At 55.5% G+C, this 273936-nt stretch overlaps 16 protein-coding genes and 1 pseudogene across 27 annotated transcripts in view; 3 read left to right on the top strand and 14 right to left on the bottom strand.

The window, feature by feature from the left end:
• Positions 1-827, bottom strand: part of BLOC1S3 (biogenesis of lysosomal organelles complex 1 subunit 3) — a 2287-nt gene extending 1460 nt beyond the window's left edge. Inside the window, exons 1-2 of the mRNA XM_068992964.1 lie at positions 702-827; positions 1-253 (exon numbers count right to left, since the gene is read on the bottom strand). The exon at positions 1-253 is cut by the window's left edge and continues 1460 nt beyond it. Of these exons, the coding sequence (XP_068849065.1) occupies positions 1-245 (245 nt within the window). The 5' untranslated portion in view covers positions 246-253; positions 702-827. The remainder of the gene's footprint in view (positions 254-701) is intronic.
• A 471-nt stretch (positions 828-1298) lies between these two features.
• TRAPPC6A (trafficking protein particle complex subunit 6A) lies at positions 1299-10625 on the top strand. Of its 2 annotated transcripts, none has more exons than XM_068992812.1 (6): positions 1299-1382; positions 8469-8536; positions 8697-8814; positions 9329-9394; positions 9563-9656; positions 10496-10625. In XM_068992812.1, exons 1-6 carry the CDS (start codon positions 1299-1301, stop codon positions 10525-10527), a joined length of 462 nt encoding a protein of 153 aa, XP_068848913.1. In that variant the 3' UTR covers positions 10528-10625. The 2 variants fall into 2 exon arrangements, with proteins under 2 accessions (XP_068848913.1, XP_068848912.1); XM_068992811.1 differs by having other exon boundaries at positions 9311-9394.
• A 3214-nt stretch (positions 10626-13839) lies between these two features.
• NKPD1 (NTPase KAP family P-loop domain containing 1) lies at positions 13840-20382 on the top strand. Its single transcript, XM_068991652.1, has 4 exons — positions 13840-13939; positions 14798-15250; positions 17087-17218; positions 18572-20382. The coding sequence occupies exons 1-4, from the start codon at positions 13840-13842 to the stop codon at positions 20380-20382; spliced, it is 2496 nt and encodes an 831-aa protein (XP_068847753.1).
• Positions 20383-28005: 7623 nt separating this feature from the next.
• On the bottom strand, positions 28006-64905 carry PPP1R37 (protein phosphatase 1 regulatory subunit 37). Its single transcript, XM_068992621.1, has 13 exons — positions 64704-64905; positions 34720-34817; positions 33613-33658; positions 33261-33361; positions 32779-32898; positions 32441-32591; positions 32193-32348; positions 30800-30912; positions 30028-30169; positions 29760-29926; positions 28925-29663; positions 28502-28592; positions 28006-28412 (listed from the first exon to the last, which is right to left on the bottom strand). Exons 1-12 carry the CDS (start codon positions 64903-64905, stop codon positions 28510-28512), a joined length of 2118 nt encoding a protein of 705 aa, XP_068848722.1. The 3' UTR covers positions 28006-28412; positions 28502-28509.
• Positions 64906-66925: 2020 nt separating this feature from the next.
• Positions 66926-74099, bottom strand: GEMIN7 (gem nuclear organelle associated protein 7). Of its 2 annotated transcripts, XM_068992991.1 has the most exons (3): positions 73888-74099; positions 71227-71314; positions 66926-67696 (listed from the first exon to the last, which is right to left on the bottom strand). In XM_068992991.1, exon 3 carries the CDS (start codon positions 67689-67691, stop codon positions 67314-67316), a length of 378 nt encoding a protein of 125 aa, XP_068849092.1. In that variant the 5' UTR covers positions 67692-67696; positions 71227-71314; positions 73888-74099; the 3' UTR covers positions 66926-67313. The 2 variants fall into 2 exon arrangements, with proteins under 2 accessions (XP_068849092.1, XP_068849091.1); XM_068992990.1 differs by lacking the exons at positions 71227-71314; positions 73888-74099 and adding an exon at positions 68416-68494.
• A 2328-nt stretch (positions 74100-76427) lies between these two features.
• Positions 76428-80151, top strand: ZNF296 (zinc finger protein 296). Its single transcript, XM_068991626.1, has 3 exons — positions 76428-76725; positions 76963-77112; positions 79166-80151. Exons 1-3 carry the CDS (start codon positions 76428-76430, stop codon positions 80149-80151), a joined length of 1434 nt encoding a protein of 477 aa, XP_068847727.1.
• Positions 80152-80790: 639 nt separating this feature from the next.
• Positions 80791-105626, bottom strand: CLASRP (CLK4 associating serine/arginine rich protein). Of its 4 annotated transcripts, XM_068991711.1 has the most exons (21): positions 105376-105597; positions 104472-104599; positions 97414-97511; positions 96778-96879; positions 96533-96612; positions 94280-94364; positions 93120-93268; positions 92219-92315; positions 91144-91222; positions 90986-91059; positions 90129-90170; positions 86799-87014; positions 86395-86685; positions 84812-85069; positions 84476-84515; positions 84117-84177; positions 83868-83926; positions 83748-83794; positions 82106-82188; positions 81174-81198; positions 80791-80906 (listed from the first exon to the last, which is right to left on the bottom strand). In XM_068991711.1, the coding sequence occupies exons 2-21, from the start codon at positions 104568-104570 to the stop codon at positions 80864-80866; spliced, it is 2028 nt and encodes a 675-aa protein (XP_068847812.1). In that variant the 5' UTR covers positions 104571-104599; positions 105376-105597; the 3' UTR covers positions 80791-80863. The 4 variants fall into 4 exon arrangements, 1 of the variants encoding a protein (XP_068847812.1); XR_011146419.1 differs by lacking the exons at positions 80791-80906; positions 81174-81198; positions 82106-82188 and having other exon boundaries at positions 84472-84515; XR_011146418.1 differs by lacking the exons at positions 80791-80906; positions 81174-81198; positions 82106-82188 and having other exon boundaries at positions 84117-84515; positions 105592-105626.
• A 383-nt stretch (positions 105627-106009) lies between these two features.
• On the bottom strand, positions 106010-134382 carry RELB (RELB proto-oncogene, NF-kB subunit). The gene is made up of 12 exons (XM_068993091.1): positions 134076-134382; positions 133031-133078; positions 129104-129112; positions 127099-127445; positions 117592-117749; positions 116146-116237; positions 115836-115967; positions 114090-114194; positions 111830-112045; positions 110968-111036; positions 110751-110828; positions 106010-106637 (listed from the first exon to the last, which is right to left on the bottom strand). Exons 1-12 carry the CDS (start codon positions 134380-134382, stop codon positions 106252-106254), a joined length of 1947 nt encoding a protein of 648 aa, XP_068849192.1. The 3' UTR covers positions 106010-106251.
• Positions 134383-138763: 4381 nt separating this feature from the next.
• Positions 138764-169119, bottom strand: CLPTM1 (CLPTM1 regulator of GABA type A receptor forward trafficking). Of its 2 annotated transcripts, none has more exons than XM_068991807.1 (14): positions 169084-169119; positions 160205-160317; positions 154012-154135; positions 152867-153025; positions 150396-150513; positions 146035-146120; positions 145171-145291; positions 144321-144565; positions 143494-143587; positions 141319-141509; positions 140949-141044; positions 140492-140627; positions 139700-139867; positions 138764-139482 (listed from the first exon to the last, which is right to left on the bottom strand). In XM_068991807.1, the coding sequence occupies exons 1-14, from the start codon at positions 169117-169119 to the stop codon at positions 139193-139195; spliced, it is 1977 nt and encodes a 658-aa protein (XP_068847908.1). In that variant the 3' UTR covers positions 138764-139192. The 2 variants fall into 2 exon arrangements, with proteins under 2 accessions (XP_068847908.1, XP_068847907.1); XM_068991806.1 differs by lacking the exon at positions 169084-169119 and adding an exon at positions 166639-166710.
• A 4157-nt stretch (positions 169120-173276) lies between these two features.
• APOC2 (apolipoprotein C2) lies at positions 173277-174209 on the bottom strand. Its single transcript, XM_068992574.1, has 3 exons — positions 174134-174209; positions 173794-173953; positions 173277-173632 (listed from the first exon to the last, which is right to left on the bottom strand). Exons 1-3 carry the CDS (start codon positions 174186-174188, stop codon positions 173542-173544), a joined length of 306 nt encoding a protein of 101 aa, XP_068848675.1. The 5' UTR covers positions 174189-174209; the 3' UTR covers positions 173277-173541.
• A 1728-nt stretch (positions 174210-175937) lies between these two features.
• On the bottom strand, positions 175938-178788 carry APOC4 (apolipoprotein C4). 2 transcript variants are annotated; one of them, XM_068992576.1, is made up of 4 exons: positions 178547-178788; positions 177318-177371; positions 177146-177236; positions 175938-176206 (listed from the first exon to the last, which is right to left on the bottom strand). In XM_068992576.1, the coding sequence occupies exons 1-4, from the start codon at positions 178620-178622 to the stop codon at positions 176041-176043; spliced, it is 387 nt and encodes a 128-aa protein (XP_068848677.1). In that variant the 5' UTR covers positions 178623-178788; the 3' UTR covers positions 175938-176040. The 2 variants fall into 2 exon arrangements, with proteins under 2 accessions (XP_068848677.1, XP_068848676.1); XM_068992575.1 differs by having other exon boundaries at positions 177146-177371; positions 178547-178688.
• Positions 178789-189260: 10472 nt separating this feature from the next.
• APOE (apolipoprotein E) lies at positions 189261-194233 on the bottom strand. 3 transcript variants are annotated; one of them, XM_068991637.1, is made up of 4 exons: positions 194089-194233; positions 191075-191140; positions 190396-190585; positions 189261-190111 (listed from the first exon to the last, which is right to left on the bottom strand). In XM_068991637.1, exons 2-4 carry the CDS (start codon positions 191115-191117, stop codon positions 189394-189396), a joined length of 951 nt encoding a protein of 316 aa, XP_068847738.1. In that variant the 5' UTR covers positions 191118-191140; positions 194089-194233; the 3' UTR covers positions 189261-189393. The 3 variants fall into 3 exon arrangements, with proteins under 3 accessions (XP_068847738.1, XP_068847736.1, XP_068847737.1); XM_068991635.1 differs by lacking the exon at positions 194089-194233 and adding an exon at positions 191910-191989; XM_068991636.1 differs by lacking the exon at positions 194089-194233 and adding an exon at positions 191599-191894.
• A 5070-nt stretch (positions 194234-199303) lies between these two features.
• Positions 199304-210735, bottom strand: TOMM40 (translocase of outer mitochondrial membrane 40). Its single transcript, XM_068992166.1, has 10 exons — positions 210667-210735; positions 210279-210558; positions 209484-209551; positions 208823-208915; positions 207852-207953; positions 206669-206774; positions 201503-201625; positions 201289-201365; positions 201078-201180; positions 199304-199913 (listed from the first exon to the last, which is right to left on the bottom strand). Exons 2-10 carry the CDS (start codon positions 210550-210552, stop codon positions 199774-199776), a joined length of 1086 nt encoding a protein of 361 aa, XP_068848267.1. The 5' UTR covers positions 210553-210558; positions 210667-210735; the 3' UTR covers positions 199304-199773.
• Positions 210736-215378: 4643 nt separating this feature from the next.
• Positions 215379-247879, bottom strand: NECTIN2 (nectin cell adhesion molecule 2). Of its 3 annotated transcripts, XM_068991754.1 has the most exons (9): positions 247609-247879; positions 233487-233882; positions 229860-230156; positions 228567-228684; positions 227978-228126; positions 220696-220849; positions 217489-217552; positions 217297-217383; positions 215379-216425 (listed from the first exon to the last, which is right to left on the bottom strand). In XM_068991754.1, the coding sequence occupies exons 1-9, from the start codon at positions 247697-247699 to the stop codon at positions 216162-216164; spliced, it is 1620 nt and encodes a 539-aa protein (XP_068847855.1). In that variant the 5' UTR covers positions 247700-247879; the 3' UTR covers positions 215379-216161. The 3 variants fall into 3 exon arrangements, with proteins under 3 accessions (XP_068847855.1, XP_068847856.1, XP_068847857.1); XM_068991755.1 differs by lacking the exon at positions 217297-217383; XM_068991756.1 differs by lacking the exons at positions 215379-216425; positions 217297-217383; positions 217489-217552; positions 220696-220849 and adding an exon at positions 223518-224246.
• LOC138096106 (large ribosomal subunit protein eL15-like) lies at positions 237225-237861 on the bottom strand (annotated as a pseudogene).
• Positions 247880-255267: 7388 nt separating the features above from the next.
• Positions 255268-266426, bottom strand: BCAM (basal cell adhesion molecule (Lutheran blood group)). The gene is made up of 15 exons (XM_068991956.1): positions 266285-266426; positions 264178-264299; positions 263415-263643; positions 263223-263293; positions 262880-262976; positions 262602-262784; positions 261592-261728; positions 261190-261346; positions 258631-258746; positions 258383-258524; positions 258081-258217; positions 257774-257918; positions 257541-257685; positions 256456-256573; positions 255268-256363 (listed from the first exon to the last, which is right to left on the bottom strand). Exons 1-15 carry the CDS (start codon positions 266364-266366, stop codon positions 256358-256360), a joined length of 1887 nt encoding a protein of 628 aa, XP_068848057.1. The 5' UTR covers positions 266367-266426; the 3' UTR covers positions 255268-256357.
• A 6141-nt stretch (positions 266427-272567) lies between these two features.
• Positions 272568-273936, bottom strand: part of CBLC (Cbl proto-oncogene C) — a 15503-nt gene continuing 14134 nt past the window's right edge. The window contains exons 10-12 of the mRNA XM_068992688.1: positions 272871-272986; positions 272699-272765; positions 272568-272593 (exon numbers count right to left, since the gene is read on the bottom strand). Coding sequence (XP_068848789.1) covers positions 272756-272765; positions 272871-272986 — 126 coding nt within the window. The 3' untranslated portion in view covers positions 272568-272593; positions 272699-272755. The remainder of the gene's footprint in view (positions 272594-272698; positions 272766-272870; positions 272987-273936) is intronic.

The raw sequence follows: 273936 nt of genomic DNA, 5'->3' as shown, positions 1-273936 counted from the left end.
ACGAGCGGAGGCAGGTCCCGCGGCGCGGCCTTCGGTTCCGGCTCCGGGTCCGAGTCGGTCTCCGCAGCCTCCCCAGCCACTCGCAGTCCCGTGGGGCGGCCGCGCGTTGGGCCCGAGGGGCCCAGGTACAGCTCCTCCTCCTCCGACGAGGACGCAGAGAGATCTGAGTCCGACTCGGCCGCTTCCCCCTGCACCAATGTCTCAGGCCTCCGCAGCGGCCTCCGCCGACGACTCTGAGACTCCATGGCGCGAGCTAGGGAGAAGACGCGGGAAAGGATGATATGAGAGGCGGGCGCCGTGCCGTGGTTAAAAGCTGCAGTTTCTGGATTCTCACCTCCTCCACTATCTTAAAAATTTGGGGTCACTGCCTGCCTGGGGTTCAGTTTCTGCAAACTAATGATGGTAAGAACTACTGGACTCTGCCTCTTCAGTGTACTGATGGGAAAACTGAGGACCACCAGCTCGATCAAGACTCTGAGAAACGAGGTCCCGGAATCCTAAACTCTTCCCGATTTTGCTTCCTAGCAGAGGCCACACCCTCCACACTGTCCTCTTAGCCTGTGACGGATTCGGAAGCACACGGGTTTCTGAGCCGCACGGGAACCAGGGACTCCATCACAGAAAGGGTAACAGTCCAAATGGACTCGTGGGAGGATGCACAAGGGGCGGGGGGAAGCGAGCGTTATCACCGAAGACCGTACCAGGTCACCAGAGCTCCGAGCCTGCGGGATCCTCTACCTAGCCGAAGTGCGGCGTCTTTACCGAGGAGCGCGGCAGCCCCAACCAATAGCGGAGAAAGTTGGGCGGGTGTTGGCGGCCTATTACCTGGGCCGCCCGGCTACCAACCAGGAAGTAAGCCCTCCGGACCAGATGTTGGGGCTGCTGTAAAGAGCCACATGAATAAGGGCACGGCCAATAGGAAAGCGGTTGGGCTGGCGCTTCCGGATTGTGCTGAGAGAAGAGTGGACAAATAGAGAGTCTAAAAGACGAGCTGTCACGTGTAACCAGCGACTCGACCAATGGAAACGCTCGCAGACCCGGAAACGGTGAAGAAACAGCGAGAAGGGCAGAGGTGCTTGTCACGTGCGGCCATTACGGACAAAGCAGGCCCTCCCCCTAGACTCCCGGGTTCACGCGCGCACCACGAGAGCCCAGGAAAGGAAGGCGGGGCTAGCCTGAAACACCAATGGAAGCAGGAGTGGGTGGGCCGCACTTAAGAAGCAGGAGGCGGGGCTTGCCCAACGGGGCCAATGAGAACACGAGACGCTGAGCGGTTGTTAGGCGACTGAGACCCGCGCATGGCGGACCCGGTACTGTTCGAGTTTCTGCACACCGAGATGGTAGCGGAGCTGTGGGCTCAAGATCCAGATCCCGGCCCCGGGGTGAGCGCCCGGTCCTGGTAGGGAGGAGCCACGGGCCGCGGCTGGAAAGCCAGTCGAGGCCCCCGGGAGGCGCGGAGGGCGCGGCAGCGGCCCGGGCCGAATACCCGCCCAGCCCCTGATCGCGGGGAGACCTCCACTGCGGGCTTCCGTCTCTGCAAAGCCGAGTCCGGACAGGGCCGGCCTCGCGGGTTACTCCTAGAACTGTGCGAGACAGCTCGGGGACAAGCTCCTAGCTCAAAACCTGACACAGAGTAAGAGGGTAGTAATTACGATTGCTTGGTATATATTGAGGACTTACTGCCCGGGTTAAATCCCGCCTGCGCCACTCACCCTGGGTGTGAAAGCCAGTGATTCTATCTGCGTGCCTCAGTGTACTCCCTTGTAAAATGGGATCATAACAGCACCTAAGACTCGGTGAGACATTCATTCAACAAACTTACTGAGCACTTACTGTTCCCCAGGCACTTGTTTCCTTGTCCTCACAAAGCTTAACCTTTTAGTAGGGAATTTCCACCAACAATGGGCTTCCCAGGTGACTCAGTGGTAAAGAATCCGCCTGCCACTGTAGGAGATGTTGGTTAGATCCCTGGATCGGGAAGATCCCCTGGACGAGGAAATGGCAACCCACTCCAGTATTCTTGCAGGGAAAATATCACGGACAGAGGAGCTTATCGGACTGGGGTCACAGAGTTGAACACAACTGAGCGGGACACCCACGCAAACAATAAAAATAGCAATAAATGTGCCACCTGCTAGTGAGAAGTCCTATAAAGAAAACTTAAGTAGAATCAGGGAAAGAAAAGGGATGGAGTGGTGGATGGTGGAAGAAGGCCTTTTTGAGGAAAAGAAGGGAAGAAGCAAGCCCTGGGGATAAGTAGGGAGGAAGAACATTCCAGGCAAGAGGAGGCCTTAGATCGCTTGGAATTTTGAAAGTTGGTCCTTAGGAAAAATGCTTAAGACTTTAAAGCACTTAGTGCCACGTCTAACACATAAGTGAAAATGAAGTCACTCAGTCGTGTCCCACTCTTTGCGACCCCAGTGGACTGTAGCCTACCAGGCTTCTCCGTCCATGGGATTCTTCAGGCAAGAATACTGGAGTGGGTTACCATTTCCTTCTCCAGGGGATCTTCCCGACCCAGGGATCGAACACGGGTCTCCTGCATTGGAGGCAGACACTTTAACCTCTGAGCACCAGCCACCTCTGTGCCCGTCTAACACATAATCAGCCCTCAAAACATGGAGCTCTGTTTTAAAATCTGGTACTAAGAAGAAAGGGTGAGGGAGAAAGCAGATGCTTAATAAGTGGGTGCTATGGCCACTTCTTTCATTATTATTCTATCATCATCATCAATATGTAAGACATTTTTATTGATGTATGTTTCCTTCCCAATCCAGGAGCCCTAACAAGGCTGTTGCTTGTTATCATCCCAACATAGATTCAATAAACTCTTAACTATTAAAACATGCAAGGTGCCAGGCCTTGCTGTAGGGGCTGGAGATTACTCAGCAAACCGTGCAAAACCCTTGCCTTCTGGAGCGTATGTTGTAGTGGGGGAAACAGACAAATCAGATAAATGCATCTATATTGTACCTTTGGGAAATGCAATGAGAACGATAACACTTGGGGGAGGGAATGTGCACTGGCCTGTGTCAGGGAGAGGGCTGCAGTGTCCCAGCACCCCATCCATCCTGGCATTCAAACAAGGAGCCCAAGGGTCTACAGTAACCGCCTTTACTCTCTCACCTTCAGTCATCAGCCAGGCCCAGCCTGTTCCACTGTCTAAATACAGTTCCCATCTGTCCCCTCCCTGTTGCAGTGTGGCTTCCCTCCCCTCTACTCCATACCAGCCCCCTTCTTCATCTTCCAGCTTATTTTACCTGCCACGTCGATACTACATCGACATCTATTAATCCTTCAGTTCAAATGTCCCTTCCTCAGGGAAGCCCTCAGTGGAAGTGGGGGTATCTCTGTTCCGTTTGCACATTCCCCCTCCCCACACCACCATACGAACCTGAATTATGATCCTTTAGTTACTGCCATCTCCTCTGCCAGGCCCCATGCTTTGCGCTGTGGGCAGGGACCAGGTCCTCAGAATAGATGCATATATTTTTAAATTTATTGTTTGTTTGGTTTTGGCTGTGCTGTGTCTTTGTTGGTGCACTTGGGCTTTCTCCAGTTGTGGTGAGCAGGGGCTACTCTGGCTGCGGTGCCTCTCACTGGTGTGGCTTCTCTGGTGGAGCATGGGCGCTGGAGTGTGCAGGCCCCAGTGTTTGTGGCACATGGGCTCAGTAGATGTGGTGCACGGGCTTAGCTGCCCCACGGTGTGTGAAACCTCCCAGGACCAGGGATTGAACCCGTGTCCCCTACACTGACAGGCGGATTCTTTACTGCTGGACCACCAGGGAAATCCCAGTGTGGATCTGTTGAAGAACTGAGCGCAGCCCCTGTGCCGTGGAGGGTGAGGGTGGGGACTGGGTTCACTTACATTGTGGCCAATAATAACGCCCACCAGGTGCCCGCAGGGGCCTCACCTTCCTGGTTCCATTTGATCCACCTAACAACCCATGGAGGTCAGCATGATCCTCCCCGCTTTGTAGGCGAGGAACAGAGGCTTTGATGGATGGAGTCTTTGCTGTCAAGTGGCAGAGTCAGGAATGTAACTGGGCCTCCCACTCCCAAAACCTGTTTTATAAACTCTCACCTGTTTCAGCATCTTCCCTGACACTCTTGGGAGGATTTTGATGTGGCCAAGCAAGTGTGGGGGACACGCGGTTACTCAGCTTTGCTCAGCACAGGGTTTTCAGAGCGTGAGTGTGCCCACGACCTTTGGCAATGGCTCTCTGCCTGGCTGCCTCCGCAGCCCCAATGCTGGGGTCCCCGCACCAGGGATTCCGGCAGCGCTGGGCTGGGAGGTGGCCTGGACATTGGGCCTCAGAGCTCCTGGGTGGTTCCCGTGTGCAGCCAGAGTGAGGACTGCCATCTCCCCACATTCCTTCAAGCTGGCAAACCCTGTTCCTCAGCGGCACATCGTGGGCAGCTGCCTGGTTTTCCCGCAGTCTTTTCTCTTTTGCCCCGGTCCCTCCCCTCTCTGCTCGGTCTTTTTGGTCCAGCAAGTGTCCTGTCTGCCTCTTGGATACTTCTCGTGGCTCCAGCACAGTGCTCTATCTGATTTAGTTATCAGAACAGCCCTCCAGGGTTGACATTATTATCCCATCTTACAGGAGAGGGACTGAGGCACCAGACAGGAAGGGGTTTTCCGGGATCAGAGGCAAAATCAGGACTCGGGCATCCGGGTCAGAGCTTGTCTGTGGCAGCAGCCCCACCAGCCCCAGAGCCCCTTGAGGAAAGCAGTGGTGGCTGGTTCATCTCTGTCCCCGGCGCCAGGCGCCACAGGCATTGTTTAGGGCTTTTTGATCTCCACGTCCTGCCTGGTTATTTGTAGCTGTTGAGTGGATTCTCCTGGAGGGTTACGGCTTGAGTGGAAGGCTGGCTGGAGGAACAGGAAGGTCTAAGGGCCTTTGTTATCTGAGCAGGAAAAGTTCCGGGAGGAAGAGGCAGGGGAGGAGGAGGAAAAGGAGGCGGCTGTGGTTTGTCCATCTCAGGAGTTTTGACGATAAGGGGAACCTGTGGGCAAAGGAATGAAGCCTGCGTGGGAACGAGCTGTCCTCTGGAGGCCCAGGAACAGCCGTGAGGGCCAGGCCCTTGTCCATCGAAGCCCAGTGGGCGCTCAGCCAGCACCTTCTCTCAGGAGGACGGGGGGGTGGAGCAGCCATCAGATACAGTCCTTGTCCTCAGGCCGGAGCCTGGGAAACCACCTGCTTCCTAGAAAAGTGCATGGCATCGGGGCGTGGTGCCTCTGAGGCCGCAGAGCCGCAGTGGGGCCTCTGTGAGCCAACTGGGCCTCTGTCCTGAGGGTGGTGGGAGCCGTAGAAGGTTTAAACTGAGGTCGCTGGGCTCAGATTTACTTCTTCGGAGGTCCTCCCTGGACACGTGGGGACAGATGGGACGGAGACTGGGCGGGGAAGGAACGGGCAGACAGAAAGATTATTTCTTTGGCCACACCGAGTCTTAGTTGCAGGACCCGGGATCTTCGGTCTTTCAGTTGCTGCACACGAGATCCTTGTGGCATGTGGGATCTAGTCCCCTGATCAGGGATCGAACCCGGGTCCCCCTCACTGGGAGCTCGGAGTCTTAGCCACCGGACCACCAGGGAAGTCCCCTCACCATACTTCTTTTGCATCTTCTGGGGCCACTGACGCTGGGGAAGCCAGAAGGCATCCCTTCTCCCTGTGCTTAAGGCAGGACCTGGGCTGCCCTACCCTGGAACCTCACAAATGACTGAGGGGCCCGGCACGCAGCCCCCCACCCAGCAGTCCAGGACGGCACGGGGGAGGCAGTGTGGTTTCCCGGTTTCGCCTTCCTCCTGCTCGGAGCTCTGTGGCCCTTTTCAGCCTGGACGCCTGACTCCGCCTTAGCCGAGCACAGCTGAGCACGTTTTCCTCTTTCAGCCTGGACGCCTGACTCCGCCTTAGCCGAGCACAGCTGAGCACGTTTTCCTCTTTCAGCGTGTCTCCTCCTGTTGTTGTTCCATCTGTGGTGCTCAGAGGAATCGTAGACTTTCTGGGTCTCTCTCCACGTGTCAGCTTTTCTTCTCTTTTTTTTTTGCCCTTAACAATCTGTGAGGTTTTAGCGACTTTTCAGAGTTCTCTCTTTTTCGGCTCCCTTGCAGAGAGATTCGTTTTGGCCACCACGTTCATTTTCACGCATGCTTCCTTGTCGGCTCGTCCCTTCCTCTGAGCGCCCGTGGTGCTCGTGGGTGCCCTTGGTGCCCACCCTAAATAAGCCTTCCCTGAGGGGGTCCCCCTGCCCTGCTTCTCCCATCATCTCAGTTCCTCTCCGTGGGCTCTCATGTAAACCAGATGCGGGGAGCCCAGAAACGCACTGGCTCTGGGCCGGGCTCCAGAGGCTCAGGACAGGATGGGAGAGGCCCCTCGCCCATCACTAGCAGTGATGACCCCCTAGTGTTGAGGAGCTTTTGCAGGGCCTGGGGTGTGCCAGCCCTGCCGCCCTCCCCTCCCCCAAAACCCACCCCCGTCACACTTTCTCCCCCACCCCTCCCCACCGCCTCTCCGCCCTGCTGGCCTTATGCCCCCTCTCCCTCCCACCCCCAGTCTCTGCACTGCAGCAGGTATTTACCTGGCCTCTTTCGAGGGCTGGGACCGTGGGGCCAACAGCAACAGCTGCTGTGCTGAGAGCTGCCGGTCAGCCACCCCTGGGAGATTGGGCCCCCCCCTTAACCCTGTCACCAGCTTGCCATCCCCACTAGGCACGGTGTGCGAGCTCTGGACGGGAGCTAGGAAGTGACCGCGGGATGAATGGGGGCGTCCTGGGAACACAGGTGCGCTGGGTCAAAGTGGAGCCCCGTCCGGCCCCCTCCAGGAGTTCCCCTGAGCAGGGAGGTGACGTAAGAGCAGCAGAGGCCTGGCCAGGGCTGGGCAGGGAGCCAGGTGCTGAGACTCGCCCGCCCACAGAACAGAGCCCCTCCTTTGTGGGCTTTCCCGTTCCTTTCACCATCCCCAGCTCATCAGACAGGTGCAGAGGCTGCACATGGCGACAGTACCACTTCCCCAGCCCGACTCGGGGTGCTTGGCTCGCACTTATCCACTCCTTTAATCCTCACGAGGGCCCTGGGAAGGTCCTTGTTTTACATGGGAGGACACTGAGGCACAGGGCAGCTGGCCACTGCCCCAGGCCCACAGCTGGTAAGGATCCGGACCCTGGACCCAGCCACCAGGCACGTGTTCCCCTCGCTGCCCCTCACACCCAAGCTCAGACCTCGAACACCTTAGTCATCGAGTCAGCCTGCCCCCCCGAGGCCAGCCCTGCTGTGCCGGAGGACACCAGAGAGCACACGCCGGTGTCACGGGCAGGAAGCTGTGTCCTTCCCCAGGCCCGGTTCCCACAGGAGGAAGGCAGAATGGCGGGCCAGGGTCTGGGTGTCACGTGGCCCAGCAGAGGAGGGGGCCGTCACGTGGGGCACCTCTGCTCCGGCTCCCCACCCACTCCTGGCACCTCCCCTCAGCCGACGTCAGCCCTTGCCACTTCCCTGGGGCACGGACAGCTGCGAGTGTTGCCCTGGTCGCCTGCCCGTCAGCCACCTGCATGCAGGAGCCGGACCTGCTCAGGTCCGAAGGTGCCTCTGGGAGGTCTGACCTAACCCCTCTGTGCCCCGGTCTCCAGATGTGAAACACAACCGACCTTATGGGGCTGTTAAACAAGGGGGTCTGCACAAGGCACCTGGCACAGCGTAGGCCCAGGTCCCGATTCCTCACTTCGCTCATTCAGCATGTTCCTCACACGCCCCCGGTGTGTGCCCGGCCCCCCTGACGCCGTCTTGGCGTTTCTGCTGCTCAGCTCTCTCCGGGTCACACAGATGGGCAACATACACAGGTCGGCTCTCCTCCAGCCACGCTCCAGGACACCTGGACAGACACCAAGTGTGGCCTCCTGCCACTCAGTCCCCATGCCTCAGCACCCCCACCGCGGGACCCTGGCCTGGCCCCCTGGAAGGCCACTTGGCCACCCCTGCCTCCCCTGAGCCCCTGCGGGTCCCTCCCAGGAGTCTCGGCTCATATTTAAGGCCTCATAATCACAGTTGACGTTTCACCCGCCTGCTGGCCCATCCGGGGGCCCACCCCTGTGGCCCCTCCACTGCAGCCCCCTTGCTTGCCATATGAGCCCCAGGGCAAGTCACCTTGAGTTTCTGGGGTGACGGGAGTGCTACCCCACAGGGCGTTTAAGGACGGACGCTGAAAGTACACTCAGGAAGTGATGGGAGTTGCAAGGAAAGACAACAGGTAAGGCTGAGCCTAGGCAGGACCCCCATGTTTCCCGGAGTGAGGGCGAGCGGAGCCTGAGGGCCGGTGCAGTCTGTGGATCCAGCCTGCCACTCAGGAAGCCCTCTATCCTGGGTCTTGTCTCCCTGCACCAGCAGGGACACACAAGCCCCCCTCAGCTGCTATACCGGCTGGCTCCCGGCTGGAGGTGGCCAAGGGCCCCTGAGCCTCCCTTCCTTGGCCTTCTAGGGACAGAAGACCAGCTTGTTGGTCCTGGAGGGCATGGGCTTCCGTGTGGGCCAGGCCCTGGGTGAGAGGTGAGAGGCGGGCAGGACCTGCAGTGGGCTCCCTTCCTGGGCAAACGGGTGGGGAGGGTGCCTCGATCCAGACAGGATCCCAAGCCGGTCTCCTCCCTGTTCCTCGCCCCGGGGCTCCCCCAGCCTGGCCCCCACAGTGTCTGCTGCTGCTCCCCCCCAGGCTGCCCCGGGAAACGCTAGCCTTCAGGGAAGAGCTGGACATCCTCAAGTTCCTGTGCAAAGACCTGTGGGTGGCCGTGTTCCACAAGCAGATGGATAGCCTCCGCACCAACCACCAGGTGTGTGCCCCCCGGGCAGACAGCGGGCAGAGGCAGGAGCCCCGGGAACCCAGGGAGGGGACCCCGGCTCAGGGCAGTCACAGCAGGCTCAGCCCCCCTCGGGGCCTCCCCACAAGGCCCCCTAGGACAGGCCCCTCGCGGCTTGTGGCTGTGCCTCGGCCTGATGCGGCTTGTCTGCACCCGAGCCTCGTTCCCATTAGGCGCCCACGCTGGGCCTGGCTGGTGGCCCGATGGCCTGGGCTGTATCTTCTCCCCACCGGGCACCCTGAAAATCGTGCAGCAGGGGCGTGGAGGGGAGGACACCAGGCCCTGGTCGGAGGGTCCACGGGTCCTCGTATAGCCTCGAAAGATGGCCCAAGACCGACCACAGCCGTTTTGAGGGAAGGGTCCTTCCGGACCTCAGGGTGGCGGCGCTGGGCCCTTGCCTCCCCTCCCTGCCCCCACCAGGAAGGTACAGGTGCCACATCGGCTCCCTGGGACCCTCCTCTGTCCCCAGGGGACCTACGTCCTGCAGGACAACAGCTTTCCCCTCCTCGTCCGGATGGCCTCGGGTCTGCAGTACCTGGAGGAAGCACCCAAGGTACCGGGCGTGATTCCAGTCTGGGGCAGAGGCCTCTTCCCAAGCCCAGGACCCTGGGAGAGGGAGGCGGACCCACTCCACCCCGCTGTGAACGCTCAAGCCCACGTGGCCCCGGGGTGTTGGCCTCCCCCTGCTCTGCCCACGGTGACCCGTGTCCCCCGCCCCTAGTTCCTGGCCTTCACCTGCGGCCTCCTGCGTGGCACCCTCAGCACCCTGGGAGTCAAGAGCCTGGTCACCGCCTCCGTGGCAGCCCTGCCCGCCTGTGAGTTGGGGTGGGGGGGATCCCCCGTGCTCCCAGGGGCCGTGGAGGTGGGGCCGGGCCGCCCAGCCCCACTGCAGATGGGAATCTGTGGCCCAGAGAGCTGAAGTCCCAGGCCCAGGCTGCACAGGCCCAGGCCACACAGGCCCAGACCACACAGGAGGTGCAGCCCATCCACGGCCCTGCCCCCGATGTCCTCCTAGACTGCTTCCCTGGGCGTGCCAGCCTGGTGGGGACAGCCGACGACAAGGACCTGGGCTAGTGTTTTCCAACACTTCCCAGTGCAAGAACCCAGGTGGACACAATAGGAGTCACCTGGGGATGGTGGGGTGGGCGGTGCTGGGCTGAGGCGCTCCAAAGGCAGCCAGTGTGAGGGGGTGTCCTCCTGACCCCGGGGCCCCGCTGGCCCACAGTGCCCGCCATCGGACAAGCCGAGGCCCCACCCTTCCCTGGGGGCTGCCTGCGACCAGCCCTGCACGCACCCTTCCCTCGGGCGCCTTCCCCTCTGCCAGTCCCCAGGGCCACACATCATGGGGGACTGGGGCCCGAGCCGGCAGGATCTGAGCCACATGTGGCACTGAAACTGGGCCAGGTCCCTCCCCGACAACCCACGTGCCTGCCCTGCTGCCTGCCCTTCGTGCCCCCAGCCACCCACACAGCCCTGGGGCACAGGCCGGGGGTGGGGCTAGGGCACCACCATCTCAGGCCAGCGAGGAAATGAGGTCCAACCAGGGCCACCCAGGCTGAGGGCACTGGGCCCGGGTGAACGGCTCAGAGCAGCTGGGGTGCCACCTCTCCCCTCCGGCCCCAGCCTCGAGTTCAGGCCAGCCCTTCTCTTCCAGGTAAATTCCAGGTGGTGATCCAGAAACCTTGAGGAGCCCCAGGTCCCACTCCCAGACGAGCTTCACAGCACCCCGGCCCAGAGAACCCCGCTGCTGCCTGTGCTAGGGGCTGGTGCTGGGGAGACGGGGGTCCCCGCACTGCAGGGTGTCACAGATGCCCAACAGATGGGTGTCAGAGGGAGGTGGGGGTGTCCCGGGGGCCAGGTGGTCCCCGCGGCATTCGGGGCCAGTGTGGAGGGGGTCTGCACCACACATGTCCCTCCACAGGGCAGGTGCTCAATAAAGGTTCTGTAAGTGGAACCAGACTCAGAGTGGAAAGCGGGGTGGGGGGGGGCGCTCTAGAGTGCTGGGGGCAGGGGCAAAGCGACTGTGTGTCACGGGCCCAGTGTGGAGGTACCCCGTGGGGCTTCCTCCCTGCCGAGTCCCTTCCTCCCCGCCGAGTCCCTGTGGCTGGCCACCTCCCGCCCCGCATACCTGGCAGGGGAGGATGGCCCCCAGCACGGGCGGCCTTGCCAGCATGGACAAGTCTGGGGCTGCTCTCTGCTCAGCGGGGCCCAAAGAACGGACCTCTCCCAGGGAGCGGGGCCAGTGGCCCCTGGAGTTGCTGCCAGGTGTGGGCTGGCCTGGGGGGGCTGCCAGGAACAAGGATGGGTGAGTGGGTGGGCCGGACACCCTCCGCTCCCCTAACACACACACACACACTCTATCGAATACACGCTTAACGTGCCTGGCGGATACGAGTCATACCCAGAACAATGGCCCCGCTGACTAGTCTCTGGGCAGTTCAGCCTCCGTGCCCACACCCCACCCCCTGCCACCACCTCCCGTGTTTACATTCATAGCATCTGGGGGCATCACCCATTTGGACTCTGCCGGGCTCTGCCACTTGCTGCCTGAGGTGGGTAAGTACCCCGGCCTCAGAGCTGTAACCTGAGGCTGGGATCGACCTGAATGGGAGGAGGAGGGGTCCCCTTGCCTAAGACCCCCCCAGGGGCTGGGGCTCCTCCACCTCCATACCGTCTGGTGCAGACATCGTATGCAGCCCCTTCCCCAGCACACACAGCCGAGCCCCGCAGTCCCTGGGTTGCCTCTGAGCCTTAGCACAGGCCTTTCCTGCCTGGCTCCCTCCCCAGACTCCTACTCCGGCAGCCTGCAGCCTCCGCTCCCCACCAAATCCCCTGCAGCGGCTGCTCACTCGCGCTTCCCCGTGGGTCCCTGGCTGGGGGCTGGCACTGTCCAGGATGAGTCCTAGATGAATCTCGGTCACTCAGTTAAACTCTGCAGGCAGGCGGGTGGGGGTGGGGGAGCGGGGGAAAGGGCCAGGGCCAGCTCTGCCCTCAGGAAGCCCAGCGGCAGTCCAGAAGGAGCCCCCAGAGACCCTCCCACCCCTGACTCCGACACACCAGCCTGGCCTCCTTGCTCAGGATGGGGGTAGAGTCCTGAGCTGGTGGAGGATGGGGAGGAAGAAGCTGCTGGGAGCCCTGGCGAAAAGGGAAGGAGACATAGCTGGGCTGCAGGGGGTGGCGTCTGGTCACTGCGTGCCTCGAAGGGCCCATCGGTGTCCTCTCTCGTCCCGGGTGCTACTCGGGGGTTGCCTCCCCCACCTCCTGGGAGAAACCTCTGCTGGTGCCATCACCCCAGCAGCAGCCACAGGGAGACGGGACCCTGGAGAGCAGAGGGGCCCCCCTCCAAGGTATCTAAGATGCCTCCTCCCCACCCCCACCCCCCAGGAATATCTGCAAGGCGCCTTCACTACTGGGCACAAAACGCTGCCTGCAAAGCCCGGCTCGGCCTCCCTAAGACCTGGGCCAGGGGACTCTGTCGGTCCTGTTTGCTCATCTGTAGGGCAGGCCTCACCCCCGTCCCGCGGGGGCATGGTCCAGGGAAAGGGGGTTACTGTAGAGAAGCACGTGGGGAGTTCCCTGGTGGCCCAGCGGTTAGGACCCTGTGCTCTCACGGCCGGGGCTGGGTCCTGGCTGGGCACCTCGGATCTCACAAACCATGTGTTGGGCCCCAAAAGGGAAAAGCATGTCCACCAAGCGTGGCTCCTAACGAGCCAGGAACTCACATGTCCTCACTTTATGTGAAGTATCTGGAGCGGCCGGTAAGTGGGTTGGTTGGAGCCTGTTGCCGAGTGCCAGGCACTGGGCTCGGCGGACTCCTGACGGCTGCGAGAGGCCGCCCCAGATGCCAGTCCACTCAGCAGTGAGGAAGACAGGCTCAGAGGGGAAGTCACCTGGCCTGGGAGGAGCTGGCACCCGAAGCTGGGATCGCTCCTTCCCTGGGCCTGGACTCCCGGCTTCCTTCCTGCCCGCCCGCGGCCGAGGTGCCCAGACCTGCAGACCCTGTGGCGGGGCCCTCCCTGGGCGGCACCGAGGCCTGCCGTCTCCGTGCCTTACCTGGGGCACCCCCAGTCCTGGAAAGTGGAGCACACCAGACGGGGACTGGGAGGGCTTGCTGGGGACAGGGCGGGGACGGGGCGGGCAAACCGGTCAGGCGGCTGGGCTCCCAGATCCCAGGCTCCGTAGTCGGGCCGCGCTGACGCTATCGGACGGAGGGGCTGGCGCTGCAAGGCTGCCTTCAGGTACAGGAGACCCCAGGCCAGGGGCTGTGGGGTGGGGTGGGCGGGGCCACGCGCCTGGTCCCCAACCCTCGCCACCCCGTTTCCTCCGCCCCTTGGTGCCCCCCGCCCCCCGCCACCTCTAAACAGCATCCTTCCCGTCCTTAAAATGGGTGCCTCACATTTTAAACCCAGTGCCCCCCACCGCCCCGCATCATCCCTAGTTTGCTCTCTCAGCCTCTCCCAAATTGGACCACGCCAATTTCATTTTCTCCCCGAGAATGCCCCTCTCTCCAACCCCTCATTACGTCCCGAACGCCCCAGCCCTGAAACTCCAGTCGCTGGCTGGGTGGCTCACTGCTCCCACCTCTCATCACTGATTGCGCTGGTTTCAAAGGGCACCAGCCCCTACATCCCACAGCACAAACCCCCAATACCTAGTTCCCCCTGGTTTTACTCATCCACACACCAGCTCCCAGCCCACCTCAGCTTAGCACCCGCATTGTCCTGGCCTCTTGGAAACCTCCCAAACACCCCAGATCACCCCCCTTAACACCGCCCAACCTGGGGCCTCACCGTCCGCTCCCCACCCCATCCAGACCTCCCAGTGTTTCTTGGAGGAGCACCTCCACCCCACCTGGGGACCCCAGCATCAGGAAGGGGGCTCATCCAGGGCAGGTCTCAGGGAGCCGCCCCGGGGGTAGGCTCTGCTGCTGGCACCCAAGGCTGCTGGGCACTGAGCCAGGCCCCTCCCGCCCCCTCCCTGAGCAGGCCCCCGGCCACCATGCACCAGCACGGCACCGTCCACTTTGCCAAGGGTGCCCTGCCCCCCCGGATCGCCACAGAGCGCTACTTCTTGGACCCGGAGTTGGGGCACCGAAAAGGTAGGCGTTCAGTTTTGGGGGGTCCTGGCAGCAAGGAGGGGTGGCTGAGGGGGATGGCCAAGCAGAAGAAGACCGTCAGGCCCCAAGAGAGAAAAACCACCAGCACTCACCATAGAGGCGTCTGCACAGGGTGCCGTGGGGGACCCTGGGAGGCCCACCTGACCTGCCTCTCCTCCCCCAGCATGGGAAGAATTTCCTCCCCGAGTCACCAGGCCTGGGGGGACTGCCCCCCACCTGGGGGGAGCCATGTGGTGGGAGGGAGGGGTCAGAGGGCAAGCCCCCTCAGACAATGAGTGTATGAAGGAAGTGGGGGTCCAGCCTCTCATGGTGACCACAGGTGCTCCTGCTTGGGGTGGGGAGGGGGTGGTTATTGCCCACCAGGTGATTCAGACTCCTTGGGGCCTCGCAGGGCAGCCCCCTTCCCGAGGGCCAGGGCCTCATCTGAGCCAGGTGTGAGGCCCGGCCCCCCTTTCCTAGTCCCCACCCTGTCCCCTCTCCGCAGTCACCTCCCGTCACTCTGGCCTCTGGACCAACCGGGCCAGCTCCCAGTGGAGTATTCTCAGTGCCTGCACTGGGGGACACCCCGAGGACTGGGGAATTGGGGGAGCAGGAACTCCAGGACAGCATCCCCACTCTAGTCCCTGACCTGGCTGAAGCCCAGGCCTCTGCACCTCCTCCCCTCCTTCCCACCCCAGCCGCGGGAGAGTGCAGGGCGAGGCCGCCCCTCTGCCCTCACCCCCTGCTCATCTTTCCGATTTCTCCTGAGCCCCCCTCCACCTGAAGACCCGACCCGGTTCCTGCCAGTGCCCTCAGGGCTCGGGGACCCAGGCCCAGTCACCCCCACTTCCTTCCTTCCAGGACGCTGTCATCAGGGGTGCCACGACCCAGCAGCACCTGGCGCCCACAGGCCCTGTTGGCCGACCCCCAAGGCGTGCCGGCAGCCGGCCTACCACGGCCACCAGGGGGGGCGCGGCGGCTGTCGCCGGGGCCCCCAGCCCCCCCCACAGCAGCAGCAGCAGCAGCAGCAGCAGAGGCGGCAGCCCCAGCCTCCGCCTCCCCAGCCCCCACAGCAGCGTCTCTGCTCTGTTCACGGGGCCCAGAAGCGGCCACCTGCAACCACCGCTGCCCCCGCGAAGCCGGCCAGTGCCCCCCAGCCGCCCCCCACCTCACTCACTGCGGCCAGCATTCCTGCCACCGGCGGCCCAGCCCTGCCCTCCGCAGCTGGCACCCTCCTGGAGCCCAGCAGGCCCACGGACGCCCGGCCCCTGCCCGCCCCCGCAGCCTGTGGCTGCTTCGCCTCCTACAGCTCTGGTGCTCGCCCAGCCTCCCCCTCCCAGGCTGTCCCCGCCACCTTGCTTCCCGCCTGGGCCTGGGGCCTGCCCGCCTCACCCTCCGTCTGGGCTCTGTCTGGTGGGCGCTTGTCCCCGACCCTGGGCCTCGGGGCAGCCACCACTGCTGCACCTGTCAGGAGCCGGGGGTCCCGGGCCAGGCCCGGGCCCTGGCCCCAGCTCTCTCCCTCTGCTGACACCCTTGCTCTGCTTTGTCTCCACCAGCCCCCCTGACCTGGGGCAGTGGGTGATGAGCACCAGCTTGCTGGCCAGCTCGGGGGTGGGGGAGACGGGTCAAGTGTGCGGCTACAGCCAAAGGTGTGGCGCGGCCTGGGAGATTCGGAGAGCAATGCAACCACGGGAGGGGGCTGGCCCTCTGTCAGTGTCGTGACTGACATTGACAAGTGACACCCAGCCACTCACTCACTCATTCATTCATTCTGTGACTAGGTATGGACACCTACAGGAGTGCCAGGCTCTGTTCTGGGAGTGCCCCGGGGAGCAGGGCGGACAGATCGCTGCCCTTATGGAGCTCACATTCTGTAGGCAGTTGGGGGAGGCGGGTTTAGAGGAAACAACAGGAAAGTTCAAAACAGCGTCACCAGGTGATAACCATGTTGGGGGAAGGATAAGGCAGGGAAGGGAAATGGGGTCTGCAAATTAAGCAGGGTCATCAGGCGAGACCCCATTAAGTCGACCTTTGAGCCACATGGGGCAGTTCTCTTGAGTCAATGGCAAAGGCACTGAGCCTGGGGTGGCCGGTTCAAGGGCCAACAAGGAGGTGCTTGTGGCTGGATCGGGGGAGGTGAGGAGGAAGGCCAGATAGGGCCGAGAGGGCCAAGGGCGGCTGGACTGTGCGGACCTCGTGGCCGCAGTGAGGGCTTGGCCTTCTCATGGAGAGGCAGGGGCCGTGAGGGCCCAGAGCTGACGCTGGGGCATGACATGAGAGCTGACTCCTGGAGCCCAGGCGAGAGGGGCTGGCGGCCTGACCAGGGAGGTGGCAGCAGACGTGGGCACTCACACTGGTTTCGAGGGCTGTTTTGAAAATAGAGCGCGGCTGAGCTCATCTCCAGGTCGGGCACAACCTCATCAACAGAGAAAAACTAGAGCGCAGCCTCGTGGCCATGATGCCCATTTCACACACTGGCAAGTAGAGGCTCAGTGAGGTGAGGTCAGCCAGTGACCAGACAGAGCAGGCTCAGGTCCTCCCTGGCTGCCGCCTTAGCTGACTCTGGCCCTAGTCTGCCCCCTGCCCTCCCAGCTGTGCCCCCAGGCCCAGCGCTGGCCCTGGGCGAGGGATGAATAACGCAGCCCAGAGGCCTCTATAAAAGCGGGCGTGTCATCCCCACCGAGCACCGCAAGATTGGCCAGTGCCCCCCCACTGCAACCCAGCTGTACCCTTCTAGCGCTCCAACTCTGGGTCCAAGAACTGGCGTTCAGTGGGGGCCCAAAGGGGGAGAGCAGGCCCACTCTGGAGAGTGGGCTGTAGCAACATTGAGCCCCTGTGCCGGGACTCAGACAGGACAGCTGCGCCCTGAAGGGCCACCCCAGGCCACGACATTGACAGAGGGCCTGGCCTCCACCAGACCCTTTGGTGCCCTCTGACCTAGACGGGCACATCTGGTCCCGGAGGAGGGGGCTGCCTGCGGCCACAGAAACCTCTGCTGGGGGCTTTGGCCTGAGTCGCAGCTGCGAGATGGGGAGGGGTTGCCAGCGGTGCAGGGAGAGGGCAAGCACTGCAGAGGGCAGAGGGGAGGAGGGTGGTGTCTGGCCAGCCTCGCTGACTCGGGTTTCCCCTCCCCACCCCCGGCACCCCCAGACATCTTGACAGAGGATGACGTCTACTGCAGCTGCCTGGCCAAGACTCTCTGCCATGTGCCCGTCCCTGTGACCGTGGGTTTCTATGCCCCCTTTGGCTGCCGCCTGCACATGATGCTGGACAAGATCACAGGTGAGGACTTGCAGGTGTTCTGGGGAGAGGGATTAAGGGAAATGGAGCCTTGGGTCCCTGCCCCGCCCCAGGCTTCCCCAAGACCTGCTTGCCCCTGAGGTCAGTCGACCTCAGGCCAGAGGCCTGTAAGTCAGCATTAACCAGGTCCCTCCCCATGCCTTTGCCCCCCTCCCCCACCAAATCCACTGCAAGGAACCTTTCTAAAATACATATGGATGCGAGACATCCCTGGTGGTCCAGTGGTTAAGACTGCATGCTGCCACGACACGGGGTGCATGTTCGATCCCTGGTCAGGGAACTCTAAGACCTCACATGCCACGAGCGGCAGTCCAAAAGTTAAGCAAATAACAACAAAAAATAAAACACACAACTAGCCCTGTCCTTCCCCTGCTCAGAAGTCTCCCATGGCTTCCCAGCACCCTCGGGAGGAAGCCCAGGTTCCTCGCCAAGGCTGCAGGCTCTTGCCGAGTCCCTCCTGGGCTCTGTGCTCCTCAGGCCCATCTCTTCTCCCCAGCCCGGGCCCAGGGCCGGATACCCACAAGACCCCAGACAGAACTGTTAACTGAAAACACGAGCAGGTTCAAACCCTGCTGCAGCTCAGCCCCCAGCCCCAGTCACTGTCAGAGAAACCGGAGGTGACTCACCCCTGTGTGCCCGGCCCTGGGGAGCTAAACAAGCCCACATCTTATTGTCACAGAGCGAAAAACAGGGTCCTGGGAGGGGAAAAGATCTGGCCAAAAGGCAAAAGCAAACAAAGCTTCTGGTTCACTCACTCACCCTCCCAGCAGGAAGGTCCTGCCCCCAACCTCTCACGATCCAGTCCTCTAGACATTCTCCCAGCACCCAAGGGACGCGGGGTGGCTCAAACAACCGGGGCCCTGCCCTTCCTGGGCTCACAGACCAGCGCAAGAGACAGACCTGTCCCCAGACAGGAAGGACCCAGTATGGGCAGGGCTGCAGTAGAGGAGCTCAGGGTCACCTGACCCAGCTTGGGTCTCAGGGAAAGCTTCCTGGAAGAGGTGACAGCTGAGCTGAGAGCTGGAGGATGGGCAGTAAGCCAGGAAAATGGGAGCCAGGGGGTATCCTTGCGGCCCTGCATTTCCCTTCCTCAGCACCTGGCTGCCCCAACCCATCCTCTCTTCTCCGGGGGCTCTATTTCTGACCCCCCCATCCCACCTCCCCACCTCGGACCCTCCCCTGTTCAAGCCTGGCTCCAGGCCTCTCCTTCGGCCCTTGTGCACCTGCCCAGTGCTTGGGGATGGCCCCGGGCTCCGTAACATCCAGGCCCCCGTGCTGGTCTGAGCCGGTTCACATCGCCCCCCCTCCCCGCCCCGGCGCCCTCGGTCCCCGCAGCGCTGATGCAGCAAGAGGCAGCCCAACGCGAGACCGAGGAGCTGGAGCGCGTGCAGTGGCGGCCGCGGCCCGTGCGGGGCTGGGCCTTCCCGAAGCTGCTGTGGTACCTGGTGTTCCTGCAGCCCATCATCACCGAGGTGCACCTGCGGCGCAAGAACGTTAACTTCCTCTTCATCCGCTTCAGCGCCTGGCAGTACGCGGGCACCGACAAGCTATGGGCCGGCCTGGTGACCACGCTGTGCGAGGGCATCCGCCACCAATACGGCGCTCTGCCCTTTAGCGTGTACTCGGTGCTGGGCACGAAGGCGGCCACGACGCCGGGCTTCCACCAGCGCGAGTGGCAGTGCCGGCACCGCGTGTGCCTGGCGCTGCTGGCGCTGCTGGCTGTGCTCAGCCTGGGCGTGGGGCTGCTCTACCTGTCGGTGGGTGCCCGCTCGCTGAGCCATCGCGCCAGCAACAGCAGCCTGCTCCGGGTGTTCGGCGGCGCGGCCACCACGCTGTCGGGCTCCGGGCTGCTCATGGCCGTGTACTCGGTGGGCAAGCACCTGTTTGTGAGCCAGCGCAAGAAGATCGAGCGGCTGGTGTCGCGCGAGAAGTTCGGTAGCCAGCTGGGCTTCATGTGCGAAGTGAAGAAGGAGGTGGAGCTGCTCACCGACTTCCTGTGCTTCCTGGAGATCTACCAGCGGCGCCGGCTGCGCGTAGTGCTTGAGGTCACCGGGCTGGACACGTGCTACCCCGAGCGCGTGGTGGGCGTGCTCAACGCCATCAACACGCTGCTGTCTGACAGCCATGCGCCCTTCATCTTCATCCTGGTGGTGGACCCCAGCATCCTGGCCGCGTGCCTCGAGAGCGCCGGCTCCATGAAGGGCACGGCCGACAACGGCTACCTCTTCCTCAACCGCACCGTCACGCTGCCCTTCTCGGTGCCCATCATGGGCCGCCGCACCAAGCTGCAGTTCCTCCAGGACGCTGTGCAGAGCCGTGACGACCTGCTCTATCGCGAGATAACGCGCAAGCTGCGGCCGCCGGGCGGGGTCGGGGCCAGGGGCAGCGAGGGCGCGCAGCTCCTGGAGGTGCAGACGCAGGGGTGGGGCGAGCGTGAGCAGAGCCGCATCGACGCCGAGGCGGCGCGTCGCATCCGCGAAGCGCTCTTCTGCCTGCACGACGAGCGCGACTGCCTCTACGAGTATGTGCCTGACAACGTGGTGTCCATGAGGCGCATCGTCAACACCGTGCCCATCACCGTGCGCCTGCTGCAGCAGCAACAGGGGGACTTCGGGGGCCCCTCGCCGCGCCAGGCTGTGGCTTGGGTCGTGCTCGCCAACCAGTGGCCGTGCCGCCTCAGCTGGGCCCTGCAGTGCCTGGAGGACCGGCAGCAGGCCGGGGGCGCGCCCGAGGCCCGCGCGCGCCTCTGGGACGTGTTCAGCGACCACAGCCGAGAGCTGCACACCATGACCAAGCCGCTGCAGAACGTGCTTGACCTGGACGGCGACCCTGAGCTTTTCGAGCGCTTCCTGGGCGCCGACTTCCCTTTCACCGTGGCCGAGGCTCAGAGCCTCTTGCGGTGCACCGTCAACCTGGACCACTCCATCCGCCGCCGCATGGGCCTCATCCGGGCTGTCAGCGCGCTCAAGCCGCCCAGCCCGCCCAAGTCCCCTGCCCGCGACACCCCCCACGCCGTCAACGGAGCCAACCACGCCCCTAGGGCGGCCCAAGCAGGCCACCCTGCAGGGCACGCCCCTGTGCATGCCAGCGAAGCCCACCAACCCCGGGACTGGGCGCAGGGGGGCAAGCCCAGACTCATGGCTTGAGCGCCTTTGACTCAGGGGCAATCCAGCCCAGGTGGGCCTTGAATGTAAGACTTCTGGGCACAACACTTGCATCTGCCCAGATGAGAATGTAGGGGGCCTGGCAGGGCTCAAGACCCGGGGGCCGGTGTCCAGAGTGGGGCCTGTGGTGCCCATATTTCCCAGATGAATCTGTGAGCCAGGGAGAGCCCTAAGCCATGGCCACCAGGAATGGGACAGCGTGTGTGTCTGAGAGCTGGGCAGAAGGACCCATGAGGAAATCAGGGTTCAAGTGCAATAAATGAAAATGTGAAAGCCCCCGAATGGTCTTCCTTGATGAGAGCAGGGAAGCTGAGAAGCAGAGGTGGCCCTGGGCTCCCTAGCTCACTGAGGACTGGGCACCAGGCCTGCCTTGTCCTGCCAGGTCTACTGCATTCCCAGGGAGTCGGGCAGGCTCAGCTGACATCCCGGAGGCGGGAGGGGCTGCGGGGCGACAGGCACGGCTGCGGAGGCAGGGGCGATGAGGGCCAGACGGATGTGCTCCTTGACTCAGTGGAGCGCACCCAGGCCTCAGGGGATCCAGGTCCCTGTCCCCACACCTGAGCTTGCCCCTCCGTGGGCAGGGCAGGAGCTGGCATTTCCGAGGGTGGTGTCCCCAGTGAGCTCAGCAGGCTGCTCCACTCGGGGTGGCTCCTCCCCTGGCATAATGGGTTAATTAGGCTTTGCTGGCACTGCAGTCTGGAGGAGCTGGCGGCACTGCCTCTCCCGGATAACTAACTGTCCGTGGGGGCGGGGGTGCCTGCCTTACGGGTCACTCCAGGCCCACCGGATGAGCCTCTTGAGGAGGACAGGGAAGTTGAGGCACAGAGATGGGGCACGTGGAGCCAAAGTGGGGCCCTCCTAGGGCCAGCCCCTGCATCATGGCTCACCAGCTTCCTTTCCATCTTAGGGACAGAGACCCAGGCTGGGGGCACCACTCCTCTGGGCAGCTTCCCAGTTCTCACTGGTCAAAGAGCCACAAGCTGAGGCTATCGTGTGCCTGGCCCAGTTCAGTGGCTGGGGGTGGGGGTGGGGGCGAGGCGCTGGCAGGGCCCTAAGAGCCAAGAGGGTAGTCCCAGAGGAAGCCAGGAGCTCTGTGAAGACACTCAGCTCCAGGCCAGGCAGCCTAGTGCGGGCACTGCCCTCATGCCATAGCTCCAAGGTCGGGTGCAGCACCCCAACATCCCTGGCCAATAACTGCTTCAGAGTGGACATGGGGCAGAGAGAATCAGCCTGTGACTTAAAAGGAGCTGCCAGGACTGCAGCACTGGCAGTCCTGGCAAGGCTGAACTGGTAGCATAAACCCCAGGCGTGCTGAGCTGTTTTCCAACAGCAGGGGGGAGAGCCTGCTCAAGAGGAGCTGCCGAAGAGAGAGACAGGGTCCTCCTGACACTTTAGACAGGTGTTTCCGTAGATGTGCCGCTGCAGGCAGCATGCTTCCCTTCCCTTCTGCTTCATCAGCCCACTTGGCTTGGGCAGAGTCTAGGCTGTGAACAAACTGGCCCCAGGAGCGGGGTGCTGGGGAGGCAGAACCAACCTGTAGACAGAAGTCAGGGGTAGGACTAAGGACCGCCCCCCGCCCTCCCACCAGAGGAAGCTGTTCCCTGTAACAGGGTATGCAGCAGTGGTCAAACCGTTGCCCAGTTTTATCTTAGATTCTGGCCATGTGCCTGGCAAAACTAGAGCTTTCAGAGACTAAAAAAAACATTAAAAAAAAAACCAAAAGAGGATATCAGAGGGGCTGGGTGTGGCCAAGATGGCTCCCTGTCCCCCGGCATTCACAGATCTTCTTTAGTGTGGGGCTTTTGCTGGGAACTGGCGCCTACAAGGGAGTGGATGGAAGTGTGCGTTTTTTCCCATCATGGCAACGACTTAAGAGGCAGGCTTGCCTTTCCTCCGCTCTCCTCCTCGGCCAGCCTGCTGGACGCAGGGTCTCCTGAGGACCCAGGGATGGCAGAGCCACCAGAGGGCAGGGTCCTGGCTTCTGAGAGTCACTTCATGGAGAATAGCTGTCTGCCACCCGGAATGCCCACGTGCATGAAAATAAATATCTCCCACTTTAGGGCATTGAGGTCTTTTAAGATTTGGTACAACGTCAAGCTGTTGTGAAGGATTCGTGTGTTCACAACAAGCTTGGGTGATGCTTGGATGGCTGAAGGCAAAGGAAAGAAATATTTGGTCAGGGACTTCCCTGGTGGTCCAGTGGTTAGGGCTCTGAGGCTCACTGCTGAGGGCCAAGGTTTGATCTCTGATCAAGGAACTAAGACCCCTTAGCCTTTAAAAAACAAAACAAAACAAAAAACCTTGGCCAAAGGGATCTACCTCCAAGATCCAAGACTCCTAAAAGTCAGAAAATCAGGAGCAGTGCAGAACTGGTTTACTAGTCTGGGGCTGCTATAACTAAATACTCCCATGAACAGCATGAAAAGGCAAAATGATAGGATACCAAAAGAGGAACTCCCCAAGTCATTAGGTGCCCAATATGCTACTGGAGATCAGTGGAGAGATAACTCCAGAAAGAATGAAGGGATGGAGCCAAAGCAAAAACAATACCCAGCTGTGGATGTGACTGGTGATAGAAGCAAGATCTGATGCTGTAAAGAGCAATATTGCATAGGAACCTGGAACGTCAGGTCCATGAATCAAGGCAAATTGGAAGTGGTCAAACAGGAGATGGCAAGAGTGAACATCGACATTCTAGGAATCAGTGAACCAAAATGGACTGGAATGGGTGAATTTAACTCAGATGACCATTATATCTATTACTGCGGGCAGGAATCCCTTAGAAGAAATGGAGTAGCCATCATGGTCAACAAAAGAGTCCGAAATGCAGTACTTGGATGCAATTTCAAAAACGACAGAATGATCTCTGTTTGTCTCCAAGGCAAACCATTCAATATCAGTTATCCAAGTCTATGCCCCAACCAGTAACGCTGAAGAAGCTGAAGTTGAACGGTTTTATGAAGACCTACAAGACCTTTTAGAACTAACACCCAAAAAAGATGTCCTTTTCATTATATGGGACTGGAATGCAAAAGTAGGAAGTCAAGAAACACCTGGAGTAACAGGCAAATTTGGCCTTGGAATGCGGAATGAAGCAGGGCAAAGACTAATAGAGTTTTGCCAAGAAAATGCACTGGTCATAGCAAACACCCTCTTCCAACAACACAAGAGAAGACTCTACATATGGACATCACCAGATGGTCAACACCGAAATCAGATTGATTATATTCTTTGCAGCCAAAGATGGAGAAGCTCTATACAGTCAACAAAAACAAGACCAGGAGCTGACTGTGGCTCAGATCATGAACTCTTTATTACCAAATTCAGACTCAAATTGAAGAAAGTAGGGAAAACCGCTAGACCATTCAGGTATGACCTAAATCATATCCCTTATGATTATACAGTGGAAGTGAGAAATAGATTTAAGGGACTAGATCTGATAGAGAGTGCTTGATGAACTATGGAATGAGATTTGTGACATTGTACAGGAAACAGGGATCAAGACCATCCCCATGGAAAAGAAATGCAAAAAAGCAAAATGGCTGTGTGGGGAGGCCTTACAAATAGCTGTGAAAAGAAGAGAGGTGAAAAGCAAAGGAGAAAAGGAAAGATATAAGCATTTGAATGCAGAGTTCCAAAGAATAGCAAGAAGAGATAAGAAAGCCTTCTTCAGCCATCAATGCAAAGAAATAGAGGAAAACAACAGAATGGGAAAGACTAGAGATCTCTTCAAGAGAATTAGAGATACCAAGGGAACATTTCATGCAAAGATGGGCTCAATGAAGGACAGAAATGGTATGGACCTAACAGAAGCAGAAGATATTAAGAAGAGGTGGCAAGAATACATGGAAGAACTGTACAAAAAAGATCTTCACGACCCAGATAATGATGATGATGTGATCACTAATCTAGAGCCAGACATCTTGGAATGTGAAGTCAAGTGGGCCTTGGAGAGCATCACTACGAACAAAGCTAGTGGAGGTGATGGAATTCCAGTTGAGCTGTTTCAAATCCTGAAAGATGATGCTGTCAAAGTGCTGCACTCAATGTGCCAGCAAATTTGGAAAACTCAGCAGTGGCCACAGGACTGGAAAAGGTCAGTTTTCATTCCAATCCCAAAGAAAGGCAATGCCAAAGAATGCTCAAACTACCGCACAATTGCACTCATCTCACATGCTAGTAAAGTTATGCTCAAAATTCTCCAAGCCAGGCTTCAGCAATACGTGAACCGTGAACTCCCTGATGTTCAAGCTGGTTTCAGAAAAGGCAGAGGAACCAGAGATCAAATTGCCAACATCCGCTGGATCATGGAAAAAGCAAGAGAGTTCCAGAAAAACATCTATTTCTGCTTTATTGACTATGCCAAAGCCTTTGACTGTGTGGATCACAATAAACTGTGGAAAATTCTGAAAGAGATGGGAATACCAGACCACCTGACCTGCCTCTTGAGAAATCTGTATGCAGGTCAGGAAGCAACAGTTAGGACTAGACATGGAACAACAGACTGGTTCCAAATAGGAAAAGGAGTACGTCAAGGCTATATATGGTCACCCTGCTTATTTAACTTCTATGCAGAGTACATCATGAGAAACGCTGGACTTAAAGAAACACAAGCTGGAATCAAGATTGCCAGGAGAAATATCAATAACCTCAGATATGCAGACACCACCCTTATGGCAGAAAGTGAAGAGGAGCTAAAAAGCCTCTTGATGAAAGTAAAAGAGAGTGAAAAAGTTGGCTTAAAGCTCAACATTCAGAAAACGAAGATCATGGCATCTGGTCCCATCACTTCATGGCAAATAGACGGGCAAACAGTGGAAACAGTGTCAGACTTTATTTTGGGGGGCTCCAAAATCACTGCAGATAGTGACTGCAGCCATGAAATCAAAAGACGCTTACTCCTTGGAAGAAAAGTTATGACCAACCTAAATAGTATATTCAAAAGCAGAGACATTACTTTGCTGACTAAGGTCCGTCTAGTCAAGGCTATGGTTTTTCCTGTGGTCATGTATGGATGTGAGAGTTGGATTGTGAAGAAGGCTGAGTGCCGAAGAATTGATGCTTTTGAACTGTGGTGTTGGAGAAGACTCTTGAGAGTCCCTTGGACTGCAAGGAGATCCAACCAGTTCATTCTGAAGGAGATCAGCCCTAGGATTTCTTTGGAAGGAATGATGCTGAAGCTGAAGCTCCAATACTTTGGCCACCTCATGCGAAGAGTTGACTCATTGGAAAAGACCCTGATGCTGGGAGGGATTAGGGGCAGGAGGAGGAGACGACAGAAGATGGGATGGCTGGATGGCATCAGGGACTCGACGGATGTGAGTCTGAGTGAACTCCGGGAGATGGTGATGGACAGGGAGGCCTGGCGTGCTGCGATTCATGGGGTCGCAGAGTCGGGCACGACTGAGCGACTGAACTGAACTGAACTGAGTAGCTTAGAACAGCAGAGGTTTATTTCCTTGCAGTTCTGGAAGTCAGAAGTCCAAAATCAAGGAGCTGTCAGGGCCATGCCCCTCAGAAACCTGGAGAGGGAGCCCTTCCTCGCCTCTTCGAGCTTCTGGCATCCTTGGCTTGTGGTTGCGCCATAAGCCCTCCATCCTCACAAGGCCTCTGGTGTCCTTACATCTTCCCTGTGAGTATGTCTGCCCCTGTCTCCAAATTCTCCCTTTTCATATTGGATCAGGGCCCATCCTACAACCTCATTTTAACTTGAATACCTTGATAAAGACCCCATTTCTAAAGTCCCATCCGAGGTCTGCGGGTCACAATTCAACCCTGAATTCCTAACTACAAGCTGAAGTGAAGGGCAGGGACAAGGCTGGGAAGAGGACTCCAGACATTCCCAGGCACCCCACGAGGCATAGGCTCCTTCCCCACCTGCCCTGGAGGTGGAGGCAGACAGTAAAGGGGATGGATGAGCACCCAACACTGATGTAAGGACCAAAAGCCCCCACCGGGGTTGACTCCTGGGCAATGGCTAAATTTCACCAAAAACCTACTGGGATTTTTAGGGGGCTGTACTGACAATACCTCAACTTGGCAGAGGACTGTGGTTTCTCAGCACTTTGAAAGAAACTTCGCCTTCCTGGGTCTCCCCAGGAAGCGGGGGCTGGAGGTAGGGCAGCCTGGAGGGGCTCGTCCCCCACCTGGTCACAGCTGTATGTCAGAAGATGACGCTGCCCACAGCCCAGAACCTGGACACTGTGTGGGTGTCTCCCTGGCTGCCAGTTGGGCGGGTGCCACGGGCTGGTGACCAGTGTACATGGCTTCCCCCAGCCCTTTGCCCAAATGAGAGGGAGTCCCAGCTGCAGCTGCCCTAAGGACAGTTAGGACACCGCAGTTGTTGGTGACTCAAGGTGTTCATCCCAGTCGCTCAGGCAACTGGGGCAGAAGACCCCCCAGCTTGCATACGAATGGAAGGGGCTCCTGGTCATCAATGCTGTGTCTCTAGTTTTCTCACCGCACCTCTTCCTGACCTGAACCGGCCTCCCACACAGCAAAGGAGCAGGTGTGAAGGCCTTCCCCTGAAGTGGTTCTCACCTTTTCTGAAAGGTGAGACTCAGATTTCCCAGAAGTGCGTGCCCGACAGCCCTCCAGCCGCACCTCGGTGCCTGTGGGCAGTGACCAGGCGACCGCCGGGCTCCGAGGGCAGGCGTCCTCCTCCCAGGATGTCTGGGGCTGACGGGGCTGGGCTGTCCATTCTCCTTGGCCCACGTCCTTGGTGGTTCAGGCAGTAAAGAACCTGCCTGCAATGCCAGAGACCCAGATTCAATCCCTGGGTCGGAAAGAGTCCCTGGAGAAGGGAATGGCAACCCATTCGGGTATTCCTGCCTGGGAAGTCTCATGGACGGAGGAGCCTGGGTGGCTATAGTCTGTGGGGGTCACAGAGTCTGACTGGGCAGAGCAGTGACCTCTGAACCCGAGCTGGACCTGAAGCTGGGAGGTATTCGGAAGGTATTTCCTCGGAAGAGAGGGGAGTGGAAGCAGGGATGAACTGGCTGTGTCACAGAGGAGCCTGGGCTCCTGAGGAAGGGGCGCCGGCGCGGAGGCTGTGGTGGGAAGACCCAGCTCCTGCCTGTCCCACCTCGGGGCTCTCCTCCAGGATGGCCTCCACACATCCCCATGGATGCTCCGCAGCCGGGACCTGTCACAGCCCTGCCCTCCCCTCCCTCTGCCCGGAGCCCCCACTGTGGAGACCCAGGATCAGCGCAAGCAGAGAGCAGGCAAACGGGGAACCCAGCTCTGGTTTATTAGAAAAGGTGTGAACAGAGTTGCACCGTCAGGAGCAGCCCCTCCCCCGCCCTCTGCCCACCCCCCTCCACCCCCACGCACCCCCACCCCGGGTTGTAGTGCCTCTCAGGGCGCAGCCTCACGTGGCCGGGACAGCAGGGTCTCCAAGCCCTGGCTGCTCCCCACCCCAGCTCCCTGAAAGATTTATTGCACTTAAGATAAAGAAAGCTCTGATCCTCGGCTCCCGTCTCCCCCCACCCACCCCAGCCCAGGCCCTCACCCTGCCTGGGGCTGCTCCACCAAGTCCAACCACCACCACCACCACCACCACCACCACCACCACCACCACCGCTCACCGCCCCTCCCAAGCCATGCCTTCGGCCTGGTCCCGCACCCGGGGCCCCGGGGGGGGGCCATCCCGCCACCACCTAGGACTCCTGCCCTTGATGGGGCAAGCCTGGCCAAATGGGCCCCTGGGAAGAGGCGCTGGGGCCTCATGAGCCCCATGACTTTGGAGACCGCGTCCACTTCCTCCTCCCTTCCACCCCCAGCCCAGAGTCTTCGAGTGTCGACACATAAATAGAAGTGCTTCAGTCAGGGCGGGGAGGGCCACCCCTGAAGCTCCTGCACCCCGTGTAGTGTTGCTGTGTGGGCGGGTGGGCGAGGGTCCCAGGAAGGCCCCCACCCTCTGGTGTCCCGGGCCTCAGAAGGCTGGGGGTGAGGGTGAGCAGATTCTCATGGCTCTGGCCTCAGCTCTTCGAAGACCGACGGGTAACAGGGAGCTTCGGGAGGAGAGAAGGTGGAGAGCCTGTCAGAGCCGGGGCTCTGCCACCGGCCCCCCGGCCCCCCGGCCCCCCGGCCCCGCCCGCACCTAAAGCGTCACAGTGTCTCCTGCCCAGATTCCTGACTGGCTTCCAGGAGCAGCTCTTCGAGCTCCTTCTCGTTCTTGGAGCAGCTCAGTTCTGTGGGGGGTCGGGGGAGAAGGGTGGGCGGCCTCCAGTCAGGTGGGAGGGCTGGGGGCAGGAGCCCTGCCTGAGCCAGACTCCTAAGGGAGCACAGGTCCGGGGGCCACTGAGACCCTCAGGCTCCAGTCAGCAGACCTGACATGCCCCACCCCCAAGGGGCTCCCAGGGACCCCAGGGAGTATGGCGGGGACGGAGAACCCAGTCCCACTCGTCCCTGTCAAGGTCCACTTTCTTCAAGGGGTAACTGAGGCACCCCACGGGTGGATGCTTGCCCAGGGTCACACACAGCACCCAGGGGCCCCGCCACCCAGCCCCAGGGCGCCTCTCACCGTGTTCCAGGCCACAGCTTCCCACCTTGGCCTCAGGCCCTGGGGGCAGCTCTGGGGACAGTGCCAGGGCGAACTCAGGCTTCAGGCCGTTGGGCAATGGTGGCCCCACCTGGGGCGGCTCCAGCGGTGGCTGGGACTCAGGTGGCCCAGGGTCCGGAGTGCTGGCAGCCTCAGTGGGCGTCAGGAAAGGTGAGGGTGGCGGGGAGGCTGAGGCGGGTGGGGACGCAGGACCAGGAGGGGCGGAGGTGGCAGGAGGGGCGGGGGGCACAGGAGGCTCTGCCCTCTCGGGTGGACTCTCCACCCGGGTCACCACAAACACTTTGTGGCCCCAGCCCGGGCTGGACACGGAGATGCGCTGCTCGGCGGGGGAGGAGGGGCAGCCTGGGGGGCTCCTGTCCCCAGGGCCCAGGGAGTCCGTGGGGGGCACCAGGGCGGGGCAGGGGGCCTCGGCCCTCTCCCCATCCGCCTCGTCCCCGTCCTCCCCCTCAGAGTCTGAGTCTGAGTCTGAGTCCGGCCCGGGGTTGGGGCCCGGCGCCCCGTTCTCCTGCGCCTCGGCGGCAGGCTCCTCCCGGGGCTCGTCGTCGGGCTGGGGCCCGGTGACGGTGATCTCGGGCATGGAGGCCGACAGCTGCAGCCGCTGTTCCTTTTCCTCCCGCTCCCGCGCCAGCACGAAGTTGCGCTTGCAGCCGTTCTGGATCTCAGCGAGCAGCGCCTTCTGTGTCTCGATGAAGCTCTTCACCTGCAGGCAAAGGAGCGGGCCAGGCTCGGGCTCTGGGTGGCCTGCCCACAGCAGGTCCCCGGCCCACCCTCTGCCGGCAGGGAAGAGCCCGCTCACCGCCTCCTTCTTGGGCTCACGGTCGAGGTCCAGACGCAGCAGGGAGTGGTTCACCTTGAGGGCCAACGACAGTGCCATGAGCCCGCCTGTCTTGATCTCGTTCTCCCGAAGGTCCAGTCTCAGGAGGCGGGGGCTCTCGGCGATGAACTCCGCCACTGCCACCGCGCCTGGGAGGGGGACCGCAGGGGCTGGCCACGGGCCCACGCTCGGCTGGCCGCCCCCCGCCCCAGCCCCACCATCCCCTGCCCCACCATCCCCTGCGCCCTACCCTCGCACGTGAGCTTGGTGGAGGCCAGGCCGAGGCGCAGCACGCTGCGGTTGCCGATGAGGCCGTTCTTGAGGTTCCGCACGCCCTCATTCCCGATGGGGTTGTGGCCCAGGTTCAGTGTCTCCAGGCTGTGTGTGTGCGGCTGGAGGGATTGGCGCACAAGAGCCAGGAAAGGCCCAGCAAGCCAGTCAGGAAAGAGGCAGGCTCTCCTTGGCAGTGCCCCCAGTCCGAGCACCGGCACCTTCCTGCTTTGGGCCAAATCCCTCATGTACGCAGAAATCTCCCCAGTGCCAGCTGCCCCGTCCACTACTCAGCCCTCCGAGCGTCCAGCCACCCCACAGCCCCAGGCCCACCCTCTGACCTCACCAGCCTCCTGAGGGCTCTGGGCACAGGCCTGGCTGTGGGTAATTCTTAACTTGGGTCTGAGGCCTTGTACCCTGTGGGCTTGCTTTGAATACCATGTGATGAAGAGATTCAAGACTTACTGAAGACTTCCAGGAATGCTAACTTTCTAGACAAAACGGTTTCCCCTGGCACAAGGCACTGTCTTGTACTAGGCTGTGGTGCTGGGTGTGGAGAAGCAATGAAGGAAGGGCTGCCCTCCTCATAGAAAGAGGGAGCAGGAGCCGGAGCAGAGACCACACAGGGCTGGCGGGAGAGGCCAGGTTCCCCAACTGGCAGGATGAGCCGAGACCGCGGAAGAGGAGGAAGAAGGGGGACGGGGGAGGTGCTGGAGGGGCCACGCTGCCCCCTCCCTCTCCAGCCGACTCACCAGCGTCATGCCCAGGAAAGCCATGCCCGTGTGCGTGAGCTGGTTGTTCCACAGCACCAGGGTCGTCAGCCCCTTCCTCTGCTCCTTAAGGCCCTCGCAGATGTAGGCCAGACCTGGGGAGGCCCGTGGGCAAGTCTTGCCAGTGGTCGGGGAGTTTCCCCGGGGGATGCTGGCCAAAAGCCAGCTGAGAGTGCTCAGAAAGCCCCGCCCCGGCCTGTCTAGCCCCACAGGCTCTGGCCCCACTACCTGGGACCTGGCACACACAACTTCCCAACCCCAGGGATCATTCGTCCTCTGGCTAAGTAGATGAAGGACTCCTCCACCTGTCTCAGATCTTCACTCAAATCTCGCCTGCTCACAGGACAGTCCTGGCCAGCCTACCCTCAGCAGACAGCTCTGTCCACCATCGTGGCTTGCTTCTCTTCACGGCATGTCTCACCATCTAACAGACATTACTCATGTATCTTGGCTTTGTCTCTCCCGAGACAGAGACCTCTGCCTCACTCATCGGTGTGAACCAGGAGCCAACAGGCCCTGAATGTGGTAGGTGCTCAGTAATCATGGTGTCCAGGGCCAGATGCCCTGGAGGAAGGCGCTGGACTTGTTGCCCCATCCTGCACCTCCCTCCCCTGGGACTCTGCTCGACAGTGAGCCAGGATGAAATCAAATTCCTCCCACTGACAAGGCCCTGTGACTAGTCCCTCTTCACTGCTCACTCACCTTCGGGCTCACTGGGGCTCTTCCCCCAGATACCTAACATCTAAGCTCTTTCCCAGGTTTTCCCGATGGTTTAAGCAGTAAAACAATCTGCCGGCAATGCAGGAGATGGGGGTTTGATCCCTGGGTCAGGAAGATCCTCTGGAGAAGGGCACGGCAACCCATTCTAGTATTCTTGCCTGGAAAATTCCATGGACAGAGGAGCCTGGCTAGCTATAGTCCATGGGGTCATAAAGAGCAGGACATGACTGAAGTGACCGAGCATGCATGCATAAGCTCCTTCCCACCTCAGATCTCAGCACTTGGTATTCTCTGCCTGGATTCTTCCCTAGGCTGTTTAAATGGCTGGCTCCAGCCCAGCCTCCTCATCACTACCCACAGGTCCCTGCCTGCACACCGTGAACAGCTTCTGGTTGATCCTTTATCCCAATATCAACCATCTGGTCAATACTGCACCTCACCCTGAAGGAACAGTTGAGCTGTTCCCTCCTCCCTCATCCCAAGTCGGGGCCAAACCCTGGGGCTCCCACAGCCTGGCCCTATCTGCGCCATCACCACGAGGGGAGGGCTGGGACTGTCCTAGCCACCCGTGTCAACAGCACCACGAGTGACTGGCTGGCCACACAGTGGGTGCCGGGGAACTGAAGCAGGGGTCAGGTAGGGACCACATACCCACCTGAGTCCAGCACGTGGTTGTTGCGGAGGTCCAGGATCTGCAGGGAACAGTTGAACTTGAGCAGGTTGCCGAGCTGGGCCGAGTCCTGCAGGCCGTTGAGCTTGTTGTCGGCAAGGTACAGCTCCCGCAGAGTCATGTTCATCTTCAGGGCCGTGGCTGGGGGAGAGGGGGAGGGGGTTGTGACCGGCCAGGCCTGGGGGATCTGGCCAACAGCCCGAGCCCAGCAGCACACCGCCCTGGGGCCTCACCAAGCAGCATGAGGGGCCGCCCCGACAGGCTGGAGCTCTCCAGGTGCAGCACTGCTAGGCTGCTGCGGATGCGCAGGGCGCGCGCCACGAAGGGCGCCGAGTGGTCCAGGAGGGGTGTGTTGCGCGCGTCCAGGTACTGCAGGCAGCTTGTCTGCGAGGCAGGTGCGTGAGGGGCGGGGTCAGGCTGGCCCCGCCCTCCCCGCCCTGGGGGCGCCCCCCCCCCCAACAGCCTCATGGACAGCAGGGCCACCTGGCTGTACAGCGGGGACACTGGCTGGTGAAGGGAGGGCTGTGGAACCAGGCCCTATGAAGAGAGGCTGCGGGCCGGAGGTGCCCACCTTGCGCATCATGTGGGCGGCGGCCTGCCAGCCCCGGGTGCCGATGTGCTTGTTGAAGGAGATGTTGAGGTGTGTGGCCGACTCGTAGTACTCAATCATGTCGAAGAGGGCTGAGGCACCCTGGGCAGAGACAGCGGGGCTCGGCCTCAGGTCGCGGCCGCCCGGGGAAGCCAGGAGGCAGGGGCTGAGGCACTAGACTCCCGAAGGCCATACGCCTCCGCTCAGGCCTGGCCCCACGCATCCCCCTTGCTTAGGAAGCCCCATCCTGGGGTGAGTCTGTGAGACCGTTTCTCTGGGCCCCACCCAGAGTCCAACCCCACCCCACACTCTGGGCGCTCTGGCCGTCTCCCTGATCTTGCTCCTCAAGAGGCCCCGCCCAGCCTCTGTCCAAGGGGGTTCCTTTTTTCTGCTATGCCCTCCCCCGAGACCTCTAAGGGGAAGGGAGCTCAGGGCGTGGGGATGGGCGGTGGCGGGCTGCTCACATCTTCGTCCAGGTTCGTCTGTTCCAGATCCACGACCTTGAACTGCAGCCTCTTGAAGACCTCTTCCAGGGCCTCGCAGGTCTTATAGTCAAGCTTCTCACCTGAGACGAGACGGAGTGCCGTGTGCGCATGCGCACTCACGTGTGGGGCGGGCCGCTGGGTGGAAGCACAGGCTCCCGGCCAACCCAGGGAGAAAAGACCCTCCCGCCTCCCCACGGCTCGAGGCACCTGTCTCACCTCCGGGGACGCCCAAACCTCTCTCTGGCCCAGCTCTGCCTGCCCTCGGCCACCTCCAGGGAGGTCGCAGCTTTGCCCACCACCCAAGGGCCCCCGGCCCCTTCCAGACACACACCTTTCAGATCCAGGCAGTCGATGCGGTGCCCGAGGTCCGTGAACTCCTGGGAAAGCAGAGCGGACGGTGGTCAAGCCAGGAAGCCCTTGACCAGGCTGTCAGGTTGTCTGTCCCTAACAGTGGGGCAGCCAGGGCTCTGAAACAAGCAATCCTGGAACATTCTGGAATGACCCATCCAGAGGGAAGGCACTAAGGCAGTGCTTAGTGCTTTACCAACACGACCAGGGTGGACAGGCGGCCTGCGAGTGACGACTAGAGGAGAGCAGGCCAGAGGCAAAGCAAGGCTGTGTGTGTGTGCTGTGTGTGTGTGTGTGTGTGTGCGCTGTGTGTGTGTGTGTGTTAGTCGCTCAGTCGTGTCCAACTCTTTGTGACCCCACAGACTGCAGCCTGCCAGGCTCCTCTGTCCATGGGGATTCTCCAGGAAAGAACACTGGAGTGGGTTGCCATTCCCTTCTCCAAAGGATCTTCCCAACCCAGGGATCGAACCTGAGTCTCCCACAGTGCAGGCAGATTCCTTATGGGCTGAACCACCAGAGAAGCCCCACAGCAAGGCCTTAGTCATACAAAAAAACAGAACCTGCCCACATATCTACACACCTCTGGACAGTGACTCCTCTATTTATAAAAGCAGGAAGTCTAGAGGGTGAAAACCCCAAGCTGCCACCAGGGGGCACTCCTGGGAATGGGACTTGGGCAAGAATTGAGAAACAGCGTGCTTTCTGTATCTGCAGTATTTGAACTTTTTAAAAAAATATACATTATTTTTGTCATTCAGACTTTTAAATTTCATATACATGACTTTTCCCCTGAGGAAGAGAACTACTTTGGGGAGCGGATGATTCTTGACAAGTAATTTCCTACTTTATATAATTCTGTACTGTTTATTTAAATATTCATGAAGAGCCTGACTGGTTTTACCACTTAAAAGAGGATTTTCAAAGACATATTTACATTAGCCCTTGGCTGGCCAGCTAGGCTGGGGAGGGGGAGTGTTCTGTGTACCCTCTCTTGCTTGGGGCAGACATCACGGGCCCAGAGGGTGCTGGGGGGCACAGGGAGGGCAGCTTCACCCCAGGGACCACTCCCACCCCCAGTCACCTGGCATACCTGGAGCTGCCTGAGGAGCTTAGGGATCTGTCTGCAATTCAGCTTCTGGCAAGCCTGCTTGTAGGCGCCAATAATCTCGTCCACGGTCACATTCTGGGCTGTAGGCAAAGAAGACCCAGGCAGGTGACGCTCCACCCCCTGGGGCTCATTCACCCATTCCTACCCACTAGCCTCTGCCCCCCGCCCCTTCCCCTCTCAACCTCCTTCCAACAACCCACTGAGTGCAGTCCTGCTGTTGAGGCCCCTTGCTGTGACTGCTGCGCTGGGGAGTGTATCCTGGCGCCCCCAAACCAAGTCAGCCCACTCTCCCACACCTCCCCGCAGCTCCCTGAGCACCTTCCCATAAACATCATACGGTTAATGTCACGCCACTTTTCTGTCAGCTGCTTCCTCCATTAGATTGGGAGCCCCCGCAGGGCAGGACTGGGGCTCCCTTGGTCTCCCCACCACCACCCAGCACAGGGCCAGACCCAGAGCAGATGTCTGATTTGTGGTTTCCTTTGAATGAGAGAATGAGGCCACACTCCGACCTTATGAGGAAGTTGAGCTCAGAGAAGCGAAGCACTTTGCCCAAGGTCACACAGCTGGTGAGTGGTGGAGCTGGAACTCAGACCTCAACTGCGATGCCACATGGCCTCTCAGATTCCTCACTCCAGAAACTCCCTCAGCACCAAACGGGTCTTCCTGTGCCCCAGGGACACGGCAGCAGTCAGAGTCCCTGATTCGGCCCTGGCGCCCCAAGGAGGCGGACAGTGGCTCCCCAAATGAACAAGGGGTGCAGCCCAAACCCAACCTGCACAGGCTTGTCCTTGGGAATCTCAGGGCCTGTTACCACGTGGAAGGTAGGGCTAGCCTTTCTGTCTGCACAGAGTTGCCTTTTCTGGACATTTCATACAACGATGGTAAACAGTATGTGGCCTCTGGCGGCCCACTTCTTTCTGGAACGGAACAGTTTTGAGTTTCGGCCCCTTTGTAGTGCTGCGTAGTAACTGTCCAGGTATGCATTTAGTTTAGCCATTCGCCAGGTGAAAAGACCAGTTTTTGGCTGTCAGAGCCTGGATTTTCCCCAGGGGCAGCCAGGAGTGCCGGAGAAGGCAACGGCACCCCACTCCAGTACTCTTGCCTGGAAAATCCCATGGACAGAGGAGCCTGGTAGGCTGCAGTCCATGAGGTTGCTAAAGAGTCGGACACGACTGAGTGGCTTCACTTTCACGCACTGGAGGAGGAATGGCAACCCACTCCAGTGTTCTTGCCTGGAGAATCCCAGGGACAGAGGAGCCTGGTAGGAGGCCGTCTACGGGGTCGCACAGAGTCAGACACACGACTGAAGCGACTTAGTAGCAGCAGCAGCAGCCAGGAGTGCAGGAAGGGCTCTGAGCCGGGGAGGCACGGAGTCAGGCCTGGGTGCAGGGAGCCAGCAGCGTGGGGCGGACACGGGGGCTGCAGGGCGGGCAGGGGATGGACCTGCGGGAGCCCCTGCAGAGCTCCCGGGCAGGCATTTCCAAGGGACGCTCCCTCCGGCCACCATTCTGCCAGGAGCCCAACACCCGACCCTATCAAACAGCACCATGACTTCTTGTGGAGGAAACCAAGGTCCAGGGAAGGAAAGCTGCCTCCCTGGGGCCAGGCAGAGCAGAATACCTGCTCTGGAACTCTCTCTGTTGTGTTACGTAGGGATGCTGGAGGAAAGAAGCCCATAGAGGCCCTGGGCTTCCCAGGGCTCAGGCTCCATCCTAGACCCCTCGCTTCCTTCTTGGGGGAAGTGGGCAGCATGGAGCCTGAGAAAAGCTAGCTGTAGGTGACCAGCAGCTTCCCCCGTGTCAGCTGGCCCCGCTGCCATGCCATCACGTGCCCGGGGGCTCCCAGCTCTGGGGGAGGGGGGACTGGCACTGGCCTGTACTCAGGGAGTCCGCCAAGCAGGGGGCCACTGACCTCTCAGGGGGTCCATGAACTTGAGAAAAATTGCCTCTGTAGTTTCACTAGCTGAACTGTGACGTAATTTAGCATTTCCTTCTTAGAGGCAAAAAAGAGAAAAGAAACACTCTTTAGCAGACCCTAACACTCTGTCATCAATAGAAACGGCACATGTTTTCACGTCACGTAACAGTTACTGCAGATCCTGAATGCTCATCACTGCTTTGGGAGCTGGAAACACACACTCACACACTCACTCAATGAGGATGAGTATAAATACTATATAATGATTTTAAAGGTATTCAATACACTGTATTTTAACCGTACCCTTTATAAATCCCGTTTTTCGCCTTTAAGAATCGCTGCTCCATGGGGCTTCCCAAGAGGTACTAGTGGTAAAAACCTGCCTACAAATGCAGGAGATTTCTAGAGTCGGGAGTTCGATCCCTTGGTCAGGAAGATCCCCTGGAGGAGGGTATGGCAACCCACTCCAGGATTAAAAAAAAAAGTCACTCCAAGAAAGTGTACATAGGCTTTACCCGATGGCCAAAAGGCAAAAACTGCTCCCTGAGACCCACTCCCTTACAGCCCCCAGGCCAAGGTGGGGTTGGTTTGGTCACCTCAGATGGGGATGAAGTAGGGACGGGGTACACATGGGGTTGTTAACTAGCAGTTCTCAGTATCCTAGACAGTCTGGGCAGGAAACATGAGCCTTAGCAACCTCTCAAATTGCAGTTGGTCCTTTAGGTGTCCAGCTCCAACACCGCTTCCTCCAGAAAGCCCTCCCTGACTGCCTAGGACTTCTGGCTCCTGATGTCCCCTGAAAGCCTACCCACTGGGTTGGTCTTTGCCCTGAGAGGCCTCCTGGTGAGTCTGAGGTCCAGGGTCTCTGACCTTGCCACCTCCACACCAGCCACAAGTACCATCCAGCCACTCCTCCAGCAAGGCGCCCGTGGGGTTTTGATGCCGGTACAGCCTCACACAAGGTCACTGCCAGGGCTGGGGGAGGCAGCACCTGCCCACTCGGGTGCAATAGGGGAAGCTGAGAGCAGGGGCAAGAGAGACAGGCTCGGAGACCTGGGGCCCAAGGCCCAGAGCAGCTGCAGACACAAATGACGACTGCAGGCTCCCCTGGAGGCTCAGTGGTGAAGAGTCTACCTGCCAATGCAGGAGACGTGGGTTCGATCCCTGATCTGGGAAGATTCCACACGCCGTGGAGCAACTAAGTCTGTGCGCCACGATTACTGAAGCCCTTGCACCTACAGTCCCTGCTCCGCCACACGAGAAGACACGGGGGGCAACGGGAAGCCCACGCACCGCCACCAGAGCACACCCGCTCCCCGCGACTGGAGAAGAGCCCGCGCGCGGCAGCGAAGACCCAGCTCAGCCCCAAACTGGCAAACACAATAAAATTACTTTTCAAAAAGAATGATAGCTGCGTCTTGTCATTTTCCTCTGATGCTGAGACACACATTCCAGGTGGGGGCAGCAGTGGGGTGAAACAGAGGAACAGAAGTGGGGTTCAGCCTGAAGGCCCCCGGCCCCGCCTTGCTTTTCTCAACAGCACCGCCAGCCATGTCCCCAGGCCTGGTCGGTCACCAGTGGGCACGTGTGAGTGTCAGGTGGATTGGGAAGGACCTTGAGGTCATCAGTATGTATGGGCATTTCATTCATATATAAGGAAAAGGAACTGTTAAATCAAAACCAGCATTTTGCATAGATTATCAGTGGAACTAAATGAGAAGAAACATATTCAAATTCTTTTAATGAACCAATGTTAAAAAAAAAACACGGTAAGGAAACGGCAGTACAGGTGGTTCAGACAAATTACATAGAGTGTTTATGCAGCACTTCTGCCGTGCCAGGCGCCACCCAAGCACTTTACAGGCTGGGGGGTTGGCCCGGGCGGCCGGCTCAGGACCAGCCCCCACACACTTGCTCATCTGTGATGCTGTGACGAAATCATCAAGGCCCCACCTTGGGTCATCCGCCCTCGACTTGTCCAGCCTTAACAGAACCACAAGGCCGCTGCAAGTCAAAGGGCCCGGGCCTCAGGCTGCAGCCAGGCACCCACAAACGAGCAGAAGGACCTGGAGAGCTAGGGTGAGGAGAACCGCTAACACGGTGAGGTCACTGGCCGCCAGGCTGGGCCAGGCTGGCAGGCCTGAGTCAGAGCCCTGCCCCAGGGTCCAAGGGCAAGGCTGCAAAGTGGTGAGGGCCCAGCTCCAGCCTGCAATCGGGGGCCTGGGGCCTGGCTGCCCCCCGCCCCCGTGAGCTCAGGAAGGCCCTGCCTGGACGCGGCTTACCGGAGACACGGGGTCTTGCAGAGTGGTTGAGCACGGGCTCCAGAGCCGGAGCACCTGGGACCAAGTCCTGGCTCCCAACTGAAACCCTATGACTCTGAGCAAAACGACGGAACGTCTGCCCCTCAACCACCCGACCCGGAAAACGGGGCTGAGCGGGACTCCTCCCAGGGTGAGTGTGCACTGAGTCAGCACAGCACACCCCTCAGGCCAGGGCTGAGCTCACGCTCCGGAGTGCTCCTCGAGGCCGGCTGGCCGTCACTGCCCTATTTTGTCCCCACACTGGAAGGCGGGGACCCAGAAGAGAACAAAGCACCTGTTGAGTGACGGAATGGTTGGTGAGGCGTGTGTGAGGGGGACACGCCTGTGAGTGTGTGTTTCCAGCTCCCATAGCCACGGCTGCCAAGGTCTGATTTGGGCAGGGGCTGGTGTAAGTAGCCGTCAGAGAGGAGGGACGGTGCGGTGAGGGGCGCACCCCCGGGTGCCGGGAGTGGGATGCGAAGAGGTCACTGCTTCAGGTAAGAGGACCCATGTTCCGATCCTCATCCTGTGAGGCTGTGATGAACACAATGACTCTTTTCCTCTCTGAAAGGGAATCTGGAGGGTCTCAGGAGAGAGGGGCATGAGAGCACCCGCCACGGAGCTGCCCAGCGCAGGGGCTGGCTCGGCGGGAGACACAGCTGGTAAAGGTGGCGATGGTGGCTGCGGCCACCACTGCCAGGCATCGGGCACTTACTCCGTCTAAGCCACCATGCTGAGTACTTTCTATGCAGTTTCGTCTGGCCAGCTGCGTGACCTTATGAGTCTGGCAGGTACATTTTTACTTTGTAATCAGGGGAAGCAAGCTCAGAAAGGGCAAGTCATCTGTCCAAGGTCACGGAGTCAGGAGCGGCCGGGCTGGAATGCACACTCCAACCTGTCCTGCTCTGTAACTGGAACATGGCTCCATTCTCACATGACCTTGACGGGCCCGGGGGGAGGCAGGGGCCGGGGCGAAGGTGTGAGCTGTGGGGAGCGAGGCCCATGTGCAGCTGGTGCCAGTCTCCCAGGAAGAGGCTGTGGGGCAAACGAGACCGCTCCCCCACCCCTGCCGCACAAAGGGGCACAGAAACCCGATGCCAGGCGTCAGGTGACGGCTGAGAGGGCTCTCTCCTCTGCACACAGGTGCAAAGGCACCCACGAGAGGCAAGGACGGGATGTACCAGGGGGCGGCGGTGGCTCAGGCCATACCCGCGTCAGCCTGGGGCTGTGGTCACCCCAGTGGGCGTCAAAACCAGGAAGCAGCAGTGGGGGTGGGGGGGAGTGGGACAAGGGGATGGGGGCCAGTTCTCACTCCTGAGGCTTCAAAAGCAGGTTGCAGACACAGATGAGAGACAGAGAGCAGGGGGCAGTAGCCCAGGGGAGCAGAGAGGCAGGACAGCAGGGGGACAGGCTGGGCTGGATCCAGAGCACCAGGAGAGGCGGAGGGGCGGGGACCCAGCGGGCCTCAGCAAGCACTCCACTCTCTGTACCAGACAGGAGCCACCAGGCTGGTTCAGAGCAGTGTCAGGGGGTATCCGAGGTCTGGGGAGGACTGCGTCTGCAGAGACCAGGGCCAGGAAGCGGGAAGCCCCCTGAGTCCCCTAACAGGGAGGCTGTCAGGACTGGCGCCTAGAGCTGAAGAGGGAGGCTGAGGCTACTGGGTGGCCTGGAGCCAGGCCTGGGTTCTAACCGCACGTGGTCCTGACTCCCAGGGCCTGGTCAGTGCATCTGCGGAGCCCACCCTCAGAGGGTCCTGTCACACCCTTCCTACCCCAGACAGAAGGGCACCGTCACCATCACCCTGCCCAACAGAGAGGAAACCAAAGCCTCACAGCAGCAAGGTCACTGCAGTGACCAGCCCTGCAGGGCACCCAGGCTCTTGTGAACCATGCCTCACCATCTGGGGAACACCATCCTCGCCGACCCAGGCCGCTTGGGCTCACACCTTCAAGGGGCACCTGGCCAGCAGCCCCCGGGCAGGTGGTGTGCCAGGCTCACAGCCCACCCCCACAGTGAGGCTGCCTTGTCCGCGTCTCCCCGCGCTGCCCCGGGCAGTCAGCACCCGGGCCCCACCGCCCTCACGCCGCCATCCCCAGGCCCCAGGTGGGACGTCTGCGTTACCTCCATGTCCCGCCATCCTCCCCAGAGGTGCCCTGTCCGCAGCCTCCTTTCAGTGACTCGCCAGGGACAGGGGGATGACCCTGCAGGGCTGTCAGGAAACAAGAGCTCGCGTCTCCAGGGGTGGACGAGGTGGCCTCCCGCTTTTAGAGCAGCCACTCCGGAATCCACCAAGGGGAGAGTGCCTCCCAAGAATAAAGCCGACTTGGGAGAGGTGAGCCCAGAGGAGAAGAGAGACACAGGATCCAGCGAGGCCAGAAGTCAAGCTAGTCAAGGCTCCGCAGATCCAGAAGACAATAAAATCCCCCTTCAGTCTTCAGCCCCTTGGAGTGAGGCTTCTAACCCAGAATTCCCACTTAGATACCATCTTCCTATTCGTCAGCCCATACCTCCCAGGCCAGGCCTTGCCAAGCTGTGTGCTGGCACTGGGAGGACAGGGAGGCCTTGGACGCAGGGAGGAATCCCCACCCTCCAGGGGTTCTTATCTGGGGGGAGGAGCATGCAGTCCATCCAGGGAGGCCCTCTGGGGGCGCTGTGCATGTTCTGGACTGAGCTGGGACAAGGTCGAGGGGGAAGCTAGGTCTCAGAAGCCCCCTTGAAGACTTGCTCATGGAGCCCCTGCACCCCCGCCAGCAGTGTGCTCCAGCCACACTCAAAACTCCTTTCCCAGAAAGGCCCAGGGCTTCACCTCACCTCGTTCTCTCTCTCCTCTTAGGCAGGACAGTCTCATTTCAACCCTCAGCTCAGGGGCCCCCTTCTCTGGGGAGCCCTCCATGACCCCCCGCTGGTCAGGCTCCTTCCCCTGGGCTCCCCGCACATCCCCTGCACTGTCCCTAACAGGGCCAGGCGCAGAGAAGGCACCGTGACAGGGTGGGGAGGGAGAGGCAGACAGCGGAGCGCACGCCAGGCCACTGTCCCAGGCCTTGAAGGCAGACAGGGCCTTCTGACATCGTGGGGCAGGGGGTCAGCTCCACGTGCAAAAGAATACAGAAGAGCCTGGAGGGAGGCGGGCAGGATGCCAGGGCCCAGACTGCCAGAAATGCCCCGGGACCCACCTTGGGTAGGCATCGTCACCCTGCCTTCCAGGTGAGGCATGCGATGGGAAGTGACCTGCCCAGGGGCACTTCTCCAGCAGGAGGCAGAGGCCGCAGCTGGCCCCCTCTGCGCTGTCCACACCCTGCGTCTCCAGCCACCGTGCTGGCTCCTCGGCTGGGGAGGGGGTCTCGTTGAGTTCTCCCCGCCACCCCTTGACGACGGCCTCCTCCAGTCCAGTCCCCAAAGATGGAAACCGAGGTTCGGAATCCTTCCACGCTCATTCTCAGAATAAAGAGGAATTCGAATTAAATACAAGTACACTGATGTATTTTTCAGACAGGCCGACCCCATGAGCTGGACAGCACCTGCTGGTGACCGTGGGAGGCGGGCACACCCTCGAGGAGCTGGTGTCCGCAGCGACAGGCACAACCCCTTTCAGCAGCAATGTGGCTACACCAACCGATCAGCACACCGGAAGACAAATGCATGTGCCCTTTGCTCCAGCGCCTCTACTCTTGGAGACTCATTCAGAGATCCTTGAAAGGTTACTACCCATGGCGCGGAGCAGAAGAGTATGCCGGTGAACACCACCTTTCACGGAACAGTGCTCGTTGTTAGAAAGCAAGCTAACCCAGCGACAGAGCAGCAAGGGACGCCGCCCAGGAATCGGAGCATGACGGCCTTCCTGGCAGCCTCCGGAGCCTCGCCCTGGGGCGGGGAGCCTCCTTTGGCGGGGAGGTGGGAGGGGTGGAGGCCGCTCCTCTCCGAACGTCATGTACCGTGTACAGGGCCACAGGGAGCACGGTCTCATCCTGCACTGGGGGAGATCCGGGGGAGATGACCACCAACAACAGAAGGTGGCTGGCTTGAGGCTGAGCGCCCCCGCCAATTCAGAAGCAACTTAGAAGAACGTATAGGGGGGTGGTGGGTATCTAGGACTTGCTGCAAAATAATGGGGGCGAGGCAGCCTGAGGGTCAAGACTGGCCACATACGGGTCGTTACTGAAGCCAGAAAGCAGGTTCATCATACTCCTACAGTTGCTATGTTGGAAGACATCCATAATGAAAAGTTAAACGGGGGGCAGCTCAGAGCTGGTGGTCCACACAGGGCCCCAGGGCAGCATTTGGGACTGGAGGGAGGAAGCTTGAGGGAAGCCAAGGCCAGCCTTTCACAACAACCTTAATCACACAGTCAGGTCTGGCCCAGCAGGTGATCAGCCAATATGGGCTGCAGGAAGGACGGGAGGAATACAAAGCTGGGCCTCAGACCCACACCAGGGGGACAGGGCACCCAGATGGAGGGCTGTCACGGGGAATCCGAGGCACACGGTGGTGAAGCGGGGCAACGGAGGGCTCCAGCACTGGCCTGCTGATGGCAGCGTCCCTGAGTTCTGCACGGAGCCCACCGATGGTGACAACCTTCATGTGCCTGAGCTGATGCCTCACAGCACCCCTGGGAAGGGGAGGTGATCAGGCCCCCAACCTAGGACAAACAAACTCAGGTGCCGAGAGGAGGCGACACCTGAGTGGGCACACAGGACGCACACTCAGGGCCTCCTCTCTCACGGCTGGGCCACTATGGCCTCCAGAGTTGGCCGAAGTCAGCTCCATGGCTCCGTGTCCACCAGGAGGAAGCGCCCTCGGGTGCCCGTGCCCACGGCGGTTACGACTCCTCAGGGCTCCCCCCTGCCAGGCTGGGGGCTCCCCCAGGACCCAGCCACAGGGCGCTCTGGGAGCCAGGAGGTCCGGGGCCAGGCCGGGGGAGTGACAGGGCCCAGACAGAGCGGAGGGGAGCAGCGGCCTTTGCTAGGACGACTTCCACCAGCAGGGGTTTCTAGCAGCACAGCTGGCTCCAAAAAAAGCCTCTGCCTGCGACTCCTCGGGAAAAACGAAGGGACGTGGTCACGAGTTATTCTTCCCGAGGACGAAGCACTGGGCTTCCTCCACCCCTGCCAGCCTTTCCGTAGCTCAAAGGGACCGAGGCAGCGGAGGTCACGCCCAGGCTGGAAGCGCTAACTTTCCCAGCAGAGGGTGCCCATGTCGCCACTGGTGATGCCAAGCTCCATCTGTCCTGGAGCCGCACCAGCGCCAGGGGCTGCCGCCCCTCACTCCAGCCAGCCTGGTCTCCTGGGCCTTCGCTTGGGTGGGCCCCTGCCTGTCCCTGGCAGAGCCGAGGCAGGGCTGGGGAGACCCCCAGGGGTGTGTTTGGGTGTGCACCTTCAGAAACATGGAGAGCATGTGTGGGGACACTTCAGCAGGTCCCCCAGGAAAGGAAACCCCCCCACCTCGCAGCTTCTGCCCTTCGGAGACAGGCAGGCACGTAACGAGCCGCGGTGACCGTGGTGAGGAATGGGCCGGCCTCTGGCACTTTGAGTCTCCACGGCCTGTCCCTGCGCTGGGACTGAGGCTGCAACTCCTCACCCCAGGACAAGGCCCCTGATTCGATCCTGCAGCGCTCTTACCCCCATCCCCGCACACAGACCTCCCCGGCCCGACCTTGCTTGTTTTTGCCTCTAGGTCGGCAACTGCTGTTGCTGCGGCTCAGAGCGCTCCCCTCCCCACACCCCCTTCCTAAGCTGTCATCCAGGTCTCAGCTCCAATGTTGCCACTTCTGAGAAGGCTTCTCTGGCCCCTTTCTAAATCAGTGCCCCACACCCGTATTCTCCACCACATCCCTCTGGGGCCTCACGGGACGCACCCCAATTGGTATCTGTTTCCTTGTTCGGTCTCTGTCCTACACCAAGGGCTCCCTGAGTCTAGAGACATCATTGCGGCAAGTGAATGACTCGCTCTGTGAATAGCACGAAGTCTCTCTTCCTTTCTCCCCAGAGAGCCACGTGATGGGGGCAGGAAGCCACACCGTGCCCTGGACAGGAGGCCCCTCAGGAGAGGCTGGGTCAGTCCTATCTTCTCAGACTCCTGGCCCCTACCCAGGCCTGCGAAGGGGCCACGATGCCCATAGCTCCCTGGGTGATAAGCGTGGTCTTCCCTGTCCCTCCCGGGAGGGAGGCATCATGACTGGGGGAGGGGAGGCAGGATCAGGGACACCAGCTGCAGGGGGTGGGCTGCGCTTATGCAACCAGCCAGGAGTCCCAGGCCAGCCTGCGGACCTGCATAACCTTCCAAACCGCTTGGCTCATCTGAAGATTCTGCAGTCTGAAGGTGCCGGAAGCTTTCTAAGTCACAGACGACTCAGCTCGGCCCACCACGGAGCCTCCCCCTCAGCAGGAGCTTGCTGAAGCTTCAGGGCACTCTAGGGGGAGGGGGGAGGTCACGGGGCACGGCCACACAGGGCATACTAAGGACCCACGCGCCAGCCGTGAGACAGCCACTTCTAATTCCAAGGCACTGCTACTCATGGCAGCAAACACACGGGACAGCACCTTGCTGGCGTTTACGACACTTACTGCTTCCGGCAACCAGGTGAGGGCGGACTTACTCCCCAGGTGAAAAGTGAACCTCAAGCAGGGGAAGGTAAGGAGCCCACCAGAGGCCACAGAGCCAGTGGGAGGAGTGGGGCTCAGGCCTAAGCAGTCCGGCTCCGAGGTCCTGGCTCCTTTCCTTTGTTATCACTTACTTGGCTGCGGCGGGTCTTAGTTGCGGCACACAGGATCTTCCTTGTGTCACGCAGGCCCAGCTGCTCTGTGGCACGCGGGGTCTTAGTTCCCCTGACCAGGGATCGAACCCGCGTCCCCTGCCCTGCAAGGGGGATTCTGAACCCCCGGACCATCAGAAAGCCCCCACAACCCTTGCCCTTAACCACACCTGACGCTTTCTGTCCACAGTGCACGCTGCCTCGAGCTTTCCAGAAGAGGAAAGCGAGGCCCAGGCAGGTCAGGTGCTTTCCAAGGACACGGCCAGGAGAGAGGCGTGTGCGGCTGGCTCAGGGTGGGGGTGGACAGTCCGAGGTGTCTAAGGCTCACCTAAGCCTCGCACTGACCCACCAGCCGCGCCCCCTCTTCTCTGCGCCAGCCCTGGGCTCCATCGTCCTCCCACCCCCAAAGTGGGTCTGTGGTGGCGAGGCTGACTTGCCTCTCGCCTCCCTGGTGGTGCTGCATGCCCAGCACACGTGGGTGGGCACAGAGCTCAACGTCCACTGATGCCGAACCACCAAGACGACATGTCCAGCCCAGTACTGGGTGGAGCCGCAGCACGACCCAACACAAGTGCCCACGACGGGGCTTTGACTGCGAGCTGCCTCCTGGGGGGTGGGGCGTGCGTGTGCGTGTGACACTGAGAGCTGCCTCCTGGGGGTGTGTGTGTGTGCGTGTGACACTGAGAGCTGCCCTCTGGGGGGTGGGGGGTGTGTGTGACACTGAGACCTGCCTTCTGTGTGTGTGTGTTTGTGTGTGTGTGTGAGACACTGAGAGCTGTCTCCTGGTGTGTGTGTGTGTGTGCGCGCGCGTGCGACACTGAGAGCTGCCTTCTGGGGTGTGTGTGTGTGTGTGTGTGTGTGTGCGTGCGTGCGACACTGAGAGCTGCCTTCTGGGGGTGTGTGTGCGTGTGTGTGTGAGAGTCACTGAGAGCTGTCTCCTGGAGTGTGTGTGTGTGTGTGTGTGTGACACTGAGAGCTGCCTTCTGGTGTGTGTGTGTGTGTGTGTGTGTGTGTGTGTGTGTGAGACACTGAGAGCTGCCTCCTGGGGGATGGGGGGTGTGTGTGTGTGACACTAGGAGCTGCCTCCTGGGGGGTGGGGCGTGCGTGTGTGTCTGACACTGAGAGCTGCCTCCTGGGGGGGGGTGGTGTGTGTGTGTGTATGACACTGAGAGCTGCCTCCCGGGTGTGTGTGTGTGACACTGAGAGCTGCCCTCTGGGGGTAGGGGGTGTGTGTGTGTGACACTAGGAGCTGCCTCCTGGGGGTGTGTGTGTGTGAGACACTGAGAGCTGTCTCCTGGAGTGAGTGTGTGTGTGTGTGTGTGTGTGACACTGAGGGCTGCCTTCTGGGGGTGTGTGTGTGTGTGTGTGTGTGTGTGTGTGTGAGAGAGACACTGAGAGCTGTCTCCTGGAGTGAGTGTGTGTGTGTGTGACACTGAGAGCTGCCTTCTGGGGGTGTGTGTGTGTGTGTGTGAGACACACTGAGAGCTGTCTCCTGGAGTGTGTGTGTGTGCGTGTAACACTGAGAGCTGCCTTCTGGGGGTGTGTGTGTGAGAGACACTGAGAGCTGTCTCCTGGAGAGTGTGTGTGTGTGTGTGTGTTTGAGAGACACTGAGAGCTGTCTCCTGGAGTGTCTGTGTGCGTGTGTGTGACTGGTGGCTTTCTGCCTAGTGATGTGAATCCACCTTCTTGACCCAGAACAGTGCAGGCTGGTGCAGAGGGCATGGCCCCTGGAGGCAGATGGTGCGTCTGGCAGTGTCTGTTTGCGGTGTCTGAGGAGCCCAGGTCCCCTTCTCTGAGCTGTCCCCAAGCCCCACGAGGCTGAGCCTGGCCCTCTCAGGCCCCACTTGACAGGAAGGATGTGGAATTTCTGCTCAGCCTGCGTGACCACCAGGACGGCCAGTGACCGGAGAGGGGAGCGAGTCAGCCGCACTGTGGCCCAGAGAGCTGGGGCCCGCTCTTCCCATCAGCTCTGACCCCCGCCCTGCAGGAGCGCACAGAGGCCTCTGTGACCTTCCCGTGAGCACCTTCATGTACCTCACGCGGCCCCAACGGTTTCCCACCAGACCCCGGCCGCCACAGGACAAGGCCATGGTCTCTTTCTGGCCGACTTTCCTCTTCTGGAAAACGGAGCCAATCACACACACAGACACAGACACACACAGAGACACACACACACACACGGAGGCTTCTAGCAGCAGTCACCGAGATCACTTGTGTGACGCGTTTGGCGGGAGGCTGGTCACACACACACACGCACGCGCGCGCACACACGCACGGAGGCTTCTAGCAGCAGTCACCGAGATCACTTATGTGACGGATTTGGCGGGAGGCTGGGGCTGGTCGACCGGCCGGCCCGCTGTCAGCGCGGACGTGAGCTGACACCTGGAGAGCGAGCGGAGCCCCAGGCAAACAAAGGCTCGGCGCTGCCCGGAGGCTCCTCGAGCTCTGCCCCTGGGCCAGCTGCATCCACCTGTCCCCGGGCACCTGGCTCGGAAATACTGGTCGCACCACTCCTGCCTGCCCAGAGACAAATATTTACCCAGGGCTGGGCACCTGAGGGCACAGGAGTGAAGGCTTGGGGACAGAGGAGGACCCACAGGGCGGTGGGACGAGGAGCCCAGGCCAGCCGCGCAGCTCTAAGCCAGCGCCCCCCGCCTGCAGACGGGAGATACTGCTCCACTCCCAGTGGGCCGGGCGAGCCGGACTCCCTCCTCTGCGTCTCACCGTCCCCCCACGTCTGTGAAATGGGGCAACGATCCACCTACCCCGAGGGACAGGGTGTGGACAGGGCCGGCTGGTGCATGGATGGTGTCAGCGCTGTGCCCGGCACCGGGCAGGCGTTCTGCCAACACCAGCCACCGCCACCCTCGCGGTTACTGATCAACGGCCCTGAGCAGCACCCACCGCTCCTCCGGGACGCCTGGTGCCTGCCTCGTCCATGTCTGTGAGGCTCACCACAGCCTCCCAGTCCTGCCCTCTTCAAAGGAACGCGTGTGCCAACTCTTAACTCCCACTGCTCAGTGAGGCACCCCTGCCCAGCCCACCCACTGACTGAGGTGGCAAGAGTCGGGCGGCAGCTCCTCTCAGCTGCCCAGGGCAGAGGCCACGGTCCCTCTTTCTGCCAGGGTCCCAAGTTTAACTCCGAGTACTGGATACTGGACTCCGTTTCTCTCTTTAATCCCACCTGCCTCAAGGGTCAGTGTCTCAGCAGCAATTCAATGGATCCTTCACTCAACACCTGCTCTGTGTTCCACCCCTGGAGGGTGATGCTGGGGACACAGCATTCAAAACACCTCTGATCCCTGCCTCCACAGTGGAGACAGAGCAGTTCCCAGACAGTGATGACCCCGAGGGGGCAGGACTAAGGCGGAAGGGCCCAGGAGTGCACCTAACCTGACCCGGGGATCAGGGAGGGCTTCCTGGAGGAGGGGCTACCTAACAACACCGGTCACGTGAGCACAGGGGCTGAGTCTCACTCACCATCTCATCCCGGAATATAACATAACCATGCCTGGTCCACGGCAGGTGCTCCGTCTACTGAAGGAAAGAAAGTGGGAGTGGCGGTGAGGAGACCCAGGGGGGTCTGAGTAGGAGTTCCCCAGGTAAGGGGGGGGAAGAGGCCCCTGAGAGGGCTGGGTGTGATCATGCACCACTGCGCAGCCCCAACTGCAACCAGCAAGTCCACCCCGAGGTCTGTACCCTGGAGGACTTCTCGCTCACACCCCAGGCGACGCGTACACAAAGTTCACAGCTGTGCCAGTGTGTCAGACCGAAAGCCAGAAACAGCTCAAATGTCCATCGAGGACAAGCTAAGGCAGAGCCATGCAACGGAAGGCTCAGGAGCATCTCCATGGATAGAAGTGAGACACGCAACGCTGAGCAGAAAGGAGAGCACCAGGTCTCCACTCACGACACACCGTCATTTTTATAACACTCAGAAACAGGCAAAACCAAACTCCATAGTTTTTCATCATACATGCACAGGTGATAAAACTTAAAAAAAAAAAAAGGCATGACAATCACAACCTGCAGGGTAGCAGTCATGGGTCTCTGGGCTCCATCCACCCTCCCTCCCAGACAGAGCTGAGTTAATGGTAATGTTCTCAGCCCTAAATTGGGAGGTAGGCTCACGGGTCTTTATTATACTACACTTCAATTTATGTGTACGGTACATACATAGTTTAAATGCCATAAAAAGAACTTAATAACAATAATTTTAAAAGCAGAGGGAAGGAGGGAATTCCCTGGTGGTCCAGGGGTTAGAACTCCACGCTTCCACTGCAGGGGGCACAAGTTCAATGCCTGGGCTGGTCTGGTCGGGGAACTAAGATCCCATAAACTATTCTGTGCAGCCAAAAAAATACCTAGAGGGCGGGAGAAGTGTGTTGCAGCAAAGGGAAGAGCGAGCGCAAAGGCTCAGAGGACAGAGAGCTGAGGCGCCTCTGGGGGACTGAAGGTCACTGCCAGGGTCAAGTGAAGTAAACAGGCAAGGGACCCAACACAGGGCTGGGGGCACTGCGGTACCTGAAGAAGGCCTGCAAATCACTCGCTGGCTCCCTGCTTCCCATCGCTCCCACTTACCGAAATCCTGGGTAGGCAACGGGCCCAGCTCAGGGAAGGCGACCTCTGAGAAAGCTGAGGGCCATCAGGGGACAATTAGGCCGGCTATTTCAGGCTGCCTGCCTCAGGCTTCTGGATGGGGCACCAGATGGCCAGCTGGACTCAGAGGCACTGGGGACTTTAGTTTGGAATTGTAAAATCCAATAACTGAGCTGTTTACTGGTGTAGTGAAGGCTCCAGGGATGGGCACTGAGTGCCTCTTCTCGCTGCCCGACTTGACTTTCCTCCCCTATGAAAGGCGAGCACTGCCACGCAGCCTCACGAGGTGTGTCTGGGTGCTAAAGGACATGCTCATTCATTCTTTCTCAAACAACCTGGGCTGGGCGGACAAGAGAGCACAAAACAGACCCGGATCCCTGCCCTCGGGGAGAGATTGCTAGGAAGGCAGACAGATGATCACACAAATAAAAGTGACAAATTATAAGCAAGAAAGCACTCAGAGGAAAACACAGGTGATGATCACTTAGACTGGAGGCTGTAACCGGGAAAGGCCTGCAGAGGGAGGAACATTTAGGCTGAGACCTAAAAGACGAGTTACGAGGCAGAAATTCATTCAGCCCCTCAAATGTTCCTCTTCAGGGGCAGGTGCAGTTCCAAGGGAACACCGAGGCAGCGAACGCAGCAGCCTGGGACCATCCCCTCCCAAGTCCCTTTCGATGGAAAAGGCAGACACAAGGCAGGGAGTGGATGTCAGCAGACCAGTGGTAACCCCACGGAAGGTGGGGAGAGCCTCTCAGGCGGAAGGAGAGCCAGCACAGAGGCCCAGCATGTAGACGCTGGAGGAGCGGGGGGTCCAGATTCCCGGGGGTGAGGCAGACTGGACGTGCCCAGGGACGAGGCTTCGGCCATGTTCCGCACAGGGCTGTGACCTCCGCAAGTGATGGATGGCGCCAGGTCACCAACTAGGGGCTCCACCAGCTTCGCCGGGTGGCTCGGCCTGGTGCTCAGCGAACAGCGGCTGCAGGTGTGTTTCCAGGAGAACCTCTTGGGAACCTGCTATCCCCTCTGCACCGGGCCTGGCCGCCACTAACACAACCCCCCTCCCCCCCGCAGTGCCACCAGGGCCCGGGCCAAGCCCACCACCCCCACCCACCCAGCCCTCCCTGCTGCAGAAAGCCAGCAAAGAGCAAAGGCCACAGGGACTCTTTTTAAGGAGGCTCCCCCACCTCCAGCTTTCCAGCAAGGCCAATGATAAATGAGGAAAAATATATCTGCACACGATGTAATGCCCAAGAGTGGATATCTGAAATAGAGACACCGGGCTTACAAAACGTCCCCAAACAAAAATGGGCCCAGTGCATGAAGAAGCAACTAACGCGGTAAGAAGAAACAAGTTAACTACTAGTTCAAGAAGGCTCATTAAAACCAAACACCATCTGGGCACCAAGACACCCAAATGCAAGTATTATTCATTCATTCTTTAAAAAAAAAAAAAAATCAAGAGATACAACCAAGTGCTGTCCCTCGAGGCTTCCAGACCTTTGTGAGCACAGATTGTATATGAGACTTCAAAGGTTCCTACCCTCTGACCTGGTAAAACCACCTTCTAAGAATTTCTTCTGAGAAAGCTCCCAGTGACAACAGAAAAATTTATGGACAAGGCTGAACGTCCCTGCATTATTCATGCAGCTGAAAACTGGAAAGGGCCTAAATGCTCAGCAACGCGGAATGGCTGGAATAAATTACAACAGCCTGATGGTGGATTTTAATCATGCTTTGTTAAAAAAAAAAAAAGGAAAAATGAGGTGAAAATGCAGGACATTCAACTGTATACCCAGACTCTGCCCAGTTTTATTTTTACGTGTTTGTGGCACTGTAACTTAGCCATTGAAGAGATGGGAAGGAAGTGCTCTGGCATTTCACGCTGACGACATTCCAGGTGGTGCGCGTCGCTTCTGATAAAGAGTCTTGCATCCAGAATATATATAGAACTCTTACAGCCTAACCAGAAGACAAATGATCCCATTTTAAAACAGGCCAAGGATCTGAATAGACATGTCTCCCAAGAAGACATACAAGTGCTGAGTGGCATGTGAAAAGATGCTCAACACCATCAGCAGATCAGATCAAAACCACAGTGGGGTGGCTGGGATCTAAGGGCCGGACAAGGAAGGGAGGATGTGGCTCGAGGGAGCGGAAGCCTCACCCGGTGGAGGGGAGTGCTAAGTGGGGCAGCCGCCCCGGGGAAAATGGTCTGGCAGTTGCTCAGAGGGTTAGAGTCGCCAGATGAACGAGCAATCTCACAGAAATCTCAGAAAAATGAAAGCCTGGGTCCGCACAAAAACCTGAATGTGAACATCCACAGCAGCACTATTCATCACGGCCAAAATGTGGAAATAACTCAAATGCACATCAATGGACAAAGAGAGGAACCATCCACACGATGGAATGTTATTCAGTGATAACGAGGAATGAAGCATGGGCACGACGTGGGTCAACTCTATGAACACCGTGCTGTGCTCGGTGAGAGGAGGCAGACACAAGAGGCCATGGGCAGCACGACTCCACTTCCAGGAAACGCCCAGAAGCTAACAAGAGCAGACCAGCGGTGGCCCGAGGGGGCGGGGGCGGGGCACTGGGATTCCCTGCTCAGGGGCTCAGGGTTTCTTGGGGCAGGGAGAGGAGGTCGGGTAATGAAACGTTCTAAAAATGGACTGTGATGACAAACGCACCATTCTGGGAAAAACTGAACTGTGTGCTTTACATGGCTGAAATGTACTTGAATTACATCTCAGCGGAGCTTTTCAGTTTCATGCATTGGAGAAGGAAATGGCAACCCACTCCAGTGTTCTTGCCTGGAGAACCCCAGGGACGGGGGAGCCTGGTGGGCTGCTGTCTCTAGGGTCGCACAGTCGGACACGACTGAAGTGACTTAGCAGTAGAAGCAGGAGCTTTTAAAAAAAAATTCCAGATGGTAAGCCTAAGAAGTGATTTTCATTTTCTTCTTTCGACTTTCCAAGTCTTTTTTTTTTTTTTTTTTACAGTGAACATATCTTATTTGTAAAGTCAGAAAAGAATCAAAGTAAGGGGTCTCTCCCTTAGTAACAACCATCCTGAGCTTCTCAGGTGACCGCACACCCTTCACCCCCAGCTCCCCTCACCGACCCCCACTAAGGGGGTGAGGAGAAAGCTGAGCCTCGGGCAGGACTTGCTCAGCTGCCCCATGGGCTGCAGACGGCATCTCTACTGCCCCAGAGCCCAAACCCTCTCTTTTCATAGTAACGTCAGGCAGGGAACCCAGGGGCACAACAAGGCAGGTCTCTCAGCTGCCCTCCTCGAGGACGTGTCACTCTGCCCCTCAAAGCAACAGAGGTGGCCGAGCAGCAGCAGCAGCCATCCTGGGTGCCAGGCCACCCCATCCAGCCTGCTGCCTCACTTGTACAGCCAGGATGATAAACCTCCACCCCGGATAATCCCGACGTGGGAAACAGGGGCGGAGCCTGCGCCAGCGGGATCCTCACGGATGGGTGGTCAGTGAGCACAGGCATTTGGACCCAACAGCTGGCGGCCGCCCAGCAAGTCAGATGGCCCTGCCCTCCCCCGCCCCCCAAACTCACTGGCCTGGGGTGTCTGCTCAGGACCAGCCAGGGTCAGACTGCTGTCAGACATGCGGGCTCTGAGCAGGGCTCCACGGGGAGCTCTATCTCCAGGCTCTGCCCACACCAACCCCCCAACTCCATGCTAATGGAACGACACTCGCCAAGCACAGGCCCTGTGCTGCCGGACACGGCAGTGACCAGGACAGCCCAGCCCCACACTCCTGGGGCTCGCAGTGTAACGGGGAGACAGCAGTTTGGCAGGGGAGCCCAGAGAAGCTCCACGCCACAGACAGGGCTGAGCCCAGGCCCGGGGGACAGAGGACCCCTAACCCCCCTTTCTAGGCACTGTGATTAAAGGCGGGAGAGCTGCATCAGGAGAGAAGGGGATCACAGGGCAAGGAGTGAGGGTGGAGGCCTGAGCTGGGTTGGGGTGGGGTGGGGGCTGGACTCCCCTGTCGCTGGCAGGCAGGGAATCAGGCCACTTGCCACAAAAGCACAGAGGCGGGCCAGTTACCACCGCCTGAGCTCTCTTGCCCCGCCCTCCAGCCCACGGTGAGGAGGTCCTGGCACTCCGTTCCCTAAATGGTGGGGGTGGCCTATGGACAGAGACAGGGAAACACACGCGGTGGGAAGGGACCTCAACACCCCCTTGCTGCACAGAAAGGCAGTGCCTTGGCCGAGGACCCACAGCAAGCCCACAGCCAGGACGGGCCTGCCGGCCGACCTGCACTCCCGCGGGCTCTGCAGATCTGGCAGGGGGAAACCCGCGGCAGACTCGGGGCCCTCCTCCTGTCCTGTCCTGGGCTGCCAGAGTGTGGCCTGCCTAGTCCCTGAAGCCTGGCACCACCTGCCCTTCCTTCTCTCGGTGCCACATGCTGGGAGCACCAGGGAATATGGGAGCACTCAGCCAAAGCCACCCCCGCCCTCATGATGCTCACAGCCAAGGGCGCAAGAGTACCTTCCGGCCCACAGAGAACGAGATCGCTGACCTTCTGGGGGGAACCAAGTGAGAGGGCCAGGAAAGAAGGGTTTGCTGCTACCTGAGGACAAGCTAGAGCTGTGAGAGCAAGGCGGGCATTCCAGGACAGGATGTGGGGAGTGCCCGGCAGGCTGGAACTGAGAAGAAGCCACCGCATTTGAGCCCAGAGAGGACACGGGCAAGGGGGGGGCGCAGCCACGGTCAGTGAAGGCAGCGGGGGACAGCCTCGCGAGCTATTTTAGAGCTCCCGCATGGGGTGTAAAAGGCAGTGGGGGGAAGGGGCCATAAGCCTGATGTGAAGAAACAGGGCTCGCTTCCTCAGGAATGGAGAGAGGACGTGAGCAGGGAGGGCAGTCAGGACTCCATCACCTGGTGCACAGTGGGGAGAGGCGGTGGCAAGGGATGAATGGACGGACAGATGGATGGCTGGATGGATGGCAGTGTGGACAAACGGTCCAAGCGACCCTATGAACATCTTCCTTGGCCCCTGCTCCCTTTCAGGCCCCCAACTACTCTGAGGCCCAGGCCTGGGTTAGGGGCCTGAGGCTCCTGACCTGGGGCGCTCGTCAGCAGGCCTACTGGGCTCCGAGTCCCTGTGTGGCCTGGGGGTGTTCACGCGGAGCCAGAGGGAACAGATGCGGTCTCTCACGGTGTTCCTGGGTCCGGTGCGGGGAGACAGACCCAAGCAAACAACAGCATGAGGAGGCACCACGGGAACCCGGGAGAGCAGAGCAGCGCTGTCTGGAGACGACGTGTGCGCCAGTGCGGGGACGTAGGGCAGAGGGAACCGTGGTCTGTGGATTAGACTGGGGGGGCCGGGGGATGGGGGACGGACGGGGATGGACACCGGCTTGGGAAGGGCTCCCCACTGGCTCAGGGGCGCAGCCTCTGTCCTGTGGTGAGGAGGCTGGGAGGCTTCTGGGGAACAGAGCAGAGGGTGAGCCCTGTTCCCTCCGGTTCGAGCACGGCCCCTCCCTTTACTGTCCGTGTGGCTTCGGCAGCCCTGAGCCCCAGCTTTCCCCTTCTGGCTGCTGTGAAGATTAAACGAGTGAATGCACGCGAAGAGCTCTGATCACCCCACCACGGTCGTCACCATCACGGCCATCCTGAAGCCTGACCCTCCGCAGGGCTGCTTCCTTCCCTGGCGGGGACTGGGGGCTTCCATCTCCCGGCAGCCCCGCCCTGCCTCCCCCCAGCCACCCCAGGGCTCTGAGGAACCCAGGGGCTTCAGCCGTGAAGGTGCTGGCTTTGCACAAAGGGGAGGGCCGCACGGAACACCAGCAGCTCCCCCACCACACAGCTGATGGCGGCTGGCAGGAAGCTACGGCTATGGGGAGACGGAGGGGTGGGCGTGAAAGTGGCTCACGAGTCTGACCCCAGCGGGTTCCCACCCACCCGACCGGGGAGGACATCCAGCTGGGATCCGACAAGGCCTCCGCAGCATCAGACCACAGGGCTCCCACCCCAGGCTTCTGCTGGAAAGGGAGAGGGCGTCAGGCAAGTCACATGAGCCGAGCGGCTGTCAGCAGACACTTTCAAACCGCCACCCCCACCTTGAGGCAAAGGCTCCGGAGCTGCTGCAGAGAGTAAGGAAGAGGGTGAGAATAACTTTATATAGGGCGCCCGCTGGATACCTGCCCCCACCACGACTCACCAAGGGGAGGGCTGCCGAGCAGCTCTGGGGACACTGGGGAGGCAGACCAAGCCAGGCTCTGCCCTCGTGGAACTGCCTTCCCAGCGGGGAGAAAACAGAAGCGAAGCACGACGGACGTCGGTCCTTCCTGGGGGCACCTGGCCTTGGAACCCCCTTCCTGGAAAGAGGACCCCTTCTGCCTGTCCTGCCCTAACTGAAGCACCAGACCCCCACCTCCTGTTGCAGCTCCAGCCCAGAAAGCACCCCCAAGAGGGAGCTGCCCTAACTCGAGTGTGGCCCAGCTCAGGGCGAGAGTGATGGGGGCGGCCTGGGAGTGGTGAGGTCAAGGACCCGGCATTCTCACCAGGCCTGCAGGGGCTACGGGGTGCCCCTGGCTCGGAAGGCTGGGCCTGGCTCGCCACCAAGAGTCAGGAGGCTTCGAAACACACTCCTCTTGTGCCAAAATGGCTCCACAGACAAGCAAACTGTGACACAGACAGGTTTCAGGACGTGTCTGCGTTCACGCGGTGGAATTCACAATCAGCCCAGGGTCTCGGGCTGGTCAGTCTGCTCTTGGAAAGGAGGGAGCCAGGGCAGGCTCACCAGGACACGGCCCCGTTCAGCTCTAACGAGCCCTTACTGCATGCAACAGCTAGTTACCGGTCCAGTCACCTCCCAAGTTTCTCAATCCCCACACAAGAGGGGATACTGAGGCAGAGAAGCCAGGCGGGCACCTCTGGACAGAGGGCAGCGGTGGACTGGCACCAGAGTGCCCCGAAGCCCGAGGCCTGGGCTGCCTCGCATTACTACAGCTTCAGAGAAACGAGGAAGGGGCCCACTGGGGGCTCCAAGGTCTCCTACTGGGAATTGCTGGGCCAATATTCTAGAGCTCAGAATTTCCTGATCTTAGAAAATCACCACAGGATGCCTCCTCTATTATGTTAGACCCCAGTTTTTAGAGCTCTCTGCATCTGGGAAGTGTGGGACTGGGGGACTTTACAGGTGAAGCCAGTTGCTGAGGTGGTACAGGGGAGGCCGTGCAAGCACCCAAGTGCACGACGCCCCCACTCACCACCCCATCACCCCACCCCACGGCAGGGGGCACAAACTAGGGTTGGGGGGTTGGAGCTCAGAGACCCATGGGGAGAACACCACAGTGCAAAACCTTCTGGGGAGGGAGAGGTTCAGATAAATCCGGTGATTAAATCAATCAAACAAATGCAAGCTCCTAGCCACCGCAGGGCTTCACAGGCCGAGAATCTCAGGCTTGCTGCCCCAGCCTTGGTCTCAGCCTCTGCAGGCCGCACTCCCAGAAGGTTCTGCTGAAAACAGTGGGCAGGCCCCTTCTTAAAGCCTTCTGCTGGCTCCCTGCCACGCTCAGGCTAACAGGGCCCACAAGGCCCCACCTGGGTGGATGGTCCCTCCCCGCCTTCCCCGGTCTGGCCTCGGACCCTCCTGCCTCCACCTCCAGACTTCTGACTCCAGGAAGACTGGCCTTTTTCTCCTCCTCAGATGCGCCTCACTGGCTCCGCCTCCAACCCTCTGCACTTCTTCCAACGGCTCCTCACCTGGCTCACTCCAGTGATTTTTTCAGGCCTGAGACGGCCCCTTCCTCCCCAAGAAGCCACCTGTGCCTTGCCCATCAGCTCTTCCCAGTCAGGGTCCTGGGCACCCTGATGTGATTAGAACCGTTTACCGTGCGGCTCCCTTACTCAACCGTGACCTCCACGGAGGCAAGGCCTGCCTTCTTCCCCGACCCCTAACATCGGCATTCACTAAATGAGAGCCTGTGCTCGCCTTCCGCCGGAAGGGACTGAGCGCACACCACATCCCAACACTGGGGAGCACAGGAGGAATTCGGGCCAAGGCTGAGGACAGGGGAGCAGCGAGGACCTCCCAAGACGCTTGAGCTGCCCAAGAACCACAGAGATCCCCTCCTGAGTGCCACCCAGCCGATTCCTTCACTCAGGCTGCTTCTCGTCCCTGAGCTTCCTGGTGAGGCTAGAATGGTCATCTCCATCTCACAAAGGGTTATGGGTTCAAGACGAGGAAACCACGCAGCAGGCAGAAGCGGATGCAACCGTGAGCCAAAGCTCACGCAGCCAGGACTCGGGCGGGGAGCGCAGGCCCCCGCCACACTGCCTGGCCTTGTGGCCGCCTCCAGTGGCCTCGCCTCTCTGTGCTCCCAGCACCTCGCCTACAAACCGGGAAGACCGGCGCCTGCCTCCCGGGTGGCTGGGAGACATAACCGAGACACCCACTCAGCACAGCGGTGGGCGCGTGGGAGTAACGAGCGGTGACCAGGGTCGCCTGGAGAGCAGGGGCCTCGGCCTGGGCCCCTCCGCGCTCCACTGCGGAAGGCCGCCCACCCAAATCCCGTTTCTGCAGTTACCGCAAGTCAGACGCTTCAGTGTGCTCTAAAACAAGTCTGCGAGGCCAGCCCCAGCCACCCTTGAACTGAGGTCTGGAATTGAGCCTTGGGACTGAGCGCTGGGCAGCTGGGCTGAATCAGGGGCCCTGAGCAGGACAGCCAAACCTGGCCGCCTGGGGAGCTTTCTAGAAACACAGATTCCTGGCCTCCATTCCCAGAAGCCGCCCCCGTCTCGGCCAGTCCAGTCCAGGGCGTCTGGCTCCACAGCTCTTAACACTTCTGGAGCCAAACGCCTGAGAGAGACAGGAGACGCCTGGTTCCCAGAAGCGCGTGCACACACTTTCGACAGCCCCCTTGGAGGACCAAGCGCCAAGCGCCCGAGGTATGGGGCCTGGTGCAGGCCCATCAGCTCCTCCAAGAGGCTTTCTCCCCAGGCCCTCGGCGGCATGAGAGCTGACGGAAAGCCTCACTCCCCTGCCTCTCGCCCACCCTCCTGGGCGCCAGACGCAGGTCACAGGGGTGACCCACAGTCTTCACCCTTCAAGAGGGAAACGTGACGTGAACACAAATAAAGCCCTGGAGGTGGAGAGGAGGCCCGACCACAGAGTCAGCCTCCCATGGGGCTTAGGGCTGGGCACCAGGCCATTCGACAGAGGGGACGGGGCTGGGGGGGGGGGGGCAGCTGGAACTTGTCCAGTCATGGCCGGTGTCTGAGAGGCTGCGGCTAACACTTCAGCGCTTTGCACCTAGACCCTCGCTGCCCTTGCTGCCTCTCAGCCAGAGGCCGAGACGGCTGATTGAGTTTCAGCTCAGAGAGGCTGGGCAGCCTGCCCAGAGTCACCCAGCTCGTCACCAACAGGACTGTCCCTGTCAGGGATGTCGGGGAACTCTTCTGACAGATAGACCGCAGGGTTTTGATGCTGGGGGAGAGGCGAGTGTAAACGCCCAGCAGAGACAGTGCGGCACGGAGGCCAGGGGCTGTAGGCGGGGGGCAGAAGACTGGCGACGACAAGAACAGGCCCCCCCAGCACTCCCCGGGGACACTGTTATCTCACTTAATCCTCATCGCCCTGTGAGGAGGTATGACTGTCAGCTGTATTTCACAGACAGAAATATCATCATGGACAGAGAGAACGACTGCCCAAAGTCACATGGCAGAGTCTATGTGCCAATGCCGGCAGGAGGAGGTGAGGGTGGGCCCTCCCTGGGGGAAGCACCAGAGCCACCCCCCACAAGGGCACTGGCTCCTCACCAGCCAGACCGCCCACCACTCAGGTAAAATGAGCCATTAACTAGCAAGAGAGCCTCTGTCCACTACGGATAGGTTCCTTCCCACCTGTCAAAGCCGTTTCAAGGACTCAATCTGCAGCCCGGGTTTCAGTGAAAACAAACAGGACGCTGTTTCCACGCCCTCTGATCCTCACTGAGGAACACGAAGGCCACTGTCCCCACCAGCCCCTCGCCCCCATCCCACCCCTGAAGCTCGGGTGGCCGGAGCTGGGCATGTTTGGGCCCCCTCCACCCTGCAGACGCCTCCACTCCACATGACGAGTTTCCCGGGGGGGCAAAGCTCCCACGCCCCCACTCCAGGACAGACTGCACAGGGTGGAGGTCAGGGGAGCGGGGAATGAGTCACGGGCAGGACTGGGGGGAGGGGGGAGACAGCCGCCCAGACCGCGGCCGGTGTCACATGCTCTCCGACGCCTGCCTCACCAAACCCGTGTCTCCTCCCCACATGGCGGTCAGCTGGGACTAGGGAGACAGCTGGGCCTCAGGTCACTCCTGCAGTTTGGTCTAAAGAGTCCCTGGTACAAGACCCTCAGAGGAGCTGGGACCACAAGGCCTGCTGCTATGGATGGGGGTTGCGGCAGGCAAGCCCCTCCTCCATGGGGGCCCACTTCCACGCCCCAGGGAGTGTGGGGCGCACACTGGCCCCAGCCTGGCAGTACGGAGGCGGCCCCCTCTCCAGCTTCACAGCCCATCCACCGGCAACCGGCTTGCTGCAGAGACCCCCCTGCCCCACCAGGTCCATCCCGTCCGCTCGGACATCCTGGAGGTCAGGTCAGCAGGACAGGGCTCACAATTTCACAGATGAGGAAACAAACCACCAGCTCAGCGAGAATCGGGGCTGGGCCAGAGCCACAGCACTCTGCGGCCGGGGCCAGGCAGGGAGCACACCGCGGCGAGAGGGCCCCAGGTATGGCCTGGCCTCAGCCCTTCTGCATGGCTGCACGCGCCCCTGGTGCTCATTCGACCATGACCCCCATGTGTCTTTCGAGGGGCTGAGTGGGAATGAGCATGGACAGTGCCTGCGCTCCCATTCTAGAGGGGGAGAGAGACCACCAGCACGAAACAAATGTGTATCTTAAAGGCAGGCGGCCTTTAGTGCAATGAGGCAGACAAGCAGGCCCCCAAGTTGGGGGCAGGCAGGGACATCATGTGACATGGGAGCCAGGAAAGGCCCTTCTGAGCACTGGGCTGGGTTCAGCCTCAGGAGGCATGAGACCCTCCCACACCTCTTTCAAATGTCTGGTCTCCAGGAATTCCCCAAAACGTGACCTCTGACAGGGCCTGACAGGGCTCCTGTCTCAAGCAGACACCCCCAGAGGCTCCCACCCAGCTGGGCCCCCACCTAGCCCCAGACCCAGCCTCGCCCACTGCAGCCAGAGGCTGTCAGGCCTGGCCAAGCTTTCTTCCTAGGGCAAGGCTCTGCTGACTGGGCGCCTGGTGCTAGGGCCCAATTCCTCCAGTGGCTGCTTGCTCCCAGCCTGGGGATGCTCCTGCACCTTGGGCCGGCGCAACTTCTCCATCTCTGCGATGGAAGAGCAGCTTCTGCATGATCTCTTCCAATTCCGATGTGCCAATTCCTCCTTCACCCTTGGCCTTGGGGTCGTGTCACCAGGGCAACCCCCAGCGTGACCCCTCCCTCACCCTTCTCACAAGGGCCGGAGCTCAAATGACACCCTCTCTGCTTTCCCGCCGCTCACAGACCATCTCCAGCAAATCTCCTGCCCCTCCTCCAAGACCTGCCAACCCCTCCCTGAAACCCCCAGCTAAGACCCTCAATCTCTCAACTGGGCAAGCCCCTTGGCCCAACTTTCCACAGCCTGGCGAGCCTCTGTCTCTCTCAGTCCCAGACCAGCCAACAACTCCACTGTCCTCCCCAGACACAGGGCGACTCACCGGCCAGCACCACCAGGCCTGCCAAATCCCATCGCCCGAACTCACCAACTTCACCAATGAGCCTTCCCCTGCCTGGGAACTCCTTCCCCTGCCACCCAACTCCTTCCCTCGCAGGTCGACCTCAGCCCCTCTCCCTGGCCCAGGGAGACCAACTTTCCCCACCCTCCTATAAAATCAACCCATTTCTCCAGGTCATCACCTCTCCACCTCAGACCCACTGATGTTTCTGGAGAGTGAGTGCAGACCAGTCCCGCCGTCCCTCCCAGCCACCATCCTCTCAACCCCTCCCAGCCAGGCACCAACTGACCCTCCTGCTCAACATTCTGCCCCCCAACCCCCGCCTTCACCACCTCTTCATGACTGCCCGAGACATTAAAAAAAAAAAAAACCCAACCAACCAACCAAAAAAAAAAAAAAAACCAGACTGAATCTGCCTGGATAACAGCAGCTGCTATTTATGTGGCAGGAACTTACAAGGACTATCTTATTTAATCCTCACAACTTCCCCACAGTAGAAATTAGCACCTCCATTTGCAGAGAAAGAAACAGGAGGCTCAGAGAGGAAAAATGGCTTCCCCAAAGCCCAACAGCTGCTAACACACAGCTGTTGCTCTTCTGGGAACCCGCGGGCCAGAAACGTTCCCCTACTCGCACCCCACCCCCGGCCCGGACTCTCCAACTGCCGAGGCCACCACTGCGCTCCGGCCCACAGACGGAACATCTTCCCTTCCCCCAGGCCGAGCCCACCAACCGACTGGAAGGTCGTGAAGCATGCCCCCTGCCCCCAACTCCATGAACCAACTCATCCAGGCTAGCCCCTAAAACGACCAGTAGCACCTAACGTCACCCCTAAAATGACCAACCATAACTGCAGCCTCATGAAGGCCCACCCTGGCCGACCACTTTCCACACACAACCTTTTTCAGTCTTCTCTGAAACCCAGTGGCATGGCTACTCTCACCCACTTACAGGTGGGAAATCGAGGCTCTGAGGAGTTAGGAACCCAGTCTGAGGTCATGCTTTGGGTAAATGGGACTCAGGATTGAGCTGGAGCCCAGGCTAGCCACCATCCCGCTCTGCCTCTCCAGTTCTTTCCCTCCTGCTCTGAGCTCCCTGGACCGGATGCTATATCTGGGGCCTGTTCCCTCTTCCCTTCCTCAGCCCTAGTCCCCCAAGCCCTCCAACCTAACCTATCTTGAAGGCCGAGAGCCCAGGGACTTGGCTGGCTCCCAAGGCCAAGAATTTTAAATTAACCACTGTCTGTTTAACAATAACTGGCTGGGGAATTTCCTGGAGGTCCAGTGGTTAGGACTGTGCTTCCACAGCACCGGGCCCGGGGTTTGATCCATGGTCGGGAAACTAAGATCCCCTATTCCACACCATGCAGCCAAAAGACAGAACAAACAAAACACTAACAGGCCAAGATGGCATTCACGGCCGCTCCTCGTGTGTTCAGCTTTCAGCTCCCACGCGTCCCACCCTCACATCAAAGCCATCGCTTTCTCCACTGCCCACACAGCAGCAACATTTCTACCTCTCTCCCAGGGCCCACAGACCAACTTCCATAGACCAGGGTCCAGGCCAATCCCTCTCATCTTCGGCTCCATCCCTGCGCGAGTCCCAGACCTGTCCAGGACTCAACCCTGCCATCCATCTCTGGAGCCACTTTCCACCTTCCCAGCCCTACAGATAAAACACACTCCTCCAACTGCTCTTTCAGTTCCCACACAGAGCTGACCTTCTCTAGAGAACTTTTAACCCATGCAGTCGCTCTCTCCCCACCACACCTCGAGCCATCAAACTTCTCCAGCGCTCTCACCTTCCACCGCCAGCAACTCCAAGGCTTTCTCGGGGCAGGCGGGACAGGGCCAGAGGGAACAAAACAAGGATAGCCCTCCCAGAGCCAGGCTCCAAAGTTCCTCTGCTCCTGAATGACTGACAATGTTCTGCTTCCCTTTTTTTTGGCGGGGGGGAGTAGGGGAGGAGAGGAAGGGGAGGCGCGCGGTGACTTTTCTTCCTAATGCCAAGATCGAACACCTCCATGGACTATCTCAACCAGCCCCAAACTGACCACCAACTAGCTCCTTTTTCTGGCAAGTTTGTTTACCTTGCCTCCCTTTCCCAGTCCCAGGATTGACTGACTCCTCTACCGCCAGGCTCCAAGTTTACTCCCTGTCCTCCTTTCAGCCAAGGAAGTTGAGTCACGTGACCATCCCCAGCCCCGAGGCTTGCAGACCGACAACTGTAACCTCTTTCTGTCCCCATGGGCCCATCAAACTCCTCCAACTGCCCTTTCAGCGACAATGTTGACCCACTCTTCCTCCCCTAACTGTTCTATCCTTCTCTGAGGGAACTATGAACTCAAAGGCTACTTGCCCTCCTAATCAATCTCCCAAGCCACTAAACTTTATTTGATTGCTCACCGTCTGAATTCCTCAAACGATCACCATCAGCGTCCCTTGGGGAGGGGAGAGAGGGAGTAACATAAACCAGCTAATGTTCACCTTCCCAACCCAACAGCCACTCCCTCTCTAACACCCTCCAAGCTCTAAACGGACGACTGTCTCCTTAAATCATTATTAAGGCAACTTATTGAGCTCCACCTCTGTACTGGTCGCCGCACCGACTCCCAGGTCCCCAACCAGCCCGCCCCCGCGCTCCAGCCGTGGCTACCGTGTCTCCAGGGGTCTTTGGGTTCCACAGCTCCGGACACGATATCTTCGTCGGAAGGGAACGTAACGCGCTTGGCCGCAGCCTTGAGGCGCCCGTCGGCCGGGGGCGATGCGGGGCCGGGAGACGGGGCCTCGGCGGGGGCCTCCTCGGCTTCGCCGTCCGCGCCCGGCCCGGGCGGCGCCTCCTGCGGCGGGATCTCCATCGCCGCCGCCGCCGCCTCCTCACGGGGGCCCTGGGGACATGCCCCGGGCCCCGGACTTGTCTCTCCGGGCCCTCCCGCCGTCCCGGGGCATGGGCTCAGCCACTGCTTCAGGCGCCGACTCCGTCCCCTCTCCTGGTCGTCGTAGTCGTCGCCGCCGGGAGCTCGAGCGCGCCTCCCCCGAGCCCCGTGAGCGTCTGCTTGTTCGCAGCCGCACTTTCGTTAAGGGCCAGTGAGCCCGCCGCATACACAGAGAAGCAGAAAATCAATTTAAGTTATTTTCAGGTAGAGTTGTCTCGTGCGTTGTTAAAGCGGGTACCAAAAAGCAGAAAGAGCCACGGGAAAAAGAAACATGAGTAGTGAATCTGCAGAGCCGGAACTGCAGAATACGAGGGGCGGGGCGAGATAGACGCCGTCTCCCGGAGCAGCGCGCAAGCGCGAACCTAAGCCGCTCCCCCGCCCCACGCCTCCCCGCTTCAAAGTAGATAACATTCAGGCCCTCACACATTCGTCACGAGCTCAGGCAACGGAGAAAGGAGTGGAGGTGATAGGAATAAAAACATATGCTTGGTGAGGCTAGGCCAACTGATATGGAGAGAAATAAAGGGATGGAGAACTTGAAAGGCTATAGGAGTTGTGTTGATTATATGAGTACAGGTGATGGATGCTGACAGAGGGAACCTCTGCCTGGAGACAAAGCCTGTCTCCATTTGCTGGTTAGGCTCCAGCTTTCCATTTGCAGACTGCAATTTCATCAATGACCCTCTTTGGATGTTGTGGTTATACAGGCGGTAAGTCGTGTCGGGCTCTTTTGTATAAATTGTATTTTATATAAACTTAAAAACGGAAATGTGAGTCCACAAGGTGTGTTCTAGCCTTAATTTAGCTCCTTTTTTTTTTTTTTAAGAAAAGAAAAAGCTGGACCAAGGAAGAAATTCCGAAAGCAAGGGACGAATCTTCCAACCGAAATACCCGGCGATGGAGCAGGTAGATCTCGGAGCCAGTAGCGAACTAGCACGAACTCAAGCCACGCCCCCACAAGGGCTGACTCAGTCGTTTACTATTCGCCTCCGCACTTTCTCCACTCTATCCCAACCCAACCACAACCCTGGCTGGGAGGAGCTAAAACCAAAAAAGGTGAGTTGGGGAGGAGCAAGTGACGTCGTTGCTAAGGCAACTCAAAATCTGGGCCCAGGAGTCGCCAGAGGTAGCGTTGTGAATGAACAAATGGGAGCTGAGGCCCTGCACAAGCTTCATTCAACTTCAGTGGTTGCCGCACCTTGACCACTGAAGATGACCAAAGCAAATCACATCTATATTGAACGGAATCTTCACTTACATTCTTAAACTGATGCGACTACAGAGGGGGCAGAAATTACTTTTTAAAACAATCTACTGAGGGAATTCCCTGGAGGTCCAATGGTTAGGACTCTGTGCTTCCCCTACAGGGGGGATGGTTCAACCCCTGGTATGAGAAGTAAGATCCCAGTGTCATGGCCAAATAAATAAAGTAAATCTGCTGAAAGACTGCTAGTAATGGGGCTAAGTAAAGTGTGTGAAATGGACAGCTAGGCTACAAAGCTGGGGTTAAATGGAGAAGGGGCAAAGTTTCACTCTAACCTTTAATCCCCTTTTCCCCAATGGTGCTGCCATGCAGGGTTTGACCCACCTAAAGGCTACCCACCCAGAGGCCAGGCAATGGGAGGGACCTCTTGTATGTGACCATGTGACCCAATTCAAGTTATTCCCCTCACTGTATACAAGCCAGCCCACCAGAAAAGTCCAAGTCTCCCAAGTCTGGCATCCAGGTCACACCAGCTGTTCCAGACTAGCCATGGTCTAATCCCCATATCTTTATCCCAGCTCCCCCCACTCACGTCTTCCCCTTCCTGACCCAGCTCCACAGGATTCAGCCTTTCAATAGCCACCCTTCCACTCCCTAAATCTGGCTCAATCCCTATAGGCTACATTATAAAGAGAAATAAAACAAGAAGCAAAGTTTCCTGAGATAACTGATTCCTTGGCAGGAGGGAAGCATTGGGGAATATTTCCAGGGTGGCTGAACTTTGCACCCTCTTCAATAGACAATTTCCCATTAGGTAATCTGCTATCCTTTATTCCCTCCCTCTGTCCCAAATCTTCAAGAACTGGCATGGGGCCCATATATCTGTAGAGTTGTGAGTTCTGTGAGGTAGAGCATTCCTTTCAACAGGATGTAGAACCCATGGGTTTGCAGAAGTTTACTGACTACACCCTGGATGTCCAGAGATGTCAGAGTTGCTTGGAGCTTGGTGCGAATTTCCAAGGGGGTTCTGAACTCTCTGGGGCCCAGAGGTCCAAGCTCAGGAACATATGGAGGCCTGGGAGACTGTAGCTACGCCCAAGGCAGAAAGATGAACACGATGAAGTCTTTATGGCTTGAAGGTGTATGAGATAATGTCACTACACCGGAGCAGTGCTTCAGCCTGCACGCCTATTGGAGTCTGCAGCTGTGACACGTAGAAATTGGCCACGTCCAGGTCGGTGGCTCCGAAGTGGGCAATCACCTGTACACCCTCGTGCAAAGTGAAGCACACCTGGCGCCCCACCATGGCCAGCAGGCTGCGGAGGTAGCGCTCCCGAAGGGAGGCTCGAGCCTGCTGTTCCCGGAATTCCCGAGATTCTGGAGGCTCCAGGACTTCAGGGACTTCCGGTTTCAGGGGGGCTCTGCGTCCATCGGGAGCAAAGCCTCGGTTTGAGCCATCAGGACCCCGGGGGAGCCGGAGCACAGGCACAGGAGTCTGCATCATCCTGGCTGTGGGTGAAGAAGCAGACCAGGGAGTCATTATGGGGAGTGTGGAGCTACAGGAAGAGGGGGCTGGGGGCAGAGGTCTATATACCCCATCTCCACTTAACCTGTCCAAAACCCCACTCCTAAGTCCCCCTTCTAAAATCTGCACCATCCCTCAGCCAGTCAACCCCCTTCCCAGGACCTAGCACCCCCGTTTACAAGGTCCATGAAAGCAGGGCCTTTGCACTGCTTTTTAAATTTTATTTTTCAAGTTTTTGGCTGTGCCACCCAGAGGATCTTGGTTCTTGGACCAGGGATCGAACCCATGGCCCACTGTAGTAGAAATGGGGAGTCCTAAATCACTGGACCACCAAGAAATTCCCTGTACTGCTTTTATCCCCAGTCCCTGGCAATAAATATTTGCTAGAAGACCAAGCCGTGACCTCTCTCACAAACAGCCCATCCAATCCGTTATTTGTGGAGGAAGGCGTGACAACCCACTCCAGTATTCTTGCCTGAACAATCCCCATGGACAGAGGAGCCTGGGGGACTACAGTTCACGAGGTCACAAAGAGTCAGACACGACTGAGGGACTAAGCACAGCGTATCTCCCAAATAAGTTCCCATTCACACAGGAGTCAGCTCAAAAGGGGGATTTTTTTTTTTTAAGGGTGAAATTTTTTGAGTCATATTTATTTTAAATAAATAAATGAAATAAAGGGAGGAGAGGGGAAAGTCCTTACCATATGTTTGAGAAGGCCCAGGATATCTGCAAAGTGTTAAAAGTACCTCCTCAGAAGATATTCCTTGTAAAGACATCAGAGTAACTCTGCAGTGGAGAAACATGGTAGACACCACTCTAATGCTGGCATTAAAATCAACACGTACAGTAATGGGGCAAACAAACACCAAGGGCATCCTGATATGACACACTCAGGACAGGGCACCCCTTCTACGGTGGTCTTGCCAAAAATGGATGACCTCAATCTATTGAGGCAACTCAAATTGAGGGACAGTCTACCAAAAAAAAACCCCAAAAAATTAGCCTGGTTCTTCAAAAATATCCAGATCATACAAGACAAATGTTGGGGCGGGGCCGCAGGCAGTTCCCTAGTTAGGATTAACCAGTGGTTAGGATTTGGTGCTTTCCTAAGAGTGTGTGTGTTAGCTGCTCAGTTGTGTCCGACTCTTCACAACTCCATGAACTGTAGCCTGCCAGGCTCCTCTGTCCATGGGATTCTCCAGGCAAGAATGCTGGAGTGGGTTGCCATTTCCTTCTCCAGAGGGATCTTCCTGACCCAGGGACTGAACCCACATCTCTTAGGTCTCCTGTGTTGGCAGGCAGAGTCCGTACCATCTGAGCCACCAAGGAAGTGGCCTGGGTTATACCGGCTTAAGGAACTCTAACCGGGTTATTCCTGGTTAGAGGTGGCAAACAAGAAATGCTCAGGGAGAAAAACATATTTTAAATTTAAAATATATATATATTCTTGCGAGTCCTTTGGACAGCAAGGAGATCCAACCAGTCTATCCTAAAGGAAATAAGCCTTGAATATTCACTGGAAGGACTGATGCTGAAGCTGAAACTCCAGTACTTTGGCCACCTGATGTAAAGAACTGACTCATTTGAAAAAACCCTGATGCTGCGAAAGACTGAAGGCAGAAGGAGAAAGGGACGACAGAGGATGAGATGGTTGGATGGTATCACTGACTCAATGGACGTGAGTTTGAGTCAACTCCAGGAGTTGGTGATGGACAGGAAGGCCTGGCGTGCTGCAGTCCATGGGGTCGCAAGGAGTCGGACACGACTGAGCGACTGAACTGAACTGACTGATTCACAACCTAATAGTTTTCACTCTGTCCAACAGCTCAGTCTAGCCACTGTCATCTCCTGCCTGGACTATTGAAGTCAGCTTCTCACTGGACTCCGGATCCCACCTTCACCCGCTGCCAGTCTGTCCTCACACACAGCCAGACGGACCCCACTAACACCTAGGTCAGATCACATCCCTCTTCAGCTCAGAGTCCTCCCCTGGCTGCCGTCTTGCTCAGAGTCAAAGTCAAAGTCCTCACCACAGCCCTCAAGGCCCTGTGTGCTCCGGATCCCGCCCGTGCCCTGGCTTCTCGCCCCCGCTTACTCTCTCCACCTGGCCGCACTGGTCTCCCTGCTGGTCTCAAGCACGCCTGGCGTGGTCTCTTCGTGGGCCCTGGTACTGGGGTTCCCTCTGCCTGTACTGCCTTCTCCCCACTCCCAGGGAAGCCTGTCTTCAAGATCTCCCCTTCAGCCCCCTTCATCTGAGTCGGCTTCTTCACACTTCAGAGCATGCCCCTCTCTTACACGTGATGTCTATTTACTGGTCTGCTTATGGTCTTTTTCCCTGCGAGATGGCTGCCTCCCCACAGGTAGCGACCTTGCTTTTTCCCCTCTGCGAAGCCCCAGTCCTGGAACATGGGGTGGCATACAGACCAGACTCCTTAAATACTGTGTCTGCTGGAATGAATGGAATGGAAATCGAGCTCTCAGGCCTGCTTAGGTGGGTGACCTCAAGCAACAGACGTTTCCTTTTCCACTGTGTGGAGAAACGGCACCAACAGCCACCTCCACTTGGTATCAGGATTCAGCAGGCCCGTGCACCATCGGTTCATGACCCCACACACTAGGTTCTCCCTAGTGTCATTCAAGTTACACTTGAATAACAACTGTATGAGTACTGGTACTGCTGTGTGACCTGGGGGGAGTTGCTTAATCGGTCTGTGCCTCAGTTTCCCCATCTATAAAATAGACTGACAAGAGGACCAACCTGACAGGGTTGCCACGGGGACTAAATGACCTAACAAACGTGAAAGTTCAGCACTCGCCTGTAACATATTACATGCTACTACACTGAGGTCGGGTTTCTTTTTTTTTTTTTCAAGTATAGTTGTGCTAGCTTTAGGTATACAGCAAAGCAATTCAGTTATATGTATATATATATAAGAATATATACATAATTCAGTTATATACATATATTTTGCTCTTCAGTTGTTAAGTCATGTCCAACTCTTTGTAGCCGTATAGAGTGAAGCCCACCAGGTTTCTCTGTCCATGGGATTTCCCAGGCAAGAATACTGCAGTGGGTTGCCGTTTCCTCTACAGGGATCTTCCCTACCCAGGAATCAAACTCATGTCTCCTACATTGGCGGACAGATTCTTTACCACTCAGCCACCAGGGAAAACTATACATACACTTCTTTAGATTCTTTTCTCTTACATGTTATTACAGAAGATTGAGTATAGTTCCCTCCTGTGCGATGCAGTAGGTCCTTGTTGGTTCCCTATTTTATATATAGTACTGTGCGTACGTTAATCTCACACTCCTAATTCACCCTGCACCCTGACCGCTGCACTGATGCTGACTGCATGTAAGGAGATGCTGGCACTGTGGGCAGGAGAGAGGACCTGAGTTTCAGGCAGTGCACCCCTCCCCCTGCTTCAGTCCCCTCCTCTCTAAAGTGATTCACTGAAGTGACTGACATGAATCAGGTACCCAGTGTCCCATCCCAGGGACACTCACCATACAGAGATGACTGGGATTGTCTTTTTTCTTGTGAGGCTCTTCCTGTCTCGGCAGCTCAACTTTCAGCTCCTTGCAAGAAAGGATCCTGCAGAGAAATGAATCAACGTTTCTCAACTTCAGCTCTAGGTCTGATCTCACACCTCCTCTGCTCAGAGCCCTCCCATGGCTCCCACGCCATCTGGCCAAAAGCAAAAGTCCTCACTCCAAGGCCCTATCAGCTCTCTGATCTCATCTCCTTCCCTTCTACCCTGTTGTCACTGTTGTCAGTCCCTGAAAATGCCAAGCACATTCCTGCCCCGGGGCCTTTGCACATGCTATTCTTACTGCTTGGAACCTTCTTCCATACATGAGATATATATATTTCCAGATACATGGCTTGCCTTCCTCCCTTACTTCACTCAGGTCAAACATTCCTCCTTACAGGGAGGAAAATAATAGCCCTTTCACCGTGCAGTATCTTTTTTTTTTTCACAGCACTGTCACCTCCTGACAATATGCATTTACTTGTCTGCCTACGTGCCATCTGTTCTGCCACAGAACGTAAACCTTTGGGAGAAGGGACATGTCCAATTACATCACAAGGGCTGGCAACCAGGGGTCACTCAATAAATACTTGTGGAAGGATTCACTCCTTCTGTTATCCAAGTGCTTGCTCTGCGCCTGACCCACACTGGGTGGTGCTGGAGACCCAGGTGGGAACCAAAGAGCCCAGCCCTACTGTCCAGTGGATGACACACACTAGGGCTCCAGACAGTGACCCCAAGAGTAGGCAGGGCTGGAATGAAGGAGCCCGGGGGCCTCATGAGCCCAGAGGCGACACCTGGCCCTGCCTGGGTGGTAAGAGGTGGTTTCCAGGAAGGGGCTCGGGAAAGAAGGCTCTGATAAGCTCACACTGGAGCAAGGACCAGAATGGAATGAGGAATTGAGCCATGAGGAGATATGGAGGGAAAGCATTCCAGTTCGAGAGGACAGCAAACTCAAAGCCCATAGAAGGGAGACTGGGTGATAGTAAGGAGGCCAGTGTGCAGGAGGTGCGGGCAGGGGCCTTGAGGACTGGGGTATCTCTGAGTAGAGGAGGAGCAGGGTCTGACTTATAGGATCCCTCTGCCTGCTGCACAAAGAATGGACTGTGAGGGGCAAGGGGAGAAGCAGGGAGCCTAGTAAGGAAGTCAGCTCACTGGGGAAGGTGGAAGATGACATTATCTGGGGCAGTGAAGCGGGGCGGGGAGAAATGATTGGATTAGGATCATTAGAAATGATCTGTTGAGGATTGAGAGCCCTCACTATTTGCTAACGCACTGGGCAGAGCCAAGGAAGACTCCCAGGTTTCCACCTGATGGGCAAGACCACAGTGAACAATGAATGAATGGGACTGCTACATGTTCATTATCTCACCACAGATGGCTGTCAATGAGATTAAGGGATATGTATGTTTTCTACTGTATCTGACCACTGCATTCCCAGTTTAGTCCAGGGTCACCAGGCCCCAGGGCTTTCTCCCAGCACTTGTAGGTTAACACTTGAGTGTTTTAGGAGAACCACTCCCCTCTAGGGCCGATGGGAAATATGCAAGTTACCAAAGAGTTCTGTTAAATTCCTTAGTAAAACAAATTAAACATGGGCCAGCATAGGCCATGTTTTTGCTACTATGGAGAAGAAAAAAAAAAAGATTTGGTCATACCTGCAACAATCCCCATTTTCCCAAAGAGGAAACTGAAGTTGGGTGATGCCAAAGCATTTACTGGGTGCAAGCTGGTGACTGACAGGAAAAGGGAGCAAACCCAGGTTGGTCTACCAACAGTCAGGGCCATCACTCCTGCCCTATGCAAAAGAGCAGTTTTTTCAGTGAGCAAAGGAGAGCCATTGAGGTCTGGGAGTGACTTGATAAGAAACTGGTTTGAGAAAGGTCACACAGGGTGTGCCCAAGACAGCAAAAGCAGGTATTCTTCCTGGTGACCAAGCTGAGAGTCCTTAATCCTATCAGTCTCCAAGGCAAGGATTTCCTGCCCAGGTTTCAGGGGGGGAAAAAAAAATTGGATCCCATTCCCCACTAGAAAAAACTAAAGTGCCCATCACTTGGATCAATGGCAGGGGCAGGAGACTCACAAACTTCCATCCTTGGGGGCCTCAAAGTTCACTTTCTAGAAAATAAGAATGGTCGGCTCCGTGGACAAACGCTTAGCTAAACCTTCAATGGCCAAGGTTGGAGACCAACTGAGCTACCAGGCTAACAGCGAAGACTCTAGACCGAATTCACCGAGATAATGACCTGCCTACAACCCCCACCCCAAGGGCTGGCCCGGTCTGGATACAAATTAGTTAAACGGGGCGTCGGGTGAGCATCTGGACACCGAGCGCTGAATCCCCCGCCCCCCACCAGGGCCGGTCAGTTTCCTTTCATTGCCGCCCCGGCCACCCGTCGCTCTCCTTTTCTCATACTAAGTAGGTCCTCCCGGCCCGCAGGCGTCCACTCCCCACTCCGCCCTGGGCTGGACGTTCTTCCTACCTCCCGACACAGATTAAGCGAACGATTCTGCTCCAGGAAAGGCCGGAGTCTGAGGACTGCAGCCATTATTACTGTTATTATCGTCGTCGTTATTATTTTCCTGAGGGGTTGCATTCCGACCTCCGACACCTCCCCCCTCCCCCGCAACTCACCCCGGGCGCAGGGATGTCTCCGCTGCTGCGTTGGGAGTGCAGTCCCTCCCCGATGCAGGTGTTCGGGGACTAGAACTTCCCAGTAGTCGGTGCTGCCAGCGCGGACCCGCCGCTTCCCGCCGCTCGGGGTCTTACACGCGGGTGGGCGTCCCGTGCTGGGACCATGGAGCCGGATCTTGCTCGCGACCCACCACTCTGAGATTCACGGCGGCTGGCGCCCCTACTTCCGCCGGCGCTCCAGCTGCAGAGGCCCGGGCAGGCCGCTAGCCTCTGAGCCTGGGTTCCGCCCGCGCCGCCTCCGCCGCCGCCCCACGTGGTCGCGGGCGCGCGGGCGCGGTCTCGGAAACCAGCACAGACCCCGGGCGCCACCCAGCCAGCGGCTTGACCCTGCGCTTAGCTCTTGATCTACCAGTCTGCGAGGTGTGGAGGTCCAGGATGTCCATTTTACAGAAGAAACTGAGGCTCCTCTAGGCACATGGGACTTGGCACCCCCACCCCATACACGTGCACACTCCTACCCCTCACCTCCATTCTGAACCCCACCTTCCCTTTGAAACCTTGAGATCATGCTTTCAGCAGCCACGCACCAGGAAAAAGCCTTGCAGAGCAGCACCTGGGAGAGACCAAAGGCGGTCATTTTGCCCAGCAGGACTCCCCATAACCCTGTCTTACAATGGAAAACTGAGGCCTTGAAAGGCAAAATGTCTGTCCTGAGTTGGAAATGCACTGCTCTGGGCTCAGAATGCATTCTTCCCCACGGTTTCACTAAGGGAGGGGTCTTGTGGACCTCGGCTTACCACTGGATCCCCAAGACCCAGTGCCTGGTACATAGACCCTCTGCAGATATATTTTGGAAAAAAAATGCATATAGAAGGAGCTCAACACACAATCTGTTAACTGAACTATGAACCATTAGGAGCTCTGTTCCTGAACAAGATGGATTTGGCTCCGTCCATCTCAGAACCTACATTCTAGAGAGATTGAGAGAGATCCGATAGGTTATTACATGAACAAATGCACCAACAAGGTCCTTCAAGGCTTGACAAGGATGCAAAAGGAATAAAATGAGAATAAGATAGGGGGTAGCGGATTGGGGGAGCGTCTTTACTTGGGCCGTCATGGGAGATGGCATTGAAGAAGAAGCCACCTCGGGTCACAGATGGGAAACCTGAAGCCCAGGAGGGAACTGGGGACAGATGGAGGTCACCGAGTGTAAATTGTAAGGCCTTCGGCAGGGTGGGGCTCTCTTAGATCCTGTGGTCAGGGAGGTCCTCTGGTCTTTGGAGGATGATTGAGCTGAGACCTGAATAACAATATGAGGGGGCCCTCAGGCTTGCAGCGGGACTCCAGGAGATTAGCATGTGAAATTCCCTCAGTGTTGGGCTGAGGACGCAGCCGGCAGGCCAGAGCCAACTGACCCTGGCCCTGACCTCTGGGGGGTGGGGGGTGGGGGGGCTTGTGTTAGGGAGAGGGGAGATAGCAGAGTAAACAAACAGTTCTAGATGGTGATGTGGTCGGTGCCAGGAAGAAAAGAAAACTTACAAGGTTGGAGGGTGGGGCAGGGTGTTGATGCCACTTCAAATAGCGATCAGAGAGCAGCTTTGACAAGGGAAGTTGGAGGAGGCCCCAGCGGAAGGAGGCTATTGGTTGGCTATTTGGTTTTAATGGCGAGTCCAGGTCTAGGAGCAGAGTCAGTGTACATGATCATAACCCCCCAGGGCTCCAAATCCTCCCAAGGCTTCCGTCTCAAAAAACCCGAAGACTTTAAAGTGGCCAAAAGATGTCCCTGGAGCTGACCTTGTTTTCTCACAGAACTCCGTCAATACAGAACTTAATTTACAGAACTCCTCGAATACACAGGCCTGGCATGGGGAGAAAACTGAGGTCCCAACCCCACCCCAGTAATCCTGTCCCTTTATAACCGCGCCACTCCCCATGGCACTTGTGAGCAGCACTCCATATTTTAGTTTATCTTGCGGAAACTCTGTCTTTCAGAACGAATAACCTGCAAGAGGTCAGGGTTATTGTCTGTTTTTCTACCCTGCTGCATCTTAGTGCTTAGTCCAGAACCTGGCACATAGTAGGCGCTTAACCCTTGTTTACGTAAGGAATTTTTATTGTAATGCATTCAGTGGAATAGGTCAGATTACTATCAGGCGCCTAGCTAGAAACTTGGCCCCTACCATTTTCTCGCTTGGGGGTGTGAGTGGGCACCTTGTGCCTCAGTTTCCACCAGCCCGGAAACGGGGTCAGGAATAGCTGTTTCTGTGCGTGGTCGTGTGAAGTCGTTATCTTTAAGACATTCAATCGTTCAGCCAAACGCAGGGGTCACGGTCCTGATTGAGTTTGGCTGAGGGCGGGGCAGTCCTCTCCCGGCAGGCCCCGCCTCGGTGGGCGGAGCCACGGGCCGGGCCAGCACGTGTAAGAGTTCGCTGCGGGTCGCCGCAGTCACTCACCTGGGCGCCTCGGTCTGAGCGCGCACGCCTCGCGTGTCCTCCGCCCGCCATCCGCCAGTCCGTCAGTCCGCCTGCCCGCGACCCATGTCCCGCCGCAAGGCCGGCTGCATGCCTCGCCGAATAGAACCCTCGCCCGCCGCCAACTCAGACGACGAGATGGAGATGCGAGACCTCGTCATCGACGTGAAGCCCGAGCCGGACCCGCGGCCCCTGCAGGCCCCGGGGTTAAGGCCCTTCATCCCGAAGGAAGTGCCCGCGCCAGAGCGGTTCGAGAGCGAACCCCGCCACTGCGCCGGCCCCGTGCCCGCCGGCGGCCTCATCCACGCCCTCAGCCTGAGCAACCAGTGTTCGCCGTGGACGCCGCTGTCCCTGAGCCCTCACGGTGAGCGCCCCCTACACCAGCCCCGGGCCAAGCTCCCTCCCTTCCCTCTCGGGTGGGACCTCCTCGGGGCACCGACCCCCGTCCCCCTCCCCCCCAGCTCCCGGCCCCTGCCTTAATTTCCTGGCCAGGTCCTAGCCTCCAACCTGCCTTTTGACCTTCGGGTTTCCCCTCTCCCTCTGAACCCCCAGGCCCCATCCTGGCCCCACCCCACGCTCACCACCCGCTTCCTCCCTGCAGACCGCCAGCCGTGGACCGACAAACATCCAGATCTGTTGACCTGCGGCCGCTGCCTGCAGACCTTCCCGTTGGAGGCCATCACTGCTTTCATGGACCACAAGAAGCTGGGCTGTCAGCTCTTCAGAGGCCCCAGCCCCTGCCAGGGCTCAGGTGAGTAGAGCCGGGATGCAGTCACCGGTCTCAAGTTCAAGGGCCCGGCTTCCTGTGGGAGAGGGGCTGAGCTGGACAGGCGGGGCAGTGAGCACTACTTCCCCTTTCTGGCTCCCCACCGGGTGCAGCCTAGGCGTGGCCAGGGCCTGCCCTGTCCTAGGGCTGAGACTAGTAGTGGTGAGGGGGGTAGGTGGGGGCGGGGCTGGGCAGGGGAGGAGGGCCACCCACAGGGTGTGGCCAGCCCCAGAAGACTGGTCTGGGGATTTGCCATACACACACCCCCAATCTGGTTTCACTTCTCCTTCCCCTTGGCCAGAAATAACTGGCCAGGTGGCTGGACCAGTGTGGCAGTAGGGGGGACCTCTGGGGAGGGCAGCAGCCTGGGGGAGGGGAGCCGAGGCCAGCTGGACTGGGGGTGTTGTCACCCCCTTCCATTTAATGATCACTTCTCATCGAGGTGCTGGGCATTTGCTTGGAGTTGGGGAAGGGGCTTCTGGCCTCCCTCCCTGATGGAATCTCCCAGCCTTGCATGCCCCTGTTTTCAGCCAGGTCCTGGGTGTCTGGATACCTGGGCTCCCAGCCGTGGGTAGGAATTAAAACCCTTAACTTGGTACTAGATGTCTGGCAAGCTGAGCTTTTGGTCAGCATCGATTGTGAAGCTCATACACAGCTCTGGATTTCTAGCCCCTGTGCCATGTGCCCCTGGGATTTGTGAGAAATGGAATTATATTCAGGGCTGGGCCAGGGAGAGGGTCCTGCAGTGAGAGGGGGAGGGGGGATTTTGATTGCAGCAGGGAGGCTGGCCCGGTGGGCAAGGGGTGGGGCTGTGATGGGATCATGGGAACAAAACACTCCAAGGTGCTTGGGCTTGGGAGAACTGTGGACACCGATGGGCTTCCCAGGTGGCTCAGTGATAAAGAATCCGCCTGCCAAGGAGATGTGGTTAGATTGATCCCTAGGTCCAGAAGATCCCCTGGAGAGGGGAATGGCTACTCACTCCAGTATTCTTGTCTGGGAAATCCCAGGGACAGAGGAGCCTAGTGGGTTATAGTCCATGTGGTCGCGAAGACTTAGTGACTAAACAACAGTTAATGCTTATAGAGGGCTTGATGGACCAGAACTCTCAGCTGTTCTCCATCTGAGGTCACAGCAAGTCTAAAAGGGAGAGGACCCCTAGGATGCCCATATTCTAGCAAATGAGGAAACTGAGGCTCAGAGATGTGTATTTCTTGCCCAAGGTCACACAGCTAGGGGGCAGGGGAACCAACTGGAAGTCAGGACAGGCTGACCCTGTCCAACCCCTACCTGTGCTCCTGACCTGTGCATCGGGAAAGCCGCCCCCATCCAAAACATAAAGGCAAAAGGATCTGGAAGTAAAGTACCTGAGGGTCAAAAGAAAACGGTGACTGCTAAACCTTCTCCCCATTTAAACCTTGGCACCCTTGTCTCTAAGGCAGGAAAAGGGGATCATGGATGGAACCCAAGTATATGGGGCCTGGCAGAGACATCCAGTTATCAAGAGCTGTTTTTACGAGTAAACCAATCATTTTTCCTAAAAAAATTTTCCTCTCTCTCCCACTCCCTGGGATTTCTGGATTGAAACCCCTTCCTAACTGTGACCTTGGGGAAAGGTCTCTTTGCCTCAGTTTTCCCATCCGGAAAATGAAAGTCTTCTCTCCTAAGGAAAATTTTAAGAGGGAGCTGCGGGTGGCAGGTGCCCAGGAGGCCTAATTAGGTCAGCCCTTTGTGACCCCAATATAAGCTAGCACTCCTCTATCCATCCCTCTCCTCTTTTAACCTTTTCTTGAAGACTTTTCAAACACAGAGGGAGTCCCCAGGGACTCATGTACTGCATGGATTTTCCTTGCTCCCTATCTGTCCGCCCTGCTCTCTGCACACCTTCCCCCCGGGAGGGCAGGGGGCCTGGCCTCTTCTGCTGCCTCTCAGCTGCTGGACCAGAGCCTCTCCCACCTCATGTCCAGCTGGCAGCTGTGAACTGCAGCTGCTCCGACTTGCCAGTCACACTGCTTCCTGGCCCTTCTCCCCTCTGCAGAACGTGAGGACCTGAAGGCCTTGAACTGCCTCCGCTGTGGCCGACAGTTCACGGGAGCCTGGAAACTGCTACGCCATGCCCAGTGGGACCATGGACTGTCCATCTACCAGACGGAACCTGAGTCCCCGGAGGCCCCACTGCTGGGCCTGGCTGAGGTGGCCGTGGCCGTGTCGGCCGTGTCGTCGTTGGTGGGGCCGGAAGCCGAGGTCAAGGGCTCCCGGGTGGGGTCCACCCGGCGAAGCCCCACCTGCCCCGTGTGTAAGAAGACCCTCAGCTCCTTTAGCAACCTCAAAGTGCACATGCGCTCGCACACAGGCGAGCGGCCCTACGCCTGCGACCAGTGTCCCTACGCCTGCGCCCAGAGCAGCAAGCTCAACCGCCACAAGAAGACCCACCGGCAGCTGCAGCCCCATAGCCCCTGCCTGGCCGACACTGGCCAGGAGCAGGCCTCCACCGCCCCTCCCGAGCCCGCCGCCCATGCCGCAGCCCCTGCCAGCGTCCTCCCGTGCAGAGGAGGAGAGGGGGCTGGGGCAGCCGCTATGGCAGGGGTCCAGGAACCCGGGGCTCCTGGCGGCGGGGCTCAGGCAGGCCCTGGTGGGGACGGCTGGGGCCCTGAAAGTAAGGAGCAAAGAACGGACCCAGAGAAGAACCAGAAGACGTCACCCAAGAAGCCGCTGAAGCCAGCGGGCAAGAACCGGGGGCCAGGGCCTGGGGGCAGCTGCGAGTTCTGCGGGAAGCACTTCACGAACAGCAGCAACCTGACGGTGCACCGGCGCTCACACACGGGCGAGCGGCCCTACGCCTGCGAGCTCTGCTCCTACGCCTGCGCCCAGAGCAGCAAGCTCAACCGCCACCGCCGCATGCACGGCCTGGGGCCCAGTGGGCCCCGCTTCGCATGCCCCCACTGCTGCGTGCCCTTTGGCCTGCGGGCCACCCTGGACAAGCACCTGCGGCAGAAGCACCCCGAGATGGCTGGGGACGCCTGAGCAGAGGGATGCCCCCCTGCCGTCCAGGGCACTACGGTTACCGACCTTTGTGACCTCCTATCCTTCCCCCCAGCCCATGAGTAAAGCCTGCCCGCAGCTACACGTGTTTGGACTCTGGTTTTCTTGGGGTGTCTGAGCTGGGGCGGGAGGCTTCCCTCCTTGGGGTGGACAGCTGGACAGACCGGTTTGGAACGATGGGGTGAGGGAAGAGGCTGGCCCCCAGCGCCCGGGGCACCACAGGACTGGCACAGAAAGCTGTGCTCCCGGTTCCTGGTGTGGGCGAGGCCAGGGCAGGGGCCGAGGCGAGGGCGGGGAGAGGCCTGGACCTGTCACCGGAGGCCCCTGGGCAAAGTCCTGGCCCATCCTCCACAGGCGGGGTGCTCAGCCCTTTTCCCACCACATGGCACCCGAGCCCTGAGTGTGGCAAGAGCAGCAGTTCTGATTACCAAGGAGCCATGTTCCAGTGCCCAGATGTGGGCGGGACTCCCCACCAGGTCACACTGGCGCCTGTTCCCTGAAGCCACCAAGCACCTTCCCCCACTGGCCTCGGTTGGTGGGCACCGGGGTTTGGGGGCCCTGCACTGACCACACAGACAAAAACAGGAGACCAGGGGAAGGGAATTAAATAACGTGTGACTTTATTAGAGATAAAGCAGCATCACAGCTCGAGCCCTTGTCCCCCCACCTCATCTCTGCCTGCCCACGCTTCTGCCTAATGTCGGTAGTGGGGGCTTCGGGATCTGGACCTCGACCGTCTGGAGGGAGAAGCGGGGAGAGAGGCCCTGTGAGGGTTTGGGCAGGAAGCAGGGAGCCCAGCTGTGTGGGCAGGTGCACACACAGCCACCCACATGGGACCACTGGGGCTTCAGTGACGCAGAAATCAGGTGCATGCAGCATGCGGCCAGGCCTTGGGCAGCTCTGATGACTGCAGGGGGGCCAGGGCAAGGATGGGGGAACCAGGACTGGGACCTCCCACCAGAGGACAACAGTGACTGCCCGGGGAACAGGGCCTGCCTGCTTACCTTCGAGAAGAACTGTATTCTCGACCTGGAAAGAAAGGGCACAGGAGTGCAGGTGAGAAGAGCAGGACACTGCCTGCCCCTCGCCCACACCCACGCGCTACGAAGCTCTTCCAACTCCTGCAGTTCCCTGGGGACTGAAGCACTGTGTGTCGTGTGTACAGCTTAAACGTTCCAGTTTATTGAAGGCTGATGTGGAAGGTGTACCGCGGCTTTCTGTAACCCAGTTCTGACATCTCTTTTTAATGTCCCAGAGCCTCCAGCCCGGCTCTCCTGACCCAGCGACCAGAGAGGCACTGGCTGTAGCGGGGGGAGGGCCACCGGGGCACACTCACTGTAGAGGGCGAGGGCCACCGGGGCACACTCACTGTAGCGGGGGGAGGGCCACTGGGGCACACTCACTGTAGCGGGGAGAGGGCCACCGGGGCACACTCACTGTAGCGGGGAGAGGGCCACTGGGGCACACTCACTGTAGCGGGCGAGGGCCACCGGGGCACACTCACTGTAGCGGGCGAGGGCCACCGGGGCACACTCACTGTAGCGGGGGAGGGCAACCGGGGCACACTCACTGTAGCGGGGGAGGGCCACCGGGGCACACTCACTGTAGCGGGGGAGGGCCACCGGGGCACACTCACTGTAGCGGGGAGAGGGCCACTGGGGCACACTCACTATAGCGGGGGAGGGCGACCGGGGCACGCTCACTGTAGCGGGGGGAGGGCCACTGGGGCACACTCACTGTAGCGGGCGAGGGCCACTGGGGCACACTCACTGTAGCGGGGGAGGGCGACCGGGGCACACTCACTGTAGCGGGGGGAGGGCCACCGGGGCACACTCACTGTAGCGGGCGAGGGCCACCGGGGCACACTCACTATAGCGGGCGAGGGCCACCGGGGCACACTCACTGTAGCGGGGGAGGGCAACCGGGGCACACTCACTGTAGCGGGGGGAGGGCGAGCGGCTCTGCCGGCTGTACTGGCGTTCCCACTCCTCTCTCTCCTTCTCTCGGCGCTCCCGTTCCCTGCAGGGAGAGGCGAGCCAAGGTAAGAGGTGAGAATACTGAACTCGAGGGCCAGCTGGGTCGCCTGCCAGGTCAAGTGGAAAAGTTAGCCAAGGGGCAGGTCCTGCTCCTTTCCCCACCTGGAAACGAGAGCACTGAGCTCAGACAGGGGACACTGGCCGGCAGCTGAATCCCAGTCTACCACCCGATGAAAGGTTTGCTGAGGGCTGGATCGTTTCCTGTCATGCTTCAGGCGCAGCCTCTGAACAAAGGGACTTACACGCTAAGTGCTTATCTGGCCTTTGTCAGAATGACCGGGATTTGCTTTGCTATTCCAAGGGCTGCATTTATTGAGTGCCACCCCAACGGCTGCATTAATTGAGTGCTGTAGCGCCTGGCCCTGATCACACAAAATCCTGTCCACAAGCCTATGAGATGGGACATCTCATTTCATCCCCATTTAACAGATGAGCACACTGAGGCTCAGACAGGAGAAAGGCCCACAGCTAGTGGGTAGCAGAGGTGAGGTAGGATCAGAAGCTGGGCCTGACTGACTAGAATGCCGAGTCCCTACGCACTATGCTCCCCACCTCCTGATGCACCCGTGTGACGGGTGTGTAATAAACAACCAACCAGTATCAGTAGCTCCAGCCATCAAGCCTTCCCATGTGCCAGGCACCACACATCAGGAGCCTTACAGTGGGATTCCAGAGGTGGCTGCCTTATTACATCTACCTCACATAATGAATCCTGGCTCAGAGAGGTTAAGGTACTTGTCCAAGAACCCACAGCAAATACAGGGTAGAAAGAGAAACTAAGTAACAGGTGACACAGCTCTCAACTGACTGACTCCCCTCATTGCCAACACCAAGCACTACAGCCTCCAGTTCTGCTCATGGGCCCCACACAGGCTGAAGCTCTAAGGGCACTAATTCCTCAGTTACCCTGTACAGCTGGCACCAAGGACTGTTCACAGTATGGACGAGCACCCACCCCAGGGCCACAGAGTCAGAGAGAAGCGGAGCTTGGATTAAACCCCAGGTTTGTCTGAACCAGGCTCTGGGCCACTCAGCTCTGCAGAAGAGTCAGGCGAGGAGAGGAGCAGAAAGGAAGGGGAGCGAAGCCCGGGCTCCCAGCGCAGGGCTGGCCTGCATCCAGCCCTCAGCATTTATGAGCACCAGGGTTCTGGGGGCTGAGCACACAGCAGAAGCCTGGCAGCCAGACCCAACTTCTCAGTGGGGACGACAGCAAGAGTAAGGACACAGACAGGACACTAGGATGCCGGGGAGACGAGCGCTATGAAGGGGGGGGCTGGAGGACGGTGCTTTCGGGGGTGCTATTCCACACAGGACAGTAAGGAAGGACCCGAGAGCAGCCTTGGGGAACAGTGGGTGGGTATCTGGGAGAGAGAAGGAAAGGCAACCCCAGCTGGAGGCTGGCAGAGCTGCGAGGCGGGAAGGACACGAAGGTCCGGAGAAGGCTTTGACTGTTCTCCACCCGGAGGGCCTGGTCAGAGCTCTGGGTCGGGCTGGTGGTGGGGAACACAGGACCACCCGGAGGCAGGCTGGGGGCAGCCTTACTTCATGCGGATCTTGCGGGCCATGGCGCGCAGCTCGTCTTCCCGCTCCTGCAGCAGAGGTGGTGGTGAGGGTGGGCAGGGCTGCGCCCCGCGTGGGCCCCGCGCCCTCCCGGCCCCATACCTGGCGCTCGTGCTCCTGCTGGATCATCTTCTCCTGCGCCGCCTTCTTATCCGCCTTGACTGTGGGGAGGGCACAGGGGAGGAGCAGGGAGAGGCTGAGCTCAGAGAGGCCCTGGACCTGGCGGCCACAGGGCGGGGACACACCCGCTCCTCCCCAAGGGCCTCCTGTCGGGAGACAGCAGGGCCTTCCCCAGCCAGACTGGGAGGAGAAGGAGCAGGGGAGCCCTGGAGGGGCGGGGCCAGGACGTACACTGCCTGTTGAGTGCCTTCTGCATCCTCAGCTTAAGCTTCTCCTGCGGCTTCAGCTTGGGCTGGGGAAGGGGGAGAAGAGGCAGGAGAGCGGGTGGGTATCCCGGAGCTCCCACAACCCACCTCATCCAAAGTCTGGGACTGGCGGGGGCAGGAGCGGAGGACAGGCAGGCTCCGGAGACCAGCCACGAGGGTCTGGGAGCCCCAGTGGACAGAGGAAAGGGGGAGCGGGGCACGGATCTTAATCCCTGGGGCTGGATCTCCCGGCCCACCCGGGCCCCCCTGCAGGCCCACCGGGCCCAGCTCTCGGGCACTGCTGCTGGCGGGAATTAGACGGGCGAGTTCCAAATTCTTACTGACTTTGGCAGCTCCTGTCTCTTTACCAGCGGCAGGTTCGGTCCTGGGAGGAAGAAAAAGCAGCTGCCACCTCCAATCCCACGTGGCCTCAGCACTGCCCTCGGACCAGACAGCAAAGGCCGTGTGCCCCAAACACCCTCAGGCGGAAACCACGTGCCTCCTGGATCCTGCAGGGCAGGGTCGTGACCCCCTCTGACCCTTCACCCAAGGCAAGGCTGGGACGACTCAGTACCCCCACCCCCGCCAAGGGCAGACCCCCCAGGGCAGGACCAAGTTCCTTTTGAAACACAACACTGGGGCGCCCCCTCACCTCCGTCCCCCAGCCCTAGCCCCACTCACTTTTTCAGCTTCTCGCCCACAGCGGGGGACGCTGCCGGCCTGCTCAGCTTCTCCCTCGGCGGCGATGGAGAGTGACTCTGGCTGCGGCTGCGGCTACGGCTGCGGCTCAGGCTGCGGCTGCGGCTCAGGCTGGGGCTGCGGCTGCGAGTCAGGCTGCGACTTCGGGATGGGCTGAGGGACCAGCTGCTGCGGCTGCTGCTATGGTGCCGGGGGCCCCGGCCGCCCCGCCGGTACCGGTCCCCAGAGCGGGAGCGGCTCCTGGGGGCGCCGCAGAGCAGGAGGGAGGCCGTGAGACTCCAGGGAACCCCCGAGCGCTGCCCTGACCCTGGCACTGAATCTACACGCCTCCAAGAGGCCCTGTGGTCTGTCTGTCTCCAAGTTCCTCCCGCTGCTTTCCTCAGACATCCTCCCTGGCCTCCCTGGTCTCTAAACAGAGACTGTCCTCAACACACTGGCCTAGAACAGCTCTTCATGTCTCACTAGACACCTGTGTGCCCATTTCCCTGTGAGGTGATCTCTGGGAGGGCAGGACTTGCCTGGTGACCCCCCTTGGATGCTCACCTCCTCACCTTGCCAGGCCTAGGGTCTTGCCACCAGTGGGGACGACCCCTCAATCCTCCCCACACGCCTGCGACCCAGACCCACAGAATCCAGTCTGGGAATACGTAAGCCCCATCCTCTCTCTGCTCAAGACGTGGGGACTCCTCAGCAAGGGCCCCTCCTCAGGGTGACCAGGCCTCCCTCTGACCCCTAGCCTGTCTCCTGCCATTGCCCTGGGGCAGGCTCCAGGCAATGATCTGGATGCCAAACCAACATCACACACTGACTCTGGGGAACTGTCCCGGGTTTTGTCAGCAATATCGAGAAAACAAGAGCTGTCTTTTAAACATCCAACTCAGTTTCTCTGGAAAAATCAAAAAACTGGGCACGCCACACCCGCCACTGAGTGGCCTACAACCCCAGCAGAGGGGAAGTGCGCTCCCAGGTCACCAGGCCCACGGGGTGCCTCGATTTTACCTGCCAGACCTCGTGGGTAGCTGACACTGAGATCCCCACAACAATAACACAGGTAATAACGCTGTCGACAACGAGAGCACTCATCAAGTGCTAGGCTCTGGACCAAGCACTCAAGTAGAATTTGTCACAACTTTGCACTCAATGGAGGAGACGTAATGATTCTATTTCTTCTACAGATGAAGAGGCCCCAACAGCTCAGCAGTAGGGCCAGACTCCTCACCCGGCCGGCTGCTTTGAAGTCCCGCTCTCACCCAGCAGGTCGTGCTGTCCCTCCATGGGCAGCCCTGACCCCCGGGAAAGGGCAGGAGGGATGCTCCTGTCTCCCAGGACGGTATTCCTGCCCCACCAGAAGTGCTTACATCACACCCTGCCCTCCCCTCAGGGCACCCTGGTCCTACGAGGCAGCTGCTGTAAACACCCAGGGAGTCCCTGGAACAAGCATAGTCCAGTCTCCCACCCACTGGCTCCCCACTGGCACCACATCTGGGATGACCACCATCCCACCAACCCCACAGCTCCCTCACAGAGCCTGGGTCTCACCCAGATGGGGGCCCCGCCCCACGCACCTGCTTCTGCGCCGGGGTCCATAACCGCCGCGCCGGGCCGGCGAGCGGGAGTAGCGGTGTCCGTCTCGGGAGCCCCCACCTGAGTGCCGCCGGCCACGGCTGCGGGAGCGAGAATAGCGCCGGGAGCGGGACCGGGAGCGCGACCAGGACCGGGAGCGAGAGCGGGCATGGCGGCCGGAGCGGTAGTAGCCCCCGCCGCCGCGGCGGGAGCGGGAGCTGGAGCTGGAGCGGGAGCGGGAACTGGAGGTCCTCGAGGCGGAGGAGGAGGAGGAGGAGGTGGAGGAGCGGCGGCTGCAGGCGGGCATGAGGGGCGGTCAGCGCCAGCCCGGGCCATGGCCCCCCGCTGCCCCGAGTCCCCCCCACGGTGCCTGGGGTGTAGGGCGGGCAGCGTGAGCGTTACAGACCGGGCACTGGCATTACGTCCCGGTGCGGGGCCGCCGGGCTGGGGAGGCGCCGGGGGCTTCCCTGTGGCAGCCCCCGATGCAGCTGCTGCAGCTGCGGCTGCGGCCGCCTCCTCATCACTGCCCCCGAAACTGGTGATGAACGTAATCTTCTCCTCCCGGCCGGGGGTCGGGGAGCGGGAACGGGAGCGGGATTCGGAGCTGGACTCCGAGGGCGACCTGAAGAGCAGGGAGAAGGGGCTCAGTCACCGGGCCCCTCGAGCCTGTCCACCCACGAACAAACCCTCCACAGAGTGAGAGGTCACTGAAGAGCAGGGTCCCGAGCAACAACAGACAGCAGGTACAACAGAGCCGGCGGGCAGAAAGACAGCAGGCCTGCAAGCGATTCATGACCACAGAGGCCTTCTCAATACAACCAGGAAAAGCAGTGACAGAGAACTATTAAGAACAGATGCACAGATCTGTACTGTAACAGCAGCAGGCTTCCTCTACATGGATGTCAGTGCAGTTCAGTTCAGTTCATTCGCTCAGTCGTGTCTGACTCTTTGCGACACCATGGACTGCAGCACGCCAGGCCTCCCTGTCCATCACCAACTCACAGAGTTTACTCAAACTCATGTCCACTGAGTCAGTGATGCCATCCAACCATCTCATCCTCTGCCATCTCCTTCTCCTCCCGCCCTCATTCTTTCCCAGCATCAGGGTCTTTTCCAATGAGTCAGCCCTTTGCATCAGGTGGCCACAGTATTGGAGTTTCAGCTTCACCATCAGTTCTTTCAATGAATATTCAGGACTGATTTCCTTTAGGATGGACTGGTTGGATCTCCATGCGGTCCAAGGGACTCAAGAGTTTTCTACAACACCACAGTTCCAAAGCATCAATTCTTCAGTGCTCAGCTTTCTTTATAGTCCAACTCTCACATCCATACATGACTACTGGAAAAACCATAGCTTTGAGTAGACGGACCTTTGTTGGCAAAGTAATGTCTTTGCGTTTTAATATGCTGTCTAGGTTGGTCATAATTTTTCTTCCGAAGAGCAAGCGTCTTTTAATTTCATGGACGCACACACCTTCTGCAATGACTTTGGAGCCCCCAAAAATAAAGTCTCTCACTGTTTCCCCATCCTATTTGCCATGAAGTGATGGGACCAGATGCCATGATCTTAGTTTTCCGAATGTTGAGTTTTAAGCCAACTTTTTCACTCTCCTCTTTTACTTTCATCAAGAGGCTCTTTAGTTCTTCTTCTCTTTCTGCCCTAAGTGTGATGTCATCTGCATATCTGAAGTTATTGGTATTTCTCCCGGCAATCTTGATTCCAGTTTGTGCTTCATCCAGCCCAGCTTCTCTCATGATGTATTCTGTATATAAGTTAAATAAGCAGGGTGACAATATACTGCCTTGACGTACTCCTTTCCCTATTTGGAACCAGTCTGTCGTTCCATGTTGAGTTCTAACCGCTGCTTCCTAACCTGCATACAGATTTCTCAAGAGGCAGGTCAGGTGGTCTGGTATTTCCATCTCTTTAAGAATTTTTCACAGTTTGTTGTGCTTCACAGAGTCAAAGGCTTTGGCACAGTCAATAAACCAGAAATAGATATTTTTCTGGGACTCTCTTGCTTTTTCAATGATCCAATCGGTGTTGGCAATTTGATCTCTGGTTCCTCTGCCTTTTCTAAATCCTGAACATCTGGAAGTTCACAGTTCACGTACTGCTAAAGCCTGGCTTGGGGAATTTTGAGCATTACTTTATTAGCATGTGAGATGAATGCAACTATGGGGTAGTTTGAGCATTCTTTGGCATTGCCTTTCTTTGGGATTGGAATGAAAACTGACCTTTTCCAGTCCTGTGACCACTGCTGAGTTTTCCAAATTTGCAGGCACATTGAGTGCAGCACTTTCACAGCATCATCTTTTAGGATTTGAAATAGCTCAACTGGAATTCCATCACCTCCACTAGCTTTGTTCGTAGTCATGCTTCCTAAGGCCCACTTGATTTTGCACTCCAGGATGTCTGGCTCTAGGTGAGTGATCACACCATCGTGATTGTCTGGGTCGTGAAGATCTTTTGTGTACAGTTCTTCTGTGTATTCTTGCCACCTCTTCTTGGTATCTTCTGCTTCTGTTAGGTCCATACCATTTCTGTCCTTTATCGAGTCCATCTTTGCATGAAATGATCCCTTGGTATCTCTAATTTTCTTCAAGAGATCTCTAGTCTTTCCCATTCTATTGTTTTCCTCTATTTCTTTGCATTGATCACTGAGGAAGACTTTCTTATCTCTCCTTGCTATTCTTTGGAACTCTGCATTCAAATGCAGAGTTTTCTCCTTTGCCTTTAGCTTCTCTTCTTTTCACAGCTATTCATAAGGCCTCCTCAGACAACCATTTTGCCTTTTTGCATTTCTTTTTTTGGGGGATGATCTTGATCCCTGCCTCCTGTACAATGTCACAAACCTTCGTTCATAGTTCTTCAGGCACTCTATCTATCAGATCTAGGCCCTTGAATCTATTTTCACTTTCACTGTACAATCATTAGGTCATACCTGAATGGTCTAGTGGTTTTCCCTACTTTCTTCAATTTAAGTCTGAATTTGGCAATATGGAGTTCATGATCTGAGCCACAGTCAGCTTCCAGTCTTGTTTTTGCTGACTGTATAGAGCTTCTCCACCTTTGGCTGCAAAGAATATAATCAATCTGATTCTGGTATTGACCATCTGGTGATGTCCATGTGTAGAGTCTTCTCTTGCGTTGCTGGAAGAGGGTGTTTGCTATGAGCAATGCATTCTCTTGGCAAAAGATTTCAAGTCAGGTGTAAAGCAAGTTTGAAAGCATTAAGTGTGAAATAACCTCAATTTTGTTAAAGAAACTACGTAATCTCTTTCATGGCACCCACAGTTGAGCACCTACCTGAGCCAGACCTTTTCTCAAAAGGTGTACCTGCCTTATCTCATCTGTCCTCCCAGGAGCCCCAAGGGTCCGTCTCACCCCATCCAACAAAGGGAACAGGTCAACCTGAGACCTGTCCACCCCCAAGGCCTCTGACCAACCATTCCCACACCAGGAGACACATGTTGTGTGTGACCAGGCCATTCTGTACCCGTTCCTCACTCACTGGTTATTTCTGGCAGTTCAGATTAAAGACACCTGACATCTAAGTCCCGCCTTTCTGCCATGTTGGGTCACTTTTAACACAAAACTCCATTATGTTTAAATCAGAAAAAAGCAGAACACATTCCCCAGTCTGTGATCTCAGGAAGGCAGCCTACAGCACACAGGCCCTGCCCCACCCCACCCCACCCTCCATCAGGAGGGTGCTGGGCCCTGGGAACTCACCGCTTATAGGGGTCATAGGTAGGGCTGTCTCGGCGTGCATAGCTGTAGAGAGAACCAGATGGGACGGGGTGCGGTGGGGGGTGGGGTCAGTACACATGGAATTAAGGCCAATCCCTGACCTGGGTGCCCCAGGCCACGCACTGGACAGTGACGAGGAGGCTGCCAGCCAGGTTACGGGCCCTGCCTTCATCCCTCCTCCTATCCCCTCACACCTGCCGAGAGCCTGAACCGCAGCCCTGCACTTCTTCAGTGACGATGGCAAGAATCATCGCAGCTCGTGACTGAACATTTTCCAGACCACGCATCCAACCCTGAGCCCACCGCAGGTCCCTTAAGCCTCACAGCAACCCTGAGACTCCCCTTGAACACAGGAGATGTGGCAGAGGCATCGGTTTGCCTGGGCCCCAGGCTGGGCTCTCTGCACATTAGCTGCCTCATCCAAACCTGCCCGAGACCTCACTGTGGGCACTGGTGTAGCCCCCGTCCTGGAAGGTGACGGTGCCCCTTTCCCAAAGAGAAAACTGCAGCTCAAGAAGAGAAAGTCACCTATCCAAACTCTAATAGGGAGGAGGCAGCCCAAAACAGAAGCAATGATGCCCACTTGACTCTGCTCACAGCCAGGGAACGTGACATGGGTTCCAAATCCAGCAGGGAGAGGGGGACGGCTGGCAGGACGGGTGTCCACACGTGCCTCGTGCCCACACCTATCCCAGACCTTCCCTGTTCGCTCTATTAGGACAACTCTGCCCACAGGCCACAGGCTTGCCCCCCAGACTTTCCTGAGCCTTGGCTCCTCCCCCAGAGTCCTGAAAGACTGATGCTGGCAGGGCGGGGGGACAGGGCAGAACCTCACCTACCTGGGGGGGCTGATCTTGCGGCCCCTCAGCCGCTTCTCCCGGAACTCCCTCCTCTGGCGCCGGGAGCGACGGCCCTGGAGCAGGGTGGGGACGAGGCTGGTGAGTCTGTGCCTTCCACGAAGCACACACCTGCCCTGCCACCTGGGCCTAGCCCTCACCGAGTACATGGCCTTCTCCTCCTCAAGGGCCTTGGCGTGTTTGATGGCCTCCGCCTCCTCCTTGTCTTTCCGGAGCATCCTGCGGAGGGGGAGGAGGGCCACCAGGAGGAACGAGGTCAGATTACAGGCAGAGTCACTGCAGGAGGCGAAGGACCCCAAGCCATCCTGGTGGGTCTCACATTCATTCAGTACTATTACTGAGCACCGATTGCACGCCAGGTGTTATCTCAGGCATCAAGGATTACTGAAAACAAAACTCCCCACTCTCATGGACTAACATTCTGGGGAGAAGACAGACAATGACCAAAGTCACATAACACGTGATTCATTAAATGGTGAAAAACTTGATAGGAAAGGAAATCACAGCAGGGGGAGAGAAGTCCAGGGGCCTGGTAGAGGCTGCAGTTTTTAACAGGGAGGCTGGGGAAGCCCCTCTGAGAGTGACAGCCGATGAGACCCCTGGGGAGTGAGCTGTGCAGGTGCAGGCAGAGCCCACAGCACCTGAATGGCCCCAGATCAGGTGGGGCCTCGGGCATCTGAGGGGGAAAGAGGCCATGGAGGCCGGGCAGGGGTGGAGTGTGTGGGGAGGGGACCAGAGAGGTGAGACTCTGGCTGTGGTGAGGACGCTGGCTGCTCCTGAGTGAGGATGCTCAGACGCTCAGGCTGTGTTCAGACGTGGGAGTACTCAGGACTCAGTACCCTGTTAGCTGGGACCAGTCTCTGTGACCCACCCGGGTGAGGCACAGGGCAGAGGCCCAACCAGTAACTGCCAGTGAATGCAGGCAGAGGAGCCAATCCACTAGAGGGTGCTGTCCACCATGCCCAGAAACCCCTGAAGCTCCGGGGGCTCAGAAGGCCTCAGGTCACACAGCCAGGGTAGCCTCTGTCTCAACACCACTGAAGCTGACCCCAAGAACCAACCCTTACAACCTCCACCCCTCCTCCACGAGCTCGGGAGCCTGTGCATGTAATGTCCCTGTCGCAGAGTCAGGGACACCAGCGCTCAGGAAGAGGGGCAACAGCAGAGACGCCAGGTCCACAGGGTGGGGAGCGGTTGTCAGCCCACAGGCCTCACCTGACGAAGTCACCATCAGCCATGCCATAGGTCGTGGCCTGTTTGTTGAGATCTGCCACCTGCTCCTGGTTCAGTTCGTCCACATCCACCTCCACGTCTGCACCAAGAGAAAGGCTGTCAGGGGCCAAAGCCAAGCAAGAGGACGGGAAGGGGCAGCGCCCCAGGACATGGGGGCGGGGGTGCCCACCAGACCTCAGGCCTCTGTGGGTGGGTGGGGGTGCGGACACGAGTCAGCACGTCCTGGTATCCCCAGGCTGGCATGGGGCTCTGCCAGGAGCAAGCACCATAGACAGCGGGTGAGGGTGGGGGTGGGGGGATGTGACGGGGAGGGAGTGATGTACACAGGGGTGTGAACGAGGGCGGCTGAAGATTTAGGTGGGTGGAGGCAGGGCTGCAGGTCTCAGGTATTCGGGAGCGGGATGCTTGATGGCTGAGTGGCAAGTGGGCTTTACACACATCTGAACAAACAGCGGACAGGCTGAGAGTGAGCTGGATGAGTCGAGGGGAGAAATGGGTGGCCGGTCTGATAAGTGGGCATTTAGCTGGTGGTGGGCAGTGGGGTGGGGGCTGAGGCCGGCTCTGTAACTGGAGGAACACGTGTTTTCCAGAAGAGAGCGAAAAAGAAGGGCAGGGAGAGACCAAGAGGCTGAAGTCAGAAGAGAACAGAACCAGAACCCAGGTGAGGATAGTGTCAGAGGAGCAGAGTCCTAGAAACGAGGAAGGAGAAAGAAACAGCGAGGGAGGCTGGACCAGGAGGACACGAGTGAGACGGAAGGACAGTGGGAGGCGGAGGGCAGGAGAGGCGGGCTCGTAAGCACGGGCGCCCCACACAGGGGGAGGGGCGAGACACGAAAATGCTGCCCGGGGACTGTGGATGGGGAGGGCAGAGAGGGGACCCCACCGATGTCGGGGATGACCTCATCTTCATCCGAGTTGCTCTCCTCCTCGGCCGGGGACTCCTCCTCCTCCGGCTTCTCTGTCACCTTCTCCACCTCGGCCACCGTGCTGTCCTCGTAGGTGTAGCCAATGGATGCCTTCTTCTCTGCCAGCCTGGCAAGAGGGAGCCGAGAATCAGGGCCACGCCGGGACGAGAGGCAGGCCCCAGGCCGGATGCAGCCCAGCCAAGCCTCCAGGACCCACACACCACCCTCCTGAGAGCCAAGGCAGCCTGGCGCCCTCAAATGGTCCCTTGGCCTAGAACGCTCTGCGGCCACCTGCCACCAGCCCTTTCCTCTTCCTACAGCTCCAGCGCACCACCGTCCAGAAGTCCTCGTCTCAGGGTGGCGGCCATCCTCAGCTCCCAGCCCCGTTCACACTGGGTCTCTCCACTGCCACCCCCGACTATGTGTCCTGCAACAGCCGGCCCGAGTTCTCTTGGGTAACAACGCAGCCCAACTTGGTCCAGGATGGAGCAGGGGCCTAGGGCACGTGTCCTGCTGAACTCAGCTGACACGCCCTGATGCCATCCCTGAGCCAGCCTCGTCCAAAACAGGTGGCCATGAATAAGGGTCGGTCACTGAGATGCTCAGTCACCTCTGTGAGGACCACGGTGGGGACGGCTTGGCAGCAAGGGGTAAGGAGGCGGCTCCGGGACTGCAGAGCAGTGGAGGGGCCAGCCAGGCTGGCAGAGGGATGAGCCATTCCTCAGGGCACACAGCCTAGAGAAGCCCTCTGCAGAGTGACATCAGCTGCTGTGGGCCACACGCTTACTGCCTGGCAGGGGACAAGCACTTCCCCAGCTCCATCTCCTGTAGTCCTGGGGTACAAGCAGGGGGCACCAAGGCTCGGAGGGAAGGACTCAAACCCAGGCCCTGGCCCAGTCCAGCTCCTGCCCTCCTAACTGCACCTCCTCCCAACCCAAGGGTGGAAAACGCCACGGAGAGCTTTGTCAGCAAACCCGTCCCCTCTGGTGCTGCCTGCTCCTTGCAGCGCTGATGAAGCGACCACCAGCTGGGCGCCAGCGCCAGGTCCAGCTCTAGGGGACACCGGGTAGACGGAGCGCTGTGGGGCGCACGGTCCTCCTGCCCCCCGCAGCCCCCACTGCCCCAGACCCCGACTCACTTCTTCTTCTCATCCTCACTGGGTCTCTGGAGGCCTCCGTACAGCTCGTCGATGTAGATCTGGTACAGGCACTGCTCCTCGGAGACTGGGGTGGGGCAAGAGGCATGTGCGTCAGAGGGGGCTGGGGACACTGAGAATTCAGGGGGCACTCAAGAATGCAGTGGGGCTTGGGCAGGTGTGAACCCAGCACGGCTGGTGGCAGGCTCATGGATTCCCAGATAATCACAGCGTGCGTGGTGACGACACAGCAGCTACAGGAGGGACCTGGCTGCACCGCTGACTCGCCATGCAACCCTGGGAAAGGACTCAGCCACTCTGTGCCTCGGTTTCCTTCCCTGTAAAATGGGAGGACCACTGGCAGAGGGAGCGCCTGGGCACTGCTACAGTCATCACTGTCACAGAGACCTTTGACTGGACCCTTCAGAACAACAAACCTATCCTGAGAGCTGGGCGTCAGTCACCTGGACCCCACGGGCCTGCCACTCTGGCCCTCTGGGACCCAGTTTAAATTAAGCTAATCTGGGCTCTCAGCTGTAACACCCAACTTGAGGTGCTCAGCGATGTACCAGAGCCCCCTGGTTCGTGCGCAGTAAGACACATGCCCAGCTCCAGTGGGACCCTGGACATGTCCCCTTCCCTCAGAGGGCCTCAGCTTTTCTATCTGTAAAGCGAGGTGGGGGGTCTGGGCGAGCCCCAAGGTGACACAGCACGGCCATCACTGCAGGCTCCCCCGTTTTGCTGGTGGTCTACACAGCCCCACGGGAGGGCCCTGGGGCTCTATGCAGGCTTCAGGCTTAGGCAGCCCCATGAGCTGTCTCACGTGAGCTCCAGCCAGGCTGGCTTTCCCTGTCCCCCAGACCACCCTCCTCCTGTCCCCTCACGGCTGTCCTTATGGCCCAGACAGAGTCGGGAGCCACCACCCCTCACTGGGGAGCTCCTTCCCCGCCCCACCCCACCCCACCCTCTGCTGATCCAGCCTCAGTCAAGCGCCTCCGAGAACAGCATACCATCTGTCGAAACAGTGCCTCAGCTTGTAATGAGCATCCGTTTTCGTGATGACGTGGCTCCCCCACTAGACCCCTCCTCCCAGAAGAATGCCTGACACACTACAGGTGCTCAGGAATTGTATGAATGGATGGATGGATGAAGAGATGGAATCAGGCAGAACTAAGGGAAACTCTGGCTCCATCATCAAGCATGTGTGGCCTTGGGGGAAGGCAAAAACCACCACCGCATCAGTGACGCTTCACTCCCCTGATGTGAAGGCTTCATTGATAGCCAGAATTTGAAAATCTCTGCTTTTAAAGATGCTAAACATCTATTTCAGAAACAAAGAAATATGGGTACAGTGAACCCACGGTGAGGGCGGACTATGCCAGGCTCTGTGCAGGGGCCCTAAGCATCCCTGACGCGAACCCTCACATCACCCTGAGGGACAGAAACTTCCACGATTGCTCTTCTCCAGGAAATGAGGCCAGCCAGGCTGAGGGACGAGTGTGTGGCCCTTACTCTCACAGAGGGATCTGGGAGAGAGGCTCTGCGTCCTTCTCAGGAGGTGAGCTCCAGTTCAGAGCTGCCTGCAGGAGGCAGCAGTGCTTAAGGGCAGGGTGAGAAGCCCAACTCCTCGGAGGGTCCCTCCCAACCCCTGAGCCTCAGTGTCCTTATCTGTAAAATGGGGCATCATCCCCACCCTGCTGGGTGATCACACAGATGTGCTGCAGTAACAGAGACGAAAAACTCTGTCAGGGTTGGAACCTCCACAAGTCCAGAGCAGGGAACAGCCCCTACACTTGTTTTCTCTTTTGTGAGGTGACAGCTTGGGAAAAGAACCTTGGACATGTATGAACACTTGGCAAGCTGTCAAACTGCCTAAACAGTCACTTAAAACAGGCATAAATTTTCTCTTCTGAGCTAACATTCTGACCCATGCAGGTGGGGAAAATACAGAAAAAAATATGTTCTTCCTATTCCGGTTTTTTAGGAAAAAGATCACAGAATTAGAGGGCATGGGCTGTCAAAACGGCCACCTGGTAGGACCATCTCGGTCAGCAGACATCTCCTGTACCAATTCCAGAGACGGAGGCCCCAAGAGAGAAAAGGGATGGGAACAGAGCGGGTCCATGACAGAGCTGGGACCACACCCAAGGCCCTGGAGTAGATAGTACTGGGATAACTTTTCTTCCCAGTCTTGCGGCCTTCCAGCCTCCAGGGACCCCTCCCCTCAACCCACTCCCCACACCCCAGGTCACTTACTGCCGGCAAAGTCGTTCTGCACCAGGCCTCGGTAGCGCTCGTAGTTACATTTCCGCTCATCCGACTCCTGTTCTGGGGAGCTGTGGAGGAGGACAAGGTCTTGCGACCACAGGGAGCTCCCACCCCAGGCCTGCAGGAAGGGGGATGAGGGGGCGGCCTCCTGCTGGCGGGGGCTGCCCCACGTGCACACCTCCTTCCCTCCCAGGAGGGACCGCCGGCCGGCAACCCCGGGGGAGGCGGCTTACATGGTGGTGAGCAGCGGGGGAGTGTAGTCGGGGATGTGGTCCAGGTGGGCGCGGACGTCAAAGCGGTCAATCATGTTGTTGGTGTCCCCTTGCCAGGGCATCCTGCAGTGGGAGCAGGGGAGGAAGGCGCCTGGGCTCCCAGTGCCCCGGACACACAGCACCTGCCCCCTGCCACCTTGTGCTTGGGAGCCTGGCCCTCAGCCCCTCTGATGCCCAGGCCCGTCCCACTCGCAGCCCCCACCTCCTGTTCCTTATGCCACAATACTCCCTGAATCTACAATCAGGCTCCTGACCTGATAGGGCCCTGAGGAAATCGGGGCCCTAGTTTGCAGAACCACGCAAGAGTGGGACCTTGAACAAGGTCCCATGGGCCACTTGCTAACACCCACTCTGGCAAGCAACTCTCTGCTTACCTGGGCCTCTGGCCATGGCCCTGCTCGTTCCCTCTAGGTGCTCCAACCACTACACCATGGGGTCTTCATCCCAAACCCTGCCTTCTCGCCTTAGCTAGTGACCTTCACCCTCCCACTCAGGCCAAGCCTTTCCTGTCTGAGGCGCCACAGGTCTGTCCATACGCCAGGTCCCTTTGGACCCCTAACCGTCAGCCACAGATACCACCCTCAAACCCGGTCTTACATGTTAACGGGGCTCTCCGCGGCCAGGGCAACTGCAGAATCCAGGTGCACCTTGCAAGCTCGACCGTGCACCTGCAGGAACTGGGCTGGGTCCTTCTTCTGTGGGGATGGACAAGATGGAGGCCACCACCCAACTGAGCCCCGAGCCCTGCCACTGCCCTCACAGCCAAGTTTAGCAGCAGCTTCACCTCTACACCAAGCAAGCCGTACTTCTGAGGTAAAAGAACACGCCAGGGCGTGCAGGCAGCACCAACAGGGCCACCTAACCTCTGGGGACAGGTTTCCTCTCAAGATAGCCACAGGAGGCTCTGAGCTCTGGCTCAGTCTTCCTCAGAGCCAGTACCGAGACTGACCTCCCTAAAATATCAGTCCCCGACTCTTCACCCCACACCCACCCCAGGGCCACTCACTCAGAGCCAGGTGCAAGCACGTTGGCCAGGAGCAGCCTCGAAGACACCATGACCACATAAACTCATGAAAAGACGATCAACATCACTATTCATCAGAGAAACAGCAATCAGAACTACAAGACACCACCTCACACTCCCTAGGATGGCAAAAATTGAAAGGACAGGCAACAGCAAGAAACTGACAGAAATACGGAAAAATCAGGCTCTTCAGAAAGTTAGACAAAGAACTGCCACATGACCTAGCAATTCCACTCCATACCTAAAACAGCTAAGGACAGACACTGAAATACTTGTACACCAACAGTGGCACTGGGCACAACAGCCAAAAAGTGGAAACAATTCAAATGTCCATCAATGCACGACAGAGAAACAAAACATGGCATAGCCAGACAATGTAATATTATTTAGCAGTAAAAAGCAATGGAGTACTGATCCATGCTAAAACCTGGATAAGCCCTGCAAACATTACACTAAGTGAAAGAAGTCAGTCACAAAGGGCCACATATCCTATGATTCCATTTATGTGAAACGTCCAGAGCAGATGACTCCAGAGAGACAGAAAGTAGATAGCTTACCCAGGGTTGTGGGGAGGGGGGAACTAACTGCTAATGGGCATGGGGCTTCTTTTGGAGGTCACAAAGAGTTTCTAAAATTAGACTGTGGAGATGATTGCACAATCCTGTGAATATACTGAGGGCTTCCCTGGTAGCTCAGCTGGTAAAGAATCCGCCTGCAATACAGGAGACCCCGGTTCGATTCCTGGGTCAGGAAGATCCGCAGGAGAAGGGACAGGCTACCCACTCCAGTATTCTTGGGCTTCCCTGGTGGCTCAACTGGTAAAGAATCCACCTGCAATGTGCGAGACCTCGGTTCAATACCTGGGTTGGGAAGATACTGGAAACCACTGAACTGTACAGTATGTGGATTTAAAAAATGTTCTTCCCCCTTTCTTCTTTTTTTTGGCCATGCCTCGAGGCACAAAGGATCTTAGTTCCCTGAGCAAGGATAGAACCAGTGGGAGCGTGGAGTCTTAACCACTGGACCACCAGGGAAGGCCTGAGGATGTGAATTATATCTCAATAAAGCTGTATTTTTTAAAAAGGGCACCAAGATGGAGGAGACTGGCCCCTGAGTCACCGCTTTCTTCAGAGCCCCTCCCACCCCCTCACCACCTGCTGCTACCTTCCATTCACTTCTCACCTCGGGCCTGAGCTCTCCTGTGGAGGTTACAACCCCAAGTGACCAGAACTACAGCAGGAAAGCCTGAAATCTGGCGGCAGCAGCAGCAGCACCCGCCACAAGTGCCAGGCCCTGGCTGAGCTCCAGCCCCCTGCCGCGTCAGAGCCACGAGCCGGAGAGCTGGTGCTCCCCACGAAACCCTGACTCCCCAAGACTTCCCTCCCCAGACTCCAACCGCCCCCCATCCTGAGCGCGCTGCCCCACCACCGTTCCTGACCACCCAGCAGCCTCCTGTGCCCGGCTCAGCTCCTCGTCTTCACCCTTGCCCTCTGCAGCTCCTCTCCCACAGAGCAGCCGGAGGTGGTGTTAAACCGTATCGGGCCCTGTCCCTCTGCGCAGAGCCTGGCCCACGCCCTGGCCTGCTCCCTCCTGGCCCTCTCTGACTGCTCGCCACGGGCTCCCCCAACCCCGCCCTGCCCCGTCCCACACCGCTGGCCTCCACGCCACAGACCAGCCCTGCTCTTGCACGTCTGTCTCCTCACTTATTTCCGATTCCCTTCCAGCCGCCCTCCTTGTCAAGCCTATCTAAACAGCTCCCCCAGCCCGAGTGACCCTAGCTCCGTACTCTACCCTACTCTCTTCAGAGCACCACCCATCACCCACCGCCCCAACTAGAACGGAGCTTCCCGCGGCCAGGACCCGCCTTGTATTCCGAGCGCCCAGGGCAGGGCCCAGAACACCGACCAAAGGAGACAGGACACAGCCTCACTCACAGGCGAGGAGCCTTGAGAGCCTGCACTCCCGCATGCGGCCTCCAGCTCCCACCCCAACCCGGTCCGCAGGAGTTGAGGACACTCCCCGATGACCACAGCTACCCCCGGGCTGCTCCCTGTCCTGTGCGCGCTGGCTCCACCCGCGTCCACAGGGTGGCGCTGCTGCCACCCAGCGCCTCCTCCCGCACCTCACCCGCCTCCCTCAGTCCCTCATCTCAGGCCTCGTGACCGCCGGGGCAGCTCTAAGACCCGGAGTTCTGAGACCGCTCCAGGCCAGATGCTCAGCTCCCACACCCAAGACGGACACAGGACTGTTTGCAGGATGGACTTTGGCCTGTACCAAGAACTCACTGTACCCGCACCAGAGAAACAAAAAGGCACTGGGTGAGTTGAGACTTGGGTCCCTGGCCTGGCTCTGCTGGGAGCTTCAGGAAAAGTCCCTGAACCACACTAAAAGCCAGCTGCGTTACGTACACCTCAAACTTCTCAACCATGGGAGGAAGGCGCTACTCCTACCCCACGTCCCAGATGAGGAAACTGGAGCTCAGAGTGGGGAGGCTCACTCGCTCCAGATCACACCAGTCACAAACAGAACCAGGATCTGAGCCCAAATAGGCCTGACTCCAAAATCCACTTTTTTCCTAAAATAATTATTTTGGTCATGGTAACAGGCACACAAGTAAAATCTACTAACCTAACCACCTTTAAATACACAGTACAGTAGCATTAACTGTCTGCACCTTGCTGTGCACCGGATCTCTAGACCTTCTTCGTCTGCAAAACCGAAACTCCACACCGGCTGAACAACTACTCCCCTTTCCCCTCCCCCAACTCCTGGCAACCATCATTTTCTGTTTCGAAGGGCCGGACTGCTTCAAATACCTCATACACATGGAATCTCGCAGGGTTTGTCTTTTTGTGACTGGCTTATTTCACTGGACATAAAGTCCTCCAGGTGCCTCTATGCTGTAGCCTGTGACAGAATTCCCTTTCTTTCTGCGGCTCAGTAATACTCCACTGCACGTACAGGCTGCTTTTCTTTACCCATCCATCAGCAGCTGGACATTGACAATGTTTCCACATCTTGGCTATGGTGAAACAAACTCCAAACAAACATGTACAAATCCTTCAAGAGCCAAAATCTATATTTAACCACTGGACCATTACATCTCCAGGATCAAAGAGGGTCAGACAAGTTCATGGTCTTTCTCTTACTCATTCAACTGTGAAGCAGGGACCCACTCTGAGCAAGGCCTTGTGCTAGGGCCACAGCTGTGACTGAGACAGTCAGCCCTGTCCGCACATCTCAGAGTTCATTGTGGGGGACAGACTTGGGCCCGACAGTGATGACTTAAGAGTGAGCAGTGCTGGGATGGGGGAGCCAGGGGTTGTATCGCTCAGCCCGCTGGGGTCAGCCTGGGGCCTCCTGGAGAAAGAGATGCCAGAGCTGAGATCTGTTTTATTTCCCACTTTCACATCAACATGGAATTCTGTTTCTTTACCCAAACCACTAATTAGAAGAAAGTCGACAGGGACGACGGAACAGGGACAGGAAGGGAGAGAGAGCAGGCACCAAGGACAGATCAGGAGAAGAGAAATCAGCTGTCTGGACACACCGGCCCAGTCTGCCACAGCCGACCTCTGCTTCCTCAACACTGGCCTCAGCTGCCTCTCTTGGGCGGAGAATAAGACGAGAGAGACCACGTGACAGCCCCATCCTCTCCTCAAAGCTGCCACCGTCCAAAGCTTGGTGGCTCTGATCTGAATGCTGATCACGCTCATGTTCAGGGACAATAGCTGCTTATACAGGCCTGCACCACAACGAACCCCACAGACACTGTTCTATTCTTGAAGCTCTTCCCTGTCACCCAGTGAGAGGGGCTGGTCGTCATCCCTGTCCCAAGGGGGAAAACAAAGTTCAGTGAGCTCTCTGGCTCACAAGGACGAGAACCTGGAGTCCCAGGCCTTCTGAGTAACCCCACTCCGGCCTTCTTTCCTCCACTCCATCCATCCACCTGGATGCGATTCCAGCTCTACTTGGTAATAATAATCTCAGCACCAAGAAGAGCTGGCATTTACTGAGCAAGCTAGCCTGGGCAGGTTGGCTCTCGGGAGTCTCTGTGCCCAATCTCACCAAATACTCCGATACCCTGGGAGGGAGGTGCCCCTATCCCCACCATTTGTGACAGCCCATTAGTTGGCAACCAACATCCACTGCCCCTTCCTCCACAGTAATGAGACTCCTAACATAACTGGCACAAGACCCCCCAGAATACAGGGTACGCCTCTCAGCCTTCCTGGCAGCTGTATGTGACCAGGGGCTACTTTCCGGCCATGGGGATACGACTGGATATATCACGTGCAAACGTTTAGAAACTTTCTTAACAACTGATATGAGCCCATTGGCCTCTTCTCCCTCCCTGCTGAATGGAATATAAAGACATGATGGCTAGAGCTTGAGCAGCCCTCTTAGACCTTAAGAAAACACTGACAAGAGAAGCCACTCATGGCTAAATAACAGTTCCCTGAGCAGGACTGGCCACCTCTGGGCTTTTATGTAAAAAGGAAATAAACATCTGTCTTCAGTGAAGATATGATGAAACAGAGACACTGTCAAGCATGCAGTACAGTGCTTAACACACAAATGCTCAATAGCATTACTACTGTTATGAGCAAAGCTTTAACACAGGGGTCAACACCCATCTCCCAGGCCTGCTAAAAGGACCAGAAACAACATGCCGAAGTAGCAGGCACAGGGTCTGGCGCACCCTGAACCCTTAATGAGCAGCAGTTACTCAGCCCCAAGTGCTGACAGCGTTCCTGGCCCGCTATATATAACCAACTATAACCAACACAGACCCAGGCCCTGCCCTTGTGGTCATGTCATAGTTGTTCCAACACCATTGGAGACAGGCTCTCAGAGATTTCTCTCCTAGGATAACAGCAGCCTCTGTTTCATGGGTGATTGTGGGGACTCAAAGAAGTCATACATCTGAAGTTCTCCTCACAGAGCCTGAGAAGGATCAATTAAAATGGCAACTGCTATTATTGTTTTATTCATCTAGTCCAAATAAACCACGCTGGGCTCAAGCTTGGAAAGCAGTAGCATGACCCAAATAAACCTAGTCCCCAGTCTCACAGAGCTGAAAATATGTGTTAAATTCCACAAAGGGGAAAAACAAGAAGCATGACAGCATTTACAGGGGACACTGATTGAGTATGAAGGATGAGGGAAGACTTCCCTGAGGACTGAGATCTGAGAGATGAGCAGGAGCTAACGTAGTAGAGGAAAAGCTCACGCAAAGCCCCTATGGCTAGAGAGAACTGTACAATTTTGGGAGGTAAACTGGTAGCTCTTTACACAGCTTTTTTTGCTAGAAAAAGTAGCCCCAGATAGTAGGGAGGCCAAATGACACGAGCAAAAGAATAAGGCAGATAGCAGAGTAACATGAGTCTGGAGGAGGTGGTAAAAGCCAGGCCATGCATGGTCTTAAAGGCTGTCATGAGGAGCCTGGCACTAAAGAGTCACAGAGAAGTTCTGAGTAAGAGAGGGGCAGAGTCAGCTTTATGCTTTAGAAAGACCTCTCTGGGGACTTCCTTAGCAGTCCAGCAATTAAAACTCCACACTCCCAATGCAGGGAGCCCAGGTTGGATCTCTGGTCGGAGAACTAGATCTCTCATGCCAACCCCCAGTGCACCCAAATAAATATTTTTTAAAAAAACAACAGCAATTCCATCCCTTATTAAAAAAAAAAAAAAAAAAAAAAAGACCTCTCTGGCCTCTGAGGAGGGTGGATTAGAGGCGGCAGGACTGGAAGCCAGAACACCAGGGAGGAGCCTGCGGCAGTGCTGCAGTAGTAAATGACACCGTCCACACAAATCCCATCTCACGGAAGACCAGAACCTAGTGTGCCAATGCCATTGGAGCTGGGGTCTCAAGAACAAGTAACAGGTCAAGAACTGAGAGGAGGCATTAAAGGCTCCATACCCAGTGGCGGCAGAGATGGAAAAAAAGGCCAATGGAGCTACCTCAGGCTGAAGCCCAGAGGCCAGACCACAAGGGCCTTTTAGGTCACAAGATGGAGTGTGCTCTTCTCTCCAAAAGCAACTGAAGCATCTAACAGGGGAGAAATGGTCAGAATTCATTCAGTGAATACTGACGGTACTCCTTCCGGGTGCCCAGTCAAACCTTAAGAAGGGCTGAGCTCCTCTGGGCACTGTGAACGCAGGAATAATAAGCAAGACCGACAACATTCCGGAGGTGGCCAATCTTATGTCTGGGGTGCTACAAAGACTTCCCTCCTCCCTGCCGACACCAGTTCTGTACTCTGAGTCCACACCAGACACCACAGCACGTGACAATGAACAAGATACCTCAGTTCCCTGCCCCCGCCCCCCATGATTATGCTCTGGAGGAGAGGATGGCAATCCACTCCAGTATTCTTGCCTGGAGAATCCCCATGGACAGAGGAGCCTGGTGAGCTACAGTCTACCAGGGTGGAAAAGAGTTGGATGGGACTGAGAGACTCAGCTCAGCTCAGCACAGCACAGCACAGCACATGATTACGCTCAAAAAACGGACATTCTCTTGAGAAAACGGGTATCCCCTCTTAGCATATTTCCAAGCCTGCTGGTACCAGGATAACCAGGGCTCCGTCCTCTCACAGAGCTCCCAGCCCAGATTAAAGGTCACTTACGATCTTTTCATAGTACTCCCTGCGCCGCTCTGCCCTCTTTTTGTAGTCGACCATCATGCCTCGAAGTTTCCGCTCATGTTTCCGAGCCTCGTGCCACATTGTGGTGAGGCCAAGGCTGGGGCCTCAACCTGAGGGATTAGGGAAGGGGTGTCAGATGGAGTTAAAAAAAAAAAAAAATAAGGGCAGAATCACCGTTACCTAACAAGTTGATAAGAGTTAATCCTGAACATCAGCTTCAGGGAGGGTAAGTGAGGCTGCAGAGCTGTGCAGCAGGATACACCCGGGTGGATCCCGGGCAAATCTGATCCAGCACCCTGGGCATTCTGAATCCCCCACCCCCACTCCCGTTGATTCTGGAGTGAGCAGCCCAGCGAAAGTGGTACCCTGTGTTGAAGGAGCAGGAATCAAGGGTGAAAGGTTCAAGGATGGAAGGAGTGAGTGTTTGAAGTAAGGTCTGGAGGAAGAACATGAGCAGCTGGGGTTGGGAGCTCAAGGGAGAGGAAGGGTTGAAACGGCGCCCACCAGGTGGGTGGGGGGAGGGTCTGGGTACCAGAGGTCTGGGGATGAAGGCAGGTGGACGAAGAAACTTTTTATGGGAAAAGGGTAGTGGTGTGGAGGTCGGGGTCGAGGGCAGGTGAAGGGCGTGGATGGTGGTGGATGTCCTCCAGACACTTGCGGGAGGAGGGCGCAGGAGGCAGCGCGGGAGGAAAAGAACGGAGCGCTGCTGAGCTCTAAAGCAGGAATCTAAATTGGGGGCGGGGGGAGGGTACAGAGGCTGAGGGAGGCGGAGCGAGCTGACAGGAGCGGGTGGGCTGCGTTTAGGGGCAAGCCTGGAGGATCGGGCTCGAGTCCCCGGCCTTGGCCTGAGGGATCCGGTTAAGTTTTTCTGACAAGGGGGCGGGACCTGTGGCAAGCGGCAGGGTCCGACGCGGCGAGTTCTGGCCGACGGCGGAGGCAGGGCGCGGCCTGAGGCACGGCAGGCCGAAGGGGTGCGGGGCGAGCCGCCCTGGGGGCCCGGGTCGAGCAGAGTCTCACAGTAGACCGCGGAGAAGCCGAGGCAAGGGCGAAGCTGGGCTGACGTCCGCCCGAGGCCAGCAGGTCACCCGCCGCCTGCACTCACCGGCTCGTCGCCGCCTCCCACCGCTGCGCTCGCGCGCGACCCGCACCGGAAGCGGAAGTGGGAGGCTGAGGGACGGGGCGGGGAGCGGCAGAGGCACTTCCGCCGATTGGAGGGGCGGGAACTAGGTTGGACTAGAGAGTGAGCGAAAGGGCGGGGCTTGAGGAAATCGGAGGGGCGTAGGCGGAGCCTGGAGACTTCATACTTAAGTGTGGGGGTTGTTTCCCTAGCGAAGAGACGAGACCCCCAGGGATCAAAAGCTCATCTTTATTAGGAAGACTCTGAACAAACAACCTACCCGCCCCCCACCTTCAAGCCTGGGGAAGGAGGATGGGGGATCTGCACCCTCCTCCCATATATACACAACAGAATCCCCCTGGAGAAGGTGCCCCTGCTTGTGGGGGCTGAGACAGCAGCTTTAACAAGCTAGTGCTTGAGAGCCAAGCCCCCTTTCCTCTCCAGACTCAGTTTTCTCATTTGTAAATGAGCTCAGGAGAAACCGGTGTTACGGAGTTTCTCCCCAGCGCTGAAGATGTCCGATTCGGAAGGACGAGGACGTCGGAAGATTGACCAAGGGCCGCCCCAGGGGATGGGGGTGCTGGGTATCCTGATTGGAAGGCCACCTCCCTCCCGACCCAGCGCCTCTCCTCCAGCGCCGCGGGGCTACGTGGCCTCAGGGCCCGGGGACAGGAGGCCACCCCCAAAGCCGGCCTCACGGTACTGGTTGGGGAACATGTTGCTGCCCACGAGGCTGGCAGTGCCTCCGTCCCCGGGGCCCGGGGCCTGGTAAGAGTCCAGCGTCAGCGGCTCGGGGCCGGGGGGCTCCCCGACCGCAGCCCCTGCACCGCCGTTGCCCGCGACAGCGCTGGTGAGTGGTGGCGCTGGGGGCAACATGTCCAGCATGGTCAAGAGCGTGGGGGCAGCGGGGTCGTAGGGAAAGCTGTCGTCCAGGAGGTCTGGCCCGCCGGGGGGTTCCAGGCTGGGGAGGGATACGGTGCCCGGGAAGAAGTCTGTGTCGGGTAGCAGCACTGACGGCGGGAGGTACGGTCCTGCAGGGATGAGAAGAAAGAAGGAAGCATGGTGGGCTTTTAGGGTCGACCTTCCGCCAGCTCAAATGCCGGGTCTGTGGCTAAATACTTTATCATGTGGCCTCCTATAACGCCAGGGAGAACTCTGAGTAGGGACTATCACCATTATCTCCTTTTTTTAATTTACGATCATTGTTTTTGAGGTATAGTTGATGAACAGTATTATACGTTTCAGGTGTACAAACAACGTAGTGATTCACAATTTTTTAAGGTTATACTCCACTTGTGTGTGTGTGCTTAATCTTTCAGTTGTGTCTGACTCTTGGCGACCCCATGGACTGTAGCCCGCCAGGTTCCTCTGTCCATGGGATTCTCCAGGCAAGAATACTACAGTGAGTTGCCATTCCCTTCTCCAGGGGATCTTCCCAACCCAGGAATTGAACCCAGGTCTCTTGCATTGCAGGTAGATTCTTTACCAGCCAGGCCACCAGGGAAGCCCATACTCTGCTTATAGTTGTTACAAAATATTAGCTATATTCCCTGTGCTGTATTCCCTGTCCTTGTTGCTGATTTATTTATCCATCGTAATTTGTACCTTTTAATCCCCATCCCTATATTTCCCCTCCCCCTCCCCTCTTCCCACTGATAACCGCTAGTTTGCTCTCTATATCTGTCAGTGTTTCTTTTTTGTTTTATTCACTTTTTTTATGACTCCACATATAAGTTATATCATACAGTATTTGTCTTTCTCTGTCACTAAGCATAATACTCTCCAAGTCCATCCATGTTGTTGCAAATTACAGGGTTTTTTTATGATTGAGTAGTAATATATTGTGAGGAGGGCATGGCAACCTACTCCAGTAATCTTGCCTAGAGAATCCCATGGACAGAGGAGCCTGGCAGGCCGCAGTCCACAGGGTCGTATACAGACAGACAAGACTGAAGCGACTAAGCAGCAACAGTAATCCATTGTATATATATACACCACATCTTCTTTATCCATTCATTTATTGAAGGACACTTAGGTTACTTCCATTTCTTGGCTATTGTAAACAATGGTGCTATGAACATTGGGGTACATGTCTCTTTTCAAATTAGTGTTTTCGTTTTATTTGTTTTGGATATACACTCAGGAATGGAATTGCTGGGTCATATGGTATTTGCAAATGATATGACCAGTACAGGGTTAATGTCCAAAATAAAAACAGCTCAAAGTGAAGTCGCTCAGTTGTGTCCGACTCTTTGCGACCCCATGGACTGTAGCCTACCACGCTTCTCCGTCCATGGGATTTTCCAGGCAAGAGTACTGGAGTGGGGTGCCATTTCCTTCTCCAGAGGATCTTCCCCACCCAGGGATCTTATAGATAAGGGCAGTCCTTATCCTAAACCCCACTGCATTTGTGCATAACAGGAGAGTTAGCCTATCCTTTCCTGAATTAAAACTAGAAAAACAGCCCATACGATATTAAATAAACAATACCCCAACTAAAAAAATGAGCAGAACTGAATAGACATTTTTCTAAGGAAGACATGCAGTTGGCCAACAGTCACATGAAAAGATGCTCAACATGGTTAATCATCAGAGAAATGCAAATAAAAACCACAATGAAGTATCACCTCACACCTGTCAGAATGGCTGTCATCAAAAAGACATAAATAACAAATGCTGGTGAGGATGCAGAGAAAAGAGAACCCTCATACATTGTTGGTGGGAGGGTAAATTGGTGTGGAAAACAGTTTGGAAGTTCCTCAGAAAACTAAGAATCATTCTTATTTAATAAGGAAACAGGCAAAATAACTTGCAGTCCACAGGTGAGTTGTGGAACCAGGGTTGAAACTGTGCTCCTATAATGCTAGTGAGTTTTCCTCAAGAATGAGGAAGAAAAGGATGCTCCAAAGCCCCCCAGCGTATAAGGACAACCCAAAAGGTGAAATCTCCACACCATGGGAGACCCAAGGAGAAATACCAAGTCCCAAAATTGTAAGGTAAAATGGTTAAGTGTCATTGTGGAAGTCTTTTTGAGACAACACAAACCTCACCAGCAAAGACTGACTACACTTATTTTAGAAGGAGTCACAGTGCTGCTGGAACTCTATTTCCCAGTTTCCCTGGTAGCTTGATGTGGACATGTGACCAAGTGCTGCTGGCTGAAATGTGGGCATGCTGGCTGGAGCTGCAACAGCCATTCTGTACCAGGAGGTGGAAACTATGAGCTGAAAATGGCAGGAGCTTGGGTCTCCAATGATCATGCAGCCACCAAACCATCTGTGGACCACCCACCCCTGGACTGTGTGAGAGGAGAAATAATGTCCTACCCTATTGAGGTTCCTGTTATTTGGGGTTTTGCTGTGAATTCAGTTAAACATGATCATAACAAAATGCAGGTGGCATTCTTGGTTTCCGGCAAGTTCCTAACATCTCCTGGGCACCAAATTCTATACTAAATAACTGTGCATTGTGGCCTCACTGAATTCTAGAAGGAACCCCAAGAAGGAAGATCTCCATCTGCAAGTTAAGTAAACTGAGGCCCAAAGAGATTGCATAGGGACTTCCCAGTGCAGTTGTTAATCCACCTTCCAATTCAGGGGACACAGGTGTGATCCCTCGTTCAGGAACTAAGATCTCACATGCCTCAGGGCAACTAAGCCCATGCACCACAAATCCATTTCTAGACACCCCCCCACACCACAGCTAGAGAGAAGACCTTGTACTTCAACAAACAGCCCACATGACACCCAGAAAGATCCCACATGCTGCAACTAAGACCTGATGCAGCCATAAATACATATTTTTTTTTAAAAAGATCACACAGTGGCTTAATTGTGGCCTTGAATTCAAACCCAGTCTGATTGCAGAGGCCAGGCTCCTAACCATTCCACTCTAGTGCCAGCTTTGCCAAAGGAATGAGAGAGGGGAACTTTAGATCCTGGGAAATTGGGGTGATGGAGCAGGTGAAAGAATTACTAAGTGGCTAATGATGAGGGACTTCAGGGTCGAAGGTTGATGAAATGGACTAGGACTGGGGGTTTCTAGGGCAGAGGTCTTGGGCATTAGTTAGAGGGTGTTGGGGGACAACAGATGACACTTGAAACCTTTGGGTGAGATTGGCTGAGATTGACAACTCCAGCAGATTGGCTGGGAGCTGGGCTCCTGGGGTAGCTGGGGTGCTGGGGACAGTGTTCTTAGAGCTAGCAGTCAGCGAGTGGGGAGGCTTTGGATAGAAGCCAGACAGGGTTACAGTTCATGGGATCTGGAGGCTGGCGTGTGAGTTGAGATGAGGGCCATGGTAGAAGAGGTCGGGGTGACTGAATTCAAGGCTGGCTAGCTCTGACACCACCTCCATTTATCCATCATCTACTCCCTACTACTGCTTTCTCATGTATCATCACTAATCTAAACCTGTGCCCATGGGTGGTGATCCAGTGGCTAAGACTCCATGCTCCCAATGCAGAGGCCCTGGGTTTGATCCCTGGTCAGGGAAATAGATCCCACATGCCGCAACTGAGAGTTCGCATGCCACAACTAAAGACCCCACGTGCCATAGAGAAGATCGAAGATTCCATGTGCTGCAACTAAGACCTATTGCAGCCTAAATAATTAAAATTTTTAATAAATTAGAAGTAAATCAACTTTTGCCCAGGTATAACTCCCCGCTCCACCAGGGACCGGCTGTGTGACCTTGGGCAAGAGATGTCACCTCTCTGGGCCTCGTTTTTCACCAGTAAAATGGGACTGGGGCGTGGGGGGAGATGACACCACCCACCCCCCACCCCCCAGAAGGACTGCACAGATTAAATGAACACACAGAAAGCAGTTATGCTCAGAGTGTCTGTAAAAATAAATACAGTAACATTTAAAAGGCCAATGAGGTAGGTATGTGGTGATACTTTTCAGAGGAGCCCTGAAGCTCTGAGAGGTGGAGCAACTTGATGAAGGTCACACAGCATGTAAATGGCCAAGTGGAGATCGGAGCCTCTGAACACTTCTTTCCACTTTATGTTGCTGGTTAAGTGGTGAGGCACTGGCCATGTAGGAGCTCTTGGGGGGCCTGAAGAGGCTAGAAAAGCGGGGCTGCAACCCCCCCCCCACCAGCCCACCTCGAGGGCAGGGGCTTGCGCTGAACCAACACCCACCTGAGCCATGGCTAGGCAGGAATTGATCCAGGAAGACTGGTTTTTTCCTCCGTCGTTTGCTCTCAATGCCATGGGGATCTGAAGGAAGGCAAAGATGAGGACCCCTGGATCCCACCAGCCCCTCCTCCCCAACCTGGGGGGGTGGGCAGGGCGTTGGGTCGGTCAACCCCTCCCAGGGACCTGGAGAGGGACATCAAAAAGGGCAGAGGGGACACACCAGAGCTATTCAGCTCCCCAAGGACGTCAGGCAGCCCCCGTTTCCGCTTCTTGTCCACGCCATAGCTGTCTGTTCAGGAGATACCAGAGGCATACAAAATAACCCATGAAAAATAAGAATTAATTATAGAAACCATTTGGGAAGTTGAGCTGTTCTGGCTTTTTCCCAACCAATGTATATAGATGTCCATATCTTAGAATAAAACCCAAATTACTTTTAACCCCATTGGAACATCTAAGGCATAATTCTGCCCCAGCGCCTTTGCACTTGCTGTTCCAGCTACTTAAAACACTCTTCCTCAACTCTTATCACTTTTCTGGAAAACTGCTTAGTCACCCTCCTGTCCTCAGGTCAGCTGCCCCCTCTTCCAGGAAACCCTCCCTGAACTCTAAGGCTGGGTCAGTTGCCCTACTCTGCAAGACGAATTCTATAAGCAGTTCCATCCCAGCCCTGCCCACTCTGGCTGTCACTGTATGGGAATAGATCCGATCCCCCCCTCCATCCCCCCACCCCTATAGGACGATGAGCCTCATAGCACAGGGCTGGGGCTGTCTCTGGTACCACTATGTTCCCAGCAGAGGGCCAGGCATGAGCAGCTGTGCTGAGAGGAGAAATTATTAAATAATCCCAAAATGTCATGAGATGGGTACTGTTACTATTTCCATTTTGCACAGGAGGAGTCTGAGACTAGGAGAAGCCAAGGTCACACAAGCCAGTAAGCAGACCAGGATTTGAACCCATCTGTGCAACTCAGAGCCTGCATTCTACTTCTGCCTCTTCCCCTTTCCCCTTTGGGTCATCCCAAGCAAGGCCAAAGACCTGGTCTCTGGGGCAGTGGGTCACCCTGGGTTGTTGTGGTTACCATGGTCCCGAGGCAGGTAGGTGAAGGGCAGAGGCTCACTGCAGACCCCATCAGTAAGCCGCTGCAGAAAGACGTTCACTGTCACAGGTTCAACGATCTCCAGGTCCTCGTAGGGTGGTGTCTTGAACACAATGGCAATCTGGCGGTGCACATCGGCCTGGGAGAAGTCAGCCCGGCCTTCCCAGGAGGCTCTGCTGAACACCACCGATATATCCTCTGGCAGGAAAGTGGGGGCATCAGCTGAGCCAAGACACTTGGTCCACCAGAGACCCAACTCACTCAGCCTCCCCCAAAATCAACACAAGTATTTCTAAGAATAAAACTAATTATGCGGCATGCATGCTAAGTCACTTCAGTTGTGTCTGGCTCCTATGGATCGTAGCACACCAGGCTTCTGTCCATGGGATTCTCCAGGCAAGAATACTGGAGTGGGTTGCCATTGCCTCCTCCAGGGGATCCTTCCAACCCAGGGATTGAACCCACATCTCCTGTGTCTCCTGTATTGGCAGATGGGTTCTTTAGCACTAGCGCTACCTGGGAAGCCCATATATGTGTATATATATTGAGGCTTTATATGTGTTGGACACACACAGATTACCTCTAAGACATACAACAGTTCTAGGAAGCCCATGATATTGAAGAGAAAGCAAAGGCACCAGGAGATTAAGCCACTTGTCCAAGGTCACATGGTCAACACGTGGTGCAGCCAAGATGGGAATCCAGGCAAGCAAGAGCTCTTTAGCACTAGCTCCTAGGACTTGGGGACGTTACTGATATTTCTGGGCCCAGTCATCACCCTAAAGAGGGAAAGTCATAGCACTCACCTCATACGAGTTGTTAGAAGGATTAAATGAGTCATTCCAATAAAAGGGCTTAGAAGAGGACTTAACATAATAGGTGATCAATCCTTGTTAAATACGATGGCTTTTATAAGCATTATGTAAAATATTAGCTCCAGGTCTGGAACTCAGAAAATCCTCAGTAAATGCTACCTCTTTGTGATGTAGCTCTTAGGTACTTGGGATCCCATCTCATCCTAATACCAGCTCATTTTAGGGGTTGAGGAAACCAGCTCAGGGTATTAAAGTCACCTGGCCAAAATCAGCCAGTGAGTCAATGACGAAATAGAACTCAAATCTACCTTGAATCATTCACCCGGGGCAGGATCAGTTTTTCTGCCCTAACCCCAATTCCCAGGCTCCTAAGAATCTCCTTGGCCTTCCTCAGATCTCAGCTCAAATACCACCTCCTCCAGGAAGCCTTCCCAGATGCCTGGACCATATCTGGTCTTCCTGTTCAGTCTCAGTACTGTGTCTTCTTCCCTATCAGCATTATGCACACTTACAATTTGTATTTCTTTCCCTACCTTTCATTGAACTGAGAGCCCTGTGAGGGCAGAGTCTGGACGTGTCTCGGTCACTGCTATGTCCCAGTACTGCCTAGCACAGAGGCCGCCATAGAGGAGCCACCCAATAACCATTTACTCTTTCAAAAAAACCCAAAAACCCAGACTTCCCTGCTGGCACAATGGATCAGAATCCACCTGCCAATGCAGGGGGACATGAGTTCAATCCAGGTCTGGGAAGACCCTCAAATGCTGCGGAGCAACTAAGTCCATGCACCACGACTGCTGAGCCCATGCCCTAGAGCCTGCATGGTGCAACTACTGAGCCTGCGTGCTCTAACCACTGAAGCATGTGTGCACCTGGAGCCTGTCCTCTGCAATAAGAGAAGCCACCGCAATGAGAAGCCTGCACATAGCAATGAAGAGTAGCCCCTGCTCACCACAACTAGAGAAAGCCCACGCAAAGCAACAAGGACCCAGCACAGCCAAAAATGAATAAATAATAAAAATTTTTAAAAGCCAGTTTGAGAAAGGGGTTTTGCATTTGAATGGATGTGACTCAAGTGGAAACCTCCATTTTCTCCATCTGGAGCCCCGACCCAACTGTCATAAGGCATTTATTTATACAACTCCACAATTTTAATACCAGAGTAGTTCCCCAAAGTTCCTGATGCCAAGGTCTGCCCAGCATTCAGTGCTGGCTAGTATAAACAGGCCTCCTTCTCTGTTCATGAATGAGTGAGTGGGTGTGTGGGTGGGTGACTCAGTGAGTGAGTGAATCAATGGGCAATATCTGAAACCAGAGCTCTGGACCCTTCTACTAGGCTCCCCTGGTTAACCAGCTACTCCTCACCGTCTCAGTCTCTGCAAGCTGGCAGACCCCACTCTGCCTGCTCACTGCCCCAGGCCCCTCACCTTTCTGCACCTTGTCGCACAGTAGGTAGAGCTCCTCGCCACCCGTGCACGGCCCACTCTCCTTGTTGATTCGGCAAATCCGTAGCTCCGACGTGTTTGTAGACTCTGGGAAAGAGGAGAGGAAGACACACAAAGGAAAAAAAAAAAGAATTTAGTCATCAAATCCTTACCAGGAACCCACTGGGTGCCCACTCAGGATGTGGAGAGGTGGGAAATGGACAAGCCAGGGTGTCTGATATTTTTGGAACCTGTGCTGCAGGTGGAAAACAGAAGATGCCCAGGGTTGAGGGGTTAATGGACATCCCATGAGTCCTCTGCACTGAGGTCTAGTGAGCTCCCATCTCTGTCATGGGGATTGGATAGGTCAAAGCCCATTGGTAGCTAAGTGGGGACCATGTGCCCTAGACCTGGCCAATCAAAGCATCACCTCCTCCTGGCCACAGCTGATTGGTCAGAGAGGACAATGTGAGGAAAACTAGGCCAATGAGAGACAGCCCTGGGACTTTGAGCAAAAATATTGGGTAAGAGGACTTCCCTGGTGGTACAGGGGATAAGAATCTGCCTGCTGATGCAGCGGACACAGGTTCAATTCCTAGTACGGGAAGATTCCACATGCCACAGAGCAACCAAGCCTGAGCTCTAGAGCCTTTGAGCCGCTACTACTAAGCTCACTTGCCACACCTACTGAAGCCCAAGTGCCTAGAGCCTACGGACCTCAATAAAGAGTAGCCCCACTCACCGCAATTAGAGAAAGCCTGCATGCAGGGGAAAAAAAAAGAAATTGGGTAAAAGAATCTCTCTTCAGGAGCGGGAGAAAAGTTCCAGGCTGGTAGGACATAAGACTAGAGCTTTGTACAGTTATTTTGCCCCTGCCTGGGAGGGCCCTGCTAAGAGTGACTCTAACATGAAGGAAGCATGACTGAGAGATGGAAAGAAATAGACCCCTAATGACATCACTGAGAGCCTGGATACATACAAACCTGAAGCACTGTATTACCTCAGGAAATTTTTAGTTAATGGAACAAACATTCTTTTTTTTTCCTTATGTGAGTTGAGATTCTATCTCTTGCATCCATAAAAGCCTGGATTGATATTCCCTGCCCATTTTGATGTTTGTGGCAGTCCCTGTAAGTGGGCTAAAATCTAACAGCCATTCCTAATCTTCTCTTCTATGCCTGTACCCCTTGATACAGAATGAAAAATCTAAATACATGCTTTCTCAGACTGCTTTGCAACTAAAGGTGGCCATGGAGCCAAGTTCTGGCCAATGAGACATAAACAGATGCCTATCAGGGTGATTCTGAGAAATGTATTATTTTCTGTAAAAGAGAGAGATTATTACCTATGCTGCCTGTTCCCAAGGACTGCGTCATTGTACTGATTGTGCTTTCTACAACACTAGAAGGCCCCATTTCCACAGGCTACTTTGTAAACGCTGACCTCTAGAGGTGGGCAGTGTACAGCTTGCACACCACACAGGGTGACACCGCACACCATCTTGAACATAGACATGATGTCTGGAGCTGTGGCAGCCAGCTTGTGACCATGAGGGAAAGGCCACGAGAATCACAGAGCTACTGAACCAGCACCCTGATATACCTGAGCAGCTGAATCAGCAGGAACAGACTTAATAACTGAGCAAAAAAAAAAAAAAAAAAAATTCCCTGTTTGTTCACCCATTGTGTATGGGGCTTTCCAGTACTTGCGACCAATGGCAATCCTAATGGAACATCACCCTCAACTCACTCTTGTCGTAGACAGGCTCAGAGAGCACAGGGTCCATGCGGCGCATCTGTCCTTGCTGGTCCCTGTATGAGGCCTGGAAGCAAATCCTCACAACATTCATGTCTACCTCCTGATGGTTCTTCAGGGACCCAGCTGTGGGAGAGACATGAGAAGGCTGAGTGTGGGTGGTGGAGACCCTAGCAAGGGGATGGGGGACAAGGAAGGGCTGGGGCTGGGGCAATGGTGGAAACTGGAAAAGGCAAGGGGATGGGGTGGCGGAGGGGCGAAGAGTTTGAGAGGATGGGATGCTAAGCTAGGCACAGGGACTCACCATTGTAGGGGTCAATGCCCAGCTGAATCTTCCGCTCGATGGCAGCCTCGATCTCCTTCTTCCTCACACACTGGATGCCCAGGTTGTTAAAGCTGAGTGGGGGAAGGGGTGAAGGGAGGCACTCCTGAGAGGGCAGGTGTCACCCTGACCCACAAGACGGCTCTGGCAGATGCTGCTGCGGGGCTCACACCCTCAGAGGCCGAAGCCCCCTCAGGCCCAGGGTTCCCAGCACTGGGAGGAGGCTGGGGCTCAAACCCTTAGGGGTATGGAGGATTCCTGAGAGAACTTGGGAACACACCTTATCTTTATCCCATGAAAGCACCAGTTGACCTCATTTATAAGAAGAAAACTGCCAATTAAACTCAAATGTGATATCAATTCCTAAAAAAACTCTCCAAAACAGCAGAGATCAAAACGCTGGATAATGCTCTCTGTAGGTGATGTTGTAGAGAATCAGGCACTCTCACTCATTGCTGGAGGGCCTGTAAATCACCCGAGTGACCACATACTGGAAGACAACATGGCAGTATTCATTCATTCCAGCAAGACTTCCTGAGCACCTACTGTGTGCCAGGGACTGTGCTAGGCACAGGGAACAGGGGGCTACAGCATGGAACAAAAGAGAGAAAATCTCTGCTCTCACAGAACTTACATTTTCATTAAGTTTATAAATTGTTAAAAGTATAAATGCACAGATGTGGGGCCAACAATTTCATTTCTAGGAATCTATCCTAGAAAAGGGTATATATGAAACCATTCAGGAATAATAGTAACAGGGCAACAAGAGATTGGAATGAGTGCCCATTAATAAGAACATATTCGATTAATTGTTAACATCCATGCATTGGAATACTATGCAGCCAATAAAAAGGATAGGACAGTTCTAAATGTACTGACAGGAATTATCCCTCGGATGTACTAAAACATAAAAACAAGGTGCAAATGTCTCTACCATTCATAAGGGAATGACAAATATATGTATATAGGTAAAGCACGACTTTAGTTGCCTCCAAGAAGGGGCACTAGTGACTAGGGGACCAAAGATGGGAGGAAATTCATTTTTCACTGCACACCCTTTCTGAACCTTTTACTTTTTTTAATTGAAAACGTATAAATTATAAAGTGAAAGAAAGAATGGGCCTTGCAGTTAAGTCAGGTCTGGAGTCAAACCCCAGCTCTGCCACTGGCTATCTGGGCCCCTTCACCTTTCTGAGCCTCAGTTTTCTCACCTACAAAATGGGGATAAATATAATGTATGTGAAGGTGCAGGCAGCAGGGTTCCAGGCCTAAATGAGACCCTCCGCTGTTCCCACACCTTGGTTTCCCCATCTAGGCAATGCAGTGGGGAGGGTCTGGTTAAGCTGCCCCAGCCCTAAGGTTTTCTCGGGTGATCCTCAGCCCCTCAAAATCTCCATGACCAAGCACAAGGGGTCAAGGGTCAGGTACCTGTGCCGAGGGCTGACATGAGGCCGGAGCCGCACCCTGCAGACGCCGTCTGTGCAGTCTTTCCCCACGAGGCTGTGGGGATGAACTCGGTGAGGCCAGTCCTTCCACACCAGGCAGGCGGTCACCTCCACCTCCCGCAGCCCTCCACAGTCCCGGAGCTGCAGGAAGACGGGTGCTTTTGGGGTCCCATCGCAGACACCTGCACCCATCCAAGCCTCCTCTGGTACCTCTTCTCCCCCTCAACGATGGAAGTGTGTCAGTTGAAGACCTCTTTTAGATCCTAAACCCAAAGCTTCCAACCTGGGGACCTCATAACATGAGAGCTGACCCACGGATGCACTGTCTTTGGCTGCTCGACTTAAAAAAAATGGATGCACACAAGGTCTCCAAGTGTGGTCCGCAGAGAGCAAGCTAATAGTGGGGAGACCTGGTAGACACCACCTTAACCAGGTCAGCAAGGTCAGCATCACCAATACGGGGGCAACGGAGCACAGGCATCCTCTGCTGGGATGAATCACAAGCTGGAATCAAGGTTGCCAGGAGAAACATCAACAACCTCAGACACACAGATGGTACCACTCTAATGTCAGAAAGCGAAGAGGAACTAAAGAGCCTCTTAATGAGGGTAAAAGAGGAGAGTGAAAAAGCTGGTTTAAAACTCAACATTCCAAAAACTAAGATCATGGCACCCAGTTCTATCACTTCATGGCAAATAGAAGGGGAAAAAGTTGGAAACAGTGACAGATTTTTATTTTCTTAGACTCCAAAATCACTGAGGATGGTGACTGTAGCCTTGAAATTAAAAGATGCTTGCTCTTTGGGAGGAAAGCTATGACGAACCTAGACAGTGTATTAAAAAGCAAAGACATCACTTTGCCGACAAAGGTGCGTCTAGTCAAAGATGTTTCCAATAGTCATGTATGGATGTGAGAGCTGGACCGTAAAGAAGGCTCTCTTCTATGACAGCCCCTCCAGAAGTGCAACCCCAGAACCCAATCATGAGGAAATGTCAAACAAGCCCTAACTGCAGGTCATCCATTCAGACATATCTGTGTCATGAAAGATAATAAAAAGATGAGTGAGGACTTCCCTGGTGGTCCAGTGGCTAAGACTCTGTGCTAACACAGCGGGCTTGGGTTTGATTCCTGGTTGGGGAACTAAATCCCACACACCACAACTAAAACCCAGAGCAGCAAAAAAAAAAAAAAGAAGAAGAAGAAGAAAGATAGGTGTCATATTAGAACAAAAAGAAAAAAAAATGTATTTTGATCGGCTGGTAGTTAAATAATGTAGACATCTGTCAAAATCCTTAAAGCTACACACAATATTTGATCAAATACAACTCAATTTCCAAAAAAATAGAGGCGAGAGACTCCAGAGACACAACCAAATGCAACATAGGACCCTAGATTGAGGAGGGAGAAATCATTATAAAACACATTTTGAGGGACTTCCCTGTGGTTAAGAATCCACCTGCCAATGCAGGGGACATGGGTCCCCTGGTCCAGGAGGATCCTACATGCCTGGAGGAACTAAGCCCGGAGCAACTAAGCACCACTGAGCCAGTGCTCTAGAGCCGGTGAGCTGCAGCTACTGAGCTGGTGCATCACAGCTGCTGAAGCCCCCAAGCCTAGAACCAGTGCTCCACTACAAAAGAAGCTGCCACAGGGAGGAGCCCCCGCACCACAATGAAGAGAAGCCCCCACTCACTGCAAACAGAGAAAGCCCGTGCAGAACAAAGACCCAGCATGGCCAAAAATCAAGCAAGCAATAGATTAAAAAAAAAAATTGGGGGGGACAATTTGGAAATTCCAGCATGGACTGTATATTAGATGATATTATGCGATATTATTGATTTTTTTCTAGGCATAGTAATGAGTGTCACAGCCATGCAGGAGCTTATTTTCAGAAGATGCCCCCTGAAGTATCTACAGGTGAAATAACATGATATTTACAACTCATCTGCAAATAGGTCTGCAAGAAAAGCAACGTGCATATCTGTGTGTGTGTGAGCACTACGCATGTGTATGTATGTTTGCGTGCATGGAAAGAGGGTCAGATATAGCAAATTGAGGTAAAATTGAGGTCTACTGGTGAATACAGGTGAAGGGTACACAGGTGCTTGTTGTACTGTTTTTTAAATTTTTCTGGGGATTGCAATTGTTCTCATTCTAAATTCATCAAAATGTGTACATTAAGTGTGTATTTTTTTATATCAGTTATACTGCAAAGAAAGAAACAAACAAGAAATCTAGAAGAAAGATTTAAAAGATTTTTTTTCAAAATAAAAAGTTGGGGCGGGGTAGGGGAGGGAAGGACTGAGAATTTGGGATTAGTAGATGCAAATGAGTATATGTAGGATGGGTAAACAACAGGGTCCTACTGGATAGCACAGGGAACTATATTCAATATCCTGTGATAAACCATAATGAAAAGAATATATGTATAAATATATACATATGTATATATAACTAAATCACTGATATACAGCAGAAATTAACACGATATTGTAAATCAACTATAATTCAATAAAATAATTTTTTTTTTTAAGTTGGGGAAGGGACTTCCCTGATATTCAGTGTTTAAGACTGCACTTTCACTGCAGAGGGCACAGGTTTGATCTCTGGTCAGGGAACTAAGGTCCCAACCAATGTGTAGCACGGCCAAAAAAAAAAACCAGAAGTTGGGGAAAATTTGGAGCCTACATTTAAAAGGTATGAGACATCATGCTCTTCTAGATTTCAAGGTTTTCCTTTTTAAAAAGGAAGTTATGACAACTGGGGCTGGAATTCTACTCTGCAGCTACATGGGGCAGCAGACAAATACCAGCCCCTTGAGGTGGGGCCCAGACCTACTTGGTTTTCCTGGGTCACTCGAAGGGCCCTGCTGGTCAGAGAACCTCTAAAAAGTGTGATCTGAACATGTAAAGTGAAAAGTGAAAGTTGCTCAGTCGTGTCCAACTCTTTGCGACCCCACGGACTCTACAGTCCATGGAATTCTCCAGACCAGAATACTGGAGTGGGTAGCCTTTCCCTTCTCCAGGGGATCTTCCCAACCCAGGGATCAAATGCAGCTCTCCTGCATTGCAGGCAGATGCTTTACCAGCTGAGCCACCAGGGAAAGTGAACATGTAAAGCTGCTGCTGCTAAGTCGCTTCAGTCATGTCCGACTCTGTGCGACCCCATAGACGGAAGCCCACCAGGCTACCCTGTCCCTGGGATTCTCCAGGCAAGAACACTGGAGTGGGTTGCCATTTCCTGCTCCAATGCATGAAAGTGAAAAGTGAAAGTAAAGTTGCTCAGTCGTGTCCGACTCTTAGCGACCCCTTGGACTGCAGCCTACCAGGCTCCTCCAGCCATGGGATTTTCCAGGCAAGAGTACTGGAGTGGGGTGCCATTGCCTTCTCCGACATGTAAAGCTAGTGCCAATAAAATACAATGAACAGGTGTGTCTCAGTGGGCGAGTACTGCCCTCTAGGGGGTGTTTGTGGTACTGGTGACAATTTTGGTGATGGAGACAGCAGGCCGGACACAGGGCCAGAGATGCTACCCCGCCTGCAATACCAGGACAGACCCACACAAATCCTGTAAGACTTCTGAATATCCCGCCAGCATTCACATTGGTGACAAACATGTTTGAAAAAGTCAGAAGCCAGAACCTCCTTCCGTTTCACATATGTAGCATTTTTTTCCCAGGTGCCACAATGGTAAAGAATCTGCCTGCCAATCCAGGAGATCCTTGAGTCGGGTAAACTCCTGGAATAGGAAATGCAACCTGCTCCAGTATTCTTGCCTGGAAAACTCCGTGGACAGAGGAGACTGGTGAGCAGCAGTCCATGGGGTCGCAAAGAGTTGGACATGACTGAGCGACTGAGTGCACACGCACACATTTTTTCCCATAACTTTCAAATGCACTGAAGTGTCAAAAACTGCAATGGCTATGTCAATTGAGAGAGCGCTGGATTTCATTTAGACTGAGAATTATTCATCACTTTGGTGGCTTTTTCTTCCCTCGCTATGCAGCCTGTGGGAGCTTAGTTCCCTGACCAGCAATTGAACTGGTGCCCCTGCAGAGGAAGCATGCAGTCTTAACCACTGGACCATCAAGGAAGTGAGTCACTACCAGTTATGGGCTAAACTGCATGCTTCCAAAATTCATATGTTGAAGCCCTAGCCCCAGGGAGACAGACCCTGTAAGTGCTGTGCTTAGTTGTGTCTGACTGTTTTGCGACCCCATGGACTGTAGTGCGCCAGGCTCCTCTGTTCATGGGATTGCCCCCAGGCAAGAATATTGGAGTGGGTTGCCACTTTCTCCTCCAGCGGATCTTCCTGACCCAGGGATTGAAACCTAGTCTCTTGCATCTCCTGCACTGGTAGGTGGATTCTTTACCACTAGCACCACCTGGGAAGCCTTATAGCCTTTAGAGAGGTGAGTAAATTAATCAGCCCTTAGGGTAGGGGCTACCCTGATTTCTCAGACGATAAAGAATCTGCCTGCAATTCAGGAGACCTAAGTTGGATCCCTGGGTTGGGAAGATCCCCTGGAGGAGAAAACGGCTAGCCCACTCCAGTATTCTTGCCTGGAAAACCCCACGGACAGAGGAGCCCGACGGGCTACAGTCCACAGGGTCGCAGACACGACTGAGTGACTGACACTTTCATTTTCACTTAGGGTGGGGACTAATGGAACCTGCCTCTTGGCCTTCTGTTCTGAAGTGAAAGTTGCTCAGTTTTCTCCGACTCTTTGCAACCCTGTGGACTGTAGCCCGCCGGTCTCCTCTGTTCATGGAACTCCCTAGGCAATAATACTGGAGTGGGTTGCCATTCTACAAGAAGAGGCAATCAACCTGAATATTCATTGGAAGGACTGATGCTGAAGCTGAAACTCCAATACTTTGGCCACCTGATGCAAAGAACTGACTCATTGGAAAAGACCCTAATGCTGGGAAAGATTGAAGGCAGGAGGAGAAGGGGACAACAGAGGATGAGACGGTTGGATGGCATCACTGACTCAATGGACACGAGTTTGAGCAAACTCCAGAAGATGGTGAAGGACAAGGAAGCCTGGCGTGCTGCAGTCCATGGGGTTGCAAACAGTCAGACACGACTGAGTGACTGAACAAGAAGAGGTAATTTGGATGCACAAAGAGACACCAGTGTGGACAAAAAGGAGAGACCAAGTGAGGAGAGAGAGAAGGCGGCCATCTGCGAGCCTAGGAGAGAGGCCTCAGAGGAAACCACCCCTTCCAATAGCTCAGTTTTGGCCTTCCAGCCTCCAGAATCATGAGACAATAAATTCCTGTGGTTCAAGGCACCCAGTCTGTGGGATTTTGTGAGGGCAGCCAGAGCTGGGTAATAAACCACCTTAACCACGGGATCCGATTCAGCATCAGCTACTAGGACAAACTGCCACCCCACGTGGCAGGATGTCAGACTCTAAGAGGACCACGGCCTCACCGTTGGGGTATTCCCGCCAAAATTAATAACCTGATTTAACCTGGAAACAGCCAATAAATCCAGAATGTGGGACATACTACAAAACACCTTCCCTGGTGGTCAAGTGGCCAAGATTCCGCACTTCCCAATGCAGGGGGCCCAGGTTCGATCCCCGGTCAGGGAACTAGATCCCACATGCTGCAACTAAAAATCCACGTGCCATAACTAAATCCCTCATGAGGCAACTAAAGAGCCTGCACACCGCAGTGAAGATCGAAGGCTCCTCGAGCCACAACTAAGCTGTAGCGTAGCCAATAAACAACAACAACAAAAAATGACACCTTTTCTGTCCTGCATAAACGTCCCTGTCCCAAAACACAAAGGCAACCTGAGGAACAAACCCCATCACACCGAAGATGCCTGTCTTTGTTTCTTGAGGATTCTGGAGGCTGGAAGTCCAAGATCAAGGTGCCGGCACAGCTGGGTTCTGGCAAGGGCCTCTTTTGGGCACAGGCTCTGTCTCCGTGTCCTCAGATGGGGGAAGGCAGAGGGCGCTCTCTGGGACCTCATTTGTAAGGTCACTGATCTCAAAGGCCTCACCTCCTACTCCCATCACCTTCAGAGTTGCCAGTGTTCGGTCATGTCTGACTCTTTGGGACCCCATGGACTGCAGCCCACCACGCTCCTCTGTCCATGGGATTTTCCCAGGCACGAATACTGGAGTGGGTTGCCATTTCCTCCTCCAACTTTTGGAGTTAGGGTTTGAATGTATGAACGGAGAGGGTAGACAAATATTTAGACCTGGCAACTAAAGGCACGACTGGACTAGACTGGATATTAAACAAGTGGACCAAAGGAAAAAAAAGTATAAAGGATATCTGGGGTCAGTGGGATCAACAGACTATGGACTTAACCTTAGAAGATATTGCTGCATGAATATTACGTTTCTAGTATGTGATAAGAGTGTTGTCATGATACAGATCCTACCTTGCAAAAAAAAAGGTCATGGCTTTTGAGAGATACAGGCAGAAACATTTTGAGTGAAGTATCATACCTCCAACTCACTTTCAAATTGCCCTCTATAAATGTCTATATAAAGAAAGAGGCAAGGGTGGGGTGAGAGGAAGGCTCAAGAGGGAGGGGATATAGTTATGACTGATTCACACTGTTGCACAGCAAAAACCAACATAACATTGTAAAGCAATTATCCTCCAATTAAATAACGAGAGAAGCATTGATGGAGAGGAGATGGAAACATCTCACACGAGGAAGCTGGCACCAGGACAGGGGTCAGAACAGGCATCCCTGAGGTGGGCTGAGGCCTCACAGGTAAATAGGGGGTGACTGACTCTGCCAAAGCCTTTGGCTGTGTGGGTCACGACAAACTGTGGAAAATTCTTAAAGAGATGGGAATACCAGACCACCTGACCTGCCTCCTGAGAAATCTGTATGCAGGTCAAGAAGTTAGAACTGGACATGGAACAACAGACTGGTTCCAGATCGGGAAAGGAGTATGTCAAGGCTGTATATTGTCACCCTGCTTATTTAATTTATATGCAGAGTACATCATGAGAACTGCTGGACTGGATGAAGCACAAGCTGGAATTAAGATTGCCAGGAGAAATATCAATAACCTCAGATACGTAGATGACACCACACTTATGGCAGAAAGTGAAGAACTAAGCCTCTTGATCAAAGTGAAAGAGGAGAGTGAAAAAGTTAGCTTAAAACTCAACATTCAGAAGACTAAGATCATGGCACCTGGTCCCATCACTTCATGGCAAATAGATGGGGAAACAGTGAGAGACTATTTTTTGGGGCTCCTAAATCACTGCAGATGGGGACTGTAGCCATGAAATTAAAAGACGCTTGCTCCTTGGAAGGAAAGTTATGACCAACCTAGACAGCATATTAAAAAGCGGAGATGTTACTTTGCCAACAAAGGTCCGTCTAGTCAAAGCTATGGTTTTTCTGGTAGTCATGTATGGATGTGAGAATTGGACTATAAAGAATGCTTTTGAACTGTGGTGTTGGAGAAGATTCTTACGAGTCCCTTGGACTGCAAGGAGATCCAACCAGTCCATCCTAAAGGAAATCAACCCTGAATATTCATTGGAAGGACTGATGCTGAAGCTGAAACTCCAATACTTTGGCCACCTAATGTGAAGAACTGACTCACTGGAAAAGACCCTGATGCTGGGAAAGATTGAAGGCGGGAGGAGAAGGGGACAACAGAAGATGAGATGGTTGGATGGCATCACCAACGCAATGGACACGAGTCTGAGTAAACTCCGTGAGTTAGTGATGGACAGGGAGGCCTGGTGTGCTGCAGTCCATGGGGTTGCAAGGAGTCGGACACGACTGAGCGACTGAGCTGAACTGGATGGAAGGCTGCAGGTGGAAAGCACTTCAGCAGGAGGAACAGCAGTAGCGAAGGCCTGATGGCTGGATGGTGGGGAGTGAGGGGCTGGGTGGGGGTAGGCAGCAGAGGCTGGACCAGGAGAGGTCTTAGAGGGCCTTCCCTGCTGGTCCAGTGACTAAGATTCCACGCTCCCGATGCAGGAGGCGTGAGCTCCATCCCTGGTCAAGGAACTAGATCCCACATGCCACAGCTAAGATGGAAGATCCCACTTGCTGCAACTAAGACCCAGCACAGTGAAATAAATAGATAAATCTTTTTTTAAAAAAGAAATAAGCAAAGGTCTTCAGAGGCCCTGGGGAGGATCCTCCCCAGGAGGATCTTGGGCCTCCTCCTGAGGGCACTCCGGAGACAAAGGAGGATTCTAAGCAGGGGAGAGGAGCAGATGTGCAATTTACCAGCACCTCTCTGGCTGCCTCAGTGAAGCGGGGAAGGAGATCTGGGAGGGAACTGAGAGCTGGTCACCAGGGAGGAAGCTGGAGGTCAGGGAGCAGCTGGGCCTGGATCCGGCCCTGGTGGGATGGTGAGGACACAATTCAGGGTCCACGGACACTTGGGCAAAGATCCAGATATACGACAAGGCTCCGTATTGGAGAGGCATGAGGCACCGGTCCTCTCAGACATCACTGGGAGAAGACAGTCATGGGTGCAAGCCCTGAGGAGGGCAACTTGGCAATGGCTGTCAAGTTGCCTTTGATGGGCAATCCCGCTTCCAGAAGTTTGGGGATCTAATTTTACTCTTTTTTCCCCATGCCACACAGTTTGCAGAATCCTAGTTCCCCAACGAGGGATTGAGCCTCAGGCCCTCAGGTATGAAAGCAGAGCCCTAACCCCTGGACCACCAGAGAAGTCCCTGTTACACGTTTTGTAGAGAAGGCACAGAGGGGACTGAGTAACCTGCCCGAGGCAGCAGAGCTAGCAGCTGGTGGAAGCAGGATTCGAACTCAAGCACTCTGATTCTTAGCATGAACCAAGAGGCTACACAGCCTTTACAGCAATAATGATTGTGATCAATACTGTCATATTGCCAGGAAGAAGGTCTTTCTTTGAAAACTCTTTAAATTTAATGCCAAGTAACAGTAGTATCTGGAGAAGGAAATGGCAACCCACTCCAGTATTCTTGCCTGGAGAATTCCATGGACAGAGGAGCCTGGCGGGCTACAGTCCATGGGGTTGCAGAATTGGACATGACACACACCCATGCAACAGTGGTATCATCCACCCCGGCAGTAGCAACAACAATAATAACCACCGTAGGGACTTCTCCCTTGGCGCAGTGGCTAAGAATCTGCCTGCCAGTGCAGGGGACAGGGGTTCAATCTCTGGTCCGGAAAGATTCCACATGCTGTGGAGCAACTGAGTCCGAGGGCCTAGAGCCCCTGCTCTGCAACAAGAGGCCACCGCAATGAGAAGCCCGCACCACAGCTAGAGAGTAGCCGCCACGCTCAGCAACTAGGGAAAGCCCACAGCAAGGAAGACCCAGTGCAGCCAAAAATAAATAAATAAATGAAACTCAAAAACCAATCATCATCATCATAAAAACGCACGAATAAAGAAATTCGCGTGTGTGACTCCTGGGGGCAAGAGAATCGCAGTCCCCACCCCACCCCCCCCGCCTCCCCCTATTGCCGGTGCCCAGCCCCCTCTGCCTACCTCGATGGCGGGCAGCGTCTTGCTGGCTTCGGTGCTGCTCTCTCCGAGGATGCTGCCGGCCGAGCGGCCCTCGCACTCATAGCGGAAGCGCATGCCGCGCTGCTTGGGCTGCTCGGTGATGACCAGGTGCGGCCGCGGCCCGGCGCCCGGGGCCTGGGGCACCAGCCGGCCCAGGGTGCAGCCCCAGGGCGGCGGCGTGGCCGGGGGCGGGGGCGCCGCGGGGCCCAGGGTGACGGTGCTCAGGGAGGCCGCCCCGCGAGATACCAGACGTGGCAGCCCCTCGCCCGGGCCGGGCTGCGCCCCCTCCAAGCCGAAGCCATTCTCCTTGATGTACTCGTCGATGATCTCTGCGCGAGAAGCCAAAACTGGGGGTGACCCTGATTGTTAAAAGGCATGTTTAATCCCCTGACTTTTGCCACCCTCTCCATTTCCCGTCCACTCGTTTCTTCAAGACAGATTTCTTGTGGGTTTCACACACACAGAGTAGGGGCTTCAGCTCTGAACACACAAAAAAGCCCCTGCCTTCCTTCTTGCAAATAGACCCCCAGCATGCCCAGTTCTTAAGGCCCTGAGGGTGGGCCTGGTTTCTCCTTCTCCTCCACCCTCATGTCCACTCGCCACCGAAACAGCTCCTGCACCCACGCCTCGATCACCTCTCACCTGGATCAAGGTAAGACCAGGTCACAGGCACCCCTGCCTCCATCTTGCCCCCATTTAATAACAACAAGAATAACAGCTACTCTGCCGAAGCTTCATCTCAGAAAGGAGCATCACCGTCCAGTGATCAAGCTGGAAGGATGCCAAGTTTGTCAGTGGCTCAGGATCCCACATCCCCTAGGTCCAATCCATGAACTTTTCCTGCGTGTGTGTGCATGCTAAGTCGCTTCAGTCACGCCTGACTCTTTGCGACCCTATGGACTGTAGCCCGCCAGGCTCCTCTGTCCTTGGGATTTCCCAGGCAAGAATACTGGTGTGGGTTGACACTTTCTCCTCCAGGGGATCTTCCTGAGCCAGGGATCGAACCCGCGTTTCTGGCATCTTCTGCATTGACAGGAGGATTCTTTACTACTAGCACCACCTGGAACTCTCTCTCTCGCTTCTCCCTCGAATATACATGTATAGTCCCACCACTTCTCCCACCCGCGCTGCCTCCTCCCTGGGCCGCCCTCCATCCTTTCCCATCTGATCACTGCTCCTGGTCCCCACCTCCCCTCTTCCAGTCTACCCACCACACACAGCCAGAGGGATTTGATATCAGACCCTGTCCTCGTGTGCACAGAAACCTCCAGTGGCTCCCATCTCCCTACGAGTCAGTCAACACCTTCCCCATATAAAACTCCCCCAGACTCCATTCATCTCAGGAAAGCAAGACAAAACCCACACCCCTGGCCTTGGCCACAGAATCCTGGCTGTCCTGGGCCTCTTGCCTACCACCACCCCCTCTCACCACATTCTGGTCTCTTTTCTGTTGCACCTACCAAGCCCGGCCCTCTTCAGGGTGTTGTACTGGTTCCTCCATCTGCCTGGTCTCCCTATTTGAAGCATTCAGGCTCCTTCTCATCCAATCTCAGTTTACCTCTTCAGAAAGGCCTGATCTAATGTATTTTCCCCAGGCCCCTTCCTGTTTATTTCCTTCACAAGCCTTAGCCCGATCTAACATTATTTTGTTCTTTATTCCTTTTCCTTTGGTCTCTGCCACTAGAGTATCAGCTCCAAGAGGACAGAGGCTTCGGTTCAGGGCCGAATTCACAGCATGTGCTCCATACGGTGCCCTCAAGGAATGAACAACAGCTGTAGTAATAGTAACTAATATTAAAGGCAGCTGGCATATGCTGAATTTTCACAAGTGCTGCTAAGTACCCTGGGAGCACATGACTGTTAAAATCCCCCAGCAGTCCCAGAAGTCACACCGTGACCTCCTCGCCAACAAGGAAGGTCAAGATCCCCCTCTGTGAACACTTGGGACTCTTAAGCCTCCCCACCCAGACCACCCTGTGATACTTACCCAATTCATCTGTGGAAGGAAGAGAAAGAGAAAGGTAAGAAAGGTGAGGTCCAGAAAGTAGTCAAGACTTTCATGTTTTAAGACAGACCCCCCTCAACCCCCTCCCCTCCTGGAACCCTTCCCTCTTCCTCCATCCTGAGAAATCCTGGGATGTTAATCCCCAACCCCCATCTCTCGCTCCTGGCCTACTTTCCCTTCAGCTCCCGATGTTGGGGTCCTAGGGTTAGGCTACCCTCAAATGCCTCCCCTCAGAACATTTAGACCAGGGATTATGAAACGTTGTTGAAAATCTGATGAAAAGCCAAGGGGACACCTAAGATTCTAAACAAGGGAAATCCCTAGAGGTTTGGTCATTAGAACTCTGTGGTTTCACTACCAAGGGTCCAGGTTCGATCCTTGGTTGGGGAATTAAGATCTCACAAGTTCTATAGCTCAGCAAAAAGAAAAAAAAAAGATTCTGAACAAGATGTGAGGTTGTACCCCTCCCTAAAGCCCACCCAAGACCCCAAGATATCACTTGTAGGTGTCTGAAGCCCCAGGGAGGCTGATCCTCCACCCCCAAGCAACCACCTGCTCTGCATCCCATGCTGGTCCCCACCAGTGCCCACCCGGGATCCAGGAGTCACCTCTACTTCCTAAGGAGGGAATAACAGCAATGCTGAGGAAGCCCCTTATCACCTCCTCAGGAAAGCCCAGCCCTGGAAGGGACCATGGAGGATCGAAACCAACCTCCCACCATTCCATAGACGTAGAACAACGGGAGGCCCCGAGGGAGCAAGCAAGCCTGGAGGGTCACACAGCCAGGGAGGGCAGGCGGGGTCCAGGTGCCCCATCCATGGTTGCCTGCGCTGGCGACTGGTGGCTGGATTATCACCGAGCTGCTCAGCTGCCAGATCTGTCCTCCTCCTCCACTCTCTGGGAGTGGCTCCCGGCAGCCAGACCTTTGCTCCTTGGAAAGCAAGCAGTCTTCCTACACTTCTTATCTCATGTGATCTGTGAAGTCAGCAGGGTGAGGAAGACACCCCCACTTGGTAGATGGGGACACTGAGGCTGGGAGAGAGGAGGGGACATGCTATCGCTCAGTGGCAGGGCCAACGTCAAGTCACTTCAACTTGGAAACACCTTCTTAGGCGTCCGTGCTGGATGACCTGGGGCCCCAAAGATGACTTAGCCTGTGTCCAAGCTCTCAAGGAGCTCCCAGGCTGCGGGGGGAAACTGAGGCCCGGGCAACTTTGACTGAAGCTCTGGACTGCTTCAGTTCAAATCCTGGCTCTATTCCTTGCTATGTGCTAATGTGACCTTGAGCCCATTACTTAACTTTTTTTTTTAGTTTAGAATTTGGGATGTTTTAGTTGTGGCATGTGAACTCTTAGTTGTGGCATGTAGGATCCAGATCTGATTCCCTGACCAGGAGTGGAACCTGGACCCCCTGCACTGAGAGTGCAGAGTCTTAGCCACTGACCACCAGCGAAGTGAAAGTCACTCAGTCGTGTCCGACTCTTTGTGACCCCATGGACTGGACTCTCTAGGCCAGAACACTGGAGTGGGTAGCCGTTTCCTTCTCCAGGGGAAGTCCCTTAACCTCTTCTTGTGCCTTGGTTTCTTCATCTATAAAATGGACATAATACTAATGCCCCTCTTGTGGGGCTGTTGTGAAAATTAAATGAGCTGATACACTGGAAGCACTCAGAACTGCCATAATAGTAGGTGATACGTAAATGCTGGCTAGTGTTGGGTAAGATGTCAGAGACATTATTTTATGAATTTGGGGAAATTGCTTCTGCTCTCTAGGCCTCAGTTTGTCTGTCTATAAAATGGGGAGGTTGGAAGACATCATATCAGAATATCAGGTGTGGAGTCACACAAATGTCAGTTTGAATCCCAGCTGTCACTTGCTGGCTGTGTTGCCTTGGGCAAGTCACCTAACTTCTCTTGAGCCTCCTTCTCTATAAAATGAGCTCTGATATATCTCAGGCATTAGCATGAGGATTTAGACGCACACTGGGAAATTGCTTAGTATAGAATCTGAACACTTCAGGCCCTTCATAAAGTTTAGTTATTCGTTTTTTTTAATTATTATTATCTAAAATCCTCTTTCAGTCAGGAAATGTTAGGGATTTCTCCTTATTCAGGGTCTGCTCAAATACCAACCTACACCCCCCTCCTCCACCTCCTACACAAACTTGCCACCATTCAGGGGCAGCCACTTAAGCACACTTGAGCAACTTTCTCACCACTTGCCTCAGGGCCTTTGCACAGGCTAATCTCTGCCAGAATGCCCCTCCTTCAGTTATTTGTATGCCTCCTTCTCCACTTTCAGTTCCCCATTCAAATGTCACCTCCTAGATAGGTCTTCCCTGACTCCTTTATCCAAGGTAACCCCCAGAACCCCAACTCCAGTCACTCATAGTTAGGTGCCTTGGTTTTATCATTTTCATGACACTTGTTAGGATTTGACATGACCTTATATTACAGTGATTCGTATCAGTCTCCTGTAGACTGTGAGCACCAGAGAGGAGGAAACACGTCTGCCCCTCCCCACTATACCCAGGGCCCAGTATGTGTCTGGTCCATCAAAATGAGGGAAAATTTCCCTCCATCTCAGTTCTCCCATCCCCACCTTGCTATTTAGGTGTCACTGATCCCAAGATTTGTTTATAGCCTTTATCACATTTTACAATCCTACAGTTAATTCATTGTGTACCTAGCTGCCTCCACGGAGCACTATGAGGGCACAGCCAGGGTTGTCTCAGTTACTGCTGAGTCCTCAGCACTGCCCAGCACAGGGCCAGGTAAGGAATAGGCACTCAATATTTGTTGAATGGATTATGGCAAAAATTACTCTTAATTGAAACCAAAGATCTAGGTCTTGGGTCAGAAAAATCTCAGCCTTGTTCCTGCCCAGAAGCAGTGCTTGGGAGGACCTGTTTCCAGTGCAGCTCCCACCTTTCAGAATCTCCCACTCAGAGATCTGTTAGAGAACCCACAGGCCCTCCTCCACAGCCATGCCAGCACTTCTGGGGTCCATCCCAAGATTCTACCTCCAGAGAGAGGTTCAGACTCAGCCCTCAGGGGCCACGGATTCAATTCCTGACCTGCAAATCCCAGCACATTTATGAGAAAGGATGTCATCCTTTGGCCATGGTTCTGTATTTCCTTGGTCAGCGCTGTATATTGGATGTTTTGTTGTTGTTGTTGCATGACACGTGGGATCTTAGTTGCTCAACCAAGGATCGAACCCATGCCCCCTGCAGTGGAAGCGTGGAGTCTCAACCACTGTACCACCAGGGAAGTCCCGTGAATTTTGGATGGCACCGAATGAGGGGCAGTATAGACTAGTGGTTCTGAGTATCTCTTGAGAACTTGCTAGAAATGCACATTTCCAGAGCTCATCCTGGACCCACTGAATCAAATTCTGGGGGTGGAGCCCAAAGATTTGTTTTTAACAGCTCTCTTGGTGATCCTTAAATGTGTGCCAGATATTGCTTTAATACTGTCATTGTTTTAATACTGGTACTGTTTAGCTGTATCAGCTCATTGACTCATCTTGGTCCCTCTAAAAGGGAGGCATTGATATTATGCCCATTTTACAGATGAGAACAACTGAGGCCCAGAAAGGGGAAATGACACAGTGAAGGGGTGGTGGCACCAGTATATAATTATTACCCTCTGCACTATGATAGTGAATCTCTAAAGAGGACTCTTAGAAAGCGAGTAAGTTATACTTGCCCAGCTCCTTATCACCTGGGAGGTAGGGCATCTGGGGACCCCCTTCTCAACGGGCAGGGAGGGACACAGGCTGAGGAAAGCTGAGGTGGACCTCTGCAAAACCCCCCAGACAGAGGCGTGCACAATGCCACCTCCATAGGATTCCCTCTGCCCTGTCCTGAGAGTGCAGACGGGCAGCAACTGTGGAGGGCTGCTCACCCGTGGTCCTGGAAACGGCGAGAGAGAGCGAGGAGAGGTCAGCGGACCCTGCAGGGAAGGAAGCATGTTTCAGGAGGTGATGAAGATGCGGCGGGAAAACCAGAGAATCTTCCAAGCTCCACCCCGTTCCTCTTCTGGCACCGCCTCTTTGGGTCAGGCCCCTCACTCTTGGCTTGCTTGGTCTGGCCTTACTTCCTTAACTCATGGACAGGTTCTCTACTTTCTCTCAGTCACCCCACCCTTCGTCACACTCAGACCCTGCTCCTTCTCTCCGTTAAGAAGGCTGAGAAGGGCCTGGAGGAGCCCTTATCAACCTCAGTTAGAAAAGCCCCCACCCCCTCCCTTATTTCAGGGTCAGACCCTACCCTTCACTTTTCCAGTGTCAAGCCAGTCCTCTTCTCCCTCTCAGACCCTGCCACTTCTCTCCTGAGGCGAGCCCCACCTCCTCTTTCTTCTCTGAGTCAGACCCCGCCCTCTTTTTTTCAGAACAGGCCCTCCCCCTTCTCTCTCTGCCAGAGTCAGGCCCTGCCCCTTCTCCCTATCCGAGTCTGTCCCGCCCCCTTATCACCGTAAGCCCCGCCTCTTATTCTGAGTAGGCGAAAGCTTGCTTCCTTCTTTATGTTAGGCCCCGCCCCCTTATCGTATTAATCTCAGACCCCGCCCCCTTCTGGGAGCCAGGCCCCTCCTTTCTCTTCCTCTCTGCGTCTGGCCACGCCCAATCCCTCAGGAACGGCTTCCACTCCTCCTTCTCCGAGTCAGGCCCCGCCCCTCCCCTCTGTGGTCGGGTCCCGCCCCCTTCTTTGCCTCAGGGTCAGGCCCCGCCCCCTTCTCACTCTATAGTGGGACTTCTCTCTCTTACCTTGGACCGGACCCGGTCACCATCCTCTGCCTCCTTCCTTCCCTTTGATATAGTGTCCACAAACCCTCACACTCTCCCCGCAAAGCCCATGGACTGTGGGAACTCCCAGACTACTCCGGGACCCCCAGAACTCCCGCGTCTCCAGTCCTGCCCCAGACTCCTCTCCTGATCCCTGGCCCCGCTTACCCAAGGGCCCGAGCTCCGGCGCAGCGGACGATCTGGCGACGCGGCGACTCGGCATGGCCCAACCAGTGGGGACTGACGGCCTGGAGGCCAGCCCAGACCAAAACACACACACGAGGGCGGGCAGAGCGGCCAGGTGGCACGGTCTGGCGGACGATCGCGGGTCGGGAGAGCGGCGCAGGGGCTGGGGCCTCAGGCCGGGCTGGACGCGCGGCGCCCGGGGCTGCGGGGGGCGCCGGGCCGGGCCGGGCGGGCGGCGGGCGGGGGCGGGGCGGCGGAATTCCCCGGCGCCGGCGGCCTGCGCGTTCATTGGCCCGAACCCCGTCGTTACGTCACGCCAGGGGAACGGGAAAACCCCCACGCGTCACGTGGCTTCGGGGGCGGTGCCGGCCGGGAAGAGGAGGCTGGGCGCACCGGAGGGGCCCCGACTGGCGACGATTCCCATTACCCAGGCCGAGACCACTGAGTCCACTTGGAGCCACTACCTAACCTACCCATGTAGCAAATTAGGAAACTGACCTGCCTTCCCAAGTCTGCCAACTGGCCTTGACCTGTTTGGCTGGAAGGGAAGCTTCAGGATCAGGTTACCAGAGCTCCATAGCTGCTCTGATGATAAACTTTTCGAAACTTCCATGGTCTCTCTACACCTCAGTTCCTTCACCTGAGTCAATCGTCGAAGATACTTAAACATTTAAAGCTAGGGTGTCAACTCTAGGATTTGTCTGTTTTGTTCATTGCTGTATACCCAGCACCTAGAACAGCACCTGTAGGTGCCCAGTAATGTTTACTGAACAAATGGATGGATGTTTCATTCCTCCCCACAGCTCCCTTAGGTTTTCTAACAGCCCACAACACTTTCAGCTCAAAGGCTCAATAACTGGGAAAGATAGCAGAGACCCCAGGGTACACGAGTTGAGTGCCTGATCCCTGGGCTTACCTGGGGCCCTCACCAATGCCTCACACGTTGCACCAGCATCAGAGAAAGGTGAGATAATTGGGACTAATGGAGAGGAGATTGAGGCTCAAAGAGGGGTAGCCAGTTGGTTAGATCATGTCTAAGCCTATTCATTAGGTCACAGCTTGGACACCAGGCACCCTCAGGTCACAGAGCCCGGGTTTGACATCCTGTGTCTGCTTGTGAAAAATTTGAGTGTTCCACCTCTTCTCTTCATGACCCACATGGACTCACTGATTCAGTCAACATACACTTACTGAGCACCTGCTGTGTGCCAGAGCCTGCACTGGGTACCAGGGCACCCAAGCCAGCCCTGGAACTGCTCATGGGAGGCAGGGGAGTCCACTGTAGTTCTCAAGGTGTAGCCTTAAGCCTGCTGGTGATATGAAGTCAGCTTAAGTTGGAGCACTGCTATAAAGCCAAATAGGGAGCAGACATTTTCTGCAATGGCTGGAGAGCAAATTTGTTCTGCTTTAGGCTTTGAGGATCAGACATCTCAAAACTCCACTCTGCCATAGCACTGCTGCTGCCAAGTTGCTGTTAAGTCGCTTCAGTCGTGTCCGAGTCTGTGCAACCCCAGAGACGGCAGCCCACCAGGCTCCCCTGTCCCTGGGATTCTCCAGGCAAGAACACTGGAGTGGGTTGCCATTTCCTTCTCCAATGCATGAAAGTGAAAAGTGAAAGTGAAGTCGCTCAGTTGTGTCCGACTCTTAGCGACGCCACGGACTGTAGCCCACGAGGCTCCTCCATCCATGGGATTTTCTGCCATAGCACAAAAGGCGCCAAAGACCATACAGAAACAATGAGCATGATTGTGCTCCAATAAAATGTTATAGCCACTGCAATTTGAATTTTAACTTTCATGTGAAACAACGTATTATTGAGACCTTTCTCCAACCACTTAAAACATGTCAAAATTACAGAAAAATTCAAAACGCTGTCTTGGGCCTGCAGGCTGCAGTCTGCATATGACAAGGGCATTGCTAGAAAGGCTATGATTTGAAGGTTCAGAATCAGGCTGCCCAAGTTCCAATCCTGTGTCTCCCACTTACTAGGAGATCGTAGGAAACTGACTTCATCTCTGAGCCTCAGTTTCCGCTTCTGTAAAATGGGTCTAATAATATGATGGTTGTGAGGATTAAATACTAACAATAGTTGACACTTGTATAGAGCTCTTCCATGTGCTAGGCACTGTTCTAGCACTTTGTCACATTACTTTGTCAGACTTTGGACAAATTAATTTCTCTGGTTTTTCAGTTTTCTCATCTGTTCTTGTGAACTATGACTAACAAGAGTTATTGCGCACAGGATAATAGTACCAGGCACTCTTCCAAAAGCTGGGGACACAGCAAGCAACACAATAGTAAAAAGCCCCTGCCATCATGGCACTGAAATCCAAGCCGGGGAAGAGACAGCTGGAAAAGAGATAAGCAAATACGTGTCTCATGGCGATGATAGTATTACAGATTAAAGCAGGATACAAGGATTGAGTATGAGGGTAACATTTGGGTTTGGAAGTTCAGGGAGGGTCTCAGGTGACATCTGAGCAGATACCTGAAATGGTGAAGGATCCATGTGGATGTCTAGGTTGAGTGTTCAAGGCACAAAGAATGGCAAGTGCAAAGGCTCCGAGGTGGGAACACGCATGGCATGTTCAGAGAACAGCAAGGACGTGAGGGACTGCTGGGGAAGCAGTGGAGATGAGGCAAGGGCTGTGGTCTCTAAGGTGATGGAGCCATTGGGTTCCGAAGTTTAATGAAGAGAACCAACATACAGCTAGACTAGAACTTGCCTCAGTGTTGAAGAGTGGCTCCTATGTGTAGGGCCAGTTAGTCCACCTGCTTCCCTATGCCCCATGAAATATCAGGGTTCACAACGCTTTGTTGGGTGAATGACTGAAAGGACACGTCGGAAATCCTCAGCTTGGGGCTCTGAGCACCATGAGGGCAGGCCTGGGGTTGTTTTGACCCCTACTGTGTGCAAAGAACTAACCCCAGCTCAGAGCAGTGTGCAGAAGGGCTCAGGGAACACTTGTTGACCGACTGTATGGTAGTCTCTCCACTGGCGTCTTAAAACAGGTCCCATCTAGGTCTATACTTCTGGATGTGTGCCTGTGAGTCAGAATTGTGCAGACATGCACTCAGCACATTCAGTGACTCCTCTGTGCCATGGACACAGCAATGGCTCAAGGCAGCTCTGAGACTCACAGGGCTCAGTCCAGTAGTGGACACTACCTGTCCCCAGGTAGTGATGACCTTTAGCGGGCAGGGCTGGGATGTGGGACCAGGGAGCTGGTGGTGGTGGGGGCTGTCCCAGAGGAGGTGGTCAGGAAGGGCTTCCTGGAGGAGGAGCTGTGGAGCTACAACCTGGAGGATGCATAGGGTAAGATGAAGGGTTGTGTGCCTGGTGGCATCTCAGGTAAGGGAACAGTGGCAGAGGGTAAGAGGTCACAGCTAGTTAGAGCAAGGGAGATGAGGCTGTAAGGGTTAAGAAGCCCCCTCCCCACAAGTGTTCAGCACTGTTAGCAGCCTGGGCTCTTCTCCCAAGGGTACTGGGGAGTCATGGTAGGTTCTGAACAAGTGAGCAGGGTCAGGCTTGAGCTTCACAAAGCTCTGGCTGCTCAGGACTTTCCTGGTGGTCCAATGGGTAAGACTGCACGCTCCCACTGCAGGGAGCATGGGTTTGATCCCACATGCCATGCAGGGTAACAAAAAAAGAAACAAGACCAGGAAGGAGGCTGAGTGGGGGGGACCCCAGAGCAATGAGGAGCCTGGACCAGGTGGTCTCAGTGGAAGCAATGAGAATCCCAAGCAATTGTGGGGTACACTGATGGGTCTTGCCAAAGGCTGTGGGATGGGGATTTGGGGCTCTCTCCCAGGGAAGTGGGTGTGGGGTCTGTCGCACAGCAGGAGAGGGAGTGGAGCAGCTGCCTGAGGGGTGGAACCCGCAGCGTGTGCACACATGCCTGTGTCCACAGCTGGGGCTCTGTACACACCTCCTGGATGCCCTCCCTGGCTCTGCAGGGCACCGTGGCAGAGGTTCTAAGCCCCAGGGCTCCTCTCCTAGAAGTACTGATGAGAACACCCACACAAATAAACAAAAAGGAAACCTGGGAATGCGGGGCACCAACTCCTGGGAGTGCAGGAACACACAGGGGCCTCAGTCCCCTCACCTACAAGTGGGTGAACCAGTACCCAGTCTGTCGGGAAGGCAGGCACACCACACACCAAGACTCTGGCTGGGTGCTTGGCACAGGCAGCCCTGAAGGTGCTGATGGCACCCCAACAGCTATGGATACCACAGCCTGGCACCGTTCTGAGCTGGGATTCACCTTCGGGGTCCCCCTGGAGATGAGCTCTTAAGCCCAGAAGCAAGGTCAGCCAGCCAGGGTCCCAGGACCATGGACTGAGGGAGGCTGACTCGACTCTCGGGGCGGTAGGTCTGCCCTCCTGCCCTGCCAGGCCTCCTGAGGCCAGGAGATAGTCAGCGGGCACCGGTGAGGCTTTGACACAGCCTTGTGGCTAAGAGTGGTGGGGCGGTGAGGTCATGGCAGGCAGCTTCCCCATCTGTGAGACGGGACAGTTCTGGAACCCTCTGGGAGGGGGAGAAGGATGAAAAAGGAGCCTGGCCTAGAGCGTCCCTGTGTATGCTCAGGAGAGCCGCCCACACCTGCTCCCTGGGGTGGCAGAGAAAGGAAGGCACAAGGTGGGGGCTCTGCTGAGTTTAAGTTAAACACCCATATGAATTTATTAAATCCAGACTGTGTTAAAGGGCGGTGGTCTGGGAGGAGGGGGGTTGGTGGGGGATCGAGGGACAAGATGACGGACGGCCGTGGGCATCCCTCCGTGGGGCCCCGGCCCCTCCCCCGCCTGGCCCACCCCCTCGGCAGTGCCACATCGGCTTCATCATGATTCCCAATGGTGCTGGGCTGGCGGGGCGCGATGGCTAGAAACACAGAGGAACAGACAGACGGACGGTGCCTCCACAAATAACGGGCCCTGGCCTGCCCCGGCCCCCACGCCTCACGCTGGGCCCCAGCCATGGGGGGCCTCCCGCCGCCCCGGCCCGATCTGTCCAGGGAAAGGGCAACGGGGATGGGGTGGCGAGGGGCCAGGGCGGCGGGTGGTGGTCACCAGGAGCCTGGGCGGAGGAGGACCAGGAGCGACTAATCCCTTTTTTTGTCCTCTGCTGGCTTTGGAGGGGCTTCCCGGGGCTCGCTGGCAGAGCTGGGCCCCTGGGGGGCCTGGGAGGGCGGGGATGTAGAGGCCTCCTCCCCGGCGGCCTCGGTGGTCGTGGCAGGGCTGGGGGCAGGTGAGAGGGCCCCTGCTGCTGGCGGGGCCTCGGCCACGGGGGCAGCTGCAGTTGGGGCCTCGCCGCTCATGCCAAACTCGTTCACCCGCGTGGGGTCGACGCGGTAGATCCACCGTTGGTAGAGGTAGATGAAGAAGACCACATCTGGGCGGAGGGGCGGGGAGGAGGTGGCGTGAGGGACGCAGGCAGGGCCCACTCGGCCCCCAGCTTGCGGCGGGGTGGAGGAGTGGTCCTGCCCAGAGTGGGCTGAGCCCCCAGGCCAGGGACCCTCCCTCAGGCCGGGCCCCGCCCACGCCCAGCTCTGGTGAGAGCCTGTTGGGGGGCTGCTGACCCACCCAGCCACCCACCCACCGGGCCTCACCGTCCCGCAGGCAGCCGATCCGGTACATAACAGGCATCTTGATGACAAAGGCAAACAGGTCGTCGATGAAGGTGTTGAGGGCCTTGTAGGTGAGCATGCGCCAGGGCAGGTGGGCCACAGACTTGAGCTTGTAGTTGATGAAGAGCTGGGGTGTCATGGTGATGAAGCCTGTGGGGTGAGGAAGGGACACCGGTGAGCAGAGCAAAGGGGATCCTGACCCTCCACCCCCGACTGCCTTTCTGGCCTCTGTCCCTTCCTCACTCTGCTCCAGCTACCCCAGCCTCCTTGCTGCTTCCAACAGCCCAGCACGTCCTACCTCAGGGCCTTTGCACTCACTCCGCCTGCTGTCACCAGATCTTCGCACGGTTCCCTCCCAGGCATCTTTCAGGCCTTAGTTTACATGTTACCTCCTCAGAGAGGCCCCCCACCAGCTTCAATGCCCCCTCCTTCTCACTCCTTCATACCACTCATCACCTGCTCACTGTCTGCCTGTTCACTCTGTCGGTTCCCCTGGGGATGAGGACTGAAACGCACTGTCCAGGGCTTCCTGGAAGCCCTCTCTGACCCCGGAATCAGACTGGGCAGCACTTTGAGGCTGCCCATGTGCCATCCCTGACCACCCCAAAGTATCCCTGTCTGGGAATGGGTCAGTCTCCCCACACTGGACCTCAAGTGTGCAGAGGGCAGGGCCAGGCCGATTCGCTCACTGTCGAGGCCCCAGCACGGGGTTGAGAGCCGTGCCTAGATACCTGCCCGGACACCATGGGGGCTGTGCACCCGGGGCCTGCTCACCGAAGGTCAGCAGGAAGCCGTAGAGCATGCTGAGCACCCAGGAGTACCAGCCCTTGTGCTCCAGGTACAGGAGGCTGTAGACGGCGTAGCAGCCCAGCAGCGGGAAGAGGATCCAGGACAGGTACCGGAACGCCATCTGCGGGGCACAGGGTGGGGCTGGGATGTGGCTTCTTGGGCCCCACCTGGCACCCTGGCTCCTCGCCCCCACCCGCCCACACCTGGTTTGGCAGGCCAGGCCGGGGGAATTTCCAGGTGGCCCTGGGGACTCTGGACTCAGCCAGGAAGTCGATGTGGCAGACAGAGGACACTGGAGGGAACGACACAAGCCCTAAAGCAAGGGGCTGTCAGCCGATAGGCAGACATCCCAGCCCCCAACCACCGCCCAGAGCCGGGGCCCCCAGGAGCGAGCGGGTGCCTGGAGAGGCCCCTGGGGCCCACTGGGAAGGGGGACACTCACGTCGTCATACACTTTGGTTGAGGACTCGACGTATGTGGACTTGTCCTTGAAGGTCGGGCGGGGCAAGAGCCCTGCCACCTTGTGCTCCCGGTCCAGCTGCAGACAAGCAGGGAGGCTGCGGCCAGCTGCCGCACCGGCTCCCGCCCTCCCCCACCCCCAGCCAGCTCCAGCCCCTGACCTTCCCCACTGCTCCCAGTTCCCCTGCCCCATGTGTGACCCGAAAAATCCCCTGGTGCGAAAATCCCCTTGGTCTTGGGAGTGCGGCAGGCACTGGGAATCCCCTGGGGCCAGCTCCAGGGTCTGGCTGGGCCGAGCGACCCCGCTCCCAACCTCCCGGGGCTCCCGCCGCGGTGTGGCAGCCCGGCCTTACCCGGACATCCATGACCTTGGTGATCTTCCAGAGGTCGATGAGAACCCCGATGAAGACGCTGACCTGGACCACAAAGTTGGTCTCGTTGTCCAGGATGTAGAGCAGGACAACGAAGGACTGGAAGACGCCGAAGAAGACGGAGCGCACAGACAGGCCCTCCAAGGACTGCCGGCTGTTCCAGAACTGGATATCTGTGCACAGGAAGGGGCAGGGGGCAGCCGGGAGGTGAGGAGCTGCCTGGGCCCTCCTGCAGCTCCCTCAAGCCTTGACCTCCTCAGACTCCCGGGACGGCATTGGGTCTGCCAAAGGGGAAGGGGGCACACGACTCCCGTTTCCCCTGAGAGTTAGCTCCGTGGGTGCTGCCGAAGCCCCATACAGGCAGGATCTCTGCAGTCCTCAGGTTGGACACCCTCAACCCCAACCAGGGTCAGTCCCTAGATGGTCAATGATGGTGAGACAGCGGCCATGCTCCGGGGCTCCTCACGCGCTCAGTGCTCAGGGCCGCAGCATCCCAAGGCCACACAGCCTGGCCTGGCAGAATCTACACAGAAGGCGGGTCTGTGTGACACCAGACCTGAGCTGTCCACCCTGGCGCTGTGGCGCCTCCGCTGGGTGGGAAAATCCAGCACGGGCACTATTTCCGCCCACGGCCCCAAACCCTTGAAGGAACCGGCTGGCACCCACGCTTGGGGTCCGCACAAGGACCACGGGCTCTGCTCTCCAACAGAAGCTCCTTCCTGTGTCCCCCCCGGACCCCTGCCACCCTCCGGGGGCCCCAGCTCAGTCCTCCTGCTGGCCCTGGTCTCCCCGTGGACCCGAGGATCATGGCACTGTGGGACCCTGCTGGGCTGTGCACCTAGCCCCTGCCACCAGAGGAGGCTGACTCAGAACGATGCAGCTCTTCTGAGGGCGAAGCCAGGCCTGTGGTCACACAGGCATGGCCTGGGTGCTGGCTGCCCAAGCCAGCTCTGATTCTGACTCCCGAGCCCCAGCACATCCAACAGACTCACGCGTCTCTTGTCAGACCATCAGACTCTCACAGGACCTCCCCCACCCAATCCTAACTAGGAAGAATGTGTCCAAAGACACACAGGGGTTCTGGCAGGGATGAGTGGATCCGAGTTCCGCTTTAGACCAGAGGGGCAGCAAGCACAGGGTATAAAGCCAGCCTTCCCAGGGCCCACACCCTTTCTCTGTGACCTTGGGCAAGTGACTCCCTCCCCTGTGCCTTCATTTCTGCTTAGGCAAAGAGGGACCCTGAGGGACCCGGCTTGCAGCCAGCAGGAGCGTCTGCAAGTTGGTGCCCGGAGCAGCACCCACCTTGGCTAACAGACTCCTCCCTACTGGGGTCAGCACCATTTACTGTTGGGTTTTGATGTTACAATTCTCCAGAAAGTAACTCAATCGTGGCCATACCCTCTTAATAATAAGGATGATAATATTAACAGTACTCATTACTACTGCCACTTTCAGAAGCTGCAAAGGGCCAGGCCTCCTTCAGACCAGGGTTCTCCAGGAAAGGAAGCAGTAGCTGGCAGGGCCAGGAGTATGAAGCGGGAGCTGGAGCAGGCTCCCCGGATCCAAGTCCTGGCTGGGCTGCTTGGGAGCTATATGACCGTGGGCAAGGAACCAACCTCTCTGATCCGTCAATGTGGGAGGGGATGCTGCCTCCCGGGCCCTGGCTGCGGGGCTTCCATCTCACTGGTGAGGGTGCCCCCACAATGCCTGGCAGGTGGCCATCGCCCCTGTTGGCCCCTGGCACCTTGGGGTTCTCTGGGGACACGGCTGCCACTTTCCCACTCAGGTGGGCCCTGTCCGCTCCCTCCGAGGGGTCTCCCCCGACGGGCAGCTTGCCGGGCAGGGCGGTGGGAGCAGTTGTGGGGCTTCCCTGCTCCCGGCCTTGGAGTTCCCCGGCCCTGCTTCCTGGCGGTGCCGACCAGACCTTTGCCAGAACAGCGGGCCTGCCCCTCCCCCTGTGCCACGCCCGGCGGCCGGGAGTTTCTGGGCTGGGAGTTGGTGGCTGCTCCCTAGGCCTCTGGAGAGCGGGGCTGGCAGGCCGCATGCAGGGAGAGGGCCCAAGAGGAAGAGGGAGGGAGTGCACCCTACCCTCCCACACGCACCCCCGTGCCCCCAGTCCCCCATGGCCTCTCACAAGGCCCTGCGGCCCACCCCTACCATTCTTGAAGGCCAGGAACTCAAAGACACTGTGGACGATGGACACGATGATGGTGAGCGCCAGCAGGTAGGGGTTGGTCTCCAGGAGGGCGACCTGGGGCGGGGATGGGGAGATGGCCCTGAGCACCCCGGGGCCCCGGCCAGGGCTGACCGCAGCGGCTCCCCGTTAGCCGGCCCGTCTCGCCTTCCTCCAGCTCCGGAAGAGCCTGATGATAACCCCACAGACCTGACCCTGGGGCTTCCGGGGAGGGGGCGTGGTGGCCAGGAGGACAGCAGGTCAGAAATGGGCAGATGGGCACAGAGCGGGTGGGCGAGGGATGCATGGGGCGGGGGGAAATGGGGAGAGAAGAGAGACGGGGGGACAGCTACGGGGGCAGGCAGAGTAATAACTAAGAGAGTCGGAGTGAGGGACAGAAACCCAACACCAGAGACGGCCCCAGGCAAGTGCGGCCAAGACCCAACATGCCAGAGGCGGGCAGAGAAGGATGCTGCTCAAGGACACAGGGCGAGCGAGCAGAGACCTCGAGTCAGAGCCCAGAGGCCGGGCGGCAGGCCGTGGGGCAGAAGGGACAGGTCTAGACCCAGAGGGCCAGCCCGGCCAACAGAAAAGCCACGGCAAAGACGGCCACGGGCGCCTCAGAGGCAGGACCCCCAGCGCCAGCCAGGGCCGGAGGCCGAGTGCCTGCTTCCTGCCCCCCACGGGGAGGGGCCCTGAGAGGTTGTGAAACTGTGGGCAGGAGAGCACCGGCCAGCAGCCCCCAGGCCAGCAGCGCAGTCCACTTCCCCTTCCCCTCCTGCAGCCCGGGAAGGCCCCACCCCTGCTGCACCTTCACCGAGTCCTGCTCCTCATCTGACTGCTCATACAGCTCGTCACCCAGGAAGTTCCATGGTGACTTGGCGCTCTGGGCGGCGTAGAGCTGCCAGCGCCAGAGCGACAGCGGGCAGAAGGAGACGCGAAGCGGCAGGCTGGCCAGGCTCTCGTTGATGGGGTAGTAGTCCTTCTGCAGGTTCCAGTAGTCGTTGAAGTAGATGATGGGGTAGTAGTCACCACTCACGGCATCGAACTTCACATCTGCAGACACACGGGGCAGGGGTACTGCTCGGCCTGGGCCGGAGGCCACAGGCACCCATGGGGGTGGGGCGATTCCAGCCTCCGAGGACAAAGGGGTCAAATTCAGAAGTCTGCGGGGACCCAATGGGGTCCCCCGACAGAGACTGGCGCATAGGGGACATTTCTGGGCTGTGCCAAGGAGTTGAAAGACTGCATGTCCTTGGGGGAGCAGGCTAAGGGCAGGCTGGGCAGGCCCAGGCTGGAGGGACAGGTGCAGCTCAGCTCCAGACTCCGGTTGCCCCAAGGGCCACCGCGTGTCAGGATTTTGTGAAAGAGTCAGAAATCTGGCTTCCTGAGTGATGCTGCCCCCATCTCCAAGGTTGGCAGCAGTGTACACCTTCTGGAGAAAGCTCGTGGGCCAGATGAGACCGGTTTGGGCACACGGTGGTCAGCGCTGGGGTCATCAGGGGTGCGGGAGGGAGAGAAAGGGGAGTGTCTAGAGGGTGGGGCGGGAAGCTTGGGAGGGGAGACACCTAGTTGGAGACGACATGGACTACAGGGGTCGGGGCGTGGGGCCAGGAGATGAGGAAATGGCCTGTCGGGAGCCTGAGCAGGGCGGGACTCACACTGGTCCAGGGGAGGAGGCACGCTGCCCTTCACCCACGGCGTGTGATCGTCCACGATGTTGATGGTGATGTTGGGGTGCCAGTGGGAGATCACCTCCACGGGTCCGTAGTCCTCGGCCCTCTGAGGGGAGACGGGGTGGGGGGCCTCAGAGGCGGCTGCTCACTCCCTCCGGAGGGCTCCCACGACCATCGGGACAGCAAAAGAGCAACCACCGCAGGGACCACTGGCCAAGGGCCGGCCTCTAGACTCCACTGCCCTGGCTGGCCCCAGCCACCCACTGGAGGACAACACGCAGGTCTGCCCACCTGGATGGGACGGCGTGCCAGGCTGTGGCGTGCAGCCTCCGTGCTCAGGGGCCACCCTCCTGCCTGGAACCACCTTGTGGAGAGGGAGACTCTTGGGGCCGGTTCACATCCTGGGCTGATGGAGAGTGTTCTTTCCAGAGCCACAGTATCAGCCACTGCCTCCTCTGTGCCGGGCCGACCCTGGGCTCTGGGCCCGGCAACTTGGGTGTGAATCGCAGCCCTGCCATCTCCTGGCTCTGACACCTCAGGCAAGTCTGCCTGTGCCGGGACCCACCCAACGGGCTGGTGAGAGGCTTCTGGGTGGGTCTGTGTACAGTGCGCAGAGGGCCCGCCCCCCAACTGCCAGAGGTCGGCTGGGACCTTGCCTGGAGCCCTGCTCCCTGAGAGCTAACTGCATCCTGACTCTGCTTCCAGCGAGGGAAACTGAGGCTCAGACATGAAGGCTCCCCCAGTGGCTCAGGGGGTGGTGCAGGAAACGACTCCCCTGGGCTGCCTGCTGAGCTGGAAACCCGGGTCCGGACGGCGCCCCCAGGACCTGATGGCTCTGCTCGTGTTTACCTTGATCATTTCTGGGTCAGCTTCTGTCTCTCCCGTCAACAGGTTCTTGGTTTTCTGAAACCGCCGGCGCTTGTATTTGTTGATCACTGCAGGGAGGGAGGCCGGGAAAGGGGTGGACGTTGAGAAGGGCTGGCACTCAGGGGACCCAGGCCCCAGACCTCCGCCCACCGACGGCTGCTCACCTGGCTCCCGGTTCCCACTCTTCCACCCACCAACCGACAACAGCAGCAACCAGAGAGCCTGCACTGCCTTCCACATCTCACCTAGCCTCGGGGTCCCCATCTTTATGGCCACAGTAGCATCCACCAAATTGTCCTGTCTTCCCTCTCCACAACTTGCTGCATCCGTTCCATCAGCCCACCCTGGGTGGACGTGCCTTCCAGCACATGCCAAACACCTGACTACTGCCTCCCTCCCTGGGTCCCCCTCCAGGCCAGCCACAGCACCCCCTCCTTGGTGACCAGAGTCACCTCAGTACTGGCCTCCTCGTGGCCACTCTTGCCCCCTAAGATCCCCTCTGCCCAGGAAAGCCAGATTCTTTGTGACCAAGCCTGTAATCGCATCATCCTTCTGCCTCAGAACCCTAGAGGGCTCCCACTGCCCTGGGCAAGGCCCCTGAGAGGCTCACCACAGCCCCCTTGACTCTCAGCCCATGCCACCTCCCTCCCTCGCCCACCCGACTTCCTTCTCCTCAGATGTGCTGACCCTGGGCCTTCGGACGACCTGCTGTGTCTCCCTGGCAGGGACCCTTCAGGGTGGGAATCTTCCTGTTGGCTCCTTCTCCCCCTTCCAGCCCTTGGTTACATGGCCCTCTGCCCCCTCCACTGAAGGAGACTGCCCAGACCTGCTCCTTGCCATTTCTGCTTCCTTCACAACAGCCCATCACCACCCACTGGTCACCTGTGCACTGGTTTACTTGTCTGCTGTCTGTCCCCTCAACCAGTCTACGAACTGCAGGTGGGGTTCAGCCCATCCTGGACTCTAGTGTATTCTCCACTCTAGGCTGCGCCCATAGTGACAAGCAGCGGGATTGACAAATGTAAACAGGTGGGCCGCGACAGTGCTGGAGAAGGCCGAGCGCCGCCAATGTGGAAAGTACTGTGGGGCTGAGTCCCTGGGCAGGAATGGACCTCACTTCCTCCTGCGGAGGCCAGGTCAGCCACAGGCTCCCTGCCACCCTGCCCCCAACCCTGCCAAAACACGCCAGACAGACGGGGCTGGTGCTTGTTTACACTCTGTCGCCCCGCCTCCTCCCCGGCTGGGTAACTGTTCAGCTCCTCTTTATGTTGGGGCCTCATACGGCCCATCTGAGACTTCATCCTGCCCTCAGGGGCTAGGGAGAGATGAGGAATTGGGAGAGGGAGCTAGCCAAGACTGGGGGCCCTCGGGTCACACCCTGGCTCTGTCTCCCACGAGCTGGGGGCCATTGGTAAGCTATGTCACCTCCTTGGGCCTCAGTCCCCGCTCTTGACAATGGAGATAAAAGCCTTGCCTTTCCTGGGCAGGACCACTGGGAGGCGGCTCTCTGTTCTACAGAGCACAGCCAAGCAGACATCCCGGCACAGTCACACTGACACACGCCACAGGGCCCAGGTCCCTCCCACTCGCTCCCACCTGGGGGCTTCTGGAAGCCATGGACGAGCTCATGCTCAAGAACTCTCCTGGCAATTGACTGAGGGTCTCAGCCCAGGAAGAGCTGCTCCTATCGTCCCCATGAATATCATCCCAGCACTTCTATTATTACTAACGGGGAAGGCATTTGAGACCTAGGCCCCACTTGTTGGGGGAAGGCAGGAAACGCCCAAGGGTGGACATCTTGGGGAATGAATCTGGGGGCGTGCTCCACTGGTCATGTCACCGTCACTGGACATGCCCCACACCTGGGGGAAGGAGGCTGTCTGGGGGAGGGAGGGGCCGGCCCCAGAGGAGAGAGGCTTCTCCACCGGGGTGGTGAACATTCTGCAACTTGGTGGCATTAGATGGGATTATGATTTGAGATGGAACTGGCTTCCAAAGGGTGAAAGGAGCTCCCGTTTTTAGGAGTTAAAGCTTCTAGAACTACACGTCAAGCACCAACAATGTGGCTCGCTGAAACGGAGATGTGCTATGAGTGCATAACACACACTGGACTTTGAAACGGAGCGCACGAAAAAGAAGAATAAAACATCCTGTTAATTTCTTATACTGATTACATGCTGAAATGACAACACACTGACCTCAGTAAAATTATTACTAACAATCATTTTTTCACCTTTTTTTTTTTAACATGGGCTCTAGATAACTTAAAATGATCTCTGTGGCTGGTGCTGTATCTCTACGGGACAGCACTCTGCTAGAGTCCTAATCGCTGGTCCTTTGGGGAGGGGGCTTTTCTGATCCCACACTCTCATTCTATGCCCTGGAGTGGGCTGGCGTCCCTCCGAGCCCCTGCTCTAAGAGGGCCCAGCTGTGAGGCAAGCCTGGGTGACCCCGGCAGTTTCTCAGGTTCACAGGCTGCAGATTCTATTTTGCAGAGCACGCCAATATCTGTCACACTGACCGTGAACATGACCTGGCCACACAGTGACACAGATCACATTCACCAAAGATGAAACCACAAAGGATGCTGGCACTGAGCAGGGCTGACGGGGGTAACTGGACAGGCGAGCAGCTGCCCGCCTGGGTCACGTTTGAGGGAGCCTCTCAGCATCAGGCACGTGTGACCAGATTTGCAGGGACACATTTTTGGTGGGGGGGGGGGCCGGGGGCTGCAGACCACACCCCCTCAGCCCACATCTTCGAGGATGCGCGCCACTGAAGCCCGCCAGCCAGCCGGGTGGAACACCCTGCAGAGCATGGTCCACAGGCAAACTTGCTTAGAGCAGTGCTCGGCACACCCCAGGACTTTTTTGACTCAGCTCTGAGAACTGACAGAGTCACAGTTTTTTGTTTCATCCAGTGTAGATCACAAAAGTATTCTCATCCTTTGGGTTATTTTTATACCCAAAGAAGCAGGGAAAGACCTAACCATGCAAATTAAAGTGCATCTGTCGCTGCCCTACACGAAACAGCTGGAGGGATCTTAACCAAGTCCGCAGGCACAACAGAATCACAGCGAGGGGCGCACAGCAGTTACACGAAGGGGATGGGGCTTTGGTGGGTGGGAGGTAGGGGGTCTTGTTCTCTCGATCTGCTGAAACCCAAGTGTGTCGAGAGTCCCGTGACTGACCATTAGGAGACAGTGGACTCAAGGACAAAAGACAAAGAGCAGATGAAAAAATGCCAATAATTATTAACCTCACGGAAAAGAAGTTAGACTAGGAAGGGAAAAATAAACACACACACTATGTGGTTTAGATGGGAGGAAGAGCCACAAACTCAAGATCATCTGAATGTTGAATTTGAATCTAATCAAATTACGTTCCTGAGCTGAGATTTCCTCTTCCAGAGTAGGAAGTCAAGAGACAATGTCTAGAACAGAAAAACCCAAAGATTGCAGCATCGCCTTGTTACTGGGAGCCTTGGAGATTAAGGAGCAGACACAGCTAGAGCAGCTGCCAGTGGGGAGTGGAAACCGGGGGAGCCTGAGAGGGGGTGGGCAGGAGACGGGTGAGTTCTGCTGTCTGGTTGAATTTACTTGAGTTTTAAACCATGTACTTGTAACAAGATTTAAAACAAAAAAAAATTTTAAGAAGAGGCCGTGGGCAGAGAGAAGCTCAGTTTCAGTACAAGGCTGTGTAAATGGCCACAGTTCTGACCTGGGGCTTCTTGGGGTCACTGGCAGTCCCAGGGTTTGCTCACCAGATCAAGCTTCTCAGGGGTGTGCCTGGTGCTAGGCGGCGGCCAGCAGGCTGAGAATGCAGCCAGTCTGCTGACGTGGCCCCGCCAGCCTGCCTCATCAAGAGCGGCCCCGCGCAGAGGCGTGTGTTGGGGGGTGTGGGGGGACAGAGGCTTGGAATACAGCCACGTAGAATGCACCCAAACCTGCAGCTCAGAAGCCTCACCCGGCCCCAAGAGAGGCCCCAGACGCCCACTGTGCAGCACTCATTCCAGGAGCAGCTGACATGGATGACCGGAGATCACGCTGGATGGAACTGACAGCCAAAGGCCTTCTGCTTTCCCTCTGCTCGCTCAGTCCAGCTAGCATCTGCCCACAGACTACTCTGGACCCTCTGGTCTGCCAGGCCCAGAGGTCTGCACTCTGCACAGCCGGCCCACCCTCCCCTTCTGTGACACCAACTCCTCTTCCTCCAAAGGCCCTTTCTCCACCTGCTCTAAGCAGATTCTTCTCCTGCCTGTCCATGGGTGTCCAGAGACAAGCAGGGTACGTGGGGTTTGAGTCCGGCCACACCAGCCGGACCTCAGGGCGGGGAGGAACTTACTCCGAGACATGTGGACTGTGGCGAGCCGGCGGTACAGCGCCTTCTGCCGAGGGTCTGGGTGGAAGCCACTCTTGGTGAAGTAGACGTGGATGTAGATGGAGCCATTCTGCTGGACACTCTGCAAGGTGGGTGCATGGGGACAAGGAGACAGTGACGCCCCCACCCCCACCCCCACGTCCTGAGTGCTCGGGGCGGGCAGTGTAGCTGAGGGGTTGAGGCCGGACACTGGAGTTAGACTCCAATACAAAACCGGGCTCCAGTGCACAATAGCTGTGTGGCTCGCTGAGCCTCAGGGTCCACGTGCAGGACACAGATGGTCAGCACGGAGGGCACAGGAGGCCCATAAGGAGTACCCGGGGTCGCTGAGCCCAGAGGACGAGCTCAATAAACACCAGCGGCCCGAAGTCATTAAATGGTACAACAATGGAGGTCAGACCCTGCTCTGCACACTTTGAATGGCAACTGCCCGATCCCATGAGTTCACATCCACACAATGCACGTAAACCTCAGGCAGTGGGGCATGTTATTATCCCATTTTCCAGATGTGGTGACTGAGGTCCACGTGGAGAGGCTACAGGCAGTGAGTAAGTGGATCTGTCCGAACCCAGTCTGTGGGCTCCCCCAGGGCCCTGCCTCTCACCGTCTGTGTCCTCCTGGGTCCTTCGCCGCTCTTCTCATGCGCCCTCCCTGCCCCCCCTTCCCCCAGCATAGATGAGAAACCGAAGCAGGGAGGCCAAAGCCTGGCCGGAGCCTCTCTGTCTGACCTTCATGGGGAGCTGGGAGTCACTTGGCCGCACTGTGTCCTCAACTTCCGTCTTTTAAGTCCACCTCTGTGCTAACCATGTTTTTTATTTCTTTTTATTTTTATGTTTTATATTTTATGCTGTTTTCACATCTGGCAGAGGAGAGACTGCTCCTCCCAGGGCTAGCTGATTCCTAGAAATAAGAAACAACTCACCTGCTTTCAAAGACACCTTTAAAACGCAAACCAAGACGCCCAAGTGCACACCCACAACAAGCCCTTTCTTTGACTCTCATACCCCAGGCTGCACTGAAGCACCCAGGGCAGGCACCAGACAACTAGAGACCACCCCTCCAGCCTGGAGCCTACACACTGACCAAGCTGGCCAGTCCTAAGCTGTTTCCCCACCTGGCCTGCCTTTCCCCAGGAAACCTCAATGGAGGGAGGTTTCGGCGGAGGCCTCCCCTTGCCCCTTGGAAGTGCTCCTGCCCAAACCTGGCACTTTCGCATGTGGCCCTGCATGGTGTGGTGGGCCCCCTCCTCCCAGGAAATGTAAGTAGTAAATTCTTCTTCCAGTGGCACTGGCTTCTCCATATCGCTGCTCGGTCACCTCCCTAAATCAACATCAGGGACAACTTGGACACCCTCCCGTCACAAAGCTGGGAAGGAAGGTGAGCTCCAAGTCCTTGGGAGCAGCCCTCACTGCCTGGCTTCCTGCCCCGCAGCCCTCCTGGGATCTTGGGGAGGGGTCTAGGGGCTGGATGTGAAGTCTCCGCGGGAGTCGCCCCTCCCACGGCCTGGGCTGTCCTGCCTGCCTCAGAAGGCCTGCATCCGCCCCACCACCTCCAGCTGCCAGACAGACCAAGCCAGAGCCAGACGCGGCACCCCTCCTCCCTAGGAGGCTGAAGAAAAGACCTGATGGGGAGGCATGAGTGAGGGCAGCCCCAGAGAGACGGCAACATTCAGAGCCATCAAGTTCACGGATGCTTCAACAGTCACAGACTCTGCACCCAGCCCACTGCCGGGCAGAGCAGGGGACACAGCGGTACCCAAGATGGCCCTGGCCTTACCGTCACAGGGTTCTCAGTCCCACGGGGAAAGAGATCCATATTCAGGTAGCGACCACCCCCCTCCAGAGTTGGCAAGGCTTGGTGGGGGAGCCCAGAGAGGGCTCTGCCTGAGCCTGATGTCAGGGAGAGCTTCCTGGAGGAGGTGGGATCAGAACCTGGGGCTGTCAAAGTTCACAGTCAGACAGCCTGAGTTCAAAACTCACTGGTTGTGTGACCCTGGGTGTGGCCTCTCTGTACCTAATCTTCCTCATTAGTCAAATGGAAAGAAAAGTTCCCACTGCCCTGGGCGGTTCCCCTCAGTCAGCCTAGTCTGGTGCCCAGTATGCAGTGAGCACTTAATCAATACTAACTGTATTTTTCAAACCAGGGTGCCTGACTGGACACCTCCAGGGTGATTACTGATCTTTCACTGGTTTAAAACACAGATCACAACCCTGAGAGCAGGTGGGAGGCCAATTCCAACTCCATCTGCCTGGAGAGGTCTGGGGGACGAGGCCCAGAGACCTCAGGGAGTTGCCTGTGCTCAACAGCGTGTGGACTGAAGGCAGAGCCGGGCTGGGAACCCTCAATCCCGACTGCCGGCCTAGGAGCTGGTTCAAGGAAGCGCCCTGAGTGCTGGCCCAGCAGCCGTGGAGCCGGAAACCAGAAGCTGTGCCCACCTGTGGAATGTCGAGCTCAGCAAAGTGCTCGTAGCAGCCGTCTGAGTTCTCGCCACTAGTCCAGTCGCCGTACACAAGGTCTTGCTGCTCCCAGAAGAGCGCCGACGTGGCATTGAAGTCTGTAAAGTGCTCGTGCTCAGAGATGTACACGTGCAGGTTCTGTCAGGAGGGGAAGCGGGGGGAGTGAGCCAGGGCTGCTCATAGGAGCCTCTGAAGGTTGACAGATTAAAGAGTAGATAAGGAGCTGTCATTACAGTAATATGAACAATTTGGGGTGGGGAGGGGTAGTGGGGAAAAGCGTGGCCACTGGTAGAATAAATCTCTTTCCTCATACCCCACCATGTCTGTCCTGGTCTGAGCCTATGGCGTCTAAGAAGGAAGGTGTGCACGCTCAAGTCAGGTCCAACTCTGTGCGACCCCATGGACTGTAGCCCGCCAGGCCCCTCTGTCCATGGGATTTCCTAGGCAAGAATACTGGAGTGGGTTGCCGTTGCTTTTCCAGGGGAATCTTCCCAACCAAGGGATCTACCTTGAGTCTTAACAATGGCCAGTCTGCCGATTAGAATTTGGGGTTAGAAAGGATCCGAACCTCCTTGCATTATGTTCCCTCTCAGCCTCTCACGGGCTTCTTCATCAGAATTCCCATGGATAAAGCCCAGTCACGGTGTGCAGCAGTGTCGGCCGGCTACTGAGAAGCCAGGGACGCTGCAGACGCAGCATCGGAACCCCCTCCCTTCTCATGTCCCCGTGGCCTTCTCTCTCCAGAACCTGGAAGTCTCCTGATAAGGACCAGCTGGACAGTGGTAAGCCTGCTGGCCAGAATTCCGAGAAATCTGGCATCCCAGAGCTCTGGAGAACCACAAACGTGGGAGAAGCCAAGACTGTTGAGGTCAGAACACCTGCTGCTCCTGCATGATGTCCCTCTTCCCCAGAGGGAACACCAGCCCAAACCTGAAAGAACTTCCTTGTTTCTTGTAATGTCACTTGAGTGACTCAGGTTTCATAGGCTGAAGATGAACCTAGAGTCTTTTGACCCCAGACCCGTGCACAGACCTGCCTGTGACGAGGGATGGCGTCGGTGCTGACTGCCCGTGTCACTCCCCTCCCCCCAACCTCCCGGGTCTGGCTTCCCAGCCAGCGGTTACCATTAAAGTGTCTTTGGGGAACAGGTTGCGGCTGGCGACGCGCGGGGCTCCTCCAGGGCCTGCCTGGTCCTGAGGGGCCGGCCCTCTGCGGAACCAGCTGCTGATGGCCCAGATGATGAAGATCCTGAGGAGGCAAGCAGGGCAGGTGGTGAGTCCTTTTCTTCCCAGTGTGGCTACCCCTAACCTGACTCAGCACCTGCTGGGGCCTGACTGGGTCTGATTAGGGGTGGGGGGGGTCCCTGAGAAGGCAGTTGCAGGGCTGCTGAGAAGACCAGATGCCCCCAAAGGCCATGCCTTGGGACAGACCCCAGATGCTTGTGTCCGCCAGTGGGGGGGACCTGGTGCTGACTCCCACCGGGAGTCTGGTGGCCACAAGGGCTCAGAAACCTCAAAACCTCAGAACTAGAAAACCTCATGTCCCAGTCCCCTGGAATCCCAAAGCTGAGAACCCTGGAATCTGGAATCCCACCATTTTGGAGGCACAGACATTAGGGAGAGCAACATCTCAAAACTTCAAGTCAGCTGAAAACCGGACGAGCAGATAGCAAGGAATCGTGAGTCCCTATTTTTAGTAACGTTGGGCTAGGTTATGCAGACCAACTCTCCTGCTGGAAACTAGTTGGAGGAGTTATGTAGGAAATTCCCCGGCAGTCCAGTGGTTAGGACTCTGCGCTTTCACTGCTGAGGGTGTGGGTTCAATTCCTGGTTGCAGATCTAAGATCCTACAAGCCTCGTTGCATGGCCAAAAAAAAATACATATATAGTAAGAAAATACCAACACTAGTTATATATATATATATATATTTTTTTTTAATCGGAGAAGGCAATGGCACCCCACTCCAGTACTCCTGCCTGGAAAATCCCATGGACGGAAGAGCCGGGTAGGCTGCAGTCCATGGGGTCAATGAGGGTCGGACACAACTGAGAGACTTCACTTTCACTTTTCACTTTCATGCACTGGAGAAGGAAATGGCAACCCACTCCAGTGTTCTTGCCTGGAGAATCTCAGGGACGGGGGAGCCTGGTGGGCTGCCATCTATGGGGTCGCACAGAGTCGGACACGACTGAAGCGACTTAGCAGTGGCAGCAGTTTTATATATATAATTACAAGTCTTAATACAGCAATATATTCTTTATATTCTTCATACATTCTTACATATATTTTTATACATAATACATGTAAATACATATTCCCTTTATTCATTTTTATTAAAGTATAGTTGTGTAGACATATTTCTTTTCTTCTTAGTTAAAGCAAATACATTAGAGTCAGTTTCTCAATTTACAAAATTGAATAAACATAATATACAACCTTTGAGTTGAAAATGAAGCAGAGGTATTTCCAGGATACACTTTTAAAGGAGAAAGGCAAGGGGAAGGAAAATATATAGTTACCCTTCCATATTGTGTAATATACTTAAAAACCCCAGAGAAAATCTGAACTGGAGGAAAGAGAAATGCAAGTTGGTGTCTAACGGGGACAGTTTCAGATGGGGAAGATGAAAAAGTTTTGGAGAAGTTTGGCAATAATGGCTGCACAGTAATGCGAATGTACTTAACGCCACAGAACTGTACCCCTAAAAACAGTTAAAATGGTAAATTTTGTGTTATATACATTTTTTGCTGCAATAAAAAGAAAAGAAAAATCCCAACAATCTGTAATGCACCTTTATGCCATCATAAAAGCAAAGACAGGTATAAAGTACAAATCAACTTTAAAATGGACCCCCTGCTTTGAGGGAACAGGAAAGATCTGGGGGTAAGCAAAAACAGGACAAAATGCCTCAAAACACAATACTGTCTTTAAAAACATTCGCACAGAGGCTTCCCTGATGGCTCAGTGGTGAAGACTCCGCCTGCCAATGCAGGAGGCCTGAGTTCCATCCCTGCTCTGGGAAGATCCCACATGCCAAGGAACAACTAACTCTGTATGCCACAACTACTGAACCTGCGCTCTAAAGCCTGGGAGCCGCAACTACTGGAGCCAGCAAGCCCCAGGGCCCACGCTCTGCAGCAAGAGACGCCGCCGCAGGAAAAGCCTGCGCGCTGCAATGAGGAGCAGCCCCGGCTCGCTGCAACGAGACAAAAGCCCACACAGCGCAAGGATCGCCACCAACACAGCAGTGATGGATGCTGGCTACCAGTGGGTGATTTGTACTTTCTTCTTTATGCTTTGCTTTCTGAATATTTTTTAATGAACAAACTAAAAGCCCCACAATAAGACTATAGCAAACTGCTAGTTTTCTCCCAATATTCATCTTCCCCTTCTCCATCAGAAAGAAAACGCCTAAATTTTAACTGGACCTCTTGGCTACTTGGAATAAAGACTTCAAGTCTAGCATTTCAGCTAGGTGTAGACACATGGTGAAGTCCTGGCCAGTAAAATGTAAAAACAGTATGTTATACAAGTATCTTCAAGAGACAGAGCATCCCTCCTGTATTTCTTCTTCCCTCCTGGAATGTGGACATGATGGCCACATCCTCAGCAGCGGTTTTAGGCCATGAGGATAAAAGGCAAAATCCAGGAATGAACAAAGAGCAGGAAGGAATCTGGGATGCAGAACACTGCATAACCCTGGTCTGCCTAAGTCCAGAATAGTACATGAGACAGAGGGAAAGTTCTATTGTGTTAATTCAGGTCTCTCATATACATGCAGCTCTGTAATTACTAAATGAGACAAGGACTTACTGATCACAGGTGTGAAAAGCCATTCAGTTGCCTCTTGAACAACCAAGGTTTGAACACACAAATCCTTTTCAGTAGTAAATACTACAGTACTACCCAATCCATGGATGGTTGAGCCTGTGGATGTGGGACCACAAATACAGAGGAGTCACCACACAGAAGGCCAACTATAAGCTACACGAGGATACAGAGCACAGGCACCCAATCCCCACGTGGTTCAACCGTGCAAGAGGCTGTGTTCAGCTGTGTGGCAGAAAGGTTAAGTGCTCAGCCTCTAAGCTGCAATATCTGCATCCAAAGTCCAGCTCTGCTACTTCCTGACCGTGCGACCTCAGGCAGGACTCAACCTCTCCAGGCCTCCATTTCCTCAACAGTTAAAATGAGGACAACAATACTACCTACCACGTAGGGTTGTTTATAAGCATTAGATGCACTGATACGTACGTGCACACACACGATATACGCATCATCTAGAATGGAGCCTGGTACCTACAGTAAATGCTTTAGACGTGTCAGCTATCACCGCTACTTTCATCATAGGAAAAAAGGCATACAACAAACTCTGAACTGGAAAAACACTACAAGGGAATTATAGTGTGCGTGGGTACCTCCCTGCTGAGCCCCAAACCACACTGAAGGGCAGGATCAGGCGCAGGGACTTGCCTCTGCCTGTACAAGGCACACAGCCCTGGGGTCTCGGGGGCCACGGCTCAGCTGATCCATCTGCTGCCACCCCAGGAGGTCCCCGATGCACAGGGCTGGGGAAGGTCTGACATTGGTGATCTCCAGGGACCCCCTACACTTCCAAGAGAAGCTCTGATTTTAGTAAATATGCCAAGAGAGAGTGTGGGAGCAAGGACATCCACAGGCAGCTCTGCCCTGACTTAGCGTGTGGCCTGCAGTGGACCCATCGACTCTGGGCTTCTGTGCCCGTGTCTAAGACGTGGCAGGCCAGACCAAACTTTCTGCAGGATTCCAGATCCCCAGTTCCCTCCAGTGTGCACCATCTGCTCATTGCGGGCCCTCTCGGATGCAGCCCACCATCCCCACCTCCCAGACGAGGAGGCCCAGCCCGAAGATACCAGGGCTGGCCTCACCTACTGCTTTTCAACTGACTGGAGTGAGCAAATAAAAGAGACTTCCCACCCACCTCAAGCAGGCAGTCTATCAATACATTCACAGAAAATATTAAGTATATAAAAAAGCATATGGTAAGTATATAAAAAAGCATATGAAACCGCCCTCCCATCCCACCCCTACTCCAGGTAACCAGTGGTATCGTTGCAGGAGGCGGTGAAAACCATGGACTCTACCCTCTACTCCCCCAAAAGGCCACTCTCACAGTCTGCTCCATGCTTCTGAGAGTTCACAGGCCCCTGAGCACAAAGCCTGAAGCCCATCTAAGAACTCTGGATGGAGAAGGTCCCCGGGCAGCCATGGGGACCGCTTCTTGGTGCTGCCTGGTTCTAGGGAAGGAAATGACCCAACACTGTGTCGTATGAAGAACGCCTATCTGAAGGAAGCTCTCTTACGTACTGATGTGGAGAGGTTTCTGAGATACATTGTTAATGAGAAAAATCAAGGTGCAGAACTGTGTAAAATAGGCTACCTCTTATGTAAAAATGAAACGAAAGACAAAAATAATCTTTATTCCTAGGAGCCTGAAGCATGAAAAGAAGAAACTGATATATAAGATAAGAAGATTCTAACTCCTTACTGAGCTTCCCAGTTGGCACTAGTGGTAAAGAACCCACCTGCCAATGCAGGAAATGTAAGAGACGTGGGTTCGATCCCTGGGTTGGGAAGATTCCCTGGAGAAAGAAATGGCAACGCACTCCAGTATTCTTGCCTGGAGAATCCCATGGACAGAGGAGCCTGGCGGGCTATGGTCCATAGAGTTGCTATTGGACATGGGGGCAAGGGGACAGGAGGGAGTGAACGGGGAAGAGAAGGGAGGGGCTCCACGGATGAAGAAACCCACCCGGGAGATTCCTCCCCCCACCTCCCACACCCTCCCGGAGGCTCCCCAGGGCTTGGTCAGAGGCTGGGCTTCCAGAAGGCAGGTCCTGTCCTCCTGGCACCTGGGATGATCATACGAATCCACAGGCAAAAGGATGACCACCAGCCAGGTTCGAAAGGACAGCCCGTATGGCTCCACTTACAGGAGGCACCCAGAGCAGTCAGCTTCAGAGAGACAGAAGGTGCTGTAGAATGGTGGTGGCCGGGGCTGAAGCGGGTGTGGGAGAGACAGGAGTCAGTGTTTCATGGGTACACAGCTGCAGACTCTGTGTGCCCAGTCCTGTCCGACTCTTTGTGACCCCATGGACTGTAGCCCGCTAGGCTCCTCCATGGGAAGAAATTTTCCAGGCAAGAATACTAGAAAAGAAAGTGAAAGTGAAATCGCTCAGTTGTGTCCGACTCTTTGCGATCCCATGGACTGTAGCCCACAAGGTTCCTCCATCCATGGAATTTTCCAGGCAAGAGTACTGCAGTAGGTTGCCATTTCCTTCTCCCGGGGATCTTCCCAACCCAGGGATCAAATCTGGGTCTCCTGCATTGCAACTAGATGCTTTTACTGTCTGAGCCACAAACCCATGTCTCTTGCGTCTCCGGCACTGGCAGGCAGATTCTTTACCACTGAGCCACCTGGGAAACCCACAGAGTTTCAGTTTGGGGAAGCTGACAAAGTTCTGCAGATAGATGGTCTGATGGTTGCATGACAGTATCAATATACCAAATGCCACTGAATGGTATACTTAAGGATAATTAAATGGGATCTCCCTGGTGGTCCAGAGGTTACCACTCTGGACTTCCAATGCAGGGGGCATGGGTTCCATCCCTGGTCAGGGAACTAAAATCCCACGTGCCGTGCAGTGCGGCCAAAATATAAAAAGTTAAAATGCTAGATTTTATGTAATGCAAATGTTGTGGCTGAATTGTGTCCCCACCCCACCCCACCCCATGTTCACGTGTTGGCAGTCCTAACCCTCAGTATCTCAGTGCCAGTACGGGCAGATGGGGCCTTTGAAGAGGTGATTAAGGCTGAGTGAGGTCATTACTCAGGGTGGGCCCCAATCCCACAAGACTGCTGCCCACATACGAAGAGCAGATTAGGACACAGACTCGCAGGCAGAGGAAAGGCCTGGTGAAGGCACAGGAAGACGGCCAGCCACGCGCCGAGGAGGCCTCAGAGGGGACGACACAGCCTGACACCTCAATCTCAAGACTTCCAGCCTCCAGAATTATGCAAAAATAGAAAGGGTCTCCACAATACAGTGATGATGGCCATTCTCAGTGATTCTTTCCTCTCTCTTTTTTCTTTAACTTTTGTTTGTTTGGTCATACCATGAGGCTTGCGGGCGCTTAGTTCCCTGACCAGGGATTGAACTCCCACCCCCGGCAGCAGAAGTGCAGAGTCCTAACCACGGCACTGCCAGAGGACGCCCTCTTTATGCTTTCCTATTTGAGCTTTTGTTGGTGAACACCACCAAAGCCGCATCCACTCACCTGAACAGCACGCCCTTGATGACCTGCCAGGCGTTGGGTGCTGGCTGGGGCGGTGGGTTCTGGGGCTGGGTCTCTGCTGGCGGGTCCCTCCCGACGCTGCCATTGCTGGTCACCTGAGGGGAGAGAGGCCAGAGTGAGGATGGAGACGCATCCTGATGCACCGAGGCTGTCGCAGGCGCCACCGCGTGCTGAGGCCCAGCAAGGCGGAGCGCAGAGGGGGTCCCTGGCCCGGCCTGAGAGTCAGGGAGCAGTCCTGGAGGAGTAGACGCCAGAGCTGAGCCCTAAATTATAACCAGCTGGCCGGCGCAGGGGAGGCAATGAGGGAAGCCGCAGGTGGACGTGTGAAGGTGAGAGAGACAGTCTGACTCGGAGGACAGGCCAGTGCTCCGGCGGCCAGGATGCTCCCAGGATTCGAGGTGCCACCGGGGACCGTGCAGAAGGGGTCATGTAGGAGGCGTCAGGTTGTGCGAGGCTGGGGTTGATTGGAAAGGTCCTTCCTATGCAAACAAGTCACGATGCCTCCTCTGTGGCCAGCCCTGTGGGGGACCCCTCCCTCCAAGGGCTCCAGATCCAGCAAGTGAAACAGACACAGAGAAACGCAACCACAGCCGGAGCGTGAGGCAGGCAGATGTGCATGACCTGTACATGGCTCAGACCGCCTGTGAGGCCAGAACCAGGAACATCTCCACCTGGCAGGCGGGCAAACAAGGCTCAGGGAGCCTAAGCTACCACGTGTCTGGGTCACTCAGGAAGGATGACGGCAGGATGACAGAGGGGTGGGCAGGCCAGGCAGGGCTGCCCAAAAACAGAGTCTTCACTTAGAAACAGCAGCTCAGGGGCTTCCCTGGTGGTCCAGTGGTTAAGAATCTGCCTTGCAATGCAAGGGGCACCGGTTCGATCCCTGATCCTGGAAGATGCCATATGCCCAGGAGCAACTAAACCCTGAGTGCCCTAGAGCCCGAGCTCCACAACAAAAAAAGCCACTACAGTGAGATGCCCTCACACCGCAACCGAAGAGAAGCCCCTGCTCATCACGGCTGGAGAAAGCCCGCGCGCAGCAGCCAAGACCCGGCTCCGCCAAAACTAAATTCTTTAAGGAAGAAATAAAGACAGACAGGGAAACTCAGATGCAGAGAGTGTCATGACGTCAGAGTGGAAGGGCCTGAGATAGGGAAATTCTTCCCGCCCCTGTCTTTGCACCTGCTAGCTCCCCTGTCCTGCCCTATTCCCTCCCGACGGCTGTCCCCTCACCCCCCGGCTTTTAAGAAGACGACCAGGACTCTCATGATCGCTTTTAGGTGGGAGCACTGCCCCGCCCAGCGTTGGCAGAGAGCAGGAGCTCAATAAACACCTGGAAAATCAACAAATGCTGCCTCAAGGGCCCGCCCTGAACACCCAAGCCACTCACGTCTACCTGTTCCTGGACCCCCCTAGTTCTCTCCCTCCTGCCCCAAAGCTGCCCCTCTGCCTTCCGTCAGCTGCAAATGCCCCCAAGAGCGGAAGACAGAGGCCCCGCCAGCCAGATGAGGCTGCCACGAGCCAAGGCCAGTGTTTGTTAAATGCATCACTTGTCATTTCCGGTCCCCTTCACCAGTGACAGTGCTCTCCTTTCACCTCCTGAAGTGGGGGCGGCACCCAGCACTGGGGTCAAAAGTGGAGGCTCTGGAGTCCAGGAGACCCAGGCTGCAGTCTGGTCCCACAGTTCCCAGCTGTGAGATCTTGGGCGTGTCGTTTCCCCTCACTGACACTTCACCTCTCTGACCCAGGGGCCAGGCTGTGATAATACCATACATTTAGGGCAGAAAAGATTTCTTTCGCGTGTCAAAACAAGTTACCTCCCAAACACCAGGCCCGGTGCTGGGTGGTGGGGTCGGTGCTGGCCACACAGCTCTGGGCCCTGCCCTCCTGGAGCTCAGGGTCTAGAGGGAAGCACGGAGGCAGAAAAGTAAACAGGATAATTAACAATGGTAAACGGGGATGTGTTCCGGAGGAAACAAGCAGAGGGGTGATGACAAAGGGGTGGCCGGGTAGTCGAGGAGGCCTCCCGAGGAGCTGTCTTTGCCGTTTGGGTGAAGGGCATCTGAGGGAGAGAAAAGGTGTGGGCAAAGGCTTGGCCAAGGGGCAGGAGAGGTCAAACAGGCACAGGAACCTTCATGCAGAGTTCAGGGCTAGCCTTGCTCCTGGCGACACAGGGTAGGGGTTGGGGAAAGGGGGCAAGGGTTTCCAGCAGGTCTGAGCTGATTCCAGGTCAAGAAAAGGAAGCTTGAAGTCAGGCCAGGATTTGAACCCACGTCTGGCTGGCTTCCCAGGTGATGCCAGTGGTAAAGAGCCCCCTTGCCAGCACAGGATACACAAGAGACGTGGGTTCAATCCCTGGGTTGGGACGATCCCCTGGAGCAGCAAATGGCAACCCATTCTAGCATTCTTTCCTGAAAATCCCATGGACAGAGGAGCCACAGGCTGCAGAGTCACACACCTAGCACCTCAGCACCCGGCCGCCTCCCAGGTCTGTTATCCTACCCACGGTGGTGGACAAGCTGGCCTGGAAACCCTCCCAGGGCAATGCAAAGGGAAACCAAGTCACCGGGACGGCTGTAATCAAAAGAGGGGCAAGCACAAGCACTGGTGAGGACGTGGAGAGACTGGAAGAGCCGTACGCTGCTGGTGGGAGACACAGAGGTGCTGCTTTAAAAATCCGGCAGATACTTGAAAGCTAAGTATGCTCCCAACCAAGCCACCAATCCCACTCTGAGCTCTCTGCCCGAGAGAATTCACAACATGCATCCATACAACAGTTTATATACAAACGTTCATAGCAGTGTTATACATAAAGCCAGAAGCAACCCACAAACGAGTCTTTTGATGAGTGACCTGTGCTGGATGGGCACAATGGAATACTACTGAGCCACAAAAAGGACCACTGCTGGGGCAGAGAACATGCAGAAGGGAACAAGGGAGGGTTCTGAGAGGCCGGGAACATCCTCAGACCACACTGGGGTCTGCACCGCACAACTGCAGAAAGGCAGACAGCTTCTGAACGCCACACTGACCACAGGCGACAAATTACACCCTAGTAGAAAGGCAGCCCTCTCGCGGCTCCCCCTCCTCTCACAGTAAAGGCACAGCTCTCACCGTGGCCCTCTGAGGCCTGGCACGACCCTCCATGCCGGTCTGCTCTCACCCGCCTCCCCTCAGTCACCACTTCCAGACAGGCCAGCCTCCCCACTGTTCCCTCGTCACCCCAGGCCTCTTCTGCCTCAGGGCCTTTGCACTGGCTGTTTTCTCCACCTGAAGGGCTTTCCCCCACGGTCTGTGTGACTCCCTTCCTCATCTCCAGTAGGTCTTTGTTTACACGTCACCTCCTCAGAAAGCCCTTTCCAGACCACTGTATTTAAGTTACAATCCCCTTACCCAACCCTCACTTCCCATGTTCCTCCCAACTTTAGTTCTGGCCACAGCACTTATCACCACCTGAGCTGCTGTCTGTTTTTCTTATATGTGTTCTTATTTGTATACACTCTCTTATTTCTCTTATTCACTGTCCCTGTCCCTAACTCCACCCCACCTCCAGTCCTCAACAATACATGGGCTCCAAGAGCGCAGGGCCTCTGTTCCCAGCCGATCCCCAGTATCAGCATGGGGACTAACAAGCAGCGGGGACTCAACCCGCATCAGCTGAAGGGATGATTATTAGAGCTGTGAGCTGGTGTCTGAGGCCCTGGCTGAAGGAGGGGCAGGCTGGCTGGGGCAGATCGCTGAGGGTCCGCCCAGGAGCCAGGCGAAGACGGCAGCAGAGGCCTAGGGCACAGCAGTGACTAAGACATAGTTCCTGCTCTGAGACCCATGTGCCCAGTCTCACACCATCCCCAGAACACCGAGGAAGGGCCCCAGGAAGCAGTGGAAGCCCTGAGACCCGGCTGGGGCTGGGAGGAACTCGGGGCATCCTCTTTGACTGCCTGGATCCACACTGGGAATTCCACCTCAGCCCGGCCTCTGCCTCAGGATCCATTCATCCCACAGGTGCCGAGCTGCTGCTCCGTGCTTACTCCTGAGCTGGGCGGTGCTGGGGACACAGCGCTGACCAAGGCAGTTCCCGTTCTGTCCTCCAGGGGCTCCCAGTCCATCGGAGGAGACAGAGTGACAACCCAGAGTAGGCAGGGCGGGCACCGGGCAGCCCAGGGACAGTGGGAGCCCTGACCCAGTCTGAGAGGGTCAGAGAGGCTCCTCGGGGAGAGAATGCCTGAGATATCCAGGACTGATAAGGATCAGTCAGGTAAAGACGGGAGAAACACATGCAAAGGCTAGGAGAAGAGACAGCGAGGCATGTGCCTCGTTTCACAGTAAGAGCTTCACAGTGGCTGACGCTCCTCTTGTCCAGGGACTCAGGCAGGGACAATTTTGCCTCCTCCCCGCTGCCACTCCCTCCAGGGGACATTTAGCGACATTTGGAGATGTTTTTGGTTGCCACAATGGGGGAGAGACGTTGTGTGTTACTGACATCCAGTGTAGAGGCCAGTGATGCTGCTAAACATCATACGAAACACAGGACAGCGCCTACCATGAAGAACTGTCCAGCCCCAAATGTCAATAAGCTGAGAAATCCTAGTCAAGTCTGAGGGGGAAAAAGGCAGATCACGCAACACCTCGGTCTGCCAAAGAATTTGAACTTAATCCTGAAAGCAGAGGGATAAATCTTGAAAGATTCTGGATAGAAGTCGGACAAGAGATCTTGCGGGGGTGGAGTGGGGGCAGGTTTCTGTAAGCTCAGGGCAATCAGTGCACACTGAGCCCTGGTCTCTCAGAACACTGCCCCAGGCAACAATCAACAGAACCTCAAGAGAAGAAAAGGCCTTCTTTCAGTGAGACTGGAAGGCTCCTGAAGACAGGGACAAACACTTCCTAGGACTACCCTTGGGGCCAGGCCCTGGTTGAAGATGCTGAAAAGATCCAGACCAGGAAGGTTGGCTCTGTCATACAAACCTCACCCTAGCGTCCTCCCCAGGTGGTATTATTTGCCCCTCCTCCATCCTAAAGGAGATCAGCCCTGGGTGTTCTTTGGAAGGAATGATGCTAAAGCTGAAACTCCAGTCTGTTGGACACCTCATGCGAAGAGTTGACTCATTGGAAAAGACTCTGATGCTGGGAGGGATTGGGGGCAGGAGGAGAAGGGGACGACTGAGGATGAGATGGCTAGATGGCATCACCAACTCGATGGACGTGAGCTTGAGTAGACGTGAGTTTGAGTGAACTCCGGGCGTTGGTGATGGACAGGGAGGGCTGGTGTGCTGTAATTCATAGGGTCGCAAAGAGTCGGACACGACTGAGCAATTGAACTGAACTGAACTGAACTGGGCTCGCTCAGTCCCTGACATGGATTTTTTTGTCTCCACCCTTGTCACTCCAGGATTATACTTCTTTATACTCCTGTCTTCTCTCTCACTCCCCTGATGAACGGACATGGTTAGAGCCACTCTCGTGGCTAGGAAAAGAGAGAGCAGGGCTCTCACAGGGCTGGCCCTCCTGCCCAATTCCTCCATTTACCACTGGAGAAATGAAGGGGGGAAAGGAACCTGCCCAAGGTCACACCCAGAGTCAGCTTCAGATCTGTTCTCGTCTCACAACCTGTACTGCCTCCCACATGTCAGTGACATCCCAGTGGGTGGGTCGACAGAACCTCTGCTGTCACTCCATCGACTCCCTAAACATCTCAAGGGTGGCTGCCTGAACTAGTATGTTCTACAGCTTGTTCAGCTGGAGTGGCAATGGGTCAAAAGTCAGTGCCAGGATTAATTTCCCGACAGGACTCATGTACGCTGAAAGTACACCCATCTCAGTCTCGACCACCCTGCTTCAGCAACGGCGGGTAACTTCTACAGGGAACAGATCCCAAATCTAACCTAGGTGACCTTCTCTAAGCGCCTTAGTCTGTTCCTTGGATTCCCGTCTGTAAAATGGGTCTGTCAGTCTCCACAGCGCGTGCCTTTCACCACGATGATCACCGGACTTCCCCAGAGTTAGAAAACTCCAAAATAATCAATCACTGCCCATCCCTGGAGCACGCCGTGAACCCCAGCCCACTCTAGGAACGGTCCGGGAGCCTGCAACCGCGGAGTCGAGAACCCAGGGAGCCTGGGTACAAGTCTGCGCCCCTCCGCGCCCGTCTCGTCGGCTCGAGCAGCGAGCCTGGTGGCCGCCCGGCGCGGGTATGCAGGGGGCCCGGCGCGGGTATGCAGGGGACCCGGCGCGCAACAGGGCCCCGCTCCCCGCACTGTCCGGCCTCCCAGGCTGCCCGGCCCCGCCTGGGCCGGCTATTCAAGGTCCCTCTGGGCAAGGACCCCTCAGAGCACAGGATTATGTGAGAAGAGGCAGGACACGCCCCGTGGGAGGCCCCCCGGGTGGGGAAGAACCCCTCAGGCCCCTCTCGGCCTCCGTACCTGACCGGAGCTGCCTCCCCCGGCCGCCACTACGGCGCTGCCAGCCCCGTCCGCCTCCTGCGCCGCCGCCATCTTCCCGCTCCGGGTCCCCGCCCCCGCCGCCAGGACCGCCCCGTCCCGGACGGCTCCAGCGCGATCGCGCGAGATTTCACGTTTGCCCGACCCGCCGGCCACCGTATCCATCCCGCAAGAGCGCCTCAGCCACGCCTCTCGGGAGCCGCTTCCGGCTGTGAAAGGGCCAATCGAGCCACCGTACCCTAGTCCTGCCCGTTTTCACCTAGTAGACACCCTCGGGCTTCCCAGGTGGCTCAGTGGTGAAGAATTCGCCTGCCAAGTAGGAGACGCGGGTTCGCATCCCTGGGTAGGGAAGATTCCCCTGGATAAGGATATGGTAACCTGCTCCAGTTTTCTTGCCTGGGAAATCCCATGGGTAGAGAAGCCTGGCGGACTATACAGTCCATGGGGTCGCAAAGACTCAGACACGACTTAGCGACTCAGTTCAGTTCAGTCGCTCAGTCGTGTCTGATTATTTGCGACCCCATGAACCGTAGCACGCCAGGCCTCCCTGTCCAACACCAACCTCCAGAGGCTACCCAAACTCATGTCCATTGAGTCGGTGATGCCATCCAACCATCTCATCCTCTGTCGTCCCCTTTTCCCCCTGCCCTCAATCTTTCCCAGCATCGGAGTCTTTTCAAATTTTCGCATCAGGTGACCAAAGTACTGGAGTTTCAGCTTCGGCATCAGTCCTTCCAATGAACACCCAGGACTGACCTCCTTTAGGATGGACCGGTTGGATCTCCTTGCAGTCCAAGAGATTCTGAAGAGTCTTCTCCAACACTACAATTCAAAAGCATCAATTCTTCTGCTCTCAGCTTTTTTTTTATAGTCCAACTCTCACATCCATACATGACTACTGGAAAAACCATAGCTTTGACTAGACGAACCTTTGTTGGCAAAGTAACGTCTCTGCTTTTTAATATGCTGTCTAGGTTGGTCATAACTTTCCTTCCAAGGAGTAAGCGTCTTTTAATTTCATGGCTGCAATCACCATCTGCAGTGATTTTGGAGCCCCCCCCAAATAAAGTCTGACACTGTTTCCATTGTTTCCCCATCTATTTGCCATGAAGTGATGGGACTGGATGCCATGATCTTTGTTTTCTGAATGTTGAGCTTTAAGCCAACTTTTTCACTCTCCTCTTTCACTTTCATCAAGAGGCTTTTTAGTTCTTTACTTTCTGCCATAAGGGTGGTGTCATCTGCATATCTGAGGTTATTGATATTTCTCCCGGCAATCTTGATTCCAGTTTGTGCTTCTTCCAGTCCAGCGTTTCTCATGATGTACTCTGCATATAAGTTAAATAAGCAGGGTGACAATATACAGCCTTGACATACTCCTTTCCCTATTTGGAACCAGTCTGTTGTTCCATGTCCAGTTCTAACTGTTGCTTCCTGACCTGTATACAGATTTCTCAAGAGGCAGGTCAGGTGGTCTGGTATTCCCATCTCTTTCAGAATTTTCCACAGTTTATTGTGATCCACACAGTCAAAGGCTTTGGCATAGTCAATAAAGCAGAAATAGATGTTTTTCTGGAACTCTCTTGCTTTTTCAATGATCCAGCAGATGTTGGCAATTTGATCTCTGGTTCCTCTGCCTTTTCTAAAACAAGCTTGAACATCTGGAAGTTCATGGTTCACGTATTGCTGAAGCCTGGCTTGGAGAATTTTGAGCATTACTTTACAAGCATGTGAGATGAGTGCAATTGTGCAGTAGTTTGAGCATTCTTTGGCATTTCTTTTCTTTGGAATTGGAATGAAAACTGACCTTTTCCAGTCCCGTGGCCACTGCTGAATTTTCCAAAGTTGCTGACATATTGAATGCAGCACTTTCACAGCATCATCCTTTAGGATTTGAAATAGTGTAAACGGAATGTGATCCACTGGAGAAGGGAATGGCAAACCACTTCAGTATTCTTGCCTTGAGAACCCCATGAACAGTATGAAAAGGCAAAAAGATAGGACACTGAAAGATGAACTCCCCAGGTCGGTAGGTGCCCAATATGCTACTGGAGATCAGTGGAGAAATAACTCCAGAAAGAATGAAGGGATGGAGCCAAACACCTGATGCGAAGAGCTGACTCATTGGAAAAGACCCTGATGCTGGGAAAGATTGAGGGCAGGAGGAGAAGGGGACGACAGAGGATGAGATGGTTGGATGGCATCACCGACTCAATGGACATGGGTTTGGGTGGACTCTGGAAGTTGGTGATGGACAGGAGGCCTGGCTTGCTGCGGTTCATGGGATCACAAAGAGTCGGACACGACTGGGCAACTAAACTGAACTGAAACAACAGCAAACAGTAGCGTGCCCTGAACTCCCAGGACTTTCTTGGCGAACATGTACGCTTGCCACAGCCTCCCTTCTTTCTGCCCCTCTCGCGTAACTCCGCCCCTTTCAGTTGTATGAGCCTCCTGGGTCATTCTGTCCGCTTCGCCCCGCGGATTCTTTAAATCCTTTTCATTTCAACTTTCATGAGCTTTCCCGGCCACCGTAAACGCATCGAACCGCTCCGCTTGAACCACACCCCCTCCTGCTTTAAAGGAGCTCTCCTGGTCTTCGAACCAAGACTCGGTGGCCTCTCTTTCTGACCTTTTGTTTTCCTCTGACAAGTCTCCCTAGGTTATAGCACTGTGCGCTTAGTTACTATTTCAGACTAAGCGACTTCACTTTCACTTCTCACTTTCATGCATTGGAGAAGGAAATGGCAACCCACTCCAGTGTTCTTGCCTGGAGAATCCCAGGGACGGAGGAGCCTGGTGGGCTGCCATCTATGGGGTCGCACAGAGTCGGACACGACTGAAGCGACTTAGCAGCACCAGCAACGCCACCACACTTTCTAACTGGACCCTCTCGGCCCCTCCCTAAGCCTTGGGGCTGCCTAGTTTAATGCGCAGGTACGTAGCCCTCGTGGTCTTCGCATTCCAGCGAAGCCTGCCACTGCGGACTCCGCTTCAGGGACTCAAAGAACTCCATGCCTTTTCAATAACTTGCTACAGCTCCGGATATGTGTTGAGAGACCCTTGGCCCAAGGAAGGAGTAATAGAGGCCCAGAGAGGACAGAAGACTTAGCAGTTGTGAAACGTTCACCAGTGAATTGGATGGAAGTCTGACCTGGGTTCAAACCTTGGCTGTGCTGCGGAGCAGCTAAGTGATTGCAGACAAGTGACCTCTCTCTTTGGGCTTCATTTTTTCCCTCTGTAAAAGAATGTAAAGCACCTGGCACCCGTCCTCACTTAGTGTGGACCTTAGTAAGTGATCAGTATCAAGCCCTGTGGTTATGAACTTTATATATGGTCTGGAAAGGAAAGCAGGCTTTGCATTGAGATATTTTAAATATTTATTTAACGTTTTACTGACGACATTCTCCACTTTTCTCGAGGCCTCAGCTCAAAAGTAGCTGTCCTCCAGGAAACCCTCGTGAGCTCCCAGACCTCCTCTATCCCTGGACTTCCCACCCCGTCCCTGCCCACTTCGTGTCATCACGGATGGAGGTGGGTGTGTCGTCGTCATGGTCACGTGTCTCCAGCACTGTCCCAGGGCATGACTGCTGAGTGAAAGGATGAAACTCTTGAGTGCAGTGAATGACTTACCTCTGAGCCAGCACAAGGACAAGAAGAAACCTTAGAAAACGTCTTGCCTTGTCCCCTTCTAGTACAGATACTAACGATAGTAATGATTCTGTGAAATTGTAGGCCTAGTCTTCAAGTCTAGAGATGGAATGAACATAATGATGAAGTCTCCCAGAAGATGGGCAGATGGAGATTTTGCGGGCTTTAAAAACAACTACGAGTCTTATTTGCCGCACCTGGGATCTTCACCGTGGCACAGGCTTCTCTCTAGTTTGTGGCGCATGGGCTTAGTTGCCCTGAGGCAGGTGGGATCTTGGTTCCCCCACCAGGGATCAAACACACGTCCCCTGCATTGGAAGGCAAATTCTTAACCACTGGACCACCAGGGAAGTACCTGTGAACCTCTTTTTTAAAAGTGCAAAACCGCGTGTACAAATTTAAATAGAGCACCAAAGAAAGCCAGTTTCACTGTTACCCCATCATTGCTCTCAGCACTACACGCCCCAACATCCTCATATACCGCAGAGTCCTGCTCTGTTGCAACACCAGGGGCTCTGAGCTACACTGTGACCTCAGATGGGGCCCTTGTAAAGCCCTCCCCCATGTCCACTGAATGACCAAGTAAATACTTCCATTCCTGTTAAATCAATCACCGATCAGACCCACTCTGTGCTCCACTAGGGGACGCCCGACACCAACCAGAGGTTAAGATTTCAAATTCTAAGGGGGCTGGGGACCTGAACTTCTGGGTCCCCAAGGAGAACGGATTGAGGGTCCTGAATTCTGGGAGAGGAGGAGTTTGGGGGGCCTCGACTCCCGGGGTCCTGAAGGGAATGTGATTGGGGGTGGGTGCCTGAGAAAGGAAGGAGGAGTCTGGGAAGTACACCAGGATTGGTTGGAAACAGAACTAGCCTGGGCAGTGGTTTAGTTTGGCTTGAGTCTGTGGGAAACAAGTGGACAGAGCAGGGATTGTTCATCCAGGGTCCCCCCCTGCCCCATCACCCACTGGGCTTGGCAGCTTCAGTTCTTCCCAGGCCCTGGGGACTTTGGGGGCATTTCCCACAACCCTCCCCAAGTCCCCTGTTTTCTGCTGGACTCACAGCTGCCGAGCCCCAGGACTGGGAAAACTGCCCCAAGAGAGCTGAAAAGGCTGGCCGGAAGCTAATGTCAAGTCTGTTAGCAGACTACAGGCCCTGCATCCTCAGAGGCCAGTAGCCCGACCCATGGGACTTGGGGGCACAGGACCCACTCTCTAGTCCTTCCAGATGTGGGAGTCCAGGCCCTTCCTCCACCCATGGGCCCCAGCACTGTCCTCCCTCAGACTGCAGGGCCTCTGCTCTTAATTCACCCCCTGTGCTTTTGGCCGGTAATTCTCCACTGCCCAGATACCAGAGGATAGAGTCCATCCGTTCAGACCTGGGAGCCAAGTGAATACTCCCCTCCCCTCCCCCTACTTTCCATCAGCAATTGTCCTTACCACACTTCACTGTGACTCCAGGTACCCTGTGACCAGCCCAGCTGCGTCCTTTAGAGTACGCTCCCTGTAACCCCTATCCAAGGTGGCTGCACCTAGATCTTGAACTCTCCTCACTTCTTCACCTTTTCTTCATCACCTGCATTGCTGTCTGAAGTTCTTTTCCATGGATCGTCTCTGCCTCCCACCCTTTCCCCTCAGCCCCTCTATTTGTGACTCAGGATGGAAGGGTTTCTGGTCCTGAATAGGAGCTCAGGAAATATTATTACTCTTGCTAGTAAGAAGAGCCAAAAAAGCATACTGCCAAGCTGTAATCAGTAAAACCGTATAAAGCTGGGTCAGGACCCAGTCAGTACCTTTTTGACGGGTCATGTGAAGGCAAGGTCAAACCAGTCAATCCTAAAGGAAATCAGTCCTGAATATTCATTGGAAGGACTGATGCTGAAGCTGAAACTCCAATACTTTGGCCACCTGATGCAAAGAATTGACTCACTGGAAAAGTCCCTAATACTGGGGAAAATTGAAGGCAGGAGAAGAAGGGGACAACAGAGGATGAGATGGTTGGATGGCATCACCAAGTTGGATATGAATTTGAGCAAGCTCCGGGAGTTGGTGATGGACAGGTAAGCCTGCCGTGCTGCAGATCATGGGGTCGCAAAGAGTCGAACACGACTGAGCAATTGAACTGAACTGATGAAGGCAGGGCTGTCTTTTTCCCTGCTGTGTCTCCAGCGCCTGGTTGTGTCTCAATAAATACATGACGGGGTGCGGGGCAGGGGCGGGGGTGGGGGGGCAATGTATGGGAACTGGCACAGAACACAGCTTTTACAGATCTGCCTTCTTGGGTCCCAGCCAACCGGGGCACTGCCTTCCCACACTCAGCAATGACTCATGGGCACCACTCTCCCCTCTGCCACAGGGCCATTGAACACCTCTCTGCAATGGCATATTTAAAGTGTCAGCCCAGTGATTGATGTTGATGAATGGCAGAAACCAACACAATATTGCAAAGTAATTATCCTTCACTTAAAAATACATAAATTTTTACAAAGTGTCAGTCCAGGCCCCAGACACAGTCAGAGGCCACTGTAAGTAAGCTGTATTCATTTACCTGATGCTGGGAAAGATTGAAGGCAGGAGGAGAAGGAGATGACAGAGGATGAGATGGTTGGATGGTATCACCGACTCAGTGGACGTGAGTTTGAGTAAACTGGGAGTTGGCAGTGGACAGGGAGGCCTGGTGTGCTGCAGTCCATGGGGTCGCAGAGTCAGACATGACTGAGTGACTGAACTGAACTGATTCATTTATCATTTTACAAATGAGGAATCTGGGACTTCCCTGTTGGTCCACTGGTTCAGGCTCTGTGCTTCCACAGCAGGTGGCACAGGTTCGATCCCTGGTCAGGGAACTAGATTCCATGCGCCACATGGCATGGCCAAAAAAAATGGATGAGAAAGCCAGACCTCGGTGAAGGTCAGTCTCTAATGATTGTTGTTATGATTATTCGTTATTATTATTCACCTCTTTATTGTCACTGACCAGGTTAGGAAGATATACATAGGATAGGTGCTCAATAAGTGTTGGCTGGCAGGCATCAGCTCCTCCATCTTGGACCCTGAGGTCTCAGAAAAGTGATGACGTCGAAAAGAATAAACTTGGCTTTATTATTATTATTGATAAGTCAGGCTAGAATTGGGAACAGGATGCTGAGAGTTGCAAGGAAGAGGGCAAGGGTGTAGATCAGGGGACCCAGGGGGTTGCCGGAGCCTGGACTCCCCCGTGATTGGGGGCCCAGCTGTTAATCTTCTCCTGACAGTATGGAAAAGACCTGGTCAGTAATAATCCCTGCGTAGGTGGTCACAGCTGCCGTGCTTTTGCTGTATATGTCCCTGGGGAGAAAGGACAGACGGACTGAGGGAGGAGGGGCTGGGGGTCTGGACCCTGTGTCTGAGGGATGGGTGGCTGGGGGTCTGGACTCCTGGGGCTGGGGGAAGAAGGGCTGGGGTCTGGGACTCCGGGCTCTTGGGGTGTGGGTGGGGGCAGGTGATACCTGATTTTCTCATCCACGGTGGGCAGGTATGTCTTCTTGTACAGCTTCTGGGCGGCTGCCTTGGCTGTATCCCAGTAACCTAGGAGTGACTCCTGCATCTTGGTGAGCAGGGCAGGGCTCGAGGCCTCGTCTTGCTGGGGAACATGGGCCCCTTGGGCCTCTGCAGGAGGAGAGTGCGTTAGGGTAGCTGAGGGGCCTGCTGCAGGGCGAGCAAAAAAGAGGGAAGGAGAGGGATCGGCAGGGGCAGGGCGGCACAAGAACCTGACTGAGAGGATGCTCGGGGCTCCTCCCCCTCCTGGCATCCCCACCTCCCCTACCAACCCCACTCAACCCCACTCACCGAATCCCAACACCAGGAGGATGAGAAACCCGACCAGGAAGTATCTCGTGCCCATGGTGTCAGGAGACCTGGAACACTGAGGCGGGTGGGGGCAGGGCCATGGGAGGCATCTGGCCCTGGGGTCTCCGGGCCTCAGGGATACGGGCCTAGGACCCCCTCTCCCCTTCCTCCCCACCTGAGTCAAGTTCCTAATGACTTGAGCCTCGCTTCCTAATATTCAATGATGCTACTCCTGCTTCCTGGTTGTTCCATCTTAATTCTCTTCTTTTTTTTTTTCCGTTGTGCTGCGTGGCTTATGGGATCTTAGTTCCCTGACCAGGGACTGAACCCAGGCCTGGCACTGAAACTGCCAAGTCCTAACCACAGGACCACCAGAGAATTCCCCGCAACATCTTATTTCTATCATTCATTCATTCAAGAAGCATTTCTTCAGCACCTACTGTGTGCCAGGCGCAGTTCTGGGCCCAGCCATGAACACAGTGGCCCTTGCCCTCAGGAAGCCAACGTGAGAGAGAAATGCAAGGAGCAAACGTCAAATGAATGAAGTATAGTGTCTGTCTCCCTCTGATAAGTGCTCTGGAATGCAGAGGGTGTGCTGTGTAGCTCGGGAAAGCCTCAGCAGTGGGGCGGCTTTTACGTTAAGACCCAGTCAGTACAGGGCCACGTGCCACAGTCTGGGTTAAGAGCCACCACTTGGATGAGTGAGTTTCCTCTGCTCTGGGCCCTGTTCTACCCACATTCCAGAGTCATCTTGATCCCAACCCTGGGAGGGAGTCACTCAGGGACAACAGGGGTCAGTCCATCACATCACCCTCCACCCCATCACATCACCCCCCATGTTTCAGAGACTGCGGTGTGGAGGTTGACATCTGACAGGAGGAGGATTAGCACACACAAACATTCTACAGTTTTTAAATTCCGTGATTTTTTTTTTTTAACCCCAGCAATGCCACATGCTCAGCTTGCGAGATTTAAGTTCTCACACCCAGCACAGCACCCAGGGCCCCAGCAATGCAAGTGCCCAGCAGTAACCACTAGACCACCAGAGAATTCCCTAAATTCCATGATTCTAAAACTGGAACTGGTTTTTTTTGTTTTTAAGGCTGAGCCAAGCAGCATGCGGGGTCTTAGTTCTCCAACCAGGGATCGAACTCGTGCCCCCTGCATTGGGAGCTCGGAGTCTTAACCACTTGACGGCCAGAGAGTTCCCTGGAATCTAATATCTTGACTTTTGCAGTTTCTGATTTAACAATCTTGGCCCACTCCTGCTGTCCCCCACCCCACCCCCACTTCTGTCCCCTCTCTTACCAGACTCTGGCGGCTGTCCTCAGCAGCTCCAAATGGGCAGAGAAAGGCTTTATAGCTCTGAGATCCACCCCTCCACCCCCACCTCGACACCTCGGCCAAAGTCCTGGCCAACAGGACTGTGGGGGTGGGAGGGGGAGAGTTGAGGGGGAGGTGGCGTGGGGACAGAGAGGGAGACAGGTTGAATGGGGGGCTGTGGAGGGGTCGGGGGTTCTGGGTGCCCACCAGGCACCAGGTCTGGGGTCTCCATAGCGTGGGAGGGGAAGGCAGAGCTCTGAAGGAGGGGCGGCTGGCAGGGGTGGGGGGCTTGCTAACTGCTCTCCAGCCTTCACCCTCCACCCCAAACGGAGAAGCCTTAAGTCCTCTGCCACCCATAAGCTGGCAGTGGTGGGTCCAGCACTGAGGGCGGGGTGGGATCATCCCTCGGGGCCTCCCAGTCCTTCCCCTCCCCACCCCCACCCCCACTGTTGCTCCTGCCACGTGTCACTTCCTCCACCCCTTAACCTCTGGAGGGGGATGGGGGGTTATCTCTGGCGAGGCCAGGAGGGACTGGGACAGGGACACACACAGGAGAACTTGTTTATTGCAGAGGGTGTGACGCTTTAATTTTGGTTGCTAGGCCTGCAGAGCAGCTGGGGACACAGACTGTGGGCCTTGTTCAGGAGGCTATCCTTGGAACTGCGCAGCCAGGCCTGGGCGCGAGAGCCCAGGCCCTTCAGATGGTCATCGTAGTAGGTCTCCATGAAGCCCCGGAAGGCCGTGGGGCCCCTGGAAGGGAGGGGATTCACAGTGGAGACCGCAGATAGCCCCCGAGACTTCTGCTTAGTTCATCCATCCCTCCCTTTGACCCAGGAGCCCTCGCTCTCAACACTTACCTCCACCCTTCTCAGACCCAGCGTCACAGCCCTGCCCCCAACCCATCCTCCTCCTGGAAACCCACAAGTTTGGGCACAGTCCCTCCTCCCCCAGACCCAGGAGCCCAGACCCAGGATCCAGACCCCCAGCCCCTCCTACCCCAGACAGACACAGGATCCAGACCCCCAGACCCTCCTACCCCAGACAGACCCAGGATCCAGACTCCCAGACCCTCCTACCCCAGACAGAGCCAGGATCCAGACCCCCAGCCCCTCCTCCCCCAGACCCAGGGGTCCAGACCCCCCAGCCCCTCCTGCCCAGAGCCAGGATCCAGGCCCCCAGCCTCTCCTCCCCCAGACCCAGAGGTCCAGGGCCCCAGCCCCTCCTCCCCCAGGCCCAGGGGTCCAGACCCCCAGCCTCTCCTCCCCCAGACCCAGGATCCAGACCCCAGCCTCTCCTCCCCCAGACCCATGGATCCAGACCTCCAGCCCCTCCTGCCCAGAGCCAGGATCCAGACCCCCAGCCCCTCCTCCCCCAGACCCAGGGGTCCAGACCCCCCAGCCCCTCCTCCCCTAGACCCAGGATCCAGACCTCCAGCCCCTCCTGCCCAGAACCAGGATCCAGGCCCCCAGCCTCTCCTCCCCCAGACCCAGGGGTCCAGGCCCCCAGCTCCTCCTCCCCTAGACCCAGAGGTCCAGGCCCCCAGCCCCTCCTCCCCCAGACCCAGGGGTCCAGACCCCCCCAGCCCCTCCTGCTCAGAGCCAGGATCCAGGCCCCCAGCCCCTCCTCCCCCTAGCCCGCCCCTCCCGCCCCTCCCCCTCTCCGAGAGCCAGTCCCCTTCTGCACACTCACCAGAACCACTTCCACTTCTCTCGGGTCCTGTTCACCAGTGGCTCCACCCACTCCTTCACCTTGCCTGGAACCAGGCTCCAGGACCTCCTGGCTGGCGCTGGCGGGGGGCTCAGGGTCCTCTCCGGCTCTTCTTGCTCCTTCACCTTGCCTGGAACCTGGCTCTGGGAAGTACTGGCTGGCGCTGGCAGGGGGCTCAGGGTCCCCTCAGGCTCTTCTTGCTGGCATGCTAGGTGGGACCAGAGGACAACTTGGACGCCCGGGCCGCTGAACCTGTCCCTCTCCCCTTCCCTCCACGCTCGGGGTCGCTATCACTCCTGAAGTCCTCCCACTGCCTTCTCTGTTCCTCTGACCCCTCGCCCCACTCCAGCCATCGGTCACCTCCTTTCACCCCCTGTGCCTGAGACCCCCATCAGCCCTCCATCTGCCTGAAGCATCCTCCCGCAGTCTGTAACCCTTGCCCCTCCATGCCTCCCTCGCTAGCTGATCTTGCTGCCTCCTCTTTTCCTGCAACCCCACCCACACGGTCTGAACGACCTCCATGGGCAGTGAGGGACGTCCCCAGGGATGGAGGTTGGCAAAGCCGTGTGTCAGGCTGGTGGGCCAAGGGTTCTACCAGGAATCACATACATCTGTCAGTCTGGCACCCCTACACCTGGGCAAAGCCTCACCTACAGAGACCAGCCATCACACAGCTACATGTTTACAGACATATATGGAGGCACCCATGCGACCAGTGGGGTGCCCTTGGCCAATGACTTAACCTCTTCAAGGCTCAGTTTCCCCTTCTGTAGAATGGGCTTGGGACAGGACCTAGCTTATAGGATTACTGTGAGAGTTCAGGGTTAACACGGAGAACTGGTTTCCGGCACATCGGAGGCACTGTGTACATAGTGATATTTTAAATGCATGTGCAGAGGGACTTCCTTAGTCCAGTGGTTAAGACTCTGCGCTTCCAATACAGGGAGCACGGGTTCCATCCCTGGTTGGGGAACTAAGATCCCACATGCCTCATGGCATGGCCAAAGCAATAAAACTGAAGAACTGCACATGCAGAACCCAGACATACTCACACAGCAGTACACACAGACACTCTCCCACCCACTAACCCTCAAATCTTTTGCATAATTACCCCCTAAAGACATACACGTGCCCACAAGCATACAAATGCGTGTTCACACACACACACGTTTACCTCGCCTGCATGCTCTTTTGCTGACACACACAAGTGCAAATTCATGGTCAGGGTCATCTGTACTAACCCTGTGTACACACTCTTCAAACACAGCCACCCCTGACACAGACTCCCAGACACGCGCACAGATCTGCATGCCTCACATTCGCGCACACTCACACCCCAGGCTGCTGCGGGGTCCCCATACCCCACTCCCGGCTCTTCCTCACCCACGACACAGGCCAGGACCAGAACGCAGAAGCAGAGGGAGGCCAGGGCCTGGGGCCTGCATCCAGGGAACGACATTTCTGGGGGCCTCTGTCCCTCTGAGCTCAGCTCTCCGGGCTGGGGGAGGGGCAGGCTGCACTGAGCAAAGCCCTCCCCTGGCCACCTCCCCACGCCCCTTGGCAAGGACTTCAGAGAGAGAGGGGCCCAGGTGACAATGACAGTCAGAGGCCATGCCCGCCCCTGTTGGCCTCCTTCCTACCCTCCCACCACCCTAACCTGACAGGGGAAGACAGAAGTTTCTTTGGCCTCCTGAGCTGAACTGAGTTCAAATCCTGGCTCCACCTCTTATGACAGGCCCTTTGGGGCCTCAGTTTCCTCCTCCGTAAAATGTGCCCCAAATCCATACTTTAGGATGTAAATTAAATGATGTGATAACAAGGGAAATTAGATATTTTAAGTTTGTAAAATTAAAACTTTTATTTTATTTGGTTGCACTCTGTGGCATGTGGGATCTTAGTTCCTGGACCAGGGATCCAACCTACACCCTCTGCACTGGAAGTTCAGAATCTTAACCACTGAACCCCCAAGGGGTGCACAATGTAGTCAAGAAACCATGGGCTGGATTCTTTGGTCTAAGGGAGCCAGATAAAATACAGGATGCCCAGTGACATTTGAATTTCAGAGAAATAATGAAGTGTTTTTTTTTTTTTGTATAAATATGTCCCACGCAGTATTTGGGAAGTATACTAAAATTTATTGGTTGTGTATCTGAAACCCAAATCTAACCAGGCATCCTGTGTTTTTATGTGGTGATTCCAGCAATCCCTGGAGGAGGAAATGGCAACCCACTCCAGTGTTCTTGCCTAGAGAATCCCATGGAGAGAGGAGCCCGGCGGGCCGCAGCCTGTGGGATCGCAGAGTTGGACACAACTGAGTGACTAAGCACACACGCAGTCTGACAATCGAACTGTGGCCACAACCTGAATGACTGTACAGGACTGATCAGGAGGCCTTCCAGAATGCCGTCCATTCCAGTGGGCCCCGCGCGGGCTCTGGCATACTGTAGGTGCTCAATGAGTGCTCCCTAGAGTTCCTCACTCACAACGTGTGTTAGCAGCTCAGTCGTGTCCAACTCTTTGCGACCCCATGGACTGTAGCCTGCCAGGCTCCTCTGTCCCTAGGATTTTCCCAGGCAAGAATACTGGAGTGGGTAGCCAGTCCCTCCTCCAGGGGATCGTCCCGACCCAGGGATCAAACCCCGGTCTCCTGCACTGCAGGCAGATTCTTCACCCTCTGAGCCACTGACGATAAGTGAAATAAAATCTCCTGCAGTTTCCGACTGGGATGATGAAAATATTCTGGAAATGGATAGTGATCATGGTTGCACAAGATTGTGTATCTACTTAAATCCACTGAACTGTACACCTAAAAAATGGTTCAAATGGTAAACTTGCTGTCACATGTTTTACCATGATTAAAAAAAAAGAGAGAGAAAAAAATCCACCTTGCATTGTGTTAGGGGAAGCAGTGGGGTGTTGAGTTCAGAGTCTGGCTCCGCCTCCTTCCTGCTATGTGACCTGGTGTATGTTGCTTAATGTCTCCGGGCCTGTTTCTTCATCCACGAACCAGAATCGTGGACTATGTGCCTACGCAGGAGACTAAAGTAGATCGTTTACCTAACTTACCCTAACAACGCCAGACACACCGCAAAGCCCTGTTGTCAACCCCGCTGCTAATTATTAAGCTTGCATTTCCTGGTGCTCGCTACCCATCAGGGGCACATTAACTCACTGAATTAACCTCAGTCCTGCGAAGTGGGCATCTTTTTCATTCTGATTTTACAGGTGAGGAAACTGAAGCTGTGGGGGTTGGGCTCTCCAGCCAGTAAGTGGTAAATCTGAAGCCAGCCCTTTCACTCTGCCTAACCAAGCCAGAAACGACCTCTGCCTTCACTTCCCCCACCCCAATCCCAGAGGGCAAGAGACAGATGGAAGCAGGGCCAGGGGTGGGTGGGCCTGAGGGGAAGGTCTCTGACCCGGCCCAGACTCCAAGGTCAGCATGAGCTGTTCCCTGCTTGCAATGTTTGCCCATCTCTGTCATCCAAGGCAGGAACAGGCTGAAGGTCGTTCAGGGTGGACCTCAGGGATGGCTCAAAAAAAAACAACTGTGGGTGAAGGGTGGGGGGCAGAGAGGTCACAAAGGGGGAATGGGGGATGGGAGCAGTAAGCCCTGAGATCTCAGCATGTGTGTCTGGGGACAGAGAGCCTCTCTGAGCCTGAACCTCTGTGTCCACAAGATCGTCAGTCCCACCGCCAGACTCCCAACCACTCTATCCACTCCCGGGTCTCTGCTTCAATCCAGATTCCACTCCCTGTCCCATGAAATCCTACACTCCCTTCCCTTCCGTCACCCCTAACCTCTTACCTCCCTGGCTGCTCTGGGTTGTGGCAAGGAAGTCAGGGGTGGAAGAGAGATCGCTATATCCCTTCCATCTCTACTTTCTGCCTTTGTCTGGAAGATCTCCGTTCATTCATTTTATCATAAAAGTTGAGATATTTGAAAAAGAAAACACAGAACAAAAAACTTAGACAGTAAATATTCACATACCGTAACAGTCACCCTTTTAGAGTGTACAATTCAGACTTCCCTGGTGGTCCAGTGGTGAAGACTCTGCGCTTCCCTGCAGGGGACCAGGGTTTGATCCCTGTATGCAGTGTGGTGATGCCAAAAATAAATAAATAAAGTGTGCAATTCAATGAGTTTTGGTATATTCGCAAAGTTTGCAACAATCACCATTATCTCATTAGAGAACATTTCATCACCCAAAAGGAAACCCCACACCCTTTAGCCCTCACTCCTATCCCCTTCTCCCCAAGGCAGGGCAACCACTGACCAGCTTTCTCTTTGTTGTTGTTCAGTTGCTCAGTCGTGTCCCACTCTTTGTGACCCCATGGACTGCAGCACACCAGGCTTCCCTGTCCCTCACCATCTCCCAGAGTTTGTTCAGACTCATGTCCTTTGAGTTGGTGATGCCTCCAACCATCTCATCCTGTGTCTCTGCAGGTTTCCCATTTCTGGACATTTCATATGAATGGAATCATAACATGAGGTCTCTCGTGGTGGCTCCTTTCATGGTTCTTCCCTGTTGCAGCGTGTCAGTGCTTTGTTCCTTTTTTTTTTTTTCTTTGAGGCTTGTGGAATTTTAGCTCCCTGATGAAGGATCAAACCCTGGCCCTTGGCAGTGAGGGCTTGATGTCCTAACCTCTGGACCACCAGGGAATTCCCAGGGCTTCGTCCATTTTACGGCTGAATGATATTCCACTGTGTATGGATATACATACACTATATGGATTTATTTACTCATTCATCAGTTAATAGGTATTTTTTGGCTGTTTTCCACTTTTTTGACTATTACGAATAAAAGTACTATTAAGAGGTGTGTACAAGTTTTTGTGTGAAACTGTTTGTAGACCTAGGAATGCAATTGCCGGGCCATGTGGTAACCTTGTTTAACTTTTTTTTTTTCCTCTTCCGATTTTATTGAGGTAAACTGGACATACAGCACTGTCTAAGTTGTACGGCATCATGATTTGACTTACATACATCATGTAAAGATTACTAAACACCCACATTTCATATAGATACAAAATTAGAGAAATGCAAAGAAAAATTTCTTGTGAGGAGAACTCTTAGGATTTGCTCTCATAATAGCTTTCATATAATGTGTGTGCAATGTGTGCATGTGCGGTTGTGTCAGACTCTCTGCAACCCTGTGGCCGGTAGCCCACCGGCTCCTCTGTCCAGGGGATTTCCCACGTGAGAGTAGGTTGCCATTTCCTTCTCCAGGGGATCTTCTCAAACCAGGGATCGAACCTGGATCTCTTGCACTGCAGGCAGAGTCTTTACTACTGAGCCGCCAAGGAAGCCCCACATATAATGTACAACAGGGTTTTGTCTTTTTTTAAAAAAAAACCTCTCACTTTTACCAAGGACCCACCAATGTGGGCCGAGATGTCACCAAAACCGTGAAGAAGGTGGCCCCTGGTCATCACCAAGAAGTCTACACCAGCCTGGGCAGCAACTTCCACACCAACAAGCGTGTAGGCCAGGAGATAGCCCTGATTCTGGCAGGAAGCTCAGCAACAAGACCAAAGGTTGTGTTGCACATCTGATGAAGTGGGTTCAGAGAGGCCCGGTGAGGGGTGTCTCCATTCAGCCGCAGGAGAAGGCAGGAGAGGGGAGAAAGAGTTAAGTGCCTGAGGTCTCAGCCCTGGACTAGGAAATCACTGAAGTAGATCCTGACGCTAAGAAAACCCTGAAGCTCTTGGAGTTTGGCAGCCTGTCCAAACTGCAGGTCACTCAGCAGCCTAGAGTTGGGATGAATTTAGAGCTATTTGAAGTTTTCTGCTGTGCTGAAATATTTTCATTAAACCTCGGACCAAAAAAAAAAAAAAAAAAAATTCCCAAGGCAATTTAAAAAAAAATTGAAGTGTAGTTGATGTACAATAACTATTTACTTTTTGAGGAATTGCTAAACTGTTTTTCAAAGTGGCTTCATTCATCCTTTTTTCTACTCAGTATAAAAAAAGTTTTGTTTTTTTTAATAGAAGTATGGTTGTTTACCATATGTTAGTTTCAGGTATGGAGCAAAGGGATTCAGTGTGTACTCATCTTTAAAAAATATTTATGTATTTATTTATTAGGCTGCACCAGGTCTTAGTTGTGGCGTGTGGAATCTAGTTCCCTGACTGGAGATTGAACCTGGGTCTTCTATATTGGGAGTGCAGAGTCCCAGCCACTGGGCCACTAGGGAAGTCCCCCTGTGTGTCTTCTGAGCCTTTAACGTGAGAGATTTCTGGGGATTTAGGAGAGTGCTTGCGAAATCATTTGATCGATTCCAAAATGCTAAATAAATAAACCAAGTTAAAAGTAATTTTTTTATGGAGTTGCTACAGGATATACCCATATATCAACTAGGGAAGACCAGTGCAACTCTTCATAGGAATTCAGTCTAATAAAGGATATGGGGGACTTCTTTGTTGGTACAGTAGTTAAGAATCTGCCTGCCAATGAAGGGGACACGGGTTTGATCCCTGGTCTGGGAAGATTCCACCTGTCTCGGAGCAGCTAAGCCCATGCGCTACAACTACTGAAGCCCGTGCACCCAGAGCCCATGCTTTGCAACAGGGGAAGCCATCGCAATGAGAAGCCCATACACCGCAAGAAAGAGTAGCCCCTGCTCACTTCAACTAGAGAAAGCCCACTCGCAGCAATGAAGACCCAGCACAACCAAAAATAAATACATTAAAACAAAAACTAAGGACATGTGCACATTTTAACATGCTGGATGTGATGCCAGTGAGGCTGGGGTCGGGTGTGTGTGCTTAATTGCAACTTATATGATAGGCAAGGTGACTTGGGGGAGGAAGTCAGAGTAGAACATAGCCCCTAGAAGCCCCACCTGGGTTCAAATCCCATGTCTAAGCACTTTGGGCTTTGTGATGTCTAGCAAGTGACTTAAGCCTTCTGGGCCTCAGTTTCTTTCTCTTGTATAATAGGAGCAGTAACAGCATCTGCCTCAGGGGGGTTTTATAAAAATGATATATTACTTTAGTTTTTTTTTTTTTCTGATTTACCGTATTTGTTTCACCAAATATTAAAGCTTTGTACCACACCTAGTCCTGTGCCAGGCTATGCCTGGGTCCACAGTGGTGATGAAGCCCTGTCCCTGCCCCCGAGTCTTAGAGTTCAGTGGGGCGTGGGACAGACCCATCCCCAGACAGTGATGACCCAGAGTGGACAGGGCTGGGATGGAGGTGCTTGACCCAACCTGGGAAGGCTTCCTGGAGGGCTTCAAGGAGGGCTTCCTGGAGGAAGGGACATCAAAGCTGAGACGTGGAGACTGGGGATTGTGTCAGCCTTTCCTGGTTTCTAGCCCATGCCCTCTTTCAAATCCCTCTTCGTTATCCGTTCAAAATGTAATAAGATCTACCACCTGCATGGTGATGAGTCAACCCATGAAAAATGAAGCTCATGATTACACAGGGCGTAGTGAGTCTTTGCCAGCCTGTGGACATATGTCCGCCTGCCCCTTGGGCTTGGGTTTTTTCACCATCCTCCAGGACCATCTCTACTGTATGGCTGGATAGGCATCAGGGAACCAGTCTCCCAAGTCTGAGCACCTTGAGATCTGAGAACCAACTGTGTGACCACAGGGACTTTGCCACCTCCCAGTCTCTGAATCTGTACACCCCAGTCCTCCCTTGCCCTGGGAAGGATCCTTACGTGGCCTTCAGAGGAACTTCTCTGTGTTCGACGGTGCCAACGACTCGCTGTGTTGTCTTCATGACTTGACCAAACCACGGTACTCCTCTGATGATGGGAAGGAATTTGATAGGACCTGGGGCCACCTGGGCTGGGGCTGGCAGTGCCCAGAAGAGGAGCAAGGGTGCAAACATTTCCATAACGGGAGCCCTTTAGGATGAGATTCCAGGGATGGGAAAGGAGATCCTTGAATGTGGTTCTGGGTGTCATGGCATTAGAATGCAGCGGAGGGTACCAGAGCGACCAGATCGGGTTCACGATGCTGGTAATCGCCCTACTCTCAGCACTAGACTGGTTCCCCGCCCTTTCTAGGCGTGGTAAAAGCAAATTACCCAATCACGAAGGAGCGAGAGTGATTACGTCATCGGTTGCTAGTGCTCCTCTGGGCAGATTGCCATCCACTGGACCAGCCTTTAGAGAGCCCTGAGACCCGCCCTGGGCGGGTGGAGATGCGGGGACACTTGGTGGAGGATATGAGATCCAGGGCACAGAATGGGCCCCAGGGCTCTCAAGGGTCCTCTAAGCCTGTGCCCCAGGCCCGAGCTAGCTTCAGTCTTCCAAATCTCAAGTTCTCAGTGTCCCATTCCAGTTTTACTGCCCCAAACCATGAAGAGAGCCACCAATAGGACCAAGGGCGACAGAACGAGTTTTGCGGTGGGGTGGGTCCGGAGGGGCACACTGAAGGTTCCTTCTGGGCACTGAGGACACCACGGGGCCTTATTGATGCCGGGGGTGTGGAGGGGGAGGGGGTGGGGGTCAGGTTAGTCTCCGTTCCCTTAAGCCCTCACCTGACCATCTGCCTCCCTGTGCCCACCCACCTCCTCCACTTCCACCCCTCCTTGGTGGTGGTGGGATCAAGTAGGGCACAAGCCTGAAGCCTCAGGCCCAAAGCATTTTGTTGTTCAGCACCTGCGCCTCTAAATTTCCCTGACTGGTGGGGACCTCAAGCTTCTATAGTCCCTTCCCAACCCAGAGGACAGCCTTCCCCCTCTCTCTCTGGTCATCTTCCCTCAGGGGTCTCTCCTCCCAGCCTTGGGTTGGCGGGGGCGGGGAGTGGGTTCTCTCAGTAACACTCAATAACTCACTAACTTAGGACTTTCCTGGTGGTCCACTGGCTAAGACTCCACGCCCCTAGTGCAGGGGGCCTGGGTTCAATGCCTGGTCAGGGAACTAGATCCCACATGCTGCAACCAAAAGACCTGGCACAACCAAATAAACAAATAATTATTTAAAAAACAGACAAACCCAACTCACTAAGTCAATTCACACTGTGTCCCCAGGCCATCTCTACCATCCCCTCTCTCTTCTTAGCCAGCCTCTTCAGCTAAAATGACTCTTCCTCCCAGAGTCTGGGGTCCTACAGTCCGCCGCCACACACCTGCCCCTTTATCACATCCAATGTCACTGTCAGACTAGCCTTCTTATTCCCCCATCTTTCTGCAACTGGGAGACTCCCCCAAACTTCCCTGGATGCTCCTCTGGGATTTTAATTTCATGGCTCCCAATGTTTTTTGGAAAGAAGTCTTTATTTTTTTGCCTCGCATTGCAGGATCTTAGTTCCCAACCAGGGATTGCACCCAGGGCCATGGCAGTGAAAGCGCTGAGTCCTAACCGCTGGCCCGCCAGGGAATTCTCTAGAGAGAGGTCTTTTCAACCTGTCAAAGGTACAAAACCTCAGCTGCAAGACTCCCGACGTGTGCCCCTCCAAGAGATCCACCAGGAACTCCCTTCTGTCTGTTCCCCCACTGTCCCAGCCTCCAGGGCCCCTGTAAACACTCCATCTGCCCTTATGCACCCTCTTGGCTACTCAGAAGACAAGCACCAGCCCCTTCCCTTCCACCACATCAATCCCCCCGGGGCTCCTAGCCAAGGCGTCCCCCCTCTTCCGCCCAGCTGTCTTTGACTGCTAGTGAACCCTGGCAGCTGGAAGAGGGTGGCCCTGGCCCCAGACTCCAGGTTGGCTGGCCTCGTGCCCCGACACCCACGTGTCAGCCTTGAGGCGAAGTGGGGTAGTTGTGAAAGCGAGGCACAGACACTGCTGGGCAGGATTGCAACAGCCCTCCGGCCAGCTCTGTGCTGCCAGTCCCTGTCGGGGGAGCCCATCGGCTTCCTCTCTGAGCCCCCAGTGCTCCCCACACGTCCACCCAAATGCCCCTGCTCCCCACCCCATCCCGTGAACACCAAAGGACCACTGCAGTCTGCCTGCCTCATCCTCACCTCGGCTATCCAAGTTTCTGTTTACACATGGCGCAACTGAGGCACAGCCAAGAACATTCAGTGGCTCAGTGAGAGGCTAAGGGTCCTCCCCTTCTTTGTCCCTCATCCTTTTCCCCCCCTTCCCGGACTTCAGGCTGTCCCTCTGGATTCCTGCTGGGGTCAGCCTCCAGCCCCACAGCACCCCCGTCAGCCTCCTTGAGGGGAATGCTGTGGTGAGGCAGGACACCCTCTGTGCTTAGCTGGCTTCATTAGGGAGAATTCAAGATTCAGGTCTTCAAGCGGACAATATGGCTGATGCCCCTGCCCTCATTGACATCTGGGGAAACAGGCTCAGGGGGCTTGGCCCCAGGCCCTGGACACACAGTGAGTCAGCAGAGTTAACAGGAAACGTGGGTGGGACTAGGCCCCCTGCCTGAGTGCCCAGAAAACTCCCCCCACCCCCACCCCCACTCAGTCCCAAGGGTGAAGCATCTGGTGGCGGGGAGGGGCTTGATTCCATCAGGACAAACAAGGCAACTCCAGGGAAAACTCGGAGTGGAGTGCAGTGTGTTGGAGCCAAAGCACGCAGAGGTCAGCCTGGGAGATACAAGTCCTGGCCTGTCCCCTGTGGTGGGGAACCCTACTCCCCTCCTCGGAGAACTAAGGGCGTGCGTTGGCACCTCCAGGCTCCAGCCAAGCTTCTCTGAGTGTAATTTCCAACCGGCTCCTCCAGCCCTAAACAGCAGGGGCCTGTTGCACACCCTCAATGTGCCTCTCTCTGCAGTCTGCACCCAGCACCCAGTAGGCTTGTCAGGGTAGACAAGAAGCCAACCACCCACTTGGAGGAGAGAAGGAACAAGAGGAAGCGGTGAAAGGTCTATGTGCAACAAAATGGTGGCGAGGGCAAACCCAGATGAAGGGAAGAAAGAAATAAGCCACTCCAAGAGCAAAAGAGGGCTTCCCAGGTCGTGCAGTGGTACAGAATCTGCCTGTCCATGAGGGAAAAACAAGAGTCGCAGGTTTGATTCCTAAGTAGGGAAGAGCCGCTGGAAGAGGAAATGACAACCCACTTCAATATTCTTGCCTAGAAAATTCCATGGACAGAGGAGTCTGGCAGGCTACAGTCCATAGTCACAGAGTTGGACATGACTGAGCGCGAGTGCTACACACACACACACAGACACACAGACAGACACACAGACACAGACACAGACACAGACACACACACACACAGACACAGACACAGACACAGACACAGACACACACACACACACACACACACACACACACACACACACACACACACACGGGCAAGAGAAACCAGAGAAAAACAGAGACAGAGGCAGGAAGGAGGCAGAATCAGATCAGGCAGGAAGGAGAATAAGAGTAGGGAAAGAAAAAAAGAAATGAAGATGGCTAGATTAAGCAAAATTTTTCTTTTTTAGCTATGCTGAGTCTTTGTTCTGGCAGAAGGGCTCCGGAGCATGCAGGTTCAGTAGCCCATGTGGGATCTTAGCTGCCCAACCAGGGATGGAACCGGTGTCCCCTACATTGGGAGGTGGATTCTTTACTACAGGACCACCAGGCAAGTCCAGAAAATGGCTCAATATTCACAGCAGTGGTCTGAAGTCTTTTGAGTCATGAGGCAGATATCATGAAGCCAGGCCAAACGAGGCTCAGCGAGGTTGCTTTTTGCCCAGAGTAGTCAGGGGCAACCGAAGAGTTTAACCCACTGGTGGATTTGTTCCAGAACTTTGTCTCAGCAACAAATCGGTGAGAATTAAGGAAGAGAGTGAGCCGTTGTGAGTAGAGATGGAGGAAAAAGGGAAAGACTTAAAAGGGGACTTGCGTGAGTGCTGTCACTTCCTATGGACCATAGCCTGCACCAGGCTCCTCTGTCTATGGGGTTCTCCAGGTAAGAATCCTGGAGTGGGTTCCCATTGCCTTCTCCAGGGGATCTTCCCCACCCAGGGATCAAACCCATGTCTCTTGAGTCTCCTGCACTGCAGACGGCTTCTTTACCACTGAGTCACGGGGGAACTCTGAAAGGGGACAGAAGGAAAGAAACAGAAAGAACACAGGCATACACAGGCTCAGGGGGCAGGACAGTGCGCTGTGTAGTCAGCAAGGGGAAAAAATGGGAAACTGAGGCTTGAGCTGTGACAAATCACACACGGACGCCCAGCAGCTGCCATGAAGCGTGATAAATCTTTATTATGCTAGGGCCCACCAGGAGGGCAGCTGGGGCAGCGGCAGGGCCTCCTGCAGGCTGGGGGCACCAGAGGCTCGGGGTGGGAGTAGGGGGCCCCCCAGGGCGATGCCCGGGCGCTCAATGATTCTCGCTGGGCGGAGAGGTGGGGCTGAGATGCAGAGCCAACTGCACCTTCTCGACCAACCCGGCCCACTGGCGCTGCATGTCTTCCACCAGGGGCTCGAACCAGCTCCTGAGGCGGGCCTGGAAGGCCTCGGCCTGCAGGCGTATCTGGCTGCCCTGCTCCTCGACCTTGGCGCGCACCTCCTCTAGCTGCTGGCGCATCTTGTCCAGGCGGTCCTGGGCCTGGACGCCCACCTCCTCCAGGCGCCCGTGCAGCTTCTGGCGCCAGGCCTCGGCGCGGTCCAGCAGCGGCTGGCCGGCCAGGGTACTCAGGGTGGCGGCCCGCGATTGGCCCTGCTCCACCAGGGGCCTGAGGCGCTCGCGGATGGCGCTCACACTGCGCTCAGCGCCCTCGCTGGCCCCAGCTTGGTAGACGGCCAGGCGCTTCTTCAGGTCATCGGCATCGCGGAGCAGGCGCTTGCGCAGCTTGCGCAGGTGGGAGGCCATGCGGGCCCGCAGCTCCTCGGTGGACTGGCCCAGCATGGCCTGCACCTCGCTTCGGTACTGTGCCAGGCGGTTCCGCAAGTCCTCCATGTCGGAGCCCAGCCGGGCCTGGGCTGCCTGCAGCTCCTTGGACACGCGGGCCTGTGTCTCCTGGGCCATGGGGGCTAGCTGTCCCTCCAGCTCCTCTCTGTAGGCCTTCACCTCCTTCATGGTCTCCTCCATCAGCACCCTGGGGGCCGAGAGGGCAGGAATGGAGAGAAGAGGTAGGGATCCTGAGCTAGGGTGATAGAGGGAGAGATGAAGAGGAAGGTGCCAGACAGAAAACACCGAAGAACAGGATCAGAGAGAGGGAAAGCCAGGAGCCCAAGGAGAAAAGAAAGCAAGAAATGAGCAGAGACCAGACCCCCGCCAAGTGTTGGTGATGGGGACGGAAAGAACCCCAGATCAGAGGAAACTGGGGTCCCGAACACACTGCCCACTGGAGGGATGAGGGGCCAGGGCGGAGGCACTCACGTCAGTTCCTGAATGACCTGGGTGTTGAGCAGCTCCTCCTGCACCTGGTCAGAGAGCGTCTGCACCCAGCGCAGGTAATCCCAGAGGCGGCCCAGCACCTGCTCCCAAGGCTGGCTGTCCTGCCCCCGGGGCTGCTCCGGAGGCAGGGGCTCCTCGGACCCCAGCTCTCCCTCCATATCCGCCTGGCATCCTGCACACAGACAGTTCACCGCGGTCAGGGTCCTCTGCCCACTCCAGGCACACAGTACCCGGTACAGAGGAGGTGCTCCACAGAGGCTGGTGGGCTTCTTTAGAGCACTGGGGGGTGGAGATGGGGTGGAGAGACGCCCAGCCGGTTTAAGCACTTGATAGGCATGGATTATGTGTGGTCCACGTACTGCCACGCTGGGGCGATAGAGAATAAAACAGCCCCAGATAAGAGAATAATCACCGCTGACACTTAGCTGCTCCTCACTACCTGCCTGACAGCAGTGCGCTAGAAACTCTCATTTTAAGGATGGGGAAACTGAGGCTCTGAGAAAGTAAAACTGCAGCTCAGAACCAAGGAATGTCAGAGAGACCTCAGACCTGGGGAGATAGACCAGCAGATGAGAGGACCCACGGACCACGGACGGGAGGACGGCAAGCTGAGAATGGGAGGGGGTGGGGCAAAGAACCTGGGCAAGCCCCGCCTCCATACCTGCCAGAAGCGAGACCACCAGGGCAACCCACAGAACCTTCATCTTCTGGCTTGCGATTGGCCAACCTGAAGGAGGGAGAAATTGTCACTCAACCCCGGGGGGTGGGGGGACTCCCTCCCCCTCAGAGCTCCGCCCCACCCGGTCTTAGCCTTCAAAGCCTCGCTCCCAGCAACATCCTAATCCAATTCCAAATATTTACCCAGCGGCCCCTACGTTGTCCATTTCATTCCCTCATTGTCTTCTCTTATCTCCCCGTCCCCAGGTCTGCCGCCGCCTTAATTCCATCCGTCTCCCAGGGTTCAGATTCCACTCAACCCGCCTTCCCCTCCATCCCGGAGTTCCCCGAGAGCCCGGCTGGACTTTCTAAAGTTCCGACCTCGCATTCCTCTCTGTATCTTCCCATTCTCAGCTCCAACTTCACATCTAAACGCTGTCTTCCGCATATTCGCTAATTTAATCCTCATTTAGAAGTCATTCAACCCACGCTTTAGCTACCATGCCGCCGCCCCTGAGCCTCCCTTACCGGAAATCTTAGGACGATTGTGGGCATCCAGTAGGTGCTCAGTAAACAGCAGTAACAGTGGGTTTTTGCTATCTCTCGTCTGGTTTTTCCTGCAGGTCCAGCTGCTCCTCTGAACCCACCTTCCAGTCCAAACGGGATGAGCCTGCTCCCCACCCCTCTAGGTCCAGTCCCCTGCCTCTGGTCTCCTCCTCTGCTCAAGCTTTTGTCCTGGTCCGGGCGGCGTCGGACCGTCACCTCGTCCACCTCTCCCGCAGCCCGTTCCCCACAGAAGCCCTGAGCTGGTCTCCGTGGCCCCCAGCTCTGCTTCTCACCGCGCTCTTCGCCTCCGGAAACCGCGTCCTTCGCCTCCGGGATTGAGCAGGGACTCACGGATCCCAGATTCGTCCAATTATAGGGCTCCCCCCTGGCCCGCCCACTCCTGAGCTGGGGCAAGCTGGGCCAGCCCCCTCAGGTCACGGGGTGGCTGTCCTCCCCCTTCACACACAGCATGGAAGGGAGGGGGTGGGGCCTGGAGGCCTGGCAGCCCCCACTCCCAGCCCCCTTGAAAAGATGACTTCTCACCCAGTAACTCAGGCGGCTTCCTCCATCCTGGTGGGTGGGTGAGCTGGTGAGGGCTGGGACAGTGGGCATGGAAGGGGCTGGAACAGGCCACTGCCCACAGCACCCATCCCCTGCCCCTCTCTTTTCCAGCGGATGGATGAATAGAATTTGGGGAAAGGACTGGGGGCCTGAAATCCCTGGTTAGAGGAAGGAGGGGGTTGGGACTCTGGGTAGGGAGGGGGAAGGGAGCTGGCTGGCCCAGATAGAAATGGGATAGGAGTTCTGGGGACAGTGTAAGGTATCTGCTACAAGTCCAGGCTTTGAGAGTGCAATCTGGACTTTACCATGAGCTCCCTCTTGCGCTCTTCCCTTGGGCACAGGAGAGTGCCTCTCTTGAGCCCCCTTCCCCGGTTGAGACCTGAAAATCCAGCATTTCTCCCAACTGTGTTTTGTTCCTTCAGTGGGGCCTGAAGCATGCTTCAGGACTGTGCCTGCTTAGGACTGTGGAGTCCGGAACCAAACTGCTCAGGCCTGAATCCAGGCTCTGCCAGTTGTCAATTGTGTGACCCTGAGCCAACGACCTAGCCTCTCTGAACATCCAGTTTCTTGGTCCACAAAACCAGGAAAAGAGTTGCACTTAACACCGTCATTCGGTGAAGCAACAGGCTACTGTGTGTACTGAGAACAAGTAGGGTTAGCTGGCAAACAGTGGCCCCATGTTGGACTTCACTTCTGTGCTGGGCCACAGTGAACACTCCTGTCCCTCCCTCCCTTGCAGCCCTGTTCACGAACCCCAGCTGTTTCACAGATGGGCATCCTGAATTGAGAGTGTTGTAGCCACACTCTCTGCTCTCCGGGAAGCAAACTCACTCAGGACAATGCAAATAGTGGAGTGCAGTTTATTACACCGGTGGGCCCAAGGCAGAGTCTTCTCTTAGCCAAGGACCCAGCCAGTTTTTGACAACCTTATATACCCTAAGGGTACGTGCTCAAACCCTCCTCCCCGAATTCCTCGAAACTAGCCTGGATAATGTGAAGGGGCTAAATCATGATTCATATATTAGTCCAGACACCTAATTAGGCTAACATATATCAATAGGTTTTGTGCAGATAACAATTTGTTTCCCTCTGGGGTAGTTTAGTATATTCTTTTCAGCGACAGAAAGTCCAGGAACAAGTTCTGGAGTCCCTTTATCCGGAGGGTCTGTTTTTCAGTTGGAATGTTGTTTCTATAGATTCCGGGCACAAAGCTCAAAGTCCACTGGGAGAACACCCCGGCATGTAGTCCAAAGTTTACAAGAAGTCTAAAATGGGGTCCCACAGCCAAGATGGAGTCCGCTTTGCCCACTTTCCTCTTTCATTCCTCTCTCTTGATGCTCCTAACTCTCAGTGGGAGCATCACTCATAGGAATATATCGTACCCTAGGCCTCCTAACACCGATCTGGGAAAGTGAGGTTAGTCTCTAGGTTACAAAGTTAACAACATGTTGTAAAATGCAAGGGCCGGATAACAGAACTATTAAAATGACAGTGAGCACAGTTTTACACCAGTCACCCTTTACCCAAGAGAGGACCGAGGTCAGAAGGGAATATTTTCATCTGACATTGCTTTTACTTGGTCCCTCATGTCACCCAAAGCAGTCGTTACATTGCCAGATAAATCAGGACTGTATATACAACGGTCAGCCTTAAGTATGGCACAGGTTCCATACACAACATTCAACCTTAAGTACGGCACAGGTTCCTCCCTGTGAGGCAGTGAGGATGTCTAATGCCATTGTATCCTTGATTTTTGTTGTCTTGCTTGACGCAAAAAAACCTCACAGTCATATCACCCCTCTGTAGAGGTGATACGCGCCGTGGGAGCCCGTCCATCCCAGATAGAGGCATGGCGCTGGACTGGGCCAACAGCCTTGTGCCCCTCTTTAGAACAAATCCCAGATACCTCACCTCCTCCTGGCAGATCCGAGCCTTCTTTTTCGAGACCGGGTAACCAGCCTCCATCAGCAGTCCCAGTGAGGCCTTGGTTCCTTCCCAGCAATCATCCTTGTTCTCAGCGGCCAGGAGCAGATTGTCCACATATTGCAGCAGCCAACAATCAAACTTTTCTGGCTGAAATGCGCCTAAGTCCGAAGCCAGGGCTTCTTCAAAAATGGTTGGAGAATTTTTAAACCCTCAGGGGAGGTGGGTCCAGGTTAGTTGTTGTTTGGCGCCCCCTGTTGGGTCTTCCCACTCGAAAGCAAAAATTGGTGGTGATACCTGGGCTAGGTGTGTACAGAAAAAGGCATTTTTAAGTCCAGACAAGTATAGAACTTTTGCACTTGGAGGGAGGAAGCTGAGTAAGGTATATAGGTTTGGGACTATGGGTTGCAGGGTCATGGCAGCTTGGCTGACCAGCCTTAAATCTTGTATTGGCCTATAGTCCTGTCCCCCTTCCTTTTTAACTGGCAGGATTGGTGTATTTCATTCTGATTGGCATTCAATCAGGATGCCAGCCAGTTTCAGTCTATTTATATGTGGCAGTATGCCGAGACGAGCCTCCAGGGGCAATGGATACTGGCGTTTTCTAACCGGGGTGGCACTGGGCTTAAGTTCTATTATTATTGGAGCGTGGTGTTTGGCGAGCCCAGGGGGGTTTCCTTCTGCTCAGACCTCGGGCAGTTGTTGAGCCAGTGTTTCCTCCCGGCCGTTCATCCCCTCTAGTCTTTTCTCAGTATATTCATGTAACCTCCATTCATCTTGTGGGGTAACTGAGAGGGAGAGTAAGTAAGTAAGTAGCTGGGCCCATGTGCAAAGTGGGGTGTTCGTGGGGGGGAAAGGTCACTTGTGATCCCAGTTGAGAGAGTAGATCTCTTCCCAATACAGGTACTGGGCATTCAGAGATATATAAGAACTCATGAGTCACTTGGTGGCCCCCGCCATCTGGCACTTTTAGGGCTTACAGAATTGTTTAATCATTTCCTTTCCAGATATCCCAGTTATGGCAGTGGCCTTTTTCGAGAGAGGTGCCGTGGGTTCAGTTACTACTGACAATCCTGCTCCGGTATCCACCATGAAGTCAGTAAGTTGGTCCCCTACTTTTAATGTTATCATGGGCTCTTGTGGACCTGTGTCTCTGAGCCCCGGCATCCCTATTCAGTCTCTCATCCGTCAAGGCTTACCACTGTACTGGTTGATTCCCGGCTTTTAGTGGTTTTAGGACATTCGTTTTTCCAGTGGCCAAACCCTCGGCACCAGGCACACTGATTGGGCTGTAACGTGGACCTAGGCTTTCGTGGAGGTTTCCTGAGGGAGTGGTCTCGTCTCCAGGAGGGAGGGGCTTTCGTGGGCAGCCCGGCAGGCCTTCCCAAGGCCACGGCTAGCATTGCAAATCTCTGGTCTGCTCTCTTAGTGTCCTCCCTCCGTCTTTTTTCAGTTTCTTTCTTGGCTTGCACATCTCTGTTTCTGAATACTTTGTTTGCAATTTCAATTAGTTGGGAGCTGGACATTGATAATACTCCATCCAGCTTCTGGAGCTTTCTTTTAATATCAGGATAAGCCTGTGACACAAATGTTGAGTTTATAATGATGTGAGAGCCCCTGGCTTCGGGGCCGATCAGTGTATAGAGTCTATAAGCCTCACACAGTCTTTCATAAAATTCAGAAGGGGGCTCGGCCCCTCGTTGCACTGCTCCGGCAGGTCTTGCCATATCTGTAGGCCTGCGGGCTCCTCTTTTTAGTCCCTGTAGAATGGCTGTGTGCTGTCTGTCTAATTAGTTTCTCCCCTCGTCTGTATTATAGTCCCAATTAGGTCTGTCATCGGGGAGGGTTTGTTTCACCCACATTTGTGGGTTTACAGTTCCTTCTGGAACCATTTCTAGCAGCCATTTCTTTGCTTCAGTAAGAATTCTATACTGTTCTTTGGTACTGAAGAGGGAAGTTAATAACTGGATAATATCGTCCCATGTCGGTCGGCGGGTACAAAAAATAGTTTCCATCAATCTAATCATATCCTGTGGCTCCTCTGAATATGGTGGCGTATATTTTTGCCAGTTCAAGATATCAGTAGACAAAAATAGTTGATAGTAGTAGGCCACGGGAGCCTGGTGATAATTACCGTCTTTCCCCTGTATGTGGGCCTGCTGGACTTCCCTAAGGGGCATCTGAAATGGTGTCTTTTCCTCTAACTCCTTGGCAGAGCGCAGTCTCTGTTTAATTCCAGTGTTCCCCTCCCCTTCTCATCGGTACTCTTGTGGGGCGGGGTGGGGGGGGGCGGGTGTTGGCAGCGGGTAGAGCTTAGGTTGTGCCTTTGGGGTAGGAGCTGAATCCGGAGGGTGGTATCCAGTGGTCCCTCCCGCTGAGGTCAGATCCTGCTGGGGTGGTGGCTCTGCGACCCCTGGGGGGCTGAAGGAAGGGCCGGGGACAGCGGTGATGCTGGGATGTCCTGTGGCCTCCGTCTGGTGGCTGTTAAGGCCCCGGCCTGGCCGACACATCTGAGGGCGGGTTCATCGTCCAGTACAGTGGGGGAGGAAGTTCCTCATTTGGATCCTGTAGGATCTCTTTTTTATCATCAGTTTCTGTGCCTTTTTCCTTCTCCATTTTGAATATAAAATCGTGCCCATGGTAGGGGAGTCTTGGGCCAGCTCTAGCCAGAAGTACGTACGGGAACCGGTCGGGTGTCCAGGCTTCCCCGTGACTATCACCTAGACTGCTTTTATTATTTTCAAGTCCACTGTGCCCTCTGGTGGCCAGCCAACTCCCATAGCAGACTATTCGACCTTGAAGAGGGTGCACAGCCGGCCAGGTGTCATTTTTACCCCATAGTCTCCTCTGAACCCTTTTGAAACTTTTGATCACAGTGGTCAGTATGGTTGCCTTAGATCTGTTTCTTCCCATTTTGCCTACCTTTCCGGGAGTGTCCCTTCTCCTGTTGGCGGAGTTTCTGGTACCCCAGATACTTCTGATACTTCCACTCGATGAAGCACTTAAATTGCCACTCGGCTTCTTCCCTGCTAGGATTGAAAAGGGCTTTGCCGGCCAAGTCCCAGAGGGAGAGGGGAGTCCAGCGTGCTTGCTCCTGTTGTTGTATGTGCTTGAACCAGAATATCACTTTGTCTAGGAGCACTTCTCCTGAAACTTTAAATGCCTTCTCTGCCTTGGTGAGCTTGATTGGGTATCGACAAAAGCCCAGGTGAGTTAAATAACCCGCGTCCCAGGCGATCTCCGGAAAAGCCAATTCGTACGCGCTTATTATTTCCCTTTCTCGGCCTTAAGAAGCTTGAGGGGATTGAGGCTTTCACAGTAGATGGGACACTTCCTGGGGGAGGGCAGAATACGTGCACACAGAGACCGAGTTTCTTCCCCCAGTAACCCTCTTGCGATTGCCTGGTAATAATTTTCCCCAAGACGCCACCTCCTACATGACAGTCACAATAGAGTCTTCCTTAAAACCCCGTCACATCCGTCAACCTGTACCCAACAATCGCAGTCTCTCATACATCAGCCACCATAGGTCCGTGCGCTTCTCTAATCTCAGGGGGCTGAGCAGGCCCCCTCTTCCACCCTACTGGGTGGGACCCTCCTTACCTGAGCGCTCAGTTTCCTCGCTACCATCCACTACTTGCTAACAGGAGAGGTCCGGGCGTTGAAAGGCAGAATTCTTCCAGAGGGACGAGGCACCCTCACCCCTCTAGGTGATTCAAGCCTCAAGGCCCTGGAGGAGCCCCATATGGGACTTGTCTCCTCAAAGTGCGGAGCTTCCCGGCCAATGCACCAAAAATGTAGCCGTGCTCTCCGGGAAGCAAACTCACTCAGAAGGACAATGCACATGGTGGAGTGCAGTTTATTACACCGGGGGCCCAAGGCAGAGTCTCCTCTTAGCCGAGGACCCGGCCAGTTTTGGGGACAGTCTTATATACCATAAGTGTACATGCTCAAACCCACCTCCCTGAATTCCTGGAAACTAGCCTGGATAACATAAACCATGATTCATATATGAGTCCAGACAGCTAATGAGGCTAACATATATCAATAGGTATTGTGGAGATAATGTTTTGCTCTGGGGTAGATTAGTACATTCTTTTCGGTGATGGGAAGTCTAGGTACCAGTCCTGGAGTCCTTTTATCCGGGGCGGGGGGGGTCTTTTTTTCAGCTGGTATGTTGTTTCTATAGATTTCGGGCACATAGCTCAAAGTCCACTGGGAGAACACCCCGGCATGTAGTCCAAAGTTTACAGTAAGTCTAAAATGGAGTCCCACAGCCAAGGTGGAGTCCCCTTTGCCCACTTTCCTCTTTTAAGAGGAGATTCAGGGTTGAGGTGGATGGTAAAGTCACCCTGAGGAGTTGGGATTCACTCCTGGTCCTTTAAGGAGGTGAGGGCTACTGGATTCCGTGGGGCTGGGGAGGCTGGATGCCTGGTCCCAGGAAGGGACCCCCAGTGCCAGCCTGTGCTGGGTTGCTGTCAGCCTGTGTGCTCTGGCCTCGGAAGGCGCTGGCAGGGAGTGGGTGGAGTGGCTTCTCTGGGCTATAAGGGGTCATCAAGGGCCACCAGCCTCCCTGCCCAGACACTGTGTGAGTGAGAACTTTCAGTTCCCCTGTCTGGAGAGGGGTTAGTGATGTCAGCTTGCCTCAGCCCTAGGTGTGCAGAACTGACCCCGCCCACGAGTCAGACTCCAGCCCATCCCTCCCCCACCCCACAAGAACTAAATGATTCCAAACTCCTTCCAGGTGCTCAAATGCTTCCTGAATTTTCTTGAAAGCTTCAACCTTCTATTATAATCAAGTCTTAACACCACTTCATCCCCTGCCCCTTCTGGAACCTGGAAAGACCCCAGAGTCCCAGCTGGTTGCCTCCCCGCACCCGCTTCAGTTCACCGGGACAAAGTCTTCTGCAGCCTCACTGGCCACGCCAGGCTGAGTGACCACAGGCTACACCCTCCCAGGGAGGGAAGGCCTGTGATGTCCTCGTCGGGAAGGTCACAGGACAGCTGTGGATCCTGGGCCAGGCCCTTCCCCTCTCTGGTCTGGGCTCTGGCCAGTGACCAGGCTGGATTCCCTTGCCCCCCACGGGCCACTGTGGGAGGTCAGGGCTGGACCAAATGGGCCACAGACACAGAGGAAAACAGGCCTCCCATTTCTTTTTTTTTCCCATGTATATTTTTTGTTATTTTTTATTTTTTTGTAAAATGTCCCGGTTCTTCCATAACTTATAAACATGATTTATACCGAGGGGTGGATGGGAAAGCGGGCAGGGGCGGGGTGACTGGGGACGCACCTCTCCTTGCTGCCCCCTTGGGGCTGGGGCCATTTGGCCATTTCGGGGGAACGGGGACACCCCAACACCTCCCTGAGGTTGTCTGGCCGCCTCTGCCCCTGGTGCTCAGAATCCTGTAGGCCCCTTGACTCCAGAATTGCTTCCTGGACCCCAAGACTACTGGGCACGCGGCCCCTTGTCCTCCACATCCTGCCGTGCCTGTCCTTCGGAGACTCCCCCCTTCAGCTGCTGGGGTGACGGGTCCCCTCCTTTCCGCTGCCCCCTGACCCCCGAGGAGGGAGGGAAGGGAGGGGGAGGGGGGCTCAGGTCTCCCCTCCGTGGCAGGGGGAGGGGGAGGTGGGATCAGAAGGAGGAAGGGCGAGGAAGGCGGGCCTGCGGGGGCTCAGCCGATGGTGAGGCCGAAGCCGCACTGGAACTTGTTCTTTCGGTGATTCAGGAAGGCCCCGAGGGCCAGCGTCAGGGGCAGCGGAGGGAGCTTCTTCTCCAGTGTGGCGCCCACGATCCAGTTGCTGTCCACAGAGCCTGTGGGTGGATAGCTGTGTGAAGAGCCTCACCGGACACATCAGACACCACCGGCCAGGCCGGCGACTGTGCTGCCCCACCGCCCGGAACCCTCTTCACGCCCCCAAGTGCTTCAGCCCTGAGCTCCACGACCCCTCCCCTCCGGAAGCCCTTGGCCACCCTGTGGACCACCCTCCCAGTCCCAGTCTTGTCCACATCGGGTCGCTGCTGTGTGTGGATGGGCCTGTCCCCGCCACTGTGAGCCCTGGGTTGGGGGGGCCAGGTCACTGTTGTGTCCCCAGCTGGGCACAGAGCAGGTGCTGAGTATCTGCTGAAACAGAGACTAAAATCTCTAGGGCTCGTGCCCAGGACCTGATGGGTGTGCAAGTGCTGCCGTCTGTACCCAGTGGAGCTCAAGGACTCACTGAAAGGGAGCAGAGACGCTGCAGTCCAAACACAGCCTCAGACCCAGGGCTCACTGCAGAGTGAGGGCTTAAGGCAGGTTTCAGAGGCAAAACAAACCCCTCTCCCTGGGCCCCCTGGCTACTTTTGTTAAAAAAATTTTTTTCTGGCCACACTGCATGGCTTTTGGGATTTTAGTTCCCTGAGCAGGGATTGAACCCGGGCCCTCAGCAGTCGAGAGTGAGACCACTGGACCACCAGGGACTTCCCCTGGTTGCCTTTAGAAGCCTCGAACCAGGGCCACTGAAGCGGCCTTTCCGGGGTGGTCTCCACACACCCCAAACCCAAGAGCTACTGAGATACAAAGAGATACTTAAGATGAGACTCAGTCAGCCTGGGGGAAGGTTGTGTGTCTGGCTGTGACCGGGGAGCCTCTCTAAGGGGAGACAGTGGGGCAAGGCCGGCTGCGCTCCAACTTGCCTTCCATGCGTGAGAAAAAGAGAAGCAAGGGCCGTGCATGCAGACTGCTGAGGGCTGCTGGCTGGGGTGGGGGTGCTCCCTGCAAAGCTCGGGCCCAGGTGCCCCCGCACCGTCTTCAGAGCACTCCTGGGTAACGTGGGCCAGCATGCTGCCCTCTCCCACTTATTCACACGCACCGTCTTAACGAGCGCTCCTGGGTAATGTGGGGCCAGCATGCTGCCCTCTCCCACTTCCTCGGCCTGTACCCCACTGAGGGCCGGGTCACCTCTTGCTTCTTTCTCTCAAGGAAAGCGAGATCTGTACCTCTGAAGAGGAGGTTGGCCTTGGGCAGGTCCAGCTGGTACCCAAAGGAGACACTTGTGTCCTGCATCCTTGTGCTGGCTTCAAACTCCACACCGACCTGCAACTGGAGGGGCCAGGGCGACACACACGAGTCAGCCTCCTAGGCTGGACTCTCAGGCACGCCAGTGCTGGGCACCCCATACCCAGCCAGCCAGTCCCCAGATGGGCTCACCTGGTCGCTGGCTTTGTGGTAATACGTTGCATGCATGCCCGCCTGACCCAATGTTACTGTCGCCAACCAGTTGTTCACTGGAAGAGAGCAGGTGGGTTACCAAGGGGGCTTAGGCAGCCAGGGGCCCAGGTTTTGCCCCTCTTCCCTCAGACCCAGGAGTCCAGCCCCCAGCCCCTCCTCCCTTAGTCCCAGGGCTCCGGGCTCCCAGACTCACATGTGTATTTCCCAGCTAGCGACATAACAGCGCCCTCCTCCCCGGGCCGCCGGTGGTAGACCAGCTCTCCGCCCAGGGCCAGGCATGGCGTGATGCTCTGGAGGTAGTGGGCCACCAGGATCCCTGCAGGCGAGAGGCAGAGTCATGGCTTCTGAGCTTGCTGGTTAGTTTCCACCCGGTTAGGGCACCAGACTGGACTCCCACTTCCTTGGGCCTCCCACTGGGGCTCCTTGCTGGAGTCGTTCACAGGACTGAGGTCAGCCTCCCACGGCCCCCAGGACCTCATCTACTCTGCATTCACCTCCCTTTACACAGGAGGCTGCAGAGGCTGAGGAGTCAAGTCGCTCCCACATGGTCACAGGACACGTCAGGGGCAGAATCCAGGGCTCCCCATCTCCTGAGCCCAGGCTTTGAGCCACCCTGCCGCCACGAGTGGTAGGTGAGAGCACACTTTGGGGCACCAGACGGCCTGGGTTCAAATCCCAGCACTTGCTGCAGGGGTAACTGAGGGCCACTGGCACCACTTCCCTGTGAGCGGGACACCTCGCAAGACTCTGAGGAAGAGCAGAGAGCTGGATGCAGGCATGGTGTGCACAAGGCGTGCTCAGCACACAGCCAGGGCCCGGCTGCCACGGAGACCCGCCCTGCGGAAGTCCACTTCCCGGGCCCCTCGGCAGCAAGGATGGCTCTGAGGGGCCCTCAGTGTTTGCTAACCGCCCACTCCACCGCCGGGCTGAATTCCTCGAGCCCAAGGACTGATACTGCCTGTCTTTGAGAGCCCAGGAGAGTGGACACCACAGAGGTGATCACTGCGGAGGGCAAGGGCCAGGGAGGAAGAGAGGCAGTGAGGGACACAGAAGGAGTGATGATGGAGAACCGGAAAGCAAGAGTCATCTCTGTAAAGACGGGGAAGCGATCAGAGATGGAGGTGGATGGCGGGCCCTGATGCCGCCCAACCTGAAGGACAGAGCAGGTGAGGACCGGTGAGGTAAGCTTAGAGATGGACACCCAGCCAGAATGGGGAAGACCGGGGCAGGGGGGAAGGAGGTGGGGACAGCCAAGGACAAGGAAAGCGCAGACGTGCAGATGCTTCCCTGGACAGAGATCAGAGGCACCGAGTGGGGACTGGCCTGAGGGGGCGGGACAGGCCGGGAGGACAGGATGGGACCTGCTCGCATCTTCAGGCACACCCAGGCAGGGGCTGCCACTGGGGGCGGCTGCAATCAGGGCAGGCTGGAGCTGGCTTCTCCCCGGGAGTGGGTGACACTGACCCACCTCCTGGCCCCTCCTCTGCCAGCTGGTTGTTAAGCCATCACCCGCACACGTCTGGACAAGAGCAGCCTCTGTCCCAAGAGAAGGGGAACCTCGGGCCCACAGAGAGAAAAGTGACCAACCAGGGGTCACACAGGGACTTCAACTCAAGAGCCTCTGGTCATGGTTTAGACTGAGAGCTTCGAGACCCCAAACTCCTCTCCTACCCCCCACCTCCTCGGCTTGCCACACCCTCTGGCTCCCAAGCCCTACCCTCCTCCTTGGCCTCCTGCCCCAGTCTCATCCTCTCCAAGCAGCTTCACACGTAGAGGGATCTTGTTAAAGCGCACACCCGACCCTGCTCCCCCTGCTCAGAACCTGCCATGACGCCCCAGCATCAAGGACACCCTGGCTTCTTAGGACACGGGCGCAAAGCCCCCCATGGTTCATCCCCAGCTTTCAACAGACTTCCTCCGAGAGCTTCACAAGTCCTTGCACAGTGCTCATCCTCACAGGTCTTTTCCTTGAACATCCTGCCCTTTCCTAGCACCTCCATCTCCTTCAGATCAGTTTAGTTCAGTTGCTGAGTCGTGTTCGACTCTTCATGACCCCACGGACTGCACCACACCAGGCCTCCCTGTCCATCACCAACTCCCAGAGTTCACTCAAACTCATGTCCATTGAGGTGGTGATGCCATCCAGCCATCTCATCCTCTGTCCTCTCTTCCTCCTCCTGCCCCCAATCCCTCCCAGCATCGGGGTCTTTTCCAGTGAGTTAGCTCTTCGCATCAGGTGGCCAAAGTATTGGAGTTTCAGCTTCAACATCAGTCCTTCCAATGAACACCCAGGACTGATCTCCTTTAGGATGGAGTGCCTGGAGTGGCCGTGAAGAACCCACTGAGTTCAAAACTCCACGAGAAGGAAAACAACACCTATTATAGGTCTGAGAGCAAAGAGGTGGCCTCGGACAAGGGGTAGAGTGTGGCTTTCCTGGAACCTATGGGGCTGGGGCCATACCTGGCTCCCTGGGGAGGGGGTACACAGTCGGCTCTTGGCTGGGGCCTGACAGAACAGCTTCCTGCCCTCCCCACGCTGCGCTCCCTGGGGCTTTGGCCACGTAGCCTTCCTCTGGGAGCGCTGCCCTTCTCTTCACCCTCCTCAATCTAGACACTGGCATCGAGAGGCACTGTCCTCATCACTCCAGGCGAGCTGGGCCCTCCTGTTGTAAGCTCTCACAGCAACCTGGACCTCTCCCGAGTAGGCGTTCTCCCAACAGTAACACAGTCACTGTGATTATTTGTCTTAAGGCAAGTGTCTTGGCTACTGGCCGGGGAGGGGCTGTGTGTCCCAGGGTGGGCACACACTCGGGGTGCTCAGAACGAAGCCAAGGCCCCAGAGGAGGAGCTGAGGCCAGGAGAGGGGACCAGGTAGTCCGTGGGCTCCTCGTTAGGCCTTGACCGTGATTCTAATGCCAGGCCCTCTGCTTTCTCGCTGTGCGATCCTGGGGCGGGGCCGATTTCACCCCAGACCTTGCCTTCCTCACCTGTGAGAACCCCGATCCCCCTGCCTGTTGTGGGGCGGCCCAGAGACCCATCCCACAGTGAACCCTAACTAGCTGTGTCTGGCCTCATAAGGGGCTGACAGGTCCGCCCATTGATTCCTTCAAAACGGTGCACTTGCTGTGTGATGGTGTCTTTGAGATGGATGGGGAAACCAAGGCTCAGATTGGGTGGAGCACCAGCTGTCATTGGTCATGAATAATTACATGAGTAACTACTCCTATCCTCAGTACTGCCCTGGGCCCAGAAGTTCTGATTGGTGCTTGAGGGGAGGGAGGGGTGTCCAAAGAGACTAAGAGACAAGAGTGTCCCTGGTGGCCTTGGGCTCCAGGGAGGAGAGACCTAGAGGTCAGTGCTGAGGAGCACGAGAGGCCAACGCTGGTGGGTGAGTGCAGGGGCGGAGGCCCTGGTGCCGTGGACTCTGGAGGTGGCCTTGCTGTGTGTCCTTGGGGAAGTACTTGCCCTCTCTGGGCCTCAATCAGACAGGGATAATGGCAACGCCACCCCACAGGGCTGTGAAGGATTGCACGAGCCAATCCTCATTGGCTCGAGTGACTGGATGAAGGCCCGGGTGAGCACAGTATGCCGAGGGCCTGGCAAAGGGCGCCAGGTGGGAAACAGGACCTGCGGTGACCGCTGCTCACTCCTTCGCGCACTATTTTCTGAGCACCTACTCTGTTCCCAGCACAGTTCCAGGTGCCAGGCACCTTCATGCACTCACTCCCCAAGAGCCTGCTCTTCCTGACAGAGCGAACAGCAGGCACAGGAATCTGGAATCACCAACTCTACCCTTCTGGTGGGTCAAGCCCCCCCCGCCCCCCAAAAAGGCTGACTTCTCAACTCTGACCTCCCTCTTATCCCCCACACGGAATCCAGCAGCGAATACTATTGCTCCGCCTTCAAGGTACATCCAGACCCCCAGACCTCTGCTTACCCGCTCCGCTGCCCCCTTGTGGCCTGGTCTCCAAAGGTGGGCACAAGAGGTCCTGTAAGAAGCTATGTCGGAGGATCCTGTCCCTTTCAAAATCCTCTTGTGGCCTCAGACTCAGAAGCTCTCCAGAGCTTTATGTTTCAGCCCTGCCATCCTGACTTCTACCACTTGCCCTCCTTCCTCATTTGTTACAGCTCCAGTCCTCCTCGGTGTTCCAGGGAAGGGTCGTACCTCGGGGCTTTTGCACTCACTGTTCCTTCCGGCCGAAAAGCTCTTTTCCCACATATCTGCTTGGCACCTTCCCTCACATCCTTCTGTCTTCATTCAGATACCACCTATGTAATGAGGCCTTCTCTCAAGACTCCACCAGCCCCTCCCGACGCCACCATCTTTCCATAGGGCTCCATCACCCACCTGCTTTACTCGTGTCTCTAGAATGGAAGGTTCCAGAGACTTCCCAGGTGGCGCTAGTAATAAATAGCCTACGTGCCAGTGCAGGAGATATAAGATACCTGCGTTCAGGTGTCTTATGTAAGACCCTGGGTCGGGAAGGTCCCCTGGAGAAGGCCATGGCAACCCACTCCAGTATTCCTGCATGGACTCTACCCTGGACAGAGGAGCCTGGTGGGCTACAGTCCATGGGGTCACAGAGAGTTCAAGAAGACTGAAGTGACTTAGCACGTGTGCACGCCTCCGTTAATATACATAATATAAAAATCACCACTAGAATGTCCAGAAGACAGACTTAATTTTCCTTAGTTCACCACCATATCCTCTGGACATGCAATATATGACTCATAGTCAAGAAACATCAGATCAATGTAGAGAAATCAAAGGCAGATGCCCAGAGACAAAAATAAAAAAGGGGGAAGCACAGAGGAGAGACCAGAAGTACAGACATTAGCCAGCAGGTCCTTGCCCCCGAGCCAACCCAAACAGGAATCTTCCTTGTCGCCCTCCATCGCAGACTGACTTGCCTCCTCTCAGCTGCATGTGGGCTCTGCCTGCCTTGGGGTCAGCTCTGTGGCCCCGAGCAACCCCAGAGCCCCAGGAGCAATGCAGCAGCTCATTTCCTTGGGACCTGTCACATGCCTGACCCCATTTGAGACTGTCCACACATGACCTGCTCAACAACCCTGTAAGGCAACCCGATTTTAACAAATGAGGAAGCCAAGGCCCATGAGGGTGACGGAAGCTCCCCCCACCCCCACCCCCCGCCCCCAAATGCAGTGAACCCAGTGGCAGAGCTGGGACTTGAACCTGTTTCTCCCCCCAGGAGGCTACAGGACCTAACTGATGCTCTGTGTTCTGAAGTCACGCCTGCCCCTGTAACCATTTCTTGGACGGCAGAAAAGGAGGGTCAGAGGGAGAAATGGACTTGCTGGGCATGGGGTCTGACCACCTTCCAAGCCCTGTGCCTCTTACCTGAACCCACCAGGACGTCTGGGTTCCCCAAAGTGACGGCTGCTGTGAAGTCGGAACCCCGGTACTCCCCATCCACCTGCCAGTTCACAAACTTCGACTGCTGGGTCTGTGGGGGGAGGGCCAAGTATGAGGGTGAAACTGAGCAGGACTCCATGGGGCCCGCCGGGGCACAAAAGGCCTTTCAGAGGCCTCCTCTTGTTGTCTGTAGGAAAAAGGCTTCAACCTCCTAGACCTTCCCCGAGGGCAGATCCATTTACTCATCAGAGAAGAGAGAGAAAGCAGAAAGGAAAAGCAACCCGCTAAGAGTCACACAGTAGTGCCAGGAGGGCTTCTCTTAGGGCTCAGCAAGTGAAGAACCCGCCTGCAGTGCAGGAGCCACAGGAGACACGGGTTTGATCCCTGGGTCAGGAAGATTCCCCTGGAGGAGGAAGTGGCAACCCACTCCAGTATTCCGAAGAGTTGTCTGAAAAGTCCCATGGACAGAGTAGCCTTGTTGGCTACAATCCAAAAGGTCAAAAAAAGTCGGACCCAACTGAGTGACTAAGCACAGCACAACAGTGCCCTGATAAGGTGGAATCCTAGCTCCTGTCAAGGACCGCCAGGGCCTCCACCCAGGAGGAGGATGGCAACTTCTAGCTGAGCACAAGACTCCTGGCACACCACCCACCCTATGGCCTCACGACTGACCAACCAGAAGAAAGTCACACATCCTGCAGTACCCTGCCCTCAATGTGCCTGTAAAAGCCCTCCCCTGAAAACTGGGCTTCCCTGGTGGCTCAGACAGTGAAGAGTCTGCCCGCAACGCGGGAGACCTGAGTTCAATCCCTGGGTCGGGAAGATCCTCTGGAGGAGGAAATAGCACCCTACTCCAGCATTCTTGCCTAGAAAATCCAATGGACGGAAGAGCCTGGCAGGCTACAGCCCACAGCGTCGCAAAGAGTCGGACACGACTGAGCGACTTCACTCACTCATGCCCTGAAAACTACGGGGGGAGTTTGGTCTGTAGAGAACCAGCCACTCATATTTCTCACTTGATCTTTGCAATAAGCCTTTCTCTGCTCCAGACTCTGATGTTTCAGTTTGTTTGGCTGCACAGTGCCTTGAGTTCTTGGTTTCAACACCCAAGGGCAGCTTGGGGCTCAGGGAGGCTGGGGGCCGTCGCCGACTCCATCCTCCCACTCACCTGGATGGCCATCTTGGACCTGAGGCCAGGGCCCAGCTGATGAATGACCTGAGCATTGAGGCTGCCACTATTATCCATGTCACCCACCAGCACGGGGAATGCCTGCGGGGTAGAGGGCAGGGTTAGAGGTAAGAGGCCTAGTGTCCTGGATGGACATGCATGACGGGCTCTGGTGAGAAGCCTAGGACTGGGAAGCCTAGAATGAGGTCCTCTCCTCCAGGAAGCCCTCTAAGACCACCTAGGCTGAGTTAGGCTCTGCTCTGGGCTCAGCCTTTGGGTTCTCCCATTTCAGTCCTACTCTCCCCGGACTGTTCCTCTCTGGGGACAAGCTTATTCTCTTTCTCCACTAGGCTGTGAGCCCCTACAGCTGTCTCAGTTACTGCTGTGTCCCCAGGACCACCCAGCACAGAGATGGGCAGGACATGGGGATTGCCCTGAAGGTTTGCTGAAAAAATAAGTTTATTGCATGGAAATAGTTAACACAAGCAAAAACCTAATTTAGCCCCCCAATTCCACCTGTGTCCTGCCCCAGCCTCCTTCTGGGCTTCCAGTTTTGCCTTCCGTCTTCTAACCCAGCTTCCACAGACAGCCTGAGAAATGCTATTTCCAAAACACTCGTATCACCGTATCTTCCCCTCCTTTAAATCTTTCCGTGGCTCTCTAGTGCCCCCTAGTGGAAGTTCAAATGCCTGGCTTGGCCTTCAAAGCCCTGCATGATCTGCAGCCCAGCTCTGCCCACTCTGGGTCATCACTGCTTGGTGACCCTGGTGTCCTCAGACTCACCCCGAGAAGTGGGGGTCAGGATGAAGGAATGACCCAGGTTTCGATGCACCCTGGAGAGACCTTGTTCCCACCTCCCCACACCACCAGCAGCCCAGTCTCCTACTGACAAAGCTTTCTTCCACTGACTGGCTACATTATTTGTTAGAAGAAAGATACAATGAATGAATGAATGGCAGAAGGTATCTCACCTCTGTGGGACTCAGCTGCTTCGTCCCCACGTATGTCACCCCGAAGTGGTAGTTGGACTCCCCGATTGTGCTGAGGGCTACTGTGTGGTTCACCTGGGAGAAGAGGGAGGGCTGTGGTGATGAGCCCGTGCACCACCCCCCAAGGAACCCAGCCGAGCCCATTTCCAGGTCAGCTCCCCTCCAGCCTGGGATGGGGGATGCTTGCCAATCTGACTTCCCAGTCAGGGCGTCTCTGGGCATGGCAGGGGATGAAGACTGGGAGGTGTGGCCTGACTAGATTAGACACTAAAGAGAAGGGATGTGTGGGGCATACCTGGTACTTCATCCCTGCCTGGATGTTGGTTGCAGGGGTGGGTCCCTAAACTCTACCACTGCCCCCAGATTGAGTGGTCAGCTTGGCACTGTCTCTGGTGTCTTTAAGTATCAAGGAGCCCAGATCTTTAAGGAGAAGTTAAAGGACTGGAGAAGGGAATGGCAACCCACTCCAGCACTCTTGCCTGGAAAATCCCATGGACTGAGAACCCTGGTAGGCTACAGTCCATGGGGTGGCAAAGAGTCGGACATGACTGAGCGACTTCACTTTTACTAAAGGACTGGATGTGCAGATGCAGAGGGATGGTTGGGATGACCTCTGGAGGATAATGGCACAAGAAAGGCTCACCTGGAAATGATTACTCAACCCTTTGTTGACTGTGAGCTTCACACCTTCCATCTGAACAGGAAACAGCTCTGAAGGAGAGAAAAATGCTGTCACACTTCAACACACACACCCCATCTCTCATCCCTTTCTTCCCTACGGTCCCCACTCTCCCTTCTCCAGGAACCCACAACCAGCACACTGCACAAAGCACCTCATCCAGTAAAGAGGCAGAACAGCCCAGAGGATGGGCTCAGGACCAAAGCTTTTGCCTGTATCCAAATTCCAGTGCCACCATCTACTACTTGTGTGACCTTAGGCAAGTTATTTTATCCATGTCAAACCTCTCTGTTAGTTGAAGATGCTCACCACATAGAAATACTGCAAGGATTTAATGAGTTAACACACACTGAATGCCAGCACAGTGCTCAATAACCCACCACCACTTTCACTACCACAATTACTCCAAGCCAGATCCAGAAGCCTTGGGTTCTACCCCCACTGATCCATTGCTGACACTGTGACCTTGGGCCTCGGTTTCCCTCCCGATCACATGAGGCTGGCTTGGCCGATTCCTGGGGCACATGAGGTCCTTAAGGTTTTTCTGTACCGCTCTGGCGTTCCATCCTGAGGTTCCATCATTTGATCCCATCATTCTAAGCCCCAGGTTCAACGTTCCACTATTCGATCCCAACGTCAACTCCTAACGCTCTGTTAAGTGATTCCAATGGTCCGTGCCAATTCCCAAGGTCCTCAGGGCGCTCCTCCTTCCCCCGAGATCCGGGCCATCACACCCCTGCCAGGCCCCTAGCCCCTCACCCTTGCACTTCCGGTGGCACTCCTCGAACGTGCCCGGGTTGGGCAGGCAGCCGCAGGCCCCATCGTCCCCAGTCCCTCCAGCGCTGGCAGCCGCAGTCCCGGGGGTCCGTTCGGAACCTCGACCTGTGCCAGCCCCAGCGCCCAGGCCGCCCCCGAGTGGCGGCAAAGTGAAGCCGGGAGGAGAGGGCGGAGGTGGCGGCAGTCCCACGAGGGGAGGCGCAGGCGGCGGCGGCGGCCCTGCGGGCGGCGAGCTAGCGGCCAATACGTTCCCCATGGTCGCCTGCAAGGGAAAAGGTCAGAGGGCAGAGGTCAAGGCCCACAGGCTCCAGGCTGAGTCTCCAGCCAACACCCCCCAGCCCCCCCCCCCGCTCAGAACCCCAATTCTTACGCGCGGTAGCGCCTCCTCCCGGTCCGGGCTCCGCTCCCACACCGTGGGCCACGCGCAACCGAACCCGCTGCCGCCGCCGCCGCCGCCACGGTCGCCCCGCCCCACCGAGCCCATTGGTTTAGCGGGCCCTGAGGTCCTCCCGCCAGCTTCAGGGTCTGGCCTTACTATTGGAGTCATGGATGAGAGTCCCACCCACCTCTTTGGAACGTCCTTTTCTGTTGGTTCCCACTCGCAGACAGGTCACAGCACACCTCCGTGCCCTTCCCATTGGCTTGGGGAGCCCACGCCGATTGGCTCGCCATGCCGCGGGTTCGGGGGCTCACCCACCATTGGTCTGTGCTGCTCAGTTTGGACCGCCCATTGACGTAACACCTCCGCCCCATTCCCGAAGGCGTCCCTCTTTCGACTCCGCCCCGCGGCGAAGTTGTTAATGATAATTGGTCGGCCTTGGCCCTTGCAGCTTCCTGATTGGCTCCTGCAGGTACAGGGGGTCGGACCCTGGTGTCGTAAGCCATCTTGTATGTTCATTGGCTAACGTGCGAGGGTCAAGGGACACGGATAAAGATGGGTTGCGCAGCAGAGGCTGCTAGGCAGCAAGGTCAGCCCTCGCGTCCCACCAGGCACCGCGGCAAAGGGGCGGACCCCTAGTCCGAAGTCGGGGACCGAAAGCCGGAAGTGCTAGCCCTTCGCACAGTGTCACGGGAAGAATTCGAACCCGTCTTGTGAACTCTGTTCTGCTTCTGGTTACCCACAATACCTCTTACCTATTTAACGGGACAGTTGCCGTAGGCCCACCCCTTTCGTTACCCATCATGCTTTCTGTGTCTTTCCCCCAACCCTTGCCTCAGGCACTGAAGCTTCTATCTTTGGCCCATTCATTCTTATCCCATTACCCAGCATGCCTTCCGCTCCATTCATTTCAACTTAGTTGCCTGTACGACTTTTAGCCCTTTTTTTTTTTTACGCCTGTTCATTTCCCACTTTCTTTCTTTTTTTAAAATGTGTATTTATTAATATTTGGCTGCATGGCTGTACATGTGGGATCTTTAGTTGTGACCTGTGAATTCTTAGTTGCAGCACGTGGAATCTAGTTCCCTGCCCAGGGATGGAACCCTGTCCGCCTGCATTGGGAGCTGCAGAGTCTTAGCTGCTGGACCACCAGGGAATTCCTCCCGCATTCTTCTAGCTGTACCTTAGTTGAGGATCAGGCTTTGTGTCTATTGCTCAACTTGCCTGTGGCCCCTATTTCTCCCTTATTCATTCCTCTACCCCTGGCTCTTTCAGAATTTTCCACAGTTGATTGTGATCCACACAGTCAAAGGCTTTGGCATAGTCAATAAAGCATAAATAGATGTTTTTCTGGAACTCTCTTGCTTTTTCCACGATCCAGCGATTGTTGGCCATTTGACCTCTGGTTCCTCTGCCTTTTCTAAAACCAGCTTGAACATCTGGAAGTTCACCGTTCACGTATTTCTGAAGCCTGGCTTGGAGAATTTTGAGCATTACTTTACTAGCGTGTGAGATGAGTGCAATTGTGCGGAAGCTTGAGCATTCTTTTGTATTGCCTTTCTTTGGGATTGGAATGAAAAATGACCTTTTCCAGTCCTGTGTCCAGTGCTGAGTTTTCCCAATTTGCTGACATATTGAGTGCAGCACTTTCAAAGCATCATCTTTCAGGAATTCCATCAACTCCACTAGCTTTGTTCATAGTCATGCTTTCTAAAGCCTACTTGACTTCACATTCCAGGATGTCTGGCTCTAGGTGAGTGATCATACCATCGTGATTATCTGGGTCGTGAAGATCTTTTTTGTACAGTTCTTCTGTGTATTCTTGCCACGTCTTCTTCATGTCTTCTGCTTCTGTTAGGTCCGTACCATTTCTGTCCTTTATTGAGCCCATCTTTGCGTGAAATGTTCCCTTGGTATCTCTAATTCTCTTGAAGAGATCTCTAGTCTTTCCCGTTCTGTTGTTTTCCTCTATTTCTTTGCATTGACTGCTGAGGAAGGCTTTCTTATCTCTCCTTGCTATTCTTTGGAACTCTGCATTCAGATGCTTATATTTCCTTTTCTCCTTTGCTTTTCGCTTCTCTTCTTTTCACAGCTATTTGTAAGGCCCCCTCAGACAACCATTTTGCTTTTATGCATTTCTTTTCCATGGGGATGGTCTTGATCCCTGTCTCCTGTACAATGTCATGAACCTCCGTCCATAGTTCATCAGGCACTCTATCTATCAGATCTAGTCCCTTAAATCTATTTCTCACTTCCACTGTATAATCATAAGGGATTTGATTTAGGTCATACCTGAATGGTCTAGTGGTTTTCCCTACTTTCTTCAATTTAAGTCTGAATTTGGCAATAAGGAGTTCATTACCTGAGCCACAGTCAGATCCCGGTCTTGTTTTTGCTGACTGTATAGAGCTTCTCCATCTTTGCCTGCAAAGAATATAATCAATTTGATTTTGGTGTTGACTGTGTGGATCACAATAAACTGTGGAAAATTCTGAAAGAGATGGGAATACCAGACCACCTGACCTGCCTCTTGAGAAACCTATATCCAAGTCAGGAAGCAACAGTTAGAACTGGACATGGAACAACAGACTGGTTCCAAATAGGAAAAAGAGTACGTCAAGGCTTATATTGTCACTCTGCTTAATTTAACTTATATGCAGACTACATCATGAGAAATGCTGGGCTGGAAGAGGCACAAGCTGGAATCAAGATTGCCAAGAGAAATACCAATAACCTCAGATATGCAGATGATACTACCCTTATGGCAGAAAGTGAAGAGGAGCTAAAGAGCCTCTTGATAAAAGTGAAAGAGGAGAGTGAAAAAGTTGGCTTAAAGCTCAACATTCAGAAAATGAAGATCATGGCATCCAGTCCCATCACTTCATGGGAAGTAGATAGGGAAACAGTGGAAGCAGTGTCAGACGTTATTTTTTTGGGCTCCAAAATAACTGCAGATGGTGATTGCAGTCATGAAATTAAAAGATGCTTACTCCTTGGAAGGAAAGTTATGACCAACCTAGATAGTATATTCAAAAGCAGAGACATTACTTTGCCAACTAAGGTCCATCTAGTCAAGGCTATGGTTTTTCCAGTGGTCATGTATGCATGTGAGAGTTGGACTATGAAGAAAGCTGAGCACCAAAGAATTGATGCTTTTGACCTGTGGTGTTGGAGAAGACTCTTGAGAGTCCCTTAGTCTGTGAGAAGATCCAACCAGTCCATTCTAAAGGAGATCAGTCCTGGGTGTTCATTGGAAGGACTGATGCTAAAGCTGAAACTCCAGTACTCTGGCCACCTCATGCGAAGAGGTGACTCATTGGAAAAGACTCTGATGCTGGGAGGGATTGGGGGCAGGAGGAGAAGGGGATGACAGAGGATGAGATGGCTGGATGGCATCACCGACTCGATGGACATGAGTTTGAGTAAACTCTGGGAGTTGGTGATGGACAGGGAGGCCTGGTGTGCTGCAGTTCATGAGGTCACAAAGAGCTGGACACAACTGAGCGACTGAACTGAACTGACCCCTGGCTCATTCATTGAGATCTATTACTCATCATGCCCTGAGCTCCTGTTACAACATTATTCATAATTTTGCCTTTGGCCTACTCTTACTCATTACACCCCTGCCCCTTATACTTAGTTACTGCTATTTCTCCTTTGTTCTGTTTATTTCTGCCCATTAAGTTGGCTTAAAGCTCAACATTCAGAAAACGAAGATCATGGCATCTGGTCCCATCACTTCATAGGAAATAGATGGGGAAACAGTAGAAACAGTGTCAGACTTTATTTTTTGGGGCTCCAAAATCACTGCAGCCATGAAATTAAAAGATGCTTACTCCTTGGAAGAAAAGTTATGACCAACCTAGATAGTATATTCAAAAGCAGAGACATTACTTTGCTGACTAAGGTCCGTCTAGTCAAGTCTATGGTTTTTCCAGTGGTCATGTATGGATGTGAGAGTTGGACTGTGAAGAAGGCTGAGCGCCGAAGAATTGATGCATTTGAACTGTGGTGTTGGAGAAGACTCTTGAAAGTCCCTTGGACTGCAAGGAGATCCAACCAGTCCATTCTGAAGGAGATCAACCCTGGGATTTCTTTGGAAGGAATGATGCTAAAGCTGAAGCTCCAGTACTTTGGCCACCTCATGCGAAGAGTTGACTCATTGGAAAAGACTCTGATTTTCTGGGAGGGATTGGGGGCAGGAGGAGAAGGGGACGACCGAGAATGAGATGGCTGGATGGCATCACGGACTCGATGGACATGAGTCTGAGTGAACTCCGGGAGTTGGTGATGGACAGGGAGGCCTGGCGTGCTGCGATTCATGGGGTCGCAAAGAGTCGGACATGACTGAGCGACTGAACTGAACTGAACTGGTTATCCATTGGACTGCTGTTGTAGATTATTTTTGCTTATGCCCTGGACTCCTCCCGCTCCTTCCATTAACCATGGCTTATGCATTTTTGCTCATTATCCCCTCACTTATCTCTTTCATATCTTTGGTCCTTTTCTTTTTGTCTGTAACCTATCTTAACTTCTAGTCTACTGATTCCCTCAAGCCCTGGACCCTGAGCCACACCCCCCCCCCCCCGACTCATTACCCATTATGTTCCACCCCTATCCCCTAAACAGCCCACAGAAAACACCAGTAGAGACCTGATCAAAGTACAAACTCATATTTTGTAGGAAATGCTATATTAAAAACCACATCCCCATCCCTAACCCAGATGATCCACTCCCCCCAACCCCCAAGGAGATGTTTGGGTCCAGTCCCACTGGGCAGGAGTAAAAGGGCTCAGTAGTCTTCAAAGTAACAGCAGATTCTTCTTCCAAGGTTGGCATCAGCAAGGCACACTCTGCATGAGGCTCACCCCATGTAGCCCTGAGCTGGGGCTTAATTCTCTGGAGACAGGAATTGGGGTAGTAGGGGCACAGGGAAGAAGGGTCGGTACCCTGAGACTCCTGCCTGCAGGAGGGAGGAGATGGGGAAGTTCTGCTTTGGGCTGGGGAATCCCCTCCCTCCCCCTTTAGGGGACAGGGAGGGGAATGGGTGACAGAGGTTCTGCCGCCTGGAGGGCTCAGGTCTGAGCAGCAGAATGTCCCCAACACCCACCCCAGCAGATCTATTAGGAGTTACTGCCTGGGGAAAAATCAGGTCTGGGGTCTTCTTTGGGATTTGGGAGGAGTCTGGAGATGGTGGGTCATGAGAGGTATAATCTATGTCTGGTGAATCCTTGGGTAAGAGTGTGTGCAGAAATCTACCTTCTCCAGCCCCTCCTAAGCTTATCAGGTTTCCATTGTCATGGCCAGTTTCTCTGAATCAGAGATCATTGATTAGAGGTCACAGTGGAGCCACCAAGATAGATGGTGATGATGAGATGCATGTGTGCTAACTGACAGTGGCTGGGCCCGAGGTCAGGGGCCCTAAATCCCTGACAGAAAGTTAGGATATCAGAAAATGAGAGGTGAAAGGGCAAGGCCATGGTGGCTCACACATACATGGCCCGGGACATGACAAAGCCTTTGCCCTGGTAGGCCTCGGGGGGGCTGGAGTAGGACAGGGTGTCATAGATGGGGTTGATCTTGTCCATGTAGTCCTCCTCCTCCTCCTCGTCCTCTAGATCCAGGGAGACCCTCTCCACAGCAGGCGGCCCTGGGGGCACCAGGATGGGGGACCCCAGGCTTGTGGCCCCAAGGATCAGGGGCCCTGACCGCTCTTCCAAGGTGGGCAGCTCATGGTATCGAGGCATTTCCTGGGAATGGGGAGGGAATGAACCCAAGGTTACCTCTTGAGCATGACACAGAATCCCATTTTGCTCCTTAGCCCTCAAATCCTGACCACCGTCTCCCCATGCCAACCAGAACAGACCTCACCCTATGTCACCCCTTGTTCCCTGGGTTGATATTGGGATAATCATGTAGGTGGTTCTTAACTCAAAGCCCAGAGCATGGACCCTACCCCACTGATCCTAAGCCTCTCCTTTTCTTTTGATCACTGAAACCCTGGTCTTTCCTCATGAGCCTTTGAATTCAATCTTGACCTAAACTTAAGCTCTACCCTTGAAACTTGACTTGTTCTCAAACTCAATATCCACCCCCTGACCTCCAGGAGGCCACTGAGGGGAGTGACTGTCTGTCTTGTCCCAACTCCAGGCACAGTACCCAGCAAATGGAGATACTCAACTGGTCCTCTTTGATAGAGTGATTTTAACTCTCATCCCTTGTCCTTGGACTTTCAAAACCATGTCCGTCCTCACTGAATCCTAAATACATCTCAATCCTCTAAGCTCTGACCAGAGACACAGCCCTGAACTTGAGTTGTAACCTTTAAATCCTTGATCTGTTATGTAAGATTCTGCGTGCGTGCTCAGTCATAGCTAACTCTGTGGGACTCCGTGGGCTGTAGCCTGCCAGGTTCCTCTGTCCATGGGATTCTCCAGGCAAGAATACTGGAGTGAGTTGCCATTTCCTACTCTAGGGGATCTTTCCCACCCAGAGTCCTGCATCTCGTGCATCGGCAGGCAGATTCTTTACCACTAGCACCACCTGGGAAGCCTCCTTTTATGTAAGGAGGCCCTTAAACTCAGATCCCAAATCCACCCTTGACCTTTGCCAACTTCCTACCTGCTCGGCACATGAGACACCAGCATCAAAGTAGGGGGTCTTGAGTGGGCTGTGCTCCGAGGCCCCCAGGGTGAAAAGCTGGGAGGGCTTTGATGGGAGAGAGAGGGACAAGTCAGGACCACCCCCCTGGCCTCAGTGGGGGAAGGTGGGTGGGGAGGTGGGGGCAGGCTGGGCTCCAGGGAAAGTGCTTACCATCTCTGGTTCCTCCAGCTTTGCCTTTGGGGTCGGTGGCTTGTATGAGGGCGGTCCCTCCAGTCTGTGGGGTAGGAGGTAAGTCAGGTGGAGGCTAAGCCCTGAGAACCCCTCTATTTCAGAGCCACTGCACATCTCTTTCCTCTACCTGATCTCCCTTTTCCACCACCCACCTCCCCTTCCCCTGCTGTCTCCTACTCATTCCATGAATTTCTCTTCTTCCAGGAAGTCCTCCTGACTCTCCAGGAGGAGCCAGAGTTCCTGTGATAGGATCATAGCTAGCTATGTGTCTCTAATAGGGCACATACTGAGTTTGTATTTGAAATATTACTTCTGATCTCATTCAACAATTGTATCCCGCTGCGAACAGTGTGAGGGGAGAAAAATGAGATTTGTCCTGTGTTCCCAGAACCCATGATGAGGAGTATCAGGACATATTTGGAGAAAGACAGAATGAGAACTTCCATGGTGATCCAGTGATTAAGAATTTGCCTGCTACTGCAGGGGACATGGGTTCGATCCCTAGCCCGGGAACTAAGACCCTATGTGCCGTGAGCCAAATAAACCCATGGGCCACAACTACTGAGCCTGCATCTAGAGCCACAGGCTGCAAATACTGAAGCCAGGGCGCCCAGAGCCCGTGGCCTGCAGCAAGAGGAGCCCCACAATGAGGAGCCTGCGCCATAGCTAGAGACTAGCCTCTGCTCGCTGCGACTAGAGGAGGCCGGGGCGCAGCAATGAAGACCCACACAGCCGAAGAGATGATTTTAAAAAGAGAGAGAATGAAAAGAATGAGTGAAACGCTTTCCTGTCGCCCAAACTATATTAAATTCCCTCATTCTGCACACCCACAGGCCACAGTATCCTGTATATATAATAATGGCAGGTGCTCACTACACCTTCAATCCCCAGCTCAGATGTCCCTGCCTCAGGGAAGCCCTCTCTGATCTTTCAGGCTGAGTCAGGTGCTCTCTGTAGCCGCGCTCAGCTCCTTCAGTTTCCCTAGCCCATTCCTAGCCATCCTGGACTGTCATTGTCTGGGGATGGATCTGTCTTCTCCAGACTGGGAACCCCAGGAGTTCAAGGCCAGCGCCATCTCAGACACCACTGGGTCTCATGGGCTTAGAAGATGAGAACATCAGCAGGTTGTTGGTTTGCATGGACTAGATGATTAAGACTGGTTCACAAACGTCCATCGTAGGGAGCTTGTTATAATATAGACGCCAAGCCCTTCTTGTGAAAGTGCTGATTTAGTAGGTTTGGGGTTAAGCCCAGGAAGGTGCATTTTTAACAAGTGCTCCCCTTACACACGCTGGGTCACATTATTTCAAAACCATTTTGCCCCCAAAACTTTCTTGCTGAACAAATTTCAGCAAGTGATTTCAGCTCTCTGAACCTGTTTCCTTTTTGAGAAGATGTGTAGCCTTAGCTCTGTCTGAGAATTTAGGTTTCCTTGATATGATACGTTGATGTGTGTGGATATCTTTTATTTGCATTTTAAATTTATTATTTTGGGGACATTTCTTAAAGGCTTATTTATGTATTTGGCTGTGCTGAGTCTTCCCTAAGGTGCATGGGCTTCTCTTCTTGCAGAGCACAGGCCCTAGGCACACGGGCTCAGTGTGTGTGATGCAAAGGACTGGTTGCTCTGTAGCGTGTGGGATCCTGTGGGACAAGGGATCGAATCCGTGTCCCCGGCGTGGGCAGGTGGGTTCTTAACTACTGGGCCACCAGAGAAGCCCTTCTTTGGACATCTTTTAAGTGTTTTGTCTCATCGTTGTGTTCCTAAATTTAAGGGCCTCGCCCCACGGGGATACTTTCTGAATTACCTACTGAATGAACAAATGAATGGATGGATATGAGGCTTCACTGAGATCACAAGTACGATGCCTCTTATCAAGTCTCCATAAGATGCTGTTGAGATGTCAAGATGCCTCTCATAGCAAGTGCTCTGCAGAGAGGAGTGGAGCTAGTTTCCCCTAACAGCCCCAATATTCCTCTTTCTTCACAGTAATACAGATTTTAACTGGGCATGTGGCCACCCAGAATAAAGACTACATTTCCCAGCTTCCTCTGCAGCTAGGGCAGCCATGTGACTAGACCCTGGCCAATGGGAAATGAGAGAATGTGATGGTTCCCTCACAGCACTGCCCTCTATTTCCATTTCCCCTTCCCACTGGCAGGCAGGGTGGTCCCTGAGGCCAGGATGGCCATGTCTGGTTGTCCTGTCCATAGACAATGATAAGAGAGAAGGGAGCCATCTTGGAATGTGAATGAAGGGAAGGCAGAACAACAAGATAGCAGGAACCTGGACTCTGATGACATCACAGAGCAGAATTGTCATGGCCATGATTTCTAGGAAATAAACCCTCCTCTCCACCTCATTTAAGTCCCGGTCATTTTGGATCACTCTGTTTCACAGAGTTGATACCGTGCAGGGTCCTGTGGGAGTCCTGGGGCACAAGGCCTTTCTGTGTCCCCCATTTCTTTGTTTATAGGAAACACCCTTCATTCAGCCTCCATGACCTTCCCTGAGTGCCAGTGGGGAGATTCAAGCAGTTGTTACTTAGGGAAGGCAGGAGATGCAAGACCAGGGAGAAACAAACAGTTGAGAGCAGCCTTGGGCCAAGGTCCTGTTTCCCTATTAATGGATACACACACGACAGTATCTTTGAACTACTCTGCAGATAAAGAAATCCCCTCCAGGTGGGAGAAGCAACTGATTAATGATGGTAAGTGGCCCACAAGCAAGTAGACCCCAGACCAGTTGGACCTGAAGCTTGATGCTGCTGACTCCTACTTACCTCAACACCAACCCATCAGAAGAATGTCCATGGGATGATCACACTCTCTTTGAACAATTACTATAAAACGTCTCAATATCTTCCTCAAGTTAGGACACTTGGGTTCTGAGGGCAGTAGCCTGCTGTGTCCCCCTTTGCCTAGCAAAGCAATAAAGCTACTCTTTTCTGGGTGCGTGCTAAGTTGATTCAGTGGTGTCCGATTCTTTGCAACCCTCTGGACAGTAGCCTGCCAGTCATCCCAAATTCTGTCTTGGAGATTTGATTCGGCACTGGTGTATGGAGAAGCTGAGCCATTTCAGCGTCACAACCATCACCAACGACTTTCTCCCAGCCTCCTCCCGGACCCTGTGCACCCTGGTCCTGGGACCCCGCCCCCATCCACTTCTTAGGACCCTTCACTCACTCCTCCTCCTCCTCTGCCCCCTGCAGCCTCTGCTCCTTCCGCTGCTGCCTGCAGATCAGGATGCCCGTGGCGGCCACAGCAGTAGCGATGATGGCAGCGATGATGCCCCCAATGATGCCCCCTGTGGCCCCTGCTCCGGCTGTGTTGGGTGTCTCTGCAAGAAGGAGGACAGCGTGAGGGAGTCTCCAGGAGGAAGCCACACAAGGCCTTATTCCCAGACCCACCCCAGTCTCCAGTCACCACCTGCCTGCCTACCACCTCTCCCAAGGGCAGAGGACATTCTTTTTATCCACTTAATCCTCACTGAGCATTTGTTGTGCGATAGAATGGTGAACAAAACATGCAAAAGCGCCAGTCCCATGGGACGAATGTTTTGTCGGGCAGGGAGGCCACAAGTAGAGAAGCAGACATAATAGCTAACGTGCCAGGTGACGCCAAATGAGAGAGGGTAATCGTAGGGGACTTCCCTCGTGTCGAAGTGGATAAGAATCCACCTGCCCGTTTGGGGGACATGGGTTCCATCCCTGGTCAGGGAAGATTCCACATCCTGCGGGGCAACTGAGCCCGTGCGTCACAACTACTGAGCCCACGCTCTAGAGCCGCCAAGCTGCAACTCCTGAAGCCTGCATGCCTAGAGCCCCGTGCTCTGCAACAAGAGAGGCCACCACAGTGAGAAGTCCGCGCACTGCAATGAAGACCCAGGACAGCCAAAAAAACCAATTATACACATATATATGTATACTTCCCTGGTGGCTCAGGTGGTAAAGTGCCTGTCTGCAATGCGGGAGACCTGGGTTCGTTCGATCCCTGGGTTGGGAAGATCCCCTGGAGAAGGAAATGGCGGCCCACTCCAGTACTCTTGCCTGGAAAATCCCATGGACAGAGGAGCCTGGTAGGCTACAGTCCATGGGGTCGCAGAGAGTCAGACACGATGGAGAGACTTCACTTTCACTTTCACATATAAAGGCAATGCCACATAATGCCACATAATGCCAGTGTCATTCACCTTACTTATAGTAGGGAAGTGCTAAGCGACAGAGCAGGGTAGTCAAAAGTAGTCAGAGAGCGTCTTACTGGGAGATGTTTGAGCAAAGGCCTGAAGTAGCTGTAGGGGGCGAGCCATGAGGGTATGAGAGCATTCCAGGAAGAGCCAACAGCCAGCCAGAGCCAAGGTCCTCTGGAGGAAGACTCGGGTTGTTTTTAGGGACAGGAGGGAGCAAAGCAGAGAGCTGATGGGAGAGTGTGGTGCTAAGGGAAGAGAGGTGACAAGGAATGGAGCAAAAAGGCAGAAAATTGGGGGCAGGCGTGGTTCTGGGCTTGGGATCAGAACCCTCATGTATTATACAGAATGAAGTTATCCTGGGCCGAGCATTAGAGGGCCTCCAACCTCACAGGAAAAGGGGTGGAGAGAAGGGTGACTCCCCCGCTACACAACCCTGGACCTCTCCTTTGTAACACTTTCCACTTCCTGAATCATTATTGGAGCCATTACCTGTTTACTTGCCAATTTCCACACTGTGCGGTCCAAGGGACGGGGTCTGGCACACAGCTGCTGTTTTTCTAGATGCATAAGGAGGCGCCCAACAGGGACACTTGGGGACCCACTGTCTGCCAGATCGACCACGTTCCCGCTCCTGGCACTACCCTCCCGGTGGGGGAGGAGGCGGCAGCTGGGGTGGGAGGTGGGCAGGACAGGACAGGGTGGTACAGACAGTAAACAGCCAGAGGAAATAACAAGTGTGCCGAGGCCCCGCTCACAGGCCGCCCCCTTCCATCAACCCCGCTACAGAGGAGAGGAGAGAAAGCTGCCCGAGGGAATGCTGTCTGGATCCCTGGACCATCCCATTTCCACAGCTTCCTGTTACACAGCCTGGCATCCTCTGGAGGGCTTCTCAGAGCGTCGGGAAAATATCAGAGTAATTGCACTCAGTCTACACACTTGCCCATCCTAAGGCTGCTCCTCTGACTGCGCGCCACCACCGTGTCCGCCGCAGAGCAAGTGGAACGCTCTGCTGGTGGCAGAGGCAGACTCACCCAGCGTCTCCCGGGTGCTTCACCCCACGCTAGGTGTTCGGGTGCAGCTTTAACTGGGTCCCAGAACAGCCTCGGGAGCAGAGATGAAGGCCACCTGGGGTGGTCGTGGGGCTGGGGAGAGTGGAGGTGACTGGATTTAACCTTGCCTCCTTCCTCGCCCCCCCCACCACAGTCCCCAGCCCGAGTTTGGAAGATTTTCTAACGGAGAGAGGGGGCAGTGAGAAGGATACAGAGCCCCTCGTTGGGCCCAGCCTGGGGATAAGGGACTAGGAAGAAGGCAGGAAAGGCTGACGTGATGTCCTCCCCAGGTGGGGCTCCCCTGATTTCTTAGCACCCCAAGAATGCAGGTGGCAAGTCCTCCCTTCCAATGTCCTCAGCAGACTCCGGGAGGTCGGGTCTGAGATGCCCCCAGAGGATCAGATTCCAGGCCCTCGCCACCCCAGAGGGCCCAGGAGTCCACGATCTCAGCCCCACTGGGCCCAGAAACTCAGTTCTCTGGCCAGTCTGGCCACTCTGCCTGGGAAGGCTGTTCTGGAAGCCCCGCATCCAAGCGCCAGCCCCTGAGCCCAGCTCCCCGGGCCTCAGACGGCTCGGACATCCAATGTGTCCTTCAAGGACCCAAGTGACCAGAGTCCTCCCTTCCATCAGCCTCCCCAAGTCTAGCCCCCACCACGCTCCCCGTCTCCAGCGCCCACCCGCTGGGACCTAGCAGTCCCTGTCCCACCCCCCAAAGAGGGGGTCTGATGTATTACAAGACACCCCGGGATGTTTTCCTCCAAAGCGTTTATTAACTCCTGAGTGTCATGGGGCCATGGCAGGCTGGAGCCCGAACCAAGAGTCTCTGTGGGGGGGTGGTGCTCTGTGGGTCCCCATTCCCCAGCGCCCCCCTCCTCCGGGGGGGCCGTCCCCTGCTCCTTGCGGCCAGGAGTCAGAAGTCCAGTGTATGAAATTCCAGCGCCCTCTACATCCCAGGGAAGGAAGCGGGAGGTAGCCTTGAACTCCAGTGTGTTCCGGACAAACGAGTTCAACCAGCCCTGGGCCCTTGGCTGGCCGGTGTGCGCAGTGCTGTCTGTCTCAGTCTGTCTGTCTGTCTGCCTGTGGGGGGGTGGTGGTGGGGGGTGAGTGGGGTCACACGTAAATCGCCCGCCGGGAGATGAGAGAGCCGTCCAGCTGGGACTCCAAGTCGTCCTCCAGCGCCGGGGGCGGCGGCAACATGAGGCCTTTCTCTGCCTTCTCCTCCTCGTCCTCATCCTCCTCATCCTTGCCCTGTGGCCTCAGGGGGCCAGGGTCCACGGGCGTCCAGAAGACGGGACCCCCATTCCCAAACACCTGAGTTTTCGGGTCGCAGGACCCTCCTGTGCCGCCGTCTCCTCCTCCTCCGGGGCTCTTCCTTCTCCTCACCCTCAGCAGGATGAAGGCCAAGGACCCCCCAGCCAGAAGCAGCAGCACCAGCAGTGTCCCCCCCACAGCCCCCCACACCACTGGGCCCGCGCCTTGAGACGAGGCCCGGGGGGTGTCTGAGGAGAGAGAAGAGGGGTGAGAGAGAGAGGGAGACACGAGGTCAAGAGAAGACATCTGGAGGTGGGGGGCGGGGGAGACAGGACGCAGCAGGGCAGGGCTGGGAACTGGGGAGGCGACGGGGAGGCGGGGAGGGAAGGGAGAGCCCCGCTCACTCTCCGCGCCAGTGGGTGCCCTCCCCCAGATGGATTTCCTTACACCTGCCTAGTGCTTTGCTAACAAGACAGAAAAAAAAAAGAAGACTCCCGAAATAACAAACACAAAACCAAAATGACAATTGCTAGGGATTCCCTGGCCGTCTAATGGTTAAGACTCCGTGCTTCCACCGCAGGGGATTGCTCAGTCACTCAGCCATAGTTTGGACTCTTTGTGACCCCATGGACTGCAGCCCGCCAGGCTCCTCTGTCCGTGGGATTCTCTGGGCAAGAATACTGGAGTGGGCTGCCATTTCCTCCTCCAGGGAATCTTCCTGACTCAGGGGAAGAACCCGAATCTCCTGCGTCTCCTGCACTGGCAGGCGGATTCTTTACCACTGAGCCACCTGGGAAGCCCTGCTATAGGGGCATAGGTTCAATCTCTGGTCGGGGAACTGAGAGCCCACCTGCCAAGCCACGCGGAGACAAAAGCAAAAACCAACACACACATACACACGTGCACACATGAAACAACAGCTCGCTACCCGACATTTAAAGCACTAGTCATTTCACTGAAAATTCCACATTTCTTTTACGGCAAAAAAAAAAAAAATCAGATCTGGCACCATCACACCCTCGTCTCTTTCACCTGGTGATGGGCTGTGGCTGAGTGAGGCTGCGGACTCCGGGAACAGAGTTCCACACCTGGCCACCCTGTCACTCGCCAGGACCTTGTAGGCATCTGAATTTGGCACTCCCTCTCAGAAACTCTGAGGTCAGGGTCACAGAATCTTGTGGCTGATCCAGCCAGAAAGAAGCGGAGATGGGTCTGAGCCTGAGGCTGTTGGATCCCAAAGCTCTGAGCACTTGAGAGAAGGGGACTGAGGAGATTGAGCCCCCCCCATCCCCAAGGTGGAAAATGGTACCCCTTAAGCCCACAGTCCCGGGGGTTTCTTCTCCCTGCGGAGGCTGAGCTGGTGGGAGGGGAGGGCGGGGGTGGGTAGAGAAGGAAGCGGGGGAGCGCTAATCGGGCGGAGTGAGGATGAGGGAGAGGGCGTCTGGGGCCCACAGATGCAACCAGCATCTTATCACATACCTGCCTTCCCCCACCCTGGCATGCAGGGCCTGACTGGGAGAGACCAGGGAGGGACCTGCTCACACCTGACCCTCCGCTCCCCACCTTTCTGGACATTGGAGGGGCTGGAACCCAGGCCATAGTTTCTAGATATTTTCAAAACTGGAGTGGGGTGGGGTGGGGTAGGGGTCATGACCTAGCGGGCTGTCAAACCAGTGCAAACAACAGTAAAACAGAAGAGAAAAAGTCCACCTCAAGGGTGAAGGGCCAACAATACTCTGTGAAACTTCTGGCGGGGATATATGTCTACTCCTGCACCCCGGGCAAAGGCGGGAAAGACTCTGTTCGGTGAAGTCTGGAGGCCAGTTTTCACGCGTGTTGGGACGTGTGTCTGCGTTACTGAAGGTAGTATTTTGGAGGTGCTGGCTGAGCGTGCTCCTGTCTTAGGGTCAGAAGTTTCTGAAGCAACGTCTAGCCTGCGGTGTGGCCTGTGTACTTGTTTTCTCTGGCGTGAGCCCCAGATGGAGTGTGATGGACTGTGTAGGTCTGTGTGCACGTGAGGAACGGGAGGCGTCTCTGAGAAACCCTCTGAGGTGACTTTGCCAGGAGCTGTGAGTGAATCTCCTCTCCGGGCAAGGCCCTCTGTTGACACATCACTACCTTTGACTGAATTTCTAGAGTGCTCAGAGAGTACCCCCATCTGCTGGAGTCCATCTGTAGGTGTGTGACTTCGCAAAGGTGTTTTTGACTGCCTGTGGGTCTGCGGTTGCCTTTGCGGGGGTGGGGGGTGTTTCCACGGGTGTGTGATTTTGTGCGCACCCCACCCACCCAGGTACGTGTGCTTCACTGGGTGACTACTGCCTGTCCAAGGCTGAACTCTGATGGTGGTGTGTTTACCTTGGGGGTTGCCAGTGGTGGGCGTTCCTGGGGTTTCTGGCTGTTTCAGGGGCAGCGTCCCTGCTTTTGTGGCTGTGTGTTTCTCCCATGGCCTTTCAGCGTGACACTGTCTGGGTCCTGCAGGCTCCAGCCCCACGGGCCCAGTGTGGGCGGAGAGACCGGTTTCTCAGGTGGGTGTGTATCTGGGGTACAGTTCAGGGGGTGTATTTCCAGTTGGGCACCTTGCTGGGTGGGTGGAGCTGACCCTCCTCTGGGTGTGCCTTGGAGGGCAGGACTCTGACTGGGTCATCGCTGTATTCCCAACATCAAGGAGAATGGCTGGCCAAGAGGAAACCTCAGCAAATAACTTGTCAGAGGATGATTTGTTGACAGAAGCTCCACAGCGGCATTTCTGGAGTTTCCAAGGGCGTGCCCTTGAGAATGTCTTCAAGTCTCCCTCTCAGCGTCGGGGTGATGGCGTTTCCCCGTGTGGGCTTGCTGCGTGTCTGTGTGGCGGTGTCTCCTTCCAGGTGTGTATTTGTGGACCTGAGTGTGTGAGACGTGCTGAGGGTGGGCCAGTGGTCTCTCTGGGCGTGTGGTTTGTGGCAGTGTTTCTCAGCGGCTATGTCACACCTCCCTGACACGTGTCGGAATTCCTCAAGAGGGATCTGTTTTCATTTTTTCTGGGGGGGGTGTGGGTTGAGGATCCGTTTTCATGTGGGTGTCTTTCTAGACGTGTGTCTGTGTGTGTGTGTGCGCGTGTGTGTGTATTGTGATTGTCGTAGCAAGGGGCCTGCTTCCACCCGTCTCCAGTGTGTGTGTCTGTCTGTCTTCACACGGGTGACTCTGAGTTTGTCTTTGGTTGTATTTCTGAGATGGGGGGGCACACCAAGGCCCCCTGGCTCCCTGTAAGCATCACAGTCTACAGTTGTGATTTTAACCCCGTTTCCATCAGCCCGCACCTGGGCTTCATTTCCTTTCACTTTTTCCCTCTCCAGCTGTGTATCTTGGGTCCCGTCAGGGAGACTCAGAGCACTTCTGACTGCCAGACACACCAGCCACTGTTTCCAAAATACCACCTCCAGGGAGTTGCCTGGCGCTCCACTGGCTAGCACCCCACGCTTTCACTGCCACGGGCCTGGTTTTGGTCCCTGGTCAGGGAACTAAGATCCCGTCAGCTGAGCGGCAGGCCAACAAAAGAACAAAAACCAAAACAAACCCAAAATACCACCTCCAGGAACACAAACATCTCAACACACACACGCAAACGTTTCCGGCTGGTACCGGCCAGCCCTCCCTGTAAAAAGTCTATTGTCTCTGAGTGTTCGTCCAGCTGCCCTCCCGTGACTGAGTTGTCTGATTCCCATGGGTGTGTCTCGCTGGCTGGAGGCTGGGCCAGTTGCCCTGGATCTCTTCCTAACGACCCTTCTCAGGTCTCAAGTTCCTAACTCCTGCCAGCACCTACCCAGTCACCCCAATCCAGACTCCACCTGGGGCGGGGGATAAAAGCCATGCCCCACATCGGTGAGGTGGGTGCAGCCCACCCCAGGTCGGCGGCACAGCCCCCCAGCGCAGCCCCAGAGCCCAGCGGGAGGAACACTCGGGGAGCAGGCCCTGTCTTCACACCACCCCAAGACCCCCTCACCTCGAACGAGGACCACCTGCTCGGCTCGGCCGGTGCCCACGGCGTTGGTGACGGTGCAGATGAAAGTGGTGTTGAAGAGCCGGTCCACTGAGTGGACGATCAGCTTGGGGCCCTGGGCCACTGCTGAGGCTGGGAAGACACCGGAAGTCCTAGAGGGTGTGGGGGTCACGTGAGAGGGACAGCATGGTCCTCGGGGGGCCCAGATCTGGTCCCTGATGACACAACCCTCAAGAGCCAAGCTCCACAGCCTTGAAACTTACTCCTTGACACCCCAAACTGCCAGCTCCCTCCTCCTGGGGGACTTACGGTTGCAGGCCTCAGGCCTCGGGTGTTCCTTTCTCATGACACAGGAGTCTGAGCCCCCAGCCCCTCCTTCCTCAGACCCAGGGGTCCAGGCTCCCAGCCCCTCCTCCCTCAGCCCCAGGATCCAGCCCCCAGCCCCTCCTCCCTCAGCCCCAGGATCCAGCCCCCAGCCCTTCCCCCCCAGCCCCAGGAGTCCAGCCCCCAGCCCCTCCTCCCCCAGACCCAGGATCCAGCCCCCAGCCCCTCCTCCCTCAGACCCAGGAGTCTGGCTCCAAACAGGACTCACGTGCTCCAGTCGTAGCCTGTGGGCTCTGGTTTGCTGCGGACGTTACAGTTCAGGGTGGCCTCACTACGGCCGATGTACCAGTTGTCGTCATAGCCAGATATGGAGACCTGGGGGGGGTCTGCAGGAAATAGGGGGGACTGGCTCAGTGACCAGGGGAATCCCAGAAGGGGTGACAAGTGAGTAGACAGATAAGAATCCTAAAGAACAGAGTGGGCTGGCAGGAGGTGGACCCAGGGACAGTGCCTGCTCAGAGACCGCCCAGGGACTTCACTGAGGGTCATTCTGAGGAAGTTATTGTTCAGTGCAGGCAGCGCCCGAGCCAGCCACTAGAGATAATGTGTGTCATGTCTGACATGCCCAGAGCAGATTAGGGAATTAGTTTAACTGAAGGCATTGTCTGGGGAGCTAGTATAGAAAATGCTGAGTTGGGGTATGCGGTTGGAAAAGCTGCTAAGGTAACTATTTGGCAGAGTCTGTGGGGAGAATGCCAGGAGAGCCTCTCTGGGGAATATCGGGGTGGGGGGTGTCAGGGTAAGCAGTCTGGGGAAGAGTGAGCTCAGTACATATGGGAAGGGGTCGGTATTCACAGGGTCCAGTGGTTAGGACTTGGTGCTTTCACTGGCATCGCTCTGGGTTCAGTCCGTGGTCGGGGAACTAAGATCCCGCGAAACCACCACCACCATCGCCACTAACAGCGTTGACAACAGCACAGTATGTCGACAGGGTCCACAGGGGCCAGTGTGGTCACATTCGGGGCAGAAGTTGGTGTAGAGACCCCAGGCGAGTCAGTGTAGACAGTGCCCAGGGAGCCAACTCAGACAGCATGAATGGGGAGGTGTGCATAAGCAACACCGGGTTGGGCCGAGGAGAAAAGGAGTTGATATAGCACAGTGAAGGAGCAGTGTCAGCTGGGGTCCACGGGAGCCAGAAGAGACTGCTGGGGGCACCTGTATGCTGGTTACAAAAAAAAAGGGATAGCCCTAGTTTGCGGTGTTTGTCAATTCTCTTGGTATAAATACTCCCCACAGTTGATTCAAGCAACCAGTAACACTTAATGGACGTGGAACTGGGAAGAAATGTACAAAACTGACCCTTGCAAGCCCATTCTGATGTACCATTGACTGCGGCAATAAGTTGAGAGCCCAGTGAAGCCAGTGTACACAATGGGCAAGAAAGCAGTGCAGAAGGTGATCCAGAGTGCCAGTGTAGACCACAGTCGGGGATCGCGGAGACGGTGCCCCAGAGGAGCCAGGGTTTTGGGGCGGAGGAGCGGTCACCGCCTGATGTACTCACAGCGCACGGAGAGAATCACTGGCAGCAGTTTGGGCTCCTGGAAGCTCTCATGTTCCACTTTGCAGATGACCTTGACCCCGTCTGCTTCGCTCAAGGGTGTCACAGTGTAGCGACTAGTGACGGTGACTGTGCCAGGCAGGGGCCCCGATCCCTGGGTCTCTTTGGCCTCCCCATCCAAGGGTGAGAGCCAGGAGACCCGGGCAGGTGGTCGGCCGCCCGCGGAGACACAGCGGGCCACGGGTACAGGATCCAGATTGAATGTGACCTCCTGTTTCTCAGCATGGTTCTGGGGCTGGGCTGGGGAGAGGAACAGAGAGGGTGGGTCACTCCGCACCTAGAGTCAGTCAACAAACACCCTCAGCAGTGGAGCTGAGCAGTTAAGTCCCAACTGGAGTGGAATGGATTGCCATTTCCTTCTCCGAGGGATCTTCCAGACCCTGGGATCAAACGCATATCTCCTGCATTGGCAGGCGGATTCTTTACAGCTGAGTCATCTGGGAGGCCCAAGACCCAACTGCAGGGCTTCACTTCCCAGTTCTGGGGCTTTGCAGCCGCATGGCTTTGTTTTTTTTTTTTAGCCGCATGGCTTTGGACAAGTCATTTTCAACCCTCTACGTCAGGTTCCTCTTTTGTAAAGTGGGGATAGTAATAGGACCCACCACAGAGATGAAATAAATTGACATATAAGGCGCTTTGGACAGTGCTTGACACTCACTGTGCTATCTAAGTGTTAGCCGTTATAGTACAATGCATTTTCTGGTCTGCTCTGCTAGTAAAGCAGACGGTGTCCACAAGCCTGGATGAAGCTGTGATTTTAAGCGAAGAACCAAAGCAGAACAATGCAGTTCAAAGGTCCAGCTGAAAAGAACTTCCACTTCTTCTCCTGTCATCACCACTAGACTTCGGCCCAGAAGTGAGATAAAGGCAACGGAGATTCCCAAAGCTGGACATTTTTTGCCCTTTTCACCCATCCTCCTGGGAGACATGGAAAAATATTAGGCGGGGTAAAACCTCCATGAGGAATAATAATGCCAACCGCAGTTACTGATGTGTGCTCACAACGAGACAGTCCCCTCAAGTTCTGACCTGCATCACTACCTGTCCCTGGTCCCTGCTCCTGCCCACTGCGGGGTCTTTAGTGACTTGCACTGCCTGGAATGTTCTGGCATCTTCTCTTCTTGTCTTGCTCCTCCTCCTTTTCCAGATGCCGGACTCACTTTCTCATAGAAACTTCCCTGAAGTTGGACTCCCCAAGAAAGTAGCGGTTTCACTATTCTGCTCTGTGCTTTGATAGGCACCTGGTGCCTGGTAGTAAGTGATCTCTACTTGATAGAACAAATGATGGCAGACAAAGAGAGGCCTTTGAGAAAGGTGGGGAGGAGAGTGGTGTACTGTGTGAAAGAACTGTGGTCTCAGGGTTCCTTGGGAAGGGAAGTGTGTACTGAGGGACATTACAGGGTACACTTCTCCAACTCTCTGGAGCTCAGAGCGGGTGGGGGGAACGTATCCAGAGTGATGTGGCTTCTTCGGAGTTGCTGGAGGAAGGCGGGACCCCAGGGGATCCCCAAGATTTAGCAAGAAATAGCATCCTTTGAAAAGATGCCTTCGCTGACTCTTCCACATTTCGCTAAGTGGTCATGCTGGTCACTTCCTGTTGGAGCCGGAAGGCTGGGAGTTCTTCCTCCTCCTCCTCATCCCTTGGTTCACGGACAAGCACCCACTACCTCCCAGAAGGGTGACTATTTCACTTCTCTGTTTATTCCACTCCTTTCCCCACTCCTCCCTGCTTCTTCCCTCTTCCAAACCAATGCCTCCTCTCACCTGTCTCCTTGCTTCCTTCTGCCTTTGTCTACTCTTCTGATGCCCCATGCCCACCACCCCTCCCTGACCCTGGCAGCCAGTTGGTCTTTTTCTTTTTCCTTTTATTTATCTTTGGCTGCTCTGGGTCTTTGTTGCTGCAGGCGGGTTCTCTCTAATTGCGTTGAGTGGGGACCACGCCTGGTTGTGGTGCACAGGCCTCTCGTTGTGGTGGCTTCTCTTATTGTAGAGCATGGGCTCAGTAGTTGGGGTACATGGGCTAGGTTGCTCCACAGCATGTGGGATCTTCCAGGACCAGGGATTGAACTCATGTCCCCTGCACTGGCAGGTGGATTCTTAACCACTAGACCGCCAGGGAAGTCCTGCCAGTGACCCCTCCTTTTTTTAAAAAAAGAATTTCAAGACCCTGGTCAGGGTGTTCTTATGATTTGAAACCATCTTATGGCTCCAAATAACATTTCAGATGAAGGGAATTCTCTGGTGGTCCACCAGTGATTAGAACTCCATGCTTTCACCGCTAAGGGTGTGGGTTCAATCCCTGGTTGGGAAACTGAGATTCTCCAAGCTGCTCAGCACGGGGGAAAAAAAAAAACAACAGATGAATTCCAGCCACCTGGCCTCTTGTCTATAAGGTTCGTGTAACCTGGCCCTGTTGGTTCCTTGCCTCGTTGAGGCTCACTCAAGCCCTTGCCACTAGCCTCCTGTCTGTTCCTAGAATGTGCCAGTCTGTTTCTCTTATCCCAGCCTTTGCCTAGACTGTCCCGTTCCCTCTGCTGGGCCTTCATTCTTCTCCCTGAGGGTGCCTCCTGCTTACACGTTGGGATTTGACTAAGAGGCTTTCACTGACCATTCTCTCTACGTGAGTCCGCTGGGGCCTTACTCTGAGTATTACATCCTGGTGCTCCTTTTGTTTGCTAATTTGATTATTCTCTGGCTTGACCTCTAAAATATTTCCATAAGACAATGACATCTGGCTACCTCCACTGCCTCCCCTTTGGTCTAACTGCCATCACATGTCTGCTGGACTTAGGCCCTCGCCGCCTTTCTGAGCCTCCATCCTCACTGCCCACATAGCCTGTGAAAACCCAAGTCGACACTCCCTCCCCTGCTCAGGATCTCCTGTAGCTGTTGTTCTCTCAAGACAAGAGCAAACATCTTCTCGTGGTCCGTGAGGTCATCTGCGATCCGTGCTCCCCCATCACTGCCTTGACCTTGCCTCTCCCTGGCCCCCCATTCACTCGTCTCCAGCCATACTGACTTCCTGGCTTTTCCTCAGACCTTCCAGGTGTGCCCTGCCCCAGAGCCTTTGCACTTGCTGTTCCTGCTGCCTGAAACTCTCCTCCGTGGACCTGCAGGACTCCCTCAAACCCTCCTAGTTTGGGTTCAAATAGCACCAGACCGCCCTTACTAAAATGGTAACCTATTCTCCTCCAAAAGTGCCTACAACCGCCCAGCTCACTCTTTTTCTTGTTATTTATATTATCTACTCCCTTAATTGGAGTCTAAGCTCCGGGACAACGGGGACTTCTGTTCTCCTTACGGCTTCATCCCTAGAGAGTGGCACAGTGTTTGCCACAGAGTACGGGCTCAACCTTCTGAATGCTTCTTGCCGCCTGTATCTCCTCCCTGCAAAGCTACCGGGGGCAAATAGCAGGTGCTTAATGAATCACGGCCGGCTGATGGATGACCGCAGACAAGGTAGGTCGATTTCCCAGCTAAAGCCCAGAAACATGCCCGTGGGGGGTGCTCGCGCGTTGCACCCCTCCCCCTCTCACTTCGCCGCAGCCCCCGCCCGCCCACCCTGCTCACCTAAGACTCTGAGCCAGGTGACTCCCCGACTGGTGCCCTTGGGGAAGGTGGCAAACTCGCAAGTGTAGTTGCCCTCGTCCTCCACCGTCAGCCCCCGCAGGGACAGCGTGGCGTCCCGCACCTCCAGCTCCGTGCCTTGCCCGGCCCCTGCGCTGGGCGCGGTATTGACGAAGGACAGCCGCTCCTTGCCGGGCTTCGGGCTGGGGAAGCTGCGACCATACAGGGGGTGGAAGATGGCCACGTTCTGTTTGCCTTCGGGCGCGTCCAGGCGCAGCCACGTCACCTGGGACACTCGGATTTCAGGCGCTGAAGGCAGCAGGTGGCACGGGAGCTCTACCGTGTCCCCCAAGTTGCCCCGAACCTCAGCAGCGACCTGAACTCGCACATCCTGGGCTCCTGGGGAGAGAGGAGAGAGAGAGACGTCGGGTCGGGGAAGGGCCTAGAAATCCCTGGGCCAGGCAGAGCCATCACGGGAGGGCTCCCCCACCCCCACCCCCACCCCCACCCCCACCCCCATCCCCACCCCCACCCCCCCACGGAAATGCAGACCTCAGGTAATGCAGGCATCTTCACCCTGTCCCAGTTCCCAAAAGGCCAGCCAGATAAGACAGTTTGAGGAAAACTAGGGCCATTTGGGTTCTGGGCTAGCTGTCATACGATTATGGAATTACTGCTCATCGTCTTAGGTGTGATGAATAAATTGAGATTATGTAGTATTCATGTCGGAGAAGGCAATGGCACCCCACTCCAGTACTCTTGCCTGGAAAATCCCATGGATGGAGGAGCCTGGTAGTCTGCAGTCCATGGGGTAGCTAAGAGTCAGACAGGACTGAGCAACTTCCCTTTCAATTTTCACTTTCATGCATTGGAGAAGGAAATGGCAACCCACTCCAGTGTTCTTGCCTGGAGAATCCCAGGGACGGGGGAGCCTGGTGGGCTGCCGTCTATGAGGTCGCAGAGTCGAACACGACTGAAGCGACTTAGCAGCAACAGTATTCATGTAGCCACGAAATTAAAAGACGCTTGCTCCTTGGAAAGAAAGATATGATAAACCTAGATAGCATATTAATCTTCAGAGACATCACTTTGCCAGTAAAGATCTGTAGAGAGTCACAGCTATGGTTTTTCCAGTAGTCATGTATGGATGTGAGAGTTGGAGCATAAAGAAAGCTGAGTGCCAAAGAATTGATGCTTTTGAATTGTGGTCCTCGAAAATACCCTCGAGAGTCCTTCGGACAGCAAGGAGATCAAACCAGTCAATCTTAAAAAGAAAATCAATCCTGCATATTCATTGGAAGGGCTGATGCTGAAGCTGAAGCTCCAATACTTTTTGGCCACCTGATGTGAAGAGCTGACTCACTGGGAAAGACCCTGATGCTGGGCAAGACTGAAAGCGAAAGGAGAAGGGGGCAGCAAAGGATGAGATGGTTACGTAGCATCACTGACTCAATGGACATGAATTTGACCAAATTCTGGGAGATGGTGGAGGACGGAGGCGCCTGGCGTGCTATAGTCCACGGGGTGGGAAAGAGTGGGACATGACTTAGCAACTGAATAACCACAAAGTGTTCCTTAAATCAAAAATCTTTAAAGATATCCTATTTTATTTCATTTTTCACTGCACAGCTTTTAGCGTCTTAGTTCCCCTACCTGGGATAGAACCCAGGCTTGGCATTGAGAGTGCCGAGTCCTAACCACTGGACTGCCAGGGAATTCCCTATCTTATTGAAGTATAGTTGATTAATTTATTTTCTTAAATTTATTTATTTAATTTTGGTCTGTGCTTAAGTAGTTGTGGTGCTTGGGCTTAGTTGCTCTGCAGCGTGTGGAATCTTCCCAGAGCAGGGATCGAACCCTGTGTCCCCCGCATTGGCAGGCAGATTCTTTTTTTTTTTTTTTAGTTTAATAGACATTTATTCCATTATTATACAGTTGAACAACATCTACACACAGAATAATATGGTTTAAGATTTTTTGAATAGGAAGGAATTTGGCTCTCAAAAGGTTTTGCAAGCCTGTTTTCTGGAAATCACTTAAGTGGGCCTTTTAAAAGACCCTTGGGAAAAAAAAAAAAAACAACAACGAGAAAAATTGGTTCAAGAAAATCAGTAATTAGATTTCAAAATTAAATTCCCTATTAAGATAGCAAACCAAGAACTGGGGCAATTCCTCTTCCGTATTTTCTACACTCAAATACACCCTGGGAAACAGAAGTCTAGGCTACAGGAAGACACAATGCAACGAGCAGAATGAGGTGGTGAGCCCAGCCACAACTGGTGGCCTGGCAAGTCTGGAACTGTGAGGCTCTTGAGAGTGGTTTGAGCAGGGATGGGGACAACTGTAGACAGCACAAAGTCAGAAGCCAATTGAACTTGTAGTGACACCAACTACATGACTTTTCTCAGTAGCCTTTAAAAAAATATATATATATATTTATTTGTTTATTTATTTTGCCAGGTCTTAGTTGCAGCATGCAGGATCTTTGATCTTCATTGCAGCATGTGGCATCTAGTTCCCTGACCAGGGATTGAACTTGGGCCCACTGCATTGGGAGCACAGAGTCTTAGCCACTGGACCCCCAAGGGAAGTCCTTCTCAGTAGCGTTTTAAGAATGGAGTGACTTGACCCTAGAGAACACTGATTACACTTAGCAATGATACTTTTAACCCCTAAGGTGGTTCATGATGGTCACAAACTAATACTACAGATAAAACATTTAATTTTTTGATAAGTTTTTCCTATCGTCCTACATTTGAAAGGGATCTGATGAACATCAACCTCCCAATCCTAAATCCTAGGAGTTATTAGCCTCCTAAAACCTCAGGGCTAATAACTCCCTCTCACTTATCTAATGTTCAATTTCCATTAGTTTTAATCACCACCAGTGTCAATACAACCATTTTGCATGAAGTTCAGTATTCTACAGCTACCAGAGTCTGAACCAGGAGCTTTATGTGAACTTCAGTGGTACCACGGAGGCCAAGGCAATTTAATTTTGGTAAACCAGGATTTGATTCATTTGTGAGAACCCTCTTGCAACAGGTCTATTCAATTCTCTTAAAAATGGTGGCATTACTTTTCGCCTTTCAGAAGCGGCAGTTACATAAATGTAGTATCAGATTAAGCCTAAAACATAGACCCTAGTCAACTTTATTTTTCTGCATATGATCTTGAGAAAGGATCAGGACACCCTTCACATTTCCAAGGAATATCCAACTTAAAACATTGTAGCTGCCAAACTCCATAGAACTGCAGAGCATTGCATCACCCCAGTAAAGCCACAGGTCTCATCACATACATCAACAAATCTACAGGGTTAAATTTCTGCACTCCTCTTTTATAGAACTTTACACTTATTGCCCAAACAGCATTTTAAACATGGACATATCAACTCCCTAAGAAAGCAAAAACAAAGGCATTCCCCTTATTAGAAACGGGTTACACCGTCACTTAAAGTCTTCAAGCATCACCGCACTCTAACTTCCATAATTTTTCTTTGGCTGTGCCAGGTCTTAGCATGTGGGATCTTAGTTCCAGACCGACGAGGGATCAAACGCGTAGCAGCACAGGGTCTTAATCACTGAACCACTACGGAAGTCCCTAACTTTTATAATTTGACAATGCATTCAATGAAGCAATCTGCAGACAACTAGTTTTAACAAATTAAAAAACACTTTTAAGCAGACAAGAACGTCCTAAATTGTTTATTAGGTAAGAACTTGACTAACATTACTTATATTAGCAGTAGCGGTGGAGTTGGAGAGTACTGCGCCTTCTCCAAGCTGCACAGCGAGGGCCACCAATAGCGTGGTGGAACTTGTAGCCCTTGCCTGGCCTGCGGCTCTTTCTGCCTGCAGACGTCAGCCCCCGCATCTCCCCGTGCTTGCGGACTGGTTTAGTGATCCACTGAGGGTCAGGCTTTCTTCTGATAGCTTTATGGAATGGATCAATGAGGATAACCTCAAAGAATTGGTATGTAGAATCTTCACCAACCCAGTAGGAATTCAGGACCCTCAGGGCCCCACAGGGGCATCCAGTGCGCTCCTCCGCAACGGACGGAAGGCTTCCAGCAAACTTGAGCTGGTTGACACCGTGGTAGACAGGCTTGCTGAAAGTGGCACCCTTAGGAAATAGGCGTTTATAGCCACCGTGGCCCACACGAATCCGATATATGACATAACCTTGCTTGGCCTTGTATCCCAGCCTGCGTGCCTCATCGGGCGGGGGAGTGGTGGAGATGCGGCGAGGGGGGCACGGTGCATCGTGGAAGAGCGGGTGGTACCGCCAGCCGCCAGCCGCGCACCTGGGGTAGGAAGCGCATCACGTCTGACTGCTTCTTCCTCCAAAGCTCCTGGATGTACTCGTCCGCACTCATTTTGACTCATGCTGATGGCTGCCGCCAGGCGAAAAGGAGCGAAGCTTTCTCCCTGGCAGGCGGATTCTTAACCACTGGACCACCGGGGAAGGCCTATAACTGATTTACAATGGGTCAGTTTCAGGTGTATAGCACGGCCATTCAGAGTTGTCTTCAGATTCTTTTCCTTATAGGTTTAGCAAACATTGAGTATAGTTCTCTGTGCTATGCAGTGAGTCCTTGTTGGTTCTCTCTTTCATGTAGTATTTCTTTTTCTTAGACGATAAAGGGTGGATGAGAATTTCCTGGCGATCCACTGGTTAAGACTATGCTCTCTCACGTCTGAGGGCCCAGGTTCAACCCCTGGTTAGGGAACTAAGATTCCACAAGCCGCCCAGCACAGCCAGAAAGAAGAAAAAAGAAGGGGAAAATAAAAGGTGGAAATGTCATATCTGCAATGTACTCCGAAATGTCAACTCTAGAGGCAGAGATGAGCGAGGCTGCTGGGCCTTTCTTCCAACTTACATGTGTATGTTGGAAACTTTTTGTTGTCAAATGTTTGGAGGGAAAAAAGAATTTTTCAAAAATAACAAAAACTCAAATCTACGCCAAAAGAAATTAAAAAAAAAATTTAAGGTATGTATTTCATTTTTTTCCTGCACAGTTAATAATCCTTTCTCTCACGTTTCTATAAAACCTACAACCCTCTGAGCCTGTTTTTTTTTTTTCTATTAACAGCCTTAGTGAGATTAATTCCCATTTATCCATTAAAAATGTACGAGTCAGTGGCTTTTCATATATTCACAGGAGTTGTGTATCCATTGCCATAATCAAGTTTAGGACATTGTTACAATGCCCCAAAGAAACCCATGTACCCATTATACAGTCAATTGCACCTCCCATCCCCCAGTCACTAACAATCAGTAATCTACTTTTTGTCTAGAGATTTGTCTCTTCTGGGCATATCACATAAATCAAATCATAAAATATGTGGCCTTTTGTGTTTACTTTCTTTCACTCGGCAATGTTTTCAAGGTGTACTCAGGCAGTAACATGGATCAGTGCCTTGGTTCCTTTTTACGGCTCAGTAATATTCCACTGTACAGACTGACCACATTTTGTTTATTCATTTAGCAGCTGATGGACAACTGAGTTGTACTCACCTTTCAGTGATTATGAACAAACCTACTGTGAATATTTCCATGCCAGTTTTTGTCTAAATATATGTCTTTTATTTCTCAGTTCATCATTTGTTTTCTGACTTTTAATAAAAAACAAACATAAAAATAAATGTTTCTCCAGGAACTTCCACTGGTGGTCTAGTGGCTAAGACTTCACGTTCTCAATGCAGGGGCCCAGGTTCAATCCCTTGCCAGGGAACTAGATCCCACATGCCACATCCCTGACTCTAACCCTATGACCCAACGCAGCCAAATGAATGCATTAATAATTTTTTAAGGTGAATTTTTTTTTTTATTTTTACTGTGCAAGGCAGTAAATCATGGGGACTGAGAGCACAGACTGTGTGCCTTCGAATCCTAGCTCTGCCGCTTACTGGCTGTGTGACATTGGACAAGTTGTTTAACCTCTCTGTGCCCCAGTTTCCTCAGCTGTAAGCTCAGTTCAGTTCAGTTCAGTCGCTCAGTCGTGTCCGACTCTTTGTGACCCCACGAACTGCAGCACACCAGGCCTCCCTGTCCATCACCAACTCCTGGAGTTCACTCAAACTCACGTCCATCAAGTCAGTGATGCCATCCAGCCATCTCATCCTCTGTCGTCCCCTTCTCCTCCTGCCCCCAAACCCTCCCAGCATCAGAGTAAAGGGGAGGGTAATAATGGTGCCCACCTCCTAGGAGTTGCTGTTTAAGGATTAAAGGATGTTTGTTGAGCACTTAGCACACAGGGCCCCAGGAAGCGCAAGATCAGTGCTTGGTAAATAAACATAACCAGCTAAGTATAATTACAAGTAGCCCTTGACACCAGCTCTGAGGCAAGATGTGAGGCAAGACCGAGATGTGAGGGGAGGCATGTGTGCAGCGGCTGGCCTCCCACAGGAATCCAGGGAACATTAACAGTGACCCTAGTGAGAGGGTCCCCAAAAGAAGGCAGTCCTTCAGGCAGGACCCATTGTAGGCACTGCTCAAAAGAAGCCATCAGTGAAGGCCGTGTGACACACATATCATCTCGTGGAATCCCTACATATATCTTGCAACTCAAACCCGGGGGGGGCCACCTTGAGATATGGGCATCCTCCCCTCTGGAGGGACCACACTGCAGAGTGTCATGTGTGCGACCCTGGAGCAGATGGCTAGGGGCTTCCTGCTGGCTCTGTGCCCTTTTAGATGGGTGACTTTTTTTTTTTAATATTTATTTATTTGGCTGCACCAGGTCCTGGTTTCAGCATGTGGGATCTTCCATCTTCACTGTGCCATGCGGGATCTTTAGCTATGGCGTGGCAACCCAGCTGCGGCATGCGGGATCTAGTTCCCTGACCAGGGATCGGACCGGGGCCCTGTGCGTTGGCAGCATGGAGTCTCCCAGCCACTGGGCCACCAGGGGAGTCCCCGGGTGACTTTGTTTTGAGCCTGATCTCCTCCATCTGTAAAATGGGAATGTTTGAGCAACCCTGGAGGGTCCCTGGCGATGAGGCCGTGGCATGATTTTCTCCCGTAGGTTCCTCAGAGGGCAGGCACACCAGGTGGAGTCAAGCGGGGCAGACAGCCGCATGCTACCGGCCAAGTCCAGCTCCCTCAGTTACTTTTGGCTCAGGTAGCCTAGTTTCTGAAGTGACCTAGCAGCACAGAAAGGTCTGGAGGTCAAATCCAGACAAAAATCAGGATATGAGACCCTGGGGGCAGCAGTTGGGTGGAGCTGAGGCAGGGTCACCCCCTTGCCTCAAGGTGCCAGGACCCTGCGTGGCCCCCAAAGGCGCTGAGGATGAGACAAGAGTTCCCACAGCCTCTGCCCATTTTGAGCTGGGTGAGGAGGGATGGGAACTCAGTCAGGGAAAAACACCCAGGCCATGAGCCGCAGAAGAGACGTAGGGTGGGGATGAGGGTTTAAATTTTCTGCTTGAGGTAAGTGGGAACCATTGAGGGTTCTTCACTTGGAGAAGAACTTGGCTAAAGCAAAGATTGAGAACTTCAAGGGCTTGAGTGGTAGAACCTTCCTGCCAGCCATCCTTTTCCAGCCTATGCCAACCAGTGGGCAACAAATAGTTGCTCAACACGGTGACCCCAGGTACTAGAGAGTCAGTCCCTGAGGACGGGAATTTGTCTATCTTGTTGCTTACTGTATCCCTAGAGCCCACACCAGGGCGTGGTTATAGTAGGTGCTCAATCAATACTGTTGGGGAAAAAAACAACCAAAAAAACCCTGTTGAATAAATATCAAGATTTGTTCTGGCTGTACATTTCACAGATGTGTCAGGACAAGTCCTCTAGGAGTTGACATTCCAGGAGAGGGGAGAGACTGCACAGACAGTCGGGTCGGGGGGCAGGGCTGGGGGTGGAGGGGAGGACCTAAAGCAGGGGCCTGACCCAGCCGAGGGGAAGGGCAGGAGGGCTTCCTGGAGGAGGAGACCCTTCCCAAGGGAAGCCAAGCTCCAGCCCATGGAGCCCCACACCTCGCTCTGGGTCACTGGGTCCCTTTGGGGACTCAGATTTCTTGTCCTAAGGAAATCCTGTGGCTGCCAGTTGCCTGTCTTCTGGGGAGTTCCCTGGTTGCCCAGTAGTTAGGACCCGGGCTTTCACTGTCGTGGCCTGGGGTTCACACCTCTCTTCTGAGGGAGGCTGTCCTCCTGCAACTTGAGTGGCCCTGGTAGCTTCAGAAGATTAAAAAAAAGGAAAAAAAATAAAACAATTTGGGGGATTTCTTGGCAGCTTAGTGGTTAGGACTCTGTGGTTTCACTGCCGAGGGCAGGGGTTCAATCTCTGGTTGGTTCAATCTCTGAAATAAATGAATTAACTAATTAAATAAAAACCCCACTTTTAGCTTCCTGTGGGGCAAGCTTCTCAGGAATGTCTTTTATCACCAATACTGTCCTGGATGGCCATACACCCCTCCTCTTTCTGACTAGCTGGCCCTCAGCAACCCCTCACCCTGCACCCATCTCCCCATCTCACACACCAGGTTCTTATGACCCTCCTGAGCTCCTGGAGGGTAGGAATTCTTTGCCTGGTCTTGTTCACAGGGGTACCCTCAAGACCTGCACCAGAGACCTGCTCCTGGTAGATGCTGCATACATGTGAAATGAAGGAGGTTCTAAAATTCCAAGGCTCCACGATCCCCATTCTAAACGTCTCATTTTGAATGAATGAATAGCATGGTTCAGCCCCCATATGGTTAACGGCCCATCTTTTAGGTCTTTCCACCTCAGTAAAAGGTTTAGGATGGAAGCTTTGGAGTCATATCTGACTCCACTTTTTCTTTCTCAACCCCCATTGCAATCCATCAGGAAATCCCATCAGCTTCTTCTTCAAAATATATCTTCAAGTGGACCAGGTCTGACCCCTGCATTACCCGTATCCTGGTCTAAGCCAGCGGCATCTCTCCCCTAGGTCATCCCACACACACCCCCTCCCTTGCCATGGAGGGCTGCAGGTGCCCCCTGCAGTTCCCACATGCAGAGAAGGGTCTCCTTCTATGGCTCTCTCCTCACTCAGAAAACAAAAAAAGCTCAAGTCTTTACAGCAGCCCACAAGGTCCTGTGTGACCTGTGCACGTCCTCTTTCTGATCTCATCTCTCACCCTCTCCCCTTGGCTCACCCTGCTCCAGACACGGCATCCTCCTCACCATTTCTCAGACATGCCAGGCAAGTCCCATCTCAGGGCCTCTGCACTTGCTGTTCTCTCATCCTGGAATACTTTCCCCTCCCTCACTCCCTTCAGATCTTTGCTCTGGGGCATTCCCTGACCACCCTAATGAGAACAGAAATTCCCTTCCCGCTAGAACATTAGTTCTGGGGGCAGGGATCTTTGTCTTGAAAGTGTTAGTCCTTCAGTCATGTCCGACTCTTTGCGATCCCATGGACTGTAGCCTGCCAGGCTCCTCTGTCCATGGAATTCTCCGGGCAAGAATACTGGAGTGGGTAGCCATTCCCTTCTCCAGCGGATCTTCCCGACTCAGGGATCAAACCCGGGTCTCCTGCATTGGCAGGCAGATTCTCTGCCGTCTGAGCCTTGGTTCCTGCTGTATTCCCAGAGCCTAGAAGAGTACCTGGCACACTGTAAGATGTCCAGAAATGTGCTGAGTGAATGCATGAGGTGGCGATGGGGAAGCAACAGTGCATTAGATGACAGAGGCTGAGGCTGAGTCAGAGTTTGGGCTTTTTCTTAGGGGCACTAGGGAGCCATAGAGAGTTATAGGCAGGGGGAGGGACAGGGTTAGATTTGTGCTTTAGAAAGAACCCTCAGAATGGACTGGGGCCAGGCTTCAGGGGTCAGGGCAATGGGGATGGAGGATGAACTGGATTGGAAACACATTCAGAAGTTGGAATGGTTGGGACACGGAGGCTGACCAGCTGTGGGGCAGGGGTGGGTGGTGAGGGGAACAAGGTGTATTGGCTGATGCCCAGATGTTTTGCGTTTCAGGCAGAGGCGGGAGAAATGAAGCCAGGAGGAAGGTTGGCCTGGAGTTCAGGCCCTAGTGTCCAGGACACTGTTGGGCGGGAGCCTGTGCCCTGGCCTTGGCCAGAACATGGTCAGCAGCACAGTGGGGGAGGGTGTGGCCGTGGGAACACCAGCCGCCCTCAGCTTTCCTCGGCGAGCCAGGCTGGTGACAGCTTCATGGGGTGTCACCTGGGTCCCCAGACACACTTCCCCTGCCTGTGGCCTGGCATGCCAGGCTTCCTGTGGTGGCAGGGCAGGGGCAGCCCAGGGCATTGTGTGAGCCCAGGGAAATCCTTTGGGCGGGTGGGGACAGAGACCCAGAGCCTGAGACCCTGAGATCTGGGAAGGGGAAATCAGGGCTGAGAGGAAGGGGCTGGGGGCCTGGACTCCTGGGTTCCTGCCTGCCTGGCTGGCTCCTCCCGGCTTGGCTCACCCTCTCCAGACCTACAAGGTATCATGACCTGCCCTCTGACCACAGGGTGTGGCGGACGCCAGCTGGCCCTTGAAGGCCAGCGTGCTTGGAGTGCTGGCCTCAGCTGCTGCCTTAGCTACCTCCTTAATTAATTAATTGCATTAATCATGGTGCCCACCCCCACAGCGGACATCCAGGAGCCGGTTTGGTTGCGCGGGTTGGGGGGGCGGCGGGTGTTGTTGAGCAGAAGCAGCCAAGATATTGGGCTGTCTGTCTGGGTCTGCACTTCTTCACCTGCCTCCCCCAGCCCACCTCTCTGATGGTGGTCATCACTCAGCTCGGGGGATGGTCATCATTCCCCTCCCTGGTCTGTGATTTTCTGCCTTTCTGCAGGGACTCCACCCCTACTGAAGGTCTCCCCTGTGGAGTCTGATGCTTCTGGGGGTGAATCTCTAGGACTGTTCTTCCTGGCTGAGCCCCTCAGACAGAACCCCAGCCCACTGTTCTGCCCAGGACAAGTTTACACCAAAACACTGCTGTCTCTGAGACTCTGGCCCTCCCTTTCACAGGTCCTGTCTCTGACCTCTTGTGTCTCTGTCTCCGGTTCTCAGGGTTCCCAGTCTGCCTCTCTGTGTCTCCCAGGAGTCCCTAGTCTCTGCTCTCTATGTCTGTCCGTCCGTCTCTCTCTGAAAGTTTTATTGAGATACAGTTCCCATACCATATGATTCGCCCATGCAAAGTGTCTGGTTCCATGACTGTTAGTAAACTCCTACATTTGTGCCTCCATGACCACAATCAATTTCAGGTCATTTTCACCAGGCCCAAGAGACCCTATCTGTGCATATTCTCTTTCTTCTGTACTCCGACCTCTGAGGTCTGGATCTTCTGGGTCTGGGGGTCTCCTTGTGTCTGGGATCTGGCTCCCGGCACCGATTCCTGGGGTCTCTAATCTCTCCAGGTTTCTGGTCTCTGTCTCTCAGGATCTCTGATTCTCCGTGGCTCTGACCCTCTGCCTCCCTGGGTCTCACCATCTCTGCATGTTTCTCCACACCCCTGACATACTTTCTCTCCGCTGGGCCATCTTGCTGGGTCCGCTTTTCTCCTCCTCGTCCTCTTGCTCCATTTCTCAGCATCGTTGGGACATTAAAAATGCAACAGCGTCCCTGGTGGGGGCGGGGGAGCTAGCCAGCCTGCCCAACTCCCTGTCCCTCCCGTGTCTACCACCGCTCGTGGCCCCCACATACTGAGGCCTTGAGGCTGGCCTGTGCCCTGACCACCCTGGGTCATCCCATCACCATCACTGACCGGCTTGGGTCTTTTAGGCCCCCCCCCAACTGTCACAAAACCTGTCTTTTTCTGCTGCTCCTGCCTTTCTCGAGATGTCTTCCCAGCTCCCTTTCCCCTGCCCCCTCTTTCTCTGCCCCCATCCCTGTGGCTGGATTCCATCCCCCATCTCTCCGCTCCATTTCTATGTGCGTCTCTGACACCGTCCCTAAATTTGACACCCTCCCTCTATTGGCCTCTGTCCCCATGTGTGTATCTCCAGCCTCTCCCTGAATTCCTCTTGCCCCTCTACTGCCCCGCAGGATGTGAGCAGACCCACCCCTACTTCTCCCCTGTCCAGTTCTCCTTCCCTAATGAGAAGAGACAGCAGGCCGGCAGTCCCCTCTCCTCCCATCCCCCTCCGCTACGTGGGGCTGCCTGGCTGACATGGATGAGCAGTGAAAGCCCGGGAGGACTGGGGAGGGGGGCCGGCCCGGCAAGAAGCCCAGGTGGTGCACCCTCATTCCTTGGAGGCCAAGGAGGGGGAAGTTAGAGGAGCCAGGGGCAGGGAAACAGAGATGGATGGAAAGGAGAGGGAGAGAGAGGGTGAAAAAGGAGGAGAGAAAGAGCTTGGAGAGAGATTAGAGAGCCAGAGGAGCAGACAGGGAGAGGGTGAGAAATGGAGAGAGGAAGAGGGGGAGAGAAAGTGAGGGAAGGAGGGGAGGGAGAGACGGAAAAGAGGAGGAAGGGAAGGAGGGAAGGAAAGAGGCAGAGATGAGAGAGAGCAGGGCACAAAGGCTCAAGGATGGAGTGTGGGGAAGGGGGACGCTCTCCTCCTCAGGTGCTAAGAGCTTCCTCCGGGGATCAGTGGGGTCTCTGAACCTACTCCCCGCCCCGCCCCCCCCCCCCCCGCCCCCAGTGTCCCTGCTGGGATGGAACTGTTATCTCAGTTTTCCAAAGCAGGGAATGGAGACTCAGAGGCACTTTCTGGAGCCCACCATGTAGGGCAGAGCCAAGAAAGACTCTGAAGTCTGCACACTGGCTGAGGATGCTGGGAAAGTGGCTTGTCCTTTCTAAGCCTCTGTTTCCTCATCTGTCGAATGGGAACAGGAACTGGACCTGTCCCTTAGGGCGATTGAGAGCCTTCTGCGAGATCACGAAGTCAACGCCTGGCCCAAGGTGGGGAGGATTCTGAGCATTCTGCCAGAGGTGGCAGGTTCTGATTTTATCTCACTGTTTCTGACGCAGAGGGAGAAACAGGCGGAAGGAAAAGTCAGTGCCCCCGCTCTGGGTTCAAACTGGGAGACCATTCAGAGACAGGCTGGGGGAAAAAAAGATCTAGGGCTCCCAGGAGCTCCCTCGCACTTTCTGGCAAACGTCTGTGAAACTCCAGTATCGTGAGTTTCTAGCTGGGAATAAACAACCGGGTCACCTGCAAAGAGGAAGGGCGAGAGCCTCCCTCACCTGTTTCCTCGAAGCCCCTCCCACTCCTGGGGATGTACCCCTCCCCTAGGGGAGGTGGAGGAAACAGGAGTCGCGGAGGGGGGCGGGGAAGTGGGCACAGCGGAGGGAGAGACAGCGGATTAGGGCGGCGTCTCCTCACGTCCACCTCCCGCTGCGGCTCTGAGGACAAAGGCGCGACGAGAGGAGAGAAGTCCCCCGAAACCGGGAATCCGGAACGGGGACCGTGGAGAGCTCCCGCCCCCGCCCTGCCCCGGCTCGACTAAAGTGAAACCCGGAAAACTTCCCCAGGGATGTCCCCGCCGATCGCTCACAAGGAACGGGAAAGGTCCCAGACGGCAGGACTCTGCCTCCTTAGTCTACGCGGGACACAGGCCGACCGAGCCTCCAGCTTTCAGACAGGGCCTCTGGCTCTTCATTATATCTAGAACCTAAGAGACAGAGTTCCTGCCCACATTTATATCTGAATTCCAGGACATTCCATTGCCCACAATTAAATCTGGAGCCCAGGAGAGAGGGCCTTTTGGCCTCTTCTCCCCCCAGTTCTGTCTGGGACCCTAGAGACGGAGAACCCTGCTCACAATCTGGAACCCACAAGTTCGAGCCCTTCCTGACCCCAGTTCTACCAGGACCCCGGTAGACGGAGCCCCTAGCCTTCATTCTCCTTGGGACCCGAGATAGAGCCCTCAGCCCCTATTTCTTCTGGGGCCCAGGAGTTCCTTGTTTTCCGGGCCCAGGAGTCAGAGCCTTCAGCACCCTGGGGCCCGGGGTTGGAGCCCTTAAGCCCTTCCCCAGGTCGTCCTAATTATCATTCTTGGCCCTGTTAGGGGCCCAAAGTCTGAGCTCCCCGCCCGCCCCTATGAAGACATCTGGCTCCCTGCCCTCAATTCTCCCCGGGCCTCAGACTCCCAACTCTGAGAGGAGAGATGGGGGTAGTCTCGCCTTATCATCGCGACCCTCCTGCTGGGGGTAGGCAAAAGGATGGTTTCGCGCGCGCCGGGGAGGCGTCTGCGTTCTCTCACCGGTTTCCCGGACCAGGAGCAGCAGCAACGGCAGTAGCGGCAGCGTCGGCGGCGACAATCTCAACGGCCGGAGGGCTGCGGCCCGGGCCATGGGGGGCCCGGGGAGGGACTGGGCCCGGGCAGGGGCCTGAGGGCCACTCTGCGTGCGCCAATCGCCTGGGCAGACGAGTAGGTGCCTGAGTGGCTCCGGCTCCCGGCCGGTTCCCGCGGCGCTCGGCTTTCTCGGCTCTGCTGTCGAGGTCCGGTTCTCGGGCTCAGCGACCCTGGCCCTTAGATTCTTTCTGGCTTCGGACTAACTGACGTCACAGGACCCACCCCCTTTCTCCCCTCCTCACCGAGCCGATCTGGCTCCGGCCACGCCCCCTCAGGCAGGTCAGACCCCGCCCCCTCCTGGGATTCCATGTCTGTCTCTGCCCAGGATTCTACGCTCGCCCCGCACCCCCAGCATTCCTCTCCCTCCCCTTCCCAGGATTCTACACCCGCTGCCTCCCAGGACAATGATCGCCGGCCTCCATGCCCCAGAATTCTCTCTTTGCCCTCTCCAGGCAAACCCCGCCCCTTAGTGCTATAGCCACGCCCCTTTACACAGCTAAATTGCCCTCGAGCCCCGCCCCCTGTCTAACAGGGCAAGTACAGCGCTTCCAACTGTCTCCGCTTCCACGAAGTCCCGCCCTCAGGCATGGCCCTGCCCATTCGTTCTCCCCGTAGTCGGCCCTGCCCCTCAGGAGTTCAGTTTGCTCAGGCCTCGGCCCCGCCCCCTTTAGTATTGGATAGGGCCATCTGGACACACATGCGTGAGGCACGTGGTTTTCTATAGACCCGCCCCTCTGGGGCCCCGCCCACATGCCGAGACTCCACCCCCTTCCCCGCTTAGCGTCTTTCCCCGTTCTCGCCCCGAGCTCACTGTCTTGTCTGGCAGGTCTGTCCGCATCTCAGCCTATCCTCATGTCTTTCTAATCTCTGCCTGAGACTTTGGGAGTCGCCGCGTCGTGTCTTTTTAGATTCCTGTCTTTTAGTGTCTCTGTCTTTGTGAGTCTCTCTGCCTCTTTTTCCGTCCCTGTGTTTATCTCTGGGTCTTTCAGTTTTCACGTTTCTGTGTCGCTTTGTGTTTCTGGTCTCTTTCTTCCTGATGGTCTTTCTATCACTGTCTCTGTGTCACTTGGTTCTTGTCTTTTTTCATCCCTTGGACTCTGGCTCTGTCTCTCTCGCTCCCTGCATCTGTGTCTGTTTCTACCCCTGTCACTCTGTGGGTTTCTGTCTCTGTGTCTTTCTCTTCCCTGTGTTTCTCGGTGTGTCTGGTTTCTCTCTCCGTCTCTCTTGACCTCTCTGCGTTCCGCAGCCCTCTCCTCCTGCATCTTGTCCGCACCAGCGCCTTACTGCAATCTTCCGCCAGGGGGCAGCACAGACCGCTCCCAGCGGTCGGCTGGCCCTGCGGGGTTGGGTTACGATCGGGCCTCCAGACTTGACTAGTTCCCTCCCCGTGTCCTTGTCCCACTTCTCCTATCTTCCCAACCTCCTCGCGTCTTTGTGTCTCTCGCTCTGACTCGGCCCCTTTGTCTCTCCCCGGCGGCTCCCGCTCCTCCCCTCCCCCACCTACCTCTTCACATTCCTTGGACTGCCCGGGGGAGCTGGTGAGGCCGCCCAGCGTGTAGGGACGAGGGCGGCAAGCAGGAGGCTGAGGGAGACGATGCCATTGAGCGCTTGAAATCACTTGGTTCCAGTTCCTCGGAAAAGTAGCTGATAAGCTGGGGGCTGATGCTTCGGGCCCTCCCAAGAGGACCCCCATAGACTTGCCCTCCCTTCCCACCTGCCACACACCTGAGTTTTCCTACCCAGAAATGCAAGATCTTAAGTAGTGGAGACTCTTACTGACTGGCATTCACATCTTGGTAATAATACTGTTAATAAATGTATTTAGCACTGACTATGTGCCCGGTGTTAATCCAAGTCCGCTGTATTATCTCAAATAACCCCCCACAGCACCCTATGTGATGAGGAAACTGAGGCACAAAGAAAGAAGTGACTGGATCCAAAGTCAAAGAGTTGGCTACTTGTCAGTTGGTGGTGGTTTAGTCACTAAGTCGTGTCTGACTCCTGCGACCCCATGGACTGTAGCCCGCCAGGCTCCTCTGACAATGGGATTCTCTGGGCAAGAATACTGGAGTGGATTGCCGTTTCCTTCTCCAGGGGAGAAGCATTGCAGGCAGATTCTTTACCAGCTGAGCCACCAGAGATGCCCACTTGTTAGTTAATTCCACACAAAAATCGCACGAAGGGAGATTTCATGATCCCCATTTCACTGAAAAGCACACAGAGCATACAGAGATTCTCTGCCCCCATGCCTCCCAGCAAGGAAGTAGCAGGCTAGGACCTTCCCATGGTGTGTCTCTCAGCCTGGCATGAGGTCAGCTGGACAAATACAGTCGTCACCTCCCCCCTGCCCTTATCTGCAGTTTCAGTTACCCCGCGTCAACCCCAGTCCAAAAATATCAAACGGAAAATTCCAGAAATAAAAATCCATCGGTTTTTAACCATTCTGAGAGGCATGATGAAGTCTCGAGCCCTAAACATAAATCATCCCTCTATCCAGTGCTTATACACTACCTGCCTCTGAGTCACTTAGTAGCCAGTTGCATTGTCAGATGGATTGCAGTGGTGTCACGGGGCTGATGTCCAAATGACCCTCATTTTATTTAATAATGGCCGCAAACACAAGAGTAGTGATGCTAGCAATTTGGACATTCTCTTGCTGTCATTATTTATAGATGAAAGTTTGTCACAGGGATGTGTATATAGAAAAAAACACAAAACACTGTATATGTAGGGTTCAGTACAATCCACACATCCACTGGGGTCTTGGAATGTATCCTCTAGATAAAGAAGAATGACCGTAGGTGCATAGTAAATTCTCTCTAGAACTCTGGCAATCTGGGGCCAGACTAGAGGGCCAGGATCTCTGGGGTTAGTGCCAACTTTGCTACTGATTTGCTTCGTGAAATTCTGCCCTCTTCCCCCATTCCTCCCTTGGACAAAATAACCAGTCCCCACGAAGAGTTTCTCCAGGACGTTCCCCCCTTTAGCACCCACTCTTCTCCAAGCCTGTCAAGGAGTGTGCTCAACTGTCTCCTGGCTCTTCTTTGTGAGCTGTGGTGAGCCCAGGAGATAAGCCCCAGTAGGCTGGAATTTCATGCCCCTAGTCACATGCAAAAAGGGACTTGGATAAGGCTGAGCACTACCTTGTGTGTTTGTTGACAGATGACTGGGTGAGTCTCATACCTGGGGAGTTGACTTCTAGCGTCAAGGAGTCTCAGAGGTGACACTTCACTGAAGAGTCATAACCACTAGGAGGTAGGGGCACAGAGCCAAAGGCTTCCTGATGGAGCTAGGGAGTTGATGCCAAGTATTATATTTTACCTGCCCTTTAACCAGTCAGTCCTAAAGGAAATGTGTGCTAAGTTGCTTCAGTTGTGTCCGACTCTTTGCGACCCTATGGACTGTAGCCTGCCAGGCTCCTCTGTCCATGGGGTTCTCCAGGCAAGAATACTGGAGTGGGTTGCCAAGCCCTCTTCCAGAGCATCTTCCCAACCCAGGTTTTGAACCTGCATCTCTCATGTCTGCTGCATTGACAGGCAGATTTTTAACCACTAGTGCCAACAGGGAAGTCCATTAAAGGAAACCACCCTGAATATTCACTGGAAGGACTGATGCTGAAGCTGAAGCTCCAATACTTTGGCCACCTGATGCGAAGAGCCAACTCATTGGAAAAGACCCTGATGCTGGGAAAGATTGAGGACAGGAGGAGAAGGGGGCAACAGAGAACAATATGGTTGGATGGCATCATCGACTCAATGGACATGAGTCTGAGCAAACTCCAGGAGATAGTGAAGGACAGGGAAGCCTGGCGTACTGTATGTAGTCCATGGAGTTGAAAAGAGTTGGACATGAATGAGCGACTGAATAATAACAAAACCTCTTCCATACTAAGCCCTTATGGTTCAGAGTGAGCCTGGCCCAGTCCTGGCCAATCAGAGCATTGGGTCCCCTGGCCACAGGGATTGATTCAGGAATGGGGGTGGGACTCATTCCTGACCAATGAAAATTAGCCCTGAGATGTCTGCTTGAACTAATAGGGAAGGGACACCTCTTTTGATGAGGGTTGCTAAACTGGTAAAGGAGAAAGCAATGGCACCCCACTCCAGTACTCTTGCCTGGAAAATCCCATGGACGGAGGAGCCTGGTGGGCTGCAGTCCATGGGGTCGCTAAGAGTCGGGCACGACTGAGCGACTTCACTTCACTTTTCACTTTCATGCATTGGAGAAGGAAATGGCAACCTACTCTAGTATTCTTGCCTGGAGAATCCCAGGGGCGGCGGAGCCTGGTGGACTGCCGTCTATGGGGTCGCACAGAGTCGGACACGACTGAAGCGACTTAGCAGCAGCAGCTAAACTGGTAAAACACTGGTACTCTGGGTGCCTCCGGAGACAAAAGAAGCTGCCTGTGCATGGAGGACAGGAGAGCTGAGAATTGCAACAGGCCAGCTTTCTGATGAGACTGTCTGAGCCCCTGGATCCAGCTACGCCTGAAAGTAGTCAGTCTTTGACCTTCCTGGTTATATGAATGAATAATTTTCCCTTTTCATTTACACAACTTTTTTTTTTTGTCATTTGCAACAAAACACATCTTTACTAATAAAACCTGTATGAGTCCAGAGGTGCCACAAATTCCTGTAAAGTTCCAAGGACAAGGAGTGTTGTTAGTTGCTCAGTCGTGTCCGACTGTTTGCAACCCCGTGGACTGTAGCCTGCCAGGCTTCTCTGTCCATGGGGTTTCCCAGGCAAGAACACTGGAGTAGGTTGCTATTTCCTTCTCCAGGGGACCTTCCAGACTCAGGGATCAAACCCAGATCTCCTGCACTGCAGGCAGATTCTTTACTGTCTACGCCACTAGGGAAAACTTGTCGGAATTCTTAAAAATGTCCTGGCTTTGAAGGAGAGGCAATCTTTGTTACAGTGCGGGAAATGAGAGAGGACATTCCAGGTGGGAGAATAGTAAATTCACAAAGGCACAAGATGTGAGAGACAGAGCGGTGGGTATGTGTGAGGGGTGACATCTTAGCAGGTCCTGAATGCCAGGTGAAGGGTGCCTCATGGTCCTGAGAGCAAAAGGGAGCCACAGAAGGTTGAGGAGCAAGAGGAGTCCACTCTGAACTTGCCTTTATTTCCTGGAGCCCCAGATCATGGTGGTTCATCACCCCCACACCTGCTGCCCCTTCCCCCAGACCCTTGCCCAAGGTGGGAGGAGGGGTCAGACTAAGGAGGGCACAGGCTGCCATCTGTATGCAAATTGCCTGGGATGCCAAGCAGATGAGGGATCTTATGCAAATGTATGCCCTCTTGGGAGGCAGGCCAAGACCCTCCTCTCATTAATTTGGGGACCAGGTGCTGGGCGGAGCATCCCTTTCTCCCTGGGGTTCCCTCTCTCCCCTCCCCCAACCATCTGTTCCCTCCCCCTCCAGTTCCCCAAATCCCGCCCCCCCCACCAATATCTGCCCTTAATGCGGTATCTCTCTCCACCTGCTCCCTTTCTTGCTTTTCTTTCTGTCCCTCCATTTTCCGTGAGTGACAATAATAACAGTACTAAAGACATATTGAACACATGCTCTGTGCCAGGCTTTGCACTAAACACTTTTCACAGCTATCAAATTCTCCCAATCATTCTATGATTTCTCCGTGTGTCTGCTGTATTTTTAAAAAAGGATATTCCATTCTGGGTGGGGGAGGGAAGGATTGGGAGATTGGGGTAGCAGATGCAAACTATTATATATAGGATGGATAAACAACAAGGTCCTACCGTATAACACAGGGAACCCTATTCAATATTCCGTGGTAAATCCTAATGGAAAAGAATACGAAAAAGACTGTCTATATATGTAAAACTGAATCACTGTGCTGTACATCGGAAACTAACACATTGTAAATCAACTATACTTCAATAAAAAAAAAAAAAATGTGAGCTGAATGTCCATGGGAAGGAGGGAAAGATTGATTAAGCTTCAAGTACCTGAGAGTCCTTGAGCTTCCCTAGTGGCTCAGATGGTAAAGAAACCACCTGCAGTGCAAGAGACCCGGTTCAATTCCTAGGTCGGAAAGATCCCTTGGAGAAGGGAATGGCTACCTACTCCAGTATTCTTGCCTGCAGAACCCCATGGACAGAGGAGCCTGGCGGGCTACAGTCCATGAGGTTGCAAAGAGTCGGACAAGACTGACTGACTCATTTCACTTATCCGAGAGTCATTAAGTGACTCCTGGGACTCTCGCTCTGCTCGGTGAGCCCTGTGCTCACGTCATGGAGGTGAGAGCCATGGCCAGGAGGCATGTTTTCCTCCACCTGCAGGTGTGGCTGAATGCATTTGCCCCCCACGCAGCCCTGGCAGCTTCCAGGTGTGGCTCCGCCCTGCTGCCCCTTGACTCTGGGCCTGGGGACACCACCACACGGAGAGGACAGCAGAGCCCCATGAACCCCCAAGCTCAGGCGGCAGAACTGTGATCGTTTGTTCCCATCTCAGCGTGTTAACCTGCCCCATCTCTCTCATTTCTCACATTTGTTTTATTTATACATTTATTTATTTTTAATCTTTTGGCCACACCCGACAGGAATCTTTGTTCCCCAACCAAGGACTGAACCCTGACCCCTGTGTTGGAAGGTGGAGTCTTAACCACCGGGCCACCAGGGAAGTCCCTCCTGTTTGTTTTAATCTGACTCAATAAATCACGGGATTTGAGCACCTTAATTCAGCCAATGTGAGCTCTTCCGTTGTGGAAATCTCGGAGCATTTCCTCAGTTGCCTACAAGGAGGTTCCCATAGCATCTCTTCAACTCCCCACGGCCATAGATGCTACTTGGTCCATCTGGTGGCTGAGTAAACTGAGGACAGAGGGGTGGGGTCACTGGTAGAGACCTCCCAGCATGCACTGCACTTGCTCCCCCTGCTCACAGTGGCCGTCCACGGCCCAAGTATGATTTATCTCTATCTGATGGACTCAGGGAGGTAAAGTCACTTGCCCAAGGTCACACTTGTCTGCCCTGCACTGCTTCTGAGCTGCTCTTTTGAAACTTTTTTCTCCCCCTCCCTTTCTAACTGGAATGATCTCTCTGAATCCCAGTTCTTTCTGTGTTCCTGTCTGTCTCTGCAGCCCTACCTCTCTGTATGGCACATTACTTTATTGTGCTCCAAAGATACTGCATTAAAAAAAAAAATAAATTACAGGTTTGTGGTAACCCTGTGTCTACTGGTGCCATTTTCCCGACAGCCTTTGCTCGCTTTGTATCTTTGTGTCACGTTTGGTAATTCTTGCAATATTCCAAGGTTCTCCATTGTTCGTCTGTTTGTTATGGTCACTGATGAGTGACCTTTGATGTGACCACTATGACTCACTGAAGGCTCAGACGATGGTTACCATTTTTAACAAGAAAGTGTTTTGTTTTCCAAAGTGTTTCTTAAGTTAAGCTATGTACTTTTTTTTTTTTTTAAGGCAGAACACTATTGCATACTTACTACAGTACAGTGTAACCGTAACATATGCACTGGAAACTGAAACATGTGTGTGACTTGCTTTATTGTGACCTTGGCTTTATTGCTGTGGTCCGGAATTGCACAGTAGGTAGATCCAGGACATGTCTCTATTTGTCTGTCTTTGCCTCTCTCGCCCCACATCTCTGTCTCAGTGGCTCTCTCTCAATTCTGAGCTGCCCCAGCCCGTCCCTCTGACCTCCCTCTTAGCCTCTCTGTTCTCCTTTCAAATGCCTCTCCCTCCGCTTCGGCAAGTCTCTGTTTTGCTGTTTCTGCCATCTCTTCTCTCCGCCTAGATCCCTTCATGGGGGTTCCTCCAAGTTGCCCCTCCTCATCTCCCACCCCGCAGCTGCAGGCCCCAGGCTGTCCTCAGAGAAGATGCCTAAATCCCTAATTCCATCCACTCTACAGCTCAGAGAGAGCTTTTCCTCTGGATGCTTCAATTCCCTCTGGGCCTCTGGCGAGAGAGACTGGGCATTTTTTACTTAAGGGGACAGCACCCCACCTCCCCCCAAAGGCACTGGTCTTCAGGGGCCAGGTTCAGCTCCCTCTGGCCCCCCAGCACCTCTCTTCTCCAGCTTTTTCCAGCTGAGTCACTCTCCATCCCTTCTGTCTCATTTCTTTCTCCATGACATCAGATTTCTTCTGAGGTCCAGCAAGGGGGTGGGAGAGCCAGCAGGGCCAGAGCATCACCCGCACCCCCTTCCCCTCTCATCCCCTAGAGGAGGCGGCTCTGGCCACAGGATGGTGTCCAGGTGACAGACAGCATTTATTCCAGACTCCAGTGTCCACAGATGATGGGGTCAGGGCAGGGGGCGGGGATCCAGTGTCAGACTCTGCAGCAGGACGTCAGGTGGGAGGCGGGGACCAGCAATGGAGGCAGGAGGTAAAAATAGCCCCAGCCAGCGACCCTCGAGCCTCGTCCCAGGCCAGGACTTGGGCTCCGGTCCAGGAGCTATTCTGGGGCCTGGGAGAGTCACAATCCCTGGAGGAAGGTCCCCTCCCTCCCAGGCCGCTGTGATCCCTGCCCAGCCCACAGAGGAAGGAAGGGAGGGCCCAGAGAGGGAAGAGGGAAGGCCAGGAACGTGGGGGCAGGCGGAGGTGTGAGCAGGGCTGGTTTTCTGATGCTTGCCACTCCGGGTCGGGTTCAGTGACTGCCTCTGGGAAGGTCCTCAGGCTCAACACTGGGGAAAAGATGGGGAGATCAGCCTGGGCCCACAGCGGCTCTTCCACCTGCAGTGGCCCCCTCTCCCCAGGGGCCCAGGCCGTCACTCACCTCCTCTCCAAAGCCCCTGCTCCCATGCTTGGCTCCTCCAGAGGTACTCCCCATGAGAAGGCCTGTCTGCTCCGGCTGCTCTTTTCCTGAGTGGCTCAACTTGGGTTCCCCAGGTGGCCTAGTGGGAGGAGGCAGTGTGTTGGAGGTGGTCATGGCCAAGGAAGGAACTGGCCATGGGTGTGTCGGATGGGGACAGACTTGGCGATGGGTGGGTGGGAATGAGCTGGGGGTGAGGTAGGAGGTGGAAGTGGCCCTGGGGTCAGGGGTGGGGTGAGGACATGCTTGACGCTGCTCTTGGAGTTGGAGCTGGTGATGTCACTGGGATGGGTTTGGGGGAGGGCTGTGGGGATGGCTGGGCTTCCCCGGTGGCTCAGTGGAAAAGAATCCACCTGCCATGCAGGAGTTCCAGGAGAGGTAGGTTCAATCCCTGGGTCTGGAAGATGCTCTGGAGGAAGGCATGGCAACCCACTCCAGTACTCTTGGCTGGAGAACCCCATGGACAGGGGAGCCTGACGGGCTATATGGTCTATGGGGTCATAAAGAGTTGGACATGACTGAGGCGACTTAGCACGCATGTACGCACGTGATGATGGCTGTGGATTGGAGTTGAGGGTGGCCATGTGGTTGCCGTTGGAGATAAGGTTGGATGGGGATGGGTTTGGAGTTAGGAATGGGATGGGGGGATGTGCAGGGGGGCTTGGGATGGGGAGGTGGCTGAAGCTGTGTTTGGTTACTGGATGTGCGCTGGAGCTGAGGGTATGGCTGGGGGAGAGGTTGGGGTTGGAGAGGAAGCTGGAGGTATAGATGAGGTTACTTTGGGATTGGGGTGGGCGTGGATCACAGGTGGGGATGAGATTGGGGATGGGGTTAAGGTGAGCTTGGGGTGGTCTGGGAATTAGTTACGGGTTGGGTGGGGTTGAGGAGAGGGGAGGGGACGGTCATGGTCCAGGTTGGAGGTTGGAGATGGGATGGCATCTTATTTGCCGATGGAGTTGGGGTTGGGGCTGTGGTTGGTTTGGGGCTGAGGTCGGGGTGAGATCAGGGTTGGGGTAGAGAGGTCAGTTTCAAGGTTTCAGGCCACTCACGGAGGCCCCTTCTCGCTCCGCCGGCAGCAGCCGGGCCGCCCCTTGCGTCTCATGCAGTAGAAGACGGCAACGACGAGGAGCAGGAGGCCCACGCTGATGGCCACGGCCATGACCGCCACGCCAGCCTGGGAGGTCTGGGGGGCCACTGCAGGGCAGGGCGGGGGGGAGGGGTCAGCCAGCAGCCCGCTGTCTGCCCTGCACCCGGTGTCGGTCCCACCGCGGTGGTTACTCACCGGTTCCAAAGTGGAAGACGTGATGGGTGTTCCCGAGAGGGTTGGAGGCCTCACAGGAGACGCCGTCTTGGCTCAAGGCACTGGTCACCTTCAGGGTCAGGGAGCTGCTCACCCAGCCCTGGCCTCCAGGGGCTGGTTCTGTGGGCTGTGGAGGCTCAGGTCAGGCCCAGGTTTGCGAGATCAAGGGCTCGGGGTGTGGGCAGAGGTGAAAAGGAAGCGGCTGGCGGGGGTGGAGGGCGGGGAGGACAGGATGCGTGGACCGTCAAGGGGGCTGGGATTTGGGGAGGGTCAGAGGAGGGTCCCTTACGCTGCCGCCCAACTGGCTCCAGGTGAGTTTGGGCTCCGGGTAGCCGCGGGCGTAGCAGATCAGGGTGACTTTATCTCCTTCGGTCCAGCTGCCTTCGGCCTTGGGCTGAGTCTCCTTTGCCTTTAACTCTGGTGTCCCTGCGGGTGGTGGGGCGGGAAAGGGGGTAAGATGTAGGCAGCCCAGGAAAGGAAAGGAGGGAGAGAAAAAGAGGAGAGAAGGACCAGCTGTGGACCCATCTCATTTGTCCTGGCCCCCCACACTCCCCCATACTATCCCCATCCCAGCCTGCCTATACCCCGAACCTTGAACCAGCAGCCTGAAGCTCCGGGTGCGACTCAGGAGGGGGATCTTGGGCATGTAGGCCTCACACGTGTATGTGCCGGCGGAATCGAAGGTGACGGAGTGGAGGGAGAGTGTGGGGTCCTCCCCCATGGGTGCTGAGTCCTGGGTGGGGAGAGAAACAGCAGGCACCAGCTGGGTGTGAGAGGCAGGGAGGGGTTGATGGAAAGGGGAGGGTCCCGTGCTGGAGAGGGACGCCTTCCCTTCTCACCTTGGTCCAGTGTAGGATCGGGGTGGGCAGGCCTCGTGCAGAGCAGGTCACGGTTGTGCTGTTACTCAGAGATAAGGAAAGTTCCTCCCCTGTGCTGAGCTCCAGGGAGTCCAGGTCTGGAGTTGGGGGAACAGAATGTCACCTTCCCCAGACCCTCACCCGATCAGTTAGGGGATCCCCAGGGCTTTTGAGAAGGGCAGACGTGAATGGACAATCGTCAGCAGAGAATGCCAACTTCTCCCCAGCTCCACGAGCACTCCACTCTCTTATCTGGGCCCTTGAGCCCAGATCTAGGAGTCTGACTCCAAAATACATGCCCATGGGGCTTCCCTGGTGGTCCAGTGGCTAAGACTTTATGCTCCCAATGCAGGGGGCCTGGTCGGGGAACTAGACCCCACATGCCAGAGTGAAGACCTGGTGCAGCCAAATTAAATAAATAAGGTTAAACACTTAAAACAACAACAACAACAACAAAACCCCAAAATACAGGCCCACTTTGACTACCTGCCTCCAGAGCTGACGTCTGAGCTCAAGGTTAATGGATAACCTGGGAGGTGTTGGGTGCTCCTTCTCTGACTACCCCTCAAGCCTTGGCCTTCTCTCCTCCATACGACCCATTTTTTTCCATCAAGTCTTTCTCTGCTCTGTCCCCCAAATGGATCTTCTCACTTCTTTCCATCTCTGATCCTGGGGTCCAACTGCCTTGACCACTGCAGCCACGTCCTCACTGGTCTCTGTCCTGGGCAGGACTCCTGTCCTCTCTGGTCCATTCTTTGGTGAGCAGCCAGAGGGATCTTTTCTTTTTTAAATAGTGAAAGTGTAGTTGCTCAGTCGTGTCCAAGTTTGATTTTAAAAAAAATTGTTTTTAAAATTTATTTATTTAATTTTGGCTGTGCTGGGTTCTTTACAAAACAAAACAAAAAAACAGCCCACTCCTCTCTCTCTCTCTCTCTTTTTTTTTTTTTTGTAGTACCCAGGCTTCTCTAGTTGCATCACGGGGTTTAGTGATGGTATATGGGAATCTTAGTTCCCCAACCAGGGACTGACCCCAGGTTCCCTGCATTGGGAGTGGGGAGTGTTATCCACTGGACCACCAGGGAAGGCCCCCCAAGGAATCTTTTCAAAACACACACTGGTCAGCCCTTGCCTCTGCTTAAATTCTTGCAGTGAGGAAAACACAAAACAAAACAAAACCCTGCGGTGGTTCCCCAGTATGGTGGGCACACAGGCCTCTTTCTCTGATGAAGCCAAAAAGTCCTGCCCGCTGCTTCACCCTCATCTCCCACCTTCCCCTCTTGTTCCCTGAGCTCCGGCTACCCTGTTCTTTCCCTGTTGTCCTCCAGTATGCCAGTGTGGGCCTCAGGGCCCTTGCATGTGCTGTTTCCGCAGCCTGGAATGCGTTTCTTCTGACTCATCATAGCTCTGGTTCCATTCTTTGGTTTCCTACACATGTTCCCCTTCTCAGAGAGGTCTCTCTGACCCTCTGTCGTGGACACTCAGATTTCCCCTTTGGCAGCAAAGGATTTTCTCCCCCAGCTGTTGAGAAGGGTGTCAGCTGTCAGCCCTCAGCTGTCAGCCCTCTCTGGAAACTGCCTGAGAGAGAGCCCCTGGCTCGAGGTCATGTCCCCTCCTTCCCTCGGCAGCCCACATCCAATGATAGGTTGACGTGGACGTACAAAAGACCCGGCCCCTGTACCCCAACTGGGGATCTCTCAGCCCTGTGAGCATGTAGAGGTCTTCCTTAGGCTGAAGCCCAACTTCCGCCTCTGCTGTATCCTGCTTCCTTCCCTCATCACCCACCAAGAGGTGTAGATACTGGGGCACTTCCCATAAATTTCCTTCCTGCAGTCAGAATCTTCAGCCCCCAACACCCTCCATGGAAAATAATCTCTGCTCGCCGCACCACTTCCTTATCCCACTCCTTTGCGTTAGTCTCTGTAGAGGCAGGACTGTGACTCAAATTGTGTGTTCAAAAAAAAAAAAAGTGTGTGTTCAGCATTTAACATCTGTCTCCCCTACTGGACCCTGGAGCCTGGCGGAGGCTGGGGCTTCACTGTCTTGTTCACGTGTGGCATAGGGTCTAGTCCCAGGAAGGGAGGTGACGGGAGTGCCCAGCAGGCACAGAGCCTTTGCTCAGGGCTTGTGTGCAGGTGGACCAAGAAGCCTTCTTGGAAGACTGGGACCCGAGAGATGGGTTAGGATTGGATGGAAGAGAAAATCGGGAGTTACTGTAGGAAAGAGGAGAAGAGCTTGGGATGTGATGGGCAGAAGGGTCCGCCTAAGATGAGGCCAGTAGGGTGGGTCTTGAAGGCTGGGGTGAAGCATGTGGGTCTTATCCCCGGAGGACTGGGGAGCTACAGCAGGTTCTAGGCAGCGGAAGGTCAGGTGTATGCCTTGGAAAGGGGTCTCTGGCTGCCTTGTATGGGAGACTGGAGGGGCCGGGGCCATCGAGACCAGGCTGGGCACCACAGAAAGGGTTGGAGACAGGGCTGCGGGGGGGCGGTGAGGGTGAGGAGATTGCTGATGCCAGGGCCCCCCTCCCGCTCCGGAGGCGCTCACAGGCCACACGCAGATCCAGGGTTTTGGAGAGATCTGCATCCTCGGGGGCGTCGTAGTCCTCTACCCTGCAGCCATAGGTCCCGCTCTGGTTCCGCTGTACCCTCTCCAGTGTCAGGTTCCCCTCAAGACTTGTTTTTAGCACATCCTCCTGCTTGTCCTGGGGGAGACCAGGAGTGAGGAACCCAGTTCAGGAGATGCTCTGGGCTGGCAGGGTCAGGTTAGGTCCGGGGTCACCCAAGCCAGGCATCAAGGTATGTCAAGACTCTCACAAATTGGTGAGCTATCTCACAGATAGCTCCTGGGTCACATGCCTTGCTAAGCCAGGGGTCACCCAGGTGAAGGGTCAGAAGTTGGTGCAGACAAGTAGATCGCACAGGTCAGGGGAATGAAGGGGTGGGTTACCTGAAGCCGAAAAAACGTGTACTCCGGGCTGGGACTGCCGTCCCCCTGGCACAACAGCTGGACAGAGTCACCCTCGCGGACCCAGCCCTCGGCAATGGACTGGCTGCCCAACCAGAACAGCACGCTCTCTGTGGGATCTAAGGGAAAGGGCAGACTCACGATCAGAGTCAAGGGTAAAAGGCAGGGCTAGGTTAAGGGGGAAAGGCCAGCACTGCAGCAAAGGAAAGGGCTATGGTTGGCCAAAGGTAATATCTTTTTTCTTCTTTTTTTTGCCATGCCATGAGGCATGTGGGATCTTAGTTCCTTAACTAGGGATTGAACCCACACCCCCGGCTTTGGAAGCGTGGAGTCTTAACCAAGGAAGTTCCTTAGAGGTCATATTTTGAGGCTCAAGTTTGCACTCGTTCTGAGATCATGGGCTCGAGGTCAGAGGTGGAGAGTACAGGTCAGTGTGTACCTTGGGAAGAGCTCTCTGGCTGCCTTGTATGGGAGACCGGAGGGGCTGGGGGCATCCAGACCAGGACAGGCACCATAGAAAGGGTTGGAGGCAGGGTTGTGGGGGTGTTGATTCCACACTTCCAATGCAGGGGGCGCAGGGTCGATCCCTGGTCAGGGAACTACGATCCCACACGCCTCATGGTGTGGCCAAAAAAAAAAAAAGATATGACCCCTCACCTTTGGCCAACCTTAGTCCTTTCCTTTGCTACAATGTGGGTGACATGTCACTGTGAGATTTGGGGGGACCCATTTTGGGGTGGAAGCGTGGGGCACAACGGTTAGTCCTGAGACTCCATGAGGTTCAGAGTGTTCTGGGGGGGAGTCAGAAGTCAGGATGGGGCTCCTGCTGGCACTTGAGGTCAGAGGTCAGAGGTGAGTACCCACTTCAGCCTGAGGTAATGGTGGGGGAAGGCCTGGAAGGGGTGGGGCAGGTCACTGGGGTCGCCTTGGAGGGTCAGGCCTCAGCGCGAGAGTTCCAGGTGGGGGCGGCCGGGGGCCCGGCTCGGACTCACAGTGCAGGGTGAGGGAGAAGGAAGGGCCGTCCTGGCGGCCATGCTGGCCGGCGGGCAGGTGGTAGTGCACGGAGCAGTGGAAGCTGGCCTCCCGGTCGGGCTTGTGGAGCCGCAGGTAAAGGGTGCTGGTGACAGAGAGCAGGCCGGAGGCCTCCCGGACGGTGCGGGCGGTCATGTAGCCCTCTGTGGGAGGGGGCGGCGGGGAGGCGGTCAGCCAGCCCGGCCGCCGCCCAGCCCCAGCCCTGAGGTCTAGCTGAGCTCCCGCAGGCGCCACTCACCGGAGTTCACCTCCAGGGGCACGGCCAGGGGCTGCCCGTTCCGATACCACATGATCTTGGGGGCTGGGTTCCCGTTGCGGCTGCTGCAAGTGGCTATCTGGGACAGACACAGACCCGCCCGGGCTGGGAGCCAGGTCCCCGGAGTCTGGGGACCAGACCAGACCCAGACACACGAGTCCAGCTCCCAAGCCTCTCCTCCCGGGAGACCCAAGGTCGGAACTCCCGGACCCCTACTCCTGGACTGGGAAGCCCAAGCCCCCAGCTTCTCCCGACCTTGGGCTGTAGGAGCCCAGGACCCCCTCCTCCCCTCAGAATCCTGGAAGCAAGATGCGGCCCAAGGTACCTCCTGGGCAAAGTCATCCATCACAGACAGGGTTCCTTTGTTGGGGGAGACCTCCGGAGCCTCTGGTTTGGCTGCGGGAGGGACTTACAGTCAGGAGCTGGTTCCCGGGGTTCTCACCTCCCTGCCCTTTCCCAGGATGTGTGTGTGTTGTGGGAGGGGGGCGGTGGTTGGAGGGGAGGCACAGACACTCACCAAACACACTGAGCCTGGCGGTGGCCTCGGCAATGCCTGCTGCCCCCGTCTTCACCACGCACACGTAGTCGCGCTCGTCACCCACCTGGGCCTCAGGCAGCACCAGGCGCCCCCTGGAGTCCAGCTGGTACGGGGGGCTGCGGCCCTGGGAGTTGAGGTCTTTGTCCCAGAGCTTGGACCCATGCAGCTCGGCCCAGGCCAGGCGGTGGCGGGCCCAGGAGCGGTCAACCTGCGGGGGCAGGCGGGGAGCATCTCAGCGAGAGGCTGCCCGGCCGCGGGCCCTTCTCCGTGTCCCCTTTCCCTCTGCCGCTCCGTGGGTCTCCTCTCACGCTCTCTCTCTGGTCCCTCCGTCCTCTCTCCAGCTCTCCCACCCCCGCTCTCTGTCTGTGGTCACCTTTCCCCCTCTCTGGTTCCCTCCTTCCACCTCTGTCTTCCTTTCCTGCCCTGGGTCTCCTGTTTCTCTTTCTCTTTAGTCCCATCCCTGGGCTCCTGCCTTCTGGGTGTCTGCCTCTGAATGTCCTCTTTCAAGAGCCAAGGGACCTCTTTCATTCTAGCCTCAGCTGTGCCCGACACCAGGGTACCCTGGAGAGGGGCTTCCTCTCACTGGGCCTCCATTTCCCCACCTGTAAAATGGAAAGGCAGCTTGGTGGGGCTCCTAGGGGCTTTCGGGCTCAGATGAGGGGATGAACATTTGCAGCCCCACTGCGCCCTGACTCTCAGGCCCCGCTCTGTCATGTCCTCGTTCCCAGCCCACAGCACTCACCAGAAACCATTCCAGCATGAAATAGTCATGGGTCCCCAAGGGGCTGCAGTCCAGAGTGACAGACTCCCCCCTCATCACCTCCACCAGGGGGGGCACAGACAGGCGGACCTCAGCCTTGGAACCTGCAGGAGGGTGACTGAGCTCTCTCCCACTGCCACCAGGAGGCAGAGCTCTCTAGGTCCCCAGTCCTCCTCCCCCAGCCCCTCCGCCCCCAGACCCAGTGGTCCAGGCCCCCAGCCCCTCCTCCCCCAGCCCCAGGGGTCCAGGCCCCTAGCCCCTCCTCCCCCAGCCCCAGGGGTCCAGGCCCCTAGCCCCTCCTCCCCCAGGCCCCCAGCCCCTCCTTTCCCAGACCCAGGGATCCAGGCCAGGCCCCCAGCCCCTGCTCTCCCAGACCCAGAGGTCCAGGCCCCCAGACCCTGCTCCCTCAGATTCAGCTCCTCTCTCCCTTCATCTCTCATTTCTGCATCTCTAAGCTTCAGATCCCATCAGCATGTCTCTCCATCTCTCCGTCCACTTGCAGAACTGAAGACCCCTCCCCTGGGCCACACAGGGCCCCGGTGGCTTCCATACAATCCGCTTGGACTCAAATCCTGTGTGTCCTTGCTTGTCCCCCAGACCAAATGCCCCTTGAGGGCAGGGCCTTGGCGGACTCATTCCTTAGCCTCCAGCACTTCACCTGGGGCCTGGCACAACGAGATGGATAATCATCTCCATCTCAGTCACCGCCTCTGCGTGTGTGTGTGTGTGTGTGTGTGTGTGTATGCGCGTGTGCGCCCCTCACCCTGCGTCTCGTCTCTTAGTTTCACGGTTCTCTGCGTTCCTCTCCGTCTCCGTGTTGCCCAGCCCTGCCCCCCGGGTCTCTCCATCCGGAGCGGTGGGGGAGGGGGGTGGGGGGCTGGGGCTGGGCCAGAGCTGAGGCAGGATGGGTGTGTGGGCGCGGTGAAGGGGGACAGGGCTGGGCAGGTTTCAGGAATGTGGGAGGGACAGGCTGGCTCAGGCCTGCCCGAGCCCCCTACCCTCGCCTCGGCCCCTCTAACTCTTTGAGAGAGCAGCAGCACGTGCCTCACAGCAGGACAGGGTGGAGGGCTCGGATCCTGGGTCCAGAGGGAGAAGGGAGCGGAGGGCCGGGACTCCTGTCCCAGGATCCGGGCAGGTAGAGGTGTTCGCATTAGGAAAGCGAGCTCTTTCAGCCTCTGGGCTGGCAATCTGGCCTGAGCTCTCAGTTCTTAGAGTCTCCCTCCCTTCCCCGCCCAGCCTGGCCCAGCTTTGCCCCTGGGGACCCACTGTTTGCCATGCTTGTGCCAGGGGCCTGGATTCCCAGGCACCCACCTCTGGCCCGGGCCTGCCCCATGGGAGGGAGTGTGGGGCCAGGCTGGTGCCCAGGGCTGGGTCCAAGCGGTGGAGACAGCAAGGACGGTCAGAGGGATCTCTCTCTCCCCCAGTTCTCTCTTCCCGCAGCCCCTGAGGGCCTCTACCTCTCCTCCAACCCCCACGCAGGTGCGTGGCTTTATCTGGGCCCCCGGGGAGGGGGGCTCTGTCACTTGGAAATACTTGGTGCCGCTGTCACTGCCCAGGGGCTGGGCTCCAGCCCTTTCTGATGGAGCGGGAGGCGAGAGGGGCGGGCCCTTTAGAGTCTGGGCTCTGAATCTGAATAGGGGGAACCCTCAATCGCATGTGACTTGCTGGTTTCTAGCCAGAGGGTCCCCGACCCTCTCAAAACTTGACAACTTTTGAGCGGGGAGTTCCGCTTTGGTCTCTTCTGTCCCCGGGGAAAAGGCACTCCGGCCACTGGAGGCCAGGACCTCTGGGTCCGGGGGATTAGGGGCCAGGCGGGGGTGGGAGCGGGGGCAGATCCCAGCGTCTGAGGGGGCAGGGAGCGGAGCGCCCGCACTCCTGGGTCCAACGGCTTCTCAGATCGCTTCTAATACACAGCTGAGGATCCTCAGCCCTCTGCCAGGCTGTCGCTGGGTCTCTCCCTGGGAGGGGCACTCCATATCCCTCCTTTCCTGGGGTCCCTGGGGTCCCTGGGGTCGGCGAAAGCCCCTCCCCATCTCCCCTCCCCTCCCCGCGCCTCCCAGGCGCGCCCTGCTCTCAGCCCGAGCCATACCTGGGTGCGCCGCCAGCAGGAGCGCGAGCACCAGCAACCGCGGGGCCCTACGCGCCCCAGCCCGCGCGTCTGGGGGCTCCATGTTCAGGCGGCGGCGGCAGCGGGCGGCGAGAGGCGGGCGGCAGGGGCAGAGACTGAGCCCGGGCTGGGACTCCTCGGCCGCCGGGACTGGAGCGAGGAGGCCCCGCCCCAGGCAGCCCCGCCCCACCCCGCCCTCCCGGTCTCCCCCTCGTCCCCCTCCAAAGCCGGGCGCCAGGCCAGGACCTCCCACTGCCCGGAGCCGACCTCCCAGCGCTCAGCCGGGAGCCAGGCTCCCCGCCCCCGGGCCCCAGGGTGTCAGGCTCCAACTGACCAGCGCCCCTGGCGGGTGACCCGACCAACCAGTTCGGCCGGTGTCCAGAGCGGGGTCCTCCCTGGACCCCTGCGGATACTCTCCGCCTCATTCTCACTGGCGGGACCCGATCCCTCCCCGGCCAGTGACGTGGGCTCCCCTCGTCGTTTTCGACCTGCTGGCCCGGGTCCAACCAGTGGACCTGCACCGGCCTCTCCCAGTCCAACCAGCAATCCCCAGCCTCCCCAGTGGCCAGTGCGCTAGGCTGCTTTCCTGTCTGACCAGCGGCCTGGAACCCACCCGGTTCTAATGTCTGCTAGTTCTAACGTCTAATGATCTTCGACACCCAGCTCTGCCCAGGCCTCTGAGATGCTGGCAGGGGCGGGGGCTGTGGGGTGCTCTTCTCTTAGCTTTCCTCCCTAGGGCCCTCCCTCTCTCCCCCCTTCCAGGGAATCCTAGGAATGCCACCCCCCTTCCTCCCTTTCTCTACCCTTTACTCCCTTCCAGCTTTGGGGGGAGGGGAAGAGAAACGGGGTTGACAGGTGAGTGGGGGCGGGGAGGAGGCCCAGGCACCTGAGGGAAAAAAAGGAGGAGTCCTGCCATGGGTCACAAGGAAGGGTCACAGGTCAGACTTGGGATCACAGATCAGAGTGTCCAGGGCTCCTTACAAGGCAGGCCTGGCTGGGACAAAATTCCTAGATGCTGGCTGGGGGGTGGGGTGAGATTTCACTGGTTACCCGGGAGAAGCTAGCCCTCAACACTGGCTAGTAAGGGGCAGCTGGTCATGCTGGGAGACTTTCCCTAGGCCTCTGATCAGATGTGGGGGGTGGATGGGCAGAAGAGGGACCACTGGTCAGGCACCAGGGACATCTTGGGTTATAGGTCAGCACGGGGGTTATTGGTTAGACTGCTCAAGGCTACTTTGTCCATACAGGAGAGCGATGGTTATAGATGGGAGAGGTGACCTTTTAGTGTTAGCTCCCCTTCTCCAGAAAGCCCTCCGTGCTCTCCTCGGCTGAGTCAAGTGCTCACCTCTGGGCTCCCCCACCTAGCCCTGCCCATTCTGGGTCAGCTCTGTCTGGGGATGAGTTTGTCTCCTCCACTGGACAGAGAGCCAGGAAGGGAAGGGCCCGGGCTGTTGTGATCACTACTGCGTCCCCAGTACTGTCCAGCCCAGGCAAGACATGGAGCAAGAACTCAGGGAAGGTTTGCAAGGCTCAAATGCAGGAGTACACAGGCTCACATGCAAATCCCACCCAGACTGGATCATGGCCCAACACACCTGCAAACTCGCGAGTGGACAAAAGAGCTCCCTGGCACAAGCTTTTACACAGGGACCCCAGGCACCCACTCCCCAGCTCCCCTGCCCCTGGCTCATACACCTTCTGCTCGGGCTGCTAGGTATACCCTTTCCTCAACAGCCCCCTTCCACCTTCCTTAATCCAACCAGCCGGGGGGTTCTGGTTCTGGTTTATAAACGTGGGGGTGTATGGAGTGTGTGCGAAGGAGGAAAGTCATAAATGCCAGGGCCATTTCCTTGAGGGCTTGCACCAACTAGTACTGAAATATCTGTCTTTGTCCCCTACAATTTACTTCCATAAAACAGCCGGAAGGATCCCATTAAAATGTGAGTCAGCCCGTCACCCTTCTGCTCAGATCTTCTCCTTCTGAATAAAGTTGAAGTCCTTTCCATGGTGCGCAATGTCCTGTATCTGGTCCTCATCGCCTCCCTGGCCTCATCTTCCTCTTCTCTGCCCCACCTCGCTAGCTCTTTTCCTGCCACATTGATCTCTTTGATTCCATGCTCTTCCTCCATCGCCAGGCTTGTTTCAGCCTCAGGGCCTTTGCTCTTGCTCTTCCCTCTTGTGGGACATTCTTTCTTGCCATCTCTCCCTCCCTGTCTGGCTTCAAATCTCTATGGCATCATCTTATCGCAGAGCTTCCCTTAACCATCCTTTCTGATGCAGCAACGAAGCCAGTCCTTTATCTCGCTACATTTTCCCTCCGCAGCACTTATCGCTGCCACATATTTATTTTTTATTGTTTTGCCCAAAACAGAAGCTCCAAGAGAATGGGAACTTTAGTTCACCACTGTATCCCCAGGGTCTAGAACGGTGCTTGGTGTAAGGAGCTGACGATGCCTGGAATCAATGAATTTTCTAATTCCATTGCTGTCTCATGTGTAGCTACTTAGACATTTTAAGTAACAAGCCCCATATTTCTATACCTTTATCCTATTATCTTATGTACAGTGTGGGATGTGTGTGTGCTCAGTCACTTCCAACTCTGTAGTCCGCCAGGCTCCTCTGTCCATGGGATTCCCCAGGCAAGAATCCTGGAGTGGGTTGCCATTTCCTCCTCCGGGGATCTTTCTGACCCAGGGATCGAACCCAGCCAGATTCTTTACTGCTGAGCCACCGGGGAAACCCACAGTGTGGGCCGGTTACTCTAAACTAGTTCACAGATTGTGGAATACAGGGGAGTCATGATGTATTTGGAGGGGGAATGTCTACTCCCCCGTGATTCTAGACTTGCATCTGGAAAATGTACCTACTGAGAGTTTGTGTTGTCTTGGGGGCCAGCATGATGTATTTTTATCTGTACAAGACTTAGTTGTGCAAGGAGAGCTTTGATAAGAGGTTTTGGGGTTGGAGACCTCTCTGGTTGCCTAGTGGCTAAGACTCTGAACTCCCAATGCAGGGGGCTGAGGTTCGATCCCCGGTCAGGGAACTCGATCCCATATGCCACAACTTAGAGTTCACATGCTGCAACTAAGACCTGGCGCAGCCAAAATAATAAATAAAAATAAATATTAAAAAAAGAACTCTTTGGGGAAGAGAATGTAAGTCTAAAGTAGAGGATACCTACTGATGCTGAACATTCAAAGGGATGGATTATGATGGCCTTTGTGGGGGTGGGTTGGCTAGCAGCTGCACCCCTCTTTGGGGCTTCCCAGGTGGTGCTAGTGGTAAAGAGCCTGCCTGCCAATGCAGAAGACGTAAGAGGTGCGGGTTCGATCCCTGGGTTGGGAAGGTCCCCTGGAGGAGGGCATGGCAACTCATTCCAGTATTCTTGTCTGGAGAATCCCCATGGACAGAGGAGCCTGGCGGGCTACAGTCCATAGGGTTGCAAAGAGTCAGACACAACCGAAGCGACTTAGCATGCACACAACCTCATCCCCACATTAAAAAAAATCCTTGCAGCCAGAAGCCTGTTACCCTCTGTTGAAACCAAACAGATATTTCTTTCCTGCCTCCGTTGTAGCTCAGATGAGCTAAGCCTGGTGAGTCCCACTCTACCTTGGAATCAGGTGCTAATACCAAACAAACCAAGACTGGCTAATCCATGCCCTTGACGGCAGATGGACAGGTGCTACTTTTCAAAGATAGCTGTGACAAGAGCTGTCATCCCACATGCTCTCCTACAAGCTGAACTTGACCGTCTTTCCATTGAGAGGTGAGGGTCTATCTGTTAAACACGTCCCCTCCTTTTGAGTCTTTGCATCTAACCATTAGAATGTGGCAGAACTGGGGACTTCCCTGGTGGTCTGGTGGCTAAGAATCTGCCTTCCAATGCAGGGGACATAGGTTTCATCCTTGGTCATGGGACTAAGATCCCACATGCTGAGGGGAAACTAAGCCTTAGCGCTGAAACTAAAGAAAGCCCGTGTACCACAACACAGATGCAGCTTGACCAAAAAAAAAAAAAAAAGAATACTTCATTCATGAGTTCCAAGATTAGGTAGAAAAAACCATGTAACTTCTGTCTGCATCACTGGAATATCTTCTGTGAAGACTTCAGCCATCATATAAGCACTCTGACTACCTTGAGGCAGCCATGCTGTGGGGAAGCCCAAACTAGCAAGCGTGGAGAGCACGTGGAGAGATCTGAGACAGCAGAGGGATGTCTGTCCAGTCCCCAGCTGCCCTGCTCCAAGCACCACTCGATTGCACCCTGAGCCAGAACCACCCAAAACCCTTACTGTTGTACACAAATGAGTTTCTGTGTTGGACTTGCATGGTGGCACAGTGGATAAGAATCCGCCTGCCAGTGCAAGGAACATAGGTTTGATCCCTGGTCCTGGAACATTCCACATGCCTCGGGGCAACGAAGCCCCTGGGCCACAGCTGCTGAGCCTGTGCTCTAGATCCCACAAGCCACAACTCCTGAGCCCACGCGGTGCAAGTACTGAAGACTGTATGCCTAGAGCCGGTGCCCCGCAACAAGAGAAGCCTCTGCAAGTGAGAAGCCTGGGCCCCGCAAGGAAGAGTAGCCCCGCTCGCCACACCTAGAGAAAGCCTGCACAGAGCAATGAAGACCCAGCGCGGCCCTAAATAACTAAATAAAATTATATTAAAATAAAAGTTCCGGTGTGATTTGTTCCATGCAACAGCTAGCCTATTCTGGGGTGGCAGAGGCAGAGAGATGACCAGCATCCGGTGGTCACTGAGGCCCCAGCGTATCCCCTTCAGACACGTTCTGTGGTGTGATCGTGGCTCGGTTATAGTTGGAGGCCAGCTGCCCGTTGTGTTCCCTCGATCACTTTCCGATCCTGATTCTCTAATCACTTCTGGGAATCTGTGAGTGATCCCGAGTCCTCTCAATCAATTCCCTTCCTGCCCCAGAGGAGGCTTCTGTTCCTTGTAACTAAATCTGTGACGCATGCTTCCATGTTCTGTTTACACTGAATTACCTTTTAACTCATCTTTTCAGATGCAGCTTAGATGTTCCCTCCTTCTAGAAGCCCTCCCTGACCTTCTCAACTGAATCAGCTGTTTGCTCTGGGTTCCTGCAGCCCTCTACGTTGCCCTCCGTGCCTGGCCTGGGACTGAGCACAAGGTGGGGGCTGCCGGGATGGCAACTGGTTTAAACTTAGGCAGAGGGAGGCTTGGGTTCCTCCGGGATTAGTGATGCAGTGGGGAGACACGTCCATTGCCACTTTGGAAGAAGGATCCCACGAGGAAAGCAGGAGAGAGAGATGAGAATGGACCGTGGGAAGACTGGGTGTGTCACTCTCAAGGAAACGTGGGGGCTTTTTGTCTAAGGGAATTAGAACTTGGGTATCTGGGTTTAAGGGCTTCCCTGATAGCTCAGTTGGTAAAGAACCCACCTACAGTGCAGGAGACCCCGGTTCAATTCCTGGGTCAGGAAGATCCGCTGGAGAAGGGATAGGCTACCCACTCCAGTACTCTTGAGTTTCCCTTGTGGCTCAGCTGGTAAAGAAAGCGAAGTGAAAGTCGCTCCTGAGAGACCTGGGTTTGATCCCTGGGTTGGGAAGATCCCCGGAGAAGGGAAAGGCTACCCACTCCAGTATTCTGACCTGGAGAATTCCATGGACTGTATAGTCCACGGGGTCACAGAGTTGGACACGGCTGAGTGACTTTCACTTTCACCTCACAGGTAGCTCAGTGGTAAAGAAACTGCCTGCCAAGCAGGAGGCTCGGGTTTGATCCCTGGGTCAGGGATGATCCCCTGGAGAAGGAAATGGCAACCCACTCCAGTATCCTTGCCTGGGAGAAATCCCATGGACAGAGGAGCCTGGCAGGCGCACTCCACGGGGTTGCAAAGAGTCGGACACGACTTAGCAATTAGTAGCAGCAGCATCTGGGTCTGGGTCCAGGATTTTTTTTTGTTGTTGCCATGATGAGGAAAGGCAGTCTGATGCTTGATTCTCTGAGAATTCCCAAGTTCTAAGTCCTGAGGGCGGGATTCCTGGGTCTGAGAGGGGAGGGGTCTGGGTGTCTAGACTCCTGGATCCAGAGGAGCTGGGTCCTCCACTCTTGACTCTGGGAACCCCAGATGCTTGTGTTAAGCAGGTGGGGATCAGGCCTCGGGCACCGCCGCCTACGCCAAGCTGCCGCCTAGTGGCTGCCACACTCGTCCACACACCAGAGGACAGACTGGGCTCGGCAGTTTATTTTGCATCGTAAACCCCTTCCAGCCCCTGGGGCTCCCTTCACGCAGCACATCTTGGTGCCCTGTGGGGCGGAAAGAGAGGCAGTTTAGATAGTATCACAGCAAGATGGGGTGGGGTGAGCAGGGCCAGGCTGAGGGCATGAACCTGGATGGGAAGGGGGCCTCACCTGGCATCCAGGCCTTCACGGATCCCTCAGGGGCAGATGGAAGGGGAGATTTTCGCTTTAGGAGTTTCTGCAATGGCAAGAGTTTAAAGGCGATGTTGATTTCCTAGCACCAGTGTTCCCATTCGGCCCCCACCCCCTCTTCCCTCAGACCCCAGCTGCCCTCTGCACTCACCCTCGGGCTCCCTCCCTGGCCTGGGGGCTGGAGGTGACTTCCCACGGGGCTGAAGCCTCAGTCCAGAATCTTGGCAAGGGAAAAGGAGCTCGAAGTCTGGGAAGGGTTGGAGGTGCCTGCAGGGGAGGAGATTAAGAAATTTCACAGATAAGCTGCAGCAGTACTTCATCTCCCAGGCCTGGACAGGGGTAACATGGTGATGGAGGGAGCAGGGGTGTGGAGTGGGGGGCAGCCTGGTAGGGTCTTGTCCCTAGTCCATGCTGTTTTGTTCCCCTAACACCTCTGGCTTGAGTAGAAAATTTTTTGTTTGTCTATCCATACATCCACCCATCCATTCACCTATCCATCCATACCTCCACCCATCCATCCATCCATTCACCTATCCATCCATACCTCCACCCATCCATCCATCCACCCATCTGTTCACCTAGCCATCAGTCCATCCATCCATCCATCCATCCATCCATCCATCTACCCTTCCATCCATCTATCCATCCACCCTTCCATCCATCTGTCCATCCACCCTTCCATCCATCTGTCCATCCATCCAGCCATCCATCCATCCAGATATCTACCCATCCATCCAGGTATCTATCCATCCAGCCATTCCCCCTTCTGTCCCCTCATCCATCCATCTGTCCGACTGTCCATCCATCCATCTGTTAATCCATCCATCCATCTACCCAGCAATCTACCTATTCATTTGTTTATTCAGCCATCCATCCCACAAATTTCCTGAGTAGCTACAGTGTGTCAGCCACTGTTGTGGGCTCTGAAGAGACAGTAGGAACGAGACGGACAAAAATCTCTGTCCTCATGGAGCCAATAGTCTATTAAGGAAGAGGTTTAACATGAGTCATCAGTGCACAAACAAGGAAATATCCCAGAAAGTTGCGCGTCCTTCAACGACCTGACAGTGGATAGGGTGAGGAGGGTGGTGGTCAGCCCTGAGGGTGGCTGGGGAGAGCTTCTTGGAGGAGGGGGAGACTGAGCAGAAGTCTGAGTGCAAGAAGGATGTGAGCAGAAGTGTTGCGGTGGGGGTGGGCTTGCTGGTTTTGTTAGAACA

This window comes from Capricornis sumatraensis, chromosome 20 (assembly GCF_032405125.1).
Source record: "Capricornis sumatraensis isolate serow.1 chromosome 20, serow.2, whole genome shotgun sequence".
Classification (NCBI taxonomy): Eukaryota; Metazoa; Chordata; class Mammalia; order Artiodactyla; family Bovidae; genus Capricornis; species Capricornis sumatraensis.
Note: the sequence above shows the minus strand (reverse complement) of the source record. Positions and strands in the feature narration are given on the sequence as shown.

What these genes read in the sequence shown, in the direction of transcription:
- TRAPPC6A (XM_068992811.1), top strand. Translation starts at nt 1,299, where the DNA reads ATGGCGGACCCGGTACTGTTCGAGTTTCTGCACACCGAGATGGTAGCG. An exon ending in GGCCAGGCCCTGGGTGAGAG is followed by an intron (nt 8,537 to 8,696) that starts GTGAGAGGCGGG and finishes GCTCCCCCCCAG; the next exon opens with GCTGCCCCGGGAAACGCTAG. An exon ending in GCCTCCGCACCAACCACCAG is followed by an intron (nt 8,815 to 9,310) that starts GTGTGTGCCCCC and finishes CTCTGTCCCCAG; the next exon opens with GGGACCTACGTCCTGCAGGA.
- NKPD1 (XM_068991652.1), top strand. Translation starts at nt 13,840, where the DNA reads ATGCACCAGCACGGCACCGTCCACTTTGCCAAGGGTGCCCTGCCCCCC. An exon ending in GGAGTTGGGGCACCGAAAAG is followed by an intron (nt 13,940 to 14,797) that starts GTAGGCGTTCAG and finishes CCTTCCTTCCAG; the next exon opens with GACGCTGTCATCAGGGGTGC. An exon ending in CTTCGCCTCCTACAGCTCTG is followed by an intron (nt 15,251 to 17,086) that starts GTGCTCGCCCAG and finishes CGGCACCCCCAG; the next exon opens with ACATCTTGACAGAGGATGAC.
- PPP1R37 (XM_068992621.1), bottom strand. Translation starts at nt 64,905, where the DNA reads ATGGAGATCCCGCCGCAGGAGGCGCCGCCCGGGCCGGGCGCGGACGGC. An exon ending in AGACGAACCTGGACGAAGAT is followed by an intron (nt 32,899 to 33,260) that starts GTGAGCAGCCCG and finishes GTCTCTGCCCAG; the next exon opens with GGTGCCTCAGCCCTCTTCGA. An exon ending in GCGGCCCCTCATGCTGCTTG is followed by an intron (nt 32,349 to 32,440) that starts GTGAGGCCCCAG and finishes CCTCTCCCCCAG; the next exon opens with CCACGGCCCTGAAGATGAAC.
- GEMIN7 (XM_068992990.1), bottom strand. Translation starts at nt 68,491, where the DNA reads ATGTCTTTACAAGGAATATCTTCTGAGGAGGTACTTTTAACACTTTGC. An exon ending in TGGGCCTTCTCAAACATATG is followed by an intron (nt 67,697 to 68,415) that starts GTAAGGACTTTC and finishes CTTCACCCACAG; the next exon opens with CCAGGATGATGCAGACTCCT.
- ZNF296 (XM_068991626.1), top strand. Translation starts at nt 76,428, where the DNA reads ATGTCCCGCCGCAAGGCCGGCTGCATGCCTCGCCGAATAGAACCCTCG. An exon ending in GCTGTCCCTGAGCCCTCACG is followed by an intron (nt 76,726 to 76,962) that starts GTGAGCGCCCCC and finishes TCCTCCCTGCAG; the next exon opens with ACCGCCAGCCGTGGACCGAC. An exon ending in CAGCCCCTGCCAGGGCTCAG is followed by an intron (nt 77,113 to 79,165) that starts GTGAGTAGAGCC and finishes TCCCCTCTGCAG; the next exon opens with AACGTGAGGACCTGAAGGCC.
- CLASRP (XM_068991711.1), bottom strand. Translation starts at nt 104,570, where the DNA reads ATGTGGCACGAGGCTCGGAAACATGAGCGGAAACTTCGAGGCATGATG. An exon ending in GGGAGTACTATGAAAAGATC is followed by an intron (nt 97,512 to 104,471) that starts GTAAGTGACCTT and finishes CCATCCCCACAG; the next exon opens with AAGAAGGACCCAGCCCAGTT. An exon ending in GCCCGCAAGATCCGCATGAA is followed by an intron (nt 82,189 to 83,747) that starts GTAAGGCTGCCC and finishes CTCTCCCTGCAG; the next exon opens with GGAACGGGAGCGCCGAGAGA.
- RELB (XM_068993091.1), bottom strand. Translation starts at nt 134,382, where the DNA reads ATGAACGCGCAGGCCGCCGGCGCCGGGGAATTCCGCCGCCCCGCCCCC. An exon ending in CATGTCAGCCCTCGGCACAG is followed by an intron (nt 116,238 to 117,591) that starts GTACCTGACCCT and finishes TCCCCCACTCAG; the next exon opens with CTTTAACAACCTGGGCATCC. An exon ending in GTGCGACAAGGTGCAGAAAG is followed by an intron (nt 112,046 to 114,089) that starts GTGAGGGGCCTG and finishes CTTTCCTGCCAG; the next exon opens with AGGATATATCGGTGGTGTTC.
- CLPTM1 (XM_068991806.1), bottom strand. Translation starts at nt 166,710, where the DNA reads ATGGCGGCGGCGCAGGAGGCGGACGGGGCTGGCAGCGCCGTAGTGGCG. An exon ending in CTGAGCTCGACATTCCACAG is followed by an intron (nt 150,514 to 152,866) that starts GTGGGCACAGCT and finishes CCCACCTTGCAG; the next exon opens with AGTGTCCAGCAGAATGGCTC. An exon ending in CACAGTCCACATGTCTCGGA is followed by an intron (nt 146,121 to 150,395) that starts GTAAGTTCCTCC and finishes CCCTCCCTGCAG; the next exon opens with TGATCAACAAATACAAGCGC.
- APOC2 (XM_068992574.1), bottom strand. Translation starts at nt 174,188, where the DNA reads ATGGGCACGAGATACTTCCTGGTCGGGTTTCTCATCCTCCTGGTGTTG. An exon ending in CCTCCTGGTGTTGGGATTCG is followed by an intron (nt 173,954 to 174,133) that starts GTGAGTGGGGTT and finishes CTCCTCCTGCAG; the next exon opens with AGGCCCAAGGGGCCCATGTT. An exon ending in ACCGTGGATGAGAAAATCAG is followed by an intron (nt 173,633 to 173,793) that starts GTATCACCTGCC and finishes CTTTCTCCCCAG; the next exon opens with GGACATATACAGCAAAAGCA.
- APOC4 (XM_068992575.1), bottom strand. Translation starts at nt 178,622, where the DNA reads ATGTCGTTCCCTGGATGCAGGCCCCAGGCCCTGGCCTCCCTCTGCTTC. An exon ending in GGTCCTGGCCTGTGTCGTGG is followed by an intron (nt 177,372 to 178,546) that starts GTGAGGAAGAGC and finishes GGTCCCACCTAG; the next exon opens with CATGCCAGCAAGAAGAGCCT. An exon ending in GAGAAGTGGAAGTGGTTCTG is followed by an intron (nt 176,207 to 177,145) that starts GTGAGTGTGCAG and finishes CCTCCCTTCCAG; the next exon opens with GGGCCCCACGGCCTTCCGGG.
- APOE (XM_068991637.1), bottom strand. Translation starts at nt 191,117, where the DNA reads ATGAAGGTTCTGTGGGTTGCCCTGGTGGTCTCGCTTCTGGCAG. An exon ending in GGTGGTCTCGCTTCTGGCAG is followed by an intron (nt 190,586 to 191,074) that starts GTATGGAGGCGG and finishes GTCTGTGTGCAG; the next exon opens with GATGCCAGGCGGATATGGAG. An exon ending in CAGGTCATTCAGGAACTGAC is followed by an intron (nt 190,112 to 190,395) that starts GTGAGTGCCTCC and finishes CTCGGCCCCCAG; the next exon opens with GGTGCTGATGGAGGAGACCA.
- TOMM40 (XM_068992166.1), bottom strand. Translation starts at nt 210,552, where the DNA reads ATGGGGAACGTATTGGCCGCTAGCTCGCCGCCCGCAGGGCCGCCGCCG. An exon ending in GGTCCAAGATGGCCATCCAG is followed by an intron (nt 206,775 to 207,851) that starts GTGAGTGGGAGG and finishes CTCCCCCCACAG; the next exon opens with ACCCAGCAGTCGAAGTTTGT. An exon ending in GCTAGCTGGGAAATACACAT is followed by an intron (nt 201,366 to 201,502) that starts GTGAGTCTGGGA and finishes GCTCTCTTCCAG; the next exon opens with TGAACAACTGGTTGGCGACA.
- NECTIN2 (XM_068991754.1), bottom strand. Translation starts at nt 247,699, where the DNA reads ATGGCCCGGGCCGCAGCCCTCCGGCCGTTGAGATTGTCGCCGCCGACG. An exon ending in GCTCCTGGTCCGGGAAACCG is followed by an intron (nt 233,883 to 247,608) that starts GTGAGAGAACGC and finishes CTCTCTCCCCAG; the next exon opens with GAGCCCAGGATGTGCGAGTT. An exon ending in ACAGGCTACGACTGGAGCAC is followed by an intron (nt 228,127 to 228,566) that starts GTGAGTCCTGTT and finishes CACACCCTCTAG; the next exon opens with GACTTCCGGTGTCTTCCCAG.
- BCAM (XM_068991956.1), bottom strand. Translation starts at nt 266,366, where the DNA reads ATGGAGCCCCCAGACGCGCGGGCTGGGGCGCGTAGGGCCCCGCGGTTG. An exon ending in GCCCCTGGAGGTGAACTCCG is followed by an intron (nt 262,785 to 262,879) that starts GTGAGTGGCGCC and finishes CCCCTCCCACAG; the next exon opens with AGGGCTACATGACCGCCCGC. An exon ending in ACACGTTTTTTCGGCTTCAG is followed by an intron (nt 261,347 to 261,591) that starts GTAACCCACCCC and finishes GGTCTCCCCCAG; the next exon opens with GACAAGCAGGAGGATGTGCT.